This window comes from Papio anubis, chromosome X, assembly GCF_008728515.1.
Source record: "Papio anubis isolate 15944 chromosome X, Panubis1.0, whole genome shotgun sequence".
In the NCBI taxonomy this organism is placed as follows: Eukaryota; Metazoa; Chordata; class Mammalia; order Primates; family Cercopithecidae; genus Papio; species Papio anubis.
In genome coordinates this window covers 38,143,462-38,431,819 of record NC_044996.1, presented here as the reverse complement: position 1 = coordinate 38,431,819, position 288,358 = coordinate 38,143,462, and the positions used below count along the sequence as shown (strand labels likewise).

General features: G+C 39.4%; 1 protein-coding gene, 1 long non-coding RNA gene, 1 other non-coding gene and 3 pseudogenes across 8 annotated transcripts; 4 read left to right on the top strand and 2 right to left on the bottom strand.

The window, feature by feature from the left end:
- Nucleotides 1-58,349: 58,349 nt before the first annotated feature.
- Nucleotides 58,350-79,279, bottom strand: LOC116271827 (annotated as a pseudogene).
- Nucleotides 79,280-150,227: 70,948 nt separating this feature from the next.
- Nucleotides 150,228-182,209, bottom strand: LOC108583805. The gene is made up of 4 exons (XR_001898590.3): nucleotides 182,097-182,209; nucleotides 177,078-177,225; nucleotides 169,362-169,410; nucleotides 150,228-150,257 (listed from the first exon to the last, which is right to left on the bottom strand). It is a non-coding gene; the product is annotated as an uncharacterized LOC108583805 (long non-coding RNA).
- LOC116272244 lies at nucleotides 166,768-166,898 on the top strand. Its single transcript, XR_004180963.1, has one exon. It is a non-coding gene; the product is annotated as a small nucleolar RNA SNORA64/SNORA10 family (small nucleolar RNA).
- Nucleotides 182,210-182,339: 130 nt separating the features above from the next.
- PLS3 (plastin 3) lies at nucleotides 182,340-269,370 on the top strand. 6 transcript variants are annotated; one of them, XM_009198166.4, is made up of 18 exons: nucleotides 182,393-182,474; nucleotides 227,270-227,353; nucleotides 230,156-230,236; nucleotides 241,937-242,100; nucleotides 249,400-249,529; nucleotides 250,037-250,169; nucleotides 253,950-254,031; nucleotides 254,830-254,995; nucleotides 256,514-256,656; nucleotides 259,196-259,222; nucleotides 259,497-259,592; nucleotides 262,042-262,237; nucleotides 263,739-263,817; nucleotides 264,788-264,902; nucleotides 265,122-265,255; nucleotides 265,957-266,080; nucleotides 266,300-266,424; nucleotides 268,125-269,370. In XM_009198166.4, the coding sequence occupies exons 3-18, from the start codon at nucleotides 230,164-230,166 to the stop codon at nucleotides 268,255-268,257; spliced, it is 1,920 nt and encodes a 639-aa protein (XP_009196430.1). In that variant the 5' UTR covers nucleotides 182,393-182,474; nucleotides 227,270-227,353; nucleotides 230,156-230,163; the 3' UTR covers nucleotides 268,258-269,370. The 6 variants fall into 6 exon arrangements, with proteins under 6 accessions (XP_009196433.1, XP_003918221.1, XP_009196434.1 ...); XM_009198168.4 differs by lacking the exon at nucleotides 182,393-182,474 and adding an exon at nucleotides 213,333-213,424; XM_009198167.3 differs by lacking the exon at nucleotides 182,393-182,474 and adding an exon at nucleotides 213,509-213,608.
- Nucleotides 269,371-278,657: 9,287 nt separating this feature from the next.
- Nucleotides 278,658-279,932, top strand: LOC101019648 (annotated as a pseudogene).
- Nucleotides 279,933-283,879: 3,947 nt separating this feature from the next.
- On the top strand, nucleotides 283,880-285,767 carry LOC101019304 (annotated as a pseudogene).
- The last annotated feature ends 2,591 nt before the right edge of the window (nucleotides 285,768-288,358 follow it).

Genomic DNA, 288,358 nt, shown 5'->3' with positions numbered 1-288,358 from the left:
TGGGTCAAGTTGGTTACATGGCAAGAACGTAAACTGGGATTCAAGAAACCTGGATTCTAAGCTGGGCATGGTGGTTCACTCTTGTAATCTGAGCACTTTGGGAGGCTGAGGCAGGAGGATTGCTTGAGGCCAGGAGTTTGAGACCAACCTGGGCAACATGGTGAGGCCCGGTCTCTAGAAAAAATACAAATATTAGCCGGCCATGCTGGTGCACACCTGTAGTCCCAGCTACTTGGGAGGCTGAGGTGGGAGGATCACTTAAGCCCAGCAGGTCAAGGCTTCAGTGGGCCATGATTACACCACCTGGGAAACACAGCAAACCTCTGTCTCAAAAAAAGAAACCTGGATTCTAGACTCAACTCTACCACTCCTCCTTTTGAATCTCAGAAGGGCCCAAATGGCCCTTACAACTAAAAATAAATCAATGTGTGTCCAACCGGCCTGTACTGAACACTGCCCCAGTTAATTGGCTCAGTGCTGCAAACCTATTTCCAGATTCTCCATTCACTCTCAAGTGCAAAAGACACAGAAGAGCTTAGCATATATGTTGGAAAGAAAGAAGCAGATAATATGTTTAATGGATAATCCAGGAACAATAGTCTTTAGTCTTCGACTGTAGCCTGACATAGATATCCAAATCCAAACACATGCCTACTAGTACAACCACTCATTCACCTTCTCCTGAACTCAGCTGGATGGTTTACTGCTGGAGCTGGGTAAGATAAAGTGGGAGAGGAAAGCAGTTACATCAAGTAGACTTCTAATGAGGATTCCAAGAGTTATCTATTTGTTGCATACAGTTTATATGCAAATATGTATATAACTAAGTATAAAAAGATCTGAAAGGTTATATATGGAACAGTTGACAGCAGTTCTTTCTGGGGAAGAGACTTAGATTGGGATGCAGGGGTGAGAATGAAAGGAGATTCCCATTATACTCTAGACAGTTCGGCATGTGAATTTTCACAATGAGAATGTATTCCTGGTGTACATATAATATGTGAAACAAAATGCTTTTCATTTTTGAAAAGAGACAACTGTTTATTAAGTCTGAGAAGCTGTAAAGTTTAGGTAGCATTTCTGGTATCACAATGATAATGACTTCATGTCTTAGGGTGCTTGGTGGACAGCACCATTCTCTCCCTTCCATCGATCACCAGCCTTTCTAGCCTCATAGCCACCTGAGAAACAGAATCAAGGAAAGGGGTGTTTGAAAAGAATGCAGAGAAGAAATGGAGTGTATCAAATGACATCAGGAAGGCTGGCTGGTGGACTATAGGCCCCAAAGGTTAGCCAAGCAGTGTGTCAGGCAGTAAACCAGAGGGTCCTCTTTGACCTCCTACCACCATTTGATGAGCAGACAAGAGAAAATGTGGCTGGTGTGAGTCCACTGCAGAGGTGGGGAGTTCTTTCATGCAGTAGTGACAATGCCCTGCTTCCCCAGATCTGGCACATTTCAGAAGCTGCTGACGTGTTGATGCCTGCTAAAACACGACGTGGGAAGAAGAATGAATGTGGGCAAGCTCAGCTAGCCACTCAGAGGGAAATGATCTCATTTCTCCTGCTGGGCAACCCCCAGTTGCTGGTAAATGGAAAAGACAGGGTAGAATTTAAATTCCACCATTATGTTTTTTTCTCAAAAGCCACAAGTTTATAGATGATGGCTTCTATTGTCTCATGAGCTGTTTATCATAGCTATTGCCAGAAAAGGAGAAGGATTCAGAAATACTGTCTTGGCCAGAATTTCATTCCCTTGCTTCTCTTTGGGGATATTTCCATTATTTTTTTTTAATATACAGGAGTGGCCTTTGGCACTTGTTATGGTCTTACATGCTGACTGGTTGGAAGTCATGAATACTGGAGCCTTTAATCCATAATCTGTCTCCCAGTGCAATTTGTCTATGAGATTCCTTTCCTGTCCTGCCAGAGGGTAGTAGAGTTATAATTCATTATCCTGTGATCTTCAACATGGCTTCTGGCACAGTGAGTAAGTTCTTTGTTCTTTTAGGACAGAACTGTCACTCATCACTAAACAGCCCTTCATTTTTTTCCCCAAACACTGACTCATAGAATCATAGATTCTCAGGGATGGAAGGAAGCCGAGAGGTCGTCTAATCCAACCCTTTACTAGTTGACTCCAGGCAGTGCCTAGACATGGTAAATTACTTCATGCCCCAAATAAGTAAAATTTAGTGAAATAAGAAGGGTGATTTGTGAGTGTCAGAGATGGAACACCTCCAAAAGGACTCTAAAGAGATGTGTGTGCTCAAAGGTGAGATGAAGGAAAAGGCATACTTAATAACATCTTTGTTTCTGTGAGAATGAATTGGGTGCAAATCCAAATTTGAAGCTGAGATCCTGCTGAGATCCTCCTAATTCTGTAATAATAGTGATAATAACGATGCTAATAATAAGTCAGAACAGTTCAAATGAGTTAAGATTTTCTGAACCCTCGCTATGTGTCTGACATGAATCTAATTTATTCATGGGAATTATATAATCATCAAGTCACCACTTTGGGGCTGGTATCTTCCATATTACAGATGAGGAAACTGGGGAGTTTGGGAGTGTTTTGCCCAAGGTCATATACCTAGTAAGTGTCAGAACTAATACTGGAATCCAGAAATGCCTAAGTCTTTACCACCAGACTATACTACCTTATTATCCTCAAATAAAGACAGTTACTATAGAAAATAGTTGCCTCCTGGATTTATCACCAGCTGCCAGTCTAGTGAGGAGGATATGTTTTATAAACTTTTCCTAGACCCCTTGAGATCTTCTCAATATAAGTCCTCATTTAAGCTGAAGCAGAAACATTTCTTGCTTCTATCCCTTCACACAAAGGATGTTTTGGTTTCATACAAGAGCAAGAGAAATACTTCCCCAGCTTTGAAATGTTTTAGTCATCCTGCTGGTGCATTGGAGCAGGTGATACATTTAAAGTGAAAATAATAGCCTATGGTCCTGGACAGCTGGTTTGAGAGAAATTAAAACCCTACTCTGATCCAAAGAATAAGGACCTTTCATACAAGCTCTCTACCCAGCTAGTCAAAATCCATAAATCTATCAAACAGACTGAAGTTTTTTTTGTCTTAAAATGTATCAAAGATAAGCTTTCCTGTTAAGTGTGTCTTTCTTTGAATACTGCATTTTAAAAAACTGGGTTGCTATGCTGTGGTTAAATATTTTAAAAGTGTAAGAATATCACAAAAATAAATAATTAGAATCACTTGTAAGCACTTGTAAGTTAACAAAGGAGCCATGCTTTTTTTCATATTCATACTTTACCAAATGCCTCCCCATACTTTACTTGATTTGATCGTCACAACAACCCTGTGAGATAGGCAAAACATGTTTTATTTTCCCAATTCAGTGAGAAAGAAAACTGAGACACAGAGTTTAAAAGAATCACTCAAAGTTTTGTGGGGAAATGATGAAAAAGGCAAGACTAGGATTTACGAATCTTTTTATCTTGCTCTATCTACATTGGATAGTTCTAGACTGACAGATGGCATGTTTACCATTTTTAAACATTACAAAATATCTCTAATGATGTTATCATCCTTCTTGGTCTTAAATGTCTTAGTGTTAGCAATGTACTTGTTCTTTGATCTTTATGGGAAATTAATAGTATATGTCAGAGCATTAGTAGATTAAGTCTGTGCTGGAATTTCCTGAATATAATTATTGAAAATGCAATATATGGTCATTGCCTTCACTAAATGATAACACAGCAATAATATTTAATGAACTTGGAAATGTGACTGGTTGTATGTTTAGAAAGGTGAAAATATCACACTAAATAGCCACTACATGCTGGATACTTTATGTGTGTTATTTCATTTAACGTTCTTCAACATCAAAAAAGGAAGATACCACTATAGTATAGTGGCACTATAAATTGACTGGTATTGGGGCTTTTATTTTTATTTTATTTTATTTATTTATTTATTTATTTTATTTTATTTGAGACAGAATCTCTCTCTGTCGCCCAGGCTGGAGTGCAGTGGCGCGATCTCGGCTCACTGCAACCTCTGCCTCCTGGGTTCATGCCATTCTCTTGCCTCAGCCTCCCGAGTAGGTGGGATTACAGGCACCCACCACCACACCCAGTTAATTTTTTGTATTTTTAGTAGAGACAGGATTTTGCCACGTTGGCCTGACTGGTCTCGAACTCCTGACCTCAGGTGATCTGCCCGCCTTGGCCTCCCAAAGTGCTGGAATTACAGTCGTGAGCCACTGCACCTGGCCCAGGACTTTTAAATGGACTCTTAGAGATGTTGTTAAACGTCTCTAAAATTGACTCTTAGAGAATTAAAAATTGACTCTTAGAGATGTTAAAAACTGACTATTAGAGATATTAAACAATATGACTGAGGTCTCACAGATATTAGGTGGTAAAGCTAGAACTCAAGCTAGTGTAGTCTGACTCTGAAGCCCAAGTTTTAAACAAACGTGCACACTGCTTTCTAGTAGCTGAAGCTAAATAAATATGAGTAGTAGCTCACTTTGGGTGTTTATTATCTACCAACCATTGTGCTTATTACTTTGCCTCCATCATCCTATTATTGTCAAAACCTACCAAGTAGGTGCTAATATTATTTCCATTTTGTAGGTGAGGAAACCGAGACTGATAATGGTAAGTAATTTAAGCCACAAGGCTGAAAAAGAAAGGAACCAGACTAATTACTATGCGTCTCTGTATTCTGTGTGCCATTTAGGCGGTACAGCCTATGAGTATTAAAAAAAAGGAGTAGAGAATCACTTTGCAGCAATATTTTGAGTTGGCACGCATATGCACATACTCACATATCAAAAACTCAAGGCCCATGAGAAACATTACTCTTTTGCTCTCGAGGTTACAGAATGCTTATGAGGGAATGGGGACATTTTGATATGCTAAGAAACTCTATTGAAGACAGAAGCCATTAAACGAATCAGTGAATCAGTGTAAGGTTAAGAACAAAAGTGTCAATTGGAGCACAGTTTAATTTGCTGCTATGATGACATTGGCCGTTCATGAACATGAACCCTGACAGGTATAATCTTTTACCTTCTATTTGTTTTAGAAATGTTACAGAAGAAAATAATTAAAATAATGATGTGACGAATTGCTATGTAATGACACATAAGCTATGCTGTCAAAACATTTAAAAGATAAAGTATATACATACAGACAGGTATCGGTTTGGATCCCAACTCTGCTGCTTCCCAGCTGTGTGATCGTAGTCAAGATGGTGACCTTTCTGAGACTTATTTACTAGGCATTTTTTTTTTTAATGGAGTCTTACTCTACCGCCCAGGCTGGAATGCAGTGGCATTATCTCAGCTCATTGCAACCTCTGCCTCCTGGGTTCAAGCAGTCCTCCTGCCTCAGCCTCCCAAGTAGCTGGCCTGGATAATTTTTGTATTTTTAGTAGAGATGAGGTTTTGTCATGTTGGCCAGGCTGGTCTCAAACTCCTGACCTGAAGTGATCTGCCCACCTCACCTCCCAAAGTGCGGGGATTACAGGCACGAGCCACCAGTCACCTCACAGGGTTGTACTTACCTCACAGGGCTGTGGTGGGCCTCTAATGAGTTTAAATATGCAAAGCAGCTAGTCATGCACTTAACACACAGCAGTAACTCAATATATATCAGTGCCCTCTACCTTCCCTTGAAAATAATTATTGAAAATTAATCTCCATACAGCAAGGATGTTTTAAGATCTATAAGATCTATTTTATATTTACTAATTGTAATTAATAGTTTCATATTATTTCACCATTTCTACTTTGTTACATAGTTGTGGTTACCCCAGATCTTGTGCTTCTTAGTAGTATGTGCAGAAACTCACCCACACAAAATGGATTATTTTGTGACTGATTTAAAAAGATTTGCACAAAATTACTGCTGCATTTTAATTTGCTTATTCCATTTTTCTTTTCATGCTACCTGGCAGAATTGTCTTAATGGCACTTAGAAAAGCAGACTTACGTGGGAAAGTAAGTTATCCAAGCAGACACCCAGAATTGCTTGGCATACTTTATATAACAACTGGCAAATTAACCTTCACACACTCTGATAATACTGCAGAATTTAAGGAGCAACTGTATCTGCCTCCATGCAGCTGTCTCATTTGCTAATGCATGTTCCTAAAATAAAATTTAAAAAAAAACCACTGACACACATATTGTCTTTTTCCTTTCAACAATCCAGCTACTCAGTCCTTCTTGAAGTCCATTTTCGTAAACGCTTTGCTGATCAAGAAGTGTCTGAAGATGGGAGGACGGAGAAAGCTTTTATTGTTTACTGAGTATCAGAGGACACTTCCTTCAAGTGACCTAAGGCATGTGTGAGAGCTATCCTAAGGGCCACATTTTAAAGGAATGAAGTCATCACGAACGCTGCCTTAGAAGACTGAGTTAGTGCCAAAGACTATCCTCAACAGCATTTCCAGATTCGCTTTTCTAAAAATCCAGAGATTTTTTTAAATATATAAATCAAGAATAAACAAGGCAAATGTTCAGCAGTTCACTTCCATGCATTACTCCCCTTCTCCCTGGAACTCAATTTCTTAGCCAGGTTGCTTTTTGGGGCTAAAAGAAAGGAAAACAGAGATGGAGACGGACGGGGCCAAGAAGCCAATAAAGAGATGAGCTGCACAAAGGTATAATAATCAATAAACCTAGGCAAGAAAAAGCTGAGAGGAAGGAAAGTTACTTAAAATCAGAGAATGTGGGGAGGGAGAAAAATTGCTTAAAATTAGTTTACAGAAAAAGAAAATTAACCTCCATTTTACTGTTGAATGACCTTTAGTCTGGAATTAGAATTCTATGAAGTCTAAACAAAGAGCCACATTTAATTCCCTGGGAAACTCCAATTTTAACTTGGCTTTAATAATAAAAATTTTGTGTGCAAATTCAGAAAGCAGCACTTACAAAGAAATTAAAGAATACAAAAACCAGTCCTAGGTAATCGTGGAAATCTTACATAAAGAGAAAATGAAAATCTTTTCATGCAATTGCCCTTTACTCGAAAATTCTACTAATCCTGACCTTTCAGGTTTTGTAAAGTACCAAATGCAAATTAAATGAAAATGAAATCACAATACATTGGATTTTAGAGAAAGGAAAGGGCTAATCATGAATGCTTTTTTTTTGGTAAGAACTGTTCAGGTGAATATTATGCTTAGTAACTGTTCAGGGAAGAAAGTGGGTAGAAATAAGCTTTCTCTCCTACCACGAGGCTGGATGCATGCTTTGTTCTCTGAGGGAAAGATCTCTACACACTGAATAAAGGTGATGTACTTATACTGGACTTTCGCGAGAGTCTGACCCACAGAATTCCTTTCCTTTGTGGGCAATAGGAGCAATTCTCAGCATGGGAAGTACACACACACATACACACACACAAACACACACACACACACAGAGTCATCGCACCCACTCTCTTTCCTTGCCTACGCCTTTTGTCTCCAAACCTAAGGGACCACACACCATCTCCATTTTATAGGCCCCTGTTTGACACTCTTAAGGCATTTCAAGTTTATCCTGCCCAAGCCTATATTTAACATTATAGATTAAAATCAGAGAATGTTAAAGCTGAAAGTTACCTTATATACACCTAGATCACCCGGTCAGTCAGCTCTTGCAACATTAAGGCCATTTAAATAATTTAATTGGCAAATTAAATTTCTTTGCTTTTTTCGGAAAAAAAATCTATTATGTAAAGTTAAGTTAGCCTCTACAAAAGTATTTGTGCTTTAGCTGTAATCTGGCCAATCATTTTAGTGATCATTCATGAAAATATATCATTCATTCTAAGTCCTCTTAGGCATTTAGAAGTGAATTGAAAATACTTATTTCTGAATTTGTTCCTCCTCTATTTCTTAGGATCACCTCTACCTCCCATGCACATTAACCTGGGAAAGAGACAGAAAAAATCAGAAAAAAAAAAAGATGTTAGGAGAAGCTGAACAGTCTGAAATTCTCCAGAATGAGAGTGAAAGGAGCTGAAATGCCTTTGAAATATTCTTTCTCAGCAAACAAAAATCACAGAATAGATGCTGCAGACTTGAAAATGGATAAACACTGTGCCTACATCTTTATCCCTTTGCAATCACCTCAAGATTGAATTGTACTGTACACTATGGATGTCTAGTTGTGCTTCAGTTACAGTATATTTCCTTTGATGCCAGCCTCCCTAATGTCAGGATTTTTACCAGATTAAGAGTGAGAACTGGGATTGAGCCAAACAACAACACAGAATCCATAATCTTCAATACAGTTCAAGGTTGTGGGATAAACTTGAAATGCCTAAGAATGTCAAACAGGGGCCTATAAAATGGAGATGGTGTATGGTCCCTTAGGTTTAATATGTACTTTTAATAAGCCTAACTTTAGGACGTCAAAATACATGAGGCAAACACTGACAGAACTTCAAGAACTTCAAAGAGAAGTAGATGAATCTACTATTATAGATGTAAACTTTATAACACCTATATATCAGAAATGGACAGATTCCAACAGCAGAAAATCAGTAAGGACATGGCTTAACTTAGCACCATTAATCAACTAATTATAATTGACATCTATAGACTACCTCATAGCAACAGCAGATTACACATTATTCTGAAGCTCATGTGGAACATTCACCAAGATTGACATTCTGGATCATAAAACACACCTTAACAAATTGAAAGGAATAGAAATCATGTAATGCCTGCTCTCAGACTACAGTGGCATTCACCTAGAAATCAGTAACAAAAAGATAGCTGGAAATTTTCCAAATACTTGGAGATTAAATGTTAAACTGCTAAATAACGTGTGGGTCAAAAAAAAATCTCAAGAGAAATTTGAAAAATATTTTGAACTAAATGAAAATGAACATGAAACTTCTTGAAATTTGTGGGATTCAGCAAAAGCAGTAATTAGAGGGAAATTTGTAGCACTGAATCTATATATTAGAGGAAAAAAAGGTTTAATATCAGTCATCTAAGCTTCTACTTTAGGACACTAGAAAAAAAAATCAGCCAGGTGCGGTGGCTCACGCCTGTAATCCCAGCACTTTGGGAGGCCAAGGCGGGCGGATCACGAGGTCAGGAGATAGAGACCATCCTGGCTAACACAGTGAAACCCCGTCTCTATTAAAAATACAAAAAATTTTAAAAATTAGCTGGGTGTGGTGGCGGGCACCTGTAGTCCCAGCTACTCGGGAGGCTGAGGCAGGAGAATGGCATGAACCCGGGAGGCAGCGCTTGCGGTGAGCCAAGATCCTGCCACTGCACTCCAACCTGGGGGACAGAGCAAGACTCATCATTTACATTAGGTATATCTCCTAATGCTATTCCTCCCTCCATCCCCCACCCCACGACAGGCCCCGGTGTGTCATGTTCCCCTTCCTGTCTCTAAGTGTTCTCATTGTTCAATTCCCACCTATGAATGAGAACATGCGGTGTTTGGTTTTCTGTCCTTGTGATAGTTTGCTGAGAATGATGGTTTCCAGCTTCATCCATGTCCCTACAAAGGACATGAACTCATCCTTTTTTATGGAAAGTCAATGATATATAAAAATAATTATATGTCACTACCGTACCAGGTATGCAAGGCTTGTTCAACATTTGAAAATCAATTAATTCCCGTTTTATTGTTTATCAGTTAAAAAGAAGAAAGAAAATCAATTAATGCAATCCATCACATCAACATGCTAAAGGAGAAAAACCACATGATCATATCAATAGGTGCAGAAAAAGCATCTGACAAAATCCAACACCCATTCGTGACAAAAACTCTCAATAAATTAGTAATAGAGGAGAAATTCTTCAACTTGATAGAGAATATCTACAAAAAATCTATAGCTAACATAATACTGTTAATAAATAGTGAGAAACTTGACGCTGTGAGCACCCTAGACAAGCAAGGTGTCAGTTCTACATTTCCGTCTGCCTTCAGGCTATAGGTAATGAGGGGCCCTCTCTGCTTCCATCTGGCTTTGGGAAAAAGCTTGTCACCTTTGATCAGATTAAGATTTCATCCAGTGCCTCAGTATTTGTGGGATATGCTTTGCGTTATCCTTTTGGCCTCTGATTTGGGATATATTGGAATCTAACTCAAGCGTATAGATAGTAAAGAAAGCACAAGCAGATACCACTGGGGAAAAAAAAGAGTAAAACACCGGAAGAGGGAAATTAGTATAGACTCAGAGAAAATTGTAAATTTTTCTCTTACTTTGGAATTGAAAAAATTAAAAATAAAACTCCTCTAATAAATTCAATCTCTCCCTTTGTCTCCTCTACACCACCACCCTTCCTGTCCCCACCCAATACATTCATATGTACACATACACACATACACTCACATGTGCACGAATGAAGACAGAACTAAGCCCATTGAGAGTAAGGAGAAGGAAGAATTCAGAACTAGAAGTTTTGTTGAAGACTATTGAGGGACCCTCCAACAAGCCCTAAAAGCAGTCCAATAGGCAATGGAACCCAGACCAGTCCCTCTTCCGGGAAAATTGACTAGATGTCCACAGGGTTTGTGTTTTAAGGTCAAAGCCTGTGTGTGGCCATAACCCTGCTGACTTCAATGTGGCCATTTGCTCAAACCTATAGATCCCTTATTTCCCTAAGAAATTCCATCAGTTAAAAAGCCAAATACTTGGCCCTTATTAGATCCAGACCTTCATCTATATTTTTGAGAACCTGTGTGTGTCTTCTTGGGTTTAGTTTTCTAAGACCTGCTTTGACCTAAAATAGGAATAAAAATGATATAAATATGGAAAACAGTTCATCTGCATATTCTGCCTCTATTCATAGGGTGGCTGGAGATAACTATACAGCACAATTTTTTAAAGCTATTAATTCTCTAAAACAAGTGATTCAGAATTACAATTCCCTTTCTTGTCTCAAAATTTATACTGCAAGACAATTCAACAACTGTTTATCAGGTGCCTAGCACAGTGTTCTTAGTGTCTATCATGGTGTCTCAAAAGTAGTTGCTCAATTATCATTTGAATTAAACTGCTATTAGTTAATTTTGCCAGTCCAAAAGACAGATTATTAGAAAATGTCTTCATTTTTCTGGCCGGCATCTGAGGGATTTGGAAAGAATCTGGATTCATTCCCAGAAATGAATATTTCTGCTAATCAGGGTTCTGGAATGAAAAAAAAAAAATGTTGAAGCTTAGGTCAGATTAAGAAATAGGTGGTTTGTTTTACTTCCTGTGACTATCTAGTGTTATTCTAATGCTGCCCCCTACTTAAATGCATAAGGAACAACATTAAAGTACTCCACTCTGTGCTTTGGTTGGATGGATGGGTCAATAGAAAAAAAGGTAAGCCGACCGGGCGCGGTGGCTCACACCTGTAATCCTAGCACTTTAGGAGGCCGAGGCGGGCGGATCACGAGGTCAGGAAATCGAGACCATCCTGGCGAACACGGTGAAACTCCGTCTCTACTAAAAATACAAAAAACCGGGCGTGATGGCGGGCGCCTGTAGTCCCAGCTGCTCCGGAGGCTGAGGCAGGAGAATGGCGTGAACCCGAGAGGCGGAGCTTGCAGTGAGCCGAGATCGGGCCACTGCACTCCAGCCTGGGCGACAGAGCGAGACTCCGTCTCAAAAAACAAAAAAAGAAAAAAAGGTAAGCCATAAAAATGCAAAGTCTGTAGAACTGATTGATTGTAAGGGGCTTTCTTTGGAGAAGGTTTGTAAATGTGTTATAGAAAGAAAAGGTGTGCCTGGAATCTTGTCAAAAAGACTCTCATCTTCCTCGAGGTCAATCAAGAAACCGAACTGGCTGGCTTATGATGACAGTGGAAAATTATAATCTACTCAACTCCATTGGAACTTCTCTGGCATGATATAATCATGATGAAAAATATGAAAGGAGAAAGGAAATTTTAAAACTGGGAGAAAATGGGATTTTAAAAATGGGAATAATTTATCAGTTTTCAAAGAAGAGTAAACTCTCGCCCTTTCTATGGGTTATTGAGAAACAATAACCTTGACGTAGAGAAAGACATTCATTTAGCCATGCTTATTTGATAAAAATAAAAGTACAGAACTCAAGAACCCTCCTTCCCTTCATCCAAATTTTTTGCTCACCAAGCAGTCTTCCTGTGGATTACTTTCTATGCAAAAGGTTTATATTAATTTCTTATTGGATTCATAACAGATTGTGAAATTAGATATTCACCCTTTCTATGGGTTATTGAGAAACAATGGCCTAGATGTAGAGAAGAACATTCATTTAGTCATGCTTATTTGATAAAAATAAAAGTACAGAACTCAAGAACCCTCCTTCCCTTCATCCAAATTCTTTGCTCACCAAGCAGTCTTCCCATGTATAATTTGGTTCCCTGAGTGCCCATCCAGAAGGAATGTCATGAGAAAATGACAGATGTGAATTATTCTACCAGATCCATCTGTAAATTAATAAGTGACTCTGTGATTTATATGTCAGCCTTTTACAGGTGTAGATAGTGTGAAGCAGTTCCCCAAAATTGACCACTTTGGTGCTAAATAAACCAAGTTTCTGGATCTGCAAAGCTGAGTATCTGACCCTGAATCCGTGAGGAACTTTCAGTCAGCCTGCCCATTGAGCTTTGCTAACTTGGCACATTAAGCATTCTTGTTGTCATTCCTTAACTGTCGCATGGCCTGAATATCACATTTACTTTCATTAGAAATAAATGTGCAAAAAACAAGAAACTCGGAGGAAAGTAATGTAGCAGAGAGGGAAAGGGCTTTAGTGTCATAAGACCTGAATTTGGATAAGATACCAAGCTCCTACCTTCCATTTTTCTCATTTGAAAATGGACCTAATAATATCTACTTCTGAAAGATTTCCTTGTGAGATTAAATGATATTACATATAAAATATCTGGCAAATGGAAGGTGTTCAATAAGACATAACTTTTGTTACTACCAGGCTATGTTTATATTTTTAAAATACCTTAGACTTAACCCAAAGGCGTAAATGTCTGGTGGAGACATCTCAGACTCCAGCCAGGAAGCAAAGTGGCAAAAGAATGTGGGGGGACCCAGGGCCTATCAAGGTCTTTGGAAATTGCACCCCAGGAGCTCCAAACACTAGAGCTTCTGGTTGTCCACTTAGGGAGGATGAAGTAATTAGGTAGCGATCCTAAACCCATTTAGGGAGGATGCAGTAATTAGGAAGCTGCTTCTATCATAATTTCTGTGTAGATGGGTGGTTCATTGACATAGGCTACTCCCAACACATTGTCACAGATACCTTCTATCTTCATCCAGAGAAAGCTTGCTGGGAAAGAATACAAATAATAATACCTAACATTTGTTCAGCATTTACTTTGTGCTTTACACTGTGTTAAGAAAAGTAGTTCTCTGATTATTTTCATATGCATTTATTTTGTCTCATCAAGAATATCCTAAGCTCCTTGAGGATTTAGTGTCTACCTCATTGCTCAGCACGGTGTAGGGTATAATGGAAGAACAAATGCTACAGATGCTGCTGCTGAACTATGAACATTTATTGATTCCTTAGTATAAGCCAACCAGTATGCTAACTGCTATTACATGCATTATCTCTTTCACTTCTCTTAATAACTGGATGAAGTAGGTTATTATCCCCATCTTACAGATGGAGGCATTGGAACTTGAAGGTTAAGTTGCTTGCCTAAGTTCACTCAGCTCTAAGTGGCTGAGTATGGAGTCAGTCCATGTCAGTGACTCCCAAAACCATTCTACTACCATCCTATTATCTCCAATCTTGACTTATCATTTACCTCAGGCAGGTCATTTAACGTTTTTAAAGTACACCTATGCTATGGTCTGAATGTTTGTGTATCTCTAAAAATTCAACTGTTGAAATCTTAACCCACAAGGTGATGGTATTAGGAGGTGGAGCCTCTAGGAGGTGATTAGGCCATGAAGGAAGAGCTCAGGATTGAGATTAGTGCCTTTATAAGAAACCCTGGAGTGCTAGCACACCCCTTCCACCATGTGAGGACACAGCAAATAGGGACTATCTATGGAAAAGGAAACAGGTGTTCCCTCAACAAAGACCAAATCTGCCAATGCCTTGATATTGAACTCCAGGCTCCAGACCGTGAGACATACATTATGTTGTTTATAAACTTCCCAGTTTATGGTATTTTCTTATAGCAGCCCAAACAAACTAAGACAACCTATGAAATTGAGATAATAATTCCCACCCTCAACAAAACCGCACATTGTGAATTCATCATTTTGACCCTGAGAATGATGAAACCCCAAATAAGGACTGGTCATTAGAAAAATCCTGTAATATCTAATTTCACAATCTGTTATGAATCCAATAAGAAATTAATATAAACCTTTTGCATTTTTGTCCAATTCAAAATAAATATTACTGGTAAAAAAATCAGCACAAAATGAAACTGAAAAAGCTGAAGCAAAACTAACTATATTTGATTAAAAAAAAAAATTGTTGTAGATGAAAAACTAAGAATCAGACCTTTTTAGTCAAAAAACTGCAAAAATTGACCTGATGAGTTAGACTTGGTAGAACTTATCAAAGAAATCGAATGGAAAATGAATAAAAACACACCAAGCAAAATATGTCATTAATTGCAAATTGAATAGGAAAGAAAATTTTGCAAAATATGTATCTTTCCAATAGGACTAAGGCAAATTGAAGTGTGTAGAAATAATTGCCATAAACGTGAAACTAGGGAGAAAATGTTTGCAAACAACCTTTCTGACAAGGAATTCATAGCCAGAACATATAAGGAACTCAAACAACTCTATAGGAAAAAAAATCCAATAATCTGATTTTAAAAATGGGCAAAATATTTGAGTAGACATTGCTCAAAAGAAAACATACGTGTGACAGACAGGTATATGAAAATGTGCTCAACATCATTGATCATCAGAAAAATACAAATCAAAACTACAGTGAGTTATCATCTCATGCCAGTTAAAATGGCTTCTATCCAAAAGACGGAAATAACAAAGACTGCAATAACAAATGCCGGCGAGATGTGAAGAAAAGGGAAGCCTCGTACATTGTTGGAGAGAATGTAAATTAGTACAATCACTATGGAGAAAAGTTTGGAGGTTCCTCAAAAAACTAAAAATAGAGCTACAAGGTGATCCAGCAATCCCACTACTGGGTATGTATCCAAAAGAAAGGAAATCAATTTATTGAGGAGACATCTGCACTCCTGTGTTTGTTGCAGCACTGTTTCCAACAGCCGAGATTTGGAAGCAACCTAAGTGTCCCTCAACAGATGAATGGAAAAAGAATGTGTGATACATATCCACAATGGAGAACTATTCAGCCATAAAAAAGAATGAGCTTCAGACATTTGCAACAACATAGATGGAACTGAAGGGCATTATGTTAAGTGAAATAAGCCAGGCACAGAAAGACAAACGTCACATGTTCTCATTTATTTGTGAAATCTAAACATCAAAATAATGGAACCCATGGAGATAGAGAGTAGAAGGATGGTTACCAGAGGCCAAGAAGGGTAGTAGGAGGTTGGTGGGGAGGTGGGGATGGTAAATGGGTACAAAAAAATAAAATGAATGAACAAGGCCTAGTATTTGATAGCACAACAGGGTGACTATAGACAATAATAATCGTTCATTTAAAAATGACTAAAGGAGTATAATTGGATTATTTGTAACACAAGAGATAAATGCTTGAGGGGTGGATACCCCATTTTCCGTGATGTGCTTATTTCACATTGCATGGCTAAATCAAAACATCTCATGTACCTCATAAATATATACACCTACTATGTACCCACAACTGTTAAAAACATTTTTAAAAGTAAAGCTATATATATACAAAATAAATTTCAATATAACCTTTATGAAGAAACTAATTGATTTTGATAACAAATAATTTAAGCAAATTAAAAGTAAAAATGAAAAAAATATTTTCACTTCAACGCATAGAAAAATTGATAAAATAAATATATAAGCTCAATGGCATTCTCTCCAGAAAATAATTTAAAGAAGAAAATTCATCAATGTTGTTATAATTAAGAATCATAGCAAAATGATTTTAAAAGTGTGGGCTTTGGAGCCACATGATCTGAGTTTGAATTCCAGCTCCACCACTTACTTAACTGTATACTTCAGCTGGTAGCTTATCTTCTCTGTACCCTGCAATGACTTTGTCTGTAAAATGGGTATAAAAATAGTATTCGTTTCTTGTGAGGAGTAAATAAAGTAGTGCATACAAAGCACTTAAAAGAGTGCCTGACACATACTAAGTTCTGTATAAGCACTAGCTATGTACAAATCTTTCCTTTTCCATTACTTTCAGGACCCCATATCGCTTAATATTGGGTCATAATCATTGCATGAGAAGGTGCTATCAAGACATTATGATATGCCTGTAATTGAAAGAACTAGTGTGTTATCAATGATCAAAAATCCCATGTTTAATAAACAAGTTTTAGGTTGTTTCAACTGCCAGAACTAGGTTGTTTTGCAATGATTATAAAAACGTAAGTTGATAATTTTTCCATAGAGTTTTCTGAGTTGCTTAAATGTAGGCTGTTTTGTTCTCTAGCACTAGGAAGGTGAGTGGATAGTGTCTGCAGAAAAGAGTTGGTCTTCATAAAAAATATATGTGATTTAGGCACATATATATTCAGGCTATAACGTTGCCTTTTGAATCAAAGATGCTGAGTCTGGGCACTTTCCTACTAGGTATTTCTGTATTTTAGTTTGATCTCTTTATTTCCAAATAGAAGAATGTACCTCCCTCAATAATTCATTCTAGTGTTTAAAACTCACTATATGGAGATATTGAGGCCTGGATATGATGGGAGTGGGGCAGAAACCAGAAAAAAAAGGAGGGCTGGTGAATATCTTCCTTTTACCACCAGTTTTTTAAAAATTTTATTATTATTTTTTAAAGTTCTGGGGTACATGTTCAGGATGTGCAGGTTTGTTACATAGGTAAATGTGTGCCATGGTAGTTTGCTGCATCTATCAACCCATAACCTAGGTATTAAACCCAGCATGCTTTAGCTATTTTTCCTGATGCTCTTCCTGTCCCCCGCCAATCCCGACACGCTTCAGTGTATATTGTTCCCCTTCCTGTGTCCATGTGTCTTCATTGTTCAGCTCCCACTTATAAGTAAGAACATGAGGCACCACTCGTTTTCTTTAATCCCATAATAAAAATTTTTAGATATTTCCATTTTCCTCTACTCCAGAACTAATTTTTACCCCTCATATGCCTGTCACTGTCTCTTTTAACCTTTCACTCTTTATTGCCCAGTTTTCAAGGCTCAGTTCATTTTCCATCTCCTCCCTCCTCTAATTAAGCAAGATATTCTCTCTTTGAATTCACATTGCATTCCTTACCTTGACCATGGAACTTTAGACTTCATTACTTGTGTTGGTCTTCATGTCATGTGTTATTTTAGTCCAGTGTTCTTAGCCACAGCTGCCCACTGAAATTAACTAGGGTGCTTTAAAAATGTTGATGCCTGGGTCCCACCTCACAAATTCTAGTTTAATTAGTCTTAGATGCAACCCAGAGATTGGGATTTTTAAAAGCTCCCCAGGTGATCTTAGTGTGTAGCCAGGATTGAAAACCACCATTTTAGTTCATCATGAATGTAAGCTCTTTTATATTAATAAATCTTGTATTAGCATTAGCATTAGCAGCCCTCAGACTTGCTCAAATGCTGATATACCTGGAAGTTACAGTGCTTTTTAAAGAACACTATAAAATATTGATGTATTTGATTGGTTCCTATAAATGCAGAACAATTTTAGTGGCAAAAAGCAACTATGGTTTGAATATCAAATATAAAAGCATAGCCCTGTGTACATATAACCTAGACAAACTTTTGAGCAATGCATGACTGGCTGATTCTCAGTTTCTCCTTAATATTCTTTGGCTTATTTTTCTGTGATCTGTAAGCATTCACTAACAGTCTCATAATAAGAGGTATCAAACTTTTAAATAAAAATTATAAGCCAAAAATATTCAAAAGGAACTAAATTCCATCTTTTTGTGTTCTTTTACTTGCAAAGTAAAAAAAGCCTATTGCTACTAGATTTTAGTGTTGAAATTCTTCCATTCAGCTTGCAGAACACCCAACACAATGTTAACTGCTGACATTTATTAAACCCTTATTATATAGCAGGTAATCTTCTTTATATACATTATTCACATTTATATGCTTTATATGTTTATGTATTATATATAAATTACCATTTTGTAATGACAGCTTTTGTTAAAAAGGAATGAATGGAATACAAATAGCATTTTATTTGGAAATTACTTGTCTGAAGCAGGTCTTTTGAATCTCTTTATAAAAGAAACTTGCATTTTATTAATAACAATGGCATGTACATGAATATGTAATTGGTAGGAGTCATACCTGTAAGTTATTTATTTCCATAAAAGCTTTGGAGCCCTAGAAATAATTCCACAGTTGGCTAGCAAACTGAGACTTACAGATTGTAAACTAAATGTTGAACTCCAAATTTTGAGTCTGTGGTATGCTGATTAATGGCCCCTAAAGATATCCAGGTCTTAATTTCTGGAATTGGGCATGCTATATGGCAGAAGAGACTGTGCAGATATAATTACATTAAAGCCCTTAAAATAGGGAGATTATCCTGGATTATTTAGGTGAGCCTTAGATGCAATCACGTGCATCCTTTAAGAGTGAAGCAGAGGGAGATTTGACACAGGAGAAAGAAGGCAATATGACAACCTCAGCACAGAGAGAGAGATTTGAAGATGCCAAGGTATAGGTACTGTAGATGGAGGAAGGGCCCGCCCACAAAACAAGGAACGCAGATCTTGAAGCCAGAAGGCAAGAAAACAGATTCTCCCCTAGAGCTTCCAGGGAGCACAGTTCTGCCAATACCTGAATTTCAAGCCAGTGAAACTGATTTTGGACTTCTGGCCTCCAAAATTGTAAGAAAATAAGTGTGCATTGTTTTAAGTCACCAAGTTTGTGGTAATTTGTTACAGCAGTCATAGGAAACTAATACAAAGTCTTTCCCCACATAGATACTGTCAGGAAAAGATGAAAACCAAGATTTCAGGTCTAGGCCATCACGACACTCAACAAACATAGAAGGACATGTTAAAAGCAAGGAAATATTGCCTGAACCTATTCCTTTGTTTTTAAATTGATAAGGTGTGCAATAGAAAACTAGGTTTATTGTTAATGTAGAAACCACTTCAGTTGAACAGTCTTTGAAGAAATTTGGCTCTTTTTTTGGATAGTGTCCACCCAACCTCAGATGTGCCAAACCAACCCCATCTGTGTGGTTTACATCAGAAAGTGTACTTTTTCCTCTTTTTATTTCGTGTGTGTGTGTGTGTGTGTGTGTGTGTGTGTGTGTGTGTGGAGATGGGGTATCACTATGTTACCCAGGCTAGTTCAAACTCCTGGCTTCAAGTGATCCTCCTGCCTCAGTCTCCCAAACTGTTGGGGTTGCAGGCGTGAGCCACCATGCCCAGCCCAGAAGTGTACTTTTTTAAAGAATGTTCTGGTGAAAGATGACTGAAAGTCTTTACGTGATAGTTGAATTTTGACTTGAAATTCTTTTTAAAAAAATCAAAATGTAATAAATCACATGGATTATCAGTTATTTACTTATAAATAACTTTAAGGAGCAGATAGGTTATCAAGACTTTAATGACTTAGGATGTCATCAGTAAACCATCCCATTAAGAATTTGGTGTTTTTGATCAGGCTCGGTGGCTCACGCCTGTAATACCAGTACTTTAGGAGGCTGAGGCAGGAGGATCACGAGGTCAGGAGTTTGAGACCAGCCTGACCAACACGGTGAAACCCCATCTCAACTAAAGATACAGAAATAGCTGGGCATGGTGGTGTGCGCCTGTAATCCCAGCTACTCAAGAAGCTGAGGCAGGAGAATCACTTAAACCTGGGAGTCGGAGGTTGCAGTGAGACAAAATTATGCCACTGCACTCCAGCCTGGGTGACAGACTGAGACTCTGTCAAAAAAAAAAAAAAAAAGAATTTGGGTTTTTCCACTAAAGATACTACATGGACAGCATGAGAGTACCCTCACATTCTGATGATGACAGGATGGCATACTCTTTGAAGATTTGCCTTCACCTAAATTTTTTAGAAGATAAACTCACTTTATCTAGAAGTTAACATGGATGTTGATGGGTCATTTGTAATTTAAAAAGGGGGAATTCCTATGAAGGAAACAAAAATAAAACACCATTTAATGAAACAGGTGTTCCCTTGGGAAAGGTTGTAGGGGTTGGGCTGGGGAGTGAAATTTTATGTTTCAAAAAGCTCGATCAATCTGAAAGTGACTGACTCTATAAAGGCTTCGTTTAATGGCCACAATAGAAAAGTAATAAAAACAAACAAGTATCCCTAGAAGTACAAAACTATAAATTCTGTATCAGTGGGTCTATGTTTTTCAAAAGAAGCAAACAGAAATGGGTGAATTTTTGGTTTAGAATTTATTATTTTATTTTGTTTTTTAACAATAATATGCACCCTAGAGACTAATTATCAGCCTTTCATTTCCTGGTCACAAATTACTTCTAAGCTTCATTGTTGTATTAGTATCCATTTTGTGGTGTGCATTTCTGTCTTTTAACCATGAATACACATATTGGAGTAAGGATGTGTAACTAAGGATGTAAAGCAATTTTCTATATATGCAGCCAATGTTTAAGTGATTTCAAGCCATTAAAGCTTATAAAAGCAAATTATTTGCTCTTTCTAGGTTCACTAACAATAACTTTCACCTAAGTGGTTTTAGAGGAGCATAGTTACTGAATTAGATCCTGCTGAATTAGTAAGTTTATACTCCCCCAAACAGTATTTGGAAAGTCAGCACATCTGTAATTTTTAAATTACTGCTCTTATAAACAAAGACAGAGATAACTGGAGGCCACAACTTAATAGCTCTCTAGACAGTTGTCTATTCCAGTTCGTGGGTGATATCTTAATGAGGATTCTTTACATCATGTAACTGGATATAGGAAGAAAGAGGTGACGGTAGCAGAAGGTAGTGGCAAGGTCTTTTGTTTGTGTGATAGGAAGCCGGGTCTCTGTCCCTCTAGTGAGAACCCCTGAATGGCATATCTAGCTTCAGAAAAGCTGGATCATCAGTGTTGACATTAATACTACTTACATTAATACTATCAAGCCTCTTGAGAATTAAAAACAGATTGCTTTTTGACTGACAGTAGGTTCTTGTGACAAAGAGATCAAGATCCTTAAACAAAGCAGTCGGACAATAGTCACCCTTATCTTAGGAAGCATGAGAGGTAATGCCAACAATGAGTAGGGACCCCCAAAGTAGAATAGGTTTGAGGAACCTAGGCACTATCACAGACATTGGATTTTTTGTTGGCAGGGAGAAATGTTTTCCAATAAGACCCAAGTGGCTTTTGTTCAAATGTCTATGGTAGGGGTTGGCAAACTTTTTCTGTAAATGATCATATAGTAAATATGTTGGGCTTTGTGTCTCAAGAGATAAAATTGAGGATATTATGTCGGTGTTCATATAGCAAGAGAGAGAACAAATTTCCACATATTCAATGTTCAGTGATAGTGATTTGAGGCCAGATTTTATCATTCAGAAAAATTTCAATCTCAGCCCTGAGCTAAGAAAAACTCAATAAAAAGTTACCACTGCTAAGCCATTGAACTTCAGTGTCATAGGGCAAGTCAGATATTCAGTTTCTATTTCTGACAAAAATTCACAGAAGCGTTCATGGCTAAGTCCAGGAGAGAATGTGAACTTCATCACTGACACTACTGGTATAATAACACAGTAGATGCAAATATTTTCTGCAAAGTGCCTGCTGAAGCAATGAATAACCATAGGCTTTAATTAAGTCACCATCAGTAAATGGCTTTCTTTGCTTGCCTAATAAATGAGACACTTGGAAATTTACTTTGGTGGCAACCTCATTTCCTGTGAAGAAATTCTGGGGCGGAGCAAGATGGCTGAACAGGAGCAGCCCAGTCTCAACCCCAGCCAGCTGCACACAGAAGACCGGTGATTTCGCATTTTCAACTGAGGTACTGGGTTCATCTCACTGGGAGTGCCGGATAATCGGGTACTGGCCAGCTGCTGCGTTTCTCCTACCCAGCGAGTTGAAGCAGGGCGAGGCATCACTACCTGAGAAGCACAAGGGGAAGGGAATCCTCCCAGCCAGGGAACTGAGACACAACACCTGAGAACGGGTAACTCCCACCCCAAATACTGTGCTTTGAGCAAACAGGCACACCAGGAGATCATATCCCACACCTGGGCCGGGAGGGTCCCACACCCACGGAGCCTCCCCTCATTGCTATCACAGCAGTCTGTGATCTACCGCAAGGCAGCCAGGCTGGGGAGGGGCTACCGCCATTGCTGAGGCTTAAGTAGGTAAACAAATGCTGGGAAGCTCGAATCCGGTGGAGCCTGCAGCAGCCCAAGGAAACCTGCCTGTCTCCTGTAGACTCCACCTCTGGGAGCAGGGCACAGAAAATAACAAAGCAGCAGACACCTCTGCAGACGCAAACGACTCTGTCTGACAGCCTTTGAAGAGAGCAGTGGATCCCCAACACGGAGGTTGAGATCTGAGAAGGACAGACTCCTGGCTCAAGCGGGTCCTCCTGACCCCTGAGTAGCCTAACTGGGAGACATCCCCCACTAGGGCAGTCTGATTACCACACCTCGGTGTGGGTGGAGTACACCCTGAGAGGAAGCCTAAAGCAAGAATCAGACAGGTACACTTTGCTGTTCAGGAAATATTCCCATCTTCTGCAGCCTCTGCTGCTGATACTCAGGCAAACAGTAACTGAGGACTCCTGCCAATCTCCAACAGACTCCATACAGCTGAGGGTCCTGACTGTTAGAAGGAAAAACTATCAAACAGGAAGACACCTACACCAAAACCCCATCAGTACATCACCATCATCAAAGACCAGAGGCAGATAAACCACAAAGATGGGGGAAAAGCAGGGCAGAAAAGCTGGAAATTCAAAAAACAAGAGCACATCTCCCGCAAGGAGATGAGCTCATCGCCAGCAAATCTTGATCAAAGCTGAGCCTTTGAAACACTGACGAGATGAGAGAAGAAGGCTTCAGTCCATCAAATTTCCTTAGAGCTTAAAGGAGGAATTACGTGACCTAGCGAAAGAAACTAAAAACTTGAAAAAAAAGTGGTATTAAACTGACGCTGACTAATTTAATGCAGAGAGAAGGTCCTAAATAGGTGCCTGCGAGATGAAAACCAGCTGAGACGAGAAATACGCGTGACAAATGCACAAGCCTGCGAACCGACCCGAATAACTGGAAGAAAGAGTAATCAGCGATTGAGGATCAAAATGAATGAAAATGGCGGAGAAAGAAACCAAAAGTGAAAAAGAAGAAAAAGAAATGAAATGGAAAGCCTGCAAGAAGTATGGGAATATGTAAAAAGACCAAATCTACGCCTGATTGGGGTGCCTGAAAGTGAGGGGGGAAAATGAACCAAGCTGGAAAAACACTCTTCAGGATATCATCCAGGAGAACTTCCCCAACCTAGTAGGCCAGGGGCTGATTCAAATCCAGGAAAGCAGAGAACGCCTACAAAGATAATTCTCGAGAAGAGTAACCCAAGACACATAATTGCCAGATTCACCAAAGTTGAAAATGAAGGAAAAATCTAAGGGCAGCCAGAGAGAAAGGAATGGGTTACCCACAAAGGGAAGCCCCATCAGACTCACAGCAGATCTCTCGGGCAGAAACTCTACAAGCCAGAAGAGAGTGGGGCCACATTCAACATTCTTAAAGAAAGAAATTTTAAAACCCAGAACTTCATATCCAGCCAAACTAAGTTTCCATAAGTGAAGGAGAAATAAAACTTTTACAGATAAGCAAATGCTTAGAGATTTTGTCACCACTAGGCCTGCCTTACAAGAGACCCTGAAGGAAGTACTAAACATGGAAAGGAACAACCGTACCAGCCATCTCAAAAACATGCCAAAATGTAAAAGTGACCATCGAGGCTAGGAAGAAATCAATTTCAACTAATGGTTAAAATAACCAGTTAATATCATAATGGCAGGACTGTTCACATAACAATCTTGTCCTTAAATGTAAAATGACCAAATGCTCCAAATGAAAAGACACAGACTGGGTAAACTGATAAAGAGTCAAGACCCATCAGTCTGTTGTATTCAGAGACCGACCACACGCAGACATACATAGGCTCAAAATAAAGGATGGAGGAAGATTTACCAAGCAAATGAGAACAAAAAAAGCTGGGCTATTGCAATACTAGTCTCTGATAAAACAGACTTTAAACCATCAAAGATCAAAAGAGATACAAAGAAGGCCATTGCTATTAATGGTAAAGGATCAATTCAACAGGAAGAGCTTAACTATCCTAAATATATATGTACCCAATACAGGAGCACCTAGATTCACTGGGCATGTCCTTAGAGACTTACAAAGCAGACTTAGAATTCTGCTACAATAATAATGGGAGACTTCAACACTCCACTGTCAAATACTAGACAGACTAACTAGACAGAAAGTAGAACAAGGATATCCAGGAATTGAACTCATCTCTGCAGCAAGCAATCTAATAGACACTATAGAACTCCTCAACCCCAAATCAACAGGAATATTAATTTTCCCAGCACCACATCACTCTAGCTCCAAAATTGACCATATAATTGAAGTAAAGCACTTCAGCAAATGTACAAGAAGAGAAATTATAACAAACTGTCTCCTCAGACCACAGTGCAACAAACTAGAACTCAGGACTAAGAAACTCAATCAAAACCACCAACTAATGGAAACTGAACAACCTGTCTCTGAATGACTACTGGGTACATAATCTAAAATGAAGGCAGAAATAAAGATGTTCTTGAAACCACCGAGAACAAAGATACAAAATATACCAGAATCTCTGGGACACATTTAAAGCAGTGTGTAGAGGGAAATTTATAGCACTAAATGCCCACAAGAGAAAAGCAGGAAAGATCTAAAATTGACACTCTAACATCGCACTAAAAGAACTAGAGAAGCAAGAGCAAATGATTCAAAGCTAGCAGAAGGCTAGAAATAACTAAGATCAGAGCAGAAACTGGAAGGAGATAGGAGACACAAAGAACCCCTCCAAAATCACTGTAATGAATCCAGGAGTTGGTTTTTGAAAAGACTAACAAAATTGACAGACCACTAGCAAGACTAATAGCAAGAAAAAGAGAGAAGAATCAAATCGACGCGAATTAAAATGATAAAGGGATATCACCACCACCCCACAGAAATACAAACTACCATCAGAGAATTATAAACACTTCTACGCAGTCAAACTGGAAAATCTAGAAGAAATGGATAATTTCCCTGGACACTTACACTCTTCCCAAGACTAAACCAGGTACAGTTGAATCCCTGATGACACAATAGCAGGCTCTGAAACTGAGGCAACAATTAATAGCCTACCAACCAAAAAGTCCAGGACCAGATGGATTCATTGTGCTGAATTTACCAGAGGTACAAGGGAGGAGCTGGTACCATTCCTTCTGAAACTATTCCAATCAATAGAAAAGAGGGAATCCCTCCTCAACTCCATTCTCCATGAGGCCAACATCATCCTGATACCAAAGCCTGGCAGAGATACACAAAAAAAGGGAATTTTAGACCTCAATATCCCTGAAGATGAACATCAGGGATGCAAAAATCCTCACAAAATACTGGCAAACTGGATTCAGCAACACATCAAAAGCTTATCCTACTCATGATCAAGTGGGCTTCATCCTTGGATGCAAGGCTGGTCTTAACATTCAAGTAAATCAATAAACATAATCCAGCATATAAACAGAACTAAAGAACGCCATGATTTATTCACATGGCGCTTTACAAACAACAGCCTACCACAGCCCCGCATTGATGAAACCATTCTGCAGCCTAAAGAATGGCTTGCATGAAAACCAAGCCACTGTCGAATGCAAAAACCTAAAAATCCCTTGAAACTGGCATTAAGATAGGGATGTTCTCTCTCACTCAATTCTATTCAACATATAGTGCGTTAAAGTTCTAGCGAAGTAATCAGTGCGAGAAAGAAATCAAGGTATTCCAGTTAGAAAAGAAGAAGTCAAATTGTCCCTGTTTGCAGATGACATGATTGTATATTTAGAAAAACCCCATTGTCCTGGCCCAAATCCTCCTTAAGCTGATAAGCAACTTCAATGTAAGTCCAGGATACAAAATTAATGTGCAAAATCATGCTAATTCTTATACACTAGTAACAGACAAAACAGGAGAGCCAACCATGAATGAACTTCCATTCACAATTGCTTCCAAAGAGAATCAAATACCTAGGAATCCAACTTACAAGGGATGTAAAGGACCTCCCTTCAAGGAGCAGTTCAAGCAAACCACTGCTCACTGGAAATAAAAAGAGGACACAAACAAATGGAAGAACATACCATGCCCATGGATAGAAGCATCAATATCGGTGAAAATGGCCATACTGCCCAAGGTAATTTATATAGATCCAATGCCATCCCCATCAAGCTACCAATGAGTTTCTTCACAGAATTGGAAAAACTGCTTTAAAGTTCATATGGAACCAAAAAAGAGCCCGTGATCTCCAAGACAATCCCAAGTCAAAAGAACAAAGCTGAGGCATCACGCTACCTGACTTCAAACTATACTACAAGGCTACAGCAACCAAAACGGCATGGTAATTGGTACCAAACAGAGATATAGACTCAATGGAACAGAACAGAGTCCTCAGAAATAATACTACACATCTGTTTCATCTGATCTTTGACAAACCTGAGAGAAATAAGAAATGGGAAAAGGATTCCCTATTTAATAAATGGTGCTGGGAAAATTACAGCCATAAGTAGAAAGCTGAAACTGGATCCTTTCCTACTCCTTTATACTTAAAATTAATCCAAGATGGATTAGAGACTTAAATGTTAGACCTAATACTCATAAAAAATCCTAGAGGAAAACCTAGGTAGTACCATCTTCAGGACATAGGCATGGGCAGCAGACTCCATGTCTAAAACACCAAAAAGCAACGGCAGCAAAAAGCCAAAATTGGATAAAATGGATCTCATTAAACTAAAGAGCTTCCCTGCACAGCAAAAGAAACTACCACCACCAGAGTGAACACAGGCTAACCTACAGAATGAGAAAATTTCCTGCACCCACCATCTGACAAAAGGCCACATCCAGAACTCCCACAAAGAACTCCAACAAATTCATAAGAAAAACAAACAACCCTAATCAAAAAGGGCAAAGGATATGAATAGACATTTCAAAAGAAGACATCTATACAGCCAACAGAGACACATGAAAAAATGCCCATCATCACCGGGCCATCATCAGAGAAATGCAAATCAAAAACCCACAATGAGATACCATCCTCACACCAGCTGGAATGCATGCATCATTAAAAAGTCAGGAAACAACAGGCTGGAGAGGATGTGGAGAAATAGGAACACTTTACACTGTTGGTGGATTGTAACCAGTTCAAACCGACATTATGGAAAACAGTATGGCGATTCCTCAAGGATCTAGAACTAGATGTACCATATGACCCAGCCATCCCATTACTGGGTATAAGTATATACCCAAAGGATTATAAATTATGCTGCTCTAAAGACACATGCACACGTGACATGTTTACATTGCAGCACTGGCCCACACAGCGCAAAAGACCTGAATCAACTCCAAATGTCCATCAAGTGACAGATTGGGATTAAGAAAATGTGGGTAGCCATATACACCATGGAATACTATGCAGCTTGTATAAAAAGGATGAGTTTGTGTCCTTTGTAGGGACATGGATGCAGCTGGAATCCACTTTCATTCTTAGCAAACTATCACAAGAACAGAAAATTAAACACCGCATGTTCCTCACCTGCTAGGTGGGAACTGAACAATGAGATCACTTGACTCCGGAAGGGGAACATCACAGCACCGGGCCTATCATGGGGAGGGGGAGGGGGAGGGATTGCATTGGGAGTTATACCTGATGTAAATGCGATTTGTGCTGATTGGGTGCAGTACACCAACAAGGCAATAAGTATACATATATGTAAATAAACCTGCACGTTATGCATTACAAAAATTCTGCTAACTTACAGTATAATAATAATAATAAATAAATTAAAAAAAAAGAAATTCTTCTGCGATAAGGCAATCTGCTCTTTAAATGTTCTAATTTTTCTGACCATTGCTTTCCTGTGAGTTGGGGATATTAAGAGTGCTTAGTCTGGAAATATTGGCATATACCGTATTCTTTTGTTATCCTACAGCTGTTGTGTCATTGCACAATAAATATAATGCTTTGCCATATAATTAGACAACCAAATATCCAAACTCCAGTGTGTCTTAACAATACAACAATCAGAACTGGACGTTGTGGTGTGTGCCTGCTGTCCCAGCTACTCAGAAGGCCGAGGCAGATCACTTGAGGCCGGAAGTTTGAGCCCAGCCTAGGCAACAAGACCTCTGTCTCTTTAAAAATACATACAACAATCAAAGTCCACGTCTTTTTTGTTTGAAAGGCTGTAGAATTATAGATGTGTCACTGCAATTTATAATGCACTGTGCATCACTGTGAAGAGATAAGAGAACCATATTTTGTCTCTGTTGCAACTAAAGTGTATAACTTTTTTTTTTTTTTTTTTGAGATAGAGTCTCACTCCTTCACGCAGGATGGGGTGCAGTGGTGCAATCTCAGCTCACTGCAACCTCCGCCTCCCGGGTTCAAGCGATTCTCGTGCCTCAGCCTCTTGAGTAGCTGGGCTTATAGGTGTGTGCCACCATGCCCAGATAATTTTTGTAATTTTAGTAGAGACGGGGTTTCATAATGTTGGCCAGGCTGGTCTCAAACTCCTGACCTTAAGTGATCTGCCTGCCTTGGCCTCCCAAAGTGCTGGAATTACAGGCCTGAGCCACCACGCCTGGCCCCAAGTGCAACTTTCAACTCCCCAAAATCTTAACTACTAATAGCCAGTTGTTGAGCAGAAGCCTTACTGATAACATAAACAATCGAATAACATATATTTTGTAAGTTATTTTTACTATATACTGTATTCTTACAATAAAGTGAGCTAGAAATGAGAAAATGTTATTAAGAAAATTATAAGGAAGAGAAAATATAGTACTGTATTTATTGATACCTTAAGTTTACATCATCTGTTTACAAAATAAATTTTCCAAATAGTGGGCAACCTCCCTCTACAGACCTCAATCTATGGTGCATATCAAGCAATTCAACTTTTTCTTGTAATGTCATGGCTTTTCTCTGCTTCTTAGGAGCACTTCCAGCATCACTAGGGGCTTTTTGTATGGATCCCATGGTGTTATTCAAGGTTTACAGTATTGCATTAAACATGATGAAAAATACAAGAGCTCCAGGACAGGTCACTTTTTACCGTACTCCAGGATATACCGGAGAGACAACTGCTCACACAGAGATGATTTGTGTCACATGGCGTTTTAAGCAGATATTCAAAATGTTCAACCACACCACAACAGCAACAGGAGGTGGCTACAAAATCATTATGTAGTACAGAATGTATTACAGTTAATTTTATGCAGTTATGATTAATGTAATAAGTTTGTTGACATTTCTTTCAAATGGTGCCAGGTATGGTCTGTGTTTGTGTGCATTCATTTTGATAAATTTTATCTTTTTATAGTAATTTGTGTGTATTTTATGGTTGTAAATGGTAACATAGACTATTATTTACATATATTTCATGCATTCATGACATACCTTTTTCTTAATTTTTTTGATATTTCTAAACTAGGTGGTTCATCTGCGAATTTTTTCAAATCGTCACAAATGTCAAAAAATTGTTCCAGTATATTTATTGAAAGAAATCCATGTAACAGTAGACCCATGCAGTCCAAACCTATGTTGTTCAAAGGTCAACTGTATTTAACTCTGCTATTATAGCACAAAAACAACCAGATATAATGCATAAATGAATGACTGTGGCTATATTCCAATAAAACTTTACTTATGGGCCCTGAAATTTGAATTTTATATCATTTTCATGAGTCATGAAATATTTTTCTTTTCTTTTCTTTCTTTTTTTTTTTTTTTTTTGAGACGGAGTCTTGCTTTATCACCAGGCTGGAGTGCAGTAGCGCGATTTCGGCTCACTGCAACCTCCGCCTCCTGGGTTCAAGCAATTATCCTGTGGCAGACTCCTGAGTAGCTGGGGCTACAGGCACATGCCACCATGCCCAGCTAATTTTTGTACTTTTAGTAGAGATGGAGTTTCACCATGTTGGCCAGGATGGTCTCAATCTCTTGACCTTGTGATCTGCCCACCTTGGCCTCTCGTCTCAATCTCTTGACCTTGTGATCTGCCCACCTTGGCCTCTGAAATATTTTTCTTCTTTTGATTTTTCTCATCCATTAAAAAATATTAAAAACCATTCTTACCAGAAGAAAACCTAGAGAAAAAGCTTCATGACATTGGAGTTGGTAATGTTTTATTGGATAAGAGATGAAAAGCACAGGCAACAAAAGCAGAAAATAGACAAACGAAACTACAATAAATTTAAGAAAGCTTTTGTGTATCAAAAGATATAATCAACAGAATGAAATATCAACCTACAGAATGAGAGAAAATATTTGCAAATCATGTATCTGAAATGGGGTTAATATTCAGAATATATAAAGAACTCCTACAACTCAACAACAGAAAAACCTAAATAAGCTAATTTTAAAAATGAGCAAAGGACATGAATATACATTTCTCCAAGGATGATATACAAATGGCCAGTAAGCATATGAAAATATGTATATCACTAATCAGTAAAGAATTGCAAATCAAATGAAATATCACCTTACACCTATTAGGATGGCTACTACCAAAAAAATCAATAAAATAAAACATGTTGACAAGAATGTGGAGAAATTGGGACCCTTGTGCACTATTGGTAGAATTGTAAAATGGCGCAACTTCTATGGAAAACAATATGGTGGTACCTCAAAAAATCAAAAATAGAACCACCATATGATCCAGCAGGCTTGCTTCTGAATATATTCGCAAAAGAATTGAAAGCAGGGCCTCAGAGAGATATGTCTACACCCATGTTCATAGCAGCATTACATACAACAGCCATGTGATAGAAACAACTCAGATGTCTATGGACCAATGAATGGATAAACAAAATGTAGTATATACATAGAATGAAATATTGTTCAGCCTTAAAAAAGAAGATTCTATCATTTGCTACAACAGGGATGAACCTCAAGGACATTATGCTTAGTGAAATTAGCCAATCAAAAAATTGCAAATACTGCATTATTCCACTGCAAATACTGCATTATTAAGTTATCTAAAGTATTCAATCCTCTTAGAAACCAAAAGTGGAATGGCGTTTGCCCAGAGCTAGAGGAAGGGGCAAATGAAGAGTCGCTATTCAACAGGTGCAAAGTTTCAGTTTTGCAAGGTGAAAAGTTTCTAGAGATCTGTTGCGCAACAATGTTTGTACAGTTAACACTACTAAACTTTAAAAGTGGTTAAGATGGGCTTGGCACAGTGGCTCATGCCTATAATCCCAGCACTTTGGGAGGCTGAGGTGGGCGAATGGCTTGAGCCCAGGTGTTGGTGACCAGTCAGGGCAACATGGAGAAACCCTGTCTCTAAAAAAAAAAAAAAAAAATTAGCACGGTGTTGTAGTGCATGTCTGTGGTCCCAGCTACTCAGGAGATTGAGGTGGGAGGGTCACCTGGGCTTTGGGAGTTCAAGGCTGCAGTGAGCTATGCCACGCCACTGCATTCCAGCCTGGGCGACAGAGTGAGACCCTGTCTCAAAAACAAGAAAACAGTTAAGATGGTAAATTTTATTTTATTTTTTTAACCACAAAATAAATACAAGTTAGGGAAGGGACATTATTAAAAGAACAGTCTTGAATCTACTGTAAATTAGTTCTTAAATCATTCCCAAATTTTGAGATGTAACTATACTTAGTAAAAAATGACTTGAGTCAATGTCTTACAAGTATTAAAATTCATAGAAACAGAAAGAATATTGGTTACCAAGGGCTGGAAGAAAAGAGAAAAGGGAGTTGCTTAATGGGTGTGGTGTTTCAGTTTTGCAAGATGAAAAAGTTGCAGAGATCTGTTGCACACCAATGTGAATATACTTAACACTACTGAACTGTACTCCTAAACATGGTTAAGGTGGTAAATTTTATGTCATTTTTTTTAACCACAATTAAAAATAAACAAAGAAAACCTTCTTAGATTGCATGCCGCACAAAAACAGACAGGGCACTGAACTTGGCCTGTAGGTTGTAGTTGCCATTCTTCCTCTTTGGTCCGGCCTCAGGAAACTTCTCTTAGGTTCCATGCCTGAGAGTACTCTAAACTATAAGAATCACACCCACCTTTGGAGAATTCAATAAAACACCTGCAATACCAGTGGGTAGAAGACTCTCTTTCCTCTAGGAAAAAATTCACAGTGGATGCAGTGGTGGAAAAACCAGCAGAGTTAGAATGGGAGATATTAAGGGACTGGATAATGGATGGGAGAATGTGTGTGCAATCATAGCAGAGAAGAAAGCGTGAATAGTGAGGAATTTGATAGCCTGTTTGAGGAAGAAGAGGAATATGGACATTGACAATCCACTGCTCACTTTTTACCCAGAGGATGGTGTCATTTAGGTGAGCAAGAGTTAATTCATTCAGTTACTGTGTAAACTTGGACAAGTCCATTCCTCTTACCTTATCTGTGAAAAGGAGGGTGGGAACATTCCTACTGCCCTCTCAGCTCTAAAAACCACAAGACTCTATCACCAAGCTGACAAAGTGCCAATGATTTTATCCTCTCATTTGTACAGCTTTAAAGGCAGTAGACTTTCTGTGTCTCCTATTGGGTAGATTTTATTTATTTACTCTAGACAGTGTGGGTTAGAAAACTAATTACAGTCTGTGGAGTCCTGACTAACTCTATCCACAGCTGGATCTTTTACTCGATACCTCAAGCCTCCCTTCCCCTGGGAACCTGAGGAAATAGTGCAAACAAGGAAGGGAATTAGGAACCATTGTTAACTCCAGTTTCTTTTCTTCTTTTTTATTTTTCTTGCTCTGTTGCCCAGGCTGGAGTGCAGTGGCTCGATCTTGGCTCACTGCAACCTCTGCCTCCCAGGTTCAAGCGATTCTCCTGCCTCGGCTTCCTGAGTAGCTGAGATTACAGGCTCCCACCACCACGTCTGGCTAATTTTTGTATTTTTTAAACAGAGACGCGGTTTCACCATGTTGACCAGGCTGGTCTCGAACTCCTGACCTCAGGTGATCCCCCTGCCTCGGCCTCCCAAAGTGCTGGGATTACAGGCATGAGCCACCATGTCCAGCCTTTAACTCCAGTTTCTTAGCTCCGCAGCAGCTACCCCCTCCTGTTAAAAATCTCTGAAGTCTCTTACAGTTCTTTAATAGGAATGGTTGGGGAAAGAGTCTTCTTTATGAAAAGAATGTAAATCCCAGTGCTGTTGTTTGTTTGTTTGTTTTGTTTTGTTTTGAGATGGAGTTTCACTATTGCCCAGGCTGGAGTGCAGTGGCTCGATCTTGGCTCACTGCAGTCTCCACCTCCTGGGTTCAAGTGATTCTCCTGTCTCAGCCTCCCAAGTAGCTGGAATTACAGGCGTGTGCCACCACACCCAGCTAGTTTTTGTATTTTTAGTAGAGATGGGGTTTCACCTGTTGGCTAGGCTGATCTTGAACTCCTGGCCTCAAGTGATCCTTCCGCCTCTGCCTCCCAAAGTGCTGGGATTATAGGAGTGAGCCACTGCGCCCGGCCAAATCCCAGTGTTCATTTTAAAAAATCATCATTGTATGTGACAGTGTTATCAAAAGCAACAGCAAAATTCTTTTAGCTTTTTTTTTTTAATCCCCTCCTCCTTCATTAGTGACTACTAAGGAAAAAGCAGGAATTTAAAGGGAGTCATAACAGACCTTCCTCCTTCCAGCTGTTAACCAGGTTAATCGGACTCATTCCAGTTGTTAACTTCCTTCCTTCCAAAGAGGAAGAAGTGTCTTTTCTGTTGTCCTCTAGTGTGTTGGGGAAAGGGCCACGTGTTGGGGGGAGGGCCTTTATTAGTGGGATCACTCCAGTAGCCATCTCATTTGCTTTCCAGTTTGGAGCTGTCCCATGATCTGATTATTTGAATCTCAGCCTCAGAACTGACTTACCTTTGTTTCTGGTTCAAGAAAGCTCTAATTAGAATGGGAAAGTTCAGCCACACTGTTCAAGTTAAACACATCGCAATGGGGAAACATGAACCTCAAGACTGCTGTGCCAGGATTAGAATTTTCAAAGTGAATGCCTTTGCCAGTGTTGTGCTTTTGTTTACTTCTGGGGCTGGTTGTGGTGTTAGCCTCACATTTGCTCAGACATTTTCCTGGGGTGATTTACCATAACATTTGGTCCAAGAAAAAGGAAATTAAATATCTATTGGCTACCTTTGTGCATTCATTGCCATGTTACAGTTGGAGCTATAATAACAATAATAAAATGTCTTGCAGGTGTAAGTTGTGATTAGTTATACAACACTTGCACATCATGTTCTTGTTTAAGACAACAAACCCTGGGAGGTAAATAGAGTAAGAGCTCTATCCTCATTTTACTGATAATAAAACTGAGGCTCAGAGAGCTGAAGTGACTTGCCTAAGTTAGTGGTTAATCTGGAACTAAAACCTACCTGAAGATAACAGCTTTTTACAGAACATCACACTGCCAACCTTCTTTCAGAAAAGCAGAGAGGTTGCAATCCTGCAAGGCTTAGACTCAGCCTGGAGGCAGGAGGAGTGGTTAAAATCATGAAACACTTTGGGAGGCCGAGGCAGGCGGATCACGAGGTCAGGAGATCAAGACCATCCCGGCTAACACGGTGAAGCCCCGTTTCTACTAAAAATACAAAAAATTAGCTGGGCGTGGTGGTGAGCGTCTGTAGTCCCAGCTACTCGAGAGGCTGAGGCAGAAGAATGGCGTGAACCCAGGAGGCGGAGCTTGCAGTGAGCCAAGATAGCCCCACTGCACTCCAGCCTGGGCGACCGTCCTTCTTATACCACAGCCTAAAAAAAAAAAAAAATCATGAAATACGGAGGCACTGACTGATGAAGAGCTGCTGCTTCGAGCCTTTTGAATGGGTGCCAGTTGCGTCAGCATGGAGGAGTCCTTCTGGGATGGGGCTACCCCGCTGCCTGCCTGCCAACAGGCTCCCATCCATGTGTCCAGATGACCAGAGCTGAGATAGCACCAGCTAGAGAGAAAACAGCACCCCTGGCAACAGGACCAGCACCTTAGCATGCAAACTGTGTACTGAGCCCACAGCTGACCAGTATGCCCCTTGAGGGCCTTCAGCTAGCCACTGATGAGAACTTCTGCCTCTCCACTATATCCTACTGCTTCTTAAATACTTTTAATGTTATCCAAACATGTACAACTAAGTCGAGGCAACAGTAAAACTGTGAAATAGATCCCTATCATTTGTCTTTTCTCCACAGCGGGTGCCCTGCCCCTGAATGGGTGCCTGGTTCCTCAGGTTACTCCCTACCCCAGTCTGTTAGAGGCCTTCACTTCAGAGTGATATCTGGGCTAGGTCTATTTAGGTTTTCCTACCTTCCTTTTACCATACTTACCTATCTAAGCTGTCAGAGACTGCCATTATATGGTACAAACCATTTTTGGATCATGATTCAAATAACCCAATGTGAAATAAATGAGATAAAGTCTGGGCGAAATATGTACCTATGGAACTTTAGGACACATTGATGATATTACAGAAATAATTCATTTTTATGAGAGTATTACTAGTTATGTTCTAAAGAGTCCATTTCTTTTGAAGATATATGTACTGAAACTATTTAAAAGCTGAACATGACATGAAACTCGTGTGCTCAAGCAATGCTGCTGCTGTCAGCCTGCTGAATAGCTGTGACTACTGGTATATGCAACCACACCCGGCTGATGTGTAAATGTCCTATAGAGATAGGGTTTTGCTACACTATACAAGATGGTCTCAAACTGTTGTTTTCCAACTGAACGACCTGCTTCAGTCTGGTAAAGTTCTGGGATGACAGCTATGAGCCACTGTCACCCAGGCTGGAAACAGCAGTGTTAATGTACTATCAGACAGTCTAATCCATGAGGAATAAGAAAGACCTATGCTTCACGGAAAGCAAATGAGTTTCATGATGAAAACATTTCATCCAAAGGCATAACTCTGCAAGATAAAGCAAAAATTGACAAATTTTGTGGATCTAATTAGCACAGGCTAACAGATTCTTCTGACACATGGCAAAAGAAACTACCATCAGAGTAAACAGAGAACCTGCAGAATGAGAGAAAAATTTTAGGCCATCTAGTCCATCTGACAACAGCCTGGTCTACATATCCAGAATCTACAAGGAACTCTACAACAAACTGTACAAGAAAAAAACAAACAACTGTCATGGTGAAAAGCGGAAGTCAAAGGTACATGAACTCAGACACTTCTGAAAAGAGAGACATTGCTATGCAACCCAGGAGGTCAAACACATGAAAAAAAGCTCAACATTGCACTGACTGCATTAGGGAAATGCAAATCAAAACCACAATGAGACACCCTGTCATGCCAGTCAGAATGGCAATTATTAAAAAGTCAAGAAACAACAGATGCTGGCAAAGCTGTGGAGAAATAGGAATGCTTTTACACTGTTGGTGGGAATGTAAATTATTTCAGCCATTGTGGAAGACAGTATGGCAATTCCTCAAAGACCTAGAACCAGAATTACTATTTGACCCAGCAATCCCATTGCTGGGTATATACCCAAAGGAATATAAATTATTCTATTATAAAGTTATATGCATGCATATGTTCATTGCAGCACTATTCATAATAGCAAAGAATGGGACTAACCCAAAGGCCCATCAGTGATAGACTGGATAAAGAAAATGTGGTACATATACACCATGGAATACTATGCAGCCATAAAAAGGAATGAGATCATGTCCTTTGCAGGGACATGGATGGAGCTGGAAGCCATTATTCTCAGCAAAGTAATGCAGGAATAGAATACCAAACATAGCATGTTCTCACTTATAAGTGGGAGCTGAACAAGGAGAACACATGGACACAGGGAGGGGAGCAATACACACTGGGGCCTGTCAGGGGTGGCGGGGAAGGGACGGCATCAGGATAAATAGGCAATGCACGTGGAGCTTAATACCTAGGCGATGGGTTGATAGGTGCAACCAACCACCATGGCACATGTTTACCTGTGTAACAAATCAGCACATCCTGCACGTGTATCCCAGAACTTAAATTTTTAAAAAAGGAAAAGCCTTGCTTCGCAGCACTGAGCCTTTAAAAGCATCCTTAGGAACAAAAGTAGCATATTTCTTTTGTATCTGTTTTTTGCCCTTTCTCTACCACCTCCCACTCCACATTGCCCCATAGTGAATGTTAATAACCAACTAATTCTCCTCGGATTTCCTCAGAATACTGAGCGGGGAAAGTCTGGTTGCCACTGAAGCAGGAATACAGATCCCTTCCTTACATAGTCCTTATACCTCACATAGGAATGGAGAACTCTGTAGTCATACTTTAACTCTTTTAACAAACATTTACCAAATGTTCACTACATGCCAGTACTCTGTTAGATACTTACACGTTATCTCAATGATCTGGTCCAGACCCATTTTACATATGAGTAGACTGAAGTTTGGAGAAATTAAGTGACTCACTCAGGATTACACACACTGCTAATGTAATCATGGGCCATCAATGCTTGTGGAAGCCCTGTGGTCTGTGAAGGGGAGAAAGTCACAGAACAAAGAGGCCCTTCATGTTTAGGTTCAATACCAAGTCCATGCTGCACATGAAGGTTCAGAGCAAGGGAACAGCATGGAGTCCACTGAGCTCCATTGTAAGGTAGAAGTGGACTACCAGACAGGACCTTTGCCAGCCCTGAGCCCTTAAGGACTTCCTGAGCCCAGCCAATTTACCTGCTTTTCAATAAGATCTTTATTTGCTCTTCTATTCTTGTCTAAATTTGTTGTCATTTCCTTTTCTGTCTGGCGACACTGAAAGCTGCCTTTAGGCAGTATGACCACACTGGCCCCTTCTGCAACCCCCACCTCACCAAGAAACATATCTTAGGATTCCCTTTGTTTGACTTTTTTCTTCTTTTTTGAGTAGAAAGCATCTTATCTCTCACATTTCTAGAACTTTGGCTATTCAAATTCTTTATTGGATCGGCAAGCAGCTCAGGGTCAGGGGTAAATGGAAAGTGCTGTCCTAGCAGCTCTGGTTTCATTATTAAGCAGTTGCGTTGGGAGACATATGGATTCACAGGACCAGAGCCTCCTAGAGCTGCCAAGCTCTCAGAAACTGTGGAACTGGGCCCAATCTGGGATGACTGCAACTTGGCTGCGAAGAGTTCGTTTGTTTGTTCATTCATCCCTCCCTTTGTTCTTTTGTTCCAGAAACACTTCTTAACTGCCTACTAGTGCCTTGCTCTCCCCACCCAACTCAGGAGGCTCTTATCTTGAGGAAGGGGGTGAATGGACCAGTAAACAGAGGGTCACCATCCACTGTGGCTAGTTCTATGAGGGAGAGGCAGTGTCAGATAGTGGTTTAGAAAGTACAATTTAAAAATCACACAGTCCTGGTTTAGACCTCAGCCTTCATACTTATTTGTTGCGTGGCGGTGGATGAGCTATGAAACCTCCTCAGTTAATTCATAGTGGGGAGGTACCTGGTACTAGAGCAGCACAAATAGGCAACAGAACATCTCTATCTGACTAATGGGGATCCATAAAACCAGGAGCTAACACAGGATAATTTTATTCTTAGAAACATCTTATCTTCAGCATGGTGGTGCGCACTTGTAATCCCAGTCACTCAGGAGGCTGAGGCAGGAGGATCTCTTGAACCAAGCAGTTGGAAGCTGCAGTGTGACTGTGACTTGCAGAGAGCAAGACTTCATGTCTTTCTCTCTCTCTCACTCTCATTTTCTCTGTGTGTGTGTGTGTGTGTGTGTGTGTGTGTGTTGTGTGTTGTGTGTGTGTGTATATATATATCCTATGGCAAGGGCAGGCAACAGGCAGGTAGAAGGCTGGGACAAGGGATGTTTGTTAATTGGGATTGAGATGTCCACAGGGGCTCTAGTTCAGGGTCAGATCCATAATTTATAGAAGGATTTAGGGGGCAAGGCAGACTTCACTCCCAGAGGAAATATACAGCTGGCTTTATAGAATCAGAGTATAAATTAGGACTTGGAAATAACAGAACCTGTTAACTAGAATACAGGGGCCACACTAAACAGTACAGGAGCCCTGCTGACAATGCTGGGGTTGGCAGGCATGGCAATCCTGAGAATGTGCCTCTCAGATCTCTGCAGGGACAGTGACCAAGCTGCTGCTGTGCTCTGAAATCATCATCACATTGGCACTGAGGCGATGCTTCCTACGGCTGCTCCCCATCATTGCGTGGGCACAGCAGGGAACCTAGACAGGCCTGTCCATGAGACACTGGATTCCTTTGACTGGTGACTGTCTCAAGGACTCCCTGGCAGCCTTGTTAAACTTTCCTTAGAACTACATGGTAGGCTAATACCCTACCTCCCCCACTCCTTCCTTCCTTCTTTCTTTTTCTCTCTCCTTCACTCAGGGTCAGACTTGCATTGCATTGCAATGAATGCTGGTGTCTCTCGTAGATTTTCCTAGCTCCCTCCCCATTTTCTATCATATAGATTGCCCCTAATAAATTTCTTGTGCTTTTAACCCTATCACATTGTCCGCTTCTTAGAGAGCCTGGACTAACACAGAGGGTCACCTACAGGTGTGGTTTAAGGGACCCCAGCTTAAAGGTTAATGAGTTGAAATAAAGATTTCATAGGACGTTTAGTGCAATGGTTTCACATTTCATTCCATGAAGAATGTAGATTCACGGGGGAGGCGTTAGGGGCCAGCCACAATGCCATTCACTAGGAATACAATAATGAACAAGATAAGCAAGATACCTTTACAAAATTTGCCAGGAAAGACAACAGAGATAAGCAAATAATTAAGAAAATATTTCCATTAGCTTTTTAAAATTTAAAAGCTGGTAATATAGTTCAAATCCCTTACATATCTTACAAGTCTTCATGATCTAGCCCCTACCTTTCTATCTCTTTTTTTTTTTTTTTTTTTGCCATATCCTTATTGCATTCTGCATAAGCCAGCCAGAAATGTTTGCAATTTCCAGAAACTTCCACCTTCCTTCTTATTCTGAGCCATTGCCAAAGCTACCCTTCGCCTACTAGCCTTAACCATATCCATCTGCCAGGCTTAATTCAGGCATCCTCTCTCTGGGAAGTTTTCCTTGAGCAACTGACGGTGCTCCCATAGCAACCTCTACCCTGATCATAGATTTCATTAAAGGCAAGTAAATGAAAAACTACAGAAAAGCAAATGTCATGCCAGGTATAAGAAATCTATATTCCTTCTTTCCAAATCAGTTGGCTCATATTTAAGAAATACTATCTCCACCCTTTATGCTCAAGCCAAACTTGACTTTTGTTTTGTTGCACAGACTGCCTACCCAATATATTTTCTCCCCTGCTTCCTTACTATAATAATGTGGCCAAATAAAAAATATCTATGCTTCTTAGTCTTTTTTGCAGATAGAGACAATGAGATGCAAGCAAAAGTCATAGGGTGGGGCTTCTGGGAAGCTCTTTTTGCCTTTTGACTCTCCCTTCTACCCACTGCCTGGTATTTGAATGTGATGCTTAAAGTACCACCAGGCATCTTGGGACTATGAGGGAAAGGTCAAGAGAATTACAAACAGCTCTGACATTCTTGAGCTGCTAAACCAACACCAGCAACCACCTACCTTTGGACTTCTCATTACATGGGACAAATAAACCCTCATATGTTTCAGCCACTGTAATCAAATTTCTTTCACTGACAGATTAATGCAATTCAGAACTGGTCCACTTTAACAAGTTCTGCTCCCTTCTCCTTAGCTATACTCATGCCTGGAACGTCTCCCTCCCCACCATCCTTTCCCCTAAATCTCCGAATCCTATCCATCATGGAAGATCCAGTTTAAATGACACCAGTTAATGGGATCTTATTTTATCTCATCCCACACTTGATGTGCTATTTCTTCTGATTCTTATGACTCATCGTATTGCACTTTATCTGGACTTCTGTTGTGGAATATATATGCTCTTATTGGTATTGAATACATCTTTGTACTTCTGCAATAAATTGCAGATACACACATAGTAGACATTCAGCAAATCTTTGTTGAATTAAATATAAACTTGCAATATGAACATAACTTTATATACACACACATTTAACCACTGACTACTGTAGTTTTTGGAATGAAGTTGGGCAGAATGCAAGCAAACAAACTGATAACATATAACTTCAAATGACATCTTCTTTAATTTATTTGGAAAATCAAATTATTCACATGACAATGGGATATTTACTTCTGCTTATTTTTAGATTAACATTCTTTCACTTCAATATTTATGTTTATTTAATGTCTCCACAATGAAGTCATAGTGCTATGAACGGGGCTATATTAAGATGAATGAAGGCTTGAGCTGGGAATGTTATGATCAGAGCTAAAATATGGAGGCTATGAAAAACCTAGGTGAATGTGGTGAGATCCTGAACTAAGCTGAGGGCAGGGCAAATGGAAAGGGGAAGCAAGTCTGTACTATTTGGCCCAGACTCTGAGAACAGGCACATAAATATTACTTAAAGGTCTGCCATTCAAGCTCATACTGGAGACCAGAATCTTATTGAATATTACATGCCCCAAAATGATGCAGATAAGGAGGGAGATCGGGCTGACAGTGTGTTTAAAGATGATGTTTTGATGAAAGATAAATGCATATTCAGAATTCTAAAAAAAAAAAAAAAAAAAAAAAAAAAAAAAAAAAATCCCATGAAATAAACAGCTGAGAAAAGCTCATTAGAAAGAAAGATCCTTACACAGGAAGAAAGCCTCTTTCTCTCTGCTCATAGAACACTCTGCTCATGTCTATTATAGCCTTAATTAGATTGGATTGTAATATGTTATTTAGGTACAGGAATCACATATTATTCATCTTTGTGGCCACCTAGCACTATGCCTGACCCATAATAGACACTACTCAGTGATTGCTGATTGTCATCCTTCTTTACTTGTCTGCAACATTTATCATTATTGACAATGGCCTTCTTGAAACATGCTCACTCTTTGCTTTCACGACACTGGATTCTCTTGGCTCTTCTATCTTCTCCCTAATAAGTCATTTTCAGTTTTCTTTGCTGAGTCTTCTTCCCCGCAACTACCTTTTCAAGTATTGGTATTCTTCAAGGTACTGTCCTTTCCCCCCTTTCTTTTAATTTATACTAAATACCAAAAAAATTGTTAACACTTTATCTCCATAAATATATTACTCCTTTAACAGTCTTTCTACTTTTGCCTTCTGAAATTTCACTTAGATGTATTTGAGACTTTTCTTAACGCAATCCTCAATGTCTCTTAGCTTCTTTCAGAATTTTATTTCATGGCTTTGTGCATCTTACTGGGAAATACCATTTGACCTATTTTCCAACTCACAAATTGTCTTCAGCTCTCTGTTTAACCTATCCAAGGAGATTTTATTTTGTGCTTAAATTATATTTTCCACTTCTCACATCCATTTTGGTCTCTTTAAAAAAATCTTCCTGCTCAGTTTTCACAGTTTCTTATTTTGTAATCGTCTTTAAATTCCTTTTTATCTATTTTAGCATATTGGACATTCTTATTTTATATTCAATATTGAATCATTCTTATCTTTCTGAGCCTTTGTGGCTCTGTTTCTGCAGACTCTCACTCAAAATGGCTTGTTTCTTTGTAGATATCATGATATTTTTTTCATTGTGAGCTCATGTTCTTCGGAATTTTATCTGTGGGAATTCTTTGAGGCCACTTAACTGTTCTTCTAGCAGAAATTTTAATTTGCTACTACGATGTGCCTAGGGGTGCTATTAACCAAGGACCACCATAAACTAACTTTTCTGAATGATGGTTTCTAAGACACAGGAATAGAATTCTGCTCCTAAAACTGCTTGAGTGTGGGTATGTGGTTGGGAGTTCTCAGAGGAAATAATGTTTCCCCACACTCTTCTGCCTCATCCCTGGACAGATAAGTATCTTTAATGTAGAGATGTGGCATTTCCTAGGCCACTCAGTGAGGTAGTGACTGTTAGAGGATTTTAGCTTTATGATAGACTCTCCAATCGGCTTGACTGCCTTGCGTGAGTGCCAGGCTTTACAGTCTGTTTTGGTCCACCACACAGTCCTTTAATACTGACTCTAGGCCACCAGGGACAAGCAGATACTTCCAAGACAAACCCTGGCTGGATTACCTTTAGAAAACCAGGCTTTATTGTCTGGCCTCTGATTGTTTTCCTTACTTAACTTCAGCTCGGCTCCACTTTAAAAACATTTTAAATATTCAATTCCACTTTTCAGGCGCTTTTTTTGGAAGGATTTCCCCAAACACCTATACTATTGCCTGAAGCAGAAAATGTTCTCTTATTTAATACTATTTTCCCTAGCTAGTTTCATCCTCTTTAGACTATATTTTCTCTCTGGATGACTCTCAAATCTACATTCTGGCCTTTTTTTGAGGTTCAGACATGACTAACTCTCCCTGTCCCATGTCTACTCTTTGTCCTATGCCTAATGTCTCAGTGAGGGGCACAATAATCTACCTAATCAATCAGGCTAGAAATGTTAACATCCACGTCAGATCATTTCTCTCTCTCATACTCAGTTACCAATTACTGTAATTACCTACTGTGAAATTGTCTCAGGTTATCCCTTCTTCTTCATTCCCTGTGGAAACACCCTGATTCAGGCTCTTATCCACTCCTCGTCTAGACAATATCCCTAGTCACACAACTGATCTTTGACCTCTAATCTATGTGCTACCCTTTTCATGATTGAAGCTGCAACTGAAATTCTTCAAAATCACAGATCTGATCATGTCACTTACCTGCACAAAAACCATGATTGCCTTTCCACTGCCTATTAAAGAAGGAGTAAAACCCTGATGTCTTTGCTTAGTGTTCAAGGTACCTGGCAATGGAGTAGCAATCTTTACAGTCTTTTCATTGTGACTCCTTATTCTGTGACACATGCAATGCTCCAGTTACACTGTACTTGTCACTCTGTGATTTAGCTACTTTACCTGAAGTACTCTTTCCCTCATCTCCATCTACCAAAATCCCACTTGTCATTTAAGGCCCAGTTCAATTTTTACTCCCCCCATGAAGCCTTCCCGGAGATTAAATACACCTTCATCTGCACTTCCATAGCAGTTTGCCTGTATCTTTTGTGGCACTTACCATATTGTTCCTTTTATTAGAGGTCATTGAGATGTTTCTTTTTCCTACTAGATTCTGAATCCTTGAATGCATGAGAGGATGGCAGTTACATACTTTGGCTTTGTTTGGGATCAAAAAGATCAGGTTCAAACCTTGATCACATCACTAGCTGTGTGACTTTCGGCTTAACTTCTCTGAATTTCAGTTTCCTCATTTACAAAAATAGTAGCATTGTAAAGTTTAAATTACCTAATTCATGTAAAGACTTTAGCGCAGTGCTTAGCACAGAGTAACTGTTCAATACATATTCACTATTATTATTAAAGATAAGTGTTACAGCTTGTTCATCTTTCTATGTCTTCAGCAGTTCCTCCAGCTTAATCTCTTCCTGCACCCCTCTTCTCCTTCCAGGGCTTAGCCCAGAACCTTGCACAGACTGAGTAATCGGTAAATTCTTCTGGAGCAAATGCTGAAAACATCACACAGTTTTTATACAAAACATTTAATTCAGTCTGAGTAGGAACAGTTCGTGTTTGTATGAGACACCAACAAACGAATGCTTATAGACTGTCCCTGCAAGATATATCAATGGAACATCCTGTCTGAGCACCAAAGAGCAGCCCCTTTCAGTATTGTCTGAACAAGCTGGCCTTACTAGAGTGGTGAAAGAGAAGGGGGAGGTTTCATATCCTAAGGAAGTGTTTGGAACTTAATGAGAAGTGTAGGCTGAGAAAATGACCCTGCTCTTTGAAAATCAAACGCAGCTACTGAATGTGAGGCTTACACACAGCCAAGGCCATGTGTGAGCAACAGGGGCCAGAGTTTTGCAAAATCTTTTTTCTGGCCTGTGGTGAATTTTGAATCAAACCCACTCAGCATTTTGCTCTCTATAGACACAGCACATTTTTTCTCTAAATCCTCACTCTCAGCATGCTTACTAACCAACATTCCTGATAAAAACCAATGAAACCAAATGAATTATTTCGGGTGAGATATGAAGTTGGTCTTCCCCCCATGTCTTGCTCCAGTACCAAAACTGTTTATGCTATACTTTACATTCCTTGAAACTACCAATATTCCGAAGTTATCTTTCTCAGATTCCATAGTTTTTTCTGTTCTAGAAAAATAAAAACACCATATTTTATGTATTTTATGACATACCTGTTCTAATGTTATCAGTAAGATTCTCATAAAGGTGAAAGGTTTTCAAGTCCAAATTTTGTTTTTTAATTCTTTCTGAATTATATCTTGCATAGCTGCAAATCCGTCAAAATGCTTAAATGATTCTATATATGTTTCCAAGTTTACTTATGAATTTGAGAACAGTTTAGACTTTTGCTGCTTTAAGCTAACTATTTTAGGAATGTGGAGCTTTATCATTCAGAGATGATAAAAATGGAATTTTTCTTTAACCTCATAGCACACACAACTCAATGGTATTTCTGAGATCTGATTGTTTCCCCTTGGGTAAAGAGTATGGAACAGTTCTATTACACGATACACTCCAAGTGACTCTCCACACCACACTCTCCCTGCCAAGAAATTCAATTAAAAGTCTTTGTTTTTGAAACCAAAGGTTATATACATGGTTGCCTGGCTGATCTTTATTTGTACATGTAACTATTGATTCCTAACGTGTCCCTTCCTTTGGAAAAATCAGTGGCCCAGGATATATATAGTAGACGTTATTCAGTTCTATCTCCTAAATAGTTTTTCTTTGATAGTATCTGCTCTCTCCTCCTCAATCTTGATCTTGCTCTCAGCTAGCTGTCAGGTAATCACTGACAAGGTCTTGGCTGATAAGGCTTAAGCCAGGAGTTTCTAAGAGTTGTGTGTGCATGCGTTGTGTGTGTGTGTGTGTGTGTGTGTGAGATAGAGAGAGAGGAGAGAGAGTGAGAGGAGAGAGAGAGAGAGCGCGAAAAAGAGAGAAAGAGAGTGAAAATAAGGAGAGGAGAGTCAAAAGTCAGAGGAAAAGAAGGGAGAACCCAGAAAGTAGAAAATAGTGAGGCATGGCAGAAGCAACCAGCATGAAGACCTAGAAAATGAAGCCAGGGTATTGTTTTCTGCCTGGGAATTCCTAGCCTAAGGTGTTACCAATCTGAGTTAATAAAAATCTTCTTTAATACCCAACCAGTTTTTATTACTTGAAAGTTTTCATGGCAGAACTTTAGGCACCTTGGCAATTCCTGGAGAAGGTAAGTTGGAGATGCCCTTATGATTCAGAGTGATCATCTCAGTGGTGTAATCTGTGGGGTGCAAAGCAAAATCCCTGGCTCCGGTCACTACTCAGACCTTATTGAATCTGCCAGGCAAAGAGTGGGAAACTGTTTCCTGTCATACTTTATGGCCCAGACAAGGCAATGTGAGTTTATTTTGCTTAAGGGGTTGAAGTTTTTTGAGCCCTCCTTTTCCTATTTCAGTTCCACTAACTCTAATGCTATTAAAGAGGTAGAAGGTGAGGCACATGCAAATCTAGTTTGACACCCCCAAGTAAGCTACCTAGTGTCAACTGAGGATGATGAGGTTCATAAATTTGGAAATGAGAGCTTTATTTCTCATAAAGTGTTGTAGCCTGCAGGGTGGCCATTCTGACAGGCTGAGAAGCAGAGCCTCCTGCCAGAAGCCAGAAACAGATACTTTAAGGGAGGAGCAAAAGGAACAGGAATTTATGCTGAGCAGGGTGATTGAATATACATATTCAATAAGCTATAGGAAGAGTCATGAATATTTATGAAAGGAGAACTGCACATGTGTAACTGAGCTTCATGCCCCTTCATGGGTCCTGTGTACAAAAAATGGTGCTGTTAGCATGATCTGAGGGTAGAGTTTTTGGCTTTCTGACATCAAATGGTGAAGTGGGAGACAAGAAAACCCTTACTGCACATCCTCCATAGACTGGTCAGACTACTCCGTGGTCGGTGCTCTCTTACGCAAAAAAAAGGAGGGGCAGCATCACGAGGTGGGTTCATATCAGTGGTACAGTCTTTTGAAAGGGCTGGTTGCCGTTAAGCCCTTAGGGAAGAAAGTCTAATTGTGGTTAAGGAGGGAAGGAGTATAATGAAACATATCTGACTCCGCATTCTGTCATGGCTAAGAATTCACTTTCTTTCTTTCCCTCTCTCTTTCTCTCTCTCCCCCTTTCTTTCTCTTTCTTTATCTCTCTTTCTTTCTTCTTTCCTTCTTCCTTCTTTCTCTCTCCTTCCTTCCTTCCTTCCTTCCTTCCTTCTCTTGCTTTCTTGTTTTCTTTCCTTCTATTCTTTCTTCTTCTTTTCTGTTGAAAAGAAGCTCCCAGGCTGGAGTGCAGTGGTGCACTAATGGCTCACTGCAGCCTCAACCTCCTGGGCTCAAACAATCCTCCTCCCTCAGCCTCCCAAAGTGCCAGGATTACAGATGTGAGCCACTGTGCTTATCCAGCATGAGAACTCAGTTTTCAAGGTTACTCTGGAAACCTGTTGGTTAAGAGACGGCCGATTCAGTCAGTTTGGGTGCTTAGAATTTTAGTTTACATTAGGAATAATTGGCCATACAAACTCCTCCAGAAAAGCAGCCAGATCTTTTATATTGTGCTTGTATGAGGCCTGACCTTATTTCCAAGAATCCCCTGGAGGAACCCTTGTGAGGTAGGTGAGTCTTTGGTTGCTCCCCTGTTGTCTTCCTCTGGGATTTGGATTTCCCAACCCCAACTGCTTACTTCATTCCCTCAGGGCCTCCCTTAAAATCCTTCAGTCAAGCAACCTAGACATTATCTAGGCAGCGAATAGTTCCATCTCCTCAGAAGCCCAGCCACATCCACAATTAAGAAAAGGAAGGCATCATGCGTGCCTTAGTTCATGCTGCTATAACAAAATGCCACGAACTGGATGGCTTACAAACAAAAGAAATGTATTTCTCATGTTTCTGGAGTCTGGGGAGTCCAAGATCAAAGAATTTCTAGATACAGTATCTGGAGAGGACCTGCCTTCTGGTTCATAGATGGTACCTTCTTGCTGTGTCCTCACATGGTGAAGGATGAAAGGCAGCTCTCTGGAGCTCTCTTTTATAAGTGCACTAATCCCATTCATGAGGGCTCTCTTCTCATGACCTGATAATCTCCCAAACACTCCATCTCCTAACACCATCACATTGGTGATTGGGCTTCAACATATGACTGTGTTGGGGATACGTATATTCAGACCATAGCAGGGCTATAGCACTGGTTCTCGCCTTGCCTGTATATTATAACCATTGGAGATACTTTAAAAACACTGATGGGTCTTGCGTGAAGCTTGAGCACACAGCTTGTTTGAAGCTCCCCAGGTGATTATAAAATATAGCCAAGCCTGAGAGCTACTTTGTTACAGTGTGAAGTTCTTGCTGACAAATGGCATCCTATGTAATGTCAGAGTTTGATTGATTTTCCTCCGTCAACAATCATCTTCTTTGAAAAAAACAGGTGAGGGCCAAAAGTAATGCCCAATATTTACCAACCTGAATCCTGATACTAACCCTTCTTCTTGTTGAACCTTAACTAGCAGTATTGATAATATTAGCTTTTACTCTCTAGCAATTAATTATTAGAATTGGGTATATTTCGGGAGACAACATCCTTGCTGCCTGGGACTGAGGGGATTCCTAGGATGTAGAATTTTGGTTTTTAAACTAGACAGTGCTAGAGAAACCGGGATGAGTAGGCTACCCTAGACCCATATGAGAAGAGGACATAAGCCATACAGTTATTTGTGCAGTCACATTCTAAGGATTACAAATTGGGAGAATGTGCAACACAGAGGCAATGCTTTTTGCAGAAATCTACCACTTTCTATGGACAAGTGAAGTTATTCAGTTTGATTTACTTGGCACAGTTCTACAAAGGAAAAGTTCACAGTTACAATGGCTCAAAAATAGCAAAAACAAACAAAACAGAACCACCAATGTTCCACATTCACTTCTTGACCTGGACTTGTGTAGCTTGGTTAGAGTTTGAGCTCCTGCCTAGTGATTATCAAGAGGCAATTGGGCAGTTTACATGATGAATGGTATCAGCACAGAAGTCCAGTTGTGACCAAAAGCCCAAAAAGTATTCATCTTATTATGTGCATGTTGAATAGGATTTGAAAATGGATCTGCAACTGAACATCATATGGAAACATTTTTTTTTCTAAATTGGAGGATGCCCACAAGTGGCAAAACACATCATGTTGGAGAGTACACATCTGATGTGCCTGACTCAAGTGTGTTTTCTTTTCCTTTTTCTTTCTTATTTTTTTTTCTGAGACAGAGTCGCCCAGGCTGGAGTGCAGTGGTGCAATGTCAGCTCACTGCAACCTCCACCTCCCAGGTTCAAGTGATTCTCCTGCCTCAGCCTCCTGAGTAGCTGGGATTACTGGTGGGTACCACAACACCAGGCTAATTTTTCTTTCTTTTTTTTTTTTTTTTTAAGTAGAGACGGGGTTTCACCATGTTGGACAGGCTGGTCTCAAATGCCTCACAAGTGGTCCACCTGTCTCAGTCTCTCAAAGTCACCATGCCCAGCATTTTTTTTTTTTTTTTTTTTTTTTAGACAGAGTCTTGCTCTGTTGCCTAGGCTGGAATGCAGTGGCACCAACTCAGCTCACTGCAGCCTGAACCTCCCAGGGTCAAGCGATCCTCCCACCTCTCAGCCTCCAGAGTAGCTGGGCGGGACCCACCACATCCAGCTAATTTTTTTTTTTTTCTCTCAGAGAAAGGGTTTCACCCTGTTGCCCAGGCTGGTCTCAAACTCCTGGACTCGAGCGATCCACCTGCCTTGGCCTCCCAAAGTGCTGGGATTGCAGGTCTGAGCCGCTGCACGTGGCCTCAAGTCTGTTTTCAATAGGACAATACTATTTTATTATCCTCAGGTGGAAAAGGTTAGAATTGAGCAATGGGCCCTTGGTAACCTTAGATAGGAGGAATGCAGATTTTAGTATATTAACACATACATTTTATGTAAAATTAGTTGCAAAAATATAAACATTTTTTGGTAGTCTGTGTATCTTTAATACAAACTGGCAATGTATACAGTGGTTAAAAAATTGGCTTTAGGGCCAGGCGGGGTGGCTCACATCTGTAATCCTAGCACTTTGGGAGACTGAGGAGGGTGGATCACTTGAGGCCAGTAGTTTGAGACCAGCCTGGGCAACATGGTGAAAACCCGTCTCTACTAAAAATACAAAAATTAGCCGGGCGTGGTGGCATGCACCTATAGTTCCAGCTACTCAGAAGGCTGAGGCACAAGAATCCCTTGAACCCGGGAGGCGGCGGTTGCAGTGAGCCAAGATCATGTCACTGCACTCCAGATTACGTGACAAAGCCAGACTCCATCTGAAAAAAAAAAAAAAAAAGGCTTTAGAATCAGACAGATGGATTCAAAATCTGGTTCCACTTCTTGGGACCTTGTGATGTGACCTTGGGAAAATTACTTAACCTTCCCAATTCTGTTTCATCATCTGTATATTAAAGATAATTATACTTCCCTTGCGGACTTGTGAGAATTACATGAAAAAAATAGATATAAAGCAGAGTTTCTCAACCTCAGCACTACTGACATGTGTGACCACATAATGCTTTGTTTCAGGGGCCTGCCCTGTGAGTTGTAGGATATGTAGCAGCATTCTGGCATCTACCCACAACTACTCTCCAAGGAGTGACAACTGAAAGTGTCTCCACACAATACCAAAAGTCCCCTGGGGTCATGGGAGAATTGCCACTGGCTGAGAACCATTGGACATAAAGTGATTAGCGTGATATCTAGAAAATAGCAGGTACTCAATAAGTGGTAGCAATTATAATTATTAATACTATGTCAAAACTAGAGCTCTTATTCCTGATGCAGAACCTTAAACATATATAAACATTTTAACTGTAACTATGAATAAACTCTCAGACTTATTCTTTTAGGCTGTGTAAAACAGTCTTATTCCGCTGAAAGCAATATCAGAAAACAACACTTTTCTGCCTCGCATCTCCTGCGCCTATTAGTCCTGCAAATCTAAGATCTTTTAGGTATAGTGATGTTATTCAACCATTTTAAAGGTGAATATATGAACAGTGAATATAATTTAGCTATTTTTAAGTGGTTTGTGAATGTTTAAAATGATTGAATAGCATCACTATACATAAAAGATCTTAGATTTGCAGGACTAGCAGGTGCAGGAGATAAGAGGCAGAAAAGTTTAAGGCATTTGAGGTGCAATCTTTTCTCCCATCTAACTCATTTCCCCTCTCCTAATATTCATGCCCTGCAGAAAACTTCAGCTCCTACTTTACTATGGCAATCGAGTATGAGTTTCCTCTTATCAACAGCCGGTCTCCTGTCTGAACTCTTCTTCTCCTCTCATCCTTGTTTTTATTAAAGAAAGAAGGGTCTCTCCTCTATGAGTCTTCACTCCTATGCTGCTCTCTTTCCTGAAAGACCTTGCTCTACCATTTATGCATTCTGTATCCATGTCTTCACTATATTCCTTTCCATCAGCTCCTTTTCTCTCTATCACCAAATAAGATCAGTTTCCCCTACTTAGAAATGTTTTTTGCTACAGACGTCTGAAATTGCAGTCTTATTTCTTTACCGAACCACACACACAACTCCTTCTCAGTTTCTTTTGTTGGATCCTCTTTGTTGCCTAGCCCTTAAAGTATTGGTACTGCTCAGTGTTCTGTCCTCTGACAGCTCTGCTTCTCACTCAACACTACGCGACCCTACTTTCACCCAGAGAAATCCACATTTTCTCTCATAGATTCAATTACCAACTATTTGCTGTTGCCTCCCAAATCTCTATTTTCTGGATTAAATCTCTCTCCGAACTTGAGATAAACACAGCCAACTGCCTACTATATGCCTCCACTAGGATATCCAGCAGGTATCTCAAAATCAACATATGCTAAACTGAACTCATCAATTCTATTCTCAGAATGACTCCTCAACTGATGTTTCCTACATTAGCATACACTCGCTTGTCCAAGCCAAACATCTTGATGTCATTCTTGGACGTTCTTTCTCCCAAAACTTCCCACTGCCAATTAATTAGCAATAACTGTCAATTCCACCTCCCACATATTTATCGAGTCCACCCACTCCTCTCTCTCTCTCTACTGACACCATCATGTCTCTCCTAAACTAGTATAACAGGCTCATAACTGATCAACCCGGCCTTGCCTTACCCTGCCCATGCGCAGTTAGAGGGATCTTTCTAAAGTACAAACCTGATTAAAGCACTCTCCTGTTTAAGCCTTTCAGCAGCTTCCCAATGCCAGTTTGGATTGAATTCAAAGTCTTTGACACAGCCCTGTAAGTTTATTAGTTGACTCCTGCTTACCTCTTCAATGGTATCTCTACAAAATCACTCAGGCCACTATTTTTTTCAGTTGCTTAATGGTCTTGTTTTCTTTTCTCTCTAGATCCCCACACAGGGTGTTTCCTGCTTGAATCACTCCCTTTGCCTCTCATCTAGCTAATCCCAGCTCATCCTGTAGGTCTCCATTTAAACATCACTTTCTCTGAAAAGCCTTCCAGATCCCTCAAGTCTGGGATACATGGCCCTCCTCATGTCCTATGTTAGTACCCTGTGTCTCCTGCACTTTGGTGCTTATCAGATTGTCATGTAGTTTACAGTTTTCTTGTCTTTCTTCTCCACTAGGCTGTAATCTACATGACAATGTTTCCAGCACTTTAGTGCTAAGCACATAGTAGGTGCTCAAGAAATAATTGTGGAACAGAACTGAATTAAATGTCTCCACGATTCTTCATAAAATGCAAGGCTTTTATTCTCATTATTTTTACTTTTTTTTATTTTTTTGAGACAGGGTTTTGCTCTGTCACCCAGGCTGGATTGCAGTAGTACAACCTCCACCTGCCGGGTTCAAGCCATTCTCGTGCCTCAGTCTCCTGAGTAGCTCGGATTATAGGCTCATGCCACCACGCCCGGCTAATTTTTGTATTTTTAGTAAAGATGGAGTTTCATAATGTTGACCAGGCTGGTCTTGAACTCCTGACCTCAAGTGATCCGCCCTCCTCCCAAAGTGCTGGAGTTACAGGTGTGAGCCACTGCGCTCAGCCTTATTCTCATTTTTAATCTTTCTAGATACTCAAATTGTTTGATCCTTCCCTGTCTTCTTAAAGTTATTCTCCTTTGTTTTAAGTGACAGCACAGGATGCAACTTGTCTTTCTACCTTTTTTGAGAATTTCTAGTCCTTGTTTGCTGATTCCTTTCCTGTCCCTTAATTTTGGACTTTCCTCGAAGACTCTGTTCTTCACTGTATTTTATCTCCACATTCAGTGTCTAGAATATAACAAATATTCAAAAATTATTGTTTCCTTCCTTCTCCCATTCTCCAGAAATTCATTTAATCTCATGACTCCAAATGTCTCCCAGATTCACGTTTCAGTCTGAGCAATGCAATGGAGTACCAATTACCTGATACCTCAAACGAACTATAATAAAAAACCATGACACTCGACCATACCCATTCAGTTTATTCCTACAACACAACTTCTGTATTTGCCAAAATTGTAACCAAGAGTCTCTTAATCACTGGGGATCCATATATCAGGCATCTCTAGCTCCACTAACTACTTTATACTCTGGGTGCAATTACCCAGCAAGTGTTACCTTTTCCCTAGAAATGATCCCATCTATTGATTTTTTTCTCTAATTTCCCCCTTTATTTTTTCTACCCTCTTCTTTTTACTCTTATATTACTGCATTGGATTTCTTGCTAGTTGACTTTCCTGATCTCAGTATCATCCACTTTCAGATTGTCTGGTATACTGCCACTAGACTCATCACCCATACACACTCCTTTCATGGCCAAGGGCTTTTCACACAGTAGACTCAATAAATATGACAGAAAAACAATTCACTATCCCCTCAAGAACTTACAGTGTCTACAAATCATCTGCTAAGTCCAAACTCCCGTTTCTGATCTTTTTCCTTCCTTCTGGCCCTAACCAGCTTTTCAGCTTTATCACAACCCCATACTGTTCTTCCCTATATTCTACTTTCCTGACTTGCTGAACTTCTTGCCTTTTCCAGAACGCATCCTGCTTCGTTCCATTGCCCCTGTTGGTTCCTCTACCTTGAGCAAATTCACTCCCCTATCAGTATGAAAAGCCTAATATTTTTAATATTGAGTTAAAATGTCACTTCTTCTGTTAGGTAGAGTCGATGCTCATTCTGTGCCTGTTCTGTATGTTATACTTAATACATTCATTACTTTCTTTCTGGTATCATAGTAATGTGCATGTCTACACTATAAATTTCATGATGTCTGGAATTCTCACTTGTTCATTCTTATAATTCACGATGCATCCAAACCATTGCCTGTAATGCACATAGTAGGCACTTGGCAATGAGTCCTTGAAATGACTTGGCCACATTGTCAACCATTTCTCCATGCCCCCACTCTTGGTCTCCACCAAGTGAATAGTGAGTCAGGAGGCAGCTCTCTTTGAATAAAATTAAGCTGGACATACCCAACTCTGGTAAGACATTGTCAGTTTTGGCAGGAGCATCTTCTGGGTATCTGCCTAACTTACATGACTCACCATAATCTGCCCTGTCCAATGTATACAGCCTTGCTTCTTATTTGTTCCTAAGCATGTGTCCTCCACTTCACATTATTTTAAATCTTTCAACTCAGCCTTTGTTCATGCGGTTGCCCATGCCAGAAATACTCTTCCCTTATTCTGATCAAATCCTCCCCAAACTTCAGACCCAGATTAAGTCTTACTTTATCCATGATGTCATCTTTAACTATTTGAGCCCACGTTTATCTCTCCTATGTCTGAATTCCTTTGGCAGAAATAATGTAATATATTATGGTATTCTCAAATTCTTTCCTGCGTATGTCTTGCTTTTCTCAGCAAGAGAATTGACTCTTTGGGGGCAAAGATCATGTTTTAGTCTCCTTTGGTAATCAGTGCTGCTGATCATTAGATTGATAAATCAACAGAGCTATTTTCTTCCTTATTACTAATTTCTCATAAATCGAGAAAAGATCCCCATAGCCTACTTTTGTCTATTAAAGAACTCTATATCAGGTATTGGAGATAACCTAAGGATTAGCCAATATTATTTAAAATGAGAGATTTTTAAAAATTAATATTTTTCTGCAATTAAATCAGTTTCTTTGCAGTTAATCCTGCTTGTTGTCTTGCAATAGGTTAAGGCAGTTAGGAGAAAGAGTTAATTAAAGATGATGGATTTTGCAGCTATTTATGAAACATGGTTGAACAAGATTCTGATAAATCAAATTCACTATCATATTTTTTTAATTATAGGAAAAATAATGAAGTCTATGTTCTGGTGATTAGATCATTTTGGTAGTGAAATCTTTGTGGACGATATTTGGACTTTCATCATAGATTTAATCCATTCGAACACTTAAGGGGTTGTTTACAAGGTTGAATAACTAGGCATGGTTTGACCCAGAGAGTTGTGCATAAGCTTCACATATGACACAAGGGAGAGCTGAAAGGCAGATGTGAACAAACGGCACAGTGTGGCTTAGACTTTGTATTGCACACTGGATTTTCAGGATATGTAGGGAGAAAAGAAACATAACAGCATTTCTCTGCTTATTTCTTTATATTTAGGTTCATTTCTTGTTCTAAGGAATCAGTTTCCTCTTAAGTGTTTTGATTTTTTTCTTTAACACAATAAACTGGTTAACAGCATTTTGATTTTGCAACCATTGCTTTAAACTCACTATAATAAACCATGCTATTGACGATGTCAGAAGGCAGATGAGATCAGACTTTAGGTGGAGGTCTGTTTTGCGTCTTACAGTCACTCATTTCTATATTTTTATATCAATGAGAGTTGAATGTTGCATTCTTTCTCTTTGATCTCTGTTTTGTTTTTTCCAGCCGCCACAGAACGCTAGCTATTCTATGATCAAAGCTCCCCTGAAAGCCTTTAACCCTCACAGGTCACTAGCCAGTACTTCAGTGGGTTACTCTGGTCATCATTTTCTTACAGCTCACCAACAGCTACTTACAAAAGCATTTGACTAGAGATGCTCCCTCTCAATTTAATAAGCCCTCTAGTTACACACACACACACACACACACACACACACACACACACACACACTCTTAGGAACAATGTCCACACAGAAACTTGAACACAAATGTGCATAAGAGCTTTCTTATAATAGTCAAAAAAGTGGAAACAACCCAAAAGCCCATCAGTGGATGAATGGATAAATAAAACGTGCCATATCCATACAATGGAGTATTATTTGTCACTGAAAAGGAATTAAGTACTGATACATCTATACAACATGGACGATACTTGAAAGCACTATGGTAAGTGAAAGAAGCCAGACATAAAAGGCTACATATTGTGTGATCTCATTTATAAGAAATGTCCACAATAGGCAAATCTAAAGAGACAGAAAGCAGATTAACGTTTGCCAGAGTCTGAATGGGGGGTGTGGCATGGGGATGAAAGTGATTGATAATGGGTATGGGTATTCTTTTTGAGATGATGAAAATATTCCAAATTAGATTGTGATGATGGTTGCATAACACTGTGAATATACTAAAAAATTTGAATTGTACATTTTAAATGGGTGAATTTGTATGGTATATGAATTGTATCTCGATTTTTGAAAAAAAACACTTAAAAGTCTCCTTTTGAGGACAGAGCTAGCTCCCAATTTTAAATACTGGTTCTGTATCAGAATCTTCAGAGGTAGGGACCTGGAATCTCTGCATTATAATAAATTCTTGACTGATTATTATGCACAACTAAAATTTAAGGATCACAGAATTAAAAGAAACAAACCTTGCACTGTCTCCATGAAATATAACTGCAAATGTCTCCATTCAGGGAGAAGCTGCAATTACTCTCAAGTGAATAATACTCAACTTCTTTGTTGTTGTAGATCAGGTATTTAAGTTTTGGTTGATCGATCTTTGTGTATCTACTTTCAACTTTCAGATCAAGTTTCTTTTATACCTCTGAAAGAAAGGGTGAGAACACAGGATCCACTGATACTCTGTTCCCTATGAATTAAAATTAGAGAATTGCTATCAGTCTCACTTCTGATAGCATTTGTGGAAAACTAGTTCGGGGTTTTCCTCCTTCCACAGCTAAGGAAAGAAAAATAAGATTCTGTATCATACAGTAAGTTGGAAATGTGAGTGAAGTTAGAACTTATGATTCTCTGTCTTGAGTGGCTTTTGCTCAGCTGTCATTGAGGTTTTAAATTGTACATCAGACTGTGGTATTAACTCCCTAAAAGGCATGGAATTGTAAACATATGCCACATTCTAGCTCAGTAAAGGAAAATGTATTTTCCCTACATCACTTTAGAAATTAAAGCTCTTGGCTGGGTGTGGTGGCTCATGCCTGTAATCCCAGCACTTTGGGAGGCTGAGGTGGGCGGATCACTTGAAGCCAGAAGTTCAAGACTAGCCTGGCCAACATGGTGAAACCCCATCTCTACTAAAAATACAAAACATTGGCCAGGCATAGTGGCGGGCACCTGTAATCCCATCTACCTGGAGGCTGAGACACGAGAATGGCAACTCCAGCTGACCTTGGTGGTCTTATCAGAAATAACTGAAGAAACTGGATTGACATTAGATAGGTGAATGGGATAATCTTGATAATCATGTAGTACTAAGTTAGAGAAGTATTGGGTAATATAGCATGAGTTTACAGATCCTGCATAGGCTTCACATTGATGAAGTTACTGTGCTGCTAGCTATCTAATAATTAATATGGTAAAAATCTTAGGTTATCTCTACCCTTCATCAAAATTTTTTTTCAAATAAAAAAATCTGCAGAGCATAGGTTAGGAACTTTTACTCATATTTGAGAAAATTGTTTATTTTCTTGTTTCCTGAAAATCTAAACTAAACATGAAATTTAAGTGAAACCAAGAATAAGGTGTATTTAGTGTAACTACCTGAAATCTCATTTTTCACATATCAACAATTAAAAGTAGCTAATATTCATGTAGTCAATAAAACTCAATGTATATTTATTGGTCACCTCCTGTGGTGCCAGGGAAGTACACTAGGTAAACATCATGTTATTGGATGAATAAAACATGGCTCCTGGCCTTGAGGAGTTCAGTGGAGGAAGTAAAGCTTTACTTATTCATAAAGTATATCTGTGATAATAGACTATAGTTCTAGGTACTGAAAAAAATACCTGGAAATGAAATATTAGGTTAGGGATTTGAACTTGGCAAAATGAAAAGCTAAAAATCTTATCTTTTCATAAAAGTCACAATGATATATGGGCTATGATAATAGCTTACAGGTCTAAATGCTATGTGGTAAATAATGTTGATTCTTGGGTAAACTATTTCCTCATCATTTTAATAGGTTAGACATAAAGCTTGAGATATGCACTATTACTCTTAAAGAGTCTGGCGAATTTTCTGCATTTTCGTGGGTTTATAATCTTGGCACTTTGTTGTCACAGTACCTTATGTTTAACTACAGAAGGCTGACAAAAGAAAAAATAGGAAAAACACTAGCGAATGTTAAAAATGTTTATTATTAAACATCATTCACTAATTCAAAAAGTGTATGCTGAAAGTAAGATTGTTTGAAGTTTTTCATATCCTTGAGGCTATTACTGGTCTATTGGAAATGACTTTTGTAGATCATGCTACTCTTCACTTTGTGAATGGAATTTTGGCTATGGCAGATAGTACACAGTATTGTTCCCAGTATATTTAGCAGGCAGCAGACTGAAGTATCTTTTACCAGAACTATTTCTTTCCCTCCCTGCATCACAGATATTTTTAGAACCTGATACTGGATTTACGTGAATTTGTCATTGCTCTACATACATTGTAAAACACAGCCTATTGAAAGCTCCTTTTCAGCTCTCCCTTGCTACTAGTAAAGGACGAAAACTGCAAGCAGGGTCTCCTTAAACCTGCTTAGAAGTGGGACAATCATACATGTTGAGAGTACCACAAGTGCCATTTGAAATTGGTTGTAATTAAGGTGGTTAATGAAAATGACTTTTAAAAAAACTACATGGAAAGAAAAGTTAAAGAAAATATGTCACATGACATATGCCATTTTGAAACATAAGGTAAATATTTCAACATGTCTTCAGTTTTCTCCAAAATGTTTTAGAATGAAGACAAACTAATTTTTGAAAACCAAAATTCTATCTCCAACTACTTCATATACTTTTTAAAAAAAAAGACAAGCAATACTTTATTTAAAATCCATCACAGAAATGAACAGCTTCACTCTGTAATACAGCATGCATGTTTTAAAGCCTAAGTCAGTAATTGTATATGAGAGCATACACTGCTGCATACAAATTAACTCTTCAGACCACAATTTTTCAATGTTTAAAACAGAATAAGCTTCCCTGTGAAAGCAGCATCTGTGCTGGTTTCTTTTTTGGTTTTTGTTTTTTTGTTTTTTGTTTTTTGAGACGGAGTTCTGCTCTTGTTGCCCCAGGCTGGAGTACAAGGGCGCAATCTCGAATCACTGCAACCTCCGCCTCCAAGGTTCAAGCGATTCTCCTGCCTCTGCTGTGTTAACTCTAGTATTCTTCTTCTTCACCCTCTTTTTCAACAGACTCCACACCAACATCCTCATAATCCATCTCAAGGGCAGCCTTGTCCTCACGGGCCTCAGAAAACTCTCCTTCCTCCATTTCCTTACCCACTTACCAGTGAACAAAGACATGTTTGGAATACATCAGGTCAAACTTGTGGTCCAAGTGAGCCCAGGCCTCAGCAATGGCTGTGTTGTTGCCCAACATGCACATAGCTCTCTATCTCAGTCAGGTCTTTGCCAGGCACCACAGTGGGAGGCTAGTAATTAATGCCACCTTGAAGCCAGTGGGGCACCAATCCACAGACTAGATGGTACACTCGATCTTGATGGTGGCAATGGCAGCACTGACATCTTTTGGAACCACATCATTATGGTACAACAGGCAGCAAGCCATGTATTTACCATAGGAAGGGTCATGTTTCACCGCCTGGTTGGCTTGCTCAAAGAAAGCATTGGTAATCTCTGCTACAGAAAGCTGTCTATGGTAGGCTTTCTCAGTAGAGATGATGAGGGTGTATTAGTTTGTTTTCATACTGCTGATAAAGACATACATACCCAAGGCTGGGCAATTTACAAAAGCAAGAGGTTTATTGGACTTACAGCTCCACATGGCTGGGGAAGGCCTCACAATCATGGTGGAAGGCAAGGAAGAACAAGTCATATCTTACACAGATGGCAGCAGGCAAAGAGAGAGCTTGTGCAGAGCAACTCCAGTTTCCAAAAGCCATCAGATCTTGTGAGAGTTATTCACTATCATGAGAACAACACTGGAAAGACCCACCCCCATGATTTAATCATCTTCCACCAGGTCTTTCCCATAACACATGGGAATTATGGTAGCTACAAAATGAAATTTGGCTGGGGACACAGAGCCAAACCATATCAGAGGGCATAGCTGCCCAGAGAGAAGTGGATGCAGGGATAGGACACCAGGTGGGTCTGCAGTTCTGTCAGATCAATATTTAGGGTTCCATCAAATCTCAGGGAAGCAGTGACGGAGGACACAATTTGACCTATGAATCTATTCAGGTTAGTGTAGGTTGGGTGCTTAATATCAAGGTTTCCATAACAGATGCCATAAATGGCCTCACTGTCTATCATGAAAGCATAACCAGAGTGCTCCAGGGTGATGTGGGTGGTTAGAGTGGAGTTGTAGGGCTCTGGCGCAGGTGTGGAAACCTGAGGGGCTAGGTAAATGGAGAACTCCAGCTTGGAGATCTTACCATAGTCAACAGAGAGACATTCCATGAGCAAGGAGGTGAACCCAGAACCAGTTCCCCTGACAAAGCTGTGAAAACCAAGAAGCCCCGAAGACCTGTGCACAGGTTGGCCAATTTATGAATTTGGCCCAACATGAGATCAATGATCTCCTTGCCAATGGTGCCCTCGGGCATAGTTATTGGCAGCATCTTCCTTGCCCATAATGAGATGCTCAGATTGGAAGAGCTCATGGTATGTGCCAGAGCGAACTTCGTCAATGACCATGGATTCCAGGCCTGCAAACACTGCTTGGGCATGTGCTTGGTTTCTGCTTCACAGCTACCTAGCAGATGACAGAGATGAAGAGGAGAGGTTGTTGCTTCTTACAGACTGACTCTTAAACAGTTGATGTAAGGGAACCTTCATCTCCTTTTTTTAACAGGGGTTTATTTGTAGTGCAGTTTGAGGTCCACAGCAAAAGTGAGCAGCAAGTACAAAGTTCCCATATACCTCCTGCCCACTACAACATGCGCAGCCTCCCCAACTGTCAACATCTGGCACCAGAGTGGTACATTCATTAAAATCAATGAACCAACATTGAGGCATCATGACCACCCAGAGTCCCATAGTGTACATTTACGTTCACTCTTGGTACTGTGCATTCTATGGATTTTGGCAAATGTACAATGACATGTATCTACCATTGTATTGCCATAAGTAGTTTTATTGTCCTAAATTCCTCTGAGCTCTGCCCATTCACTCCTCCTCATCTACTTTTAAAAAGTCAAACTTCTCAGTGTCTATTATCTGCCTAATCTGGGATTTCTCAGTCTCAGACTCTTGACATTTTGAACAGGATAATTATTTTAAAGGGGATGTCTAGTACATTTAGTGCTTTCTAGGATATATAGCAACATCCCTGGCCTCTACCCAATCAATGCCAGAAAACAGTGCCATTCTTAGTTGTGACAACCAAAAATGTCTCCAGACATTGCTAAATGTCCCCTGGTAGCAGGTAGCAAAATCATTCCTGTTAAGAACCACTGGCCTAATCTAGGGCATACTCTACTTCCAAATGAATGTCTATATTATCCTATTATGACTTGTAGAGTTAGTCATTAAATGCTATCAACAAATATTTGTTAGGCTTACTATGTGCTGGATAATATAAATGTATTCTACTCTAGCCAGTCGAGAGCTATTAAATTTTTAATATATTAATAAGTAACAGGGAGAGGCATGAGTTGTTGCAACAAACATTTTAAAAATCTACATGCAATAGCTACATTGAATCTTGAGGCATGGTTGATTAAATTGATATAGCGATCTTCACGATCTAGTTCACAGCAGAATGAACGCAGAGGGAAAATGCATTGATCATTAAGATTGCTTAACTGATTGGACCTGCTATGCTGTGATTCGCTTCAGCAGCCACGTGCAAAAGATGGACACTGCCTCTAAGGGAAATAATTCTGAGTAATTAGCCAGGGAAGACTCTATACAAATCCCCACTCCCACCCTAACTCCACCACTGTTTTCCCATGATAGCAAGGGATATTTATCTGATTCCCTTGCGAAATTGCCATAAGTGCCGCAGTGCTCCTTTCATTTTGCCTCTGTAGCTAGAGGCAGGGCTGATGATAAACTGATTTCCTTTTTGGTTGGCCAGTACTTGTGCCGTTCAGATCATTAAATCAAATGTAACCAAGCAAGTATAATTTGAGATTTTATTTGGAGATTCTCCTTGTAAAGATTTAGGCATTAAAGTAGTCACACAGAATCCAAGAGACAACTGTCAGAAATGGAAAGGGGAATTGGAGTGGTAGACAATGAGACATCTTGGCAAAACTAATTCTATTTACATATAGCCTCAAATTATGGGTTTCCTCCTTCTCTTTCTCCTTTTCCTTTTTTGGACAGACTTATTACAGTCATTTTGATTTATCCCACTTTTGTTTTTTGGCTTTTCTTTATGATGGGTCAAAAATAAATAAATTCAAAATTGACTCATTGAAGGCAGTTAACTAGTTAACTTTTATTTCCAAGGCACTTCTTGGAGGATGTGGGTCTACTTATTCCTTGTTTGTTAAAGTGAACTGATATGTATATTCCCCTTTGTGGACCTCTAAATTGGTCTTCTTATCTATAACTTGTAAGATTCCTTCCAGCTCTAATTGTCTATGATCTGTTGGTTAGTATAATAAATGTATACTAGACCATGATGCATGCTGGGACCTCAGCAAAAGGAAGAAGAGGAAAGGAGTAGGACAGAATCTTAGAAAAGGCTGGATTGAAATTTCATGGACTAACTTGGTTGTAGGAATGTACCTTCAAGATTGTGTTTGGGGCCAGGTGCAGTGGCTTACACCTGTAATCCCAGCACTTTGGGAGGCTAAGGCAGGAGGAATGTTTAAGGCCAGGAGTTTGAGACCAGCCAGTACAACATAGTGAGATCCCACCTCTATAAAAAATTTAAAAATTGTCTGGGTGTTGTGCCACATGACTGTACTCCCAGATACTTGGGAGGCTGAGGTGGGAGGATTGCTTGAGCCCAGGAAGTTGAGGCTGCAGTTAGCTGAAATCACACCACTGCACTCCAACCTGGGTGACAGATCAAGACCCTATCACAACATTTAAAAAAAGAAAAAAAGGTTGCATTTGGCATGTCAAATCAAAGTTCAAAGGATGAGACAAATGGGCTTTATTCAAAGGATGATCAAGTCCTGGAGTTGGGTAAGGGAAAGCAGTAGAACCAAACATTTGCTACCAAGAACTGATCCCAGATGGTCTATTTGGATTACAGCAAAGTGCCAGCTAAAGGAGGAAGCTATACAAAACAGGATCCAGCTCCCAGGGGCAATGGGAGTAGGAAGGATTTCTTAGAGAATCAGGGTCCTAGTCAATCAGGCTGGAAATGAGGATTAGTTCTAGCCTCAAAGTGGGAATGAGAACCCTAATAAGAAAACTAAGGCAAAAAGTCAATCACAGAGGGTAACCCAACACTAGAGGGGGATGGGTGGTCAGAGAAGAGGCGGCAGTTCAGTGAACACACAACTGCCTGGGGGATCATGTCTATTTTATCATGCCTACCATCAGGAGAGAATGCCTAGTATCCTGCTGGTTGTAGGCAGGATTTGGCCCACTCGATGTAGGAGGCAGAATAGTCCTAGCCTCTGTCAGAGCAGGGCTAGGAAAGGCTACCTATTATGCTTTGTTTCACTTAATTCTTCTCTTTGTCAATTCTTAGTCACAAAACATCATACTCATCAATTGCTATGGTTTTTATTTCTACCCTGAGTTGTATGCAACTTCTTAAAGAATTAAACATGATCAGGCCCTAAATATAGTGCTATGAAATTTCTGTATGTCCACCGACTTTATACACTAAACCAAGTTAGGCAAACTTTCTCTGTACAGGTCTGGACAGTACATATTTAAGGCTCTCCAGACCATAGGGTGTTGGTCACAAGTACTCACCTCTGCCATTATAGCATGAACGTAGCCATATTCAATATGAAAACAGATACGCATGGCTGTGTTCCAATAAGTCTTTATTTATGGATCTTGAAATTGAATTTCATAAAATTTTCACATGTCACAAAATATTATTCATTTTTATTTTTTTAGCAACTTAAACATGTACAAATCATTCTTAGCTTATGGACCATACAAAAACAAGCAGTAGGTCATAGTTTGCAACTCCTGTACTAAACTTAAACAAACTATAATTTATTTAGTGAACAATGATCTGCCTAATTCTGCCTAGCAGGCCTCCAACACTGTAATCAGGGCCACGTAATCCTATTGGTAGGATTAGCCTTGCTCCAAGTTCTGGTAAAAATCAGGTCACAGGCAGTGAAAACATAAGAAACGCTACCTATCATCCATTCTCTATAAAAGTCAACCTGTTTGATGGCCCTGCACTATTTCTGCACTTTGTTCTGGTAATAGCACTCTGATCTGGTTGCTATTAATAAATCCGCTTGAGTTGCACTCCAGTTCCCACAGATATTCTTTCTTTTATGTACGAGTTTCTGCTTGACATTCAGTTTCTACAGAACTAGAGTCTCGCCATGACTCGTCCAAAATCAGAGTCCTAGAGATGGGAGTGTTGTATGTTAACTTTAATGTCTGTGGCTGAGTTCCTGTAATTTACTACCTCATCTTCCTGATGTTCCTCTCTACCTTCCTGAATTATCCTCCTGTGTTTGGTCCAGTTCTAGGCCTTGTTGACCTGGCCAGTTCACTGATTTCACCGAGCCTGACTGAGGCAGTATCATATGAACAGAGGAGCATGCAGAAAAATAGATGGAAAATAATAAACATATAAAAACTGTTTGAATAGTTTTATTATAACCAAAAACCAAGATAGCACAAACTCTGTTTTATTTCATCCTTCATGAAGCAAAAGTGTTGAGAACTGAAGTTCTTCCTATCACAATGGCTGTTCAACACTGAAGTAAAAATTATACACAATAAAATTCTTAGCGACTGCATCAAGACACAATAATAATTATTTAGTTCTGGCCTTTACATATCTCCACTTTCAAGTCTCTGAGTTCACTTTTTATAGTTTTGGTTCATTCTTGTTTAATCAAGGCTGTTCCAAATTTTTGTGGAAGTGATTCAGTCACATAAGTTTAGTATTTTTTTCTAATTCTCTTTCACACATACTGAACTCTAACTTATGATAGCTATCCCCAGTTGCCAATGTATAAACTACTTCTTAAAGAGGAAACTATACATTATAATGTAGATTACACTACATTTCAACTTTTCATCATACATCATACAATCTTTGCAAAGACAATTAGAAAAAAAAAATCCTGAAATGGTAGCTCCCCATCTTGAGTTCATGTATTTTCTGGGATAAAATCTGGGAATGTATATTTCTGATCTATATTGCACCTGATATTTTGTCAACAGGAATATATGTTATCTGCTCTGCATCAGGATTTTCAAATGTGGTTAATTATGAAAAATGTGCCTGTGATTTAGTTACACTTGAGGATGGAGATAGCATGACATAAGGATTTAGAGTGATCATTATTAAAGACCTAACTGGGAGATAATTCTAAACTCAAATATCTAGACATAGACACATACTTTTGATTTCCAAGTAAAAGAGTAGGTTTGCAGTTATTAGCGTTTAATAACAGTAAATAACAGAATATACCTGTTATTCTCCACAATCAGGACATGCCTGTATGCTGCTATAAAATTGGCAGTATTTGGTTACTTCAGTTATGTTTATTCAGCTATCTTATTTGGCACAGACTAAAATATTGACACTTTGGGGACCACTTCAGGTTTTCTGTTGTACAAATATTATCTCAGAGCAAAGCATATAAACTCCTCAGTGAATGTATCTGTCTTACGGGAAAACGGGTCTCATTACTTTATATTCCCATGAACCACACAATCCTTAATCACAGTCAAAGAAAAAGTACCTTGAACCACAAAAGAAACATAGGAAAATACAGAGGAAACTAAGAATCGTGCAAATCTAACCAGCTCCACCTTCCAACATAGATGCTACTTTCACTGGCTTAAAACCATACTGGCCAGGTACGGTGCCTGATACCTATAGCCCCAGCTCTGGAGGCTGAGGTAGGTGGATCTCTTGAGCCCAGGAGTTCAAGATTAGCCCAGCCTACATTGTGAAATTCCATCTCTACAAAAAAAAAAAAAAAGAAAGAAAGAAAAAAGAAAAAGAAAAATTAGCCAAACATGGTGGCATACGCCTGTAGTCCCAGCTACTCAGGAGGCTGACGTAGGAGGATTGCTTGAGTCTGGGAAGTAGAGGCTTCAGTGGGCCATGATTGCACCACTGGACTCCAGCCTGGGTGACAGAGCATGAGCCTATGTCAAATATATATATATATATAACAAAACCATACCAGTGGTTCTTTGGTCACTGCTTGGAGCTTGGGACTATAATGAAGGAACAGGAAGTCTTTCCTTTCTTCAGTTCTTCAGTTTGGATAATAGGAACTTTACTTGCACATTCAGATTTAGTACTACAAGGTTTTTACTTAACCTCATTTATCTTAGATTTATCTTATATCTACATCATCTTTCTTTCATGCTGAACATTGCAGTGATATGGAAGAGGCATTTGGGATCCTGTCAGCGTTTATTAAGATGATAGAATCTAGAGTCACTTTAAATGGCAATGGAAATTAGCCAAAAAACAAGGGAAAATGGAAGATTCAGGGAAGAGGGAAAATCAACAGTGTAAGATTCCTAATAAAGTGGGAATAGGGATACTTCACTCGTAATATCACTAGGCAACAAGTAGGATATTGGTGCTGGAATCATGCAAAGTCTTTGTCATTTGGATGGCTCCCATCTCTGGATTCTGTGGGAATACAGGTTTCCCTTTATTTTGATCTTGTCATGGCCTTTTAGGCTCAGGAGGGGCGTTGTATGTTGGTCCTCTGCTGTGCGTGGCAGTGACAGACCTCAGAATAGAACTGGCTTAGATTCCCAGGCAATGTTCTTCCCTCACACCATACTGTTGTTGAAAACAATGTTGTTTCTAAAAATTACTTTCATTATTTTTTATTGCTGATTAACAGTTTTCTCTGCATTTCAGTACATTCCATGTAACTGTTTGATTTGGAATTTTTTTTTTTGCATATGAAATTAATCCCAGGGACAGGGTGTCTAAGAAAGCCAGCCCTCCTGCTTCCATTGCCCGCCATGTCCCTTTCAGCACCACATACTCATAAGAAAATATAGAGAAAACCAAAAAGAATCTTAATCTAACCAGATTTACCTCCCAATTTTGACACTGCTTTCATCGGAATCAGTGATTTAAAACCATGTCTCTGGTTCCTGTTCACTGCTGAAAACTATGACTATAGGAAAGGACATCTTTTCCTTTATTATAAAAACTTATATTTGTAAATTCCCCAGAAACAAACTCAATAATAAGCCCATAGGCAGTGTGTATAAATTCCTAGTTAAGTCAGTACTCTCCAGTACTCTTCCGTTATCCTTTCACTACTTAATCTACCACATCTCTAAGATATGAGTCACCTATTCACGTGTCCACCATTTTTCATCACTTAAATTGTGATTTTTTTCTTTTTTTTTTGGTTCTTTACACTCATACCTTCACTCTATTTTAATAAGACCCTTATAAACTTTCTTTATGTGCATTGGCTTGCTGTTTTTTTTTTTTTTTTTTCCTCTTTCATAACATTGGCTGAGAAGGCTCTTGTGTGACACTTAATGAGCTTTTGTTGTTACAGAGACTGGTGGGTGGGCTGGAAGCTAACCCCATTAACTATCTCCCACTTTCTTAAACTTAAAGCACTGAAACTCAAAAGTATACAATAATTCTGTATTGGTCATATTCAGCTTTCCCTTCTTTTGTGGCATCCTGCATTCTGACTAATTCCTAAGGGCCATGCCAAAGGTCCCCACTGGAAGGCCTAATGCTGTAAATGAAGACACAATGAATTGAGAACTGGCACTAGGATATTCGAGATCAGTCCTATAATTTCCTATTGACACGCTCCCCAAACATCCAGATGGTTCTTTCATTTTATGATGTCTATATTTCTATGAATCAATTTTGTTTAGTATCATCTTCTTCTGCAAACAAAAGCCAAGAACTCTGCTGGCTGTTCTTTCGCCTTTTCATCTCGCATAATGACACTTCTCAATTGGATCACCATGTTGATAGTTTTATCTTCCATTACATCAATTTTGGCTCCTGCTTCTTAAGCCTACTCTTCATGTATTGTGAGACTGTGCTGCCTTTCTTCTGATGCTCTGCCAATGTGATATTACACACCACCTGTGACTGGTGTGGTTGGCCATGGCCAGACCTGACCAGAGCAGGCCTCAGTGAGGACCAAAATGGAAACTAGGTCCTGTAGTTCAGGCACAGAAAAATAGAGACTACTCTTAGGCTGATACAGCAAGAATTTCAAGGCCCCAGCACAGAACATGAGCTTTGGTGACATGACATTCTGAATAGGGAAATTATTGCCTTCTGTAGTAAAACGAGTTGTCTCTGGATGCTGAATAAGGGGTGAGGGAGGTGGGTGTAAAATACAGGAAACCAAAGTTCTTAACTCTCAAACCTGGTAGAGATTTCCTTCTGTGTGGGATGCCAAGTCTACAGAACTTAGGGCATGACTGTGAGAGATACACGGGAGGCCGTCAGCAGTCAGGTCATCCCTGGTGTCTTTTTTTTTTTTTAGACGAAGTCTCGCTCTTGTCCCCCAGGCTGGAGTGCAATGGCACGATCTCGGCTCACTGCAACCTCCGCCTCCTGGGTTCAAGCGATTCTCCTGCCTCAGCCTCCCAAGTAGTTGGGATTAAAGGCGCCTGCCACCACCCTGGCTAATTTTTGTATTTTTAGTAGAGACAGCGTTTCACCATGTTGGCCAGGCTGATCTCGAACTCTTGACCTCGGGTAATCCGCCTGCCTCAGTCTCCCAAAGTGCTGGGATTACAGGCATGAACCACCACACCTGGCCATCCCTAGTGTCTGTACAAATTATTTACTTCCCAACTTTGACGCTGCTTTCATTCAGGGTCAGTGGTTTAGTCATCCCTAGTGTCTTTACAAATGCATCCCTAGTGCATTTGTATCCTTTTGGCTGCCAATCTGCTACTTTTACTTTGAGAGTAAACCAGAGGAGACATCACCTCAAAAGGTGGACCATACTTGGACCAGACTTCCTTGATCAGCCTCTTGTGACTGGAAATCAACTGTTCCTTTTTTATATTTCCACTGATCTATAAACCTCATCAGGGGGTCTGCAGGCAACATATCAAGGAAGGAGCTCGGTGGTAGGCTTTGCCTCACTCTTCTTTTCACATTCATTTCCTTTCCCCATCTCCTTTGTTCTAATTTTAAAACCATTGATCCTGGGCATGTGACAGCATTGAAATGGAATAAAATCATTTATTCTTTCAAGAAATATTTTTTGAGCACCACACTGTGCCAGGCACTGTTTTGAGCAGGGAGGATACAGCAGTGGACATAAAGAGAAAAATCCTGTCCTTGTGGAGCTGACATTAGACAGTATGTTAGATGAAGAAAAGTGATATGGAGGAAATAAGCAAGAAAGGGAAGTACGGTGTGCTAGGGGTTCCCTTAAGTAGGGTGGTCAGGGAAAACATCACTGAGATGGCGACATTTGAGGAAAGGCCTGAAGGAAGTGAGGGAGCAATTCATGTGTTACCTTAGGGAAGAGAGTTTCAGGTGGAGAGAATAAGAGGTGAACAAGTCCTGAGGTGGAAACAGGCTTAGGATGTGTTAGAGACAGCAAGGAGTGTCCTATATGGCGCCCTGCCCCACACCTTTGCTTGTGGGCACTTTGCACTGTCCACAAGCAATTGCAGGATAACTTTTATATACCCACTATTAGGGAAACAGAAGCCTAGGAAAGCCAGAGTGACATCATTTTAAAACCAACTCCGGCTGGGCACAGTGGCTCACGCTTGTAAATCCCAGCACTTTGGGAGGCCAAGGCGGGTGGATCACTTGAGGTCAGGAGTTCAAGACCAGCCTGGTCAACATGGTAAAACCCCATCTCTACTAAAAATACAAAAATTAGCCAGACGTGTTGGTGGGTGCCTGTAATCCCAGCTACTCGGGAGGCTGAGGCAGGAGAATCGCTTGAACCCAGGAGGCGGAGGTTGCAGTAAGCCAAGATCGCGCCACTGCACTTCAGCCTAAGTGACACAGTGAGACTCTGTCTCAGAGTGAATGAATGAATGAATAAATAAATAAATAAATAACCAAAAGACTCCATCTCGAGACTAACAAGGCACATTCCTTGCTGGTCACCCCCCATGGTCCTAAGATGTTTACAGCTAAATAAAAAAGTTTGGTAAGGCCTACAAGGACAAACTCCTACAACAACAGAAAGTTCAGTTGTCCCAATACCCAAAACAATATGTTTTCAAGATGTTTTGATGTACATACACAGTAAAACATCAAGGATAGTTTTTTTTTAAATCAATAGAATAATAAATTTTGTTATCCTGTCTGCTCACTCACACATAAGTACAGCTTAATTTAGCCTTTGCATAGACAAGGACCCTATATATGAAAAACTTAAAGGTGGCATATTCTTGCTTTCTGAGGACACCCTACTCTGTAATGGAGTCACTTTCAATAAGCTATATCTTCTCACTGTACTCTGTGACTTGCCTTGAATTCATTCCTGCATGAGATCCAAGAACCTCCCCCTTGGGGTCTGAATTGAGGCCACCTTTTTTCCAGTAACACAACCATGGCTCAAAGAGAAAGTCATGATTTGCTGAAGATCAAACAGCTTTTTAAAATTCACCCATAATGAATATTCTTTCTACTGCCTTCCATGAACGTTTTCTGTGATATCTCAAGCCCAAGTCCTGCTAGTTATCTTCTAGATGAGGCCCCTGCTAGTCTTGTCTGTATTGAGTATAAATTAGCTGTTAACTGTATAAAATCCAAATTCAGTAATGCCAGTGGTATCCAGTTACTAACATCTCTCATCTCCCTTTTAAAAGCATTGTTGTTACAGCCAATAATAGTAATAATAATAAGAGGTATCATATACTGAGTGCCTGCCATATGCTGCAAGCTTTACAGATGCTACACAATTTAATCACTTAACAACCCTGTGGGGTAAATGTTATTATATATGTTTTGCAAATGAGGTTGCTGAGGCTCAGGAAGAATGAATGCAATGCCTAAGGTAATATAGCTAGTAAATGGTAGAGCTAGGATTTAAAACTGTGCCTGAGCCAGAAGCTTACTATATACTGTGCTGCTGGTCTCCCTAGATAGGTAGCTTCCTCAAAAATGTAGTGGCTTAGATCTAAGCTTTGGGATCATCTTTTGAAGGTGTGTCTCTTGAGAACTCAGGAGCTTTGGCTTCCATAGTAGGTCAAATCACTATCTTAGACAGCAGTAAGGCTTCATTTTCCCTGATCTTTTCAGTGGTTTTAATTTAAATTTCTCTCTGTTCTAATAAGACCTTACTTGCCCTTCCTATATCTAGAACAAATGTTCTGTATTTTGAGAAATTGATCTTAGCTACTATCTGACCAGGTTCAGAAAAGTCTGTCTCTTATTTGATTACACAGCACCTTTGCTCTAGTGCTTACTTCCTAGCAATCCTGCTGGCTTAACTTTTTCGTCCCTTTTTTTTTTTCCAGAGGTCTTTGTTAAATGACCTTCATTTTAGTGTTCTTCTAGGCCAATTCTAATTGGGCATATTTTTGCTGCCTTCAGATGGTCATCTTTTTTCCTTAATGCAGTTGGCATCAACTCCCACAATCACTATTTGGCCAAATAACCTTTGATATCTTTTCCCATTCATGTTCCCAAATTGCTTTACGAGTCATATTCAATTTTGGGCTTTCCCTCTCCCCAATCCATATCCAAAAGCAAATATATCATGAATAATATTTTTAAACATTCAACCATTTTCATTCTTCTTAAATCATTTTGCCTTAGGACACCCTCCATTACCACTGCCAGTAAATTAGCGGGTTTCAGTACCTCAATGAATGGACAACACCATATAGAAAACAAGTAGTCCTAACTGGGATTTTATTATCAAATTAGGTGTTTAATTCCCTGAGAACTTCTCAGGAAAACAGCAGTCTTGGAGTCAGAGATTTCTAAATTCCTTTTGTATAGCAAGAACCAAGCCTGTCACACCCACCAGGATGGCTATAATAAAAAAGAAACAGTGTTAGTAAGAATGAGCAGAAATTGGAATCCTCATACTCTGTTGGTAGAAATGTAAAATGATGTACTCACTATGAAAAACAGTTTGGCAGTTCCTCAAAAAGTTAAACATAGAATTACCATATGACCTTGCAATTCCATTCCTAGGTATACACCCAAAAGGATTAAAAACAGGCATCCAAACAAAAACTTTTACATAAATGTTCAAAGCAACACTACTCATAATAGCCAAAAGATGGAAGCAACCAAGCATTCATCAGCAAATGAATGGATAAACAAAATTTGGTATAGTCATATGATGAAATATTATTCAGTGTCAAAAAGGAATGAAATATTGATAATTGCTATAATGTAGATGAACCTCAAAAACAGTATGCTAAGTAAAATCAGCGAGACACAAAGCGACATAGATTATATGACTCCATTGACAGAAAATGTCCACAATAGGCAAATACGAAGAGACAAAAGTAGATGAGTGGTTGCCTGGGTCTGGAGGTAGGAAAGTGGATTAACTGTACATGGGCATGAATGATCTTATTGGGATAATGAAAGTGTTTAAAAACCAAAAGTACAGTGATAGTTACACAACCAAATTTACTAAAAAGTCATTGAACTGTACATTTTAAATGGGCGAATTTTATGGTGTGTAAATTGTACTGCAGTGAAGCTGCAGGAGAGAGAGAAAGAGAGACAGAGAGAGAGAGAGAGAGAGATTGAAGGCAAGCCCGGAGCCTGGCCAGTTGGCATTCTAGAGTTTTACTAGTTTTGGAGAACCCGAGATGATGTAAGTGAAAGGTACACTATCCAGAAACAAAACTGTAGCATTCTGAGAGGTGAGAGAGAGAAAAAAAGAAAGGGTTAAGAGGCCACGAAGGAAGTGGAAGAGTCCATAGATAAGTCTGCCCCCCTCCACACCATGCGCCCTATTATCGTAAGTGTGGAATCTGGGGACATTTTCCAACAGGTTTAGGGGGAAAATAAAAAACAAAGTGGAATTATTCCAAATTTGGTCTTTGGAACTCTGGGACACCACTGTTGTGGTTTAAATATTTGTCTGCTCCCAAACTCATGTTGACTTTTAATTGATGTGGGGCCTTTAAGAGATGATTAGGTGATGGCAGATCCATCATGAATAGATTCATGCCCTTATTGCAGAAGTGGGTTAGTTATCACGAGACTGAATTTGTAATAAAAGTGAGTTTTGCCTGATTTCTTCTCTCTGTCTCACATGTTTGCTTCAGCCTTCTGTCCTTCTGCCATGGGATGACCTGCATCAGATGTTGGTGCCATGCTCTTGGACTTGTCGGCCTCCAGAACTATGAGAAATAGATGTCTTTTCTTTATAAATTTCTCTGAGTAACAGAAAATAGACTAAAACAATCACCTTTCTGAGTACCCCCTCACCAACAAGAGATAATCATAACAGAAGAAAAATGGATGCAAGGCAGATCCAGGCAAAGAGAGGGCCAAGTCTCCCTCAGCTTTTATCTGGCATAAATGTATCCAGATATTTTCACATGCTCCCAGTGGAGGATATAGAAAATAGCTGGATGTTTACAGCCAACAGGTCTCCCATGGGGCCGCTGCCATGAGGAGCAAGTTGACGCTACGGCAAGGGCTGCAGGTGGACGATCTAACTCTGGGGCTGGATGGAGGATGTGGTTGAGATTCAGAGGGCCTGAAAGGCAGACAAGGGAAGAGGTGAGTCTAAGTCAGCAGAATGGTGAATAACTCTGGGCCTAGATGAGCTGAGAGCGTAGACCTTGTATTTCACAAGTCCTGGACTTCATCATCAAATGCCAGAATAGTTCCCAATGACTGGGGAGGGCATTGTTGAGGAAATTACTGTAGAGGCCAATAAGGACCCACACAAAGATGTCCATGTCAACTCATTGCCTCTTCTCTGTCTTAGAGGGGAAGGAGGTAGGTGTGGTGAGATGGAATTCTAAAACACTGAGAAGTATCCAAAGGAACTCAGTTAACCCAGAAAAGACTATTTTTAATGGAAAGAGATTGATTTTCCATCATAATTTAGCATAGTAATAAGACATGTTGACTTAGTTCTCAATTGAGCACAATGGACCAAGGCCTGTACCTAACTGCTCACTCACAGTGCCCTGAAGAGTCTAGGGGACTATACCGGGCTCTTCGGAGCTCCATGTGAGCCACTAACGTTTATAACATTGGGGATTTAATCAAGATTTCCATAATGAAGCTCAAAGCCAGGAAGATCTGAGACTGGATTACATAGTTTTTAAAAACAAACAAACAAACACCTTGTTTCTATTAACCAATGGAACAGATTTAGGAACCCAGTAAAAATGCCACATGCTTGAATCCACTTAATAAATAAACATTTAGTTCCCTCTAATCCAGTAGTTCCAAATCTTGCATCCATGGATGAACTTTGGGTGGCACATGAGTGCTTAAAAGGTTGAGTGCCAAACTGAGACTATAAACGTGTATGTGTGTGTTTGTAGATAGAGGTTTTGTAACTTTCATGAGTTTCCTAAAGAGGGAAAAAAATGGTTAACTACTCATAGAGAGGGCAGTGGAAGCCTGGGAAATGGGTAAGCCCAAAGAATGTGGGGACAGAGGAAGATCTCATGCAGAGCACTAGGAAATCAACCAACTGTAAGATAAGTCAGATATTTTCACAAAATGATTCTCAAATCAGTGTCACATAAATTGGAAATGGTGTGACTGAATTTCGTGATGGGAGGTCATTGTTGTAGACTACTGACCTGGGGCTTATGGATGCACTTTATGAGGTATGTATACTCTCTGAAATGGGAGGTGAAATTTTCTATGTATGTGCATATAAGCATATTTCTGGGTAGGCGAGCTATAGTTTTCAAAGAATCTTAAAGAAGGTCATTGACCTCTAAAAGGTTATAAACCATTCACTTTAACTTCTGGCAGTGACGGTTTCTTCCTATTTACAACTCTTATTTTTCCATCTTTATGTAATCTCCTTCTTTCACCTCCTCCTCCTTTCCTCCCCATCTTGTGTCTTTCTTTCTCCACCCACTCCCAACTTTCTCTCTTTTCCTTACAAAGCAATGAGGAAGACTAATGCAGTCCAATCTGAATATGAAAAGCAAGAGGAGTGAGCTCAAAGGGGTGATTCCAAGGAGATTAACAAACCTTTTGAAGTGAGGTCTAGCAGGTCTGCTCAGCAATTGAGTCCTTAACTGGCCCTCAGGAAGAAGACAGCTTGGGGAAGAAGCCATGGAAAGGAAGGCTTAGACTGACTATACAATTAGTATCAAATTAATATACAAGATGAGGTGTCAGCTCTTTGAATGTATAAGACGCTATAAATGAGGAAAGCCATTGTCAGAAGGAACACTTAATGGGCTATTTATCAGTGTAAAGAAGGCAGGAGGAACTTACTGATGTAGAAGGGCCTAATGAAGGTCCTCCTTAAATGAGAATTCAGTTAAGGTTTAGACAGCACCTGTCTTCATTAGCAATATAAATATTTCTTTACTACATTTTGGAATTAAATAAAGAATAAGATCAAGTTTCTTCACTGGCTGAATAAGTAGGGATTGATTCTTACCTAGTTGTGTGGATGGCCCTTAGTCTTCATCATTCCCAAGAACCAATCATGAAGCATGAGCTACCATATGATAATTTTCACTTTTCCAGGACTTCTATCTTTCACAAAAGAAGCTGTCCTTGGCATCAGTGAGAAGTCTCCAGGAACAGACTGACTCACTGACAGAATCTCCTCAGAATAATCTGGTATCCAAATGATGTGTATTTAACACTATGCTAATTACTTTTCATTGATTTGATTCCCACAAAACATCTATGATGTAAGTATTATTACCACCTCTAATTGACTAGATGATGAAACAGTCTTAGTGATGACACATACATACAGCTGGTCATACACTTGTTTAAGAGGTAAAATGAATAATTGAAGTCAGGTCTGCCTGATACAAATTACAGGTTCTTCCTCCCAATCCACACAATCATTATGACAAAATAATGTGACTAAATTTAAGTATAAACATAACAATCTTTCAAAGGAGTCATCTTGTCTGACTCTATTATACTCTTATTACTCCAAAAATTTTTAGAACTTCAAGAATGTCTTCGTGGTCTAAGAATAATTGTTTTGAATCTTCTTAATGGTGATAAATTTTATTTTTTGGGGGGATTAAAAATATCTTTATTGAGACATAATTAACATACCATACAATGAACTCATTTTACAATTCACTAGTTTCTTTACTATATTTTTAATATGGCAAAACATATATAACAAAATTTGTCATTTAACCATCAAGGTGTACAATTCAGTGGCATTAACTAGATGACTGTATCATTTTATTTTTTTACTGTTATAAGTAATGCTGCAAATATACATCCTTATATATACTTTGTGCAAATAATTCCATAAGATAGAAAGCTGTCATCTGTGATGGGCCAGTGATAAAGAGTGATAAAAATGGGTTGGTCTTTTCCTAGGATAGCTACATTACCATTAAACATGATTGTTTCTATTTCAATAGGTTTTTGAGGAACAAGTGGTTTTGGTTACATGAATAACTTCCTTAGTGTTGAGTTCTGAGATTTTGGTGCACCCATCACCAGAGCAGTGTACACTGTACCCAATGTGTAGTCCTTTATCCCTCACACCTCTCCCACCCTTTCCCACAAATCCCCAAAATCCATTGTATTATTCTTATGTCTTTGTGTGATGGTGGTAAATTTTAGTTCTTTGAGGGAATTTTTGGAAAGCAGCAAAAAGTCATTCTATTGATTTAAATGTGATTAAGCTGGATAATAAAGTTTGGGCAGAAATAAGTTGTGTTTATAATGTAACATTTATTTTCTTGCATAGTTCATATATCAGCTCAGCAGCTAAAGAGTTCATGAACTAATGAGTAGATGGGTATCTTGCTCTGTTTGGACTTTTATAGCAGAATACCATAGACTGGGCGGCTTAAAACAACCGAAATTTATTTCTTACAGTTCTAGATATTAAGTCCAAGATCAAGATCAAGGGAACAGCAGATTCAGTGTCTGATGAAGTCCTGTTTCCTAGTTCAGAGAGGGTGCCTTATTGTGTCTTCACATGGTGGGAGAGGCACATGAGCTCTCTGGAGTCTCTTTTATAAGGGCATCAATCCCATTCATGAAAGCTCTGACTTCATGACCCAATGACCTACCAAAGACCACACTTCCTAATATCATCCCATTGGGGGTTAGGATCTCAACATATGAATTTTGGGGATCACCAACATGCAGTCTCTAGCAACGGTAAACAAATCTTCCAAAAGGATTACACTTTGACTTTGAAGGTTGATGCACATTAGAAAATACAGGTTCAGATATATCTGCTTTGTTCAATTTTTTTTAGTTATTTAGTGACACCATGTATCTCCTAGCAAGAATATCAGTTGGATTGACTCAAAAGTAACACAGGTGGTCCTCTCTTTAGTAGGTGTCATTTTTGTATTTTATAACTCATCCTCAGACTGGCATCCTTCCTAGAGATAAAACATCACAAACACAGACTAACCATCAACCAGAAAGATTCCTGACAGCAATGTGCACAGTGAATACTCAAGAATAAATACAATTTAGGAGGAGCTCTTCATCTTATGTGAAGAAAAGAAACTCTGAATCTTTGCCCATTTTTATAACCTAATCTCTTTTTATAAAGTAAAACTTTTGGATGCATCTGTTGGGCAATAAATTTATTTTATCACTTTTCAACCACTTGCTTGGCCCACAGATGTATAACTTCTTGCTAATTTTAGAATCATCTGACTTTTACAGGCATGAAGAATCTATAATTAGGCTATACTTGATTTTTATACAACATTATGTACAGAATGAGACAAAATAAACTATTATAAAATAAACACTTATAATAGTTGGGTATAGTTTTATTGAAATAATCCAACTAAATCATACATTTGATTACAGCTAACGGCTTGCTTCTAGTCACAGCATGTACTTTTTCTCAATGTACAGCCTCTATATGTTGTCTACCACTAACTCCTTAACTCCAAGCTAACATTTCCCACGCATACTCCTTTGCAAATGCCAGACTCATATCCAACTATCTTTTGGACATTTCCACCTGGATGTCCACAGTGAAGGCTTGTTTACAGCTGTGCAGGTGGTATACTATATACCTCTCATAGGAAGGGGAGCCATTTACTTAGAATACCATATAAATACTGCCTCCAGGAGTTGTATAACACAACTCCCTTGTGTGCAGACAAAACATATCCAAATTAAACTTTAAAAAGTCCTTCAACCAAAATGACCTTATCTTGCTGAGTTCATTTTTGTTGAACTGATAGTGTTGCCCTTTTTCTGTCACCCAGCGTTGAAGTTTAGAAGTCTTTTTGAAAGTTCATCTTGGGCTCTATCTTCAATCAGTCACTAAGCCAAGTAGATTCTTACCTTCAAGATGCTTATCAGGTCCATCTTCTGTTTTCCTTTCCCAGTGGAAAAACCCTGACTGTTCCCTCATGGTCTGGAATTATAGAATTGCAGATTTGAAAGCAATCATGGATTTTACGGATTCAGGCCAAATCACTCATTTTACAAATGAGGTAATCAAAGTCAAGAAAAGTTAAATGGGCCAGATGTAGTGGCTCAGGCTTGTAATCCCTGCACTTTGTGAGGCTGAGGCGGGCAGATCACTTGAGGTTAGGAGTTCGAGACCAGCCTGGGCAACAAGGTGAAACCCCATCTCTACTAAAAAACACAAAAATTAGCTGGGCGTGGTGGTGGGTGCCTATAATCCCAACTACTCAGGAGACTGAGGCAGGAGAGTTGCTTGAACCTGGGAGGCTGAGGTTGCTGTGCCCCGAGATGGCACCACTGCACTCCAGCCTGGGCAATAGAGTGAGACTCTGTCTCAAAAACAAACAAACAAAACAAGTTAAATGACTTGATGAAGGTGGCATATATAACAAGTTTAGTGATAGAAATGAGATCAGAACAGGAATCTCCTAGTCCTCCTGACCATCATTCTTTCACTATAAAGTGATTGTGTCTTTGTTCACCTGGCTCCATCATCTATCTCCTGTCTTTTTCTACTTTAATTCATCCTAAAACCTATGGCCAGATCAATCTACATAAAATATTACTTTCCTCATAAACCTTTTATCTCTCCACATTGATTGTAAAGTAAGCACGAATTCCCTATTCAATGACTCAGAATGGATGCAACCTACATTTCTAGTCCAGTTTAAAAACAAAAAATGTATCAATATAATTTATTCACATTGATGAAGGAGGAAATTATATATTTCTTTCAAGACTATCAAAAATTTACTGATTTTCAATATTATGTATAATCAAAAAGAAACCCAGTGCTAGGCACGGTGGCTCATGCCTGTAATCCCAATGACTCAAGAGGCTGAGGCAGCAGGACTGCTTGAGCCCAGGAGTTGGAGGCTGCAATGAGCTGAGGTCACACCACTGCACTCCAGTCTGGGTGACAGTGCAAGACCCAAATACAAGAAAAAGAAAAAGAAAGGAAGGAAGGAAGGAAGGAAGGAAGGAAGGAAGGAAGGAAGGAAGGAAGGAAGGGAGGGAGGGAGGGAAACCCAATTAGCCTCGGTTAATTTCCCAAAGAAATGAAAGCTTATCTTCACACAAAAACTGGTGAACTAATTTTTATAGCAGTTTTGTTCATAATAGCTCAAAACTAGAAACAATCCAGATGGCCTTTATCAGATGAATGATTAAAATCTGGTACATCCATACCATGGGAGACACTCAACAATAAAAAGGAATGAATAATTAACTTGTAGAGCAGCCTGGATGAATCTCCAGGGAATTACTCTAAATGAAAAAAGTCAATCCAGAAGATCACATAGAGTATGATTCCATTTAAATAAACACTGAGACAACAAAATTAGAAATTGAGAACAGATTAGTGGTTGCTAGGGTTTAGAGATGGGGTAGAGGAGTGGATGTGGCTATGAAGGAGTCCCATGAAGGGGACCCTAGAAACAGTTTTGTATCTAAGCTGGTCATCTGAATCTACACATGTGATAAAACTACATAAGCCTACATACACGTGCATATGTGTGTATCCATGAGAACATAGAAAACTGGTTAAATTCAAATAATCTCTGTAGATTGCACCAAAATCAGTTTCCTAGTTTGATAGTATCATGATACAGGATGTTACCATGAGGGAAACTGGATGAAGAGTACACAGGACCTCCCAGTACATTTTTTCCAACTTTCTATCAATATAAAATTATTCCAAAATAAAAGATTTTAAATACATTAAAATATAAAGAGATTTTAAGCAAAGAAATAAAAAATCCTGACTTCTTAATTTCCTTTGGTTTTAACCATGAAACGTTGTTTGATCCTGCCCAGTGTGAGAAAATTTAAAAGTGAATGTGATTTAATGCCATCTCTTCAGTCAATGTGCAGGTAGTTAGAGTTTTTTCAATGATGAGAAGACCAGAGATTGAAAGGGGAGCTCAGTTTGCAGGTGAAACAAAGTTGGCTAAATGAACCAGAAGTCCATGGCGACCCCTGACAGGATGTTGCAGCAAATTTAAAGATACTCAGAGTCAGTAAAAAGAAGCCAATGAAGACCTGACGAGGTAACTGCAAATATTTAAGGCTTTATACAAAAGGTACTTAATAATACTTCAATACTTGCATTTCATTAAGATTCTGCTTGTGAAGTCAGCCTGACCAAGGTTTGAGTACCAGCTTCCCATCATTCTTTGGATAATGTATTAAAATTTAACCCCTTTGAGGCTCCGTTCCCTCATGAGTAAAGTAGGGTTAGTAGTAGTATTCGCTTGTTTGGGGTGGCTGTGAGAATAAAAAGGAATAATGCATGTAAAATGTACAACGTATTTCCTGGAGCATAAGTGGACAATAAAGGATAGATACTAATTTTTCTGTATTTCCTAAAAAGGAAGGAAGGAAGGAGGAAACTTTTTAGCAAATGAGAAACAGAAAGATAATTCTTTAACTTGTTAAAGTTTGTATTTTTAAAAACTATAATAAATATTATAACAATGAATAAACTTCAGATTTATTCTCTTTGAGATCAGAAACAAGACCACAGTTCCCATCTATCACTGCTAACTTTTAACCTATTACTGTCAGTTATGGCCAATGATATAAAGAAAAAAATAATTAATGAAAAATGAAAGGGCCTGGTGCAGTGGCTCACACCTGTAATACCAGCAATTTGAGAAGCTAGGGTGAAGGATCGCTTGAGGCCAGGAGTTCCACACTAGCAACCCTGGGCAATATAGCAAGACCCTGTCTCTACACACAAAAAAATTTTTAATTAGCTGTGTGTGGTGGCACATGCCTGTAGTCCCAGCTACTCAGAAGGCTGAGGTGGGAGGATCCCTGGAGCCCTGGAGTTTGAAAATGCAGTGAGCTGTGATTGCGCCACTGCACTCCAGCCTGGAAGACAGAGTGAGAAACTATCTCAAAAACAAAACAAGCAAAACAAACAAACAAACAAAACCCTGCAATTACTTGCAATAAAAATATAATAGTCTACCTAAAAACCATCAGCAACAGATTCAGCAGGCAAACTGTGGTATTAGAATTAATATGAGAGTTCAAGTTGGTTGCCAGATAAAATATCAATCGCCAAAAATAACTTCCATTTCTTCACACCAGTAATAATGTGCTAGAAAAGACATGCAAATGTGAAACTGTCACAATAGCAAAAAGAAATGACAAATAATATAAAGACAAAAGTAACAAATGCCTTTATGGAGAAAAATTCCAATAAAAGAATAAAATATTATTTAAATAAATGGAGAAATGGTCCATACTCTTGGATGGGACAACTTATTGCAAACATTCTCACCAATTTAACCTGTTTAATGCAATACCAATCAAAATTCCAGTTGAATTGTTTGAGGAACTTGATAAACTTTATTTAAAAAAATACATACATATATATATATATATGTATATATATATACACACACATATATATATATACACATATATATATATATATATATTTTTTTTTGAGATGGAGTTTCACTCTTGTTGCCCAGGCTGGAGTGCAGTGGCACAACCTCAGCTCACCGCAACCTCCACCTCCCAGGTTCAAGCTATTCTCCTGCCTTAGCTTCCCAAGTGACTGGGATTACAGGCATGTGCCACCACGCCTGGCTAACTTTTTGTATTTAGTAGAGATGGGGTTTCACCGTGTTGGTCAGGCTGGTCTCGCATTTCTGACCTCAGGTGATCCACTTGTCTCAGCCTCTGAAAGTGCTGGGGTTACAGGTGTGAGCCACCGTGGCCGGCCTAAAATTTATATGGATGAATAAAGGTCTATGAATAGCTAAGTTAACCCTATAAAGGCAATGATGGAGTTACCTCAAGAATAATAGGCTAGCCCTACATAGTGGCATGTGTCTGTCGTCCCAGATACTTGAGAGGCTGAGGTGGGAGGACTGCTTAACCCAGGAGTTCAAGTCCAGTTTGGGGAAAATAGAGAGACCCTGTCTCTAAATAATGATAATAAATAGAACAAATGGAACATAATAGCAAAACAAATCAATGGAAGAAAAAGATTGGTAAACCAGCTTACTGTATGGAGAAAAATGTAATCAGGACCCTATCTAACTCCACATATAAAGATACTCTAGTTGGATTAAAGATGGAAATATGAACAGTAAAACTATAGTGCTAATAAAAGGAAATATAGGAAAATATTTTGTGACCTCCAAATCAGAGAGGACTTCTCAAAAAAGCTCGAGAAGCACAAATGCAAAAGAAAGCATTGATTATGTTGATAACTTTAAAATATCAAAGTTCTATTCAACTAAGGACATCACTGGCAAAATTATCACATGATAGAATTATAGAAGCTGACAAGAATTTTGAAATTTCAAAAACAAACAAGGAGTTAATATCTAGAATATACAAGGGCATTTTGCAAATCAGAAAGATAAAGCTAGCACACCCAATGGAAAAATGGATAGAGAATATGAACAAGCAATTTAGAGAATAAACTCAAAAAGGTAGCAGAAATATGATAAGGTGTTCAAAATCACTGAAAATCAGATATATAAAATTAAAATCGCATAGGTATCATTTCACACTTATTAGACTGGCAAAATTCTAAAAGTTATAGAATGACAAATGTAGGCATGTGGTAATAGAACAAAAGTTCTGTTCCATTGGTAGGAGTGTAGACTGTTGCAGCCATTATAGACAGCAACTGATCTGTACACAGTCAAATTACCAATATGGCCAACAGTTTCACTAAGGATAGAAACCAAAGAGTCTCACAAAGGCCAATAAGAAGACACAGACAAAACATTCACGTCAGAATTGTTTATGGCAGCAGGAAGACAAAGGTAACCAGAAAGTTCCTCATTAGAAAAGTGGACAGGTAAAATATGGTACACACAAATGTTTCATAAAGTTCTAATGCAGCAGTTAGAAGCAACGCACTAGATTCACTTACCACACCTTAAATAGATCTTTAAAACATACTGCTGAGTAGAAAAGCAGGGCACAGAATGAGATACAATGTGTAACAGAATACCTTTTTCCTAAATTAAAACCCATGTGTATAAAAATCTCTGCATATTTGGCAGCAACACAAACAAAAATACATATCAAACACATATTCAATGTTAAATGAAATGCCATTTAAACATTTATAGGTTGAAGAGAAAAATGCGATTAGGTTGTGAAGATTAAAATTAATTAATTAATTACTAAACCAAGCTGATTAAGAAACAGAAAACCTAAATAAACTGGTAATCATTAAACTGAGTATGTGAGCAAGTCTTCTCCTTTACCATACTCAAAACAGATATCAGGGCCTTAAAGATATACAAGCAAGTTTTACTAAAACCATCAGGCAGAGATAGTTACTATTCATAGAAACTGATTTAGAAACTAGAAAGAGAGGGGATACCCGGCTCATGCCCTGAGGCCTCTATATGACTTTGACACTGAATCCAGATGATTTCGGTATAGAAATATATACAGTATAAGATCAAATTCTCACATGTACATGAGTGCAAAGTATCCTAAACAGAACACAAGAATATCAGCCAGATGTGGTGGCTCACACCTGTAATCCTAGCACTGTGGGAGACTGAGGTGGGCAGATCACTTGAGCCTAGGAGTTCAAGACAAGCCTGAGCAGCACAGTGAAACCTTATCCCCACAAAAAAATACGAAAATTAGCCAGGCATGGTGACACACACCTGTAGTCCCAGCTACTCGGGAGGCTGAGGTGGGAGGATCACCTGAGCCCGGGAAGTTCAGGCTGCAGTGAGCCTTGATTGATCCGCTGCACTCCAGCCTGGGAGACAGAGTGAGTTCCTGTCTCAAAAAAAAAAAAAAAAAAAAAGAATACAGGAATATGAAGTTGAACAGTGTATAAAAACCTGTTATAATTCAACATGGTAGCATTTTCCACAAGAATGAAAGAATGGGTCAGAATTGGGAAATCTAATTATTTAAATTACTATAGTAACAGATTAAAGGAAAACTACGTATCATTATTTACACAAGCTTCTATGGCTCGGGTGTGGTTTGTTTGCCCTCACCAAAAGTCATACTGAAATTTTATCCTGAATGTGGCAGTGTTGGTAGGTGGGGCTTAGTGGGAGGCGGTTGGTTCACGAGGGCAGAGCCATTATGAATGGCTTGTTGCCCTTCTAGAAGTAATGGATGAGTTATTGCTCTCACAAGACTAGATTAATTATCCAGGAATGGATTAGTTCCAAGGAGAGTGGGTTGTTATAAAGCCAGGATGCCCGTTGGTTTTGTCTCTTTGCATGTGTCCACTTCCCCTTGACCTTCTCTGCTATGTTATGATGTAACATGTGGCCTTGGCCAGAAGCCAAGGCCATGTCCTCAAATTTCCTGGAATGCAGAACAACGAGTTAAATAAAATTCTTTTCTTTATAAATTACCTAGTCTCAGACCCAGCAATCCCATGAGAAATAAAAACATATGCCTCACAAAAACTTATATGCAAAATTTCATAGCAACTTTATTCATAGTTTAAAACACCCCTTCAACTGGTAAATTAACAAATACATGGTAGTACATCCATACAATAGAATTCCACTCAGCAACAAAGAAGAACAATCTACTGAAATACATAACAACATGGAGGAATCTTAAACACATTATGCTAAGTGAAAGAAACCAGATACCCAAAATCTACATGTTGTGTAATCCATTTATATGACATTTTGGATAAGACAAAACTATTGGGATGGAGAAGAAATCAGCTGTTTCCAGGAATTGTGCAAAAAGAAAGGAGTTGACTACAAAGGGATATTATTTCATATATCTTGTCTGTGGTGATAATTACACAACTCTATGCATTGGTCAAATACTCATAGCATGTACCAAAAAATAGTGAATTTTACTCTATATAAATTTTAAAAATAAATAATTTTAATATGGATAATGAGCAATTCACAAAAGAAGAAATCCAAATGGCCAATAAACCCCTTTCATGGGGGTTTATTAGAATAACTTAGAATAACTTAACTCCATTAGCATCACTAATATCAGGAAATGCAAATTTAAAACTGCAAAATACTCACAAGATTGGAAAACTTAAGAAGTTGGTTAAAGATTTTGAGAAAAGCGAATTCTTATAAACTGCTGGTGGAAATGGACACATTCTAGTGAGCAATTTGGTAATATTTTGTAAAGTTGAAGATGCATATAATCTCTATCTACAATTCTGCTTCTTTGTTTGCACCTGGAAGTAATCTAGCACATGTGCACAAGAAGACATGCAGCAGAATGCTAAGTGCAGCATTATTTATAATATCAAACATTGGAAGTAATATATATGTCAGTCAAAAGGAGAATGTATAAATAAACTAGTGACATTTTGATGCAGTGAAATGATGTTCAGCATTTGAAATGCATGAACAGAGGCCAAGTGTATTAAATAAATAAATATCAATAACTAAATGTTGAGTGAATGAAATAAGCTGCAGAGTAACACATATGGTATGATATTCACATAAAGTTTGAAGACAAGTAAAACAATACTACATATTGTATATTGATAAATATGTACTTAGCAGTAGTTTAAAAACTTGTAGTGGAATGATAAACACTAAATTTAGGATAATGATTACCTCTGAGGAGGATTGGAAAGGAATGAGATCTGGGAGAGCCACAAAGAGGTCTCTAACTCTATATGTAATGTTTATTTTCTTCAAAATAGAAATGCAAAGAAAATTCGGCAAAGTGCTGATAATTTATTTGTTTTCTTATTTTCTGTATATTTTGCAAAAGAAGAAGAAATAATAGAAAATTATTCATGTAAAGATGTCCATTGAAAATTATCTCATAGCAGCAGTGGTTCATGTGCTGCTCTTTGGGAAACAATACTTCTATTAGTCTGTTTTCACACCAGTATAAAGAACTTCCCTGAGACTGGGTAATTTATAAAGAAAAGAGGTTTAATTGACTTAGAGTTCCGCATGGCTGGGGAGGCCTCAGGAAACTTACAATCAAGGTGGAAGGGGAAGCAGGCATGTCTTACTTGTTGGCAGGTGAGACAGAGAGAGAGAGAGAGAGCCAGTGCATGAAGGGGGAAGAGCCCCACACTTATCAAACAACCAGATCTCTTGAGAATTCACTCACTATCACGAGATCAATATGGGAGAAACCACTCCCATGATCCAATCACCTCCCTTTCTTGACACGTGGGGATTACAATTTGAGATGAGATTTGGGTGGGGATACAGAGCCAAGCCGTATGCTCTAGTGGCTTAGAACATAGACTACAGAAGTCAGGTTCAAATCTTGCCTCTACCATGTACTGGCTGTGTGGCATTAAGAAAGTTATTTAATATCTTTAAACAGCAGTTTCCTCTTTGGGAAGTTGGAGTAGTATCTGCTTCATAATGTAGTTGTGATAATTAAATACTGATTTAGGGGATAGTCTGGAAAGATAATGACTTCAAAACAGTACATCTTCTGGCCCATGGAAATTACTAAAAAATGAGAGTTGTTATTGAATAATTTATTACCAGTGGGTTAAAGTCAAGAAAGACATTCTGGAAGAAGTGACACTGGTTTGCTTCTCAAAGGACTTTGAAAAATTAACCAGCTGTGCAAGGGAATCATTGGGTGTTTTATACAAAAGAGACAGAACTGCATATGGTCAGAAGCATGAAAGTATATGATCAAACTTGGGGAATATCCATGAACAAAGCCAAATATCTAATTTTTGTAGTCCTAGTCTCTGACACATATTTCACCTCCAACCTTGGGTGTATCCTTTACAAAGCAAAGCATAAGTCAAAACACACTTTGGAGATGAAGAATAGTTTTGACATGAGTGGAAAGAATGATGACCTGTGGGAAGCAATAATTTATCTGGACTTGAACAAATTGTGTAGTCATATGACAGAAACAGAACTGGAAGGAAACATGGTGAACACATCTAAGGATTATCCTTCTTTTTCCTACTTTTATTTCTTTGTTTTCTATAGTATCTTCATTTTCCAGATGCACTCTGGAAAATGAGTCTGTTGAAATAACGCTACTCAAATTATAAATCTTTAGACAAGATTGATATAACTGATGAAATTAGCTTTTTGTTGGAGTTCAATGGCTGAACAATGGACCGGATCACTGCCTGACTGGTTGAATTACATTAGTAACCAGACTGGGAACTTGTAGGTCTGGCTATTATGTTGTCCTAAGAAACGAAACAATCAGAATGATTCTAATTCAGTAAAGCTTGCATTTTATGACAGTCAAAATTTAAAATTGAATAGAAAATGATAATTGTGGTTGTGCCACAAAGTTTTAACCTAACTGTAACATTATTTTTCTTAGAAATAAAAAAAAAAAGTAGACTTGAATGGGGAAAATAACAAAATGGCCAAAGGGCCTGTAGAATAAATAAGAATTCTGTTACCACACCACTGTAACATTATACCCAAGTTGTCTTGCTAATCATATCGTATTAGCAACTGTATACAAGATAGGTATGATCAGGTAGCTTGAGTCAAATCTCTTCTTAATACCGATGTCCTCAGGGAGAAACGGAGAACCAAAACTCTAGTAGCAATTGCATATTCAGTGCTATGAAAGGAACTGATATTGGAGCCAAGGCAACAATTTTCCTCTTTGTCCAAACGTCTGAAAATGATAATTTTTCAAAGATGTCTAAAATCAATGTGGAGCAAGAAGGAAAATGGTCTTGCAAAAGCCAATGCAGTCAAGAGCTTAGAACAGTTGTGCAGCTTAGTTTGGCAACTCAAGCACGCAAGCCTCCCAAATAACACAGGGTGCAGTTTTATAGCTTGGGCCGCCTTGTTTCTCGAATTCTGCCATAAATTCATCTAATAAGTATATTTGTTTGACAACTCATAAAAATATTAATAAAGCTGTTCTTTCAGAAAACAAAAAATGAAGACTGCTGATTTTCAATGGGTGAAAAGTTTCCCAAAAATACATTTTTTTAAAAAAGGTTAGGGCCAGGTGAGATGGCTCAAGACTGTAATCCTAGCAATTTGGGAGACTGAGGCAGAAGGATTGCTTGAAGCCAGGACCTCGAGACCAGACTGGGCAACAAAGGGAGAGCTTGTATCTAAAAAACAGTAAACCAACTGAGCCAGAGGTGGTGGTACACGCCTGTTGCCCCTGCTACTCAGGAGGCTAAGGTAGAAGGATTCCTTGAGCCCAGGAGTTTGAGGTCTGCAGTGAGCCATGATCCCATCACTCCAGCCTGGGCGATAGGGTAAGACCTAGTCTCAGGAAAAAAAAAAGACTAGGAAGTAAATTTTTATCAAAATACATTATGGATTTTTAGTTTTTTAACTTTGCAAATTAACTTTTATTTCATTCAAGCCTTAAAACACGCCTCCCTCAGCTAGGTGCGGTGGCTCACGCCTGTATTCCCAGCACTTTGGGAGGCAAAGGCCAGTGGATCACGAGGTCAGGAGTTCGAGACCAGCCTGGCCAATATAGTGAAACCCCGTCTCTACTAAAAATACAAAATTAGCCAGGCGTGGTGGCATATGCCTGTAATCCCAGCTACTCAGGAGGCCGAGGTAGGAGAATCGCTTGAACCCAGGAGGTGGAGGTTGCGGTAAGCCGAGGTTGTGCCATTGCACTCCAGCCTGGGCAACAAGAGCAAAACTCCATCTCAAGAAAAACAAATAAATAAAATAAAAACCTCCTTCTTGCCTCCCATTTTAGATGAAAAAGACCTTGACTGGCCAAGATCACATGCAAAGGGGTCCTGAGCCCATAGCCAAGGCCTGGGGTCCACAGTGAGACCCTGACTGCCACTGCCACACTGGGTGGGACAGGCTGCTCTCCTGCAGGACTTCACATACAAGACAGCTACTGTCATGTCCTCCAGGTCCAAGGGGCTGAACTGAGCACTTAACACAAAAGGTGAATGTTGTAAAGGGACAAATCATGCCTGGAAGTTCTCAAAAGCCCGGAGATGCAACAGTAGACAATAGCCGTAAGTTGTCAGGGCTCTTGCCTGAAAGTGGCTGCCACAGGTTTCTCAGAGGAAGGGAAGAAGTCCCAGCCCTCCTGCAGGTTCAGGAGGCCTCAGGTTATCCTCAAACTCATCCCCCTGGTCGACCTTCTGGCCCCCTGCATATGTGAAGCCCAGCTTCACACAGATGACGAAGGGCAGTGGGTATATCAGAACCCTGGGCCTTTCCTGAGAGGCCCCTAGCAGTAGAAGCCCATGATCTTGTTCTCATCAATGTCACAAAACAGACCAACCTTATGCTGCAATCCAGCCTGCACCCCTGCTTGCCCCCAGTTCCAGATGGTGAAGATCACCCAGTGCATGAGGACGAGAAAGTGGGCACGGCAGGGCCAGATGGTGGCCTCCAAGACAGAGTGTGTGGTCGTGTGCTGGTGGTAGCAGTAGAGGAGGAGGCTCTGCTCCACGTCGACAACCCCACCGACCTTTCTGAAGTGGTCAAAGAAAAATAGCAGGTCTTCTGGCAGCCCTGCAAGAGGGAAAGAGAAGCATCCACCGTTGCTGGTGGTTTTGCTCTAAGTTGTTCATTTTTCATTCCTATGATTGAATCTAAAGGCAATTTCAGTGTTAACTAGAACCCCAGGCCCCTTAGATGATTTCCAAGAGAACAGGTACATATGTAATATGTACTTCCTTGCCCATATCTTTAATGACTCCCCCTGCACTTTACAAATATATTTCTTAATTTTCATGCCTGATTCCGAGGTGGCCAGAGAAGAAACAGAAGAAAACAGAAATGGGTAATATACTTCCACTCACACATTGTTGGCTAGCATAAGAGGGAAAGTAGAGAGCCTCTTTTAGATTTCTGTGGGAGGTTAGAAGCAGATGGAGAAATCCTTGAGGCATAGACATTGGGAAGTAGAATGTGGGAAAGAATTTGAGAAGGACAATCTTCATATTTTTAATTAAACAAACGATAAAAATCAGAAGAACAAATGCAGCTGCCAAAAAGAGAATGTGCAGTCTTGGGAGTAGAGGCTGCTTGTTTTTACGTTGTTGCCTTACCAAAAGGCAAAAAAAAAAAAAAAAAAAAAAAAGAGAAAAAGCTGATTTGACAGAAATTCTTTTTTTTTTTTTTGAGATGGAGTCTTGCACTGTCGCCCCGGGCTGGAGTGTAATGGTGTGATCTCAGCTCACTGCAACCTCTGCCTCCCAGGTTCAAGCGATTCTCCTGCCTCAGCCTCCCGAGTAGCAGGGATTACAGGCGCCCACCACCACGTCCGGCTAATTTTTTGTATTTTTAGTAGAGACAAGGTTTCACTATGTTGCCAAGGCTGGTCTCAAACTCTTGACCTTGTGATCCGCCCACCTCAGCCTCCCAAAGAGCTGGGATTACAGGCGTGAGCCACCGCCCCTGGTCAACAGAGATTCTAAAAGTTCAGTGTCTATAGTGGAAATATGTTTTTTTCCAGAGCCATCCCAGCAGTAGCTTTCATGCATAAAATGCTGCCTTGTATTCTTCAGCAGTTCAGGCATACTTAAATCACAGGAGTAGAAAAAAGTTCATTTTGGGACAATGGTCCCATTCCCGCTGGTGATAAGTCTAGTCCATGCCATGCACATTCAGACTGCAGTTGTTTCTAAGGGCGTAATCCTGGGCCTTCTGGTAGAAAGAGAACAGGGTTACGTGCATTGTGCTCCAAAATGTCATCTATCACTGTTACTATCTCTCAGGAAAGAAGGCAAGCCTGTGAAAGACTGTAAACAGCTTGCAGAACTGCAATAGGAGTTTTTTTGGCAATCAAGAAAAATACTCATGTGACATCCAAGACCACCAAGTGACAGGACCTGATTATTGCTTCCTACAAACTTGTCTTTAGTGTTCAAGCTGGAGTTGTCTTTTTCAATACAATCCATCTTTTGATCCGCTACCGACCCTTCCTGCTCTGCTAGGGTCTCTGATCCCTTTTCTCACTGATATTTATGTGCCATATGAAAGCAATTATTCAACGGCACATTTCTGAAGTTGAGGAAGGCAACATCTCATACTTCACGATACCTTGTAAAGGCTCCACTCTACCCAAAATGAGCAAAAAATCACTGTCTCAAAACCAGAAGTCTGGAGCCTTAAAGACCATGACCCTTTATTGGACTAACTTGAATTTTTGTTTACTTTGGTATATTTAGATTTAATAGTTTTAAAAGCCATAGGCTGGGAGCAGTGGCTCACACCTGTAATCCCAGCACTTTGGGGGGCTGAGGCAGGAGGATTGCTTGTGCCCAGGAGTTTGAGACCAGCCAGGGCAACATAAAGAGTCCCCCATCTCTACAAAAAAGAAAATGAAAAATTAGCTGGACATGGTGACGCACACCCATAGTCTCAGCTACTTGGGAGCCTGAGGTGGGAGGATCGCTTGAGCCCAGGAGGTTGTGACTGCAGTGAGCTGTGATTGTACCACTACACTTCAGCCTGGGCAACACAGTAAGACTTTGTCTCAACAAAACAAAACAAACAAAACAAAAACAAAAATGAAAACAAAAAAAGCAATATATTCTTGTCATAAAAAGAATTTAATAATAACAAATGTATCATTTAAAAAGTAATCAGGTATGCTTCCCTCAACACTGCTATCCCAAGAAAACCTAATAGATTGATGCATAGTCTTACAAACTCCTTTCAATTCTTATAAGGATATCTATGCCTTGTCCAAATCTCTCTATATTTTAAGAGAATAAATGGGATCAGAGTGTTTTGAAATTTGCTTTCTTTAGTGTTGTATAAGTAGCATGCTTACTACATTAGTACATAAAGAAGTATTTCATTTTTAAACTTATGTGTGTACATTTTAGTTTAAAATTGCTGTTTCTCAGATTATAAAAATAGTATATTTTCACTCTAGAAAATTTGAGGCATACAGACAATCACAAATAAGAAGATTAAAAACAATACCACTAAAATATAAACACTGGTAATGTTTTGGCATATAGTCACTTAGGCTTTTATCTGGGCAAGAGAATAGAGGTATGGCTGCTTGTGTTATGCTTCTTTTTGTTACTACATTGAGATACACCACTTTAATGTGCATTTTTCCCTTTTTCTTTACTAAAGGAATTCAATTCTCTGCAGTATAGCAATAGTCCCAGCAAAAACCAATGTTTCCAGTTAGTTAAAGATTCTGGATGAATGAGATGGAGGGGAAAGTTTATTGGAGATTTCAGGCAACATCTTGCTTTCCTTATTATTTCCTTTTTCTTTTCCTGGGAGCATGTATGTGAGGCTGGATGTGGAACAGCCACCTTGTGACCATGAGATGACAAGCATGAGGACAAAATCACAGGTTAAGAGTGGTAGAATGGAAAGATAGAAGGAGCCTGGGACATGGATGACGACGGGAAAACATTGCAGAAGCTCAGGATGTTCTACCTTCATATTTTTGGTAATATGAGGAAAATAAAATCCTATTTGAAAAACCTACTATAGCCAGAGTTCTAGTATATGCAAATAAACATAATCCCTGATATTCTGTATATGCAAACTTTTAAAATCCTACTTTATTCTTTTGACACTACATTGTGAGCACTTCCTGATGACATTAAATATTTCTTAAAAGGATAACTTTTAATCGCTGCATAATATGTATTCTGTTGTGGTCCAAAAAACTGCTCTGTAGTCAGTATTAATAATAATTAGAAAACAGGAGGTCAGCCAGGTGCGGTAGCTCACACCTGTAATCCTAGCATTTTGGGAGACCGAGGCTGGTAGATCCCCTGAGGTCAGGAGTTTCAGACCAGCCTGACCAACATGGCAAAAACCCATCTCTATGAAAAATACAAAAATTAGCCAGTATCGTGGCGGATGCCTGCAATCCCAGCTACTCAGGAGGCTGAGGCAGGAGAATCACTTGAACCCGGGAGGTGGAGGTTGCAGTGAGCCGAGATCACACCACTGCACTCAAGCCTGGGCAACAAAGCGAGACTCCATCAAGAAAGAAAAAGAAAGAAAAGAAAGAGAAAGAAAGAAAGGAAGGAAGAAAGAAAGAAAGAAAAAGAAAGAAAGAGAAAAAGGGAGAGAGAGAGAGAGAGAGGAAAGAAAGAAAGAAAGAAGAGAGAAAACAGGAGGTTAAGTTCAGTCTAGGCAACACAGCGAGAGCCTGTCTCTACAAAATAATGATAAAATTAGTTGTTTTTTTGTTTTTTTTTTTTTTTTGAGATGGAGTTTTTTTGCTCTTGTTGCCCAGGCTGGAGTGCGTGATCGTGGCTCACTGCAACCCCCACCTCCCGGGTTCAAGTACCCGCCACCACACCCGGCTAATTTTTTGTATTTTTAGTAGAGACGGGGTTTCGCCATGTTGGCCAGGTTGGTCTCGAACTCCTGACCTCAGGTGATCCACCTGCCTTGGCCTCCCAAATTGCTGGGATTACAGGCATGAGCCACCACCCCTGGCAAAATTAGTATTCTTTTAAAAAGATAGAAAAGTTGAAACTTTCACATGAGCAGCCCTTTCTTCAGCACTGTGGCCCCACTTCTCATTCTGGAGTTTTAAGGACTGGGTTTTATAGGCTTATACTGATTTTTGTGATAGTCACCATAGCACTATTATTTCTGTACTCTAAATCAAAGTTCGTCAAGCACTGAGAAAACTCCACAGATGAGCAATTAACTGGTTCTAATGGATAAGGTGACAAGCTAATATTTTAAGGTTTTAACTTTTTTTTTCTTCATATAGTCTGCCCTTTTCTTTCCTTCCATCTAAGTAGGTAGCTGGCTCTGTTCTCACTGTCTTGGGGAAAAGAGTTAAGGTGACACAGCAAAAGCCGTAAGTGACTTGCAAGTCCAGGGATTCAAGAGGTCTAATCCCACAAACGAAGAAATTCCACAGGCACCAAGGACGTTTAAAATATAGAAAGAGAGAAGGCTTTTCCTCAGACTTGAAATGGATTATTCCATGCTGGGCAAGAGGAGTGCAGAGAATCAAGTAACTTTCATTTATCGGCTGTTCTAGCGGGGAAGCATCAGGATCCTAGAAAACAATGGCTGTTAGGTGCTTCTTGACAGGCAAGTCTGTATGCAGAGTTGGCAAAGATTCCTCAACTCCAAGAGCACTAGGAAAGCAGCCAAGGACCTCTGACTTGAAGGGACCCAAGGGCCAGGAGACTGGACATCTCAGTAGTTATCTATTTACACCTCTGATTAACAACTATATGCCTGTCTCTTCATTACTGTGATTCATCCCGTATCCCCCACCATCTTGGTACCATATAAGAACTCAAATGCATGACATTGCTATGTTAAGAAGCCCACCATTCGGGCTCAAACTCTGAAATATAGATGTTAGAGAAATAGTTATATTTTTGCATAACAGTAATTGAAGCCTCAGAATCATACATGCTGCAACAATGTTAAGGATGAGCTCTTCTAACCCCACTTTTTATCATGCAATTATTCACTATGATGTTTTCTGCTCTGGCCAAGAAAAAAAAAGCCATTCCGATCAAAGGAAATTTATCTCACACTTATAAAAAGCACACACTTGAATAGCTTTATCTTAAGATTTTGGCATTAGCTTCTACCCCAATTCATATCCACATTCAGGGCTACACAGAACTACACCCCAACAAAAGTCAATTTCCAGATGTTTAACTTATCAGCCAGCTCTACCACAGTTTAAAATTATGATGCCAGGAATTCTGATTATTTCAAATTTGAAAAGAATATTACCAAGCCACACCTTTCAAAAAATTTTATTAGCATATGACTCTGCTGAACAAGGAAGATGGGAAATGTAGTTGCATTCACAAAGAATGTGTGGAGACTGCCAAGAAAGCAAATATTTTGGAAGTCACCCTTATTTGGAAATATTCTAGTTATAGAACTGTGGTTTTTTTAAACAAAAGCATTCACCATATCCCCTTTTGAAAACACGTCTTTCCGAAATATAGGAAAAGAATCAAATACTATGCTATTCAGTTTCTTCTGTGATTTACTTGAAAACAACTAAGGTTAAAAAAAAAAAAAAAAAAAAAAGACAAAGCCTGCCAAGAACTGCAAGTAGCTTCCTGTAGGTATTGTGATGTAGTGGAAAAAGCAAAGTCTCTGCAGTCAGACAGACCTGTTTTTGAAGCCTGACTGCACTCAACTAGTTGGGTGACCTTGGGCAAGCAACTTTATCTTCTCTATGATTCATCTGTAAAAATAATTAAATTATATTAAATGAGAAAACATATGTGAAAGTGCTTATTGAAGGATATTCTCTCTGTAAGCCTTAAAGAAAAGCATAATAGTTATACATGGTTATTCTGATATACGGTTAAAAAGCAAGTGCATGTCTTAGTAAATGCCCAAAACTATTTAGACAAGTTCTAAAAGGAATTGAGCAGCAAAATGGCATAAAGTGTTACTTGGCCACATGCAAAATTAGAAACTGGAGTGAGATACATTGAAATAAATCCTATTTATTGTACTTCAAATGACTCCTATAAAGATCCTTTTTAAAGTCACTAGCTGCCTTATGAAATTTGCTATACGCAAGACTTCTAGAAATTCTAATGTTCTAGAATTCTAATGCCAGATCTTGCTATTTCTAAGGGAATTATGAGAATAAGATCAATGAAAAATGAATATCAGCAGTGCCTCCTCTTTCAGCCAGAGTAAAATATTAGCTCAAGTCCAAAGGCTGCAGATGAGGTGACTTTTAGTAGAGTGAAGACACTAGGGCTGATAGCAAGATTATAAAGATTATCATTCTCTCAATTGTGCAATAATTTCATGATGGGCTGGGCACACCTATAAGCCCAGCACGTTGGGAGGCCAAGGCAGGAGGATCACTTGAGGCCAGGAGTTCCAGACCAGCCTGGATAACATAGTGAGACCCCATCTCTACAGCTAAAGAAAAATTAGCTGGTTGTGGTATTGTACCTCACACTCCAGAGGCACCTCAGCCTCCAGAGTAGCTTGTAGCTCCAGTTTGAGTCCAGGAGCTCAAGGTTACAGTAAGTCCAGATTGCACCATTGCACTCCAGTCTAGGTGACAGAGACCCTGTCTCAAAAATAATAGTAATAATTTCATTATGTCCTTTGGCTACATTGAAATTATTCGGTTAGGAAACCTGTACTCTAAGTATTATAATAGAGAAGTCAGTAAACTATGGTGCATGAGCCAAACTCAGCCTGCTGTGCTTTTGTAAATAAAGTTTTATTTGAACACAGTCATGCCCATTCAGCTATGTAGTGTTATGCATGCTTTTGCACCACAACAGCAGAGTTGAGAAGCTGTGACAGACTGTGTAATCCACAAAGACTGAAATATTTAATGTTTGGACCTTTACAAAAAAAAAAAATGTGCCAACGCCTGCTCTAACCCCTAAAAGTTCACTTGCTACCTAAAATCAAAGACAATATATTTAACCTATCTATGAAATATTTTCATTGTAAAACATAACCATGTTAACACTATCTGTAGATTGCCTCCTTCAACAGAGTGAGAGTCCTCTTTGTGCACCTTGTCCATGCTTATTCCTTTTCCAGAAGAATAGAAGTCAGCAGTGTGGCATCCCACATTAGAAAATTTGCTAAATTTTGATTTGGAGTGACTGGAAACTTTGCATTAAAAAAAGAAAAAAGGCATGTGGAAGCTAATCTGCAGTTAGCTGCCTTTATTTCATTATCTTAGTTAAACAAACCCAAGTATAGCCAAAGTCAGCTTTGGAGGAGGTCTACCAATCTCTTAGGAGATTTGCTCTGAAGTAATATGCCTGAAACATATTAGCTGTCCAACATTCTTTCTAAAGATTTGAAAACTTTGAGAATCATAGCAATGATATCTCTTGGAATACTGAGCAATGAGCCACAGCACTGTTGCGTTTCAGAAACCTTCCTCCCAAATCAAAATTGACAATCAGTCTGATTCAGCCCATAACTCATCCTCCCAAATAATGTGGTTTGAAAGATAAGGAATCTGAATGAAGTAAAATAATGGCTGAAATAACTTGAAAAACAGATAGAAGACTGGAATCAGGGCAAAATCTCCATTCTAAGTATGCAAAGCCTTCAGGATGGATCCAAGCTACCACAAGTAATTCAAAAGCTATAACTTACTTGTGTCCAAGGGTCTTTGATATAAGAAGCTGGAGTGGAGAAAGTCAAAAAGAAGATTAGTCTGGTTTCCTTTGTTCTTCGTGGACATGTTCCAAGGTAAAGTTCAAACTAATGTTAGTCTTGGTTATTTAGTTTTATTATGCATACAACAAAAATAAAGCACTCTCCATATTTTTCCCAATAAATTGCAGGTTTTAAAATATATTTTCAAATAAAACTGATGGGGGTGGGGGGAGCTTCCTTTTGAAAATTGAATCTAAATAAAGGCCAGTAAAGTTTATAGTCTGGGTACTAAGGAAGGTGATTTTTTGTTTGTTTGTTTGTTTTTGTTTCTGAGACTGAGTTTCACTCTTGCTGCCCAGGCTGGAGTGCAATGGCGCGATCTCAGCTCACCGCAACCTCCGCCTCCCGGGTTCAAGTGACTTTCCTGCCTCAGCCTCCCTCGTAGCTGGTATTACAGGAACGCACCACCACGCCCGGCTAATTTTTGTATTTTTAGTAGAGACGGGGTTTCTCCATGTTCGTCAGACTGGTCTTGAACTCCCGACCTCAGGTGATCCGCCTGCCTCAGCCTCCCAAAATGCTGGGATTACAGGCATGAACCAATGCGCCCAGCGGAAGGTGAAATTTTAAATTGCAAATTAGTATATCTTTAGCAACAAAACAACATATAATGACATAGTTTCCTACATTTCACAGATAGTTTTTACTGGATTCTAAATCTGGTTCTGCCATTTGGTTGCTAAAGAACTTTACTTCTCAGTTTTTGCCTGGGAGAGAAAAAAAATAAAAAACAGAATGAAAGCTATTCCTAGAAAAATGTGGTGACTTGAGGACTGTAATTTCTAAGTTGTGTTACAGGTATATACTTATCCTTTTGCAGGAAAAGGAAAGGAGACTTTTACTGGAGATCCTGGAGTTATTTGCAAATATGCTTTGAAACAGGAGTGTCAGAGCAAGGCACTAAAGCAAGTCTCATGACAACAGGAGCCCCACTATTGGGCCAGTAATTATTTGGAGAACCCAAGTAGTGCAATACTTACTACCAGGTTAACAGAAATGTAGTGACATATCTATTCCACCCACAGGCTTAGGGACAGGGAGAAATGGCTGAATAGTTCCAGAATGTGCATGTGTCTGTAAAGCTGAGTAGATTACTTTCAGCCAGACACTGATGAGGGGCCTTGGACCATGTCCACTAGAAAAGGGGAAATGAAAACTGAAACACTAAAGGCAGAGAACTGGAGTACTACTGAGTTCCTCCAGGGTCTGCAATTATGGTAAATTTCTTTTTGCCCAAAGTAAAAAGAAAGAGGTCTTTTTAGGGGGGTCTGTCAAATAGTCATCAGGAATTGGCCAATTTTAACCTACACACAGCCCAGGGCAAGCAGAGGACTTTTATATTGTAAACCAGACCACATTACTCTCTTGTCTAATTACTTTTTGAATTAAGTCTAAAATCCTACTCATGAGCCAGTGTGATCTACATGTTTTTTATTCAATCCACCTCCACCTCTCTGACCTCATATTCCACTGTTTTGTATACCCTGTTCTAGCCACACTCTTCTCCTTGCCATTTCTAGAATATGCTAAACTCATTTATACCTCAGAACCTTCAGATAGGCTGCTGCCTTGTCCTGGAAAGCTCTTCCCCGGGAACTGTATATGGTTTACTCTCTCACCACATTAATATATCTACTCAAACATCACTACATAAGAGTGGCTGTAGCTGACTGCTTTGTATAAAATAACCCCTCCCATTCACTCTCTATCTCTTTATCTTGCTTTAAATTTCCAATGAATAATTATCAGCATGTGATGATACGGTATATATGTATTGATTAATTTATTATGTATCCCTCACAAGATTGCAAGCACCATGAGGGCAGGGACTTGCTTTTGTTCACTTCTTATCCCTGAGGTTTAGAATAGGGTCTGACATGTAGTGAGTACTCAACTAATAATTGTTGAATAAATAAATGATTTGAAATAGATGCTGGAGTGAAATCAGCTTTTGTAGAAAGTTTACTCCCAGACTGTGCTAGACATAAAATATCTCAAACAGTTAAACATATAAAAATCAATTTTTAAAATGATTTCTGGAAAAGTTACTTGCCTGAATGACCTTGTCCATTCCACATTTTAACTCACATTTCAACTTCATCCTACATGATGCCATTTAAACATGGTCCCTCTTTAGTAGCAAGACATAGGGTTGTTATAATGCCTATTATTGGTCTAAGAATATCCAAACCCTCTTATTTTGGCAAAGCTGGAGAGAGATGAAATATCTTTTGTTCAGAACAACCTTAGAAATAAATACATACTCACTTTTTTGGGAAATGACTTTGGGATGTTGAGACAGAAGATTACTTGAGCCCAGGAGCTCAAGACAAGCCTGGACAATATAGAGAGACACTGTAGCTGGGACCACAGGCACACACCACCATGCCTGGTTAAATGGTGGTATGTGCCTGTGGTCACAGCTATTCAGGAGGCTAAGATGGGAGGATTGCTTGAGCCTGGGAGGTCAAGGCTGCAATGAGCTGTGATCATGCTGCTGCATTCCAGCTTGGGTGACAGAGTGAGACCCTGTCAAAAAAAACGAACAAACAAAACAAAAACCCTAATCACCACTTTGGAAAATTAGACCCACAGAGATTGTTGGTTTATTTAATAGACTTGAGCATCAGCATATTAACCTCACTATGTAATTGTACACCCTTGCACCTGAAGAGGCTTTTACCACTCAATCAGTTAAGACAACTTCATATTGTTTATGGAGAAGGTGTAACAGACGGAACTCATTTTTGCACTTGATCTGGAGCACCTTGTAGAGAAAGTTAGCAGGTTCTGGAAGCTATCTGGGGCCACGAAGCAAAGATTTTATCTGTACCAGTGAAACTCAACAGCTGAGCCAAGTATTGAGAGTGACACCATTATTAAGCTCCACTGTGTACCCAAGTGAACAAATGTTTCCTGCATTATGTTATCTTAATCCGCTGGCATCCCATATTCCACTCTGCTTAAACTGGGCTACACTCTTTTACTGATGATATCCTGTATTTCTCTACCTTAATACTTTTGCTGCTGCTGTTCCCTAATTCGTGGTGTAGTTTTTTTCCCATGTATCTAACACATCTCTTTTAATTAACTATAAGCCTATTTATTCATTCATTTAAGTATAATCTTACAACAAAGGGGAAAAGAAAAAATTAAGTAAGCTAATCTAAAGATCTAATCAGGAAACCTCATTGTTAAAACATGTAGTAGAAATATGGTATTAGGGATGTTTGATGCCAGATGAAGCTGCTGAGAATTATGGACTCATGTTCATATTCCACAAGGGTCTATCTCAAATATTAGAAATCAAGGTGACTTAGTTTTACTGCAACTTGGGCTAGCCAAAAACATAGTTCAACAAATAGTTTTGGCCAGGCACAGTGGCTCACGCCTCTAATGAACTTTGGGAGACCAAGGCAGAAGGGTCCCTTGAGGCCAGGAGTTTGAGACAAGTCTGAGCAAGATGGTAAGACCCTGTCATTAAAAAAAAAAGAAAATTTGTAATTAGTTGGACATGGGGACATGTACCTGTAGTCCCAGAGACTCAAGAGGCTGAGGTGGGAGGATGGTTTGAGCCCTGTAGGTCTAGGCTGCAGCAAGCCATGGTTGCGCAACTGCACTCCAGCCTGGGCAACAGAGTGAGACCCTGTCTCAGAAAAAAAAAAGCAAAATAACAACAAAAACAGTTTTTTAAAAAAACAAATAGTTTTAAAACTTATACACAAAGTCAAATAAGGTATGTTCCCTGCCTGAAGGGGTGAAAAAACATGAACCAACAAATATAATAATTGGAATACATGATAAAATATGCACATGGTTAGGAACATATCATCTTATTCCTCTTTACCTCCCCCTCACTACCTAACAATGTCTCATACACAATAATTTATTTTTTCTAGTTTTCCCATTTTGCATTTAAAAAAAATTGAGACAGTGTTTCACTTTGTCACCCAGGCTGGAGTACAGTGGCATGATCGCAGTTCTTGCAGCCTCAACCTCCCAGGCTCAAGTGATCTTCCCACCTCAGCCTCCCAAGTACCTGAGACTACAGGTACACACCACTATGCCTGGCTAATTTTTTAATTTTTTTGTAGAGACAGAGTTTTCCTGTATTGTCCAGGCTGGTCTTGAACTCCCATTATCACATTCACCTAAGAGCAAACAGAAACAGGAAAAGAACTCTCACAATGTTACACCACCACATCTACCAAACTACCAGCTTCTGTGCCTGTATGTGGAATTGTGCCTATATGCCCATGCTCCTATCTTATGCCAGCCCTTCCCTTTGCCCACTAGATTCTATCCCTACTCACCTACTCAAGAATATCATCCCAACAATTCACCCTTCTGTCTCCTGCATCATCCATTTCCTACTTTCTACTAAATCATTGCCATCAGCATTTTAAAAAATACTATTATTTCTCTCATCTGAAAAAATTCTTTATCCCACTTCTCCCCCAACACACACATTTTTAGTCTCTACTTTATAGCAAAACTCAGAAAAACTCGCGCATACACCCATTTTCTGTTGAGCCCACTGCAATCAGGCTTTCACCACCATCATTCCAACCAAACTACTCTTTTCAAGCTCATCAATGGCTTCCACACTGCTAAACCCAATGTTCAATTCTCAGTTCAAACCTTACTTGTCTTATTAGTAGGAATTATCATTTACCACTCACTCCTACTTGGCTTCCAGGACCCCACCTTCTTCTGTCTCACTGGACTCTCATTATCAGTCTCCTTTGCAGAACCCTCTTTTTAGCCCAATTTCTAGAGTGTCCCAGGGCTCAATCCTTGGTCTTTTTCTCTTCTTTATCTGTTGAACCCTGCAGGACTCTTTGGTAATCTCATCCATTCTTTAAATATTGTCTGTATGCTGATGACTTCCAAACATATATGATCAGCCTTCTCTCATGAATTCCAGGATCATATATCTATTTGGATGTCTAATAGGCTTCACAGACCCAAAATCAATTCCCTGATAACTCTCAAGCTTATTCTTCTCACATTTTTTATCTCACTAAAGAGCAACTCCATCCTTCAAGGTGTCCAGGCTAAAAATCAGAGAGTTATCCTTATTATTCTCTATTCCTCATTAGCCACATCTAAACATCCTGTCAATAATACTTTCAAAACATATTCAGAATGCAACCACTTTTCACCACCTCCTCTTCCAAGTTAATGATTGAAATTATTAGTGCTTTTTGCCTGGATTACTATAATACTCTCCTAGATGGTCTCCCTGCTTCCATTTTTGCTCACCAATATAGTTTGGATGTGTGTCCCTATCCAAATTAAATGCGGAATTGTAATCTTCAATGCTGGAGGTGGGGCCTGGTGGGAGGTAATTAGATCATAGGGTGGAGTTTGTTATGAATGTTTTAGCACCATCCCCCCTTAGTACTGTACAGTGAGTCAGTTCTCAATGAGATCTGGTTGTTCAAGTGTGTAGCACTCCCAACCTCTCTCTCTTCCTCCTGCACCAGCCACATAAAAAGTACCTGCTTCCCCTTTGCCTCCCATCATGATTGTAAGTTTCCTGAGACATCCTCAGAATCAGGAGCTGCTATGCTTCCTGTACAGCCATGTGGAACTGTGAGCCAATTAAAACTCTTTTCTTTATAAATTACTGAGTCTCAAGTATTTATTTATAGCAGTGCAAAAACACACTAATACACTCACCTACCTATATACTCTGCTCTCACCACAGCAGCCAGAGTGATCCTGTTAAAACATAGGTCAAATCACATAACTCATTTACTGAAAAACCCTATTCCAAATCCAAAGTTGTTACAGTGACCCATAAGGACCTACCAGATCAGATTCTCTGTTCCCTTTCTGAATTTATCTCCAGGTACTCGCCCTCTTGCTTGCTTCAGTCCAGCACATTGGCCTCTTATTTCTGAAACCCTACAATCAGTTTTCTACCTGGGTCTCTCCACTTGCTTTCTCTCTACTTGTAACATTCTTCCCACAGACATCCACATAATTAGCTCTCACTTCTTCCAAGCCTTCATTGAGACTTTATCTGACTATCCTATCTAAAGTTAAGCTACAATCACACAACCACCACTAATTTAATCAGACATTTTCTGAATCACTTTTTCTTTATCACCATTTACATTTTACTTATTAATGTTGTTTAATATCTGTCCCTGCCCCCACCTAGAATGTAAGTTCACAAGGCAGAGATTTTGCCTGATTTATTATTGTTTATTATTGTATTATTATAGGATATAGAACAGGAGGCAGTAGAATCACTTCAAGTGAGGCAGGAGAATCACTTGAACCCGAGAGGCAAGGTTGTGAGCTGAGATCATGCCATTGCACTCCAGCCTGGGAGATGAGTGAAATTCCGTCATGAAAAAAAAAAAAAAAATTAACCAGGCGGGCACTTGTAGTCTCAGCTACTTGGGAGGCTGAGGCAGGAGAATTGCTTGAACCTGGGAGGCAGAGGTTGCAGTGAACCAACGTCACACCACTGCACTCCAGCCTGGGTGACGGAGTGAGACTCTGTTAAAAAAAAAAAAAAAAAAAAAAAAAAACTCCTTAAGCTGATAAACAACTTCAGCAAAGTCTCAGGATACAAAATCAATGTGCAAAAATCACAAGCATTCTTATACACCAATAACAGACAAACAGAGAGCCTAATCATGAATGAACTCCCACTCACAATTGCTTTGAAGAGAATAAAATACCTAGGAATCCAACTTACAAGGGATGTGAAGGAACTCTTCAAGGAGAACTACAAACCACTGCTCAGTGAAATAAAAGAGAACACAAACAAATGGAAGAACATACCATGCTCATGGATAGGAAGAATCAATATCATGAAAATGGCCATACTGCCCAAGGTAATTTATAGATTCAATGCCATCCCCATTAAGCTACCAATGGCTTTCTTCACAGAATTGGAAAAAGCTGCTTTAAAGTTCATATGGAACCAAAAAAGACCCTGCATTGCCAAGATAATACTAAACCAAATGAACAAAGCTGGAGGCATCACACTACCTGACTTCAAACTATACTACAAGGCTACAGTAACCAAAACAGCATGGTACTGGTACCAAAACAGTGATATAGACCAATGGAACAGAACAGAGCCCTCAGAAATAATACTTCACATCTATAGCCATCTGATCTTTGACAAACCTGACAAAAACAAGAAATGGGGAAAGGATTCCCTATTTAATAAATGGTGCTGGGAAAATTGGCTAGCCATAAGTAGAAAGCTGAAACTGGATCCTTTCCTTACTCCTTATACGAAAATTAATTCAAGATGGATTAGAGACTTAAATGTTAGACCGAATACCATAAAAACCCTAGAAGAAAACCTAGGCAATACCATTCAGGACATAGGCATGGGCGAGGACTTCATGTCTAAAACACCAAAAGCAATGGCAACAAAAGCCAAAATTGACAAATGGGATCTAATTAAACTAAAGAGCTTCTGCACAGGAAAAGAAACTATCATCAGAGTGAACAGGCAACCTACAGAATGGGAAAAAATTTTTGCAATCTACTCATCTGACAAAGGGCTAATATCCAGAATCTACAAAGAACCCAAACAAATTTACAAGAAAAAAACAAACAATCCCATCAAAAAGTAGGCAAAGGATATGAACAGACACTTCTCAAAAGAAGACATTTATGCAGCCAACAGACACATGAAAAAATGCTCATCATCACTTGCCATCAGAGAAATGCAAATCCAAACCACAATGAGATACCATCTCACACCAGTTAGAATGGCAATCACTAAAAAGTCAGGAAACAACAGGTGCTGGAGAGGATGTGGAGAAATAGGAACACTTTTACACTGTTGGTGGGACTGTAAACTAGTTCAACCACTGTGGAAAACAGTGTGGTGATTCCTCAAGGATCTAGAACTAGAAATACCATTTGACCCAGCCACCCCATTACTGGATATATACCCAAAGGATTATAAATCATGCTGCTATAAAGACACATGCACACGTATGTTTACTGCAGCACTACTCACAATAGCAAAGACTTGGAACCAACCCAAATGTCCATCAATGACAGACTGGATTAAGAAAATGTGGCACATATACACCATGGAATACTATGCAGCCACAGAAAAAGATCAGTTCGTGTCCTTTATAGGGACATGGATGAAGCTGGAAACCATAATTCTCAGCAAACTATCACAAGAACAGAAAGCCAAATACTGCATGTTCTCACTCATAGGTGGGAATTGAACAATGAGATCACTTGGACACAGGAAGGGGAACATCACACACCGGGGCCTATTGTGGGGAGTGGGGAGAGGGGAGGGATAGCGTTAGGAGATATACCTAATGTAAATGACAAGTTAATGGGTGCAGCACAACAACATGGCACATGTATACATATGTAACAAACCTGCATCTTGTGCACATGTACCCTAGAACTTAAAGTATGATTAAAAAAAAAAAAAAAAAAAGCCAGGTGTGGTAGAAAGCATCTGTAGTCTTAGCTACTTGAGAAGATGAGGTGGGAAGATTGCTTGAGCCTGGGGAGTTGAAGCTGCAGTGAATTGTGATTGTACCACTGCAGTCCAGCCTGGGTGATGGAAGGAGGAATTGTCAAAGGAAAGAAGAAAGAAGGAAAGGAAGGAAGAAAGAAGGAAAGAAAGAAAGAGGAAGGAAGGAAGGAAGGAAGGAAGGAAAAGAGAGAGAGAAAAAGAAGAAAGAGAGAAAGAAAAAGAAGAAGAAAAGAAAAAAGAAAGAAAGAAAGAAAGAAAAAGAAAGAAAGGAAGGAAGGAAGGAAGGAAGGAAGGAAGGAAGGAAGGAAGGAAGGGAGGGAGGGAGGGAGGGAGGGAGGGAGGGAGGGAGGGAGGGAAAGAAAGAAAGAAAGAAAGAAAATAAATTAGTTACAGTGGATAAAGAGATTCTCTTCAGATTCCATTTCACAGTGAGTAGAGGGAAAAAAACTCCACCTTGGATTTACCTATGAACTGAGAGCCTTGGGAGTCCATTTAAGCTACATTTGGGGGAAGAAGAATAATTAGATAGGATTCCATATAAATACCTCTGTATGCTGGTTCAGTGGTAGAAGAGGTGAAATCTGATTAGTAGATCTGTGAATAAGGGCTAAGCAATAATCTCTCCTTTCTTCCAACTGAGTGGTGAGTGAAGCCAGCTTGTTCTGTGTGACTCAATTTTGGCCCCATGCCAAACATGAGTGACTGACATCTTATCTATTGTTTCTGAGTGAGTGGCAGCAATCCTCAAGAATCTTGGATTCCAGGCAAAAGATTCAGTATCCATTGCAATGGAGGGTAGAGAGATTGGGGTCAAAGGCCCTGGTTCTCAGATGATGAGACTCATTTAAGCTAAGTGCTGGGGATACAGCAAAAAATAAGATGCCACCCCTGCACTCAAGGAGCTCAAACTCTGGTAGGGATTGGGATGAGGAAATATGGCCCAATAAATAGACCATAAAAATAAAATGTTTTAAGGGCAATGATAAAATACAGATTGTCATAAAAAAAAATCAAGAAGGGAAACCAAATACACTCTAGATTGAGTAGGATCAAATAAATCTTTCAGGAAGTGATGCCAAAATGTAGGCCTGAAGAATAAGTAGGGAAGTAGTATAGAAGGAGAGGGGGGATTTTATGCAGAGAAGACTATGAGCAAATAAATGTAGGCAAATAATGGCATGGGTGTTCCAAAGAACTATAACACATTCATTATTGCTGGTAATGAAGTTTGAATCGGGGAGTGATCAGGCATGACACTGGAGAAGCAAGTGGGAGCTAGATCATGGGGCCCTGTGTTCCTACTTAAAGACCTTCTTCTGTAGATAAGGGGATAGGGGGAAGGTTTTGATCATGGGAGTCAGCATTTCAGAAAATTTCCTCTCACCACAAAATGTAGGCTCCACTGAAATAATAAGACTGGAGACTGGAAAAACAGCCAGGCAAGTCACTGTTATAACTTAGAAGAGATGATGGTTGATTGAGCTAGGATAATGACAGTAAGGAAGGGGAGAAGGAGAATTTAAGAAACATTTCCAGGTTAAAATAAGTAAATCTTTGATGACTGACATAGTTTGATATTAGTATTCTCCAAATATGACCCCCCAGTGTGAGAGGTGGGGTCTAGTGGGAGGTGTTTGGCTCATTGGGGCACATCCTACATGAATGGCTTGGTGTCCTTTCTGCAGTAACGAGTGAGTTCTTGTTCTATTAGTTCATGGACAAGCTGGTTGTTTAAAACCTTGCCACACCTCCCATCACTCTCTTGCTCCTTCTCTTTCTATGTGACATGCCAGCTCTCCTTCCACTTTTCCCATGAATGAAAGCTTCCCAAGGCCTTTACCAGAAGCAGATGCTTATGCCATGCTTCCTATACAGCCTGCAGAACTATAACCCAAATAAATCTCTTTTCTTTATAAGTTACCCAGTCTCAGGTATTTCTTTATAGCAACACAAAATGGACTAACACAATGACTTACTGGACATTAGGATGAGAAGAATAGAAGAAGCTAGGATAACTTCCAGGTTTCTTGATTGGGCATCTGTGTGGAAGGGGGTACCATATTTTTTGAAACAGAAAATAAAGGAAGAGGTACCAGTTATCAGAGAAGGTGCTTAGTATTACTGGACTGAGATCAGTAACAGAAAGGACTTCTATTAGATGACTGTGGGAGCTGTTGAATTCGGGAAGTCATTGGAAGCTGAAAGTTTAATGTGAAACTAAATTGCAAAAGGCAAGAATGGCCAAAACCAGCTATTCAAAGATGAGTACATTTCTAGGAATCAGAGACAGGAGATGTAAACACAGTAGATGGCACATAAATGAAGGGAGGTACACAAAATTATACTCTGCAACTCATATAGCACTAAGCTAAGCTGGCTGACCTTAAAGAACCAATAACTGAATGAGCAGTGATATGTGTTTTGGAATATTGTATAAATATGTTTTCAGCTGTGTGTCATAGAAAATCCCATGGTATAAACTACAAAGAAAATGTTTAACACATATAAGAAGAAGACTCAAGGTTAAGTGGCTTTACTGTTTGTTTGTTTTATTTGTTTGTTTGTTTCAGTTTTTCAGTGTCTCAAGAATTATAGGACAGGTCATTCCATCTTTCTGTTCTGCCATGCATAAAGTGGCAATTTTGTCCTCTGCCTTATTCTTCTTCCTTATATTCAGAAGATGATTGCTGCAGTTCCAGCCACAACATCTAACATAACTGCAACCAGTGGAAGAAGAGACCATATTATCCTGTGAATATCTATTAAAGATTGAGTAAACTATTTCAAAAAGCTCCCCACCAAAACATCCTCTCCCATATAATTAATGAAAATTGAGTTACAGGTCCATCCTGCAAACAGTAACAAGGGGAAAGAGATTTGTGTCATTGGCTTAGACTAATCAGTATTTACTACCTCAGCAGGTGATGTGGTCATTCTCACTAAAAGACAAATAATGGAGAAAAATTGGGGTCCTGTTGACAATGAAGAAGTGGTGGTAGGTACTGAATAGGTATCCAACAGTGTCCATCACACTCTTCAGCAGCAAAAAAACAAACAAAAAAAAACCCTGCTATTTGACAGCAGATTTCATTTTTTTTAATGGGCAAGTAATTCTGAGGCCAACACTTATGAATAAGGAAGATAGATGATCAATCCAAGCACAACCTTTCTCTCCTAGATCAGTTTCACTGCATGCTAAAGGCTTGCTACTTAAAGTGTGGTTCCACATCTATGACGATCTGATCTTTGACAAACCTGACAAAAACAAGAAATGGGGAAAGGATTCCCTATTTAATAAATGGTGCTGGGAAAACTGGCTAGCCATATGTAGAAAGCTGAAGCTGGATCCCTTCCTTACACCTTATACAAAAATTAATTCAAGATGGATCAAAGACTTAAATGTTAGACCTAAAAACGTAAAAACCCTAGAAGAAAACCTAGGCAATACCATTCAGGACATAGGCATGGGCGAGGACTTCATGTCTAAAACACCAAAAGCAATGGCAACAAAAGCCGAAATTGACAAATGGGATCTAATTAAACTAAAGAGCTTCTGCACAGGAAAAGAAACTATCATCAGAGCGAACAGGCAACCTACAGAATGGGAAAAAATTTTTGCAATCTACTCATCTGGCAAAGGGCTAATATCCAGAATCTACAAAGAACTCAAACAAATTTACAAGAAAACAAACAAACAAACAAACAAACAAATCCATCAAAATGTGGGCAAAGGATAAGAACAGACACTTCTCAAAAGAAGACATTTATGCAGCCAACAGACACATGAAAAAATGCTCATCATCACTGGCCATCAGAAAAATGCAAATCCAAACCACAATGAGATACCATCTCACACCAGTTAGAAGGGCAATCACTAAAAAGTCAGGAAACAACAGGTGCTGGAGAGGATGTGGAGAAATAGGAACACTTTTACACTGTTGGTGGGACTGTAAACTAGTTCAACCATGGTAGAAGACAGTGTGGTGATTCCTCAAGGATCTAGAACTAGAAATACCATTTGACCCAGCCATCCCATTACTGAGTATATACCCAAAGGATTACGAATCATGCTGCTATAAAGATACATGCACAAGTATGTTTACTGCAGCATTACTCACAATAGCAAAGACTTGGAACCAACCCAAATGTCCATCAATGATAGACTGGATTAAGAAAATGTGGCACATATACACCATGGAATACTATGCAGCCATAAAAAAGGTTGAGTTCGTGTCCTTTGTAGGGACATGGATGAAGCTGGAAATCATCATTCTCAGTAAACTATCGCAAAGACAAAAAATCAAACACTACATTTTCTCACTCATAGGTGGGAATTGAACGGTGAGAACACTTGGACCCAGGAAGGGAAACATCACACACTGGGGCCTGTCGTGGGGTAGGGGGAGAGGGGAGGGACAGTATTAGGAGATATACCTAATGTAAATGACAAGTTAATGGGTGCAGCACACCAACAGGGCACATGTTTACATATGTAACAAACCTGCACATTGTGCACATGTACCCTAGAACTTAAAGTATAATAATAATTTTAAAAAAGTGTGGTCCATGGATTAGCATAATCTGAGGGTTTACTAAGAAAGAAGACTGAGACCCAACCACAAACCTACTGCTGTGGCTTAAATGTTTGTCTCCCTTCCAAAATTTATGTTGAAATTTAATCTCCAATGCAAAGTTATTAAGAGGTTGGGCTTGCCAGGCACAGTGGCTCATGCCCGTAATCCCAGCAATTTGGGAGGCTGACGTGGGAGGATATCTTAAGCCCAGGGTCTGAGATCAACCTGGGCAATATGGTGAGACCCCGTCTCTACAAAAAGTAAAATAAAATAAATTAGCTGGGCATAGTGGTGTGTGTCTGTAGTCCCAGCTACTTGGGAGGCTGAGGTAGGAGGATCGCTTGAGTTCAGGAGGTTGAGGCTGCAGTGAGCTGTGATTGTACCACTACACTCCAGCCTGTGCCACAGAGCAAGACCCTGTCTCAAAAAAAAAAAAAAAAAAAAGGTGGGGCCTTTAGGAGGTCATTAGGTCATGAGAGCTCTACCTCTATGAATGGGATTCATGCTTTACAAAAGGGCTGTAGGGAACTAACTAGATCCTTTTGCCCTTCTGTCCTTTCCGCCATGTGAAGACATAGCATTTGTCTCCTCTGGAGCATATAGCGTTCAAGGTGCCATCTTTTCTTTTCTTTCCCTTTTTTTTTTTGGAAGACAGTCTCTCTCTCTCTGACCCAGGATGGAGTACAGTGGTGCAATCATGGCTCACTGCAGGATCGACCTCCCGGGTTCAAGCAATCTTTCTGCCTCAGCCTTCTGAGTAGCTGGGACTACAGGAACACGCCACTACATCCAGCTAATTTTTTTATTTTTTATTTTGTAGAGACAAGGTCTTACTTTGTTGCCCAGGCTGGTCTCAAAACTCCTGAGCTCAAGTGATCCTTCTGCCTTGGCCTCCCACAGTGCTGTGATTACAGCCATGAGCCACTGTGCCCAGCCTCAAGATGCTATGTTGTAAGTAGAGCCTGGGGCTTCGCCAGACACTGAACCTGCCGGCAACTTGATCTTGGCCTTCACAGAATTGTGAGAAACAAATATTTATTATTATAAATGACCTAATCTCAGATATTTTGTTACAACAGCACAAACGGATTAAGACAAATACTGAATTAGAAGCAACTTTTTTAAAGTAATACAGTTTAAAGAGATGATTGTACGCATTTAAAGTTACACTAAGCAACACTAGTCTTATTAGATGTCTCTTTGAAAAAATATCATATATCTAACAGAGGACTTTAAAATGTATTTTAAAAAAATCTCCCAAAATGCAACAATAAAACAAGAAAATCCCAATAAAATGTGGGCAAAGTATTTGAACAGTCATTACATCAGAGAAGACATACAGATGGCAAATAAGCCCATGAAAATATACTCAACATCATTAATCATTACAGAAGCACATGACAATATAATCTATTAGAATCATTACAGAAACACATAACAATACACATCTATTAGAATCGCTAAAATGAAAACAGTGACCATATTCGGTGTGGTGAGAATCTGAAGGAACTGGAACTGTCTTATACTGCTGGTGAGAATGGAAAATGGAACAACCGATTTGCACAACAGTTCGGCAGTTTTCTAAAAAGTTAAACACACTAAAAGGCTAAACATACACTTCCCATATGATTCAGCCATTCTAGTAATAGTTATTCATCCAAGAAAACTGAAAGCCTATGTCTATGTAAAGACTTGTACATTAATGTACAAAGCAATTTTATTTATAATAGCCAAAACATGGATATGTCCATCAATGAAAGAATGGATAAACATACTTGCTGTATCCATACAATGGACTTCTATATATTCAGCCATAAAAAGGGATGAACTACTGAAAATTGTAACAACATAGAAAAAAATCTAAAAATAATTATGCTAAGTGAAAGAAGCCAGGCCAGAAAAGATGACATACTGTATAATTTTATTTATGTAATATACTAGAAATTACAAACCAATGGCAGAAATCAGATGGGTGGTTGCCTGGTAATGAAAGCAGGAGATGGTGATGAATGGAGGGCAGGATTAAGAAGGGATAGGAGTAAATTTGAGGGAATTATGGATATGACAATTATTGGTTGTGGACATGGTCTCATGGATGTCTATATATATCAAAATGTATGAAACAGCACACTTTAAACATTTGAAATTTAAAAATATATATATACCAATTATATTTCAATAAAGTGGTTTTGAAAAAGCAGCCCATGGTCAAAAAATGTGGATAAAACATACCATGTTCAACTTTGGAGCTTGTAAATGCTCATGGACGGATTAAAAGCTCAGAGAAAACTTACAGTAAAGAAATCTATTAGTTGGACGTGGTGGCACGTGCTTGTAATCTGACCTATGAAGGAGGCTGAGGTGGGAGGATCTCTTGAGCCCTAGAGTTTGAGGCTTCAATGAGCTGTGATCACTCCAGCCACTGCACTCCAGCCTAGGTGAGAGAATGAGACCTCATCTTTTTTCTTAAAAAAAAAAAAAAAAAAAAAGGAGGGGGGGAAGGGAAAGAAAGAAATCTGCTATCTGCTTGACCCAAATTTTCACTAAGTTACATGACAATAAAATCCTTCCACCATGTAATAGCTATTAATATCCCATAGACAAATCTGTCATGAGATTAGAGAAAGAAAACTAATTAAAATTAAAAATGTATGCCCAATGACACTTTGGGGAATGCTTCTCTATAACAGTGATTCTCAAAACATGACGCAGCACCAGCAGCATTGTCCTCACCTGGAGATGTGTTAGAAATGCAAATTATCATAAAATGAGTTAGGGAGGATTCCCTCTTTTTCTATTGATTGGAATAGTTTCAGAAGGAATGGTACCAACTCCTCCTTATACCTCTGGTAGAATTCAGCTGTGAATCCATCTGGTCCTGGACTTTTTTTGGTTGGTAGGCTATTAATTATTGCCTCAATTTCAGAGCCTACTATTGGTCTATTCAGGGATTCAACTTCTTCCTGGTTTAGTCTTGGAAGAGTGTAAGTGTCCAGGAAATTATCCCAACATCATCCTGATACCAAAGCCTGGCAGAGACACAACAAAAAAAGAGAATTTTAGACCAATATCCCTGATGAACATCGATGCAAAAATCCTCAATAAAATACTGGCAAACCGGATTCAACAACACATCAAAAAGCTTATCCACCATGATCAAGTGGGCTTCATCCCTGGGATGCAAGGCTGGTTCAACATTCGCAAATCAATAAACATAATCCAGCATATAAACAGAACCAAAGACAAGAACCACATGATTATCTCAATAGATGCAGAAAAGGCTTTTGACAAAATTCAACAGCCCTTCATGCTAAAAACGCTCAATAAATTCGGTATTGATGGAACATACCTCAAAATAATAAGAGCTATTTATGAGAAACCCACAGCCAATATCATACTGAATGGGCAAAAACTGGAAAAATTCCCTTTGAAAACTGGCACAAGACAGGGATGCCCTCTCTCACCACTCCTATTCAACATAGTGTTGGAAGTTCTGGCTAGGGCAATTAGGCAAGAGAAAGAAATCAGGGGTATTCAGTTAGGAAAAGAAGAACTCAAATTGTCCCTGTTTGCAGATGACATGATTGTATATTTAGAAAACCCCATTGTCTCAGCCCAAAATCTCCTTAAGCTGATAAGCAACTTCAGCAAAGTCTCAGGATACAAAATTAATGTGCAAAAATCACAAGCATTCTTATACACCAGTAACAGACAAACAGAGAGCCAAATCATGAATGAACTTCCATTCACAATTGCTTCAAAGAGAATAAAATACCTAGGAATCCAACTTACAAGGGATGTAAAGGACCTCTTCAAGGAGAACTACAAACCACTGCTCAGTGAAATAAAAGAGGACACAAACAAATGGAAGAACATACCATGCTCATGGATAGGAAGAATCAATATCGTGAAAATGGCCATACTGCCCAAGGTAATTTATAGATTCAATGCCATCCCCATCAAGCTACCAATGAGTTTCTTCACAGAATTGGAAAAAACTGCTTTAAAGTTCATATGGAACCAAAAAAGAGCCCGCATCTCCAAGACAATCCTAAGTCAAAAGAACAAAGCTGGAGGCATCACGCTACCTGACTTCAAACCATACTACAAGGCTACAGTAACCAAAACAGCATGGTACTGGTACCAAAACAGAGATATAGACCAATGGAACAGAGCAGAGTCCTCAGAAATAATACCACACATCTACAGCCATCTGATCTTTGACAAACCGGAGAGAAACAAGAAATGGGGAAAGGATTCCCTATTTAATAAATGGTGCTGGGAAAATTGGCTAGCCATAAGTAGAAAGCTGAAACTGGATCCTTTCCTTACTCCTTATACGAAAATTAATTCAAGATGGATTAGAGACTTAAATGTTAGACCTAATACCATAAAAATCCTAGAGGAAAACCTAGGTAGTACCATTCAGGACATAGGCATGGGCAAAGACTTCATGTCTAAAACACCAAAAGCAACGGCAGCAAAAGCTAAAATTGACAAATGGGATCTCATTAAACTAAAGAGCTTCTGCACAGCAAAAGAAACTACCATCAGAGTGAACAGGCAACCTACAGAATGGGAGAAAATTTTTGCAATCTACTCATCTGACAAAGGGCTAATATCCAGAACCTACAAAGAACTCAAACAAATTTACAAGAAAAAAACAAACAACCCCATCAAAAAGTGGGCAAAGGATATGAACAGACATTTCTCAAAAGAAGACATTCATACAGCCAACAGACATATGAAAAAATGCTCATCATCACTGGCCATCAGAGAAATGCAAATCAAAACCACAATGAGATACCATCTCACACCAGTTAGAATGGCGATCATTAAAAAGTCAGGAAACAACAGGTGCTGGAGAGGATGTGGAGAAATAGGAACACTTTTACACTGTTGGTGGGATTGTAAACTAGTTCAACCATTATGGAAAACAGTATGGCGATTCCTCAAGGATCTAGAACTAGATGTACCATATGACCCAGCCATCCCATTACTGGGGATATACCCAAAGGATTATAAATTATGCTGCTATAAAGACACATGCACACGTATGTTTATTGCAGCACTATTCACAATAGCAAAGACTTGGAATCAACCCAAATGTCCATCAGTGACAGATTGGATTAAGAAAATGTGGCACATATACACCATGGAATACTATGCAGCCATAAAAAAGGATGAGTTTGCGTCCTTTGTAGGGACATGGATGCAGCTGGAAACCATCATTCTTAGCAAACTATCACAAGAACAGAAAACCAAACACCGCATGTTCTCACTCATAGGTGGGAACTGAACAATGAGATCACTTGGACTCAGGAAGGGGAACATCACACACCGGGGCCTATCATGGGGAGGGGGGAGGGGGGAGGGATTGCATTGGGAGTTATACCTGATGTAAATGACGAGTTGATGGGTGCAGCAGACCAACATGGCACAAGTATACATATGTAACAAACCTGCACGTTATGCACATGTACCCTACAACTTAAAGTATAATAATAATAAATAAATTAAAAAAAAAAAAGAAATGCAAATTATCAGGCTCCATTTTAAACCTACTAAATCAGAAATTCAGGGTGGAACCCACAAGTCTATATATCAAGAAGTGCTCCAAGTGATTCTGAAGCACCCTAAAGTTTGAGAAACACCATTTTAGAACAATATGTCTGACCTCTTGTGTTTCTAGTAAACTGACTATATAAACAATGGTAATATTATATTTAGAACAAACATGTAGCCAAACAAGACAATAAATTGGGTGTGGAAAACATCTTTTTTAGACATGTAAAGACTGGCATATTTATTTTAAAGAAAAGCAGTCTCAACCTCCTCCTCCTCCTCCTCAACCTCCTCCTCCTCCTCAACCTCCTCCTCCTCCTCAACCTCCACTCCTCCTCCTCAACCTCCTCCTCCTTCTCCTCCTCCTCTTCCTTCGTTTTCTGAGACAGAGTCTCACTCTGTCACCCAGGCTGGAGGGCAGTGGCCCAATCACACAGCTCACTACAGCCATAACCTCCTGGGCTCAAGTGATCCTCTCACCTAAGCCTCCTGAGTAGCTGGGACTACAGGTGCATAGCACCACACCTGGCTAATTATTCTATTTTATTTTTTTCATAGAGATAGGGGGTCTCACTATGTTGCCCAGGCTAGTCTCTTAGTCCTGGGCTCAAGTGATCCTCCCACCTTAGCCTCCCACAGTGCTGAGATTACAGGCATGAGCCACCATGCTTAGCTATATTTGGAATAAATATGTAGCCTACTAAGACAATGAATTGAGTGTGGAAAACATCTTTTTAGATATATAAATGCTGGTATATTTATTTCAAAAGAAGAGCAATCTCAACCTTATTCTTGAATCTCATGTATCAAAGTAGTTCAGTGCTCCAGGGAAAGGCACCACAAAAATGCAATGTTAACACCATCAAGGAAGTGCAAAGACAACCCATAGAGTGGGAGAAAATACTTGCAAACCATATATCTGATAAGAAATGTGTCTTTGCATATATAAAGGACTCTTGCAACTCAACAATAAAAGGATTAGTGGACCAATAAAAAAGGAACAAAGAATCTTATATAAGTTTCTTTAAAGAAGATATGTAAATGGCCAAAAAGCATGTTATAAGATGCTCAACATCATTAGTGAAATACAAATCAAAACCACAGTGACACTAATATAGCTCAGTAAATATTGAGTAAATATTGTTGAAGGGAAATATAAAAATGAATTTGTGGAAAGAAATGAGTTATCAAGCCATGAAAAGACATGAAGGTCCATCAATGACAGATTGGATAAAGAAAATATGATACATATACACCATGGAATACTATGCAGTCATATAAAAGAATGAGGTCATGTCTTTTGCAGGAACAAGGATGGAGCTGGAGGCCATTATTATTAGCAAACTAACATAAGTACAAAACACTGAATCCCGCACGTTCTCACTTATAAGTTGCAGCTAAATAATGAGAACTCATAAACACAAAGAAAGAAACAACAGACACTGGGGTCTACTTGAGGGAGGAGGGTGGCAGGAGGGAGAGGAGCAGAAAAGATAACTATTGGGTACATGTGTATTCCCAGTCATCTCATTTTTTACGTATTTGATATTATAAAGAGATCCTTTAAAAATAATGTGTTCAGTTATATTCACTACAGTATTTTTCATAGTAGCAAAGAAACAGAAGCACCATAAATGTTCAACAATAGAAGATTTGTAAAATAAATTGTGATATATCTTTATAATGTAATATTATATAGAAATAAAACTAGTATTATTCATAAAAATATCATTAAGTGAAAGCTTAAACTGATTAAAATATAATATGTACATATATACAACCGTATAGGCATAGAGAAAATCTTGTGGGATGTAGAGCAAGGAGTTAATTTTGGCTATATATGGTGGTAGTGGTGTGTGTGTTTTTTATTGTCTTCTTTTTGTTTATATCGTTTTATAAAATTTTTATAGCATGAATATTGTTTTTGTAATTTTTCAAAAAGTTACTGTCTTACTAGTAATGTGTGATGTACATTTTTTTAAGGATCAGAAGCCATTTTTCTAATCTGTTTAAGTCTTATTCCAACCTGTTCTATCCTGTGTTAGTTGACTGCCCTGTGCTTGGTATCTTGCCTATCTGCTCTCTAGTTTCTCCTTAATACTTCTCAGTATAGCAGGCTACACTTTTATGTCAAGTCATTCTACCACATAGCTCTTCTTTATTGAATTGATCCACCAAAAGAGGTATAGGAGCAGGGACATGACTGATGCAGTGATGACTCCCCAACCTAGACGAGCCCTAATTTCTATTCTAACTCTGCAGTTGAGTTGATCAGAAGATTAGTCTTTTTTTTCTAAACACACTTTCAAAAAACTGTGTAATTGTGACTAGTAACTAATGGAGGCATTGTGGAAACTTGCATATGCCAAGAGGCAAGAACAAAAATGAGAGCTAAATGCCCAACATCTTTGTTTCTGGTTAAGACTGACTTATGGAATGCAATATATGTAGTAGCAGCAGTTGCTCTCTAACCCAGCAAACTTCTGTTCGTGTTATTTTTATGAGGGCCGATTATGAAATTTTATTACTGGGTCTGCTCACCCTTAAACAGTTCTACTCAAATCTTTGGATATAGCATGCTGATCTGCAACCAGCATTTAGTTATTTTTCTCCTTTTTTGTATTTAATGGATTCCAGGATGTCTGATCTCTTGCCAGTGCTTTCTTTGTGATTTTATCCAATGACTGTCAGGCAGACACAGAATCAATTTTTCAGAATCGATTTCTCTCTCTCTCAATCTCTTGCTCTGTAGCTATCGATCTATCTGTATATCTCTCTCTCTCTCTCCTTTCCCTCCCTTCCCCCGTCTCTCCCTCTCTCCTTTCCCTCTCTCTCTTAAAAAGGTCTTATTAATAGCATGGGCTTAGAAATTACACAGTGTGTAATATTTCTTCATTGATAGATATTTGTTTTTCTGAAATGAGATCTTTACTATTTGAACTCATCACTAGGATGAAACTCAGTGAAAGAAATCAGCCATTTGTATCTATTTGACGTCTTTTTCATTTTTTTTCCGTCTGGATTGCCACAGAGTTCTTCTTCCTGTTATTTTCATCTGTCAGAATATTAGTCACAACATTTCTAGTTCCTTTCTAGCTTACGCTCTTTTCAGCCAGTATCCAGTTAAATCATTTGAAGTAAGCAAGATCGTCTTTGATATCTGATCCTAATTGAACTCAATCTTTGTGTACAGATTATACTCTTCATTCAAAAGGCTTCAGATTCCCAGAAATCCACAAACTTTAGGGAGTTTTAGCTCAAGAACCATTTTTCAGTGTGCTTTACCCTTTGATCTTTCTTCTATGTCTGCTCAACAAACATAGACATAATATCTTAAGTCCCTGTGGACATTTTCCCCTGAAATTGTATTTCTTTCTCTCTTAGAAAAAATCGAATTCTTTTTGTTGAGTTCCAGTGTGTTTGGCAATTGTTGGTGCTAATAAATCATAAATAGGAAGCCTGGTTCTCCTAGGAAAAGAAGATAGTTTGTCAAATGCCTGTGGAAAAATACCCAGGGCATTATTCCATAAACTGTATTAGATTCAAGAGGAGAATCATTTTTCTCCGTATACTCCAATCTTGCCTATGTAGAAGAGTCACCTTGCCAGTGAATTATACCATTTAATTCAGGTAGAAGGAGATGCCATGACAGGAACATGACTGAAGAGAATTTTACGCATGTAACTGTCTCAGTCTTCACCTTACAAGATTACATCCGCCTTCTTGAAACAATGTTCCCATGATTTCTTTGATCTCACCATTTGCAGTTTCCTGGCTCTGTCGTTGCTTCCTCCATCATTGATCAAACTTTAAATGCTGGAGTTCCTCAGGGTATGTTTTTTTTTTTTTCTCCCTAGACGATTTCATTCATTTCCAAGGTTCCAGCTATATGCCAGTGAAACCATCCTATATTTTTATACTGAGCCCAAAACCTACCTACCATAGCTATTTCATAGGCACCAAAAATTCAACAGGGCAAACAGCGTATCCAAGATTTACATTACCTCCCCCAAATTTCTGTTTCTCCTTTAGTGCTTTGCATTTCAGTGAAAAGCACTGCTGTACACCCACTCAAGTCAGAAAATCAAGAGTCATCTTCAACATTACACTCTCTCTTCTGATTAATTACTCACTAAACCCTATTGATTCTACCACTGACATATCTGCCCACAACCCTCCTTCTCTATTGCCAAGATTCTAGGGCAAGCCAACAGATACCACCACTGCCTGTAGCTTGCACCTTGCCCAGCCTTCCACTCCAATTTGCACACTGTAAACATCAGGACCATTTAGCCATGTAAACCAGATTGTGTCACTCTTGAACATGAAAACCATTCAGTGATTTCCTGTTGCTCCTAGTGTGAAGCCCAAACTCCTGCCCTCACTCACTCTTCTTGCACTATTCTGGCCTTCCTTTACATCCTCCAACATGCCCAGTTCCTTACCATCTTGGTTCCTCTGCACATGCTGCTCTACTTGGAATATCCTTCAAGACCCTGTCCCTCCACCAATGGCTTAATATTCAAATAAATAAATAAATATCACTAGAAGTGATACTACGTAAACTATGGATGGTAGCAATTAGTAAATTATTTGGTTCATCAAACAGGAAACACATCAAACAGAAAACGCATACAAGTCCTATAGGAGGTTCTTTTTCCTGTTAGGCATGCCTACCTTAGAATCAATTAATATAATCAAAGTTTGTTTGTTGTTCTTGTTGGTGCAGCAATACTCTCTTCTGTATGGGGAAATGTATAACTTAGATATTTTGCAATGTCTGCATATTATACTAAAAATGAAAATTTTATTCTGTTATCATGTAGACATAAATCCAGATTTTTGACTTTATGTTTCCATTGTTATCCAAATATTTTTAGCTATCTGCACACATCTGTTTTATTAAGCTACCCACTTAGTTTCAGGAATTGTTAAAATATGATACTTATAAATGTAGAACTAGATTCCTGTGTATCCAAGCCATCTGTTGAGGTTAAAGATGAAATAATTATTTTAATAATAACATCTGGATGATAAGATTTCTCAAACAAAATTATATTTATTGGCAAGACAGGGCATCAGAAAAGGTTAACAGTAAGATTACGTTTGAGTTGGAGAGTTATTGCTCAGTAATTTTCTTTTTCCTATATATTTACATTTTATACATGTATTTAAAAAGATAAATTGCCTTTGCTTTATGTTTGACTATATGTCTTTTCCCAGTAACACAAAAAGGATACTGTCAATAGGAAATGTTAAAACAATGCCCCATCTCAGACTGATTTTATCCCTAGATTACTCAGAATTTAAAATAAATAAGAGGCAAATTGTCCTAGGCATGTAACCAGATACTGTCCAAGGCCTGTCTCCTACTATAACAGGTGTGCTTTCAATGGCCCTTTATTGCTTTTTATCCTCCTCTTGTTCTGTTGTCCCCTAGAGTCAACAGCTGTGACTACTGTTTGGTCTCTATAGCACCCAGATTCCTTTCTCCTTTAGTCTTTCAGCAATCTCATTTTACTAATATATTCATGTTACTGCTGTTGACTGTGCTACAGTATATATTCCAGTAGCTGTTAGACTCTGAAATTCTATTTAATCTAGTTTTGTTACAAATAACTCCTAAATTTGGTAGATTATACTGAAGCCAACACTTTCTGGGCATGGCCAAAACAACCTGGCTCTCCATGCCATTCTGTAAAACCCTGAAGCTTTAGTTGGGAATGAACCAGGACACCAAAGTAAAGTAGATGTCTTAAGCCTACCCTAGGCCAAACATAGATTCTCCTCCCAAACATTCATCCCTCACTATTTTTTTAAAAAAAAATTATTTATTGAACAACTACTTCACGCAAGGCTTCATACATGGAACTAGAGATACCAAGATTATTAAGATACAGTCCTTAGCTTAAGACTTAGAAGTCTGCTGGGCACAGTGACTCATGCCTGTGATGCCAACACCTTGGGAGGCCAAGGCAGGAGGATTGCTTGAGCCCAGGAGTTCGAGACCAGCATGAGCAATATACTGGGATTCTATCTCTACAAAAAGTTAAAGAATTAGACTGGCATGGTGGCATATACCTGTGCTCCCAGCTACTTGGGAGGTTGAGGTGAGAGGATCACTTGAGCCTGGGAGGTCGAGGTTGCAGTGAGAACCATGATCATGCCATGGCACTCCAGCTGGGTGACAGAGCGAGACCCTGTCTCAAAAAAAAAAAAAAGACTTATGAGTCTTATAATAGAGACAGACTCAAAAGCAGACAATTACCATAAAATATGGTAAATAAGGGTGAAAGAAGCCAGGTGCAGTGGCTCAGGCCTGTAATCCCAGCACTTTGGGAAGCCGAGACTGGTGAATTTGAGGCCAGGAATTTGAGACCAGCCTAGCAAACATGGCAAAACCCTGTCTCCACTAAAAATACAAAAATTAGCCAGATATGGTTGCGCACTCCTGTAGTCCCTTCTACTCCAGAGGCTGAGGCATGAGAATTGCTTGAACCCGGGAGGCAGGGGTTGCAGTGAGCCAAGACTGTGCCACTGTACCCCAGCCTGGGTGACAGAGCAAGACCCTATCTCAAAAAAAAAAAAAAGCATGAAGGAGAACTGTGGATCAAAATAAGGCACTTCAGGGTCAGAAACCTTCCCAGAGGAAGTGATATCTAAGTGGAAATCTAAAAGATACGCAAGATTTTACCTTACCGAACACTAGAAAATAGATCTCTCAAGTAAAAGGTGCAGTGTTTACAAAGGCACAAAACGTTGAAGTAACATTGCTTACTGAGTAAACGATCAGTACTCTCTCATGGCTAAAATGTACAATTCAAGGATAGAGTGAGGGGCACAGTAAAAGAAGCCTGTGGAGGAGTGCAGGGGCAAGTCAACTAGGCTAAGAAGCACGCACTTTATTATTTAAGGCAATGGAGACTCACAAAAATGTTTTAAGTAGGGGCATGATACAATCAGAATAGAGCCTTAGATGGCTCACCTTGGTAGCAGTATGGAAAATAGATAGGAAAGAGTCAAGACTGTTGTCAAAATGATCCAAATGAGGGATAAGGGTAAACTAAGGCATTGGTAGAGGGAATGGAGAGGGGATGGCATATTAGAGACATTTAGAAGTTTGAATTGCCATTACATGTAATAATACAGTTATGATACAACATGGGAAGTGCTACAATAATGGTAAAAACAAAATACTGTCTAGAAGAGAAAGCAAACATTTTTTTGGCTGAAAGAGTTGGAGAGATGAGTTTTGGTTATTCTAGGCAGAAGAAACAACATATGTGAGGGCACAGATGAGTGAAAGTAACTGTGTGTCCAGTGAATGGCACGAGTGGTGTGTGCTGTGAATGTATGTATATGTGTGTATGTTTAGCAACAGAGCACTTTTCCCAACTAAATCTTTCTCGAAACTTCAATATTTAAAATAGACAGAAGTGATGGACCACTTTTGGCAAAATGTTTCACTGGCAGGACTCTGGAGCATCCTGCCCTGTGAGTTTCTGTGGAGCTTAGTTGAAAATCTGCTGGGGTAGAACCTTATTTGCTTAAGTCCAAATCACTAAGCTAAGCTAAAAGTGGATTATTAGACTACTTAAGGAGAAATTAAATTAGCTGCCTCTTACGAGTTTTTTTTGATCCATTGCTCCCTCAATCTAAGCTGTGTGCCATGTACTAGCTAAAGCACTGCGAAGAGCTTTATTCAACCTCTGCAATTAAGGGGGAACTGGGAAACCAATTCCTTTGCCCATAGGGCCAATTGCATTTTAGCAATCCCCCATACTCCTTCATCAGTCTTTTACACTTTAGTATTAACATAAGGAAATTAATATCTTATCCCAAGGACATGTGCAATGTATGCATGTTGAGTTCTAGGTTGAATACATGAGTTCTGAGGTCCCATCTCACGCTGTCTCAACAATGACTCTTAAAACCATGTTAATGTATCTTGGTGGGGGTCAAGAGGGATAATGCCTTCCTCCATACTCCAGTTTCCTGCTTTTTACATTATTCTGTTCTTTGGGTTAACGTTCTTCAACCTGGGTGCACATAATCCCAGGGCACCCTCAGACCTAAAGAGATACATAGGTAGGTATTGTTTGAGTGTCTTTTTGTTTTTAACAAATTTCCAGATTTTTAACTTTCATGTGTACTCTTTCTTAAATTTGCTTTGTGTGAGAACACACCTGATGGTTCTACTTTTCCACTTCCTTTCTCCCACTTTACAAAATAAAGGCACATCTCTAACTCATCTCAAGGCTTACCTTGGTGCCTGGCCCCAAAACATGAAAACTTCTTGACGACCAAAAGGGATCACTGGAAATACTGATGTTGATAGTGAGAAATGTGTGAGCACAAGTACTAAGTGCATTACTTTAATGATGGGATAACAAATACTTTTATAAAGGCAAGTCATTTCCAATGCCTTGCTTTCAACAAAATCAGAGGAGAATCTAACCAAGTTGTCATTTGCTAGATCATTACACAGATATATTATGATCCATCATAAAAATTATGACAGATATAATGTAATCATTGGCACATATTTAGGAAAGTGCTTAATTGAATGATATTATTTTAAGTAAACTTTCATTCTTATCTCATAATACATGAACAAGATTTCTCAACATCTTAAGTATACTAAAAATACTGAACGTGTTCTCATTCTAACAATAAGTAACATTGATCCACAGATATATGAACTACTTTAAAAAAATCCCCTTCCATCACATTAAGAGATACATTCCCTATAATATTCTATTTTGTGTTTATTAACTATAAGGTTTTATAATATATTTATGTTACTCTAACCAGTTGTGTGCTAATGATTACAAAAAAAAAAAAGTCCCGAAGACTCTGAGCCTTACAGTCACAGGAATAAAATTTTTTTACAATGTAAATTTACATGTTTTATGGTAGGAATTAGGATGTGATAACAAATGATATTCTAAACAAAAATATATTACATTAGGATACAATTCTGTGGTGTGAATAGAATCAAAATATAAGTTCAAGAGATAAAAGTATGATATAAAATTTCTGGCTGTGCCAGGCTCAGTGGCTCACGCCCGTAACCCCAGCACTTTGGGAGGTCGAGGTGGGCAGATCACCTGAGGTCAGGAGTTCAAGACCAGCCTGGACAACATGGAAAACCGCGTCTGTACTAAAAATACAAAAATTAGCCGGGCGTGGTGGTACACGCCTGTAATCCCAGCTACTCAGGAGGCTGAAGCAGGAGAATTGCTTGAACCTAGAAAGCGGAAGTTGCAGCGAGACGAGATCATGCCACTGCACTCCAGCCTGGGTGACAGAGTGAAAGTCTGTCTCAAAAAATATATATATATATATGTATATATATATATCTGGCTGTGCAAAAGGAGTATCTTTCTCAGGTGCAGTGGCTTATGCCTATAATCTCAACCACTTTGGGAAGCCAAGGAAGGAGGATTGCTTGAGTACAGGAGTTTGAGACCAGGCTGGGCAATATAGTGAGATCCCACCTCTACAAAAAATAAAAATTAGCCAGGCACAGTGGTGTGTGCCTATGGTCCCAGCTACTCAGGAGACTGAGGTGGGAGGATCACTTGAGCCTGGGAGGTTGACACTGCCATGAGCCGTGATGGCACCACTGCACTCCAGCCTGGATGACAGAGATACCTAGATAGATACCTCCTCCCAATGCCAGCCCCTATGATCTCTGATAGTACTTGCTGTCTTAGAGGACTCTAGCAACTCTGTTGCCTTCTGCCCAGTATGAACTTCCCATTGCTTTTGCTCCACGTGTTTGAATAAATGAATAAATGAATGAATGCATCACAAACAATGGCTTGTTCTCTATGTTCCTTGGCTTCAAGGCTGTGATCAGGTTGTGAAGAGCTAACCGAGTCCTTATGTTTTGTAGAGATGTTGTTTCACCATGTTGGCCAGGCTGGTCTCGAACTCTGGCCTCATGTGATTTGCCCCCCTTGGCCTCCCAAAGTGCTGGGATTACAGGGGTGCGCCACGATGCCTGGTTGAGATTTTTTTCTTTGACCCATGTGCTATTTAGAAGTATATTTTTAATATCCAAATATTTGGGGATTTTCTGGTTATTGCTTTCAAGCATATTCCATTGTGGTCTGGGAGCAGGCATTGCATGAATTCTATTCTTTGATATTTGCTAAGGTGTGTTTTAGGGTCCAGAATACAGTCTCTCTTGGTGAGTGTTGCATGTGAGGTTGAGAAGAACGTGTGTTCTGCAACTGGATGAAGTTATCTGGAAATCTCAATTATATCCAGTTTAATGACGGTGCTGTTTAGTTCAAATATGTCCTTACTGATCTTCTGCCTGCTGCACCTGTCCATTTCTGATGGGGAGTGTTGAAGACTCCAAAAAGACTCCAACTATAATAGTGGATTCATCTATTTCTCTTTTCAGTTCTATTGGGTTTTGCTCTGTTGTCAAGAGCATACACATCAAGAATTATTATGTATTCAGGAAGAACTAACCCCTTCATCATTATGTAATGCCCCTCTTTACCCCTGATAACTTTCCCTGCTCCAAAATAGTTTTGTCTGAAATTAATGTAAATACTGCCACTTTTTTTTATTAGTGTTAGCACATTATATCTTTCCCCTTCCATTTACTTTTAACCTTATGTGTTTATATTTAAAGTGGATTTCTTGTAGACAACATGCTATTGGGTCTTGGTTTTGTGGGGTTTAAAATTGTTTTTTGTTTTTGGGGTTTTTTTTTTTTTTGACAGAGTTTTGCTCTTGTCGCCAAGGCTGGGGTGCAATGGCACAATCTTGACTCACTGCAACCTCTGCCTCCTGGGTTCAAGAGATTGTCCTGCCTCAGCCTCCTGAGTAGCTAGGATTACAGGTGCCCACCACCACCCCCGGTTAATTTTTGTATTTTTCATAGAGATGAGGTTTCATCATGTTGACCAGGCTGGTATCAAACTCCTGACCTCAGGTGGTCCACCCACCTCAGCCTCCCAAAGTGCTGGGATTGCAGGCATGTTTTTTTGATCCACTCTGAAAATCTGTCTTTTAATTGGCACATTTAGACCACTGACATTCAAAGTGATTATTGATATAATTTGGTTAATATCTACCATATTAGGTGGGGTGTGGTGGCTCACGCCTACAGTCCCAACACTTTCGGAGGCCAAGGTGGGTGGATCACTTGAGATCAGGAGTCTGAGATCAGCCTGGCCAACATGGTGAAACCCCATCTCTAATAAAACTACGAAAAATAGCCGGGCATGGTGGTGCATGCCTATAATTGTACCTACTTGGGAGGCTGAGGCAGTAGAATCGCTTAAACCCGGGAGATGGAGGTTGCAGTGAGCTGAGATCACTCCATTGCACTCCAACCTGAGTAAAGAAGTGAGACTCTGTCTCAAAACAAACAAAACAAAACAAAACAAAAACGAGAAAAAAAATCTACCATATTCATTACTGTTCTCTATTTGTTGCCCTTGTTATTTGTTCCTGTTTTTGGCTTTTCATTCTTTTTCTCTCTTTTGTGGTTTTAATTGATATTTTATGTGATTCCATTTTTCTTTTCCTCTTAGCAGGTCAGTTATACTTCTTTTTTTTTTAACTTTTTGTATTGATTGCTTTAGAATTTGCAATATACATTTACAACTAATCTAACTCCATTTTCAAATATCACTATACCACTTCACAGGTAGTGCAAATGCCTTATAATAACAAAAAAAATTAATTACTTCATCTTGTCTCTTGTGTCTTTGCTGTCATTCATTTCACTTATACATAAGAATATGTAAGTATATGTATATATACACACACATAGGCACACATAATCAAATATATTGTTGCTATTATTATTTTTGAACTGTTAGATCAACTAAGAATAAGAAAAATAAAAGTATTTATTTTACCTTCACTTATTCATTCTCCAGTGCTCTTCCTTTTTTTTTATGTAGGTCTGAGTTTCTAACCTATATCACTTTCCTTCTTTCTGAGACACTTCTTTTAATATTTCTTGCATGACAGGTCTATTGGGAACAATGACCCTCACATTTTGTCTGAAGAATGTCTTTAGTTATCCTTCACTTTTGAAGGGTATTTTTTTTCCTCCTGTAGAAAGTTATTGAAGGATAATTTTGCAGTGTACTGAATTCTAGGTTGGTGAATTTTTCTCTTCGCACTTTAAATATTTCACTCCACTCTCTTCTTGCTTGCATGGTTTCTGAGGGGAAGCTGGATGTAATGCTTATTTTTGCTTTTCTATAAGTAATGTAGTTTTTTTCCCCTCTGGCTTCATTCAAGATTTTTTCTTCATCTTTGATTCTTTGAAGTTTGAACCATGATATGCCCAGGTGTCTTTTTTTGGTATTTACTATGCTTGCTGTTCTCTGAATTTCTTGGATCTACAGTCTGATGTCTGGCGTTAATTTGGGGAAATTTTCAGTCATCATTGCTTCTAATAATTTTTCTGTTCATTTCTTTCTTCTCCTTCTAGTATTCCCATGATTACATCTTTTGTACTTGTCTCACAGTTCGTGGATATTCTGTTCTGCTACTTTGAGTCTTTTTTTGCCTTTGATTTTCAGTTTGGAAAGTTTCTGTTGTCATATCCTCAAGCTCAGAGATTCTTTCCTCAGCCACGTCCAGTCTACTAATAAGTCCATGGAAGGCATTCTTCATTTCGATTCCAATGTTTTTAACTCCTAGCATTTCTTTTTATTCTTTCTTAGCATTTCCATCTCTCTGTATTTCTTTTGATTCTTTCTTAAAATTTCCACCTCTCTGCTTACATTATCCATCTGTTCTTTAATGTTGTCTACTTTTTTCATTAAAGCCTTTAGCATATTAATCATAATTTTAAAAAATGATTGGTCTGATATTTCCAACAGTCTTGCCATATCTGAATCTGGTTGTAGTGCTTGTCCTGTCTTTTCAAATTGTATTTTTTGGTTTTCCATATGCCTTGTAATTCTTTCTTGGTTATGGACATGATGTGGTGAGAGAAAGGAACTGCTGTAAATAGACCTCTAGTAATGTAGTGGTAAGGTGTGGGGCAGGGCAAGCATTCTATAGCCCTATAGTTATATCTCAGTCTTTTAGTAAGCCTGTGTCCCTGCACTGTGTACTACACAAATGCTTCTCAGTCCTCCATGCCTCCAAATTTGGTAAAACACGACAGCTACAGTGGGCTGGCATTGGGTATTTCCCTTCCTTCAGGTCACTTAAGCTCTCATGAAACTCCAGCAGGTTATACTCTGGTTAAATAGTTTCTCCTGGGGGGCAGACATTTTCAGACCTATAATCCCAGAACTTTGGGAGGCCAACACAGGAGGATTGCTTGAGCTCAGGAGTTTGAAACCAGCCAAAGCCACATAGTGAGACCTTTTATCAAAAACTAAAATAAAATAAATTAGCTGGGCATGGTGGTGTTTGTCTGTAGTCCCAGATGCTTAACAGGCTGAAGTGGGAGGATCACTTGAGCCCAGGAGGTAGAGGTTGCAGTGAGCCATGATCATGCCAGTGCACTCCAGCCTAGGTGACACAGCAAGTCCCTCTCTCAAAAAAAAAAAAAAAAAATTGTAATAAAAATTTTAAAAATAAAAATAAAGAACACGGCTGGGTGTGGTAGCTTGTGCCTGTAATTCCAGTACTTTGGGAGACCAAAGTGGGAGGATCACTGGAGTCCAGGAATTTGAGACTAGCCTGGCCAACATGGCGAAACCTCGTCTCTACTAAAAAACACAAAAGTTAGCCAGGTGTGGTGGCACATACCTGTAATCCCAGCTAGTCGGGAAGCTGAGGCACAAGAACCACTTGAATCCACGAGGTGCAGGTTGCAGTGAGCCAGGATGATGCCACAGCACCCCAGCCTAGGCGACAGAGTGAGACCTTGTCAAGAAAGAAAGAAGAAAGAAAGAAAGAAAGAAAGAAAGAAAGAAAGAAAGAAAGAAAGAAAGAAAGAAAGAAAGAAAGAAAGAAAGAAAGAGAGAGAGAGAGAGAGAGAGAGAGAGAGAAGGAAGGAAGGAAGAAGGAAGGAAGAAGAAGCAAGGAAGGAAGGAAGGAAGGAAGGAAGGAAGGAAGAAGGAAAGGAGGAAAGGATGAAAAGAAAGAAGAAAAGAAAGAAAGAAAGGAAGGAAGGAAGGAAGGAAGGAAGGAAGGAAGGAAGGGGAAGGAAGGAAGGAAGGAAGGAAGGAAGGAAGTTAGTTCTGGCTTATTTCAAAATGATTTCCTTTCCCCTCCCCTTGCTGAAATTTCAAGATCTCTCTCCGATATTCACTGTGAAAAACCGATCAAGCTCCTGGAGGTAAAATTCACAAAAGCGTGGGCTCCTGTCCCCATGACCAGGGCCCCCTGGAGTTTTTAACTCTCAGAGGTGTCCACACTGAGCTTTCAGCAATTCCTCAACTATAGTTCAGGTTTTCGTACCACTGCATTGGTTCCTACAGAGCTTTTTGTTCTGATAAATTGTGATTATCTGTATTTGCTTGTCTCTCCAATTTCAGGGGCAGTGGTTTCCCCTGTGAACTCACTTCTCTTTTGTGTCAAAGAATAGTTGTTGGTTTTTCAGGTTTTTTTCTGATTTTTGCTTGTTACTAGAATGGAATGGCAACTTCCATGCTTCTTACATGCTGAACTGGAAACCAGAAGTCTCATTCAAAGCATTTTTATCAGGCTTAGTGTTTTAGTTTTTTTTTTACAAACTTCTAAACTAGCTTCCTAAATTAATATTACACTAATAGGCATATAACACTGATGCTGAGCCCCCAGTCCCACCATGGAAAGTCTTCCATTTCCTCAACAGATTTACATCTCCTTTCCCTGATTATTGGTTACTGTAAATACACACAATTTTTTACCTCTACCATAATTAGCTCTTTATTATTCACCATTGTTTCTACCATAGGAGTCAACATCCTGTAAAATACTGATTATTTCTCACCAATTTCAATTTTCTAATTCTCTTTATTATTCTTTTTTGGATACAGGGTCTCACTCTGTTGCCCACGCTGGAGTACAGTGGTGCAATCATAACTCACTGCAACCTCAAACTCCTGGGCTCAAAGGATCCTCCCACTTTTGCCTCCTGAGTGGTGGGACTACAGGTGCATGCCATCACGCCCGGCTAATTTTTGTATGTTTTGTAGAGACAGGGTTTCCCTATGTTGCCTAGACTGATCTCGAACTCCTGGCCTCAAACTGTCCTCCTGCCTCAGCCTCTCAAAGTGCTGAGTTTACAGGCTTGAGCCACCAGGCCTGGCTGAGTTTATTTTTAAAGGGTTTGAGGTAACTCATATTTCAGAAACTCAAATGAAGATGTCTATAAATAGTTAAAACATAGGTGTTGCAAAAGAGGTGAAAGGTCTGGGCCAAAAATGTCTATTGAAGAGTGGTTTTCTCTTATTACGATGCCATTCATATAAGCTCAGTCTTTATATTTGGCACAAAGTCTAGGCATCTGATTACAGTGTTAAAAACCTAACAAAAAAAAAATTACAGCTGGGTGTGGTGGCTCATGCCTATAAACCTAGCACTTTGGGAGGCCAACACTAAAGGATCACTTGAGTCCAGGAGTTTGAAACCAGCCTGGGCAACACGGCAAGACTTTGTCTCTATTTTTTTAATAAAAAATTTTTTTTTAAATTACTAAACCAAAATGTCTAGCTGCTCTTTCTTCTGAATGATCTTTTTAGAAATTTTTATTTAAAGGAAATTTCTGGAAAATAACTTTTTTTTTTTTTGGTAGAGTCACTCCATCACCCAGGCTGGAGTGCAGTGGTGCTATCTCAGCTCACTGCAACCTCCATCTCCTGGGTCCAAGTGATTCTCATGCCTCAGCCTCTCGAGTAGCTGGGATTACAGGTATGCACCACCACACCCAGCTAACTTTTGTATTTTTTAGTAGAGACAGCGTTTCACCATGTAGGCCAGGCTGGTCTTGAACTCCTGAGCTCAAGTGATCCCCCCACCTCAGCCTCCCAAAGTGCTGGGATTATAGGCGTGAGCCACTGTGCCTGATCAAGAACTTTCAATTTAACAAAGATCTTCACTGTAGCAAGGGATTGTGAAAGAAATTTATTATCACCAGGCAGCAACTTTGAGAATATTGGAACCATTGAGGTAAAATGCTATTCATATTTAATTTTTACCTGAATAGAACATCGTATTTCAATTAGCCTGTGAGTTTTCACATATTTTTTTGACAATTTAGGTTATCTAAAAGAGATTTAAGCTGATACTTTATAAATCAGTCACATCTGAATCTTTGCACTGAAGAATAAGATTTTCAGTTCACTGCTTGATTTTTTTTTTTTTTTAAGAGACAGGGTCTCACTGTCACCCAGGCTGGAGTGCAGTGGCATGAACATACATCACTGCACCCTCGAACACCTAGGCTCAAGCAATACTCCTGACTCAGTCTCCCAAGAAGCTAGGACTACAGGCGTGCCCCACCACACCTGGCTAATTTTATTTTTACCTTTTATAGAGACAAGGGTCTCACTATGTTTCCCAGGCTGGTCTCAAACTCCTAGCCTGGAGTGATCTTTCCACCTAGGTCTCCCAAAACACTGGGATTACTGGTGTGAGCCACCATGCCTGGCCCCACTGCTTGAGATTTTTTTTCTAATGTTGTTTTAGAGGCTGAGTCAAAAAACATTAACAGTCCCTTCTCTCATCTCAGGGTTTTGGTGCACATATAATTGTCTGAGACCTTGGAGGCCTGTTTCTTTGACATTATGCAACAATTACCTTGTAGGACTTTCTCCTTAGTTCAGCTTGTTGTCCCATGACCAGAAAAGTTTAGGCTCGCAGACACATAGAAGGGTGAGGAAAATGGAATTTATTGGGTGAAAAGAAAAAAGGAAAAATAACTCTCAGCAAAGCGAGAGAGAGTTTTGCCATCAGGTTTTCCACCTCACAGATTTAATACCAGGTCACCACACAGGAACAGGAGAGACCAGGCTGCTCCCACAAACAGTGTGAACTTCCCAAGGCTCCACCCTATACTCCCAGTTTGCAGGTGGGCATTATTCAGAAAGAATCAGTCAGGAAAGGGCAGGCTTCATCTGGGACCGGCAGTCCGGTTTTTCAGCCTTCAGGTTGTTTTAGGCTTGAAGGTGAGGTTTCGCCAGGGACCCATGGCTGTCTCCTGTCTCTATCATTACATTATGCACTGAAGATGCGATGACTCATGCCTCCTGATATATCATCTTTATTATCTGTGTAGCTCCATTTGTTCTAAGAAATGTGATTGTATGAATGTTGAAAGAAATGAAGGCAATATGGGTGCTGGCTCATAGGAGATAAAATACAAAAGTGCTGACAATCTTGAACTTAAGATGATTCTGAGACAAGTGTAAACTGTAAGAAGACATGTAGAGAAAGAACTAAAGTTGTTAGTGGTGGCAGAGATCCAAGTTACTCCAAGTTACCAGAGGCATATCTGTGTGGGTCTGCAGCAACTTCACCCCTTGTCTCCTCAAAAGAAAGAATTTCACTGAGGGGCATAAAGCAGAAAAGAGACCGAGGCAAGTTCCAGAGCAGGGGTGGAAGTTTATTTAAAAGGCTTATATGTCTGGAGCTGGTTCCTTCCGGTGGTCCCTTGGTCCATTTTACAGAGTGCTGATTGGTGCATTTACAATCCTTTAGCTGGACACAGAGTGCTGATTGGTGTGTTTTCACAGAGTGCTGATTAGTGCATTTACAATCCTTTAGCTAGACACAGAGCGCTGACTGGTGTATTTACAATCCTCTAGTTAGACAGAAAAGTTCTCCAACTCCCCACCCAACCCAGGAAGTCCAGCTGGCTTCACCTCTCAATCCCCTCCTGCTGCTGGGAATTGGGCGATGTCTACTTTAGCTACTTCCTGCTGGATGGGGTGAAGAAGGGGCCCTGCAGTGGTAGTGTTCTGCAGAGGGGAACTCTCTAGGCCAGTCAAAGGGCCAGTGGGTCGATCCAGGGGTCCTCAGTATAAGTTGTCAGTTGAGCTCATTTGGGGCTCCATTTGTAAGACCATCTGTAGCTTGATGGCATCAATCATGGAGGAAACAAATTTGACAGGGAGGTTAAAAATAAAGGGCTCGAAGGCGAGTAATAGCAAGATGGCTGTCACGGGACCCAGAAAGGGGAGAAGCCATGTCGCCCAACTCCAGAGGTTGGTATGAGAGTTTAAAAGGCATTGTCTGATTTCAGAAGACTTTTCCTGTAAACACTAGGCAGCATCTTGTACTATCCCTGACTGGTTAGTGTAAAAACAACACTCTTCCCCTAAAAAGGTGCAAAGTCCTCCTTTCTCAGCAGTGAGGAAGTCTAGGCCTCAGCGGTTTTGGAGAGTCACTGCTGCCAAGGAGTCTATTTGGGATTGTAGAGTAAGGATAGATTTTGTTATTTCTTGCAAACTGTCTGAGAAATCCTTTGAGAGTGTGTGGCAATAGGATAATGAAGCAGATAACTGTCTATTCCAGTTCCTGTAGCAGTAGCCATTCCTAACCCTATAAGTAGGGATAATAGTTGTATGGCTCTGCGCTGACGGACTTGAACTTTGAGGGGCACTGATAGGGTCTGATTTCCTGGGACAATGTTAATGTTGGGACTTAGGAAGACTCCTAGAATTGGGGTGTTGCAGGGACTGCTGCATTTTCTTACTAAGCCTTGAACTTTTAAATGTCTAACAGTAGCCTGTAATCCTTTATGAGCTTCGGGCCTTAAGGGATATTGCCTTTGATAAGGAAAAGTGGTGGGGTCTTTTAGCCTGATTTGGACTGAGCAGGCATTTTCTGCCCTTCTGAATTGTCCTTCCAATGCCCAGACTTCAGGGTTGATTCCCTCCTCAAGCAGAGGACAACAAATGGGTAACTTGTTACCCATATTCATGTATGGGTGCCCATATTTATGGCTCCAACTTTGGCTAATATGTGCCTCCCTAATAAGGGTGTGGGACTTTCAGGCACAACAAGAAAGGCATTTGAAAAGAGCAAAGTCTCCCAATTACAACTGAGGAGGTGGGAGAAATACCTGGTTACAAGCTGTCCCAGGACTCCTCGGATGGTAATGGACCTTGAGGACAGCTGTCTGGGCCAGGAGATTAACACTGAGAAGACCATGCCAGTGTCCCGGAGGAAGTCAATTTCCTGGCTCTCAATGGTTAAACGTACCCGGGGCTCAGTGAGGGTGATGACATGAGTTGGCACTTGCCCCGGGTACCCTCAGTCCTGTTGTTGGATCATCTAGTTGGGGGCTTCTGGCCCAGAGAACCTTTGCCCTCTGGGGCAGTGCACCTTCCAGTGATTGCCTCGGCATAATGGACATGGGCGAGGGGGCAGCTTGTTTCTCGTTGGGCAATCTTTCTTAAAGTGTCCTTACAAACCACACTGATAACAAGCCCCACCAGGTGATTGGCCTGCTCCATTTTCTGTCCTCTGTGAACCACCAAGGTTTGTTTGTCTGAGGGCGATGACTAAGGCTGCGGCCTTTCTCTGATCTTGCTTTTCCTTGTGGGCCTGTTCCCCTTGGTCATTACTATGGAACACCAAGGTTGCCAGGTTTAATAATGCCTCCAGATTTTGTTCAGGGCCCAGTACTTGCTTTTGGAGCTTGCTCCTGATATCTGTGGCTGACTGGGTAATAAACTTATCTTTTAGGCTCAATTGACCCTCAAGGGAGTCAGGTTCCAGGTAAACCAATGCTCCCAACTCCGAAGAGTCAGGGATTGTTAGAGAGCCCTTTCCCAGAAAGAGCTCTCACAGCCGTGTCTTTAGTCCAGTGGCCACACTAGTCGCTTTTAACTGGCCAACGGGTGCCTGGTATTTAGCCCCCGAATTCTAAGGAAAAATAGGACAGAGTAACAAGCAAAAGGGGCTTGATGGTACTCACCACTTGGCCATAGTCCCTTCGTGGTTGCCAAGGTGTGTCCAGAATTGGTTCCTTCCGTTGGGTTCTTGGTCTTGCTGACTTCAAGAATGAAGCCACAGACCTTCGTGGTGAGTGTTACAGCTCTAAAAGGTGGTGCAGACACAAAGAGTGAGCAGCAAGATTTATTGTGAAGAGTGAAAGAACAAAACTTCCACAGCGTGGAAGGGGACCTGAGCTGGTTGCCACTGCTGGCTGGTGTGGCCAGCTTTTTTCCCTTTATTTGTCCCCACACACATCCTGCTGATTGGTCCACTTTACAGAGTGCTGATTGGGGCATTTACAATCCTTTAGTTAGACACAGAATGCTGATTGATGCATATTTACAGAGTGCTGATTGGTACATTTATAATCCTTGAGCTAGACACAGCGCTGATTGGTGCATTTTTACAGAGTGCTGATTGATGCATTACAATCCTTTAGCTAGACACAGAGAGCTGATAGGTGCATTTACAATCCTCTAGCTAGATAGAAAAGTTCTCCAAGTCCCCATCCAACTCAGGAAGTCCAGTTGGCTTCACCTCTCACTTAGAACAGGAAAGGAAGGAAAGAACCCTTGGGTGAGATCCAAGTGGGCACCTGAAGGTCAAAGAGAGAAAAAAGCACCTGTAACCTTGACCCTGGGACTTTATATGCTCACCTCTTTTCCATGATTCTTCCCTTATTGTGGGTTTTGTGCATGTGCAGTGCCCTCCTTACCCTTGGGAACTGAGCATGTGCAGTGTTTTAGGAAGTTGCAGGCATGCCCATCTGAGGCTTTCTTCCCTTTTTCTGGTGTCATATACCTGGAAGATCGTATTGAGAGGTGGAACCAGCAGGACTTCCTGGGTCGGGTGGGGACTTGGAGAACTTTTCTGTCTAGCTAGAGGATTGTAGATGCACCAATCAGCGCTCTGTGCCTAGCTAAAGGATTGTAAATGCACCAATTAGCACTCTGTAAAATGGACCAATCAGCAGGATGTGGGCAGGGACAGATAAAGGAATAAAAGCTGGCCACTCCAGTCAGCAGTGGCAATCCGCTTGGGTCCCCTTCCACATTGTAGAAGCTTTGTTCTTTCACTCTTCACAATAAATCTTGCTGCTGCTCACTCTTAGGGTCTGCACCACCCTTAAGAGCTGTAACACTCACCACGAAGGTCTGTGGCTTCATTCTTGAAGTCAGCAAGACCAAGAACCCACCAAAAGGAACCAACTCAGGACACAGTACTTTGCGATTTTTGTCTCTTAATGTGCATGCCCAGGAAATTGCTTCTCCCTGGGGCCTGCCTTTAATTAACACTTTAATGTTGGCAGGTGTGGACCATCAGGAAATGGCTTCTCCCTGGCACCGGCTGCCAATTTATCACCTTTAGAGAGGCAATGCAATAATTGCCAAATCTTACCCGAACTTTCTAGTGGGTCAGGGAGAGCTGTCTTCTGCCCCACTCATGCCTAACCTGTAACAAAGTGACAAGAACAGACTGGAGAAAAAGTAGGATGGAGAAACTGGACTCAAGAGCAGCTCATGTAACCCGAGCTAGGTCAATGCTCAGGCTAAAAATTTTATTCAGGGGATTTGGAGAAGAGCAGTCCAACTGGTAGCTAGGGCAATTTCTGTTACTAGTGGTCTGGAATCCTAGGCTTATGCCTGGAGCCCAGTATTTTTTCACAGTTACCAGGGGCCTAACAGTTGTCCTGGCTGGCTTGACAGTGAGAGTTGAAACTTAGAAGATCAGCTTGTTAATAGCCCTGTAAGACTTGGCTCTGGACTTATCTAGGTAATATCAGTATTTGTTATACTGGGTATGGTTGGGAACCTGAGATTTTTCACAGTGTGGCTGTCCATGCATCCTCCACGGTGGGGAGTAAAGGTCAATTCTGAAAAGGAGTACTGATATCTAAAAGGAGACAGTCTTGATCCTCTGAGGAACGGTGATGAGAAAATGATAAAAATGGGGAATATTTTGTTCCTTGATTATTCTTGGCATTTTTGCCCAAGAAAGTGTTTAAAAAAGAAAAAAAAAAAAAAAAGAAGTAGAGAATGTAGGTAAAATGCCTGCCACATATTGTTTCCATTCTATTCAAATGACAAAATATGGTCTATTAAACATTCATTATGAAAAAAAAAAAAAAAAAAAAAAAACAAGGCTCAGACATTCTTATAGTTAACATCTCCAACATTCTGCTCTTTAAAACTGTAAGTATCTTAAGTTTTGTGAAGGGAATGAAAAATGATTAAAAGAAATTTACACTTCAAAGAACAGTTTCCTGAAGTAATCAAAAGTGCACCCTTAAGAAAATAATTCTCTTTCCCTGCTTGTATTAGCTGCTAGTAGCAAACAGTACACCATTTGGTATCAACTGATGCTTTTAATGAACCTCAGAGAGAGAAGGAAATACAGCTAATTACTGTAAACAAGCCTGAGGGGACACAGAGTCTGTGTTATTATGGTGGCAAAGAAATATTAATAGACTACTCAGCTGAACATCTGCATTTATCAGCTTATTTTGTGTGTGCTCAAATTCATATTCTAGAGGTTTTACTTAATACTGTCAACTTGTAATGTAGTCATATTTATATTATTAAAACGGTTCATAAAGGTAGGCAGTAGATGTAGTAGTTAAAATCATAAGCTTAAAAAATATATAAAAAATAACAAACGGGTCTTGCTTTGTCACCAAGACATGATTGCAGTGATGCAATCATGAATCATGGTTCACTGCAGCCTCAAACTCCTGGGCTCAAGCGATCCTCCTGCCTCAGCACCCCAAAATTCTGGGATTACAGCTGGGATTACCAAACCCAGGAAAATCTTAAACTTTAAAGTCCAGGGAGCAAATACGGTATCTGCTACTTCCTGGTTGTGTGACCCTAGGGGTTTCTGAATTTCTCTGAGCCTCTATCTCCATGTAGTACGTATTTCACAGGGTTATAATGAGAGCTGAATAAGGTAACCAATGTAAAATGATTAACAGAGTGCTTGGTTCATAATGTGTCCCTACACAACAGGTGCTATGATGCTGCTTATTTCATTATTCTCATAATTAAGTGATGGAATCAAATTTTAAAATACTATTTCTTAAAGTCCCCCAAAGAGCACCATGACGTCCAAGTACTCTGACACTTGAGCAGGTTTGAAAATGACTTCCCAAATATAGTCCAGTCTGTGCCTAAGTCCAAGACATTACACCTTAAAAGAAAATTGGACGAAAAAAGGACCTTTGCATAAGCAAAAAACATGAAGAGGAGCCTCCAGGGAGGAAAACCATGCAAGGAAAGATACTGCTGAAGGAAAAATCCACATCCAAATGTCAGAGGGCTACAAAGTACAGGATCTTCAGGGAGAGTAAATATCACCGCCTTATACCTGGGATTCCATGACCATGCTAACCTTGCAGAAAAGAGAAAATCACAAGTCAGTGTTCTGAGTCCATTCCCTTGCACTCTCTAGGAGTTTCACTCCCCATTCCCTACTCACACATTCCCCCAATCTCCTAGATTCCTCTTCTCCCAAAACAACAACAACAAAAAAAAAAAACAAAAAAAAACTTCTGGAAAATCAAGAAGGTATTTCGCAAGTTCTCTGGGGTCTGGTGCTCACGTCTCTCATTTCTCTTCTTTTTATTCTCGAACTTCCCTAGGGGTGCATATTGTCATGGTCAACAGCCATCAAAACCAAGACCACTGTGGTGCCTGCCAGAGGTACAACTGGTGGCCTGTAGTGTCCATGCATAGGTTGTCAGTGCCCAATAAGGAAGGTGCTGTCTTTCTTTCTTTCTTTTTTAACTTTTATTTTAAGTTCAGGGTATCTGTGCGTGTTTGTTATATAGGTAAACTTGTGTCATGGGAGTTTGTTGTACAGATTATTTCATCACCCAGGTATTAAGTCTAGTACCCATTAGTTATTTTTCCTGATCTTCTCCCTCCTCTCACCCTCTAGCCTTCAAAAGTCCGCAGTGTGTATTGTTCCCCTCTATGTGTTCATGTGTTCTCATCATTTAGCTCCCACTTATAAGTGAGAACACGTGGTATTTGGTTTTCTGTTGGTGTTATATTTCAATACTGGAGATAGTGAGGCAGGAAAACAGGGTCTGGAGGCAGGAAACATAAGGCGGATTCACACTTCGGCTATGACAGGAAATGTCCTCTCCATAATAAATGACAACTTTACTTCATCCTCTTCATTTACATAGGGTGTACACCAAGTAGAGGATATTTAAACTCAAAAAAACTGTGTAACAGTGCCCTTGAGCCCCTATGCTCGGGTCTGCTCCCACACTGTGGAGTGTACTTTCATTTTCAGTAAATCCCTTGATTCCTTCCTTGCTTTGTTTGTGCGTTTTGTCCAATTCTTTGTTCAAGACGCCAAGAACCTGGACACCCTCCACCAGTGACAATAGCAGTGGTAGAGTCTCCCAAGGTGCTGCCAAAGGTGTTGGCACTAACGTTGCTGAAATGTTAGAATGAAGGTTTTTTTGTTTTTGTTTTTGTTTTTTGAGACAGAGTCTCGTTTTGTCACCCAGGCTGGAGTGCAGTGGGGTGATCTTGGCTCCCTGCAACCTCTGCCTCCCAGATTCAAGCGATTCTCCTGGCTCAGCCTCCTGAGTAGCTGGGATTACAGGTGCCTGCCCGGCTAATTTTTGTATTTTTAGTAGAGACAGAGTTTCACCATGTTGGCCAGGCTGGTCTCGAACTCCTGACCTCGTGATCTGGCCACCTTGGCCTCCCAAAGTGCTGGAATTACAGGCGTGAGCCATTGTGTCCAGCTAGAATGAAGTTCTTTTCATCTTCACTTGTTTTATTAGTGATTCTTTGCTGTAAGATTCAGGTGTGGGTTCTAGGGGGGCTGGACCAGATGATATCTGTGACACGCGCTCTGGTAGGTTCATAATGTAGCCAAGCTCCTTACACAGGCTCAACTGCCTTTGAGTCAAATTATATGACACTCTTAACTTTAAACAATTTATTTCCCAGGAGGCTTCTTGGTGTTTATGCCTTATCAAACATCCTGATTGGCCCAGACATTTGTGCCTGATTTTTAGAGTAAACATGACTTAATTTCATGATGGGGTTCTCTGTTTTGCTAGGATGGTAAGAAGAAAGGAAAAGGGAGAGGAAATTGAAGTTCACTGGACAGTTCAGTTTGTCAGACATTTGCTGAATACCCACTGTGTGCTTCACAACAATCTTGCAAAGCTGCCATTATTATACTCGTTTTGCTGGTAAAGAAACTGATGCTCAGTTGGTTAAAGTAATGAGATCAACATCACACAGACAGTAAATGACACAGTTAAAATTTGAAACCAGGTTTTCTCACTTCAATTGTCTCTACCTCTGGTAATATTCTGTGCTTTTATCACAAGAAATAGTTACATTTGTCGCTAGGGGATTAGGGTTAAATGTAAATGTAAATGATTCTTCAGCTGGGATTGGTATGCATTTGTGTGTTTATTTTTCTGGGGAGAAGACCCATAGCTTTTATCATATCAAAAAATAATTAGGGCTGGGCGCGATGGCTCACATCTGTAATCCCAGCACTTTGGGAGGCCGAGGTGGGCAGATGACCTGAGGTCAGGAGCTTGAGACCAACCTGGCCAACATGGCGAAACCCCATCTCTGCTTAAAAAAATACAAAAATTCTCCAAATTAGCCAGGCATGGTGGTGGGCACCTGTAATCCCAGCTACTCAGGAGGCTGAGGCAGGAGAATTGCTTGAACCTGGGAGGTGGAGTTTGCAGTGAGCCGAGATGGTGCCACTGCACTCCAGCCTAGGTGACAGAACAAGACTCCGTCTCAAAAAAAAGAAAAAGAAAAAAATTAGGAATCACTGATATATGTACTGTCAGATGGACTTAGATTTACATTCCACCTCAGACATTGACCACCTGTGTGATTTTGGCCAGTTAGTTAAACTCCTGGAACCTCATTTTTCTCATTAGTAAAATGGTGTACATGAGAAAAAACTCCTAGAATGTCATTCCCTAATTGTGTGAACCTACTTGTTATTTTAGATCTCTCAGAGGTTTTTCCAAGCTTTTGTTCTCTCTCTAGCCCCTTAAATAAGTTTATCAGGTATTTGTCACTACTACTTATATTCTCAGACTGCATTTGTGCCTGGACCTTCTTGTTAGCAGGTGGATGGTTGAACAAACTGTGGTACATTCATACAAGGAAATACTACCTAGCGATAAAAAGGAACTCTTTATCCATGTGAGTTTGCACATAGATCTCAAGAGCCTTAGGCTGAGTGAAAAAAAAAAAAGTCAGACTCAAAAAGCTACATAATGGCCAGGTGCAGTGGCTCACGCCTATAATCCCAGCACTTTGGGAGGCAGAGGTAGGCCCATCCCTTGAGCCCAGGAATTCAAGGCCAGCCTGGACAACAAGGTAAAACCCCATTTCTACAGAAAATATAAAAATTAGCTGGGTGTGGTGGTGCATGCCTATAGTTCCAGCTACTCAGGAGGCAGAGGTGGGAGGATCACCCAAGCACAGGAGGTCAAGACTGGTGAGCCAAGCTGTGATCATGCCACTGCAGGCCAGCCTGAGTGATAGAGTGAGACCTTATCTCAAAAAAAAAAAAAAAAAAAGCTAAAGACTATATGATTCTATTTACATGACATTCTGGAAAAAACAAAACTACAGGGACAGAAATCAGATCGGATGTTACCAAAGGCTGGAATAGGGACATTGATACAAAATGTGTGAAATGCAGAATTTTTGACCCTATGACCCTACTGTTGTTATGCCCATGAATGCATTATGTTATATGGCAAAATAGACTTTGCACATGTAATTCAAGTTACTAATTAGTTGACCTTAAAATAGTGATATTATCCTGGATTATTCAGGTGGGCCCAGTGAAATCACATGACCTTTTAAAAGCAGAAGAAGTCAGAGAAGTTTGAAGTATAAGAAGGATTCAACTCACTGCTGACTTGAAGGTGGAGAAGGTCAAGTGTCCAAAAAATGGGGACCTCAGTCCTAGAGCTGCAGGGAACAGAATCCGGCCAACAGCCTGAACGAGCTTCTAAGCAGATTTTACTCAGAGCCTCTAGAAAGGAGCTCAGCCTATGCAACACTTTGATGTTTTGTGAGATCCTTAGCAGAGAGCCCCGCCATACTGTCCTAAATTCTGCCATACGGGAGTGTGCTACAGTAAAATGGGTGCTGCTATCAACCACTAAGTTTGTGGTACGTTATTATTCCAGTAATAGAAAACTAACACAAAAGGGCATGAAGGAATTTTTTTGATTACAGTAGAAATACTCTGTATCTTTATTGTGGTGTTGGTTATACAACTGAATAAGTTTGTTAAAATTCATTGACCTGTACATTTTAAAAGACTAAAGTTTACTTTATGCAAATCATACCTCAATAACCCTACAAAAGGTAAAACTCATCAAATTATACTTTAAATAGGTAAATCTTATTGTTTATAAACTATACTACAAATAAAATGGGTTTAAAAAGAAACAACAGGCCAGTACAATGGCTCATGCTTGTAACCTCAGCAATTTGGGAGGCCTGGGTGGGAGAATAACATTTTTTTCTTTTTTTTTTTTTTTTTTTGAGATAGAGTCTCACTCTATCACCCAGGATGGAGTCCTGTGATGCAATCTTGGCTCACTGCAACCTCTGCCTCCTGGGTTCAAGCAATTCTCGAGCCTTAGCCTCCTGAGTAGCTGGGATTACAGGCGTACACCACCACACTGACTAATTTTTGTATTTTTAGTAGAGATGGGATTTCACCATCTTGGCCAGGCTAGTCTCAAACTCCTGACCTCAGGTGACTCACCTGCCAAGGCTTCCCAAAGTGCTGGGATTGCAGGTGTGAGCCACCAAGCCTGGCCTGTCGGAGGATTACTTAAAGCCAGTCGACAAGACTGAGCAACAAAGTGAGACTCCCATATCTACTAAAAAAAATTTAAAAATTAGCTGGGCATCGCGGTGCCTGTCGTCCCAGCTACTTAGGAGGCTGAGGCAGGAGGATCACTTGAGCCCAGGAGTTCGAGGCTGCAGTGAGCCACGATTCTGTCACTGAACTCCAGCCTGGGCACCAGACTGAGACCCTGTACATACATACATACATACATACATACATAAACATTAAAAGAAACAACAACATTCTAGTTCAAGAGTGATCTATTAGAGTTTTCCCTTGCTCCCATTTCCCCCAGTAGAGATAATCAACCATGTCTTTTTTCCTACTACGACTGTACTTTATTATTTACTTCTATTTTTCTCCCAAGACTATATTGTTATTTTGAATTATATGTGTATTGCTAGTAGACTCCCTGAGCAGAGGGACCATGTCTTCATCTCTGGATCATGAGTGCCTAAAATACAGTAGGTGCTGTATCATTTTTATTTGATTTGCATGATTGCACACGAATATATCTAAAACTTTCTAAATGTTTCTTTCAAATTTTTTCTGCCTGGATCTCTTCCTAGTGGTAATAAATTGTATATATTTATTACTGCATAAAGCATTGCTATTTTTAAATTCAAAACCACTTTCTTAAACGTCAAGGGAATCACACCCAATTTTTGGTATTCTTGAATACAGTGAAATTGCTCATGTGTACATCACCTCTTACACTTCATTTGTAGATTTTTACAGCATATCCTTTTTAGATCATTTTTTCTAAAAAGATATCCAACTTAAAATTCTATTTCAACAATACAGATGGTCCCTGACTTATGATTGTTTGACATAGGATTTTTCAATTGTACGATGGTGCGAAAGAGATACACAGGCCATAGAAACTGTACTTTGAGTACCCATACAACCATTTTATCTTTCATTTTCAGTACAATATTCAATAAATTACATGAGATATTAAACCGTTTATGATAAAATAGGGTTTGTGTTACATCAGCCCAACTATATGCTGATGTAGGTGTTCTGGGCACATTTAAGGTTGGCTAGGCCAAGCTAGGATATTCAGTAAGTTAGGTGTGTCAAATGAATTTTCAACTCACAGTATTTTTAACTTGTGACAGGTTTATCAGGATGTAATCCCCTCAAAAGTCGAGGAGCATCTGTATATATGTCCATTTGTATCATAAATATTTACACTTTTATTTGTCAATTATACCTTAATAAAGCTGGGGAAAAATATATATGTCCATCATAGGTAGGATTGCCCAGTAAAATACATTATACCCCATTAAATTTGAACCAGAAAAACAACAAACAATTTTTAGTATAAGTGTGTTCTGTGCAATACTTAACTGAGCATCCTTTGTTGGGAGAGTGGCTGACTCTGGCAATCCTAGTCATATGGTACACATGACCAAGTTTAAGGTTAAATCAGGAAGAGACTGAAGCATCCTCCTTTAGACTGTGGTTAAGAGTGGTGAAAATAAGTTTTGATTAAACAGTAAAATGACACCTAGTAGAAACGGGTGTTATTTATTAAGCAAGATATTGTTTTGTGTAGCAGACACCTCATGAAAACACTCTAGCTCAGCTAGATGCTTTTTGTTAGAGACCTGGAAAAGTAGGATTGTTGCCTTGTATTACAAGGGCATTTGAAAGTTGTGTTCTATAAATTATATAACTTGTCTGGGCCCACATTCTACCTCAACCTCTGCCTACTCCAGGCTTCCTGCCTCTTCAGGATGGGCGAGATGCCTCTAGTACTTAGATAGCAAATTCTTGTCACACCTAGTGCCATTCTCCCAACCAAGGCAAATCATCACAGCTTATAGTACACTTTATCTACTGAGCCTGAAAACAGCCTCAGAGTCTTTCTTAGCACTGTGTGTTTTTTTGAAACAGCTATTATTAATTCATTAGAATTTGCACCAAAAAATAAATCTGTTTAGCATCACTAGTCTCACAGCTGCCATGTTATTCACTGTGCAAGGGTACCTGAATTAGAGAATAAAATGGGGCTGATACCCAACTCATGCTCTGTACATCATGGTGTGGGGCTGCATTCCAAGAGTCTTTTTCTAAATCACATAAGGCACAGACTAGTAGCAGCTCTGTCTGTTCTAGGGGAATAATCAGGGGGTTACTTGGTGAAATTAATAAGGGAGAGAATATTTCAAAGGAAGAGAGATGAGTTGAAGCATCTATAGTTGAAGAATGGCTTGAACCTTGGCTTCTGAGCATGCTCAACAGTACATGCCCTTCAGTTGGAGAAATTTGAATATAACATTAAGCCGGCAGGGCATGGTGGCTCAAGTCTGTAATCCCAGCGCTTTGGGAGGCCAAAGCAGGTGGATTGCTTGAGCCCAGGAGTTCTACATCAGCCTGGGCAACCTAACGAAAACCCATCTCCACAAAAATAAAAATAAAAAATTACCCGGGCGTGGTGGTGCACGCCTGTCATCCCAGCTACCCTGGAGCCTGAGGTGGGAAGATCTCCTGAACCCGGGAAGTTGAAGCTGCAGTGAGTCATGATTGTGCCACTGCACTGCAGCCTGGGCGACAGAGTGAGACGTAATCTCCAAATATACATATATGTACATGTGTATGTATATGTGTGCGTGTGTGTGTGTATAAAACATTAGCCCAAAAGCAATTTCCTATTTAATGATTCATTTTTGTTGTTTGTTTAGCTGTGTTCTGTATTTAAAAAAATACATACATGACATCCTGATTTTCCACAATAGAGAAATTATGTGATAAACGATTCATAGATCTACAGTTCCCCAGGTGATTCTGATGTACACAACTTAGTTGAGGCCCAGGTAGCCTAAAGAGTATGACAATTGGCCTGGAGGGAGAATCAAACCAGAACCATTATGAACATAAATAAGACAGTTAACCTGCCCCTTACCTGTAGGTAAGGGCATCCTGACATTCACCATTCTGTAATGAGAAGCTCCCGGTAAATGAGGATGTGTGGGACTGAAGAAATTGTCGGAAATTCAAGAAATTTAATTAGAGAAAATAGAATAGCCAAACTACAGCCCAAGGCTGAGGCCACCTGGAGATAAAACTGTTTAGGACATATGCTCTGGCAAGATACCAGTAACAAAATCTGGCAGCCACATGGCTCTCTGATGAGGCTTACCTTTAGCCAGTTTCAATATGAAGAGTTGTCCTTTATATATAGCTTATATCCCGCCTTGCTTTCTGTCCCCTTCAGCGTTTCAGTTGCTTGTCTCAGGATCTTCTCCAAATGTATTATTCCTGTCTTGTACATAGACCAGAACTATAAAAAAGAGCCCGGATGCAGACACCTCAAGGATTTACAAAAGAAAAAAAAATAGGATGACTGCTTACTGGTTTTTCCTCCAATTTGTCTTAATGATGTTCAACATTTTCCTGATTATTTTGACCGAAACAATACTTGGGCAGCTGTCCTCAGGGAATAGTCTATAAAGGACTCTTGGCACCCCTTCCAGGGATGACAAGTCAGAACTTGTCATTTTAACATATGCTTGAAGAAATCAAGAAGTAAGGAGATTTTAGGGGGAGAAATATAGATGTGATTTGAAAAGCCAATTCCAATAGAGATAAGTTGTTGGGATGGACTTCTATGGTAGAAAAAAAAAAAAAGAGTAGAGGCCAGGCGCAATGGCTCACACTTGTAATCCCAGCACTTTGGGAGGCTGATGCAGGGGGATTTGTTGAGCCCAGGAGTTCAAGACAAGCCTGGACAACATAGTAAAACCCCCTCTAAAACTAGCTGGGTATGGTGGCACTTGCCTGTAGTCCTACATATTTAGTAGGCTGAGGCAGGAGGATCGCTTGAGACAAAGAATTTGATGCTATGGTGAGCTATAATTGTGCCATTGCACTCCAGCCTGGGCAACAGAAAGAGATCCTGTTTCAAAAAAAAAAAAAACAAAGCAGTGGTATAACTGCCTGGGGAGTAATTCTGTCTAGCTAGAATGTAATGTGAATAAAGTCATGATGGATGCGGGGGTTTTAAATGTGGGTTGGGACCAATGTACTCATGTACTTTCTCTTCAAATATAATTTGTTAAAATGATAATTTAGGCCAATCTCAAGGCCAATTTTAAGAAGATTCTGCCATTAACAATTAAGATATCTCTAAAATGGGATAATAGAATCTATTCTATTTTCCTTACCAGAATACTGTGATTACCAGATGGCATAAGGGTTATGGAAGACCTTGGGTAATTGACAAGTTGTCAATTACAATTACAGAGTGCTCATATTGCCTACAAAATTCCCCATCAGCTCCTCCTACTCATCTCTAAGCTCTTATATTATATGTCCTACAATGCTATGTTGACTGTAATCAAAATACTTCTTGGTTTAAAAACTTTCAAAGTTGGGGTTTTCTTTAAGTTTAAAGTTCTTTTCTCTAAGGCTCCCACTTTTGTATCTACTTTCTACTTATCCCAAACTCTAGTATAGCATGATTTTCTGTTATGGAAATCAAGCAGGTTTTCTCCATTACGTTCTGTCCTTCTGTGTTTTCATAATCCTAATGTTTACTCTCCATTTAACCAGATTACTCAATGGATCATGAGACTATCTGGAGTCTGTAGCTTCCAGAAGCCTCTCTGGAGTATTTGTCTTGCATTTATTCTGAAGAATGGTCTGCCAGAAATAAAAAGTTGACAGACAGCAGATTGTTAAGAGTATTGGAAGGCATAAAAGTATAATGGCTAAGAGAGGAGTTGGATTGCCTCAATCTATAATCCTGGCTTTATCTGTTTCCTCTTTATAATATAGGATCGTTTCAACTGTTGAGTTAGATAGCATATGGAAACTGCTTAGCACCAGGCATGATGTATACGGAGGGCTTAATTAGTGTTACCTATTATCATCATTGTCATCACTATATAAATAATAAAGTTGACTGTTTTGATTTGTAAGTATTCTATATGAATATGTATGCAAAAGCATTTCAATCTAATAAGCAACCACAAGGCTAATCTCCATTACTTATGTGTAGTCAAAGTACATAGATTCATGGCTTATGCCTCAGATAATTGAAAACCCACCACTTTCATTTAGGTGGCTGTTTGGAGAAAATACGTCACAATTGCATAATGCTTTATGATTTAAAAGAACCTTTTAAGCATATTTGCACTTAAGCCCCATAATAAATGATTAGAAAGATGACTGGACTTTTCCAATACTACACAATAATTGTGCAATAAAACTGATATTAGAACCTAAGTCTTGATCCTTATATCATGAAAGACTTCTTTATTATTTGTTAAGATCCCCTGGACCATCTTGACATCACAAAACAAGTATATGTTAGAAAAGTTTTTATTTTAAGAAAAATATCCAAAAGTTTGCAGCCAGACGCGGTGACTCACATCTATAATTCCAGCACTTGTGGGGACGTTGAGATGGGAGGATTGATTGAGCCTAGGAGTTCAAGACCGGCCTGGGCAACACAGTGGGACCCCATGCCTATGAAACAAACAAACAAACAAACAAAAATGTTTTAATTAAATAAAATGCAAATAAATAAAAGTTTGTATGGCAAATTTATAAAGAAATTTATAAGACTTAAGGTGACCAATGGAATAGGCATAATAGAATGCCCATTCCCCTCAAAGCCCAAAGAAAATGTAAGACTTTCTTTGTGACTGCCCAGGTTGTAAATTTCATCATGTTTCAGGTTCTCAGACCTCAGTGGTCAGAGATACTCAAGGAGAATTTTATTTAAGACTATTAAGTGTAAAAAGCAGCTACAGATGGAGTACTTCTATAATTTTACTTCATCCTTGGTGAAAGATATTTTCATTCCATGCTGGGAACTGTTCTTTTTCCATCACTCAGATTACTTTATGAGCTATTTGCTTTGCCAGTAACTACTTTTCTTCCTCTTTTAATGGAATGAAATGGGCAAGGTTAAGGCTCATTATCAAATTGGAATGCAGAAGCAACATTTACTATACTTCAAATTTGCCACTGTAGAAACTGTAAAAAATATATGTATATTCTTTGTATAACATTATGTATGTTAGTAATATCAAAAAATAATAAAATAAAATCCCCAGAATTTTCTGCTTTCTCAAATAAATTCATTAAGTGTAAAGAAAGAACTCATTTTTAAGATCTTCTGATTTACACATTCAAAGCATTGAGAGGGTAGATTCCAGATTGATAACCATAAGGGTCTTTAAAGTGGTATTTTTAGGCAGGGCACGGTGGCTCATGCCTGTAATCCCAGCATGTTGGGAGGCCAAGGCGGGTGGATCTCCTAAGCTCAGGAGTTTGAGACCAGCCTGGGCAACGTGGAGAAACCCCGTTTCTACCAAAAATACAAAATGGGCAACATGGAGAAACTCCATTTCTACCAAACATACAAAAAAAAAAGCCTGCCATGGTCGCGTGCCTGTGGTCCCAGTTACTCAAGAGGCTGAGGTGGGACGATCGCTTGAGCAACAGGGAATATATATATATATATATATATATATATATTCTTTTATACAGTTTCTGCATTGGCAAATTTGAAACACACACACACACACACACACACATACACACACATACACACATAAGTTTGTTACCCACTGAAAAACTCTGAAGAGACCTTGATGCATTCAAAGCTATGAAATTTAGTGAAATATTTAAACTCACTAAAAACAAGCAATTGAAGTAAGATATTTCATGTTTCTTAAAATTTTAACTGTCCAAAAGATTTTGAATTCTCAGAATGTAGGGTTAGTCTCTCTATCTGTATATGAATATAAAATTAGTTACCAGTCATTACATAATAAATAAAATTTTTTTAATTTCAATCCTCCTTCTTCTGTAACAAACTAAATATCAACAAATTTTAGGCTGGGCACGGTGGCTCATGTCTGTAATTCCAGCACTTTGGGAGGCTGAGGCAGGCGGATCGCCTGAGGTCAAGAGTTCAAGTCCAGCCTGGCCAACACGGTAAAACCCCATCTCTACTGAAAATATAAAAATTATCCAGGCATAGTGGTGGGTGCCTGTTGTCCCAGCTACTCAGGAGGCTGAGGTACAAGAATCACTTGAACCCAGGAGATGGAGGTTGTAGTGAGCCAAGGTCATGCACTGCACCCCAGTCTGCGTGAGAGAGGAAGACTCTGTCTCAGAAAAAAAGAAAAGAAAACAAAACAAAACAAAACAAATTTTATTTCTGGATATGAGTAGGTGAATAGATTACACTAACTGATAGAGAGAATGGGGAAAAAAGGAATGATAATTGTGTAGCACAGTACCTATTCTAAGGTTCACATTCTATATGGAACAGGGCATATGACATCACTTTTTGTTATTTTCAAAAAATATAAAGATACTCAAAGTTCAAGATTAATGATTTTATGCTATAACACCTCAACACACTAAAGAAACAATTATAGGGAAATACATATAACATTATTGGTAAGACACACACACACTGACAACTTGGCTATCTGCTTGATTGAGTATAAATGTGTGGTGTATGTGCCTTCAAAACAGGGCCTAGACTTTTAGCATAAGAATAAAACTGCAGAAACTTTTTTAAAATGCTACTTTATTTGTTTATTTATTGAGATGGAATTTTACTCTGTTACCCAGGCTGGAGTGCAATGGTGCAATCTCAACTCATTGTAACCTCTGCCTCCCCGGCTCAAGCAATCCTCCCACTTCAGCCTCTTGAGTAGCTGGGACCAGAAGTATGCAACCATGCCAGGCTATTTTTTTTTTTTTTTTGTATTTTTGGCAGAAATGAGGTTTCTCCATGTTGCCCAGGCTGATCTCAAATTCCTGAGCTTAGGAGAGCCACCCGCGTTGGTCTCCCAACATGCTGGGATTACAGGCAAGAGCCACCATGCCCTGCCTAAAAATGCCACTTTAAAGACCCTTATGGTTATCAGTCTGGAATCTACCCTTTCAATGCTTCGAATGTCTAAATCAGAAGATCTTAAAAACTCGTTCTTTCTTTACACTTAATGAATTTATTTGGGAAAGCAGAAAATTTGGGGGATTCTATTTTATTATTTTTTGATATTATTAACATACACTTTAGATAGATCTACAATGCCAATTTATAACTAAGGCAATTATCTGAGTAAGTCAGACCAAAATATCCACTCTTATCTCCTTTTATGAAGCATTTTGCTCTGTTCTTCAATGCTCAAGTTGCAGCACTGAAGTGGTGTCTCAAGTGATAATAAAGTTGATGTTAAACTCTCTATATGTCTTAAATAATAAGTCTTAGAAGTGGAACAGGAGTGATCCTCTATTAACCACCTACTTTCCTAAATGAGGAAACTCAAGACCAGAGAGGTGAAATGGCTTGCCCCATATCGTGAAACTAAATGTTGGCACAGCTGGAGTACAACTAGGTCTCCAGCTTTATGGTCTAGTGTACTTCTAACTTCAAGAAACAGACTGTTTTCCATAATGGTTGAACAAGTTTACAATCCCACCAACAGTGTAAAGTGTTCCTATTTCTCCACATCCTTCCAGCACCTGTTGTTTCCTTGACTTTTAATGATTCATTCTAACTGGTGTGAGATGGTATCTCATTGTGGTTTTGATTTGCATTTCTGATGGCCAAAGTGATGACGAGTATTTTTTCATGTGTTGTTGGCTGTATGAATGTTCTCTTTGAGAAATGTCTATTCTATATCTCTTGCTCACTTTTTGATGGGGTTGCCTTTGCCTTTTCCTGCAACCTGCCTGGAGTCCCTGTGTGTCCTGACACAGCCCCTGTCAGATGAGTAGATTGCAAAAATTTTCTCCCATTCTGTAGGTTGCCGCCTCACTTCTGATAGGAAAGTGAGTAGGAGCGGAGCATTGAGATTCTCGATGGTTAATTTTAGAGTGTTAAGAGGAAGTGGAGGAGGAAGTGGTTTGCGTGTTGCAGGTTCTGAAGGCTGGCTTAAGGAGTGCTTTTTTGATGGGAGAGACGAAGAGGGAAAGTTTTATCGAGATGGAAATCACCTCTGGCCATGCTTAAGCGATCCAGCTCAGCCACTCTGCATGGCCACCTTCCCAGCACCACGCATAAACAGGAACCTTCCCAGCCTCCCCCTGCCTCCCGGCCCGTTAATCGCATTTACCGCAGCACGCGGGCAATACTCTGGCGACCCGTCTCCGTTCCACTGGTCTCATCCTGCCTTCGGCACCAGCACCACGCCGCCTTGCCACCGCAGCCCCTGCAGCATGTGCCTGAAGTCAGGCATGATCTAAGCTGTCTTTCTGACTTGTGACTGTCTTTGAGATTCTGGGCGATCTAGAACTAGATGTACCATATGACCCAGCTATCCCATTACTGGGTATATACCTAAAGGATTATAAATTATACTGCTCTAAAGACACATGCACACGATGTTTATTGCAGCACTATTCACAATAGCAAAGACTTGAATCAACCTTAAATGGCCCATCAGTGACAGATTATTAAAAAACGGGCACATAACACCCATGAATACCATGTCAATGCGCGATTTGTTTGCGTCCCTGTGACATGGATGCAGCTCGGAAACCATCATTCCAGCAAACCATCACAAGAACAGAAAACCAAGACACTAGATGTTCTTTTACTTGGGATCCGGAACAAATGGAGATCACTGGACTCCGGAAGGGAACATCACAATCGGGCCTACCATGGGGAGGGGAGGGGGAGGGACTGTTCGGGGAGTTACATCACCCGATGGAATGATTAAGTTGAGGGTGCAGCACACCAACAAGGCATTGGGTATACATATAATAAACTCTGTACCGCCAAACCCCACACTGGAAAGAACAGACTGAGATCGGGCGTGATGCAAGCCTATGCTCTGTAATCCCAGCACTTTGGGAGGCCGATGTAAGAGAATCACTTGAGCCCAGGAGTTCGAGTTCAGCTCTGCAACGTGGTAAATGTGACTCTGTTTTACCAAAAAAGAAAAGAAAGAAAAAATAAGAGACCACCACAAGTTTTAATTGGTTGCGCCCAAAAGTATAAAATAAGTTTATCAGGCAGTACATCTCCGTGCATACCAACCATATGGGAGCTCATTCTCAGCAAGGCTGCAAAAAAAAAAAAAAAGTATATAAAGGTTTCTGTTTAATGGAACTTTCTTGCTTTTAAAATGATAACAGAAGTAGCTGGGCGTGGTGGCTCATGCCTAGAATCCCAGCACTTTCAGAGGCCGAGGTGGGAGGATCACTTGAAGTCAGGAGTTCGAGACCAGCCTGGACAACATGGTGAAACTCCGTCTCTACTAAAAATACAAAATTAGCTGGGTGTGATGGTGTACACCTATAGTCCCAGTTATTCAGGAGGCTGAGGCAAGAGAATCGCTTGAACCCGGGAGGCAGAGGTTGCAATGAGCCAAGATAGCACCACTGCACTCCAGCCTGAGTGACAGACTTATTATATCTGGTAGTTTTTTTGTAGATTCTTCTCTGTAGAAGATCATGTTATGTGTGATTAAGGAGAGCTTTAACTGCTTTCCTTCCAATTTGGATGCCTTTTATTTCTTGCCTTATTACACTGAGTAGAACTTCTAGTACAATGTTGAATAGAATTGGGGAAAGCAAACCTCATCTTATTCCTGATCTTAAGAGCAGCCTTTCACTTTTTTTCCCTTTATTGATACATAATATTTGACATATTTATGGGGAAATTGTCAGTGCTTCTTACATGCATAAAATGTGTAATGATCAAGTCAGGGTATGTGAGGTATCCATCATTTTGAGTATTTATCATTTCTGTGCCTTGGTAACATTTCATATCCTCTTTTCTATCGAAAAGCATTCACTTTTTTAAACCATTAATGTGATATAGACTACAAAGTTTTCATGGACAACTTTGGCCAAATTGAGAAAGTTTCTTTCAATTTCTAGTATCCTGAGATACTAGACATGACATCTTTTTAAACTTTTACAGGTTTTTGAAGGTTAAACAAAAGATAAAATAATCATCATAAACAGAAGGACATCAATGTTTTTCCATTAAAAAGATTCCTGAGAGGGCAGATGTTATATATGAAAGTGCCTAAATAGAGTTCTTTTTATGAGACAGGGTCTTGCTCTGTTGCCCAAGGTGAAAGGCAATGGTACAATCACTGCTCACTGCAACCTCGACCTCCTGGGCTCAACTGATCCTCTCACCTTAGCCTCCCACCTTGCTTCCCAAGTAGCTGGGACCACAGGCATGCGTCATCATGCCTTTTATTTTATTTCATTTTTGTAGAGACAAAGTCTTACTATGTTGCCTAGGCTGGTCTTGAACTCCTGGCCTCAAGCAATCCTCCTGCTTTAGCCTCCCAAAGTCCTGGAACTATAGACGTGAGCCACCGCACCCGGCCTAAATAGAGTTCTTACGCATTTCTAGAGACAGCTCAGGGACTTATTGTTACATGTTCTTCTGCAAATGACTTCAAAAGAAGAGGGTGTAAAAATCATATTTTTAATAAAGAGGTTGAAGAAAGTATAAGAAATGTTTCAAAAACAATAATTTTTAAAATATAATAATGATTTTAAAAGTTATTTCATCATCACATATATCTGCCACAATGGAATTATAACTTTAATAGGAAGCTGTCTCGAGTTTTGTAAAGAGGTTTTCTTATGACACAATAAAGCAAATACTAAAAATCAGTAATATTTCCTACAAGTTTTGGTTGCACACCTGGGTGTGCTGGAATGTGCCTGTAGTCTCAGCTATGCTGGAGGCTGAGGTGGGAGGATCACTTGAGCCCTGGAATTTGAGGCTGCAGTAAGCTATGCTCATGCCACTGCACTCCAGCCTGGGCAACAGAGCAAGACCATGTCTGGAAAAAAAAATGTGAAGAAGATGTATCTATTTTTTGTTGAGATGAGGTCTCACTCTGTTGCCCAGGCCAGTCTTGAATTCCTGGCCTCAAGCGATCCTCCCATCTCAGCCTCCCAAAATGCTGGAATTACAGGCATAAGTCATGGTGCCCGGCCTGAATTATGAACCTTTCATGCATTTGTGAACCCTCTGATGGACGTGTGAATTGAATGTTCATTGAAATGATCAGAACAGGTAAAGCACCTGATTTATATATTTTGGGAAGTGAGAGTCTTTAATTATAGGAAAAGTCTACATGAGGTCTACATATTTATTTTTCAAATTGATGTGACTCAGTGCCATAGACTCCCTCCCTCCTCCACCCATTTATACTGAGCCTTCTTATTCAGAACAGCAGAAAGTTGAGGCACTTAAAGTTGAAGCACTTATCTGAATGATTAAACCCAGATCAACAAGTGAAGAGCAATTGTAACAGCACAAAAAGAAGACCAAAAAGGGGCTTTTTGGTCTTTTTTTTTTTTTTTTTTTTTTTTTTTTTGCAGAGGGGTGCAGGGCTTTAAAATAATTCATTTATGAACTGAATGGTCTTCTTCACAGAAGATCTTTCCATTCATTCAAAGAAATATCATATGCTGAGGAGACATGCAGGAAGGGGAAAAGATGAAAACCCAGGGAATAAAAAGCAAACCTGCCTCCTAAAAATTAACGAGTCAACTGGAATATTGCATAATCAAACAATGTTGTCTAAGGTTAAGGTTGCTAGATATGGCATGAGGCATACTTACACTAAAAAAAAATTATTTATTGTTTATCTCAGATTCAGATTTAACTAGGCATACTGTCATTTTATTTGCTAAATCTGGCAACTCTAATAAGGTGTTATACCCTCACATCTGTGGCATTTAAAATTCAGAGTTGGGTTTTATAATTTAACATCCTTTAAAAAGCAAAGCATTTTTACAATGCTGTGTGTAGGGGGAAAAAACACTCTTTCTTCCCCGACTGTACAAAAAAAAAATTTGAAACCTAACTGTTCCATGATTTTTGTAAAGGTTTTGCAAAATTCATTTACAGAAATTAGATTCTAAGTTCCTATGTGATGTCAACATCAGTGTAAGACAAAGTTCTAGGATTGTAAGTTTTCCAGTTATCTGTGGATGCACTACCTTCTCAATCAGAGCATTGTATTTATGTATTAATGCCAGAGTTTATGTTTCAGTGAGCTTGGGGGAAGGGGAAAAATTCAGGAACACCGCTTTGCTATTAGTCCTGGCACAGTGAGCACAATGTAGGCTCTGTATCTGCTTAGTACTTGCTGAGCAACAGAGGGTTAACATCTTTTTCAATGTTGCCACTCAAATTGCTGCTTACCATCTAAAGTACAGGGCACAGAGTGGAGAGAAAGGCCACAAGGGTCATTATGCTTTGGTTGGAAAAGACGTATTATTATTTTCATTCTATTCAATGCCAACAACCCGTTTATTAAAGGACGAAATTGGAAATTCTCCACTTTACTCTTGAGGACTGTTTTATTTCTACAACCTGAGGAAAAGAAAGAAGGCTTTACAAATGGATCACTGCAGTTGTCAGGGCCTTTTGATGCCCACAGGCGGCCCTCATCCAATTACACTATGCTCATTGTTGAAACAATTGAATTTCATTTCATCCTTATATTGTGTTTAAATTTTTTTTGGATGTTGTCTAGCTGCTGCTGTAGAATTCAAGTATTTTAACATCTGGTAGCTGAGGCTTGCTTCATGAAACCAACATATTATTTGGTCAGTCACTGAAGGAAATTAATTACATAAGGTTTCAGCTTGGAGAAATCTCTCTCTTCTGTAAAGATATATTCTATTTCATTTGTACCACCATGTGTCACTTATTCCTTTTTGCTGTGTATTATAGTTGTGTACATGGTTCATCTCCCCTATTCAACCATGTAGTCTGCTCATCTTAATCTGCTCATGCAGAATTTTATATTATACACCATAGTTTCTTTCAGTTTAGTTTTTTGTTTGTTTGTTTGTTGTTAATACAGACAGTCTCCCTCTGTTGCTCACTCTTGTCTCAAACTCCTGGGCTCAAGCGATCCTGCCGCCTCGACCTTCCAAAGTGCTAGGATTTCAGGCATGAGACACCATGCCCAGTCACATCACATCATAGTTTTTGTTTTTGCTTTATTTTGGTTTGGTCTTTTTTTGTGGGGGAAGTATCATAGGTTCTTGATAAATATTTGTTGAATTTGGCCGGGTGCAGTGGCTGATGCATGTAATACCGGCATTTGGGGAGGCTAAGTTGGGAATTTGAGACCAGCCTGGGCAACACAGTGAGAATGTGTCTCCACAAAAAAAAAAAAAAAAATTAGTTAAAGCGTGGTGAAATTATGCCAGTAGTCCCAGCTACTTGGGTGGCTGAGGTGAGAGGATGGTTTGAGCTCAGGAGTTCGAGGCTGCAGTGAGCCATGATTAGTGTCACTGCACTCCAGCCTGAACGACAGAGCGTGACCCTATCTCAAAAATGGATAGATAGATAAATAGATAGGTGGATAGATAGATAGATATATAGATATTGTTGAATGGATGAATGTGTGAACTGTTTTTTGGTTTTTATATTTTTTTTTTGTACAATGATCAGAGGCATACCCAGATGTGTGGGGCTTCCAAGCAAATAACTCAAAAAAGAATTTCTTCCCTTTCATTAACTTGAAATAAAAGGCTTTAGACTTGTGTTATCCAGGACTACTTGGACGCAGAGAGAAAGAGGAGAAAGGTTTTGGCATTTTCCCCACAGACAAAATCTAAACTTCTTGGGCCCCTGTTGGTAGATACAGAGGTTTAATTATATTAAATAAAATTAAATAATAGTGGTAAGAAGTGAGTGTTAACTCTAAGTGCAGTGTATTCCAGAGTCTTAAAGCAGGTCTTTTTTTTTTTTTTTTTTTTTTTTGAGACAGAGTCTTGCTCTGTTGCCCAGGCTGGAGTGCAGTGGCACGGTCTCAGCTCACTGCAAGTCTGGGCCCTAGGTTCACACCATTCTCCTGCCTCAGCCTCTCCCAGTAGTAGCTGGGACTACAGGTCACCACCACACCCGCTAATTTTTGTATTTTTAGTAGAGATCGGGTTTCACCTGTTAGCTAGATGGTCTCGGGATCTCCTGACCTCGTGGATCCTACTGCCTCCCAAAGTGCAGGGATTACAGGCTTGAGCCATCGTGCCTGGCCTAAAAGCAGGTATTTTATTCATTATTAGTTGGATTTTAGGTCAGTGTAGTTTTGCATATCTGTAGGATGACTTGAATGTAGCCAGAGAGAGGATGACAAACACTGGAGGGCTAGAAATGTTACTCTGGAATGGGGAACAGAGATGTGAAAAAAACCTTGGATACAACCATGGGAAGAACAGTGCATAGTAAGAATAATGAGGAAGGGGCCACGTGAAAAAAGTTGGAGGCTAATTTAGAGATTCCGCTGAGAAGAAGACCAAGAGAATATATTTAGTATTCAAGAGGCTAAGGACATAATTTTGAATCTAGAGAGAGGTGGTCCTAGATTCCAGATCAAAGGCAATGCTCTTCCTTAAAAATACAGGTGGGAGGGAAGGAGAAAACATGAAATACAAAGAGAATGAAGAGATAGATGGTGAGGTCAAGCAAAAAATGCTAAAACTAGTGAGGAAGAATTGAGGATCCCACAGAATAAAGCTAAAGTAATGAGTTTAGGCACTCTACTGGAAAATCGGATTAAGACTTTTGAAATTTGATTAATCAACTTAAAAAGGATACTGGTCCTTACTATGTACCAGTCATTGTACCAGGTTCTTTTTCTATTATATCTTATTTAATCTTCAAATAACTAAATAAAAATGTTTATCTCCATTTTCCAGATTTCAAAAAATGTGGCTCATATACATTATATTCAAGATCACACAGATAGTGGGAAATTGAAAAAGAATTCCAACTCAGGAATAATTTAAGGGGTTCCTGACAGACTTGAATCCCACATCCTTTCCAGTACACTTAATGAATGGAGCTTGACTCAGAAGGGTTCAAATAACTATGCATCTCTATATTTACTGCTATATAATTTATTTGTTACCCACTGAGATTTGATAACACTGGAATATAGTAATTTTGTAATAAATAAAGGCAACTGAAATCCTAAAGAGGATGGAGGTCAGAAGGGAAATTACATTGCTCGGAAAGCGTATTTCCCCTTTCCTGAAGGTGTGACAACAGAAAAATACATGCCTGGACTCTCTCCACCACCTCTCAACCCCCATATCTCTCAATTCCCTAATTCTAGGAACTAGTTTTATGTAGTCACCTCTTACAGGTGTGCCCTCACCTCATGTGCCAACTCAATTCAGATTCTAAATGGGGGAGGGGAAAGGCAAAGCAACTTGGTGGCTATTCACATCACTCGGTTCATATCACATCACATCACTCAGACTGAGACCTTTTGTTCCACTTTTGATGTAGATCCTGTCAATAACTTGTGCTCCTTCTGACTTTAATAGCTCTTCAATTGATTTCCTGCTTTCTCCCTCCCTTCGCCATCCCGCTACTTCAAATCATTTCAGGGACCGTATTACTTGACCTTAAACTCTACACTTGTCAACACTGACTCACTGGTTCCTGGAGCCACATCTTCCAGATGCTGACCACTACTAGCACTTCATCCAATTCTATTATTAATAATAATAAAACTGATGAAGCACTGTTAAATTTGTTCTTTTACCTGGACCTTACAATCGTGTATACTTGGGTGCATGTATATCTTTTTAAAAATTGTTGTTGGGACCTTACACGTCATGAACTTAGCTAACTCATTAAGTCTAATCAGATATGTAAAAGAAAGTTAATGATCACAGTCTAAAAACAGAATCTGAACTCTAGAAAGTCTTAATTTGCAATATAGAGCATTGAGGTCCACAGAAATCGCTTTTTACAGAGGATTCCTTTCCCAAATTAAGAAAAACACTATATGATTCCTTGGCACAGAATTAGACCTTACAAAAAGAAACTTCTCGTACATGTATTTTCTTTTTCCTTTTCTTTTTTCAAAACAGGGTCTCACTCTGTTGCCCAGGTTGGAGTGCAGTGACCATCACTCAACCTCCAGGGCTCAAGTAATCCTCCCACCTCAGCCTCCTGAGTAGCTGGGACCACAGGTCCCAGGCGCACCACATGCCTGGCTAATTTTTTAAATTTTTGGTAGAGATGGGTTCTCCCTATGTTGCCTAGACTGGTCTCCAACTCCCAGGCTCAAGACTGGTCTCTAACTCCCAGGCTCAAGTGATCCACCCACCTCAGCCTCCCAAAGTGCTGCGATTACAGGTGAAAGACATCACAATTACAGGTGAGAGCCACCACAATTACAAATGAGTTCCTTATCCTCATTTGAAGGATAAGGAACTTGAAGAATTGTGAGTCGTTCTCAGACATGAGGTTAGCAGAGCTCCTTTTTCGGATTTTAATACTTAAAATCCAGTACCCTTAGACTTAAACCCTGTTGTATTTTGACTATTTCTTTTCCTATTAACTGATACACTGTTTTTTGTTTTGTTTTGTTTTTTGGGGTTTCTTCTCTAAGACAGGGTCTCACTCTGTCGCCCATGCTGGAGTGCAGTGGTGAGATCAGAGCTCAAAGCCTCAACTTCCCAGGGTCAAGCAATCTTCCTGCCTCGGCCTCTCAAAGTGCTGGGATTACAGGTGTGAGCCAACGCACCTGGCCCAGATCTGTCTTTGAACTCAAGTCCTCACATGCTTGTGTTTTGTCCTTTGCCTCCATGGGTGTTTCTCTTTCACCTAGAAATTCTCAAATATTAGAGGGCACCAAAATTACCTGGGACGCTTGTTAAAATGTGGATTCAGGGACCTCAACCCCAAGAGATCTGATTTAGGATGTCTGGAGGAGGGACTCAAGAATCTCCATTTTAACAAGTATCCATGTGATTCTGATGCAAGGAGTCCAAAGACCACCCTTTGAGAAATGCTATTTTAACTAGTTTGAAACAAAGCTCCAGTCAAATAATTCTGAAAGAGAAAATGCTGGGGTATTATTCAATTTGAGTGTTGTGTTGCCTTGAGTTATAGGGCTCTTACACAATGTGAAATGAATAATGTGGAATGTTGTTCACTGCAATAAAATGTCAACATTTCAAGTCTTTTTTCAAAAGACTTCTTAAGAGTTACTCTTTCCACACACGGTCCTGTTTAAAAGGAATTACAGCTGCTCCTACTTTTATAACTAGCACGTCCAAGTCTGCCTATAAAATATTTAAAATGAACAAAGTACAATTACAGCTATATTTACAGTTGTGTAGAACAAATCCATTGCCTTCAAAATTATAAGTCTGGCTAAGTAAAACTAACCAAAAACTCTACTGAAAAACAATGGAATTTTTAAGCACATAAGCAATGGAACAAATCACATGTGGAAAAATCAATAGATTTAGACTACACAAAAATGGAAAAAGTTGAAGCTCAAAAGCCATTACTAAACAAGAAAACCTAAAACACAAGCCACAAACTGGGAAAATATTTGCAACAAACATTAAGAAGGGTTGATAGATTTGAAATATAAAAAAGCTCACAAAAGTCAAAAGGGAACATGGATAAAGAACAAGAACAGAGATAAATACATATGGGACAAGTTTAAGAACTTAATGGTATACATATTTTTTAACATTCAGCATTTTAAAACACCAGTGATATATACCATTTTTGTCAGTCAAATTAAGAACTTCTAAGGGAGAGAAATTCCAGTGAAATGGATAGGCACTCACAAACACTGCTAGTATAATAGATGGGCAAATTGGTGTAAAGTTTTAGTTTTTTGTTTTTTTTTTTTTAAACAAGGTCTCACTCTGTCGCCCAGGCTGGAGTGCAGTGGCACAATCACAGCTCACTGCAGACTCAACCTCTAAGGCTCAAGGGATTCTCCCACCTCAGCCTCCTGAGTGGCTGGGACTACAAAGGGCCACCATGTCCAGCTAATTTATTTATTTATTTATTTATTTATTGTAGAGTTGGGGGACTCACTTTTTTGCCCAGCCTCCTGAGTGGCTGGGACTACAAAGGGCCACCATGTCCAGCTAATTTATTTATTTATTTATTTATTTATTTATTTATTGTAGAGTTGGGGGACTCACTTTTTTGCCCAGCCTGGTCTCAAACTCCTGGGCTCAAGTGAATCTTCCCTGCCTCAGCCTCCCAGTGCAAAGATTACAGGTATGAGCCAGTAAGCCAAGCCTCAAACTTTCTTTAAAACAGTTTAAAAATTCTATGAAAGTTTTTTGAAAAAAAATCACATACTTAGTTAATTCCTTTCTAAGTCTCTAGTCTAATCGGAAATTTAGAAAAAGGATTAAGAACAGAATTATTATTATTATTATTATTATTATTAAAGACTTTGAGACTTGAGTCTCACTCTGTCACCCAGACTGGAGTGCAATGGCGCAATCTCGGCTCACTGCAACCTCTGCCTCCCAGCAATTCTGCTGCCTCAGCCTCCCGAGTAGCTGAGATTACAGGCACCTACCACCAGGCTCAGCTAGTTTTTTGTACTTGTAGTAGAGACGGGGTTTCACCATGTCTCATCATGTTGGCCAGGCTGGTCTTGAACTCCTGACCTCAGGTGATCCACCCACCTCGGCCTCCCAAACTGCTGGGATTACAGGCATGAGCCACCATGCCCGGCTAAGAATTATTTTTAAGATGGAAAAATTGGAATCAATCTAAAGATGAAAAAAGAATGTTTAAAGAAATAATCCATGGTATATGCACATGACAATGTTACATAGCAATTTAAAATGGTTTTTTCAAGCACTTAATGGTGCTTAAAATGTTTCAGATACAAGGATGCTTTGAAAAGCAAGATATGGCATTTATACATAATATGATCCCAATTTTCTTTTAAAATATTTTTATATGCATATTAAAAAACTAAATAAATAAATCAAAATGCTAACAGCTGTTATCTATGGGTGTTAAGGTTTTTATTCTTCTTTTTAGTGATTATCTGTGCTATCAATTCTCTACAATGACCATATGTTACTCTAATAATCAGAAAATGCAATAAAAGGTATTTCAAAAGCCCCTCTGAAAACATAACATAAAAAAGGAAAAGTTGTCAACTTAATTAATTTATAGTTTGCAAGTGACAGAGAACACTCACCACTTATTTCTGTAGCAGGCACTGGAATCCATTTATGGAATGCCAGTGACCTTATATTCTCAAGACAACTGCTTATCTGTCTCTCTAATTGGAAGAGGGGGATATGGAGAAAAGACAACAGTCTCTAGGAACAGATGTCTGAAGGGAGATAAACCAAGTATCAGGGTAAAGTAAAAAGAAAATTTTACTAACAATCCTTAGTCTAACTATATTCTAATTTAGAACTATTAGCCCAAAACATTTCTCCTTGTACAAACTGGTATACCAGTTGATCAACATAACTAACACCACTAATATTTTAAAAAATATATAGGAAGGGCTGTCCTGCATGAATTTAAATTTGCAATCATATGAGCAATGTAATTTCTTCCTTAAAGGTTAGATGATTGGATAGGGGTTAATTTTGATAATGAAAAGACTGAAAAAGAATATGACATATGCTGGATTACTTCACCCACCCTACCAAAGACCAACTTTGTATAAGAAAATGCTAAAGAATCTTAGTCAGGCCTCCATATTAATTTTGTATTGGTAATGCTTGATAGAGAGATCACGGGACATAGATAATTCTAGTACACTATGTTCTAGCTGAATACCCAACTAGAACCCAAATGTCTTCATATTAAAATAGCATGGCAAATGGCCCCTTCTTGGTTGCTAGGCAAACAAAAACAAACTGGGGGTCACTTCAGGGAACCTGGGAGGAAGGCAGAGCCAAGGTTTTCTCCCAGGTCCATAGGAGGTCATGACTTGAGCATTCCCAAACTGAAAGAGGGAAATTACATTTGGTGAATTTCATTCTTCATATTAAAAGGATAGGTTCAAAATTGAGAGATTTCATAGGTTGATGCACTATATCTAACTAATCAAATCTCTGCCCAGGGCTAGATGTGCCAGCTGACAACTGGGTAGCCACTGTATACAACGTACATTGTAGCTGGGTTAAGGCACTGAATGAAAGAAGTAGCAAGGAGTTAGCTAAGAACACTTTAGCAAAGATGAGTCTATTTTATTTATTTTATTTAAACCTATCCTTTGGAAGTTAGCAAAAGAAAGGAGAGACTAACAGCACACATGGAAAGGCAGATATTGTAAGGATCTTGTGAAGTGTGAGGAGGAGGGTTACTTAAATAACAGAAGAGAATGGGTGAAAGAGCCCTGAAGATAGATTTTTGCCTATTATCAATTCCGTAGACATTTATTGAGCCAGGCATTGTGTCGGTCCTGGAGATACATGGAAAAGGGCCTTTCCTTAAAGATTTCATGGTCTAACAGGGCACAGTGACTCATACCCATAATCCCAGCACTTTGGGAGGCAGGTGTGTAAGGATCACTTGAGCCTAGGAGTTGGAGACCAGCCTGGTCAATACGGTGAGACCCTGTATCTACAAAAAAAAAAAAAAAAAAAAAATTAGTCGGTGTGTGGTGCACACCTGTAGTCCCAGCTACTCAGGAGGCTAAGGTGGGAGGATCGCTTGAGCTTAGGAGGTCAAGGCTGCAGTGAGCTGTGATTGAGCCAGCGCACTCCAGCCTGGGTGACAGAGCGATACCTTGCCTAAAAACAAAAGAAAAATGGATAAAGATTTCATGGTCTAGTGGGGAAGATAGATATGTGAATTACAAAGTATAGTCAAGTCCTACATACTGGTAAAAACTCTGGCAGACAATTCAGTCTCTTCATCTTTCTTCAAACATTTATTTGCTCTATTGTATACCTGGGACTTAGAAACTACAGATACAAAGACCAGTATGATAGGGTCACTGCCCTTAAGGAGGTTATTGTAGTCTAGTTGGGGAAATAGACATATCAACAATGGCAATGGCAACAAAATGCTATGAACACTAGGTATAAGATGTTATGAGACTGAGCTCAGTGGCTCAAGCCACCACTTTGTGAGGCCAAGGAGAGAGGATGGCTTCAGCCTAGGAGGTCAAGACTGTAGCGAGCTGTGATCATGCCATGGCACTCCAGCCTGGCCTACACTGTCTCTTAAAAAAAAGAAAAAAAAGTCACGAGACTCTTAGCTATCCATAGTTACGCTTGGCCTCACCTGTGCAACTTTCTTAATGGGGAGAGAGAGAGATCTCTTTGGGAACTCAGATTGGCCTTATGGTGGCCTCTCTTTCTTTGAGGGGCACAACAGGTCCTGGATGATGGGGGAGAAAAGATGTTATGAGAATGCAGACCTAGACGCATTAGCTTTGCCTGGAAGGGTTAGATAAATCATCTCCAAGGATATGCCATTTGATGTGGGACTTGAAGAATAGTTAGGTATCTGCTAGATTAAAAAGGAATGTGAGAGCAGGCCTCAGAGAGGAACAGAGGGTAAATGATGAGTTACTGTTTACCAATACTATGTGTCAGGCACTGTATTAGGTGGTTTATATGTTATATTTCATCCTTCATTCAATAACAATTTATTGAGCATGTGCTATATCCCTAGCACTATGTTGAGGTGCCAATTGTCTGAATTTTCCCATGAGGATACCAAGGCACACAGAGATGAAGTGACTTTTCCAAAGCCACACAGATAGTAAGAGATAGAGACAGATTTAAACCAAATTCTGACTCTCTCCTAAACACATATGTTTTCAATTCCACTCTCCCAAGCTGGATTATATGGGTATACAGGCAAATTTGGGAAATAATGAAATATCTGGTGTGGCTAGAATATATAAGGGAATGTGGGAGTTGAGGGAGGGGGTGAAGAGCAGCTGCAGAAAATCTGTGGAATGTTTCACTAATTTGCATGTTAATGTTTCAATATCTGATCATTTGCATTTGATTTCAGAAAAAGAAATAATTTCTTTTTTCCTGCCTTTCTGAGAAGATCCTGGAATAGGTATAATAACAACTTAAGCTTTTAAAAACTTATGACCCAATAATGTGGACGGGGTAAAACAAAACAAAACAAAAAGGAATTAAAATTGATTATCAATGCAATCATTTTTTACTTGTAATTACTTTAAAACATCATAAGTCATGAATATTTATCATCTTGCTTTCCAGACAATATACTAGGACCCAACCAATGATTAGAGAACAGCTGTCTGAAGCAAATATGCAGAAGAGTACCAAATAAAAAAGACAGCTTTCATGTTGGATCATAACTATATTGTGTTTGGAGAGTTCCATGTTTTCTTATTCCAGAAAACATTGCCAAAATCTGCATATACCTTGAAAACTCATTACCTATGAAATTAAATCTTGTTAAATGATCTATAAATGTGTTGAGTAGTGTTACAAAATAAAAGGAAGTGTTTTGCAATTAAGATTGAATTGTTGAGCAGTACAAACCAACAGTCATTTCGTGATATTTCTTTTCTTTTTTTAAGTAGGAGTCTCAGGCCGGGCATGGTAGCTCATGCCTGTAATCCTAACACTTTGGAAAGCTGAGGTGGGTGGATCACTGGAGGCCAGGAGTTTAAGACCAGCCTGGCCAACATGGTGAAACCCTGTCTCTACTAAAAATACAAAAAATTAGCCAGGTGTGGTGGCGCAAGCCTGTAATCCTGGCTGGGGAGGTTTGAGTACTGGAACAATGGAAGCCGGGAGGCGGAGGCGGCAGTGAGTCGAGATCGCATCACTGCTCCAGCCTGAGTTCGGTTTGCGACTTGTCTCACAAAAAAAAAAAAAAGGAAGGAATAACACAAAGGAAGGAAGGAAGGAAGGGAAGGAGGGAAGGAGGGATGAAGGAAGAGAGAGAAGAGAGAAAAGAAAGAAAGAAAGAAAGAAAGAAAGAAAGAAAGGAAAGAAAGAAAGAAAAGAAAGAAAGAAAGAAAGAAAGAAAGAAAGAAGAAAGAGAAAGAGAGAGAAGGAAGGAAGGAAGGAAGGAAGGAAGGAAGGAAGGAAGGAAGGAAGGAAGGAAGGAAAGAAGGGAAGGAGGGAGGGAGGGAGGGAGAGTCTTGCTCTGTCACCCAGGCTGGAGTGCAGTGGCTCAATGACAGCTCACTGTAGCCTCCAATTTCTAGGCTTGAGGGATCCTCCTGCCTCAGTCTCCCGAGTAACTGGGACTACAGGTGTGCACCACCATGCCCTGCTAATTTTTTAAATTGTTTATAGTGACAGGGGTCTCATTTTCCTGCCCAGGCTGGTTTTGAATGCCAGGCTTCAAGCAATCTTTCCCCTCCACCTCCCAAAGTGTTGGGATTACAGGCGTGAGCCACCTACTGGCCTCCTGGTATTTCCATAAAGCCTTCAGGGCAGTAATTGAAATTACCTATTTTAGGGATCCTGGAAAAGAATTGTACCTTGCACTGAGATTTAAGATGTTGGTTTTAAGTTTGTAGATGTTACTGTTTAAGCAAATAGTTTCCATGGAGTACCAAAACATTACAATTAATTTAATGGTTTATAATAGGAATAAGTGAAAATATAGAAATTAGCTATGAGCATAGCACTTTCACTTTATATAATTTTAAATAATTTAAAAACTGTGTATTTCTTGAATTTATATAATACTTTACGCTTTCATACAGTTATAAATTATGTATCAGTTTCCCTTTTAGAAATGAAACTCGTATTTCTAATTATTTATAAAATGCTATAAGGCATTTGGAACAAATTACAGTACTACTGATAAGCATTCACTTAGCCCAATTTTCTGACCTGCACTTTGGAGGCTGAGCTGTTCCAAATCTTCAGAGCATTTTCCTTCCTCCACAAAAAAAAAAAAAAAAAAAAAAAAAAAAAAAAGGTTGATATAAATGTTAATGAAGGTATTGATTCATTTTTGAAAAATAATATATTTAATTCAAAATGGAAAACAAGGCACAGGAAAGATCTTAATGTTCTGAATCATTTCTGGTTAAAAAAATACATATTACTATTTTAAATACTGCAAGACAAATTCAAAAGACGAAAGAATCCTTGACAACTGGTTCTCATCTTGCACATCCATTCTGTGCATCTGGGGAGCTCCAATACATAAGCATATGTTGCTGGGGGCTAGGAGAGGCTGGTATTTACATTCAGATTTAAAGGAAGTATTGCCAACCCTTTGCAATCTGTTACCTATGCTTCTCTCATTTGTGGGATTTCTCTTCTGTAAAAGCTGAAATTCACACTAATCCAGAGAGATTATGCCATTTTAATGAGCAGTACCTGCTTTGATGAAGGTAAAAAAGACATTGGAAAGCTTTTTAAAAAGCTGCAATTTATTTATCAGCTTTGATGAAGAGAAAAGAAAGGATCTATTCCTTTAACAGAAAAAAAAGGATCATGTATACTCAAAGATCAGGTAAGGGAGAAAGGAGACTTAAGGAAGCAAAGTAAACAAAGCCTTTCCATTGTGTGGCAGAATTACCTGACAAGGGACCTCTTTGCAGACATTGAATTGTTCCTAAAGATGTGAACAATTTACTCCAGCCTCCCAAGGAATAATACAGTGACTTTCATGTCTCTTAGAATCAGAGTTATTAATTAGGGAGCAGGTTCAAGGAGCAGCTCAAATAAAGAATCTTTGCATTCTGTGATCTGTCTGAGGTACTGTCTCAAAACTAACAAATCATCTCTCTGCTGAGGTGCTATTCAGATTTTGTCTTACCTTGCATCCTCATCACCCCCTTATCTTGGATTAGATCCTTAAAGCTTGGATTTTTCATTTCCTTTGGTTGACAAGGTTCCTGAACTTGGTCAGTCCAGTACTGGCCCTATACTTCTGCGTAGGTGCAAGACTTTGAAACACACTTATACCCTACTGAGCCAGTACCCTATTGTTGACGTCACTTCTGTAGAAAACTAACAGCTGAAAGGGACTCCACCCTACTACATGACGTCCGTTATGGAAATGTCTCTGAAGTGCATCATTATGTAGCACATTTGCAAAGCCACATTTAAAACGGAAATATATAAAAAGAAAATTATAATCCTCAAAAGGCCACCTGCTAAAGTGACTTTATAAAAGGACTTGAAAAAAAAAAGATTAGGGCAAGTCAATTTGCTGTTGCAGGGCTCAGTTTTACTCATCTCTACTGTGAGGGGAGTGGTCTATAATATTCCCTCTAATACAAATATCCCATGGTTTTAATTATCAAATTATTTTACTTTTAAAATTTGATGCTTCAAAAGAGCCTAAATTAAGTAAAATTGAATGAACTGTCAGCCATATGCTTTGGGTGTTTTTCTTTTTATAGCACATTAAATTTAGAATACATTTAATTGGTTTAAAATTACCCCCTCTGAAATGGTTTATGTGACCCATAATTCAGAGTTTATCAGGTAGAATAAGTTGGGCTATAATCATGTGTTTTCTTTAAAAAATTGGATAAATTGGCCAGTTACAGTGGCTCACATCTGTAATCCCAGCACTTTGGGAGGCTGAGGCAGGCAGATCACTTGAGGCCAGGAGTTCGAGACCAGCCTGGGAGACATGGTGAAACCCTGTCTCTGCTAAAAATACAAAAATCATTAGTCCAGGCACGGTGGCTCATGCCTGTAATTCCAACACTGAGAGGCCGAGGTGCGTGGATCACCTGAGGTCAGGATTTCGAGACCAGCCTGGACAACACGGTGAAACTCTATCTCTACCAAAAATACAAAAATTAGCCAGACGTGGTGGTGCGTGCCTATAATCCCAGCTACTCTGGAGGCTGAAGCAGGAGAATCGCTTGAACCTGGGAGGTGGAGGTTGCAGTGAGCTGAGATCGTGCCCCTCAACCCCAGCGTGGACAACAGAGCAAAGCTCCATCTCAAAAAAAAAAAAAAAAAAGCGAAATTCGGATATATTAAGCCTGCCTTTTAATACCATCTTCTACTATTTTCTCATACCATATACTCTAATACAATATCTTCTAATACTATCCTCTAGGTAATTAGGTTTCAGCATATGAATTTTGGGGGGACATAAACATTCAGACCATAGCATGTAATAAAACATACGTGCTTATCTCAGAGATTTATCACCAGCGAGCTAACCATTTTTTCAAGGAAGTGAGAAGAAAGGTGCAATCATTAATAGTGTTCCTTTGCCTTATTTTATTTAGATAAAAGTACAGTGAATGCTTCCTGTAAAATCCTTTGGTTCTAATCACAAACTGTAGCGTCAGACAAGAGATGGAATCATCCCACACACTCACACATCTCAGCTCCTGCATTACTAGCAAAATGATCTTGGGCAAAAGTTACTTATTCCTTAAATCTTAGTTTTCTCATATGAAAGTGGGAAAAATAATGCTTTCGTTAATGAGTTACTTATTAGCATTAAAGAGATCATGTATATAAAGTTTCTAGTACAAGGCCTAGAAGAAGCTCAGTAAGTAGTAGCTATAGTAGTTGCCATTTTATTCCTCCTCACTCCCTCCCACCCGCAAATTTGGCCATTGTGATTTCAAATTTGAAAGGCGAAAAAGAAGAGAGAGTAGACAGCCATCCCATCAGTTGCTTGGTATGAAACATTGTGAAGACCTAAGATTGTAATAATGAAAGAGTGCTAATTTCAATCTGTTTCATATCATCAGTTATAAACCAACTCCTAAATACCTCTTTGAGAACATGGCTCCATCCAGATGCCAAGATGATATTGGAGCAAGCATAGTAATCCAGACAGGGGTCCACAGACTACAGCCTGACGACCCAAACTGTTGTTGTCTGTTCTTGTAAGTTTTAGTGGCACACCACCATGCCTGTTTGTTCGTTTGTTTGTTTGTTTCTGAGACAGAGTCTTGCTCTGTCGCCAGGCTGGAGTGCAGTGGTGTGATCTCAGCTCACCTCACTGCAACCTCCACCTCCAGAGTTCAAGCGATTCTCCTGCCTCAGCCTCCTGAGTAGTTGGGATTACAGGCATGTGCCACCATGCCCAGCTAATTTTTTTGGATTTTTAGTAGAGACGGGTTTCACCATGTTGGCCAGGATGATCTCCATCTCCTGACCTCGTGATCTGCCCACCTCGGCCTCCCAAAGTGCTGGGATTACAGGCATGAGCCACTGCGCCGGGCCTTATTTATTTTTTAATTTATTTATTTTGAGAGGGAGTCTGGCTCTGTTGCCCAGGCTGGTGTGCAGTGGCGCAGTCTCAGCTCACTGCAACCTCCACCTCCCGGGTTCAAGTGATTCTCGTGCCTCAGCCTTCCAAGTAGCTGGGACTACAGGAACGTGCCACCATGCCTGGCTAATTTTTTTAATTTTAATTTTAATTTTATATTTATTTGTTTTTGAGACAGAGCCTTGCTCTGTTGCCCAGGCTTGAGTTCAGTGCTGCAATGTAGGCTCACTGCAACCTCCACCTCCTGGGTTTAAATGATTCTTGTGTCATAGCCTCCAGAATAGCTGGGACTACAGGTGCAAGACACCAGGTCCGGCTAATTTTTTGTATGTGTAGTAGAGACGGGGTTTCACCATGTTAGCCAGGCTGGCCTCGAACTCCTGGCCTCAAGTGATCTGCCTCCCTCAGCCTCCCAAAGTGCTGGGAATACAGGCATGAACCACCACACTCGGTTGTTTATTTGTTTGTTTATTTATTTTTGAGATGGAGTCTTGCTCTGTTGCCCAGGGTGGAGTGCAATGGCATGATTTCGGCTCACTGCAACCTCTGCCTACCGGGTTCAAGCGATTCTCCTGTCTCAGCCTCCTGAGTAGCTGGGATTACAGGCATGCACCACCATGCCCTGCTAATTTTTGTATTTTTAGTAGAGGAGGGATATCGCCATGTTGGCCAGGCTGATCTTGAAATCCTGACCTCAGGTGATCCATCCACCTCGACCTCCCACAGTGCTGGGATTACAGGCATAAGCCACCTGCCCAGCTTGTTTATTTATTTTTTATGGTTGCTTCCACAATACAACAGCAGAGTTGAGTAGTTGCAACAGACACTGTATGGCTCGTATGCAAAAATATTTACACTCTGGCCCTTTACAGGCAAAGTTTGCTAACTTCTGACTTAGCATAATCTTAGGCATATGATCTCATTTCAAGTGGCGTCCTTTCCAAAGGACTCCCAAATATTTAAAACTTTTTATAAAGCCTTAATTAAGCAGTTTTAGGCCTACTCTATTCCAACCACCAAATGGGATTTAAGCTATGATAATGTTGCTCAGTTTATGAAAGGAAATGCCTCCCTGAATGAAAAACTTTACATTCTATTTTCACCCTTGTTCAGGTGAATCCATGGTATTGATAAAGAAACAAACCAGTGAAAACATTATTGGTTCTGAATTACCGAAGAGATATGTGTTGATTCAGAATGAAACTTCTTATCTTCAAACCTTCTGTGGCACTTCCTAAAGAACTTCTTGGTTACTTAAACCAAATGTGCAATTATCTTTATAACTGCAAGTATTTATGAAAACCGTGGCATGATTTAAATACCTCGACCAATTTAGTCATATGGTAATTCAAACCTTTTTAAAAGTATCAAAAAAAGCACCTTTTACTGCCTAGGTTCTGTTTCTGGCTTATTTGATTTGTTTAAATGTTTTTGTGTAATGTTTAATTTACATCTCCTTTGTAATAAGTTAAAGCACTACGTTCTTCTTTCAGTGACAGTGACAAAAATGGGATCATGCTAACCAAGAAGTGGATGAATTTATCTCCCAAGGCCCTTTTGATTGCATGAGTTTAGTTTCTTCTCTGCAATTACAGATCCTTTCATATCATATCCTCATTAGTATGGTTCTCAGCCTAATTCTGTCAATCTTCTCTTTTTGAATAGCAGCTATATAGAGATACGTTAAATCAAACTAAAATTTTGCCTGAGAAAGTCTTTGTACTTGTATACTCGAATTCTTAAGTATAAACTGCAACCTAACTTGGTAGGTAAGCAAACTGAAAACCTAATTTAGGAGTAGGCTTCTATAACAATAGCTGAGTCTCAGCCAATCACAGCCGCCATACTTCAACAACCACTCGCAGGCAGCCAGCTGTTCAAACCCTTCTCAAATAAGGCAAAGGCCCAGCTGTTTCTGTACGCGCTTCTGTATTCTGTATGTTATTTTCCTGTTTCTGTCCATAAATCTTCTCTGACCATGGGGGAGCCCCAGAATCTCTGAATCTGTTCTGATTCTGGGGGCTAGCTAATTCTCTAATCGTTTTTGTTTTTCTTGCTCAGTTAAATTCTGTTAATTTTAACTTGCCTAAAGTAACATCTAACTTGCATATCATATAGTTCACCAATTAAAATGTACAATTCAATAGTTTTAAATTTATTCATAATAGTTACGCAACCATCACTACAGTCTATTTTCGAATATTTTCATTACCCTAAAAAGGAACCTCACTAGCAGTCACTCCTCATTTCCCTCCAATTGCCCATACCCCCAGTCCTAGGCAACCACTAATCTACTTTCTGTCTCTATGGATTTTCCCTTTTTGTACATTTTATATAAATGGAACCATACAATATGTGGTCTTTTGTTATTGGCCTCTTTCACTTAGCATAATGTTTTCAAGGTTCAACCATGGTGTCACACTGTCAATCTCTTTTTAAAGTCATTATTTTGCATACTTAGTAGACACAGACCCAAATATTTAACTATAAGCATTCTTGGTAGAATAAACAGTTATAGCATTTAAAAATCTGATTATATTCTCTCTCTTTCTCTCTCTCTCACACACACACACATAATGCAGGCACACACTCGTAAATTCACCAAAATTTGGCCTTACATATTCAGAAATCAATTAAACGCAATAGATTGGACATGACTGTTTCTTTAGAAGTCTGGCTACTACTGTGGAAGATTATGGATAATCCTTATAAATTTTGAAATGTGTGCTACAATTTATTCTGAAGGGTTGTTTGTATATGTTTAAAAGACTTTTTTAATAGGAAGCCTCCAATATTTCAAATTACATTCTAATAAAGGTTGAGGTTGAACATTTCACTGAAAAGAATGCTTTATAGCCCAGACACACAAAATGATAACATCAAGTTGTATATCTGAGCTAGTGCACTCACCTACCTTATATTCTCTGTAAGTTACAGGCATGTTATTAATAATACTTCCTTAAAAGCAAAATGTGATATGTGCCAATTAATTTTGTAAATCTCATTGAGGGAGGGATTATTATGGCTCTAACTAAAGTAACTGTCAAAATTACTGTAACCTGGCCAGGCAAGGTGACTCATGCCTGTAATGCCCGCACTTTGGGAGATGGGTGGATCACCTGATATCAGGAGTTTGAGACCAGACTGGCCAACATGATGAAACCCAGTCTCTACTAAAATACAAAAAGTTAACCCGGCGTGGTGGCGCACCTGTAATCCCATCTACTCAGGAGGCCCAAGAATGGACTGTACCCAGGAGTTGGAAGGTTGCAGTGAGCCGAGATTGCATCATTGCACTCCAGTCTGGGTGACAGAGCAAGACTCCATCTCAAAAAAAAAAAAAAAAAAAAAAAAAAAAAATTACTATAACTAAAAGCAAGACTTTCTGTAACTTGCAGTTTAATTAATGTAAGACAAGAAAGATTCACAAATCTTTTCTTTTATTTTCTTTCCCTCCTTCCCTCTCTCCCTCCCTCTCTCCTTCTTTTTCTCTCTCTCTCTTTCTCTCTTTTCTTTCTTTTTCTTTCTTTACTTTATTTATTATACTTTAAGTTCTAGGGTACATGTGCACAACGTGCAGGTTTGTTACATATGTATACATGTGCCATGTTGGTGTGCTGCACCTGTTAACTCTACATTTACATTAGGTATATCTCCTAATGCTATCCCTCCCCTCTCCCTCGACCCCACGACAGGCCCTGGTGTGTGATGTTCTCCTCTCTCTTTTCTTTTCTTTTCTTTCTTTCCTTTCTTCCTTCTGCTTCCCTCCTTCCCTCCCTCCCTCCCTTATTTCCTTCTTTCCTTCCTCCCTCCCTCCCTCCCTCCCTTCCTTCCTCCCTGCCTTCCTTCCTTCTTTTCTTTCCTTCTTTCAACAGGGTCTTACTCTGTTGTCCGGGCTGGAGTTCAGTGGTGATATCATAGCTCACTGCAGCCTCAACCTCCCAGCCTCAAGTGATCCTCCAACTTCAGCCTCCCAAGTAGCTGGAACTACAAGCATGTACCACCACCATGTACGGTGAATTTTTGTATTTTTTTGTAGAGACTGGGTTTTGTGATGTTGCCCAGGCTGGTCTCAAATTCCTGGGCTCAAGAGATCTACCCACCTCAGCTTCTGAAAGTGCTGGGATTACAGGCATGAGCCCCGCCCACAAGTCTTTTTAATCACTAAAGTAAGTATAACAAATATATTTTATCTTTTAAAAAGATTACATTAATGAGATCCCAAGCAATCTTCCTTCCCATTGATGTTATCACTGCACCTTTGTGGCAGGCAAATCCTCAGTTTTTCTTTTCCAGATAAGGAAGTAGAAGCCTGGAAAGAAAGCCCAAACTCAGAAACTCACCTAAAGCTGTCCTATTTAAATAAAGTTTAGCTTGGTTGGGTGCGGTGGCTCAGGCCGGTAATCCCAGTAGTTTGGGAGGCCCAGGCATGTGGATCACTTGAGCCCAGGCATTCAAGTCCAGCCTGGACGGCATGGCAAAACTCCATCTCTACAAAAAAAAAAAAAAATTGGTCAGGTGTGGTGGCACAAGCCTGTAGTTTCAGCTGCTTGGGAGACTGAGGTGGGAGAATAACCTGAGCCTGGGAAATTGAGGCTTCAGCGAGCCATGATCGTGCCACTGCACTCCAACCTGGGTGACAGAGCGAGACCCTGCCAAAAAAAAAGCATTGCCATACATAGTGAACTGTAACCTAAATAGATGTGTAAACACACTGTAACCCTTACTTGTAAAAATTACTGAGTTTTGGCCAATCAAAGGCAGCCAACTGTTCAAACTGAGTTCAAATAAAGCAAATGCCAAGCTATAACCAATCCAGCTGTTGCTGTACCCCACTTCCATTTTCTGTATGTCACTTTTTTCTGTCCATAAATTCTCTCTGAACATGTGGCAGCACCAGAGTGTCTCTGCACCTAGTCTGGTTTGGGGTGGCTGCCCCATTATTCATTGCTCAATTAAACTATGTTAAATTTAATTTGTGTGAAGTTCTTCTTTTACCACTTCCTAGGAATAAAAATGGTTTTCATTTCTACTTACCTATATCAAGTCTTACCCATCTTTTTCAAGCCTAGCTCAAGTTCCATTGCACAAAGGATGCCTTCTATAACGGCTTTAGCCCTATTACTCTCATTCTTTTCAGCCTACATATGGTACTTCTTATATATTCTATCTTGAATTGTTTTCTCTTTCAGTTATGTGTACTTTGATCTTGAATTGAATATTGATCTTGAATTTGAATATTAGACTATTAATTCATTGTGGTTTGAGACCATACTTTTTCTATGTTGCTTATAATAGTTATCTGATTGATTAATTAGATATTTAACAGCCAGAAAATCGGGGGGGGACACTTTAATTTTGAGCATTTCCAGTGATGATAATGACCTTTATTAAATCTATATATTATAAAGTCCATACTGATTAAATATGTCCTAATCTTATTAAAGATACTTCAATTGATTTTTTGTCTTTTTTTTTGTTTTTTCTTATTCTCAGATACTGATAATTATTCTTTTTTTACAAGTGAATATCTGAAATAACCTTGGACATGTCAGAGTAATTTCTTTATGTGAATGTGCGTGTAAGATAGTTGGCCTGCATTAGCAAACATTCAGATTCATAATAACCTTTAGGTTTGAAAAATATTTGACAATTGCCTATTCACTATTAATATTCATGTGCTATATATGTGTACATTTTGAGCTGGAAACATAAAAACAATTCACTAATAAACAGTGGTAATAACTGTTCAAATCTGTATCCTATGGGTCAAAAAAAAATTAAGAATTGTCCAGGTCTTTCAAGATTTCCTCTATGCCAAATATTTTAAATATAAGAGAAACCTTTAAAATCATACTTAATTTTAATAAAAATGTCATCTCACAGCATACTGAATAAAAAGAGGGATTAGGATCAATCCAAGAACCTAAAATATCACAACATGGAATAGAATTATCCATGAATTAAAAAGATGATTTAAAAAAAGGATAATTCCTTGAAAATAATCTGATAAAATAAAATACAATTAATTAAAACAAATTAGTACACAATTGTACATTTAGAGACTGAGAAAACAATTAGGTGTGTTAGAAAAATGATTTAGTATTGAATTGATCAAGATTCTTTAAGTTATTCCTGACATATAAAGTTTGTGCAGCAAAATCATATTTTAATAGACTACAGAAAGGAGGTTTTAAAAAAATTGATAAAAATTATCCTGGGCAGGACGAGGAAAAAGAAGGAAAAAATAAAGTAAAATAAAATAAAAAATGGATAAAAAGTTCAAGCCAGTGGTCGGGCACGGTGGCTCACGTCTATAATCCCAGCACTTAGGGAGGCCGAGGTAGGTGGATCACCTGAGGTCAGGAGTTTGAGAGGAGCCTGGCCAACATGGTGAAACCCCATCTCTATTGACAAAACAAAAATTAGCCAGGTGTGGTGGCAGGTGCCTATAGTACCAGCTACCTGGGAGGCTGAGGCAGGAGAATCGCTTGAACCCGGGAGGCAGAGGTTGCAATGAGCTGAGACTGCGCCATTGTACTCCAGCCTGGGTGACAAGAGTGAAACTCTGTCTCAAGAGAAAAAAAATAAGTTCAAGCCAGCAATGACATGTTAAGAATAAAAAATTAAAAATGGATAAAAGAGGAAACTGACAACTTTAGGAAAATTTCAGGGAAAAATTTAGACTATGTACACATAATACTTTGTGAACTAGACTGGGGAGAGTATTGGTGTTGGGCAGAACAATAGGAAAAACAGCAAGAAAAAGGGGGATGTGCATATCAAAGGAGGAAAGAAAGGTAGTTTGGATAGACAAAAAACCTAAGAGGGATATTGGAGCCTTTCTATGATATCAACGGAGGACAGGAAGAATAAATGGTTTTCAAAATTTTGCGATATTGACTTTAAGTGATTTATTACAAAGGCATTAGGATTGAAAATTGGAAATAGAAGAAAAGGTAAAAACTCTTAGGTTATTGATTCACAAGGTCTGTGAGAGTCCTATATATATTAATAGCTTTTTGTTGCTGTTGTTTAACAAGAATAGACTCATAAAATAACCATTAGTTCAACAAACATTTACTGAACTCCTATGTGTCAAGAACTATGCAAGTCACTGTCAAAATGAATTAAAGCCTATAAGCAGGTGGAGGGAACCCGACAAACATCTGTGCAGGTTTTTTGATATAGATAAGAAAACAATCAACTTTGGGTTACTTGTGAATGATCCTCTGTGAGGTAAATTGATTGTGTGAAAGATTATAAAGAAATGCTGTTTAAGAGCTTTGAGCCTGGGCTCCTTTCTTCCAACAAAATGCTAAACTTTGAAAAGGTCCTTTAGATTCTGGGCTACACAAAGGTAGCTTAGTTACATCAAACTGGCTGGCTATCTTAATAGTACTCATTAAGATGGAGTTCTACCTGGATTATACAGTAGAGCTTGTTAAACAGGAATCTCAACTAGCATCCAAATAGGTGCTTCTGTGTTTAGGGAGTGTTTTATCTGTTGGAAAGTTACTGACACAATGAGAACTAATGCCATCAGCTAGGTACTCTGCAGCTTTGAAACTATGCACTATTGCATTTCGATTAAAATGACATTTCTTGACTGAATTCCGACATCCTCAGTGGTAGTGGTGAATGAACACTTTTATCAAAGTATAGATTCTATTAAGCTTTTTAAAAAATTTATTAATTTTTTTTGTAGAGATGAGGTCTTGCTCTGTTGTCCAGGCTGGTCTTGAACTCCTGATCTCATGCAATCCTTCCACCGCACAGCCTCCCAAAGTGCTGGATTACAGGCGTGAGCTACCCCACTCGGCCCTATGTAAGCTTTTTTGAATAAAAAACAGGAACCGTAAATAGCATATACATAGGATTCTTAATATTTTTACTTTAAATTCTAGAATTTGAAAAATAAACTAAAATTGAATACAACGTAATTGAGACAAATATATCTGCACTGGAAAATTTAGCTTACAGAGTCCCTTCATGCTATTGCTCAGTCTGTAATTTTAAGTTTAAGAGCAGGTGGAAGCTCTTCAGCGGTGACTGACAGACACCATAAAAGGTAGAAAACTGAAGGAGCCTATTTCCTGTATCTAAAAATTTTTTGTGAAGAATTCCAGAAGTCACACCAAACCTTGGGCCAATTACTGAATGCTAGAAATCTCATTTGGGAGCTTACTGTAAATGTGTGTGGCAACACACTGACTCCATGTTCAATCCGACGCCAACATGTTGAAATCAGTATTTTTGTCCTGACCCAAACCTGAACCAGTAGAAAATCTCCCATAACAGAAATTCAATGTTTGTGAAAGCATGATTGCCCTCTCATTTCTTTTTCACCTTCCTGTGCCTTTCATAAGTTCTTCCAGTTCGTTAATCATTAATTAATATTTAACAAGGCTTTTTCCTAGTGCCAAGTCCTCTGCTAGTCTAGCCTTTAGGCAATATACAAACTCCCCAAGTTCTTCCCTTTTAAGAAGCCTTGGCACTCACTACAGATTAATTTCTCTAAGGAAATTCATAATGGCAGACGAAATAGGGGTTCCTTTTCAAGAACATTCAATTTTAAAGCGTTTCAGCATTTTTTCCTGGTATATGTAAAATGTGACTTAATTGAACTAATTTTAAATGTTGACAGAACTTTCCAAGCACACATTTCCTGAACAAAATGGTTACAACTGAAACAGGAAAGGGCTTACACTTTTTCCTTCTACAGCTATCCCACAAGTCAGTCTCTTGACCTGCCCCTGCAGAATCCCTCAAACTCTGGCTCTCTGAGTTGATTTTGGATCTACGATGAGCCATAGGTTTGGAATGCAGATAACCTCCACGTGTATTAATGAAAGAGGTCAGCTATGACGTAGAAGCCATCTCCTGGGCAGAGAAGGAGAAGAAATGGCAGTCTGGGGAGCAGTAACATGTCTCCAGGTTTTCTCTGGTGAAAGGAGACTGATGAGAATTGATACCCATTTCTGGTCAAAAGAGTGGAACCAAGGTACTTCCAACCACCTCCTCTCACCCCTCTCCACATGGACAAACATACCAGACAGGTGATGTGGGCTAACAATTTACTTGGCATGAGGCCAAAGGCTTGAGCCCTGCCCTGCCCATATTCTTCTCCTTTGACTTCTTAAGGAAAGGAATGATTGCTGATGTTTCCCTCTGTGCCCTTTGACACCTGGACTGATTGTTGTAGATGTAATTAGGAATGTTCCTCAACATGCCGTTATTCTTCTCACGATTCTGGGAGAAACTGTACCCCTCCCCCATAGACTTATATAGGTGGCATTCAAATTTTCGTTCCCAACTTTTTCATATTTTTATTAATCCCATAAGATTTTGTGAATACGTACTCCGAGCCAGGCACGTTGGACTTCTAACTTCTTCTTAGCCCAAGTAGGAAGGGGAGACTCAGGCGCTGGGGACCATTCTCCTCTCCCTGCTGCAGAGTTGCAGTCCCTATCCCTCCTGGGTGCCCATCCCCGTGCCTATTTTCCTGGATCCCGACCCAGTTGATGTGACAGGCTCGTGGCCCAATCCCCTTCCTGGTTCCCAGGCCGACTGCTAGCACCACCCGAGCCAATGGCGGCGGCCGAGGGGCGGAGGGGGCTGGCAGGAGGGGAGGGAGCGCTGGCTTTAGAACCAGAGCCGCAAAGATTCCGAGGTGCAGAAGTTGTCTGAGTGCGTTGGTCGGAGGCAGTCCGGCCAGACCCAGGACTCTGCGACTTTACGTAAGTGCTTTGTAGGCGCCGGCGGGCACTAGGGGAGCGGGTTTCCTGGGCGTGGGCAGGAGTGGTCCTGGGGAGAGCATCTCGATTAAGCTCAGCAGGAACGTGCCTCGCACCGCGGGGCGGGGGTTGGGGGAGAGGGAGGTCGGAGAAATTTCAGCCGGAGCCCTCGGGTGCCCGGGCGATCGGTCGCAACCAAAATGGGTGTGGGAGTGACGGGGAGTTTCCCTACCAGCACTCGCCGCAAACACGTTTTCTGCTCTTCACTGTATTAAGTGGTGCTTTCTTACTAGTTACTCTTAACTTGTTGCCAGTCTTGGGCTGGAGTGCTAGACGCCAACCCTTGCCCTGATTCCCCTCCGCGGCTGCGGCCCCGAAGTGGAAAAGCAGCGCACAACTTCCCTCTGTCGTCCTTCTCCAGCTACTGCCATCCCCCCTCCCCTCCCGCCCGGACTCAGGAAATCCCGGAGCCAGCAGCCTGCTACTCCTCCAGCCCCCACAGGCCAGCCTCGGGTGACCTGGCTGGCTTAAGCTGACCCTGGGGCTCTGGAGAGGGGGGGCCGTGGCTGAAGGAAGGAACGAGGTTTGGGTTGCCTGCCTTCTGCTTGCTTCCCTCGTCCTTAGTGAGGGCGTCGCGATCGCACCTCCTCTCCCTATGAGTAAGCACTTTTTTTTCCTTTCAGTAGGAGAACATCTCTGGGCCAGTAGGGCAGTACCTTTCCGCTCTCCCCTGTCCCCACATCCCCTGTCCTTTTTTCAGCTCCTTTGGCTCTGCGGCCCCAGGCGCGCGGTCGGGGCGGCGGCAGTCCCGGACCTCTCCGACTCTTGGAGAGGGAGAGCCGAAGGGGCGACGGGAGGGAGGTAATATGCCCCCTCCCCCGCCTTTCCCCGCACAGCTGCACTTGCCTGTGTTTACTTTTCTCCACCCGCAGTACTTAAGCGCTCTAATGAGAAGCCCGGGGACGCCGACCACCCCCGTCCTGGCTTCTCGCCAGTCCCAAAGTTGCTGCCGCCGTCGCTACTCCAGTGTGCTGGCGGTTCCGACCGCCGGGCTCCGGGACGTAAGATGATCCCAGCCCGGGAGGTGGAGTGGGGGTTAATGGCATCTGACTCTAGCCTTATGCGATGCTCCTTGCCTTTCACCTGAGCAGCACGATATCCCCATTGGTGCAGAAGGTTGAGCTTTTGCAAAAGGTTGAGCTTGGAACTAAGTGGGTTGGAGAGCCTCACCATTTAGCATCAGACAGACGGGATGCTGGGGGCGCCCGGCCTGTTAAGAGGGATGGGGAGGAGGGAAGGGAGCCTGGCTAACAGTAGGTAGAAAATGTAGGGAAAAGTAAAAACCGTTGAAGAGCAAGCACTTACTCCACTTTGCTGGATGTCACAATGGACTGGGGAGCCTAAACTTGATCCTCGAGATGCAGTTTATGGTGAATTCCAGCTAAGTGGCTGGAGCCCCACACATACCAATTGGAATCACGTGCCCCAAGTCTCTGATGTGATGGTCACATGACGTCTTTTTACTTTAAAGCTGGAATGTGATGGTTGAGGCCCATATTCCAAAAACCACCTCTGCGTTTGAAAAAAAAGGTGGGGAGAAGTGTGAACTAGCTTCTAATCAAGGAATTCTACTAGGATTTTGGATGAGGGGACCAGAAAGGGAATTTGGTGCTCAGCTTTTATCCAAAACAAAAACAGGAGCTGTTTTTAAAATAAGGGATTGAAATATATGTGAGTTGGGACATATATCTCCTCTGTTCTTCAATCTCATGGTTTTTCTAAATTTAAAAAACATCTTACTAATTATTTTCTAGGGAAGTCATCCTTTTACTCATGCCCCATTTTGTCCCTGAATGCTAGATTTGAAGCTATATCCCACAAGATGGTGTTAAAAAGTAAGGCTCTGTTCATCTTCCTTGGTCTGGCCTATATTTTAATTAGACTGTTCCCTATTTTAGACATCTACTTAAAGGTGGTAGATAACCTCTTGACTAAAATTAACCAGTTATTTGTGGTTTTGAATTAATTAGATTAGAAATCATGCACAAAAACAGTGGACAGTAAATTTGATACATCGAGTTGGTTGGGTTTTTGCCTGTCAGTGGTTTGGTAGAATAATGAGAGGACACTGAAACGACTTACCCATATTGACCTACACCCGCCCAAGTGACCCAAGTTAAGGTTGCTGCTGGGAAAACGTGGCAATTTGGCTATTCAGATTATATATTACAGAGTATAGAAGAGGAGCCTCTGAGGTCAGGAGTTTAAAAGCTTTGCTTATCTGGAAAGAAAAGAAAGAAAGAGAGAGAGAGAGGAAGGGAGGGAGGGAGGAAGGAAGGAAGGAAGGAAGGAAGGAAGGAAGGAAGGAAGGAAGGAAGGAAGGAAGGAAGGAAGGAAGGACGGACCGACCTGGTTGATGCGTATTCAGCCTTGGAAACAACCAGGGCAGAAGATATTTAAGAGATTCTGACTTTGTATTCTTTTGCCAAAAACCCTTTGTCTCCTGCAGCAGCCTCTGAATGACTGCAGCACTCCATTTTCTTGCTGTTCATCCGTTTCTGAGCCCGAAAACTAGAACAACCTTAAAGCACATAGTTCTGATCCCAAGGCTAGCTTTGTGGCACAGATTAGCTGGAAATGGATTTAAGGTGCACCTGAGTTACTAGAGTTAACTACACTGGTAGATAGACCCCTCTAGTGGAAGTGAGGTGATAATATAATTTTAGATTGAAATAATAAATGTTTAACCTCAAAAAAAGCTAGTTATTACCACTCAACTAGGTTAAAGTGGTAGGGGGATAAGTTCTTTTTTAAGTATTGTGAAATCATGTCCAAACAGAATCATTGCTAGGCTGTATTCCACAGCTTTTCATTGTCTTGGGATGCCTACTCATTGAACACCACCCCCCAATATTGCTGACTTCCTTTTTTGGTGGTATGATCTAATGAGCCCAAATTTTTATTAAAATTAGGGGGCTGGGAGTAAAATTCTTAATTTTTACTGTTAGATCCAGCAGATAGCAACCCCTTACTTTACCTGAGGTGGGGAGCTATTAATAAGTAAATGACGCTTTGCTTTGACTTAATACAGACGATCAACATTGAAGTCCAAAGTCTCTAGTCTGATGTAACCATTTAGATTCAATTGATAAAAATGACTAGGCTTATGGCATTTTGGGTAGAAGGATTAATTGTAACTAGTGAGTAATAATTTGGGTGAAATTAAGCCTCTTCTACAAGTGATTACACGCACATTAGACTTTGACTGTGACTATTTATACTGGCAGAATGTCAGTATCCAGGACACTACCAGAAACCCACTGAGATTTTTCTCCCAGGCGAACAGAAACCTGTTACTGAAAAGAAAAGGGCAGCTTGGCCATGGTGCTTGAGCACCAAAGTGGTTCTTTTTGGTGACACTGAGAGGGTACAACAAGAAAGTCCATTTGCCATTATCCCATATTATGTTTTAGGCATTATTTCTACTTGGATTTTCATGAAATGTACTGACAGTGTTCTTAGCACATATGATAAATTCATGACTTTGCTATTGTGTTTGGTCTAGCATAATCTATGTGGAATGTATAAGCCGAACTGTTTGTTTCTTTTTTGCTGTTTGGTACAGATTCCGAAAGTAGCTGGTATAAAATAAAATTTGAAAATGAATATCTCTCGATACATGACAACATGGGGTATCTGTTTTTAGAATTATGTTGTCTTTGGTCATATGACAATTTTTCTTTTGGTGAAGAGTGATCCAGAAGGCAAAATTTTTGATCTGTGAAAATAATCAACTCATTTAGAAGAAGTCAGCTGGGTCATGTTTTGAGTCTGTATTATTCTAGACAGTGATATACCACACAATGTATATTCAGTGTGTTGGAGGTTTCAAAGCTTTTTTGATACATTACAATGTTGGAAGTTCTTTTATATACCAGTGGTCATGACTAGCTGATTTTAGTTATGAGAGTGCTTTGGTTAAAGTTATGGAAACAGTCTAATCATGAAATGTCAGTCTTAGGAGAAGATCTGATCATACTTGGGCCAATTTATTTTAGTTATAGAGGTGAGACAATTTCAAAAGATTCATGATAAATGTAATAATACCAAATTTTGCCTTAGTCTTGACACTTGAAAGATAAATATTAGTAAGTATAAACTGTTTTAGGGATGAAGAAGCATTGTTAGTATATGAAAATGAAAATACTAATTTCATTGAACTTGCCCTCAGAGGAACTAGATTCTAGATAGGGCTCTGCCATTGACTCATAATTTGACCTTCAGAAAGTCATTTAGAATTATTATATTGATAACTAATTGAGTACATACATGTGCCAGACACCATTCATGCTTTTGTTTATAAAAAGAGAGGATTGCTCAAGCTTTTTGGTTTGCTGGGTTTTATTTTTTCAAATATTCATAATCTGGCTTATTTCAGTTATCAGTTGACTTTTCAAACTTTGACGCAATTGCATTGATCCAAGCTAAATACTTTGTTGGCAAATTGATGACTATTCAGGAAACTGATCATCAGTGGGTTATTCCATGACTAATGTTAGTTCTTTAAAATAAAGAGGTGCCATTTATATAATTCCTTGACAGCGATTTTTGGTGCATTAAGCCTACTGATTTTATAATATGAGAAACCTTACATTTTCTTAAAAGTTTAGAAATGTATTTGATAATAAGGGTGGTGGTGTTGTTTATTGGAAAAGCATTGAGCATAGAATTTAGGGTCTTTTAGTCCTTTGCAGTCTGGACAGATAGATTATCTTAAGTAAATCATTGAAATTTTCTGTGATCATATCTGGGTTTCACTTTATTTTTAAGCCATGTGATTTCAATCTACGTATTTCACAGGCATGGTGAAAGGATAAGTGAGAAACGTGAAGCTTTGGCTTTTAAGTAGACAGGTGCTATATAAATTCAAAGTACTGCAGCAGTATATCATAGAAACACTAAAGCTTTAACAAGAGTTTATAGAAATGGCAGGGTTCTCGTCGCGTAAGTCTTGCCACATTTTTCTTTGTCTGTAAAAGTTCTCCAGCCATCCAATTTTTACAAGCAAAGGAAAAATAAAGCCAGACATATTATAATGAAAAATAAGAGAATAGGTTGATAACAACAGAATAAAAACGTACATGTGATACTTTATTCTTCTTCTTCTTTTTTTTTTTTTTTTTTTTGAGATGGAGTCTCGCTCTGTCGCCCAGGCTGGAATGCAATGGCGTGATCTTGGCTTACTGCAGCCTCTGCCTCCTGGGTTCAAGTGATTCTCGTGCCTCAGTCTCCTGAGTACCTGGGATTACAGGCGCGTACCACCACGCCCGGCTAACTTTCGTATTTTTAGTAGAAACAAGCTTTCACCATGTTGGTCAGGCTGGTCTAGAAATCCTGACCTTGTGATCTGTCCGCCGTGGCCTCCCAAAGTGCTGGGATTACAGGCATGAGCTACCGCGCTCAGCCCATGTGATACTTTCTTCTATTTCTTACCTCAAATATTGTGCAAAATGGCCCGTTAAAGCCATTAATTGGGTGGTGTTTTTCCCCTTTTTAACTAACTACTGAGTAGAATTTTGGTCTTCAATGGTAATTGTTACAGAGTCCATTGGCTTACCATACCTCATTTTTAGTTTTGTGATTGCCCAAAAAGGGAGGTTTCATGTAAAAAACCTCATAAAAAATCAAATTTTTCCTCCTCATAATTGCAGTCAAAAGGAGGACAACATGCAGGTATGGGAAACTGCATAGTGGAAGAGAGAATCTATACATTTAAGTAGCATGCCATGAATAACACAGAAAATGGCCTGGCACGGTGGCTCACAGCTGTCATCCCAACAGTTTGGGAGGCCGAGGTGGGTGGATCACTTCAGGCCAGGAGACCAGCCTAGCCAAAGTGGTGAAACCCCGTCTACTAAAATACAAAAAATTAGCCAAGCACGGTGGAATGGGCTTGTAGTCCCAGCTACCCGAGAGGCTGAGGTGGGAGGATTGCTTGAGCCTGGGAGGCAGAGGTTGCAGTGAGCCGAAATCGCGCCATTGCACTCCAAGCCTGGGCGATCGAGTGAGACCCCGTCTCAAAAGAAAAAAAAAAAAAAAGAAACCAGAAAATGCGGGAAGTTAAGTTGAAAAATTAACACCCTCAAAGCTATTAACTTGGATTTTCTTTTCTTTTCTTCTTTTTTTTGTTTTTTGAGTCAGATTTTCACTCTGTCGCCCATTCATACTCTGTCCAGTTCATTGAAAATGCAAGTCTGATTCCCTTAAGCTGTGATATTCATACACACACGAGTATATATACACTTATGTGTGCATATGTATATTATATAAAGTTTTATGTGATATATAAATATAATATAAAGTTTTTACTTTCTGTAAAATAAAATTTGTTAGGGTCATATAATAGTTTTGAATATTCATATTATTGTGTTCCGCATTATAAGCCCTAATTACATGGTGTTGCACTCAGATTGATATTCTGCTGTTGACACTGAAAATAATGCTTTCATTCATAGATGAATGTAATTTTCAAGCTTTTTTCCTGTATTTCTTAACTTGCTTGAATGTTCCCATTTTTGCCATTTCTTATTGTTCATTTTAACATTTTGGGGCTTGTGTTTCACATCAGGAAGAATTACCATTATAGGGTGCAAAGAATTTGCTCAGAGGTGAAAATGATACGAAATTGTCCCTAGGGCACATCCTATTGCTATAATATTCAATACGTATGAATTAATCTACTGGGAAAGTGTCTTACGTAGTGTGTACTTTAAAGATGTTTTCAGTTACTTTGCTTTGGATTAGAAAAATTCAAGGTAAGTGTAATTTAAAATGCTCATATTTTTATGTTTATTTTTTGTGTAGAGACATCTTTAAAAATTGGAATAACACTATCCCATTCTTTTCATTTATTACATTATAAACATGTTTCCAAGTGATCAAATATTTTAAAAAATGTTTAAAATAAAAAAAAAGTTTAAAATCACTGCACTATATTTTATATAATGACTATTTCATAATTTATTTCACTAATTCCAAGTTGTTGGACATTTGTTTTCATATCTTACAGATAATGCTTCAGTAAGCATTCTTGATCAAACATGATTTTGCACTCTGTCATTATTTCTCAGAAGAGAAGTCACCAAGATTGTTTTAAAGATGAATTCCTTTGATAGTCTCTGAAATTTAAATATTGGCTTAAACAAAAAGATAGCCTTGATTTCAGCGGCATTTAAAAAAAGAAGGCTGGGTGTGGTGGCTCAGTTCTGTAATCCCAACACTTTGAGAGGCCAAGGCAGGCAGATCACTTGAGGTCAGGAGTTCGAGACCAGCCTGGCCAATATGGCAAAACTCCGTTTGTACTAAAAATACAAAAGAATTAGCTGAGCATGGTGGTGCATGCCTGTAATCCCAGCTACTCGGGAGGCTGAGGCAGGAGAATCACTTGAACCCAGGAGGTGGAGGTTGCAGTGAGCCAAGATTGCACTACTGCACTCCAGCCTGGACAACAGAGCAAGACTCTGTTTCAAAAAAGAAAGAAAAGAAAAGGCCATTCTTTATATAGTGTATTGTATCATATGTGACTCTAAACTGGAACTTGTTTAGGTAAAGTATATGTCTTGGAAGTATTTTTGTTTTCTCTGATATAGTTAGCAGGTGCAAAGCAGGATGAGGTAGAATCCTGTGCCGTGTACAATCATAGGAAGTTCTGTTTTTTGAAACGGAACTGTTAATGGGGGAAGGGAGACACGTTTGTTTTTAAGAAGCCTTTATGTTTCATATTATTATAAAACTCAGTTCAAGTATACAAAGCTTATTTGTGCCCATGAGCATTCAGTATCCTAAAGAAACATTTAATCCTGTTGTTGGCTAAATGACTATTTGCTGATATGCCCTTTTATCTCAAGCTATTAGTTTCTTAAGGTACTTTGATATTACTCAATAAACTACAGTTAAACTAAGAGTTTTACATTTCATTCAGGTTGCTTAAATAATATAACTAAACATAGGTCCAATAGTAGTAAAAATTCTGATGTCGACACTTAATTTGTGCCTGTTTTCAGTATATGGAGATTCCTTACATTACAAGCACTTGAATTCACAAATATTTTGTGTATTTAAATGGCTCATTGTCCATTACCTATCCCTCCTGAAACTTAACCCATGCCATTTCACAGACCCTTCCCTGGTGTTTTTCTCTTTCCTCCAGTTCACTAGCCTCACTCACCAAGGACTTTGTTGGTCTGGTAATTCCATTATGACCCAGAAGTGACTTGGAATGTTCCTCTGACCTGACAACACTTTCTCACTACCTTTCTTTTCTTTTTAGGGGTATCATGTACATGCTATGTTGCATAGTCAGAATGGATTTTAGCATAAAGTATGGGTTCCAATAGCTCTCACATTTTATTATTTATTTATTTATTTATTTTGAGACAGAGCCTCACTCTGTCGCCCTGGGTGGAGTGCAGTGGCACAATCACGGCTCACTGCAACCTCCATCCCCCAGGTTCAAGCGATTCTTTTGCCTCAGCCTCATGAGTAGCTGGGATTACAGGCTCCTGCAACCACGCCCGGCTAATTTTTGTATTTTTAGTAGAGATGAGGTTTCACCATCTTGGCCAGGCTGGTCTTGAACTCCTGACCTTGTGATCCACCTGCCTCGGCCTCCCAAAGTGCTGAGATTATAGGCATGAGCCACCACACCCGGGCCAGCTCTCCCATTTTATATCTCTGTGGCATTGAGATTTCTTAACTCTTATGAACCTCAATTTCCCCATGTAGAAAATGAAGATAATCCACTCACTTTTCACTTTGTTCTTATAATTATATGAGAACACTTATAAAGCAACTAGCATATATTAGGTGCTCAATAAGTATTTTCAATTACAGGTTGATTAATGTTGCCTTAGATGATTTTTGTCAGGTATCTATATCTACCTCTTTTTCTCTAATTTGAGCACCTTCCCCCTTTTTTTTTTTTTTTTTTTTTGACAGAGTCTTGCTTTGTCACCCAGGTTGGAGTGCAACTGTGCGATCTCAGCTCACTGCAACCTTCACTTACCGGGGTTCAAGCGATCCTTGTGCCTCAGCCTACCAAGTAGCTGGAATTACAGGCATGTACTACCATGCCTGGTTAACCTATTTTTGTAGTTTGTTTTTTAGTAGAGATGGGATTTCCCCATGTTGTCCAGTCTGGCAAGATTTTAGAAATTAATGGGGGTTTTTGTGTTTTCTTTAATGGTGTTAGAAAAACACTCCTTTTGGCCGGGCGCGGTGGCTCAAGCCTGTAATCCCAGCACTTTGGGAGGCCGAGATGGGCGGATCACGAGGTCAGGAGATCGAGACCATCCTGGCTAACACGGTGAAACCCCGTCTCTACTAAAAAATGCAAAAAACTAGCCGGGCGAGGTGGCGGGCGCCTGTAGTCCCAGCTACTCGGGAGGCTGAGGCAGGAGAATGGTGTAAACCCGGGAGGCGGAGCTTGCAGTGAGCTGAGATCCGGCCACTGCACTCCAGCCGGGGCGACAGAGCCAGACTCCATCCCCCCCCCGCCAAAAAAAAAGAAAAACACTCCTTTTTATTGTTTTTCATTGTGAATGTGAAGGATTCTAACCATGTTTCAGGTTGAAGAAGCTTCTTCACTTAGCTCAGAAACCTGTTTATTGTTTAATTTATTTTTTCTTTTTTGAAAGGGAGTCTCACTCTGTTGTCCAGTCTGGAGTGCAGTGGCGCGATCTCAGCTCATTGCAACCTCCGACTCCCAGGTTCACACGATTCTCCTGCCTCAGCCTCCCGAGTAGCTGGGACTACAGGTGCCCACCACCACGCCCTGCTAATTTTTTGTATTTTTAGTAGAGACAGGGTTTCACCATGTTAGCCAGGATTGTCTCAATCTCCTGACCTCGTGATCACCCACCTTGGTCTCCCAAAGTGTTGGGATTACAGGTGTGAGCCACCACACCCAGCCATTTAATTTATTCTTTTGTGAGGATATGTGGCGAACTAGCCAAGGCCGGGCACAGTGGCTCAGTCCTGTAATCCCAACACTTTGGGAGGCCAAGACGGGCAAATCACGTCAGCTCAGGAGTTCGAAACCAGCCTGGCCAACATAGCAAAACCCTGTCTCTACTAAATATACAAAAATTAGCCAGATGTGGTGGCCCATGCCTATGTTCCCAGCTACTTGGGAGGCTGAGGCACAAGAATCCCTCGAGCCTGGGAGGTAGAAGCTGCAGTGAGCCAAGATCGTGCCACTTCACTGCAGCCTGGTGACAGAGCAAGACTCTGGGAAAAAAAAAAAAAGAAGAAGAAGAAGAAAAAGAAAAAAGAAAAGAAAAGGAAGGAAGGAAGGAATAGAGGAAAAGAACTCACCTTCAAAGGAAAATTGGAAACATGGCTCAGTAAATTACAGACACCATTATAAACTCAAGGCCACTAACGAATATAGCTTAAATCAGAATGAAAGGTAATAGGTAGTGTTGATACCTGACTTGTAGAGGAGGAAGAAAAAAGTAGGGGCAAAGAGAAAATATATTATTGAAAACGTAAAATGCTGAGGATGGCAGAGGGTTATAAAGTAAACCAATATGTTTTCATGATGACACATAGCCTTTAAAAATGGGTGAATCTAAAACATATTTATGATGCCCATTATTTTATCTAGCGGAAATTTTCAAAAGCAAAACCAGGAAACGATGAAGGCTATTGACACATCGAGAAAATATTTTGAGCAGTTTGTGGGTCTCCATTGTAAAGCTACAGTTGAATCATTTTTACAAGTGGGTATGAATAATTACAATTTTATATTTTGTCCTGTGGTAATTAAAAAGCAAATAGAGCCAAATTATCATTAAGTGTAACTAACAGAAAAGTAATATTGATAGATTTAGATGTTTAAAAATATAAGCCAACCCATGCATTCAGTATTTTATCCTCAAACAAGGTGTTCCAGCTTTAGTTGACACTCAGATAAAAAGCAAACTAGCTACTGGGCATGGTGGCTCACACCTGTAATTTCAGCACTTTGGGAGGCTGAGGCAGGAGGATTGCTTGAGCCCAGGAGTTCAGAACCAACCTGGGTAAGATATTAAGACCTTGTCTCTATTTTAAAAAGAATAAAAATAGAAAATAAATTTTAAAAAGCAAACTAGAATATATCTAGTAGGTGCTAGCAGAAGGGGAAAAAATCTCTAACCAGAGATTTGTGTAAAGATGAAGGGAAGGTTAATAAGTATCTTGAAACTGTAAGTGTTGTATAAAAGAAGGCTTATAGACCATTGGTAAATAGATGTAAAACTCAAGGAAACTTTTAAACGTGCCCAAAGTTCTTAAGTATATATTAAGATGGTACAAACTACAGATGAAGTAATAGTTAACCAAAAATACTAACATGCACAATTGCTTAATTAGTCTATTTGTGGAATGGTTTCATCATTCATTCAACTACCATAAGTTTAATGCAGACTGTTAGGTGCTAGGGCTACAAAGATGGATAAGATACTCCTACAGTCTAGTAGAACAGAAAGACACAAAAGTAATCTTGGTTCTCATGAAACCTAAAAATATTCATAAATGTAGAAAATAAATTTAGGCCGTGCGCGGTGGCTCATGCCAGTAATCCCAGCACTTTGGGGGGGCCGAGCGAGGCAGGTGGATCACCTGCGGTCAGGAGTTCGAGACCAGCCTGGCCAACATGGTGAAACCCCATCTCTACTAAAAATACAAAAATTAGGTGAGTGCAGTGGCAAGCGCAAGTAATCCCAGCTGTTTGGGAGGCTGAGCTGAGAGAATTGCTTGAACCCAGGTGGCAGAGGTTGCAGTGAGCCGAGATTGCGCCATTGCACTCCAGCCTGGGCGACAAGAGTGAGACTCTGTCTCAAAAAAAAAAAAAGAAAGAAAAAAAAAGAAAAAGAAAATGAATTTAAATACAGCCTTTTTTCTCAGCATAAAATAATTTCTAAATATAAGCCTTGTGTGAACAAAGACATTCACTTATAACCCAATATAATCAAATCTAAACTAAGAACAAATCTCATTTAAACATTGTTATTTCTTTGCAATAATTATTGCATACCAAAAAAGAGTCCACTATGAGTTAATGTTACTTAAATAGAACATTGCTCAGCCTACAAATGAAGGTCAGCAGACACCAGTGTCTTGGAATAAAATAGCCCTTTGGCAAGAAAATGAGCCACACCCCATTTAGTTTTTACAAAAATAAAATTCTTTCCAGCTTTACTAAATTGTAGATGTTGCGCACAGCAAGTACTTCTGCAGTAGTTGGTTCTGCAGCTGTGGAAATATTCATGTATGCAGAAGTCCCCAAAAACATCTATTCACCATTACTTGCACATGCAGCTCTTATACTTTCTGTAGTACAGTATTCTGTTAAGTTTTATTTGACTCGTGGATAATAGCAAGCAACTACAGGTACAGCCGACACCTTAATTTCGTGCCTTGAACTTCTGGCGACAGACTTTTTTTGTTTTGTTTTTTGAGATGGAGTCTCGCTCTGTTGCCCAAACTGGAGTGCAGTGACATGATTTCGGCTCACTGCAACCTCGGCGTCCCAGGTTCAAGCAATTCTCCCACCTCAGCCTCTTAAGTAGCTGGGATCACAGGTGCATACCACCATGCTTAGCTAATTTTTGTATTTTTTAGTAGAGGTGGGTTTTCGCCGTGTTGACCAGGTTGGTCTCGAACTCCTGGCCTCAAGCAATCCACCCACCTTGACCTCACAAAGTGTTGGTATTAGAGGCATGAGCCACCTTGCCTGGCCCATTGTCACAGAATTTAAATTGAGCAGGAATACGTAGGATTTCAAATCTGAGAGCTGTTTCATTTGGTGGAAGAGGATCAAAGCAATGTGCTATGACTGCTGTATATGGTTTTCTTCAAGAGCAGCAATAAATTTCTGCCATGTACCATGGGAAAGAGCTGTACTTTTAGGGAGAAAGGAAATAAGCTCTGAGAAAAAAACCCATTCTCCTAGTTCCTTTCACAGTTCACCTGGCACACAACGGGTCTTGATATTTATATTTGAAAGAGTGAAACATGCATGGCCATTAATGCTCCTTGCTGATAACGATTGAATTGGGAAAACCTAATCAGGAAATCAGTGATTTATGAATTACATTGCATAAAATACATAATGATGTGAGCCTATAAGAAGACTAAACAAATGGCTTTCTTAGGTTTTTTTTTCTTTAGGTTTTAGCTATTTTCAGTGAATGATTATGAGTGAATGTTATCGATAGAGTTTTCATTGTGAGAACTGCTAAACTGTAGAGTCAAAGAGGAAATTGGGACCTATTAATATTTTGACTTTTATGCCTGCTTTATTGAGATATAATGTCATACCATCTATTTTTTTTTTTTTTTTTTTGAGGCGGAGTCTGGCTCTCTTGCCTAGGCTGGAGTGCAGTGGCCGGATCTCAGCTCACTGCAAGCTCCACCTCCTGGGTTCACGCCATTCTCCTGCCTCAGCTTCCCGAGTACCTGGGACTACAGGCGCCCGCCACCTCGCCCAGCTAGTTTTTTGTATTTTTTAGTAGAGACGGGGTTTCACTGTGTTAGCCAGGATGGTCTCGATCTCCTGACCTTGTGATCCGCCCGTCTCGGCCTCCCAAAGTGCTGGGATTACAGGCTTGAGCCACCGTGCCCGGCCATACCATCTATTTTTATAGATTTTAGTATATTCACAGATACATGCAACCATCACTAATTTTCAAACATTTTCATCACCTCAGAAAGAAACCCCATACACTTTAGCTAACACCTTCCACAGCACTCTACTCCTGCAACCCTAAGCAACCACTAAACTATTTCCTGTCTCCATTGTGTTCCCTGTTCTGGATATTACATATAAATGGAGTCATATAATAGGTGGTATTTTGTGACTAGTTTCTTTCACTTAGCATAAGATTTTCAAGGTTCACACACCTTGTAGCAAGTATCAGTACTCTATTCCTTTTTATGGCTGGATAATATTTCATTGTATACCATATTTTGTTTATCCATTTGTCCATCGATAGGCATTTGGGGTTGTTTCTATATTATGGCTATCATAAATAATGGGACATGCAAACATTAAGTGTCTACCCATGAGTCAGCTAATGAGTTAGAGGTGGTGCTGACAAGATAACATTTCATTTATTACTACTGTGCTCTTAATATAAATCCTTGCTCTGATTGAGCAGTACTGATTTTTCCATCTAAGTTTAGCTATTTTTTTCTTGTTTCCTGATGCTTATTGGCTTATCATCGACTTGTTCTCAATAACATTTTCCTTAGGAGTATTTATACTGGAATAATAGAAAGCCTGTAAATGCTGTATAATTATCTTTTCTAAAACTTACTGTATAATAGACATTTAGCAAAAAAACAATAGACATTTTTGTTTAATCACATTTTTTGAACACTAAGGAGCAAAGGCAAACAGTATTAAGGAGTGCAGAAGTACATGATAAATGCTTTGAAATGCAATGGTTTCAATCAACCCAAAAGCATTATTGAGCACAGCTAATATATTTACTTTTAAATTTACTATTCAAGTATGAAATATATCCACATAGAACACAATTCAAAACTCATAAAGGGTCATAATGATAAGTAAATTAGCCTCTAACACTTGATATTTTTTAGAAGACATTAGTGTTTTACGTTTAGGGATTTTGACAGTAAGTTTGAGGGAGTCTTTATCTTTTGACCTTTTGGGGTGAATATGAGAATGAAGGAATGTAAAAAGATGATTAGAAGAATCACCAGGCCAGAAATGATGGCTCATGCCTATAATCCCAGCACTTTGGGAGGCCGAAGCAGGAGAATCGCTTGAGCTCAGGAGTTTGACACTAGCCTGGGCAACACAGCGAGACCTCATCTCTACTAAAAATAAAACAAAATTAGCCAGGCATGGTGGCATGCGCCTATAGTCACAGCTACTCGGAAGGCTGAGGTGGGAGGGTTGCTTGATCCCGTGATCGTGCCACTGTACTTCAGCGTGGGTGAGAGAGACCCTGTCTCAAAAAAATGAATAAAATAATTGCCTGCAATTTCAGATTATTCTTTTAAGCACCCTTGACCCCAGATTCACCAGGTCAAAACAGCTAATGACTCATAGAACTTTACTCCGTCATTATTTTCTGGATTCAACCCACAGAGAAATTTTTGGATCCAGTCTCCTTACTCTTATGGGCAGGCAGAACCTTGCAGATCCTTTAGGAAAGGCTAGACTTCGCTGAGAAAGGTGGGCTGGAGTTCAGTCAAAAAAAAAAAAGGTGCAACTTTCTGGAGTCCCATTTAGAACTTCTTACATATTTAGTAGGCCTTTGTTAATTATTAACAATGTGCCTGGCACACTAACATAAATAAAACAGTGTGCCATCGTTTGAAGAGCTGAGTCTAATCTACCTACTGATTTTTGCAAAGGAGGCAACTGAAGTCGGATTTTGGCTTGCCTTACCTTAGAGTGGTCCAGGACAATGGTGGAGGATCAGGTCGCCATCACTGGAGACCCAGATTGTAGTAATGGAACTGATCCATCATTCTTCTCACTATATATTTAAACTACACGTCCAGGGTCAACTTTGTTTAGTAGCAGTGCCTCTTCCCTGAATCAGTTTGTATCTACACTTAATTTCTTTCAGAGAGATTAACAAAATGACAAATGCTATCTCAATAAAGTTACCATGAACTCTCTGAAACCCATATCACCTATAACTAAAGCAACTTGCTTTGAGTCTGACAAGCTCTTCCTTAGCTAGTGGAAATGCATTAGCAATAGCTTTACAGTGGTAAGCTAATTTTCTAGGTCATCTTCAACCCAAAGTAGTCATATGCTGACAAAATTCCAGTCCTAAACACTGATTGTAAAGAGTTTCCTATATTGTATGTAATATATACAAAAGTTTTTGAAAATTCTAATTCCAGTATATTGAATATACACTGTAGGGTTTATCACTCCTGATTATTTTTTTAATTGAGACGGAATCTCACTCTGTTGCCCAGGCTGGAGAGTAGTTCCATGATCTTGGCTCACTGCAACCTCTGCCTCCCGGGCTCAAGCAGTTCTCATGCCTCAGCCCCCCGAGTAGCTGGGATTACAGGTGTGTGCCACCACGTCTGGATAATTTTTGTATTTTTTGTACAGATGGTGTTTTGACATGTTGGCCAGGCTGGTCTCAAACTCCTGACCTAAAGTGATCCTCCCGCCTCGGCCTCTAAAAGTGCTGGGATTACAGGAGTAAACCACCATGCCCGGCCCACTCCTGATTTCTTCTAAACTGGATTTTATCATTCTCAGAGTCAGTCTTTCCTCTCTGTATTACTCCTTGCCTAGAAAAAAATGTCTGTTTCATTAATCTGTTCATTCACTTATTCAGGTACTTACACTTATTCAGGTACTTACCGAACAGCTTTTATATGTCAGATAATATTCTAGGCACTGGGGATTATAGCTGTCAATGAAACAGAAAAAAAATCACCATCCGTATGAAGCTTACATCCTACTAGGGGAGAGACAGAAAATAAACAATGATTTTATATATTAGATGCTAATGTGTTATGGAGAAAAAGTAAGACTAATGGAATAGGAAGTGGGAAGAAGGGTATTGCCATTTCAAAATATGTGGTCACAGAAGGCATTACTGAGAGGGAGATATTTCAGGTAAGATATGAAGGAAATCAAGGAGTATCCATGTGAATATTTGGGAGAAGTGTCACTTGAACAAGTAAAAAATATTTCTAATAAAAGATACCTAAATCATCACACATTGATGTGTTTCAGCCCTGAAATTTTCCTTTATGACAGCTCCTTTTTATTTTGGTATTGAACAGAAAAAAATAACTTTCACTCAGATCAAACACTCTAGTGGAGTCATGCACTGACTATATATGCTAAGAATATTGTGTCAGAAGTTATGTCAAAAAAGTTTTGAAAAGATAAGGCCGGGCGCGGTGGTTCACACCTGTAATCCCAGCACTTTGGGAGGCTGAGGCGGGCGGATCATGAGATCAGGAAATCGAGACCATCCTGGCTAACATGGTGAAACCCCGTCTCTACTAAAAATACAAAAAATTAGCCGGGCTTGGTGGCAGGCACCTGTAGTCCCAGCTACTCAGGAGGCTGAGGCAGGAGAATGGCATGAATCTGGGAGGCAGAGCTTGCAGAGAGCAGAGATCGTGCCACTGCACCAAAAAAAAAAAAAAAAGATAAAGCGGGAATAATGTTTAAAGCAGGATATAGAATTAATACAAGTAAATGTTCTTTATTTTCCCTATTAATTTAATTATACTATATTCTGTGTTTAATTCTGAATTAGATTTTTTAATTAAACTTTTTATTTTGAGATAATTGTAGATTCACACCTACTTGTAAGAAATGGCACATAGAGATCCTGTGTGCCTTTACCCAGTTTGTTCCAGTGGTAAACTCTTAAAAAACCGTAGTACAATAGCAAAACCACAGTGTCGACACTGATACAGACAAGATGCAAATGAGTTTCATTACCAGTAGAATCCCTTTTATTGCCCTTTGATAACAACACACACCTCCTTCCTCCCCTGACCTCCATTTTTGACCCCAGGAAACCACTAATCTGTTCTCCATGTCTATAATTTTGTCATTTAAAAATACTATATAAATGGAGTGATATATAATATGTAGCCTTTGGAGATTAACTTTTCTCTGAGCATAATTTTCTAGAGATTCAACCTAAGTTGATGTTGTGTATGTCAATACCTCGTTCCTTTTCATTGTTGAATAGTACTCCATGGTGTGTATGTACCAAAGTTTATTTAACCATTCACCTATTGAAGGATATCTGGGCCATTTCCAGTTTTGTAGTTTTCGCAAGTATTTGTATACAGGTGTTAGTGTGAACTTCAGTTTTCATTTCTCTGGGATTAATGCCAGAAGAGTGCAATTGCTGAGTTGTATGAGAGTTGCATGTTTAATTTTATAAGAAATTGCCAAAGTGTTTGCCCAGAGTGACTGTACCATTTTGTGCTTCCACCAGCAATGTATGAGTGACCCAGTTTTTCCACATCCTTGACAGCCTTTGGTGGTGTCACTGTTTTTTATTTTAGCCATTCTGAGTGATAGCTCATTATAGTTTCATTTTCAGTTTCATAATAGCTAATGATGTTTAACATTTTTATGCACTTATTTTCCATCTGTTTACCCTCTTCAGTGAAATGTCTGTTCCTGTCTTTCACCTATTTTCTTTCATTTTTTGAGACAGGGTCTTGCTCTGTTGCCCAGGCTGGAGTGCAGTGGCACAATCACGGCTCACTGCAGCGTCAACATCCTAGACTCTACTCACCTTATTTTTCAGCAGTTTTAGATGTTCTAAGGCTTGTTCCTTTCTATGTTAATTTTTAGAAGAAGCTTGTCTATAACCACAAAAACTGTTCTAGGATTTTGAGAGGAATTGAATTAATGAATTAGACTTTTGAAATTGCATATGTAATGTTAATAAAGTTAAAAATGGTAATTCTGTTAAGGAAAACAATTTAGTTCCTTACAAAGTCTAACGCTAGTTCTTATTTTCTGAAGAAATGTGTATTTTTATGATTTTGAAATTATTGAATGAATATTAATTAGCAGTTTCTTTTTTTATTTTTTAAATTTTTTGTGTGGAGATAGGGTCCCACTAAGTTGCCCAGGCTGGTCTCAAACTCCTGATCTCAAGCAATCCTCCTGCCTCAGCCTCCCAAAGTCCTAGTATTGTAGGTGTGAACCACCATGCCCAGCCAGCAGTTTCCTTTCAGCCATAACATGAATGACTTTTTTAATGGACAAAATTGAAGTTTTTCAAAGTAATGACACATTTTGATTTAGGTATGTAACTGTCAAGTTCTAAATCACTAATAGGTTTTTGAATTTAAAAATTTTTGAAGGTTTACTTCTGGAATTTTTAAGACCAACCATTAGATTTATAAGGCTGTTAATAAGATTCCTAAACCTATTGTTTTGCCTTAAGGAAAGTATGGTTTACCTTTTCTATTATCCCAAACAAATTCATCTCCCCATAGAGCAAAATGGAATATGCTACTAAATAGTTGAAATTTAGGGTAATGGAGTTTGGGATATAATTCATGAATAGTAAGTCAAAAGTTTTTAAATGAAAACATTTGTGTATTCTCATGCTTTGGTCGTTGATTCTGCAAAATAAAATCTTAAATTACAAAAAGCATCTGATAAACTTCTTAATTTAAAAGAACACTCAGAAATTTACTTTCAGGTATTTAAAAAAAGAGGGAGGCTATCAAACGGATTAGGACTGAAGAAGAACTGAAGAGAAAATGTCACTTTGTTGGTTTTGGGTGAGGGAAAATTGAATGAGATCATGCTTTCTTTCTGTTTTGCTTTCTGAAGATAAAGCTTTTCCACTTTTCTGTCTGCTTACTGATTCAGGGTGGTAGGCGCAAAACACAACGTTCCAGTTATATTTTCCATCCTATTTATATTTAAATTGGCTCTTTATTGTTTAATAAAGTGTATAACTGTTGGTCTATAACATTATGAATGTGGGATTGAGTGTTTAGACTTAGCAGGAAATCGAAAATCAGAGTCCAAATGTACTACCCTAAGTACAGTAGCAGAATTACTTTTTTTTTTTTTTTTTCTTGAGACAGAGTCTCACTGTGTGGCCCAGGCTGGAGTGCAGTGGCGCGATCTCGGCTCACTGCAAGCTCCGCCTCCCGGGTTCACGCCATTCTCCTGCCTCAGCCTCCTGGGTAGCTAGGACTACAGGCGCCCGCCACCACGCCCAGCTAATTTTTTTTTTTTTTTTTTTTTTTTTTTTTTTTTGTATTTTTAGTAGAGACAGGGTTTCACCGTGTTAGCCAGGATGATCTCGATCTCCTGACCTTGTGATCCACCCACCTCGGCCTCGCAAAGTGCTGGGATTACAGGCGTGAACCACTGCGCCCGGCCAGAACTACTTCTATAATGAAAAATTCCCTAAGTTATAGCATCTGGCTCATAGCATTATCATTACAGTGAAGTTTACCATCACTCATATTAGTGATGTGTTACTTCCCACTTACTCCTAACCCTGCTTAGGTAATGCAAAACTATAATTTAGACAGTGTGATTTAAAGAAGATGCAATATAATGGTACTCATTGTAAACACATATCCAGATTTGTTTCTTCACATCTAATTTATCTGTATTTTAAAATTTATTTTGTCTAGTGAAAGACTTTTAAAAACTCATTCTCTCCAGCAGTGAATTCTCAGCTAGTGAGCCAGGACAGTTTGCCTCATCAAAAGAACTCTGCTAATTGCTTTAGCCAATTTCTGAGGTAATAATCTGGGAGAGGGAAGAGGTTGGTTACTCATGTATAGGTGACTTTTTGCTAACAGTATGATTTTTAGGAAGTGAAGACCACAAAAGCTTTTGACTTGTGGCAGAATTCATTATGATGAGACTTTAGCTGTACCAGGTAACAGATTGCCAAATAAAACACCAAACAAGCAAGATTGGTCAGTTACAATCCAGTCTGTAGTAATCTGAGCCAGCATAGTGTTGTGTTTATGGATTCGATTTCCTCCTCAAAGTCATACAATTGAGGCATCTCAGTAGAAATAAAATAAACAAAGTTTGTAGTGAAGCTCCCATACATTGGAATGGTAAGGGCATATCACTATTAATACTTTATGAGACCATGGTATTTTTGCAGCCAATCTTAAGGATAAATCTACATTGTGTTCAGGATTCTGTGTTGGGCCAGACTTAACAATGACCATTATGTGTAGAAAATAGCAACCATTGTTGCTGAATTAAACTCTCTCTGGAGATTTAAACTTTTTTTTGAAAATTAAGCTAATGGGCCAAGCGCAGTGGCTCACGCCTGAATCCCAACACTTTAGGAGGCCGACGCGGGCGGATCACTTGAGGGCAGGAGTTTGAGATCAGCCTGTCCAACATGGCGAAAGCCAGTCTCTACTAAAAACACAAAAAGATTAGCCGAGTGTGGTGGTATGCACCTGTGGTCCCAGGTATTCAGGAGGCCGAGGTGATAGGATCACCTGAGCCTGGGGGAGGTTGAGGCTGCAGTAAGCTGTGATTGCACCACGGCACTCAGCCTGGGTGACAGAGGGAGACTCTGTCTCAAAAAAAAAAAAAAAAAAAAAAAAGAAAGAAAGAAAGAAAGAAAAAAAGCGAATAAAACCTTGATGGCAACATAGCCAAAGAAATTAATCAGAGAATAGTGGTGGTCAGAAAGTATAGTGGAATAGATGAATTACACCTGGCAAAGGAACTCTAACTTATATTATGTAAAGCTCAGGACAGTCTACTTGTCTGAAAAAGAAATACCAAAAGTATACACATGCAAAAATTTGGATTTTTCAACTGAACTATTTGTGAAAGTTTCCCTCCCACCCCAAATTCAAAAGAAGTATAAAGCAGGCCATTCATGGCAAACTCCCAATGAAATGGAATTAATTTGTATTGTGTTTTGAAAGTATATATATATGTGCTTGCAGGAATTACATGGAAGAATTATACTGACATAGAGTGGCTCTCAAAGTGAACAATGGAATCTTAAGGTCGTTTTATTAAACAGCAAGTCAACAATTTTTCTCCATGAATGTGACTCCACGATAACAGTGGAAGTCAGAAAATATTTCACACGCAAATATATCAGAAATTCTTCATGGATGTATTTAACACTTTGAAGTGATGGCAACATCTGGTAACAAGTAGAAGCCAGCGTCTTAAAAGCTATGGCTTCATGTTACTACTTCATCTGAATTAGTCATTTAAAGGGGATTTTATATGTCTTCCTAAAAACTGACAAGGTTAATCTTTAGACTAGGGCAGGCTGGCAGGAAATGCTAAAGCGGTTCTTTCTTTTGAAGGTTTTGTTATTCCTTGTGAGGTCAAAAAGTAGTTGTTTAAAGTTTGGAAAGCTAAAGCAGTGATGTTTTGACTCTTGACAGTGAGATATTTTTCTTTCTTTTTGCGGGAGGGTGTGTGTGGCAAGTTTGAGGAAAAACTTGATACATTGAGAGTTCTTTATACTTTCCACTCCACTTCTTTTCTCTCAAATGAATTTATTTTCTAAAGGTGCAGAATTTAGAAATTCGTTTCAATTGCCAAATCTGAGCATGGATTTGGTGCTGTTAGAAAATGTAACCCACCATGTATTCGGCCAGATTAGCTTTCAGGAATGACCGTATCTTATACAGTTAGCCAATGGAACAAGAGTAGATACCTTTTATCCTTATTTATCTGCTTTGCATTAAAAAGACAAATGCTGAAAGTTTATTCTTGACTATGAAATAAACCACTATAATATATGACACTGAGTTAATTCCTTTAGGATGCAATGTCTTCCACATACATCCATTTAATAAATATTTGTTGAGTGCCTACTGTATGCCAGGCACTGTTCTATAAGCTGAAAATAGATTGCTGGACAAAACAGACAAAAAAATCACTGCCCTCGTAGAGCTTATTACATATTAAAATGGTAGAACAATTTAAAATTATTTAATGCTATCATTAAATATCATTCAACTTTTAAAGATCTTCACTGAATGAGTTTTGAGAACTTTTGCACATACTATCTACAGCTTGAATACGAAAAAAAATGACATTTTGTTTGGAATCTAGGTCAAGAAGCTAGAAGCTGATAAGTAAAGTAAATATTTTATTCTGCAATGATCATTTTCAGTTTTCATTTATCAGTGTTATACTTAGGCCTCTTGAGGAATGTTACTAGTTTAACTTGTGGATTTCTTCTTGAGGGTGGGCTTAATTTGCATTGGGGGAGGTGGTGAAAGGACCTAGTAGCCCTGGAAATTAATGTAAAATCATGGCATTTGTAAAACTATCTTCTGTCATTTGAAAAATTATAGAATACTTAAATGTATTTAATGCTCCTTGTGGAAAATGAATATTGCTCAGTTATTTTTGCCTATGTGAGTAGTACAAGAGCTGACTCAAAGGAGATGACATGATGGTTCCTGTCCTGAAGTGAAATAAGATGATGGGTTGTGGTGGAAAAATGATGTGGTCATGCCCATATTTGCTCACATCTCTTGTTCATTTCCTTATATAGAGGGAAACTAGGGAAAGTCTCATTTCTTATTTTTTGTTTCCTTTTTTTATTTTCTTTCATACACCATTTCCCTTTCTTTTTTTCTTAAAATTGCATTATAGTGACTTCCAGTTCAATTGGCTCAAGTTGTACTTTGTAATAACATAAATATTCCTTAGAAAGGTCATAGTGGAAGCATTATACCCATTTTAGGGAATTGATTATATATATAGACACAGCCACTCTGAGTCCCTTGAAGATATGAAAAGCATGTTGCAGAAATCCTCATATTTCCTGATGCCAACTAGTATAGTGCCTTTTACAGAATAGATGCTTAATCAGCGTTTATCTATGGAATAAATATGAGCCAGGAAATTTAATTTTGCTCTCCAAAATCCCAAGTCCTTTATATAAGCAGGAAGAAATTTAAAAAAATTTTTTTTGTTTGTTGGTTGATTTGTTTTTTTTTTGCGATGGAGTCTTGCACTGTGGCCTGGGCTGGAGTGTGATGGCGCAATCTCAGCTCACTGCAAGCTCCGCCTCCCGGGTTCAAGAGATTCTCCTGCCTCAGCCGCCCAAGTAGCTGGGATTACAGGCGCCTGCCACCACGCCCAGCTAATTTTTTTTTTTGTATTTTTGGTAGAGACGGAGTTTCACCTTGTTGGCCAGGCTGGTCTCAAACTCCTGACCTCACGATTTGCCCTCCTCAGCCACCCAAAGTGCTGGGATTACAGGCGTGAGCCACCGCACCCTGCCAAGAAAAATCTAATTTGCTGTGTATGAGTAGGATGTTAACTCATCTTGTAACATATATTTCCTTTCTTAATCTTTTAAAAAATTTATTAAAATTTTCTAAACAGGCTGGGCGCTGTGGCTCACGCCTGTAATGCCAGCACTTTGGGAGGCCGAGGCGTTCGAGACTAGCCTGGTCAACATAGTGAAACCCCGTCTCTACTAAAAATACCAAAAAAAAAAAAAAAAAAAGAGTTAGCCAGGTGTGGTGGCAGGCGCCTGTAATCCCAGCTACTTGGGAGGCTGAGGCAGGAGAATTGCTTGAACCCGGGAATGGGAGGTTGCAGTAAGCCAAGATTGCACCACTGCACTCCAGCCTGGGGGACAGAGTGAGACTCCATTTCCAAAAAAAAAAAAGTTTCTAAACAACACTGTACATGTTATGTTATGATTGTCATGATAAGGTCATGCCTTTTAGACATGAACCTGATTGAGCAAAATGTGCTTTGAAGTAGATAAGCTGTAGATTTTTGTCTCACCTGAATTGATATTAAAGAGGTGTTTTTTCTTTTAACAGTTCAAAAGTACAGAACTCAGGTTAAAACCTAGATATGTAATTTTGTTAATTTTATTTTCAGTTTGAAAATTCTTGTTAAAACCTGCATACTTTATAGGTTTGCTGTCTCTAAAATTAGATGGCTCCTTCATAAATATTACTGAATAAAGCATCAGTTTTCAAAAAGTGTGGCGCATGGGCCCATGGGAGTTAAAATTACTTTCATGATAAAACTAAATTGTTATTTGCTTTTTCACTGTGTTAACATTTGCACTGATGATGCAAAAGCAGTAGTGGGTAAAGCTGTTGAATCAAGATAGTGGCCCCACACTGTAGTAATAGCCATTGTGTTCCTCAGCACCATACCATCACCTTTAGAAAAAAATCTTATACGTTTCATTTACAAATGTACTTGATGAAGCAGGAAAAAATAATTTTATTAAATCTCAATTCTCAGGTATGCATCTTTTTTAATACTGTGTGTGATGAGATGAGACGTACCCATAAAGTATTTCTGCTGCATATGGATATATGATGATTGTCTTGAGGGGAAGTACTTGTGCAGCTGTTTGAGTTGTGAGCTAAACTAGCTGCCTTTTAAGAAATAGAAAACCAGGCTGGGTGTGGTGGCTCACACCTGTAATCCTAGCCTTTTGGGAGGCCGAGGCGGGCGGATCAGAGGTCAGGAGATAGAGGCCATCCTGGCTAACACGGTGAAACCCCGTCTCCACTAAAAATACAAAAAATTAGCCCGGCGTGGTGGCAGGCGCCTGTAGTCCCAGCTACCCAGGAGGCTGAGGCAGGAGAATGGAGTAAACCCGGGAGGCGGAGCTTGCAGTGAGCCGAGAGCGCACCACTGCACTCCAGCCTGGGCGACAGAGCAAGACTCCATCTCAAAAAAAAAAAAAAAAGGACAACCATTTTTACTTTGAAAGATTAAATTAACTGATTATTCAAACCCAAGTATCTAACAGATACTTTATTTTTTAAAAAAATGAACCAAGTGTGCCTATCACTGCAAGGGAAACAACTGAGAGTATTTGTTGCCAATGCTAAAATTAGAACTTTCAAGCAAAATTCAAAATTTTGAGAACTTGCATTAGTCACCATTTTATCCGATCAATACTTAGGCTTTTCTAATGAAATCGACAGTATAATTAATGAAAATGATTTGTTAGTTTGTATAATGAAGTGTGTCAGCATTTGGAAGACCCGCATAACTTAATGAAACAATATTTTTCCAAATGACTAATGCATGATGTTACAAAATCAAGCATGGGTAAAAGGCCCATTCTAAGTGCAAGACAGACCAATAGATTTTGAAAAAATCATTGATATTGTATCAGACTCTACATTGCAACCAACCTTTGAGAAACTACCACTTCTCGAGTTTTGGTGTAGTATTGAAGAATATCTGTAAGTATCTAGAAAGCCTCTTAAAATATTTCTTTTTTTTTTTTACAACAGTTTATCTGTAGGAGGCCAGATGTTCTTCATACACTGGAACCAAAACTGGCATTGCAAAAGATTGAATGCAGAAGCAGATATGAAAACCCAGCTTTCTTGTACTAGGTTAAATATTAAAGTGATTTGTAGCAATGTAAACAATGCCACTCTTCTCACTACACTTTTTTTGAAAATATAGTTATTTTTCATTAAAAAGCTTATGTTAACATGTAGTGGGCTTATTCTTATTTTTAAACAAATAAATATCTTAAAAGTTTCGTAGTTGCAATTTTTGATGTGACAGATACACTGATAGATCTAACCCATGTGTCACCAAGCTCTTTGGGATCCTCAGATCCTGAGGCCAAAAAGTTTAGGAACTGCTGAGTTGGGTTTTTGGTTGTTGTTGTTTACCCCCTTATCCCTTTGCCCCAGCCCTCCACTTTTCTCCTATTCTCCTCTCCTTTCTTTTCTTTCTTAAGTGAGAGAGAGACCCTCAGTATAGAAAATTGTAGAGCATGTGAGTTATTCCTTTGTATGTTTTTATTAGCTATGAACTGAACATGTATGACGTTTAAATTCATTCCTTTCCCCATGTGTAGTTCGATGTATTTTGACCTTTTCTTTATTTATTTTAAAATTTTGATTACTTAGTTACACAAATAAAGAGCTAGTAAATACTATCAGGGAGACAGCCCTTGGAATATTGAATTTTATATTTTCTTTTGCGACAGTCTTGCTCTGTCGCCCAGGCTGGAGTGCAATGGCAAGATCACAGCTCACCTACAGGGCTCAAGCTATCCTCCTACCTCAGCCTGCCAAGTAGCTGGGACTACAGGTGACAGCCACCAATACAAAAAAAAAATAATTTTTTTGTATTATTTTTGTAAAGACAGGGTTTTGCCATGTTGCCCAGGCTGCTCTCGAACTCCTGGGCTAAAGTGATCCACCCACCTCTGCCTCCCAAGGTGCTGGGATTACAAGCACAAGCCACCATGTCTGGCCAGAATATTGAAATTAAGATATATTCTAACTTATTTTTCCCAAAATATGAAAAAAAAGTTACATAAATGACTTGATTATTAAAACTGACACATCCATGCAACAAGTTTATATACCTAATGCTGTGCCTGGTATGAATTTCCTAAACTTTCCAATATTGTCCCAAAATTATAGTAGTAGTTTCTTGAATGTAAACTTGTTGCCTGTTTTATATGTTAGATCCCTTTGCTTCTATGCTTCACTCACTATGTTTGTTTGTTCGCTTTGTTTTTATAAGTCATGAAGATGGAAAAAAAACTGTTTCATGAAAGGAAAATAGATGAGTGTTGTTGAGGTGTGTCATTAAGCACAGGGGGAGAGGCCTCCAATGTACGTGTCACACACGGAAAGTATACCTAGTACTGGGTGTGGTGGAGAGCAGGACGTCTGCATGAAAGTTTTAAGAGACTTTAAAAATACTATGCCTGGCTGTTGTGTTACAGCTACATATTCCACTGATACTTATGTGAAACTCCTATAACTTTTTGGGGTGTGCCTCTTTTCTCCACCCTGGGGTGGGAGTGTGTCCACAAGTCCATGTGTGAGAACTCTTAACTTTCTGTTTGTTTTTTGAGATAGAGTCTCATTCTGTGGCCCAGGCTGGAGTGCAGTGGTGCAATCTCTGCTCACTGCAATCTCTGCCTCTGGGGTTCAAGCTGTTCTCCTGCCTCAGCCTCTCGAGTAGCTGGGACTACAAGCACACGACACCACATCTGGCTTTTTTGTATTTTTGGTAGAGACGGGGTTTCACCATGTTGGCCAGGCTGGTCTCAAACTCCTGACCTCAGGTGATCCGCCCATCTCAGCCTCCCAAAGTGCTGGGATTACAGGCCTGAGCCACCGTACCCGGCCCGGCCTGAACTCTTAATGCCCGGCCTGAACTCTTAATGCCCAGCCTGAACTCTTAACTTTATGGTTTCTGTTTGTAACATCTGGAGAGAATGAGAGTGAGAATTTGGTTTCCATCGGCTTTCCTTAGCATTCATTTTGATGAATTTGGGATGCAATTTAAAAGCTGTTTTCATTCTGCGGCCTGTTGATGGGAATGTAGAATTTATTACAGAACCCTTGCCACCATTTTGCATTCCCAAACCAGTATTCATTACCCATAGTAAAAACCGAGATCCTGTTCACATAAGTGCACATACACAGACACGCTCCCTACCGCCCCCTTCACGCACACACCCACACACACCTCAGATGGTGAGTGAGATAGAAGTTTACAAAATGGGTCACATGCTAAAACTTGTTAAATTAGTGATGTGGTAGAACTGTCTTTTAGCCTGGGTGCGATTGTTCACACCTGTAATCCCAGCACTTTGGGAGGCCAAGATGGGTGGATCACCTGAGGTCAGGAGTTCTGGACCAGCGTGGCCAACATGGTGAAACCCGTCTCTACTAAAAATGCAAAAGTTGGCTGGGCATGGTGGCAGGTGCCTGTAATCCCAGGTACTCCGGAGACTGAGACAGGAGAATAGCTAGAACCCAGGAGGCGGCGGTTGCAGTGAGCTGAGATCGTACCACTGCACTCCAACCCGGGTGACAGAGCGAGACTCCATCTCAAAAAAAAAAAAAAGAAAAGAAAAGAAACAAAAAACTGGCCGGGCAATCCCAGCACTTTGGGAGACTGAGGCAGGCAGATCACGAGGTGAGGAGATCGAGACCATTCTGGTTAACACGGTGAAACCCCGTCTCTACTAAAAATACAAAAAAATTAGCCGGGCGTGGTGGTGGGCACCTGTAGTCCCAGCTACTCGGGAGGCTGAGGCAGGAGAATGACGTGAACCCAGGAGGCGGAGCTTGCAGTGAGCCGCGATCCCGCCACTAAGACTCCGTTTCAAAAAAAAAAAAAAAACCAAAACTGTCTCTATGTCCTACACCTAGCATTTACTAAGTAGAAGATGTGCCCTTTTGAAGGGCATATCGACTCCTAGAACTTTAACTACAATGTTTTGCAGTAGAAATAGATGCTATTATATTAAGGTGAAGTGACTTTAGAATTAGTAACTCGGTGTTGACAGATCACGCTGATCGAAGATTAGCCTTGGAGTTTGGAAAGCTGGAGAGCATAAATATTCCAGATGACCAGGAAAGGAAAAGTCAGAGAAACAGTTTTTAAGTAGCACTGTTATAATGACCTGTAAAACTTGAAACGAGAGAAAGCTGTTTTCTAAAATGAAGAATTACATATTTAAAACATTAGTTTCCTCAATGATACTGCTACATATCTGAAAAGGGTGGTTACGTAGCATTTGGGACAGACCCATCTCAGTGGTTTGAGGCAACAGGTGTGGCTGAAGAAAAGGTAAGGCTGGGGAAAAGGCAACATTTCTGGTCTAAACTGATACTGTCTTCTTACTTGAGGCAGTTGCCTGTGCCCCGGTTTTCTCTGTCTGAAAAATGAATGATAACACATACTCTTCAAAGTAGCTCAAAATGCTTGGTAGTTACCTACTATTCCCTGATAGGACACAGGCAGATAGTTCTATGCTTAGAAATGGAGAATTTGATACTCAGAAAAGTTGAAGAAGCTTCATTCACATAGTGAGTCAGCAACAAGGACAGATGGAAAAACATGTCCTCTGACTCCTGCCATTATATTCCTTCTCTTCTGCATTGTGTTGCCTTTTGATATTTCATGAAGATTTTGTGATTGGTGAAATAAATTAAAGCACTTCCATGAAGGACACAAAATGTGACCCAGTGTCTGCTGATGGTGGTTAGTGATGAAGACAGGGGAACACTGTCTGCCTCATAATGGGGACGATCCAGTGAGGGCTCCTTTTCACAGGTGACCACACTGTGAGTCACCTCCTTATGCTGAGAGTTCAGTATGCTATTATAAAATACTTTATTGTATATTATTTATGAAGGACTAGAGTATCTATTGTCTTTCTTTCATTCTCATGAGGTAGAATAGAGCCGCAGATGGCATTATGCATGCTTTATCCGAGACAGATGATAATAATATCTGCCACTTACTGTGTACCTTGCTGGACTCAAACACTCTTACATATTTATATCTTCCCATTAGGTCATCATGTGGACCTTGTGAAATATGTGGAATAGCTTCATTGTTATAGATATGAACCCGGGGCTCAGAGAAGCTAAGTAATTTGTTCAGGGTCACACAGACTTACAGGTCTGTCAGACTCCTAAGACCCTGATGCTTTCATTGTGCTGCATTTCCTTTCAAATTATTAACTTGCCCTATGTCAGTACAGAAATGGCCTCCTCAGCCTAGCCCAGTGCTCCAACTGATTGTTCTCTCTCATAAAAGACACTCACAACTAACCAGTTGCTTAATTTAGCAACTCACTGATTAGATTGCTAGACCAGTTAAAGGCAAATTTCAATAATGAGAGCAGTTATCACATATCTAGTACTTACCATGCGCCAGACTCTGATCTAAATTTATGACACATATTAAATCATTTAAGCCTTACAACCATGTATAAAATAGTGAACTGTGATATGATGGAGTTGCTCTTATCTTCATCCCGGGATGAGAAAATAGAGGCAGAAGAGTTTTAAGCAATTTGCATGGTTGATAAAGTGTGGAGCCAGGATTTGAACCCAATCTGGCTCTAGACCTCTTTACTACGGCTCTCAGTTAGAAAAGTGTTCAGTTCAGCAAGTGTTGATTTAGTTCCCGTGTGCTACGCCAGCAGAAAATATAGTTCCTGCACAGAAGAGCTTACATTTTTGACATAAATCAAAATGTATATACTTGAAATAAATGCTACACCACCTTAGCATATGGGGTGTAAATGTTGTATATGGATGAAAATGAATAATAGAGACTGTAAGTGAGTGGCCTGAGAGTTAATTTGCCTTCGCAAGTAATGTTCTTGACTATGGACGAGTGACTTGGGCACTGGGGAGAAGCTGTTCCATGTGTTCTAAAATAAGCAGGTTACTTGGCTACTGTTCAAACTCTAAATAGGTATATGGGTTGTAGCTATTTGACCTGAACTAACTTTAAATTCCCCTGAGTCCTTGTATGATTTTGGAAAAAAAAGAAGAAGAAGAAGAAAGAAAACTTTTCTCTTTAAATGCTGCGTTTAAGTTAGAATTTATTAAATTCTCGGCAAAATACTGCCAGGCTGACAGGAAGGGGATTCGTAAGTATTGTATCATTCTTTTGTCAGGGTGTTCTCTTTTTCTAGCAGGAAGTGTTGTGACTTGCTCTCTAAAGTTGCAATTGTAAGAAGAATGTTGGGTTTCCAGATTGCTTTTCTGGGCGTGGGAGAAGGTTCTGTCTATCAGTGCTGCGAGAAAGGAAAGAACCAAGTTTGCTCTCAGCGGGTAACTATTTTAATACTATTTTGACAGGCTCTAACTTTCAGATTACTAAATCTAAATTTAAATACTAAATGATTAAGCAGAAATTTACTTTAAAAAGCTTGAAATTCCTGTTGTTTATTTGTGTAGTTAAGCATTTGGAGTCACTTTAAAAAATATTATTTACTCAACTAGAATAAAATTTTTGTTAAGAGAAAATTTTGAAGTTTAGATTCTAACCTGTTCTGTGTGTATTCTGTATTTGTCTTTATTTAGAGATTGTTTAGGGAGTTTATATTTTTTAAAAATGGGTTTTGAAGTCCTAATTATATAGCTGTATTTATCAAGTTAAGTATCTAAAACACTAAATAATAGAAATTATTGTCTATATTTGTGGTGGGGAGGAATTTCAAATGCCTTTGATCCCAGTTAAATGGTTTTTCAAAATTACGTAAAATGGAGATTGAGTTGGCTGTCATGACAGAACATGTCATGATTAAATTAGTATTCTACTCTTCCTAAGTGGGTTAAATCAAACAGTTGTCTTAATGTTTATAATTTGCAAAATAATAAAAATCACTGGTGATTAAATTTTGATGGTATTGGTACTTGGTAGCAATAGTGATTTCTGGTGCTCGGATACATCAGGGTTTTCCATCAAATGGTTGTCATATAAGTTTAATTTCCCCATATTTCCAGCAAAGGGAAGTATAGCTAGTTATATAGTCAATCCTCACTCTGAGTTGAATCACCTCTTGGACTGGTTGTACTTAGTATACGCATATGAAGTAAAAAGTGAAGTATGAAACAAAACAAACCAGTTTTTTCAATTAACAAGTGCTGTATTTGCTAACATATAAGCAAGGTATATAACACTGTAGGAGGCATTTTCAGTGACTTGCCGATAGCTTTCTGCGTAGTGTATATAGTGATTTGAGTTGTAGGTCACAATATTTTATGGCATTTTTATTTTAAATTGAAAGGAAGCATGATAACTAGTCTGATCTTGCCTAGTGTCTCTCTCTCTCTCCCTCTCTCTCTCTCTCTCTCTCTGTCTTTCACACACGCACACACCCCACACACATATCCCTGAAAGTTGCCCTTGGCTTCACTCCAACATATGTTAATTTTCATAAGAAAGGAAACTGGAAATACTTCTTAGGCATGAACATTAATGAATTTCATTAGCAGCAGATTTATTTTACCATAAATTATTCAGATTTTTGGGGTAGATGTAAAAGTTTACTTAGGAGGTATGGAAGACATTAGACCTTTTAAAAGAAAAGTGGGCTATTTCAATCTAAGAAGTTAGTTAATGTACCTTAGCTTTCTGAAGCTAGGGGAGGGAGAGCTGTTTTTTTGTTGTGCCTTTGGGTTTGAAATAGTATTCTTCATCCCAGGAAAAGGGGCTTTTAGACCATAATTAAGACTTGCATTAAATAGCTGCAAAATTCTTGCCTGAGAAACATTTAAATGATGTCTTTAATCTGACCAAATTGAATTGAATATTTCTATTATTAGAAAAAGCTATGTATTAATTTATTTTTAAATAGCCATTGCTTTCAGATCTTATCTTTGTTTATTAAGCATAAAAAAAGGAAAGGAAACTTTTACCTAAAATGGAGGTATTTGATATTCCTCCAGGAAATGACACAGGATTGGGCACCCTTTGGGGGTTAAGTGACTCATAGATATTGGACTGAAAACAAAACAAAACAAAAAATCAATTAGAATCTAGCTAATCATCAATTATAGCACAGAATAGAGGTATTTCCAGAAAAAATGAACTCATTTCTTAATAGCTATGTAGGGATGAAATCACAGGATTTCTGAGATTTGCTTTAAAGTAATTCAGGGAAGAAAGACAGATAGGGAAGGAGGGAGGGAGAAGAAAGGACAGGAAGAGAGAATAGATGAACCAAGCAAATGTGGAGAAATCTGGATAAATGTAGAATCTGTGATGGGTTTATGGGTGTTTTTTGTGCTATTTTTTCTTGTATATATTGAAAATATTGACAATAAAAATGTTAGTAGACCTTTAGTTTTGGGCAATTTGTATTTCTTTACTTCCTTTCTCTCTCTCTCTCTCTCACTCTCTCTTTCTCTCTCTCTTTCTTTTCTTTCTGATGGAGTCTCACTCTGTTGCCCAGGCTGGAGTGCAGTGACTTGATCTTGGCTCACTGCAACCTCTACCTCCCAAGTTCCAGCAGTTCTCCTGCCTCAGCTTCCCATGTAGCTGGGATTACAGGCGCCCACCACCACGCCCGGCTAATTTTTTTATTTTTAGTAGAGACGAGGTTTCACCATATTGGCCAGGCTGGTCTTTAACTCCTTATATTTACTTCTAAATGTTAACTTTTATCTATAAATTGCAGGCTTGTCAAAACATGATGTACGCATGATGTGTATGACTGTAAAGGTTAAATGTGCTGCTTGAATGCCGAAATGATTGAAAGTGAAAACTGCTTCTGAAAAGATTTATTTCTGTCTGATTTTCAGCTAAATTCAAAGGACAGGTCACAAACATCTTGAAGAGTCTTGTAGTATCTTGAAGTATTGAACAAGGGTAGTTAAGGCATGATAACAGGCCAATTGGATGTGAAGAATGTGAGGACGTTATTGATCTTGACTATTTTGTTCATAGCTTTCTCCAATAGAGTATGTGTTTTTAAAACCACGTGAGAGGACTATATAGCCTGCATGATGTGTAGGTCTGCGCACTTTCCCTACTCACCTCCATGGAAGTTTATTTATTGAACAAACATTTGGTAGGTGCTTGTTGTGAACCAAGATACAAAGTCAAATAAGATACCAACCGTGCTTTCAAGGAGCTCACAGGCTCATGGAGGAGATAGAGAAAGAAATAGATGTAATCACACTGAAAGCTGAAAAGGGCTATAGGAATATGGGGAAGGGGAGGAACTGGTTAGCAACTATGACCCTATGATGCATCGCCTTTAAAATAATACAAGACTGGGCGCAGTGGGTCATGCCTGTAATCCCAACATTTGGGAAGGCCTAGGTGGGCAGATCACTTGAGGTCAGTAGTTCGTGACAAGCCTGACCCACATGGTGAAACCCTGTCTTTCCTAAAAGTACAAAAATTAGCCAGATGCGGTGGTGCATGCTTGTAATGCTAGCTACTGCGAAAGCTGAGGCAGGAGAATCGCTTGAACCCGGGAGGCGGAGGTTGCAGTGAGCTGAGATAGAGCCACTGCACTCCAGCCTGGGCGACAGAGCAAGACTCTGTCCCAAAATAATAATAATAATATAAAAAGGCTGGGCGCAGTGGCTCACGCCTGTATTCCCAGCACTTAAGGAAGCTGAGGCGGGTGGATCACCTGAGGTCAAAACTTTGAGACCAGCCTGATCAACATGGTGAAATCCTGTCTCTAGTAAAACTACAAAAACTAGCCAGGCATGGTGGTGGGGGCCTGTAATCCCAGCTACCTGAGAGGCTGAGGCAGGAGAATCAATTGAACCCAAGAGGTGGAGGTTGCTGTGAGCCGAGATCATGCCATTGCACTCCAGCCTGGGTGACAGAGCAAGACTCTGTCTCAAAGCTAATAATAGTAATATAATGTAATATAATATAATACAAACAGAAAATTGAAGATGGCTTAATTGGTTGTGGGTATTACAGTGGTAGAAGAGGGCTAAAATGGCTTAGTCTAACCCCATGCATGACTGCAAATAACTCTTCTGCTCTCATCTCTTTTCCGCACCCTTCTTAATAAACCTTTATATGTTTCTTATGCATCCACAGGGGTTATTGGAGCAGTGTACGTGCAGAACAGAGCCATCTCTTCACATTAAAGAGTAGACTGATGTTTAAGTCTCCTTAAAGGTTTTAGATATATCCAAGGCCAAATTATAGTTATAGGTAGGCAGCTACTTGGAGTCGGATAAAGGGTAGAGTTAGCCTTCAGTCACAGATAGAGCCTCTAAAGTTCATTTCTCAATTGATTTGGAATTCGAAGCATATTTTGTCATGGAAATAGTAGTAAGGTTTTTCATGTTACTTTACAAGTATCCCTGAAATTTTATATTATGTTATCTGACATGATACGGTTTTGTTCTATGATCTTTTATTTTCATTGCCTTCTATGTGAATTGTAGAAGCACAGTTGCTAAATAAATCCAAATTTATGTTCCATCAGCCAGTTACTTTATTCTGTAGTTCCTGATACTATACAATCTAATCAGTGTATATAATAATGCCTCATGAGAAAATACTGTCAATTTTATTTGGGGTACCTAATGATGTCCTCTGTTTAGTTGTACCATTTGCAGCTGAAATATTAAGTAGAATGAACAGAAGAGCTAGACCTGAAAAAAAACTTTCCGAAGTAAAGTCTGCTATACGTGGTGATTATTTCTTTCATAGATGTTTGCTCGCCACATTGACTATAAGAAGCAATTTTTGGCTGGGCATGGTGGCTCATACCTGTAACCTCAGCACTTTTGGAGGCCAAAGCGGACAAATCACTTGAGCCCAGGAGATCAAGACCAACCTGGACAACATGGCAAAAACCCCATCTCTCCAAAAAATACAAAAATTAGCTGGGTGTGGTAGTGTGTGCCTCAAATCCCAGTTACTCAGGGGACTAATGTGGGAAGACTTCTTGAGCCCAGGAGTTGGAGGCTTCAGTTATCATGACACTGCACTCCAGCCTGGGTGACACGGTGAGATTCTATCTAAAAAAAAGAAGCAGCAGCAATTTTTAATAATGCTGATGTGCTAGAATCAATGCACTGTAAGACACTCTACCACTTTTCCTTCTACTTCAACCTTTCCTAAACTTTAAGGACTAGGAACCTATGACACATGTGAGAGCATTTAGGTTTTGACTCCCTTATTTTGACTTTCAGAGCAACAAATCATTAAATAAAAATTATGTATATAGCCTCTTACGCGTTTACAATTAGTCCTTTACCAAGATTCCTTGAAAGTTTTCTAAAATGAGTCAAGCAAAATTCCAAGCAAAATTCCAAGCCGCTTCTTCTTGAGAAAAATCTTGAAGGAAAAAAATATTAAAATGAAAAGTAAATCACATAGATAACTTGAGTGTTTGTTTTATATTAAGACTAAGTTATTGGCACTGATATAATGGGAGGGGTCATTCACAATACTTAGCATTCAGGAGGCTGAAATTAAGCAGTATTAATACAGAGAAGCAGAAGCCTGTCATATATAGGAGTGAATGTGTCAGGAAAAAGTAAGCATTTGTGTGCTTTTTTTCAGAATGTTGCCTGTTTTATGATCAGTGCCAATTTAACACCAATGTTTTAAATAAATAACTTTCAGAACTCTGTATAGTCTTTACTGAACTAATTGTCTATATTCTGTATGTTTTATACAATTAAAGTTTTGGCTATTTTAGTTCAAGGCTTAAGTGAATCCCTTATCCTTTTAAGTAATGAAAACAAGTTAGTATTAGCTGGAGGGGGTTACTATCTGCATTTTCTGGCAACTGTTCTTATTTCTCGATATCATGGTCATATTTGTTAGTAGCTTTTTAAGTTATTTTCCAAAGGCTATACTGGGCATGTACCTTCTCTCTGCAAAGCAATGCGTAGTGTCTTTATTTTTGTTTTTCTGGGAAGAGTAGTTAATTGGCTGGGCACTGCAGCTCAAGCCTGTAACACCAGCACTTTAGGAGGCTGAGGCAGGAGGATCACTTGAGCCCTGGAGTTTTAGAACAGCTTGGCAACATAGTGAAATCCTGTCCCTACAAAAAAAAAAAAAGAAAGAAAGAAAGAAAGAAAGAAAATTTAAAAATTAGCCAAGTATGGTGGTGCATGCTTGTGGTCCTAGCTACTGGGGGTGGGAGGTCCTAAAGCAGGAGGATCACTTGAGGCCAGGAGTTGGAGGCTGCAGTGATCATGCCACTGCACTGCAGCAATCATGCCACTGCACTGCAGCCTGGACAACTCAGCAAACCTCTATCTCAAAAAGAAAAACAAAAAAAAGGAAAGAGGGAAAAAATAGTTAATTACCTTTCTTCCAACACATTCTTTTGCTTTCTTTTTTTTTTTTTCCAGCTATGCTTGAAGAAACACATCTTTTTTTTTTTTTTTTTTTTTTTTTGAGGCGGAGTCTCGCTGTGTCGCCCAGGCTGGAGTGCAGTGGTCCCGGGATTCTGCTCACTGCAGCCTCCCAAATCTCCTGCCCAAGCTGGCTCTCCTGCCTCAGCCCCTGAGTAGCTGGACTGGTTGGTGGAGCTGCAGCCACGCCGCCTGGCTCTGCTTAGCAGAGATGTTTCACCTATGTTGGCCAGGATGGTCTTACCTGACCTGTGGGATTCATGCCTGTGTTCTGCCCCAGAGATTACAGGCATGAGTCACTGCTTCTGGTCAGAGGAAATGCACTTTTAATTTGTAAGCTTCATTAGCCTCAGTCTCAAGTGTCAATCCACTATTCAGGCACTTTGTTTATTCCCTAATACAATTTAGGGAATGAAGTTATGGAACTCACATCCTCTCAACTCCTCGTGTTCCCATTGCCGATCACTGGCATTGGGGAATACTGGGAATTTTCACTACCTTCTAAACATTGCAATTGGTTGGAGTATTTTATTATCTTATTTTTTATTTATCAATTTTTTTTTTTTTTTAGAGGCAGGCAACCATAGCTCACTGCAACCTCAAACTCCTGGGTTTAAGTGATCCTTCTGCCCCAGCCTTCCTAGTAGCTAGGACTACAGGCTCAGGCCACCATGCCAGCTGATTTAACATTTTTTTTTCTTTTTTTTTTAGAGAAGGAGTCTTGCTATGTTGTACAGGTTGGTCCCGAACTCCTGGCCTCACGCAACTCTCCCACTTCTGCCTCCCAAAGCACTGGGATTATAGGCATGAGCCACCACCCTCAGCCTCAGTTAGTGTATTTTTAAGCCATGCCTATGTAACCAACATCCAGCAGTGGGGGTAAAAGGTGAAGTTTAGACTGTTCTCCAGAAACAAACAATCTTGAAATGAGACTTGCAGAGCAAAGAATTACACAAGTTTTTGTGTGCTATTCGTGAAAGAAGGGTTCTGTTTTACTGAGGAAGATTGTTCTCTTTGACTAAGTTTAAGAATCTGTGTAAAGAAGGTAGATAAACTGAACCAAGTAGGACAATGGAAGTCCCAGCTAGACTGTCCTCATATCTACTTATGTAACTATAGAGAGAAGTCTATAATTAAATTTCTAAATTTTGCAAGATTCTAAATTCTATGGGAGTTGAAGTGAAAGATCAGTGGGGAGATGGAGTCATTGGGAAACATGCTTTGGGAGAGGATGAGGCTTCTGAACCTTGCTTGAAGGGTGAGTAGAATTTGGATAGAGAGAGAGGAAAAATAGAGGAAGGTATTCTAACCTTGAGAAGCAGATAGAGAGACAGGAAGTTTGTAATGGGAGACAGGAAAAGCAGAAGAGACCAGGATAAAACAAAAGGTACTGATAGAGGAGAATCCAGGACCAGCTGTAATAGAAGAAACACAGTTCCGTGAGAGTACTGGGAAGATAAATTTATCTTAAAAGTGACAATCTGAAGATACTTCCCAAATGTTCTGACAGAGACCCAGTGGTCTCTCCAGGGAGTGGAAGAAGTGGGAAAATACATGGCTTGTTTGGGGAATAAGGTCTCTTGAGTGTTGTCTGGCGCTGGGTGTAGTCCATATAATGGGAAGTAACATTGGAAAGATAGGCAGACATTAGCAAGAAGTCAAGTCAGAAAAGTGTAGGGGTCGAACATTTATACGTGCTAATTTTCGTATGAATGTTTATATTCACTTTTCGAGGTTAGCAGCAAAGATTGCACGGAAATACAACAGCAGGCAGATCCATAAAGGCCGACATGAGGTGATAAACAGATACAATGAAAGTAAATCAGCACAAGAATCCAGAGGGATTGGAGGTTGACTGATCCTCCCTTTGTTTTTTATGGTCAAACTGCAGTCTGGAGACAGAGGAAAGTGGGAAAGTTGAAAGTGAGACCTGATTTGGCAGGAGAAAGAGTTAGGAAAAACAGGGAAAATAATGTGGCAGTAAGTTAGATTGGAGACACTTAGACTTTCCTAACTTGAATCTTTCTCGCTGACTTTCCTTCTCCATTGGCCACTTCCAAATTGGACCCTGATCTGCTGCTGGCGCAAAATTGTCACTAACCCTAGGTACAATTCTTTTATTTGCCCCTCTCAGGTCGCCTGTCGGGGATGTCTGATAAAAATCACCGGCGCCGTTCAACGTCACCCGAAAAGTCCTCTCTGACACCTGCAATGCCTTTAGTATATATGACTATGATGGCATGATAGCATTAATGTTGAATTTTTGTTTTTCCATCTGTTTCCCTTAATTGTGACAGTGCAGCTCTTCCAGAAAGAAGGGAATTTGGATCCTAATTGTCTCTATCTGGAGCACCCAACACAGTGCCTGGTACATACTAAGCCTTAAGTTAACGCTTGATGAATATAAATAAATAAGTGGGTGAGTGTGGTAGACATTCAAGTTGGGAATCTTCTAAAGTCATTAGGAAACATGAGACTGGAGCTTTAGTAATCATAGTATGAATAGGTGAGTTTTAGCCCACAGTATTGCACACCCATCCAAGCTAGAGACTAGTGCTGAGCTGTTCACTTACTCAACTTAGGGAGGCAGTTTCGGCTGTGCAAGTATGTTCAAAACACTGCCTGTTTTGGATGGAGGAAGGTGACAACACCCCTTTCACCTTTCGACTGTTCTTGAATTAACTACACATAGTGGTGGCTAACTGGTTTATTTTCATTGATAGTGAAATAATGTATTTCTTCCATGTTTTGTCCCCTCTTTGTTGCTTTCTTGTTCATTTTAGGAGCTCAAGTATGTGTTGCCCAATCTCTGATTTAAGTGATGAGCTTCTTTCCTAAATTCCGGCTATTGCGTGGCTGGGATGAAGTCTATGGTGAATATCCTGTTTTTATCTTTTGGCTACCTTTCAATTTCAAGAAAAAAAAAAATCAAGTTGGTGACGTTTATTACCCCCAGATGAGTTTCCCACGTGCATTCCCTTTCTCCTGGACCTCATGGTACTGAATGACATGTATACGTATTTGTTCACAGCCATTCTGCGAGTGAGTGTTTAGAGATAAATAGCAACCCTCCCTTCTCAAATTTCTTTTCAGAATTTGAGTAATAGTTTCAGGTAGTTGTAGGTACACCTTTCTCAGCAAAGATCTGTGTTCACGGTTTATGTATAGTTAAATGAGCTGGTGGAGTGGCTCTCACAATGCATTGTTAGTCTCAAACTCCTGTAATTTAGGGACACTTCATAGGCATAAGATTCTTCTATGGGTGACGCCCTGAATTCATACCCAGTTGTATTGACTATATCTTTATGAAACAAACAAGGTTTTGTTTGCTTTTGTTTTATTCCCTTATTGGAAAATCTGTTTTCCTGTGTCTTATATGTTTAGTGAAGGAGGGCTGGCTTTCTCTACAGCTTTCCCTTTTCCTTTACAGAAATGGCAGGCATAGGAGCTAGGGAGGAAACAGAATTTGGGACAGATTAAAGCGCTTTGCAGATGAACAAATTCAGAAAAGTGTAGATCTATTTTATTTCTTTTTTGATAAGTATTAAAACTGCTGAGTTTAAATGGAGGAAAAATATATTTCTATTTCTTTGAGTGTCCATTCTCTTTCTCTCTCCCTCTCTCTCATCATGTAAATAAAGTCCACTTTTGTGTGGTGGCACACATCTGTAGTCTCAGCTACTCAGGAGGCTGAGGTGTGTGAGATTGCTTTGACAGAAGATTGGAGGCTGCACTAAGCTGAGACTGCATTCACTGCCTGATGACAGAGGAAACCCTGTCTCAAAAAAAAACAAAAAAAAAAAAACAAAAAAACAAATACATAAAGTCCATTTTTGTGAGAAGACAGACTGGGTGAGTAGTATACTTTTGAAAAGCCTTGCCTGTAAATCACATATTGTGAAATTGGAGTTAAACTTTTATTCAGCAAGTAATACTTTCTCTTCACCTTTTTCCAGTACCCGTGAAACAATTTGCAAATTAGGAGGAATGTGACAATATTGACAAGCTGTTAGCTATTTTGAAAAGTGATCCTAAATTATTTAAAGAAAAATTGTTGTTTATTCCCATCTGCTCTTCAAATTGTGTTTAGAAACTGGTCTTTGAAGGTCTCAAATTTAGCCATGGATTGCAGGTGACAGGTTTTCCCCTTAGGGCCCATCCTTCTTAAATTCTACTTTAACGTGCTTGTGTAGTTTTTATATATGAGAGAGACCTATTATACTCTGTAGTCAGTAATTATAGGGAGATGAGATAACTTTTTATTTATCCCATGTAAAAGGCTATTAGTAGAACTAAGGTCATTATACAGCTCTACAAAATTAACCCAGGCATTCATTTATTGCCTATTTTCTTTCATGAAGGATTTGAAGTTGCTGTGTAATACTTCATAGTCACAGTATGCTGTCATATATACCATCTGTAATCTTCATTAGGCCCTGGAGGAAGTAGTATTATCACTATTTTCAAATGAGGAAACTTAGGCTGAGACAGAGTAATTAACTTAAGCCTGACACATTACTAGGGAATAGCAGAACCAGAGCAATAATCGATGCCTTCTAATTTCACGTCCCACAGTCTTTCTTCTGTTAAAACATACTACCTCCTTGGGCAAGGTACAACACCTTGGTGTACTGGTACTTGAGATGACATGAAGTGTCTACAGGGCAGTATTGATATCGCACCGTACTTGTTTTGTGAAATCCATCCGATGTTATAGTAGCTTTAAGAGAAAAAAGTCCTATAGTACACTGAATGCCCCATGAAGAGGAATAGAGCTTCTGTTATTTTAATTTGTAAGATTTTAATTTTTTAATATCTTTAGTCATTCCCAAGTTACTTAATGTGATGTTTTCTCCCAAGATAGTACTTTACTGCTTGATTTCCTTAAAGACACCATCAAGTATCTGTCAGTGTTAAGGACAGACCATTTTTTAATTCATAGTGGCATAAAGAAATCTACATTAAACAACTTTATTTTAAGCTCCAAATAGCAAATTTTACAATTGTAATTCTTATCTACTAGAGCATATATTGTGAGCTTTTTAAATTTGGCTTCATATTTTTTAGTCTTGGCCCAGGTACTTCAGAGTAGCATTTCTTTATTTCCTTTCAAATTGAATCTGCTAATAATTAAATGAATATGGGTTTGGCTTAAATTGAAAGTCCTGCATTGGAACTGTTCTGTTATCCCAAAACAATCTTGTCTGGAAGTACGGTTTTGAGGATATGTGCATGTTCCAGTTTCTTCTTTTTGTTCTTACTGAAGTGTGTCTCTTTAATGTCCCAATAGATGGAAAATCTGAGTTGTATGTGCAAAGTCACTTTAGGCTTTTTAAAGGCAATTAGAAATAAGAGCTTAGGTCCGGCGCCGTAGCTCAGGTCAACCCATACTTTGGAAGCTCGGTATCGGCGAGACGCAGGTCAGAACGAAACCATCCTTGGCTAACACGGTGAACTCCGCCTCTCTACTAAAAAATACAAAAAAAACTAGCTGGGCTGGTGTGCGTACCAAGTCCCAGCCACCAGGAGGCTGAAGCAGGAGAATGGCGTGAACTCGCTGGAGGCGGAGTTTGCGAGCTGAGATCCGCCACTGCACTCCAGCCTGGGTGACAGAGCAAGATTCCGTCTCAAAAAAAAAAAAAAAAAAGAAAGAAGAAACTTGAAAATTTTAAAATATATATATATTTATAATGCACTGGATTAATTTTTGGAGTAAACTGGTGCCCTAAAATCATTTCTATGAGATCTAAGCATTTCTTAATTAATTTTTATTTTTACTTTTTTTATTGAGACAAGGTTTTGCTCTGTCATCCATCCTGGAGTGCAGTGACGTGCTCATAGCTCAGTGCAGCCTCTACCTCCCGGGCTCAATCGGTCCTCCCACCTCAGTTTCCCAAGTAGCTGAGACTAGAGGCATGCACCACCACCCACGATGCCCAGTTAACTTTTTGTATTTTTGGTAGAGGCCAAGTTTCACCATGTTGCCCAGGCTGATCTTGAACTCCTGAGCTCAAGCAATCTGCCGCCTCCACCTCCCAAATTGCTGGGATTACAGGCATGAGCCAGCACTTGCTAATTTTATAGGAAGAAGAAAAGAACTGCGTTTCTGGCCACTCTGAGAAGAAACTAATAATCCTTAAAGTCTCTAGAGACTTTTTTCTTCTAAAAAAAGGATATTTTTCCCTTTTATTGCAGTCACTAATTCACTCTGTGTCATATTGTAATTATTCATGTTTGCTTCAGCAGATTGTAAATTCCTTGAGGGCAAGAACTAGGCATATAGCAGATGCCTAAAATATTGGTAAAATTGTTTGAGAAATGGGGGGAGGGCATGTTGGGAAGAAAGAGATGTCTACAGGATTTAATCAGAGCCAAACTGGTCAGCAGGGATAAGCGGGGCGGGGGGCAGGAGTGGTTTATGTCCAGAACCATCTTATCTAATTTCTTTTTCTTTTTTTTTTTTTTTTTTTTTTTTTTTTTTTTTGCAGTGATGCACTGATGGCTCACTGCAGCCTCGACCTCTCAGGCTCAAGTGATTCTCCCACCTCAACCTCCAGAGTAGCTGGGATTACAGGCACGCACCACCACTCCTGGATAATTTTTGTATTTTTGGTAGAGACGGGGTTTCACCATATTGGCCAGGCTGGTCTCGAACTCCTGGGCTCAAGTGATCTGCCCGCCTTGGCCTCCAAAAGTGCTGGGATTACAGACATGAGCCACTGCACCCAGCCCTAATTTTCTTTTGCATAGAAGTGATATGGTAGTGTGAGAATAAGCTCAGTTGTATGGGTTTCTTTTAGTTGTTTTTTACCCACATACTTTAAATTATTACTGGCTCACAATCTGCCCAAACTGAAAAGGACCTTTAGAGGTACAGGAGAGAGGCCACGTGTTTTAGATTTCTGAGATGGTCTTACTTTTAAACTTTCTGTGCCGTTATTCTCCATGGTATAATTCATGAAGATGTGTAATAATTTTTTATTGAAAACATGATTGTTTGAAAGGTGTGAAGAAAATTGGAATAAATCCTATGTCGTATTTTTGTAATGGGGAGTGTTGAACATATTAGTGAAACAGAATATTTTTAGAGTTACTACTATTCGTTTGCATTTAACTTATGAATTTTTTTTAAAAAATTTTTTTTGGAGATAAGGTCTCACTGTGTTTCCCAAGCTGGTCTCGAACTCTTGACCTCAAGCAATCCTCCCGCAGTGCTGGGATTGCAGTTCTTTTTATTCTTGATCTTTAAAATGCCTAACTTCAGGTCTGAGCGTGGTGGCTCATACTTGTAATACCAGCACTTTGGGAGGCTGAGGTGGGTGGATTGCTTGAAGCCAGGAATTCAAGATCAGCCTGGGCAAAATGGTGAAACCCCATCTCTACAAAAAATACAAAAATTAGCCAGGCATGGTGGCCTACGCCTGTACTCTGAGCTACTTGGGAAGCTGAGGAGGGAGGATCACCTGAGAGGGAAGAGCCTGGGAAGTCAAGGTGGCAGTGAGCCGTGATCGCACCACTGCACTCCAGTCTGGGCGACAGAGTAAGACCCTGTCTCAACAAACAAACAAACAACAACAACAACAAAAACCACAAAGCCTAACTTCATTACTAACTTACGAACCTGCTTTTCCTCATAGATCCTGTGATTACTCTGAAAGGTATTTTCATCCAACCTGTCTACTGAGAAGTTATCCATCTTTAGTGGCATCTTGATATCATAGGTAAGAAAAATGAATAGGCGAGCTTTGTTTTATATCTTTTTTTAAGAGTCTAGTGTTATTTATTTTATATTATTTTATTTTATTTGAAACAGTCTCACTCTATCACCCAGGCTGGAGTGCAGTGGTGCGATCTCGGCTCACTGCAACCTCTATCTCCCAGGTTCAAGCAATTCTCCTGCCTCACTCCGCCTCCCGAGTAGCTGGGATTACAGGCATCCGGCTACTTTTTGTATTTTCAGTAGAGACGGGGTTTCACCATGTTGGTCAGACTGGTCGGGAACTCCTGACCTCAAGCAACCCACCTGCCTCCACCTCCCAAAGTGCTGGGATTACAGGCGTGAGCCACTGCGTCCGGCTGATGGTTTTATTTAATTTTTAAAACACCAGTCACTACATGTGTCTGTTACATTATGGTAAAAACTTAGCTAATAGCATCATATGGTCATTTTAAAACTTCTCCAGGATTTGAGAAACCTGAATGTGAATTCCAGTCCTGAGAGTCCAGGTCTTCTAATAAGAAAAAAAGGAGATTAGAATATGTAGCTCCTGGGACTATTGTGAGGGTTCAGGATATTAATATGCAAATGAATTTGTATAATGTATTAATAGTACTTGATGTATAGTTGTTGAAGGGATTAATTTTATTAAAGTTCTGTTTTATTGAGTGCCTTACTATGTGCCAGGGGCTGTGATAAATTCTAGAAATAGCAACAATTCTGTGAAAAAGATAGATGTGGCCCAGCTCTCTTATGAATCCCTCCCTGCCACTTCCAGCCCCTACCTCTTTATACCGAGCATTACACTTCTTGGCCAAAACTTGAGTTGGTGAGTAATTTGTTGCCTTTTAACAAAATGTCTAAAAGGGATAAATATAAGATCTCAAAATGTATTTTGTATAGTTTGTGAAATTTAACCCATAGTTTACTTTTTTTGGAAAGGCAACATCTTTAGGGCAGTGGAACTACTCTATGTAATACTGTAATGGTGGATATATGTCATTATATATTTGTCCAAACCCACAGATTGTACAACACTAAGAGTAAACCCTAATATTCACCAGAGTCTTAGGGTGGTAATGATGTAAGTTCATCAGTTGTAACAAATGTACCACTCAGGTACAGGATGTTTTGGTCAATGACTGATCAAATATCTGATAGTAGTCCCATAAGATTATACTATATTCTTACTGTATGTTTTCTATGTTTAGATATACGGATACCATTGTGTTACAATTGCCTAGAGTGTTTACTACAGTAACCTGCTGTGCCTTTTGTAGCCTAAGAGCAATAGGCCATACCGTATAGCCTATGTGTGTAGTAAGCTATACCATCTAGGTTTGTGTAAGTGCACTCTGTGATGCTTGCACAATGGCAAAATCACCTAACAATGCATTTCTCACGACACGTCTCTGTCTTTAAGCAACATGTGGCTGTATATGGGAACTCTCTGTAACTTCTGCTTGATTTTGCTGTGAAACTAAAACTACTCTAATAATAACGTCTATTGGCCGGGCACGGTGGCTCACACCTGTAATCCCAGCATTTTGGGAGACCGAGGTGGGAGGATCCCTTGAGCTCAGGACTTAGACACCAGCTTGGGCAAGGTGGCAAGACCCTGTCTTTACAAAAAAGAAAAAGAAATAAAGAAAAATACAGTCTACCAAAAAAATAAATCAGAAGAGAGAAAAAACCCAAAGCAAAAAAGGAGAAAGCAACATGTAATCATTTTCATTTTTCTTCATCCAAAATTATTGTTATAATAGGTTTGTATTTGGAAATTATCTACTGTGATACAGACCTCCTCTCTTTATTGCCAGAATCAGCAAGGTTTTTCCATATAGGTTCAGATCATAAATATTGTGTGCCAAGAGGTAAAATCAAGAATATTATGATATTAATATCAAGGATATAATATATTATTTCTAAAAGTTTTTATTGACAAAATTCAAAATATAATAATTGAGTATAATTTTTTGGTAATACAATTCTGATGAGAAGAACAGAATTCTTTTTTTTCTGGGATAACATTTCACTTAATTGGGTTCAAAGTTAATGTGCCCCATCATCAAAATTGACTGCAAAAAATTTCCTTTCATAACCATATCCAGCTTGAGGTCATACAAAAACAACTGGTGATCCAGTTTTGGCCCACAGGCCATATGTAGTTTGCCAATCTTTGTTCTATTAGTTAAATAGATCAGTAAGGCCAAATTGGAAAGGGTGTATACTCAGATAATATAATAGTTTACATGCATAAGAATGTGTATATTAGCACACATGTGCATTTTTATATCAAAACCAACTATAATTTGCTTTGTTTCCTCTTTATTTCTCCTTTAATGAGAGTGATTGATAGGTGTCAGTGTACTCTTTGAAAATCAGTGTTTTCACAGTGAATGATTCTAAAGTGGCTTAATAGGAAAATGATATTTTCCGTGAATCATTGGTCACATAATTTTGACCTTTAGCTTTGGCTCGTATAACCAAGAATTTCTATTATGTAGCTTTTTCCTGTCACTGCTGGGTACTTTGGCCCTTCCTTAAACTTTTTGAATGTAATTTAAGATTTTGTCCTTAGAAGGAAAATTCAGAAATATTTTTTCTCAATAAATTTTGGTAAGTGATGACTTCTCACTTCTTTGTTTTCTTTATTAAAGCTGTACATAGGGACATGGTAACCTATTCAGATTGTTTTAGTAGTTTGAAATTCTGTTTAAATTATCCCTAAGATGAGAACTTAGCAAGAGTGCTTATATTTATCACAATTATTTTAAATCTGAAACCTTTTCGGTTTTTTTTTTAGATCTTTAAATGGATGAGATGGCTACCACTCAGATTTCCAAAGATGAACTTGATGAACTCAAAGAGGCCTTTGCAAAAGTTGGTGAGTATTTTTTGTAGTAAAACTATAGGGAAGCAATATTTATTTGGTCCCAAAGTTATTTCTCTAAAAATATCACGTGAATGGTTAATCAAAAACATTACAGCAACATAGTTAAAATAGATGAGATAAAGTTTTGGAAGCTATACTTAAAATTGTTTTATTTATTTATTTATTTATTTATTTATTTATTTATTTATTTGGTCAAGAGTGGTAGCTGATATTATTTCCAATTTTATATAGTATTTAATATGGTCAAATTTTTTAGACCACAGTTCCAATCCTTAACGGGTGACTGTTATGTATGGTTCCTGAAATTTCCATGCCAAATTTTAGTTATTATATTTTGTATCTCATATCTTTCTGAAGAGGTTTGAAACTTTCACCATATTCTCAAAGGGATATGTGACCCTCGAAAACATTAGATGATGTTTTACCCTTCCCTAATTAGTTTGGCGTTATTGCCTTTTTTATGGGTTTTCTGAGCCTTGGATAATGCAGATCGTTCTACCTCGCCATGTTAAATTATAGCTTCAGTATAAGATGAGAAGGCATAGCATGCCATTTGATTTATCCTTTATCATCATATAACATGCGTTACAATTGAGCAGCTATGGAATATAAATATGGAATATTTACATTCCAAATTTTAGTGCTCAGGTCAAGTCTATAGACAGTAATGAGAAAACAGGGTAAGAACAGACTACTTATGTAAATACATGAATCAGCATGTGCTTAGAGAGGTAGATTATTATTATTTGGTATCTCCTTGACTAAAGGGTACAGAATTAGCTCATATAATGATTTGTTATATAAATCAGAATTTGCCATTAGACCTGTGTTGAAAATCCCATTAGTGAAAAATGAGGAAATATCCACTTCTGTTCCCATATATTTATGATCAACATTTTCTATGAAATCATTCAGTAGTAGCAGTGTACCTTGGGAAGAATAGTGACCCCAGCCAGAGTGACCATTCATAATCCCATCAAAATTTTAAGTAGAAAAAACTGAATAGTCCTGAATCTAACATGATTGTGTGTGTGTGTGTGTATAAAAATAGCAGTTAATTAACTTGCCATGGATACCACTTACTGTAAGAAAAATGCTACATAGTTTAATATATAACAGCAAGTGAATTCTTGGCTGCAAGAGTTTTTTTTTTTTTTTTTAATGTCTCTCATTCTGTCAAAATAGTCTTATAATTGTTTTAGGAGTGCATTTGTTGAACCTTTTTTAAAATTTATATTCATCTTTCAACATTAGCAGCAGCTTAATTTGTTCTTTATGAATAGAATTTCGGAGTAGACACCATGCCCTATTAAGTACTCATCTCCTCAAGTAAAAGCTGAATACAGGTCTTGTCCTCACATACAGCATCTTGGAAATAATTATGTGCAATATTCCTTAAAAATTAAAGATAATTCAGATATTATTTACCTGATGAGACTTGGAATACATTTTACAAGTAAAAGAACTTCATTGTCCCTTAAAAGCTTAATGACATAAAGAGGATTGACCAATCATCTTCATAGTGGAAGCAGTTAAATTGTATTAAGTAAGGAATCAATGAGAAGTTTGACTGCAAGAAAAGGTCATTGTGGAGCTATTGTTTAAGTAGAGTTTAAGATAGGCGTACAGTTTGCCAACGCCCCTGCCAGGCATATGTTCCTAACATACTCAGGCTCTTATTACTATATATGCTGTAAAGAATTCTGGAATCCAGAATTCCTGCCTGTTGTGAATATTATTCTTTTGTAGTGTCCACTCAGTATCTAGCATAGTGTTGCACACATGTTAAGTTCTCAGTAAATATTTCACTGATTGAAACCCAAGGAACTATATACATGTAGCCTTTTGATGTACTGGGATTTTTGTCATTATCAACTATACATTCAGAGGGCCTTTGTTGTGAAGATTTTCATTACAGTGGAATTTATTATGAAAGGTTTTTGCCATTAAATTGTAGCATATAAAATTTATATGTATTTTTCAGCATAATAATGCTTGTGTGTACTCCATCTTTTAGAAACTCATTTAAGGACCCAGCAGTCTTTCGATTTTCTTTAAAAAAATCTTTGTAGTTTTAAGTTGTTGTTAGTTACAGAACCCTCAGGCAACTGTCAAAGGTGTTACAGAAATTTTTTTCCTAATTCAGGGACACTTTATTTTAAAAACAAGCTCTATAACTTATTATCCTGTGAAGGACAGTTTTTCCTTTTTGTGGGGGTGGGTTGGCAGAGAATAGGAAAGACTACTTTGTCTCAGTTCGATTGCAACAAAATATGGAAATCATTAGATGATTTTCCCCATCTATTAACAATAATAGCCTTGATTATCTCCTTAGAAATTCAGCAAAATCATAGCGTGTGGAGAAAATCTCTGTAATTACTGCTAATCATAGGTTTTGTTCAATCAATTAATAGTGCTTTGAAACTCTCTTTACTAGCAATAAATTGAGTATTAGAATTTAAAGTTCTCTTTTCACTCACTTTCTGCACCTGCTTAGTTTTAATCTCCAAGCTCATATAATTATTTTAATTTTCTCAACAATTGTTTCCCGTGCTTCCCAGTAGCAGAAACGTTAGTTATCAATTTTTATACTTCATGATGTTTCCATTTTAATTTAAATGCTGGAATACATAACTTTTTCTAAAGAAGAATAAATAACATCTTTCAAAACACTTAGGTATTAATATTTTACCATCTAGAAACTGTCTTTTACATTCTAAGCCTTTAATCTTGCTATGGAAGCTAGTGGTCATTTGGATGATTACTTGTCATAAAGAAAAATTCATGTAATGTAAATCTTTGCAGAGTTGCTTTAGTACTGCAAACACTTACCTGGCCTTGCCTTTTTTCCCTCCTGAGCACTCACTACTGAGGTTTTTTAAACATGAATTCAGCACTTTTGAAATAAAAGAATAATGGGGTTTCTTAAATGACTAGGAATAGTATGGGTGTATTCCTTTGAGGTTTCCCACCAAACTAAGCAAGAAAAAAATTGGTTGTGGTGGTTGTAGCTATACCAGACTCCTCTCATCCCGGGAAGTTGAGTTGTTTCAAATTTCTTGATATTCTCTAGTATATAAAAAACACTCGGCCGGGCGCTCCTGTAATCCCAGCACTTTGGGAGGCCAAGGCGGGCGGATCACGAGGTCAGGAGATCGAGACCATCCTGGCTAACATGGTGAAACCCCGTCTCTACTAAAAATACCAAAAAATGAACCGGGCATGGTGGCGGGCGCCTGTAGTCCTAGCTACTCGGGAGGCTGAGGCAGGAGAATGGCATGAACCTGGGAGGCAGAGCTTGCAGTGAGCCGAGATTGTGCCACTGCACTCCAGCCTGGGTGACAGAGCAAGACTCCGTCTCAAAAAAAAAAAAAAAACAAAAAACACACACACACACACACACACACACACATCAGGATGATGCCACACAAAAAAAAGTGCTTTAGTTTAATTTACTTTTAGTATTCAATAAAACTACACCAGTGCATATTTGTTTAATTATGCCTTAAAACAAAAACAAAACTATAGCCCATCTAAAAAAAATGAAACTAATCAGTGCTCTTTCATTGTGCCATCTGGTTAATTATATATGGATTATTAGAAGTGAAGGTCTTGGGATAGTCGGAAAACCATGTTTCCAAGGTGTGGAAGCTAGTGAGGAGTACACATGTGTGGGTGCATGGGTAAAAGCAAGAGCACACGTGTGTGTGAGAACACAGATGTATTTTTAAAACGAGAGTTGCAGCAGGGGAAAAATGATGGCCAAACTGCTGGAAATTTTGAGTCAGAAAAGGACTGATAAACATTTTTGATTAGCTGGTCTCACCCTCTAAACTTGTCTAGCCTTCTGCTGTACTTGACCTCCATCTTTGGAAATCCACTAGTACAGTGAACTCTAACGCAGCAACCTCCAGTCTACCCTTAGCTGGAACTCATTAAACTGCCTCTTATATTTGCTGCAGTGAGCTACCTCAAAAGGTATAAGCTGTGAGAGGCAAACCTCATGTTTAACTAAGCATCTGGAGATGTTTAGCAGCTGCCTTTTCTAAGGTTTTAATGCCTAATGAAAGCTTGATTTTACTGCTTAGATCTTAGGATGGAATATAGTTTAAATTCTTCTGCCCAAGTCTTTTGACCGAGTCTTTTAAATCAGTATTTTGTGAGTTTTCATGGGCATTCAGGATTGTGTATGTATGTATGTAAACCCATTATTGTTAGATAAATAGATTCCTTTTGTCATTTCTTTAGTGCAGAAAATTTGTAGAATATGTTGGTCAAACCAAATTGAACTTTTAAATCCAACTTTTCCGAAAGGATATGCATCTGCACTTGATAGGCTTTCTTCTTTAAGTCCTAATGAGCACTGTCCTGAGTGGGCTAATAGAGAGGTCGCATGTGTGTTGCAGATTAGGGCACACAATATGTAACCTCTTCATAAAGAAAGACACCAGATTTAGACAGATTCAAGGATGTTTAAAGCAACACACACACACACACACACACACACACACACAACCTGAGCGTCAAAGAAAATCCCAGTCTTTATTACTGTCAAATTTATAAGACAAAATAGCACCCCAAAAGACGATTTTGAAGTGATAGATTGCAGCACATACCACCTGGACATGGGCAGTGTAAAACAGCAGCTAAAATCAAAACCACTTGGATTCTGGCTTAGCTTTCTCCAGACAAGTACTTAAAATAGCTTAAATAACAGGATGCAAGGGGAGGGAAAACATTTCCTTTTAAGGATATGCATTCTTGGTGTGATTCAAACTTCTGCAGGAACATGGCTGTGTAATAAGTTTATTTACTTTAAGGTTTACTTAGGGGAGGGCGGTGGGGGAGTTAAATGGTATTTAAAATAATACTTGGTAAAAGAGAATAATGAGGTTTCCTTTAAAACAAAATGCAGATGTGAACCTCCATGTGTCATCAGAGAGAGAGAGAGAGAGAGAGAGAGAGAGAAAATACTCCTTGTAACAGTTGGTTTTTTTTCTGATGAATTCAGTGGTCAATATGAAAAATGGGCCTGTCTGGTGCAGCATTGAGTGCTGCTTAGTGATTTTTTTAAGTATCATAATTTTCTTCTTTTAAAAAAATAACACTTTGTCAATTTACTCAAATTTAACCCTTTACTTTCTGCCAGAATTGTGTTCAGTGATAAGGTAGAGTTTCCTTTATCCAGCTTCTCCTTAACGTCCACCCATACTGACCATATTTTCTAAACCAAAAGGTTGAGACGTGCTGGCATTGAAACTGCTCTGCATAATAGAGGCAGTATGGTAATTTATGTCTACTTTATCAGCTGGTTGGAAACTATGATGCTGGAACAGAAGAGTCTTCAAAACACAGAGCCTTTCCCACTCCATACCAATGTATAGTTAATGAGAAAATGGCAAGTGAGCCAAAAAGGAGTTGCAGAATATTGGCAGCATGAATGAGAAAATAAAGGACTGCCATCATGCCTGGTGGTTATGATTTTAATATCTAGTTGTTAAAACGACTTCCAATCTCGGTATGTGTATTTTGGGTCAGTTTACTATTAAATTCTCATGTTTATGTCAAAACTCAGAATAGGAGAAGTTCACCATCAAACATACTGAACAGCAACATTATAATTCCAATGCTTTGTTTTTAAAGTGGACATTTTAACCACAAATAAGGACATAGTCTTGTGATTTTAAAAAAATTAAATTGTCTTTTTGAAAAACCTTGCCACATTATTCTTATTCTCATTTTGCTTTTGAATAACAAAAAGGTATCCAAAATTCATTTTGAACTATTTGGGAATCATTCAGGTACCTCAGTTATTTTATTTTACACATGAGGAAAACATGACTCAAAGACTATCATTTAGCCAGTTTGTAAAACGAAACTACTTTTCTCCGATGTAGAAAATTAGATTGAATAGTCATCAGCATATATGTTTATTTTTTAAAATTGCAACAAGTTAGTCTTAGAAGTAGACTAAAAGTTGTGAGCACCTCATGAGATGGAAGCTTTCTAAAATCCCATTGTACTACCTTTTTTCTGGCCTTCCAAACCACATTAGATCTTTGATATTGTTTAAGGATGTTTTTGGTTTTTTGACTGAGGGTTGGAAATAAAATTAGCATAAAACTCTTTAAGAATAATTGCATGCTATTTTGTCTCTCAAGTACTTTACCAGCTGGGAGATTTTGTAAAATTAATTGCTAGCTGCCTTTTTAGGTTCCCTCTGCCTTCTTGTTTAAATTGAAATTGTTTTCTTCAAAATATATGATTTAAGAGCTCTAAGAAAGGCTTGATAAAATTGACTCGTACTAACACTAAAATGCCTTTGATCATGGGAGGTAGTGTAAGTGGGACTGACACTGGGGGCTAAAATATGGGAAAATGGCAGAATAGGTAAAATTTTTAGAAGAGAACACACATTCTTCTCATCCCAGGAAAGAGTAAGGATATGTATTCAATGTGACTCAAAATTTTTACAAGGACTTTGTAGCCACAGTTTCAAGTAAGACCCAGGGGTTCCATTTGATTCATTTCTGTATCTTTGGCATCTAGCCCAGGGGGTGTCTACCCACAGGGTAGGTACTCAGTTTGCTCTGGAGGGTGACTTAAACAAGTGTGCATCTCCTTTCTCATTAAAGCCAAAGCAGGTTTCTACATTTGGAACAAAAGAGATCCTGACCAGAGAGCTATCACTGGTTGTCCACTTGGGCCCTCCTTGATGGGTGTGCTCACTTAGAAAACCAAATTACAGATCTGAAGGCTGCTGGGTAGGGACAGGATTAGAACAAAGGGAATGAGATTGAATGTTATTTAAGGGATATTTCTGTCAAGTTTTGGTTTCTCGATGAATTGCCATTCAGTCTTTGAGTGCTATTTCTGTATTTTTGTCATTGTTGTTTAGTTTTGTTTTTAAAATGCTCATCTAGGATTAGAGCATTCTTTCCTTGGTCAATTCCTGAGAATCAGTGATTCTACAAAAATAATTTTTTTTCCATTGCTTCTTATATACAAAAGATTGTGCTACATATTGGAGTGGAGATACAAAGATTTAAAAGAATCTTTATCGGGAGATTTGCAGCCTAATAAGGAAGTTTGTCATGTAATAACAAATTCTTATTCCTCCAATTTCCTTTAAAATTTTCCTGTCCCTTTCTAAAAGCATCTGTTACTACTACCCTTACTTCAAAATGAAATTTCCAAATGTGGTTATTTTATGTTAGTTATGTTTTAGGGTGGCTACTTCCTGGCATCTTTTAATCACTTCAGTGAACTGTCCTCTAATTAATGCTCAAGGGAGGTTATTTCAGGAAGGATTCATGCAAATAGTAATTCTCCCTGTGACCCAAACTTCTGGAGTTTTTTGTTTTTGCTTTTGAGACAGTGTCTCACTTGTGCCCAGGCTAAAGTGCAATGATGCCGTCATAGCTCACTGCAGCCTCGAAATCCTGGGTTCAACTGATCCTCCTGCTTCGGCCTCCCAAAGCACTGGGATTACAGGCATGAGCCACCAGTCCCAGCCACCAGACCTGTATTCTAACCTAATACAAATAGACAGCCGGATAGACTTTCTGGGCCTTAGTCAGTTTCATATAGCTTTGAATCCACTGTAGTTCTCCCACATTGAATTAAAAACATCTCTACTTTCCACTTCTATTATAACACTGAGAATACAAAAAGAACAATACCTGTTATATACGTTATATACTCCAGTCTAAACTAGAGTCAAAGCACAGTGGCTCATACCTGTAATCCCAACACTTTGGGAGGCCAAGGTGGGAGGATCATTTGAGGCCAGGAGTTTGAGATTAGCCTGGTCAATATAGTGAGACCCTATCTCTACAAAAAATACAAAAAACAAAAAGTTAGCTGGGCATAGTGGTGAAAGCCTGTAGTGTCAGCTACTCAGGAGGCTGAGGTGGGAGGATTGCTTGAGCCCAGGATTTCAAGGCTGCAGTGAGCTACGATTGTGCCACTGTACTCCAGCCTGGGCAACAGAATGAGACCCTGTCTCTAAATATACTTTTTTAAATAAAAAAATTGGCTGGGCTTGGTGACTCATGCCTATAATCCTACCACTTTAGGAGGCCAAGGTAGGAGGATCACTTGAGGCCAGGAGTTCAAGACCAGCCTGGCCAACATGATGAAACCCCATCTCTACTAAAAATACAGAAGTTGGCCAGGCATGGTGGCACATGCCTGTAACCCAGCTACTCAGGAGACTGAGGCAGGAGAATCGCTTGAACTCAGAAGGCGGAGGTTGTAGTGAGCCAAGATCATGCCACTGCACTCCAACCTGGGTGACAGAGTGAGACTTAGTCTCAAAATAAAGAAATAAAATAGCTTAAAAGAAAAAAAGAACCCACTAAAGTGGACAACATTTTGATAGTTAAAAGGAATAAGCTATCTCTTCCTCCAAAGATATCATAAAAACGATAGACTGTTATACTTAGGTAATAAGGTATAGTAGTGATCAGAATGTTATCACTCTATCTGTATTTAATACGCATTACTATTCTATCTCCAGGTTTTGAAAGTGTTTGTGTGGGGGGAGAGTTATGAAGTCTTGTGTATTCTGATTTATAATCAGTGTGATAGAACCAAAAAGGAACTGTAGAGATATGTGGTCCAAAGCCCGCCTTTTACAGATGAGAAAACTAAGGCCTGAAGAGGTAACTTGTGCAAATTAATAGCCAAGTTGAGATAAGACACTGTGTCACATTATTCCCACTGTGTGTCTCTTCAAGCATGCATGCTGTGTTTCTTTCACTATGCCACACTTACTCTCTAGTACTGAGCTCCACTGTAATTTTAGAAAGGAAATAGGAAAAACAACTTGATATATGCATGGGAGCAGGTGTATTTAAACCCAAGACATTCATGAAACAAGAGCCACTAAAATTTTACCACAGTGCCATGGGGATTACTTTGTTCTTTTTAGCAACTGCAGACATTATTGATGGATTGATTTCTACATAGAAACACTTTACATGTAGAAATAAAGAGTTTGATGTATGACCTTTTATAAATCCAAAGCAAAGAAAGTGAATATACGCCCTAGGGAAATTAAGTGCTTTACCTCGAAGGAAATCTAAGTGATTTTCACACTAAGTATTGAGTGGTTTGTTATTGATGTTTTAAAAGTACAGATATTTTAATTAACCAGGCATAATTGTGCCCACCTTTGGCCCCAGCCATGCCGGGGAGCTGAGGCAGGAGGATTGCTTGAGCCCAGGAGGTTGAGGCTGCAGTGAGCCATGCTCGTGCCACTCCAGCTTGGGCAACAGAGACCCTGTCTCAAAGAAATATAAAAGTAAAAATAAAAGTACAGATGTTTTAATTCATAGATTTAAAATGTAGTAATCAATGTTTAAGAAACTTTAATACTTAAAATAGACTGCATTAAAACTAAACAGAATTTCATCAGCATTCAAAATATTGGCAAGATGGTTCCATACAGTATGCTTAATATTTTAATTTAATTTAATTTTTAATCCCCCAGAGCATTCTTGCAAATTGCAATTTTAGTAATTGACCAAAAATTGGATAATGTGAATTACACATAGATCACACTTAGAAAGAAATTTCAGTGTATTCCATGGAATACATTGGCCTAGCAGAACTTGCATGATCAGCTAGCTCCCTGACCTTGTATCTCATTTTCCCCCTTGTTCACTCTACCCAAGTCATATTGGATCTTTACTTTTGGATCTTTACTTTTTCCGAAACACACCAGAAACACTGCAGCATCACTGACTTTGCATTTGCTATTTCCTCTTCCCGAAATCTCTTGCCCCAGATAGCCACATGATTTGCTTCCCTTACCTCATAGAAGTCTTCATTCAAATATAACCTCATCGAAGTGGCCTTCCTTACCCATTCTGTCTAAGTAGTAGCACCACAACCATCCCTGCCCCCCAATATCTCTATAACCCAGGGTTACTCAACTTCAGCACAACTGACATTTTGAGCTGCATAATTCTTGTGTTGTACATACCGGGGAGGGGTCATATCCATTGTAAGATATTTAGAAGCATCCCCAGCCTCTTTCCACTGTATGCCAGGTGCTTCCTCTCCCAGCCCAACTCCCTTCTCCAGTTATGGGAATCAAAAATGTCTCCTGGGGGCAAAATAACCCCAGTCTAACTCCCTACCCTTTTTTTTTTTTTTTTTTTTTTGACACAGAGTCTTGCTCTGTCACCCAGGCTGCAGTGCATTGACGCAATCCAGGTTCAGGCGATTCTCCTGCCACAGCCTCCCGAGTAGGAGGGACTATAAGCGCCTGCCACCATACCCAGCTAATTTTTGTATTTTTAGTAAAGATGGGGTTTTGCCATGTGGGCCAGGCTGGTCTCGAACTCCTGAGCTCAAGTGATCCGCCTGCCTCCACCTCCCAAAGGCTGGGATTACAGGCGTGAGTCACCGTGCTTAGCCTGTTTTATTTTTTTATTTTTTATTTTAATATTTTTTTGAGATGTAGTCTCACTTTGTTGCCCAGGCTGGAGTGCACTCGTGCTATCTTGGCTCACTGCAACCTCCACCTCCCAGGTTCAAGCGATTCTCCTGCCTCAGCCTCCCGATTAGCTGAAATTACAGGCACCCGCCACTATGCCTGGCTAATTTTTTGTATTTTTAGTAGAGAGGGGATTTCACCATGTTGGCCAGGCTGGTCTCGAACTCCTGACCTCAGGTGATCCACCCATCTCTGCCTCCCAAAGTGCTGGGATTACAGGCGTGAGCCACTGTGCCCGGCCACAATACATTTTCTTAAACGCGCTAAGGTCATAGTGAGTCATTTCTCTATTCAGGTTGTTTCCTTCTATTATAATTAAATTTACATATGAAAATCAGCGGGACCTAAGGAATAAGTCATTATTGAACAGAAGATATTTGAAATTACTTGTGAACATCAAACTGTATTCACAGAAAAATATATACTTAAGTGGTTACAACCCTCAGGACATTAGCCTTTTTCTCAATAAATTAACTTTTGGTCATTGATCAGGTTTTTTTTCTATTTTTAAAAGCTTCAGAATAAACATCATTCATTTAATCAGCACTTCAAGATATACTCTGAGAAACTTCAGTAGTACAAAAATTAAAAGGTTATTTATAGAGTCATGTTAAACATCTGATTTCGTCAGTAGTGCATTTATTTTTATGAACTCTGTATTTGTCTTGAATTGATGTTTATTTACATTGACTCAAAATAATTGGCACTGAACATGATTGCTTAATTTCAGATGTGCTTTGAAACAGAATCAGCATTAAGTTCCTAAAAGTTCTTTTAGAGCAATGGAAGAATAAGAAACACAAAATTCCTATAGTTACAGTAGAAATTGTTCTACACTATGGAAGTGTTTTGTAGGTTTACGATCTATTAGTTCTTTTTTTTAAATCCTATTAGCTCCAAGTTAATAATAATTGTATTAACCAACTATGCTTTCTTGAACTTAGGGATGTTCTTTTTAAGTAAATCTACATACACATTGCTTAAATCACAGGATACATGATATAAAACCTTGCTTTTTCCACTAAAATGTCCATTTCCCTTTCAAACAATCTTATGTTCCCCACAATAAGAAAATATTTTATTTAAGTGAGCTTATGAACTGAGCCTCAAATGAAGGGAAATACTCTTAATAAATTATGTCTCTCAATTTTTTCCTTTTTTGCTTGCTCTCCTTTTTTACAAAGATCTCAACAGCAATGGATTCATTTGTGACTATGAACTTCATGAGCTCTTCAAGGAAGCTAATATGCCATTACCAGGATATAAAGTGAGAGAAATTATTCAGAAACTCATGCTGGATGGTGACAGGAATAAAGATGGGAAAATAAGTTTTGACGAATTTGTTTACGTAAGTATGTGAAAATTCCCGATTATTAGAAGTAATAGATATTCCTTCATCTAGTGGGATGTTATAGTATTAAGTACTATTATGTTAAGTTCCTAAATATATCATATTAGTACTGTTATAACTAATAAATTTCTGTCATCCTGCCCACTAAATTTACTTCTTTTAGCTGCTAGAATATCTTAACAAATGAATCGAGAAAAAGAGCACTGCAGGAACAAAGATATAACACGGTAAAGTGTTAAGGTGATAAGTTGTATAATGTGAACAGTCTTCTTTCATGGCATCATTAAAGGGCCGTTATCAAGGTGATAAGTGACATCTTTGAAGTATTGTCTCTCCCATGGTGAACAGTGTGCTCCAAAATTTTAATGATACACCCTGACTCACAGTCTTGGAAGCTTCCTGAGCTGAACTTTCTTATTAAAAAGTTGTTTTCCACTCTTGTGGTAGGGGTGTTTAACTGAACCATTTTCTCTAGGATGATAATTTTGATAATTAAAAGTTTGAAGCATATCTTTTTAGTCCATTGGAAGAGGCATTTAAAATTTTCTTCTCTAGTTTCATCAAATATTCTTCAAGGTTAGGGGCTGAGTTTTTAATTCTTTCACCCCCCACTCCACTCCCAGAACTTACTTTGGTGTTCTCTACTCAGTGCCTGGAAAATGTATACTTGGCACATGGTTCTTCAATGCCTACCACTATTGGCTGCTAGCAAGTGAGGACTAGATTTTTTAGACTTACGCCATTTTCAGTCTGTATTTATTGACAATGTATTTGAGATACATGTTAAAAATAGCTGACTGGGTGTGGTAGCTCACACCTGTAACTCCAGCACTTTGGTAGGCTGAGGCAGAAGGGTCTCTTGAGGCCAGGCATTCAAGATCAACTTGGGCAAGTTAGGGAGACTTTGTCAGCTTGGGCAACTTAGGGAGACCCCATCTGTACAAAAACGTTTTTTAAATTAGCCCAGCATGGTAGCTCGAGCCTATAGTCCTAGCTACTCAGGAGGCTGAGGCAGGAGGATTGCTTTAGCCCAGTAGTTTGAGGCTACAGTGAGCTATGATAGCACCACTGCCCTCCAGTCTGGGTGACAGAGCAAGACCCTGTCTCTAAATTAATTAATTAATTAATTAATTAAAAAAATAAAAGAATAGCTGTTGCTTCTTCCCTCAATTAAGGATACCCTTTATGACTTTACTGGTGTATTTATTATTAATTTAAGGCTGAGTTTGACTAGATCTTACTAGGAATTCCTTTCAGTATATCACAAACTAGTTATCAGTGCCTAATATTTATCACAAATATCCTAGCACTCCTATCCTCCTTTGTCATGGTTTATTTTTCCCCAAGGCAACTGAAACGATAACATACTCCTATCAGTACCTGTGGCTCACCATAGCAAGTGAAATTTTGAAATGTTTTTTCAATTAGAATTAACACCTTTAGGCCACCATAGTAGTTCAAGAAGCAAATTGACCAAGTAATGATGCCTACTCAGCTGACAGCATTTTGTGATTGTTTTTAAAATGCACACTTGTCGGCCGGGCACGGTGGCTCATGCCTGTAATCCCAGCACTTTGGGAGGCCAAGACGGGCGGCTCACGAGGTCAGAAGATGGAGACCATGCTGGCCAACATGGTGAAACCCGGTCTCTACTAAAAATACAAAAATTAGCTGGGTGTGGTGGTGCGTGCCTGTAATTCCAGCTACTTGGGAGGCTGGGGCAGGAGAATCGCTTGAACCAGGAAGTTGGAGGTTGCAGTGAGCCGAGATCACTGCACTCCAGCCTGGTAACAGAGCGAGACTCCGTCTCAAAAGAAAAAAACAAAAAGAAGCAGACTTGTGTCATAATTATAATGATATAGTTCCTGCCATTTTCTTTTGAAATACTGATTTTCTCCCACCATTTTTTTGTCTCCAGTTATGGCCAAAGCCTTTTGTTTTGAATTCTGTGTTCAATAGTAAGTTGCAGTTTATTTGCAATTTGAGCACTTGCATGTTTTCTGGTGTATCACTTGCTACCCTTTTAACTGCATGGTTAATTGTGAATTTAAAGTAGCTCAGAGCAGCAGTTAACTATGATTGGCTGTTTTTGATAAAATTTATTGCTCAGAATTTTTTAATATATTAGAAAGAACAGATCAAAATCAATAGGATTTGCAGTGTGTCATTATTATTGACAAAATTGTGAAAATGTCTTTGAAAATGATCTTGGGCAAATTGTTAATTTGTAGATTTTGAAATGTAGTTTCTACACAGCTATTTGTGGCTTTTAAGGGAGGAGGTGTGATTGCCTTGGTATATTCTTTGAAAGTAAAGAACATGCACAATAATTTTGGCAACACCAGGGCTTTAAGAAAACAACATTCGTGAGGACATTTTAGGTTAGAATATACATTTTAGAATTGGAAGGAATCATTATATTTACATTCCTACACTTTTCAAATGAAAAGAAACAAGCAAACTTGGATTTCTGAAAAAGGAAGTGATTTTTCCTTTTTGCCCAATATTACACAAAGGACTAGTGGCTTTTTCCACTACCTCCCCGCTATTCAAGAAATTTGAAATATCAAGGACAGTAAAGTAATCCGCCTGAAGTTTCAGATGCTACTACTATGACTGTATTAACCAAATGTCTGTCCACACCCATCTGCTTTGTCATCAATGAAACATCTTACAAATTGTCAAACAAAATATGGGTAGAGCTTAGTTATCCAAGAAATAGAAATCATGTTATTCCTGTCAGATATTAGCATAAGGAAATAGAAATAAACATGTTCTCGCTTGTTAGGTTTTTGCTTTTTCTTTGAATTGTTGCTTAAGGGATGTTAATTGCAAACCAAACTACAAACAAAAACAGTTTATGTTAATTTCAGAGAAGTGTGTGTGTGTGTGTGTGTGCGCGCGCACGCGTGTGTGCGTGTGTATGGCAAAAAACAGTCCCAAAATTATATGTATGTAAACTTTAAAGGTGAAAATTAAATTTAATACCCTGCTTTTTAAAATTCTTAGCACTTCAAAACCAAAAATACTGGATTTTTATGCTTACAAGATAATAGGACTTTTTTTCTTTGATTGTTAAACTAGTATGGCACTTTCAGCAGAGAAGTAAGCTGCCCAGAACAGTCTTGGACGTATAGTAAATGCTGTATGTGTTAGTTGTTGGGGTAGTTACTCCTTTTTTTTTTTTAAAGAAGTTATGTTTTTCAAATATTACTAAGTTTAGGCCCACAAGACATTCCAAAATAATGGAAAAATTCAAACCTGCCTCTTTGGAAACATTTTGGAAATAAGCCCCAAACACTGGAAGCCAGTCAATTTTTTTTTTTTTTTTTGCAATTCTTTCTGAAATCTTTCTTTCTTCAGTCATATGCCTCTGGATTGTTTTGGTTTGGCCACTTGTCCTGTGTTGAGCTGACTCTGGGGTCAAAAGAAGTTAGCCAGTTGCTGAGCGTCTTTGAGAGAAAGGCGGTGAAACTTAATAAAAGGAATAAAAAACATGTATATTCCATAAAGGACACTGAAAAGGATGTATAGATCAAGAGTGGATATTGCTTCCTGAGAAAAGTACAGCAGGAGTTAGCTCACAGATGATAAAGCAAGTCTTTCCTTGTGGAGAGAAAACAGCACAAAACAGTGAGCTCATTAGTATCACAACGGGCAGCTTTGAAAAGATTCATTGAGAAGACTCCAGCACAGTAGTCAGCCTTGTGCTATCTCTGATTTCAGAGATTTCTTGTTAAGCCAAAGCTTGTACTCAAATAGTTTTATCGTCCACTTAAGCGATTTCTTTACGAAAGTAGAAAGTCAAATGCAGATTCTTTTGTAGTGAATCAATGTCACAGACATACAAATCTCAGTTCTTTCTTTTTTTTTTTTTTTTTTTTTTTTTTTTTTTTTTTTTTTTGAGATGGAGTTTCACTCTTGTTGCCCAGGCTAGAGTATAATGACGTGATCTCGGCTCACTGCAACCTCTGCCTCCTGGGTTCAAGGGATTCTTCTGCATCAGCCTCCAGAGTAGCTGGGATTACAGGCATGCGCCACCACGACCAGCTAATTTTGTGTTTTTAGTAGAGACGGGGTTTCTCCATGTTGGTCAGGCTGGTCTCAAACTCCCGACCTCAAGTCATCCGCCCACCTCAGCCTCCCAAAGTGCTGGGATTACAGGCATGAGCCACTGCACCCAGCCCATTTTTACTTCTTTAAAATCCAAGGAATAGAAGAAAATACTATGAAACTAAAAGTTTAAGCTTAGCTGGAATAATTTATTTGAAACAATTTAGAAAATGAAGGTCGTGTAACTTTTGCAAGACCTTTGAAAATTAGCAAACTTAATTACAACTTTGCATTTCATTGCCAAGCATAAGAAGGAGTTTTACTAGAGCTACATAAGTAATTGCATTAGGATATATAGCAGAGACATTCTATATATACGTATATATTTTTTTAATTTATTTTCCTTTTTTTTTTTCTTTTGAGACAGAGTCTTGCTCTCTTGCCCAGGCTGAAGTACAGTGGCACCATCTTGGCTCACTGCAACCTCTGCCTCTTGGGTTCAAGTGATTCTATGCGTCAGCCTCCTGAGTAGCTGGGGTTACAGGCATGCACCACCATGCCCACCTAATTTTTGTATTTTTAGTAGAGATGGGGTTTCATCAAGTTGGCCAGGCTGGTCTTGAACTCCTCCTGGCCTCAAGTGATCCACCCACCTCGGCCTCCCAAAGTGCTGGGATTACAGATAAGCCACCGTGCCCAGCCTACTTTGCTAGTTCTAGTTATTAATTCGAATTCCCAGACGTTCTCTTTTTTAAATACGAATTAATCCTTTTTTCTGTGACATAAACAAATTTGGATTTATTTTTTAGCTGAAATCACGATACTTGAAACAACCTAAGTTTTAGAAGTAAAAGATCCTTGAAGCAGAAGCACTTGTAATAGGAAAAATAACTTTACATATCTCATTCTGAAGCTGTAACACTTTTGTCATTGCAGGGACTTTGGTATGTTAGGCATGAAGAAATGCACACCTTTCAGATTTTAACTTATTAGACAATGTTTCACTAAATGAAGTAGAGTACAGAAAGAAGTAGACTAGTGACTATTGTCTTTTCACAGAGCAGGTGCATTGTTATCAAAAGGAGAGCTATGGGATCAAAATGCATCACAGTTAACGTACAGTTGAACTAAAACATCACATTGTAAATAAAAATATTTTAATAATTTGAAAACTGCCTGAAGTGTGTGCATCAGCTCCTCACTGTTGATACTTAGAAGTCAGTATAATGGCCATAGAGCAGGGTGATTTCATTGGTTGTGTGTAGTATTTAGAGTAGTGCATATGTGTGTGTCTGCATACATATGCAAACATAGACACACACAGACATTTATTCTAAAATTCTACCTCCAAAATTACCGGTATAGCTAGCACAGAATCGCAGCTATGGAAATACTGAGTAAGCTTGATTTTGTAAAATTTAACTGCTTACTAACTATTCTCTCAAACAGAATTGTATTTGTAAGTCCAAAGAAAGTTAGGATTTAAGAAAGGCAACAGGAAAAGATGACTAAGTAATAGGGCTACTGACAACACATACAGCAACTTTTCTACCAGTTACTAAAAGTCACTTTCTCTAGATGGATTAATTACAAAAAGGTGCCTTCCTGGAAAGATGAAATACAACAAGGCACTCCTTTCGGCCTGACACAGTCCTGTGCAAGACACAAGGCTTGGTTAGTATAGCTTGGGCTGGATTTCTGCTTCTGCTCGTGCCTGCTCTGACACATACAACCTGAACTGTTATGTATATTATAACCCTGTTCTGTGAACTGCAGACATAGGCTGCATCCTCCTGAGATGTGTGTGTGAATACATATTTGTCACGAATGTTAAAGGTCTTTGAATTGCATTTGTTCAGCAACTTTTCCATTAAGTCTTAAGTTTTCTTTCAATGAATCCACTTAAATGGGGTTCTAAACACCATTTAAAGAAAGTTGTATACAGCTTCTACATCTTGCTCCTGTTTTACTGGCTTTGACTAATTTAGCCATGCGCATTGGTGGATCAGGAACACATTTGGAATTAGGTAAATTCCAATACCTCAGAAAAATATAGACAGAACTTTAGAATGTCCAATCAGATGGTTACACAGTACTAGGATGTGAAACTTACTTTGTTATAACTTGCTTTTGTATAATTAGAATGTTCCTTACTGTGAAGAGAAGCTGGACTTCTTAAATGCCCCAATAAGACAATCACTGAAAAGCTTCTTTTTGGTATTTATTCTTGATAGTCATCTATTACTACCAGCTTAACACTTTTTTTAACCGTATTATTCTGTAACTTTTGATTTAATGAATTCTTAATGAGCTACCCCATTATACTGTAAAATAGTTTTTCGGTTAGATCATAAAATTTTATCTTTCTTTGCATCAACAATTTTTATTGGGTGGGGGGAGGGGGAGGGATAGTGTTAGGAGATATACCTAATGTAAATGATGAGTTAATGGGTGCAGCACACCAACATGGCACATGTATACATATGTAACAAACCTGCACGTTGTGTACATGTACCCTAGAACTTAAAGTATAACAAAAAAATTTTTTAAAAATAATTTTTGTTGTTGTTGTTGTTGAGATGGCGTCTCGCTCTGTCGCCCAGGCTGGAGTGCTGTGGCTGGATCTCAGCTCACTGCAAGCTCCCCCTCCCGGGTTTACGCCATTCTCCTGCCTCAGCCTCCTGAGTAGCTGGGACTACAGGCGCCCGCCACCTCGCCCGGCTAGTTTTTTGTGTTTTTTTTAGTAGAGACGGGGTTTCACTGTGTTAGCCAGGATGGTCTCGATCTCCTGACCTCGTGATCCGCCCGTCTCGGCCTCCCAAAGTGCTGGGATTACAGGCTTGAGCCACCGCGCCCGGCCAGAAAAAAAATAATTTTTATTAAAGAAGGGGGATTCTTCAATGTTTTCTCTCCAGGAAAAGAATAAAGCCTTCCTTGTTTGTGGAAAATTAGCAGATTTACCTGTGCCTTTGAACCACATTAGTTTTTGGTTAAAGTGGATTCAATGCATGTAGCACTTAATGTTTTTGACAAGTGTGTGCAATTGACATTCTGGTGCTTCATTTTCAGCAGCAGTATCGTAGTACTTGTTTAGCATTTCAAAAACTCAAGCCCAATTTTTTATATCTTTTAACATCAGCTATGGGAAAAACGTAAGTGATCAAGATATAAAAGAATATAAATATGCTTATTGTATGTAATTTGAAATTAATTGTGAATCAACAAAATTACTTTAATTAATAGATTTTTCAAGAGGTAAAAAGTAGTGATATTGCCAAGACCTTCCGCAAAGCAATCAACAGGAAAGAAGGTATTTGTGCTCTGGGCGGAACTTCAGAGTTGTCCAGCGAAGGAACACAGCATTCTTACTCAGGTAATCATTTCATATGCAATAGGTTAACACAATGTGCTAAGTGGGATGGTTGCTGTAATGTCAAGGAAGGGCTCTAGGAAAACATTACCTTCTAATTAAGAATAAAGTAGAAGTCCTTTATGACATGTATTTAGGCTTGAGACTAATACTTGTCATAAAGGCATTATAAGTATTTATTGTATGGCTTTGTTAGCTTGCAAGAGACAGGATACAATCCATGTAATGATAGGCTTTATTACAGTGCATTATACAATAATATAAGTGTAATTTTTAAGGAATTTTGTAACTTTTCTGAGGACCGGTTAACGTGTTCTATTTTTTTTCTTAATTTTGTAATACCTAATAACCACTGTGTTGCATCCAAGTGTCTGGGTTTCCACACAGAATTACCACATGTTTCTGACACATTAACTTTCAGCACTACTGCACAACTATTTTAGGCTTTGGAGTCAAATAGTTAATAACCTAGAGTATGAACTAATGTCTTGTTATTTAACATAATTTTAGAGGAAGAAAAATATGCTTTTGTTAACTGGATAAACAAAGCTTTGGAAAATGATCCTGATTGTAGACATGTTATACCAATGAACCCTAACACCGATGACCTGTTCAAAGCTGTTGGTGATGGAATTGTGCTTTGGTAAGATGTTAGCTTGTTTTATATCCAGATATCCAAAAATAGCCTTCCATATAATTGATATATTTGTTTCTGCATGCTTGACAGATTCACCTCAAGAAATAATTAGAATGGAAAATTACCCAGTTTCTGCCTTTTTGATTTAATCTCTAGGTCTGTCCATGAATCTAAAATTCAGCCATAGATCGACAACCTCTTTATAGGGAAGCTACCAGCCTCTATTTTCTTCTCAACACCAAGCCAGCAGAACATTACAACTTTGTTGAACTTAAGTACGTCAGTGTCTGTTTATTCTGAAGTACCACAGCTTCCAAAAGAAAAAAAGAGGCTACTCTTCAGTTCTCACTCTCCAATGACCTATTTCTAAAAAATGCTTTTGCCACTGCTGCTGCCCCACAGCCAACAGCATCTTGGCAGACATAACACAAGATTATCAACACTGTCAGTCGATGTTCCAGTTTATAGAGGCAGTGTCACACAGTGGTTAATAGCATGCTCCATAATCAGTCTGCCTCAGTTCTTTCTATTCAGTCCTGCCACTCTTCAGAGTACGACACTTCAGAGTACAACTGCCACTCATGATACTCAACCCCTTTGCATTTCAGTTTCCGTCTATTATGATCTCCCCATTATTATACTTATCTCACAGGGCTGTTGTGAGCATTAAGTAAATTACTACATACAAAGTGCTTAGGGTAGTACAGTTGACATATTTCAGATGACTATATATATATATATATATATATGAGAGAGACGGAGTTTCGCTCTCGACTATATATATGTATGTATGTATGTATATATATATGTGTGTGTGTGTGTGTGTATATATATATATGTGAGAGAGACGGAGTTTCACTCTCGTTGCCTAGGCTGGAGTGCAATGGTGCGATTTCGCCTCACTGCAACTTCCGCCTCCAGGTTCAAGCCATTCTCCTGCCTCATCCTCCTGAGTAGCTGGGACTACAGGCATGCACCACCATGCCCGGCTTTTTTTTTTTTTTTTTTTTTTTTAGTAGAAATAGGGTTTCTCCATGTTGGTCAGGCTGGTCTCGAACTCCAGACCTCAGGTGATCTGCCCGCCTCAGCCTTCCAAAGTGCTGGGATTACAGACATGAGCCACTGCACCCGGCTGACAGTATATATTATAGTATATACAATTCTTCTTTTTGCAATAGGGTCATTTTGTTTGTTTGAAAAGCTGATTTTAAAAATGTAAGATAGGTTGGGCATGGTGGCTTATGCCCACCCCTTTGGGAGGCTGAGGCAGCAAGATTGCTGAAGGCCAGGAGTTAGGTCCAGTCTGGGCAACAAAACAAGACCCCTGTCTCTACAAAAAATTTAAAAATTAACCCAATATGGGGTTGCATGCCCTTAGTCCCAGCTACTTGAGAGGCTGAGGCAGGAGGATCACTTGAGCCCAGGAGTACAAGGCGGCAGTGAGTCAGGATTTGCACCACTGAACTCCAGCCTGGGTGACCCTGTCTGTCTAAGAAATAAAAATACATATATACATTTCCTTTGTGTTCCATTTATAGGCAGTGAAGACATAATTTCCCATGTGTGTGTTTTGTTTTTGTTTTTGTTTCTGAGATGGAGCCTTGCTCTGTTGCCCAGGCTGGGGTGCAGTGGCGTGACCTCAGCTCACTGCAGCCTCCACCTCCCAGGTTCAAGCAATTCTTGTGCCTCAGCCTCCCGAGTAGATAGGACTACAGGTGCTCACCACCACACCCAGCTAATTTTTGTATTTTTAGTAGAGACAGGGTTTCACCATGTTGGCCAGACTGGTCTCGAACTCCTGACTTCAAGTGATCCTCCCGCCTCAGCCTGCCAAAGTGCTGGGATTACAGGCATGAACCACTGTGCCCGGCCTCCCTTGTGTTTTAATACAGAGAGAAGACTGCCAGTTTCTCTCTCTGGGGAACTCACCCTGCAGAACTCAAAAAATAAATAATATAAAAATAATAAGAGATAGTCATATTGAACTATTTAAGATTTAAATTTTGCATGGAAAGAAGCATGGCTTTCTTTATGTATATTAGGGCAGTATTATGAACATCTAATATGTTAGAACCAGGCATAGTGGCTCACACTTGTAATCCCAGGTACTTGGAGGCTGAGGTTGGAGGATCCCTTGAGCCCAGGAGTTCGAGGCTGCAGTGATTCGAGCTATGATTTGGGCCTCTGTACTGCAGCCCAGGCGACAGAGTTAGACCCTGTCTCTAAAAAGCAATAAAATAAAAAATAAAATGTTAAAGTCTAAATCTAGATTTTACCAAATGAGTTTTTTCCTAATGAGTCACAGACTATAGCCTACCTAATCTTTCTCTCGCCACTGTACTACCAGCACCAAATATAGTGTCTGGCTTATTGTTGAGGCACTCAGTAAACATTTGGTGAATGAAAGAATCTCATGCTCAACTAATTGTACTGTTTTGTGGAAAAGACCCATTTTCAATGCAGGATTTTATGTATTTAAAATATATTCAATAAAGTTCTCCCTCCACTTTTTTTTTTTTTTTTTTTTTTTTTTTTTTTGAGACAGGGTCTTGCTCTGTCACCCAGGCTGGAGTGCAGTGATTCAGTCATGGCTCACTGCTGCCGCCATGACCTCTTTGGCTCAATCAGTCCTCCCACTTCAGTCTCCAAAGTAGCTAGGACTACAAGCACATACCACTATGCCTGGCTAATTTTTTTTTTTTTTAATTTTTTGTAGAGATGGGGTTTCACCATCTTGCTCAGGCTAGACTTGAACTCTTGAGCTCAAGCAATCTGCCCTCCTTGGCCTCCCAAAGTGCTAGGGTTACAGGCGTGAGCCACACTGTACCTGGCCCAAGTTTTGTTTTCAATATCCCAAGTTATTTTCATAAAAGAATGAGACAAAATTTAAAAATAAATAAAAGAGAAAGCATGTTACAATCCTCTGCTCAGAGATACCCATCTGCTATACACATATTTTGGTCTTTTTGGTTTTTTTTTTTTTTTTAAACAGCATCTTGCTGTATTGCCCAGGGTGAAGTGCAGTGGCATGATCTCTGCTCACTTCAACCTCCACCTCCCAGGTTCAAGTGATTCTTCTGTGTCAGCCTCCCAACTAGCTGGGACTACAGGTGTGTGCCACCATGCTGTGCTAATTTTTGTATTTTTAGTAGAGACAGGGTTTTCCCGTGTTGGCCAGGCTGATTTCCAACTCCTGACCTCAGGTGATCCACCTGCCTTGGCCTCCCAAAGTGCTGGAATTACAGGCATGAGCCACCATGCCTGGCCAGGGGTTTGTTTTTTTTTTTTTTTTAAGACAGGGTCTCGCTCTGTTGCCCAGGCTGGAGTGCAATGGTGTGATCGTAGCTCACTGTAACTTTGAACTCCCGGGCTCAAGCTATCCTCTTTCCTCAGCCTCCTGAGTAACTAGTACTACAGGCACATGCCACCATGCCCGGCTAATTTTTTTATCTTTTTTGTAGAGACAGAGTCTCACTATATTGCCCAAGCTGGTCTGGAACTCCTGGCCTCAAGCACTCCTCCTGCCTCAGCCTCCCAAAGTGCTGGGGCTGGGATTATAGAGATGAGCCACCACATCAGGCCTTGGTCTTTTTTTTTTTTTTAATTTTTATTTTCCATATGTGTAGTTTATTATGATCAACATGATAAAACTCATCTAGTTGCATTTTTTAGAGTACATGAAAGATTTTATAGTAAGCTTTAACATACTTGTAAATGTTTACAGCCACTTTATAAAAGTAAATCAACTCTTCTTTTTTAAAATCAACTTTTTTATTTTTGTTTCAGTAAAATGATTAACCTTTCAGTTCCTGATACCATTGATGAAAGAGCAATCAACAAGAAGAAACTTACACCCTTCATCATTCAGGTATGCATTGTTCTCCCCTCCCTTTAACATGAAATTACTGTTTGAGGACCTGTTCTACAGACTTCAGCTTCCACACTCTGTAGGCTCCCAATCAATCCTTGTAAAAACTGTTGAGTGTGGGATTGTTATCCAAATTATACAGACAGAACTGGGACTCAGAAAGGTTTCTGAGCTTGCCTGAGAGTAATGTTGGAACTGAGGTTCAAATCCCATTCTAATTTCAAAGCCCCATGTTCTCTTCATTTCATAATGTGTTCAAGCACTACAGAGATAAGCAGAAGTATATAAGCTCTTAATTAACTGGTGTGATTAAGGAATGGAGCATTTTTTTTCCTATCAAGTGAATATTAGATTATTAGCAAAATTCCCTCAGGGAAGAGCACCTCTTGGGATGTGGACATTGATAACTTCTAAAACTCTTTTGGGCATATGCAGTACTGATTGTCTCTCACCCATTTGGGCATTTTTGGGATGATAACACTTTACTCACATGGATATATTTACTGTGGTACTCAGCCTTTTCCTTTAGTGCCAGCATACTTCAAAAGGTACCAAATAAAAATACAAAGTTAACTTCTCCTGAGGTTCTGCAAAAGGCAATAGCAATAAGGCTGAAATTTGTCTTAGCTAGGCTTTCTAACACAAAAATCTAGAATTTGTTTTTTGTGACACATATATGGATGAAATTAATACAGGTATTAATTTCCTCATTGAATGTTATTTTCAGTGAAGGGAGAAAGTAGACTGCTAAAAAATGGAAAGGTCAAGAAGCAAGTGTGTAATTTGGCTGTCTTGCAGGAAAACTTGAACTTGGCACTGAACTCTGCTTCTGCCATTGGGTGTCATGTTGTGAACATTGGTGCAGAAGATTTGAGGGCTGGGAAACCTCATCTGGTTTTGGGACTGCTTTGGCAGATCATTAAGATCGGTTTGTTTGCTGACATTGAATTAAGCAGGAATGAAGGTAATGGAATGCAGTCATTCTGGAAGTTGTTTATTGGTTATGTTTTTTCTAGTCATGCAGACTTTCATGCTCTCACTTAATGGAGGTGATTAAATGGTGATAACTAGAATGAACATAAGGTAATGCTATAGAGTTATTCAGGAAAATAGTCTAATTACATGACTCTCTTCTTTACCTAGTAATTCACATTTGTCTGGCACTTTACAGTTCATTTTGCAATAATGACACAAAAGCACAGAGAGATTAAGGAGCTTTCCTGAAGTCCTCAAACTTGATTATTTTTTTCTGTTCTGCCTACACAACTTCTACCCCATTACCACCCTCAGCCCCACCATTTTGCACCATCTTCTTTTTTGGAGACAGGGTCTCACTCTGTCACCCAGGCTGGAGTGCAGTGGCACAATCACAGCCTGGCTAACATGGTGAAACCCCGTTTCTACTAAAAATACAAAAAATTAGCCAGGTGTGGTGGCACGCACCTGTAGTCCCAGCTACTCGGGAAGCTGAGGCAGGAGAATTGCTTGAACCCGGGAGGCGGAGGTTGCAGTGAGCTGAGATTGTGCCATTGTACTCCAGCCTGGGTGAAAGAGCGAGACTCTTTGTCTCAAAAAAAAAGAAAGAAAGAAAGAAAGAAAGTAAAACGAAAAACGACGACAAAAAAAAATGTAAGGTTGCAACCGGGTGTGTTGGACCACGCCTGTAATCCCAGCACCTTGGGAGGCCGAGACAGGTGGATCACTTGAGGCCAGGAGTTGGAGACCACACTGGCCAACATGATGGAATCCCGTCTCTATTTAAAATAGAAAAGTTAGCTGGGCATGGTGGCGTGCGCCTGTAGTCCCAGCTAGTCGGGAAGCTGAGGCAGTAGAATCGCTTGAACCCGGGAGGCAGAGGTTGCAGTGAGCCAAAATCATGCCACTGCACTCCAGCCTGGTCAGTAGTCCAAGACTCTTTCAAAAGAAAGAAAAGAAAAAGAAAATATAAGGTTGAATTATATTCCTGTTAAAATAGGCTTGAGCCTTCAAGAATTAATTGATTAATTATACTTAAATACAAATACCACAGTGTTTCTAGACTACTTTAATCAACAGGTTAAGTAAAAGATTCCCAAATGTTAAATATCTTTCTCAGAATCTTTGACTTTAATCACAAGGCTAAGTAAAAGATTCCCAAATTTTAAACATTTTTCCCCAAATCCTTGACTTTAGAAGTGTTAAATAAGAACAATTTATACAAACATATGACATAATGTGAAGCTTCCATTAAGCTTAAAGGCCATAACCTCATTTGGTATTTGGAATGTGAAGAATAACAGAGAAAAGAATAAATTGTAGTATTATGTTATTATATATATTATATATTTATCTTTTTGAGTAGATTATGAGTACCTTGAAACCAGGAGCTATGTCATAGTAGTTTTTGCACCTCTATTACTTAACAGTGTCAAAAGACTGAATGAACTTGGCATGACCATTATTATGTCATATAATGACTGTGGGATTTTTTTTTTTCTTCTAGCCTTGGCTGCTTTGCTCCGAGATGGTGAGACTTTGGAGGAACTTATGAAATTGTCTCCAGAAGAGCTTCTGCTTAGATGGGCAAACTTTCATTTGGAAAACTCGGGCTGGCAAAAAATTAACAACTTTAGTGCTGACATCAAGGTAACTGTTCAAAGAGCCACAACATTTTGGGGGGATATAATAGCTGGAAGATTTCATCCCAGCTTAACAGAGGGAAAATCCTAACACTGTATCACCAAGCCTTGTTGCCTCTTGGCCCTGAAGGTAGATTTTAGAAGAGAAGTAGAGCCAGATAAGGAGCATTAGCACCTATGTTTTATTTTGTGGAAAAAGGTAAAAATATTGTGCTAATTTATCATTATAATGCTAATTTGTTATATTCTGCCGATTGTTAAACATGGAGTATTAAAGAATAGGACATGACTATTCCATTCTTAACTGCCTTTCCCAGGCCTCAGTGTACCTGTTAGTAAACACACCTAGAAGAGAGAGGAAGGGCCTCATGATTTCCTCTTAATCATTTTTATTTGGCTTCTCCTCTCATTTTATCCTACCTTTAGTTGTGAGTTCCTCGAGGATAGTGATGAGCTCTTATTTATGTCTGTGTATCCTACCTCAGCCCCTGCTCCAGGGCCCTCCTACTAAAGCCAACCTATAACATAGTATGTGGCACATACAAGACCCTCATATTTCTTGCATTGAATCGAATTTTTTTTTTACTCACTGTTTATCATGAGCAGTGGGGGAAAACTAACAATGGAGGAAGACATTTATTACATGTTGCCTTTGGCTTCTCATGCAGAGAGGGCCGATATTACCATAGCAAACATTGTGTGGAGTTCTCCTTAACTGCCTTAATTCTGTCTGACATCCAGATGTTGGTACACAGGAAAAAAACTTAAGGATCTTCATCAGACGTTACTGACCAGCAAGGCTGTGAAAACAGTACTATGCATAGGCGATCATATGATTTTGTTCAGTGATGAGAGGAAGCAGTGAGTTGCCTGTACTACTGATTTCATCCATGAAAATTAAGAATAGCCCCAAAATTATAAGACCAACTGACCCTGCCCTCTCTTGTAATTATACAATATGTTTGGCCAGGTTTTTTGTTGTTGTTGTTGTTGTTACAGGGTCTCACTTCGTCACCCAGGCTGTAGTGCAGTGGTGCTAACATGGCTCACTGAAGCCTTGACCTCCCAGGCTCAAGCGATCTTCCTACCTCAGCCTCTCAAGTAGCTGGGACTACAGGTCCACACCACCAAGTCCGATTGATTTTTTTTTGTTTTTTTTTTTTTTGAGACGGAGTCTCGCTCTATCGCCGAAGCTGGAGTGCAGTGGCGCCATCTTGGCTCACTGCAAGCTCCGCCTCCCAGGTTCACGCCATTCTCCTGCCTCAGCCTCCTGAGTAGCTGGCACTACAGGCACCCGCGACCACGACTGGCTAATTTTTTTTCTGTTTTTAGTAGAGATGGGGATTCACCATGTTAGCCAGGATGGTCTGGATCTCCTGACATCGTGATCCGCTCGCCTCGACCTCCCAAAGTGCTGAGATTACAGGCGTGAGCCACCGCGCCCGGCCATGAATATTTTTTAAAAGGAAATAATTGTTTGGTAATGCGGAAACCAACTTCCAGTTTATCTGTATTCAAGTTCAAATTTTCACCTGTAAAGCCCTTTTCAGGGTACTAAATACAGATTTTGCTGGGTCTGCTCTTTACTTGTTCTTCTCAAGACCATAGGTTTAGATTATAAGTTGTTTATGTAGCTTTAGCAAGTAATTGGAAGTGAAAGCACTTCCACAGCTGTAGTACACTATTCCTTAAGAGGTAAATGCTATGCCCCCCCGAATGATAGGATCGGAGTTGGCTATTTAAGAATTGCTCTGAAATAGCTTTCAATCACCTGATTTTCCCCATTCTTAGAATCATTTATGGCACCAAGTTTCAAACTCACTTGGGTAGCTGATTTAAAAGGCACCTTTCTGGGCAGCTCCCAGACATTTATTTTTGGTAGCTCAGGAATTGGATTCAGTAATTCACGTATTGAGCAACTTCCTCAGGTGTTAGTATCCACACAGACTATGAGAAACACTTCCTCATAGCCTGTCTGGACCTTCAAAGCCCAGTAACAGGAAACTATTAATATCATACCTGGAAGGTGGTCTTCACATATGGCAGGATTAAGGAACCTTCACTTAAATTCCTGTCCTCTAGCATTCCAAAATGCAGGAATTTACTTGGCACGTGTGTGAAGGCTCTTAATAAGCGTTTGTGCGAGTACAATGGTTTTCAAGCTGTGTTTTGTGGAGTTGTCCACACAACCTGAATTCATGTTGACTGTGAGCAAACCCCATTGTTTTCAGTGTTGGGATTCTAAGAAAACAACATTCAAGTGATTTAGTCCAGGGGTTTAAAACGAAAAGAGACGTTTGTTTTTTTAAGTACATTCAGATCATAGAGGGCTCAGTGTTATTTTAGCAACTAAAATGTTTATCATTTAATGCTTTTGTCATTTAAATTTACAATTTAATACATCTATAACATAGCTAATCTCTTCTTCATAGGTGTGGTATATTCATTATGCTTTGTAATGGTATAACCTGTTTATTTTCTCTTTCTTCTATGCTTCCTGGATTTCTGCTCTTCTACTTTTTTAAATGCTTGTTTTGTCTATCAAGCTTATTGACTTCAGTAATTCAGTGAAGGTACAGAACTGGTTATATGTTTATTAGCATTATTGTATCGATGACTTTAATAATTGTGAAGTCATGTCAAAATCCAGTTCATCCAAATGCAAGACAGATATAAGGCCAGATAGATGGACTTTTCTGGGGAAGACACCTGTTAAATTAGAAGGCAGAGAGATTTGTGCCATATATTCTCAAAAAGTCCAATGCAAATAGGCTTCCAAACATGGGACAATAGGATACATTCATTCCTTGTCACTGTGATCTCACTGACATTTTCAATTCTTTGTAGGATTCCAAAGCCTATTTCCATCTTCTCAATCAAATCGCACCAAAAGGACAAAAGGAAGGTGAACCACGGATAGATATTAACATGTCGGGTTTCAATGTAAGTATAAGTGCTCTTTTGAATTCTACAATCTTCCAAAATTATTGTCAATTTCTTATAAATACAATAATTTTTATAATTGTATGAAGTGGAGTTGGCAATTTTAAGCATTATTTTAAAATGTATTACTGTACATGTAATTCAGAGGCCAGAAAACTAGCTTTTATTTATTTTGATTGTTAGTGAATTCCATCGTTGTTGTGGTATTGATTTATGTGAATGGCATAAAATATTCAAAACAAGTATGGGGAAATAAGCAACTAGAAGCTAACCTTTCCCAAGTATTTGGATTACAACCACAGTAATAGATTTAGTGACTGTATATTCATATATACATATATTCATATTCCTGTGTTGAGAGTAATGTGATTATTTTTTACAAACTCCCAATCTATGAAATCTAATTTAAGGAATCACTCTCAGAGACCATGTTCCCTGGTTATGTCACTAATTTGTTTAGTGACCTTGGGCAAGTTCCTTCTCAAAATTGGATTTCACTTTGTTCATCCATAAAGTAAGGAGTTAGACTGGACTATTTAGTCCCAAGTTTCTAGGAATCTGTGGTTTTTGTACCCATTAGATATGGAATGCATGCTACTAATTAACAAAATCCATATATCTATCCTATTATGCCATAGGATGGAGTGGATTACATTGGCTAAACCATTTTTATGCTGCCCTTACCAGAACTGAATTTGTAACTGACTTGTGTGCTTATATTTCTGTCTGTATGTTAAATGCAAAACTCTTCAGCTCAGGTCACTCTTGGTAGGAATGAGGAGCCATCTTGTCCAAGAAGGGAGCTGTCTGGGATGGCTAGCCATGTGATCTGATACCAGGGTAAATGGCATCAGTATACTAACTGATTCTGATACACCCCTTCTCTAGTCAATCCAATTGATCTTAAAACACTCTTTTGTCTCTTCCCTCTTCAGAATCCGACAAGGATTCTTCTGTTGACTCTAGAATTCAGTCTGAAATGTTCTGCTTGGCACTCACCCTACAAATCTTGCTCTAAAATCTATCCGGTGTTATTTCCCCAAAAGTCTGTATTCCCCACCCCAACCTTCCTTCCCAGCACCACCCAGGTGCCTTTGCTCATGCTATTCTCATGGTTTTCAGTGTCCTTCACCTTTTTCCGCTTTACACCTTCTTTAGGGCCTTTGTTTTTTTGTTTGTTTTTTTTTTTCCCAAGAATCGAGGTTTCGCCATGTTGGCCAGGCTAGTTTCAAACTCTTGGGCTCAATCAATTCTCCTGCCTCGGCCTCCCTAAGTACTGGGATTACAAGCGTGAGCCACCACGTCCAACCAAGGCCTAATTTTAACTCTGAATAGTTTCACCTTTTTTCAATTTCAGTTTAACTTTTTTCTCTTGATCTTTGTAATGGAAAAAATCCCTTCCCTTCGTCCTAACTTTTTTAATCCTTCAGTTCCCTGAGATTAATCCTTGGTCTTGCCTTCCACCATTCTCCCTATGCTCAAAAGAAATCAGTAAAAATAGATTCTCTGCTTCTCTTCAATTCAAGCAACAGTTCACAAGCATTTCCCTTGGGATTTGAACATGCACTGAATGAAGGTATCTATCTTCTCCCTCAGCCAGGGGAGCCGACTTCCACAGCTCAGCACAACTTCCTCTCTCTCTAGCTGGCTCTCCAACAGTGCCCTCCTTTCCAGTTCCTTCTGCTGCATAACACAGCCCCAGAGGTTCCTGAGTTCCAAGGAGTCGACTCTGTCATGAAGCTCATTGACCTAATGCACAGTACCCAGAAGCCTCAGTGAAGTTCAGCTGAGAGCCAGTAGAGAAAAGGAGAAACTCCAAAGCAGAAAGTAGTAAATCAGCAAAACAAAATAAGCCCGGTTGAGGAGAATGAACCCACAATTTACGGAAAATGAACACTATTTTCTAAATGAGACTTAAGTAGGACTACAGTTAATACCCTTTCACATTTAATAATTAGTAGAGATTCATTGTAGATAAGTACATTTGAAAAAAATTTTTAACATAATTCTACTGAAACTATCTGAATATTTAACTTGAGATGGCTTAAAAGGAGAATTGAAGCTGTTTTCCTATTGAGAAGGAAAAAAGGAAAAGTGGAACTGGAGAAAGTGAAGATGGTGAATGTATATGTTTTCTCTACAGATTTTCAAACAAAATCTGGGAGTTTCCCCCAAGCTTTTACATAACTTCTTTCTTAATGCAATTTAGTTAAATGTACTCTGTAGTTTGTTATGTGATCTGGCGCCATCTAGTGTGTATTAAAAGTACTGCACCTCTAACAGCGCTAACTTTTTTTTTTTTTTTTTTTGGCATTCAAAACAATTTTATAATAAGTACCATATGTTGGCTAAAAGAAAGTAGATCTGTATACCCAGACTATGATTGTGGGGACATTTTCTACATTTTTAGTATGGCCTTTGACAAAGTCTTCCTATTTTGTTTCAACAGGAAACAGATGATTTGAAGAGAGCCGAGAGTATGCTTCAACAAGCAGATAAATTAGGTTGCAGACAGTTTGTTACCCCTGCTGATGTTGTCAGTGGAAACCCCAAACTCAACTTAGCTTTCGTGGCTAACCTGTTTAATAAATACCCAGCACTAACTAAGCCAGAGAACCAGGATATTGACTGGACTCTATTAGAAGGTAACTAAAAACTTCTCAAATTCGAATATGTGGGACTATAGAGTAGAAATACATAGGCCGTAATGATTTTACAATCTAGACTTAATAAGTTTTTTTATATCTGCAAGAAGCAGATGCCGGTGCTGAGTAAAAACTGGCAGAAAAGGATGATACAAGTGAACTTTTTAAGTAAAGTAGTAGAGGCCAGGTGCGGTGGCTCACACCTGTAATCCCAGCACTTTGGGAGGCCGAGGCAGGCAGATCACCTGAGGTCAGTAGTTTGAGACCAGCCTGGCCAACATGGTGAAACCCTGTCTGTACTAAAAATTAAAAAATTAGCTGGGCGTGGTGGCACGTGCCTGTAATCCCAGCTACTCGGGAGGCTGAGGCAGGAGAATCACTCGAACCTGGGAGACGGAGGTTACAGTGAGCCGAGATCATGCTATTGCACTCCAGCCTGGGCAACAAAGTAAGACTCTGTCTCAAAAAAAAAGAAAAAAAAAAGTAGTTGAGTCACTTAATGTAAAGCCACTTAGTAAATCAGTATTTAGTTTTAATCTTTAGGGTTAGACCACTTTTTAATCCTCTCATCAGGAAAAAGTGCACATATGCATTCAGTTTGACCTGTAAATTTAGTATATATTTATGTTTCATTCATCCACAGTCAGTGTAACTGGAACTAACCCCAACTCCTTTCACCCTTACCTCCTCAAAAAACAAATGATAATATATACTAAATTTTAAGTTTTGGAAAGGCAGAGTTTACCTTTTCCAGATTATATATGCATGAAGTATAGTCTATAAAAATTAAGAAATGCGGCCGGGCATGGTGGCTCACGCCTGTAATCCCAGCACTTTGGGAGGCCGAGGCGGCCAGATCACCTAAGGTCAGGAGTTTGAGACCAGCCTGGCTAACATGGTGAAACCGCGTTTCCACTAAAAATACAAAAAATTAGCCGGGCGTTGTGGTGCGCTCCTGTAATCTCAGATACTCGGGGGGCTGAAGCAGGGGAATCGCTTGAACCTGGAAGGCAGAGGTTGTAGTGAGCTGAGATCGCACCACTGCACTCCAGCTTGGGCAACAAGAGCAAACCTCCATCTCATAAATAAATAAATAAATAAATAAATAAATAAATAAATAAATAAAGCAAATAGTAATTCATTGAGTGTCCACCGATATTTCTATAAAACCAGTAACTAAACTGATAACATCAGTTACTTTGAGGGATGCAGATTTGAGGAAATATTGGAGAAAGATTTGAGGAGACTATAAAAAGTTCATAAACCTCTAAATTGCTTAACTGGTTAGAATAAGGTTGTATTCTTTAATTTTAAAATAAGTTCAAATTTGAAAAATAAGCCTGTATCTAGAGAGAATGTATGTACTTAGGAGAATGCTTGGAAACTCGTGTTATTGAAAATTTCTAGATCTGAATAGAGAGAGAAAATAATCTAATATGTGGATTGGCACTGTATGCACATACATAAAGTGTTCAGTAAATTTTGTGAATATTCTTAACAGGAGAAACTCGTGAAGAAAGAACCTTCCGTAACTGGATGAACTCTCTTGGTGTCAATCCCCATGTAAACCATCTCTATGCGTAAGCCTGCCTACTGCTATTGTAAACAATTATGAATGTCATGAATGGATGTTAAATAATGACAGCTCTAAAGATTTTCTAGATATTAATTTGTAGCTATTATTTATATTGGAAAATGTCAAGTGGTGATTTCCATCATTTTCCCAATACACAGAAGCTTTAATTATTTATTTACATGATCATTAACTGTAAGTGATAGAATATTTAAATGTCTTTATAGTACCCTAGGGAGCAAATACTTTATATTTTGAGACAGATAACCGTTCGGGAGGCTGAGGCTGATTACTTGAGCCCAGGAGTTTGAGGCTTCAGTGAGCTATGGTTGTGCTACTGTACTGCAGCCTGGGCAACAAAGTGAGATCCTATTTCTAAGAGGGAAAAAAAAAAAAGAAAGGTAAAAAAGAAAGAAACAGAGACCAGGGAATCCTTTAAGTAGACCATCCACAACAACTCGGGGACTTTGGCTCACTCTTCTCTCAGCCTGGAACGTTCTTTGCTCGCATATAATGGCTTATACCCTTACTGTATTCCAGTCACTGATTCAAAGATTTCCTGACTACCACCTGCTACTCTGTAACCCCTAACCCTAGTTCCTTTTTTTCTTCATAGCACTTACATATACCCGTAAAATTGTTTATTGTCAACAAAACAAACAACACCCCGTATTGTTTGTTTATCCACGTACTTGTTTATTGTCTATCTCTCTGACTCTAATGCAAGGACAGGAATTTTCGTCCTGTGGGCCCAGCCTCTAGAACAGTGCCTTGCTCACAGTAAGCTCTCAATAAATACTCATAAATGAATTGGATGGTCTTAGCTCTATTTTCAGAACAGATTGATAGACAATATGAGTCTTAGGTATTATTTCTGGTTTTATATATCTTGTTTGACAATGTAGTGTTATTGTTTTTAAGGAAAGTCAAGTCCCAGCTTCCGGAAAACACTGATTACATTATTTTTAAATCATTAGTGACCTGCAAGATGCCCTGGTAATCTTACAGTTATATGAACGAATTAAAGTTCCTGTTGACTGGAGTAAGGTTAATAAACCTCCATACCCGAAACTGGGAGCCAACATGAAAAAGGTAGATAATTAAGTTGCTGTGTATCTTTGTTAGAGTAGTTTTATTCTCGATTCATTCCTTTGTTTCTAAAACTCTTGACGCTGAGCTTCTTGAGTACAAAAACTGTGTCTTATTTGTTTTTGTGTGCTGATACCTAGCATTATACAAGACACACACACACGTATGCAGATTAAACAAATGGAAGTATTTAATTAACCATTTACTCTTGTGCCTTTGCAGCTGGAAAACTGCAACTATGCTGTTGAATTAGGGAAGCATCCTGCTAAATTCTCCCTGGTTGGCATTGGAGGGCAAGACCTGAATGATGGGAACCAAACCCTGACTTTAGCTTTAGTCTGGCAGCTGATGAGAAGGTATAGTACACAATTTTAGCTGTTTAGTCTTTACTATCACAGAGGTCTGTGATTTAGTCCTTACTGTGTTTAATAAGTGAACATGTCAATGACTACACTTTTGAAATATGTTGTATTTATACTCCAAAATGAGTTTAATTAATGAATATATGTTGGATGTTAAGTGGGAGATGCTTCCTTGCAAGTTACGCAGGAGAACTATGGCTAGTCCCTTTTTTAAAACATAGGAAGCCTGACACATAGATTTCGACCTCATTTTGTGTCAGTGAATTAAAAAATTGTCAGAACAAAATTATGAACATCCTCGTGCTCATTTGAAAATAAAGATCTCTCTCTGTAATGCTGATAAAGATCACCATAATGCTGAAAAGCATTCATTATGACTGGGCACCAGCCAAAGCACAGCTTATTTTATGTCATTACCACTATTGGAATAGTACAAAATGTGCCTGCAGTAGGCCGTTGGACCTGCTCATTAAAGCACTGTCAATCTGCTCCTCTCTCACCACTACAAAGGGTAGAACAGTAGCAAGCCACTACAGCTTAAAATATTTTTTTCACATAGTGTGAATCTCTTTCCATGAAATCTTTAGTCCTTGAAATCTAAGGAATATTAAAAGTGGAAGATAAAGCATCTTTCTGATGTTTGCATTTTTCTTCATAAAGTAGATTGTGACGTTTTCTTATGCTGCTTCTCTTAGATACACCCTCAATGTCCTGGAAGATCTTGGAGATGGTCAGAAAGCCAATGATGACATCATTGTGAACTGGGTAAACAGAACGTTGAGTGAAGCTGGAAAATCAACTTCCATTCAGAGTTTTAAGGTCAGAATCCATATTTGACTATTAAATATTATGTTTGCGAGATAACATCTATCATTTGGGAAGGCAACCTTTGGCTTCTTTGTGAGTGAGAATTATTGTTGGACTAATGGCACGATTCTTTATGAATTCACTGGGCTTTGTTTTGGACACTTGATATAAGTAAGCACATGTTAATTTGTATGTATCAAAATTCTCAGATTTGTTCTCCTTTCACACTAGGACAAGACGATCAGCTCCAGTTTGGCAGTTGTGGATTTAATTGATGCCATCCAGCCAGGCTGTATAAACTATGACCTTGTGAAGAGTGGCAATCTAACAGAAGATGACAAGCACAATAATGCCAAGTAAGGGAGACTGCTAATAGCATGAAAAGAACACAGCTTTGCAGCTGGACAGATCTGAATTCTAATTCAGGTTCTGCCATGTAAGAGTGGTGTCACCTTGGGAGAAACCTCTTGGAGCCTCAGATTCCTCATCAGTAAACTGGGGGAATAATACTTACCTTAGAGATTTTATAAAGATTAAATTTTTAAAAATTATAAGAGCCTAGCCTTGTACTTGGCCTACTAGGTGCTTAGTCAGTTGTTGCTTCAGTGGATTACAGAAATAATGTAGCATGTATTTTAATGCAAATCAGGTAAAACTTTACAACAAGGAAAATATGAGCTTAAGGTGTTCACCTGTCTCATTCTTTTTTAAAAAACACATCATCCAACTTATGTCTCTTTTACTATACATAGATCATTCTTACTACATTTGTTGAATTTATCTTCGTCAGTTCCCATATTAACAGAATGCTTGCTAGCCCTCCACAGAAGACTATAGTTTCTTGCATTTCAACAATATTCAGAAGGTCTTTTCCACCAGCCTATTTCCTTCTTCACCAAAGACGTAGAGTGTGATCTGGCTTCATGGGTGACCCATGAAAACTTTGCTAGTTAGACATTGAAAATCCATCCACAGTCCTGCATTATGGAACAGCTAAGAAACATTCTTGCAATACTTTGGAGTTAGGCACATTATTTTTTCCTTGAAAAATGTTTCTAGCAGATATGATAAAGGTCTAATACCCACAATATATCAAGAACTCTTGAAATCTCTTTTTCTAGAAACTCGATGATTTAATTATCTTTAAAGATTCTGGTTCCAACACACCTAGAAATGCTTCATGGATTAGTTGAGATGTGTTCCTGAAAATTCCCCTACCTGGACATCTCAGTTCTTCTGTCCCTTCCTTTGTCTACCTTTTCTAGTTTTTGGTCCAGCCACTCTGTCCATGTGCCATGTAGACTGTCTCCCCTCTCATGAATATTTGGAAGTATTCATTGCATCTGCCTAACAACTTGGGTTTTGCATCTAGCATGATTTTCCACCTCATATCTCTAAGATCACATGAGTGTGCAATGAGAATATTAACATGGATTGTATAGACAGCCTAGGTAATTTTATATATATATATAAAAAGTTGGTGCTTCAAGCTTAATTCTCACCTCACATTGGAGAAAAAGAGTGAATAAATATTATTGGCCCCAAATAATAGAGCTTAAAAACCTACTATAACTTCAAAGTGAAATCAAAACCAAAATCAGCCGGGCGCGGTGGCTCAAGCCTGTAATCCCAGCACTTTGGGAGGCCGAGACGGGCGGATCACGAGGTCAGGAGATTGAGACCATCCTGGCTAATACGGTGAAACCCCGTCTCTACTAAAAATACAAAAAACTAGCCGGGCGAGGTGGTGGACGCCTGTAGTCCCAGCTACTCGGGAGGCTGAGGCAGGAGAATGGCGTAAACCCGGGAGGCGGAGCTTGCAGTGAGCTGAGATCCGGCCACTGCACTCCAGCCTGGCCGACAGAGTGAGACTCCGTCTCAAAAAAAAAAAAAAAATCAAAATCAAAAGAAAACAAAAAACAAAACTGTTCTAATTGGAACTATCAATATGGAATTTTTACATCCCAGCATGATAATCATATATGAGGAAATAGATGTCTTACGTGGTGTCCTTAACTGACAAGAATTTCATCCTAATTTTTTCCCCCTAAAATAGGTATGCAGTGTCAATGGCTAGAAGAATTGGAGCCAGAGTATATGCTCTCCCTGAAGACCTTGTGGAAGTAAAGCCCAAGATGGTCATGACTGTGTTTGCATGTTTGATGGGCAGGGGAATGAAGAGAGTGTAAAATAACCAATCTGAATAAATCAGCCTTGCTCCCAGGTGCATGATTTGCAGGTCAGCTATTTCCAGGTGAAGTGCTTATGACTTAAGGAACTCTTGGCCATTCAAAGGACTTTTCATTTTGATTAACAGGACTAGCTCATCATGAGAGCTCTCAGGGGAAAGGGTTTAATAAAAACAACTCCTCTTTCCCATAGTCAGAGTTGGATTTGTCAGGCACGCCTGAAATGTGCTCATAGCCAAAACATTTTACTCTCTCTTCCTAGAATGCTGCCCTTGACATTTCCCATTGCTGTATGTTATTTCTCGCTCTGTTATCTTTTGCCCTCTTAGAATGTCCCTCTCTGGGGACTCGCTTAGATGATGGGATATGAATATTATTAGACAGTAATTTTGCTTTCCATCCAGTATGCTAGTTCTTATTCGAGAACTATGGTCAGAGGGTATTTGGATATGAGTATCCTTTGCTTATCTTTGTAGTACTGAAAATCTGCCGAAGTAACTGGCTGTGCAGAATGTAATAGAAGCTTTTCTTATTCTTTTATTCTTAAGATCAGTATCTTTTTACAGTATTCTTTCTACAGGATCCTTTTTTGTACATTTAAGAATATTTTGATTACATTAAACAAGACTGCTGATTTTGCTACTTTTTTTAAGGGGTCTTCAAGTAAGTAAAACATACATCATAGCTAGAAGAAAAATGTACCTTAAATTTGCATCTTCCCTCTCATACCCAAGCTGTAAACAATTGAAATATTTTGTCTTAAATCACTTGGTTCAATACATGCTTATTTGTTTTAAAGCCTGTATCATCAAACTCTCTCTCTCTAAATTTAAAATGCTGTTGAATATGATACTTTTGAGGAGAGAATGTGCTCAGAACTTAGACGGGATTTAGTAGGCCGAGTATGCTAAGTGTACAATATATTTTTTAATTTTACACCTAAAACAAAGAACTGTGGTCACTAAAAATAAACGTATATATGTAGGAATTAATGTACTCTTGCTTTGTCAAGCTGTTTGCTATAGTTTCCAAGGTATTATGTTACTCTAACTCTGAAAAGTGATGTAATCTGGTAGCAATGTAGTAATTCAAATAAAGGCATTTACATAATAATCAGTTTCTTCATGCTTTTGTCTCTTAGGAAGTATGACAATGTTTGTCAGGAATTTTTCTTTTCGTTTTTCTGATGTATTCTATAAAATGGTGTTTGTTAAATTTGAGTTTTGGGAGCAGAATTAGAGGTACTGAATTAAGGACACTACAAATGAAGTAAAAGGGTTTTCTCCAATTTACCAAAATTTCTTTATCCAGTTCCTGCTTTTTTTTTCTTTTCCACCTCCCTCAATCTTTTCAATGTTCTGTGATATACATATCCTGAAACAGTGGGGATCTGAACAGTCACAGAGGAGAAATGGTTCATGGTAGATCTTCGCAACCTCATCCATATATGACATTTTTGGCTGGATAATTCTTCGTTGGGGTCGGGGGAAGGGGCTACCCTGTGCATTGTAGGAGGTTTAGCAGTATTACTGGCCTCTACCCACTAGATGTCAGCACATCCCCAGTCGTGTTGATCAAAATTGTCTCCAGAGATAACCAAATGTCTCCTGGGTGGCAAAATCATCCCTTGTTGACAATCAGTGCCCTTTTAAGCCTTTGTGTGAATGAGTAATATAAGGTGTAGTCTACTGAGGATTTGGTTACGTAGTGATACTATATAATATTTTGCATTTAAAATCTGAGAGATGGAAAGACCTTTTTAAATATCACCTGAATTCCAAAGACATAAAATAAAAAAGGGATACATCTGACAACTCTACTTTTGCAAATATATATGTATAATTAAAAAGATCAAAATATAGATAACTTAAAAAGTGAGTTCAGTCTCAGATTATAGATTCTTTTAATATAAAAGTAGAATTTATGAGTGAAAAAAAGACAAATCTGCAAACATACTAGGGTAACTGATGAAGTAAGGACAATTATATCTTAAGACTTGTCTTATGCCTTGAACCTGCCATACTCATTCACGTTCGTCTTCGTCAAAGTACAAAGGTTCTTCTCTATAAGCCCTAACGCCTTGAAGTGCCTCTTTAACAAGATAGGAAAGATATATTCCATGTGGCCCTTTCTTCAAAAAAGAAGCTGATTTTTTGTGTGGTTCACTGTACGGGGCCCACAGCCTGTAGGAGTGTATGATGGGGTAGTTAAGTGTTCATATAAAGCAGTGGGCCTGACACACGATTTTTTTTCCTCCAAAAACTAATTGCAACAAGTAAGAATATGGACCAAAATTAGCAATACATTAAGAATTCTGCCGGGCGTGGTGGCTCATAACTGTAATCCCAGCAATTTGGAAGGCTGAGGCAGGTGGATTGCCTGAGCTCAGGAGCCCAAGATCAGCCTGGGCAACATGGTGAATCCCCATCTCTACCAACATGGTGAATCCCCCATCTCTTCCCCACATACCTGTAACCTCAGCACTTTGGGAGGCTGAAGTGGGAGGATTGCTTGAGGTCAGGAGTTAGAGACCAGCCTGGGCAACACAGGGAGACTCCATCTCTAAAGTTAGCTAAGCATGGGGCTGGGTGAGGTGACTCAAGCCTGTAATCCCAACACTTTGGGAGACCAAGGTGGGTGGATCACCTGAGGTCAGGAGTTTGAGACCAGCCTGGGCAACATGGTGAAACCCCATCTCTACTAAAAATACAAAAATTAGCCAGTCATGGTGGTGGACACCTATAATCCCAGCTACCCGAGAGGCTTAGGCAGGAGAATCACTTGAACCCAGGGGACAGAAGTTGAAGTGAGCCGAGATCATGCCACTGCACTCCAGCCTGGGTGAAAGAGCTAAACTCCATTTCGGGGGGGGGAAAAAATTAGCTGAGCATGGTGGTGCATGTCTGTGGTTCCAGCTACTTGGGAAACTGAGGCAGGAGGATCACTTAGCTCAGTTGATCAAGGCTGCAGTGAGCTGTGATCGAACCACTGCACCCTAAGCTTGGCTGCAAGACTCTGTCTCTTAAAGAAAATAAAGATGATATTCCCCTCTATCCTAATATGCTGAGAGATTGATTTTTTAATTTTTGTCATGAGTGGGTGGGTACATTTTATCAAATGCTTTTTCTGCATCAATTTATATCATCTTAAGGTTTTCTTCTTTACCCTATTGATACAGCGAATTACATTGATTAGTTTCCAAAAGTTGAACAAACCTTGCATGCCTGAATAAATCCCACTTGGTCACAGTGTATAACTCTTACACATTGTTGAATTTTATTTGCTAATATTTTATTGAGGATTTTTGTATCTAAGCTCAGAATGACGTTAATTTTTATTTAAATGTTTCGTGCAAGTCTCCAGTAAAACTGTCCAAGTCTGGAGATATTTCTTTAATGGTTATGGGGCTATTCAGATTATCTATTTAATCTTGATTGCGTTTTGGGTGGCTTTTGAATTTTGAGGAATTTGTTCACTTCTTCCATGTTGCTGAATTTGTGAACATAAAGTTTTTGTAGTATTTCCTTAATTATCTTTTTAATAGCTGCAGCATATGTAATGATATCTTCAGTTTAATTCCTCATAGTGGTGATTTATGTCTTCTCTGTTTTTAATCTTTGTCAGTCTTGCTAGAAGTTTATCGATTTCATTACTTTTTTTTAAGAACTAGCGTTTTGTTTCTTTGTTGTTTTGGGTTTTCTATTTTATTGATGTATGGTTTTATCTTTATAATTTCCATCTTTCTGCTTTGAATGTGTTTTGCTCTCTTTTTTGTAGCATCTGTCCAAGACAACCATAAAAAGCCACTAACCTCAATAAACTACTCATACAGAATTATCTATTTCTCCTTTCAGCCAGATCAGGGTTTTTTTTGTTTTGTTTTGTTTTGTTTTGTTTTTGAGACAGAGTCTCACTGTGTTGCCCAGGCTGGAGTGCAATGGCGTTGGCTCACGGCAACCGCCGTCTCTGGGTTCAAGCAATTCTCCTGCCTCAGCCTTCTCAGTAACTGCGATTACAGGTGCCCACCACCACTCCCAACTAATTTTTTTTTTCTATTTTCAGTAGATACAGCGTTTCACCATGTTGGCCAGGCTGGTCTCGAACTCCTGACCTCAGGTGATCCACCAGCCTTGGACTCCCAAAGTGCTGGGATTATAGGCATGAGCCACCGTACCTGGCCACACCCTGCTCAGTTTTTATGTATTTTGAGACTGTGTTGTTTGGTGCTTACACATTTAGGGTCACCATTTCTTTTTGGCTAATTGATCTTTTTCTGATTACATAATGTCACTCCTAGTTCCTAGTAATTTTCTTTGCTCTGTATTCCACTTTATGTGATATTAATATAGCCTAGCCATTCCTGCTTTTTAATGTTTACATAACTGTCACTTTCTATTCTTTTATTTTCGACCTGCATTCATTATTCTTGAAGTGAGTTTCATGTAGATTGCATATAGTTGGGTCATGTGTTTTTATCTGTGTTTTAATTTTTTGTTTGTTTGCTTTTTGTTTGTTTGTTTTGAGACGGAGTTTCACTCTTGCCGCCCAGGCTGGAGAGCAGTGGCGTGAGCTCAGCTCACTGCAACCTCCACCTCCCAGGTTCAAGCGATTCTCCCGCCTCAGTCTCCTGAGTAACTGAGATTATAGGCATGCACCACCATGCCCGGCTAATTTTGTGTTTTTACTAGAGATGAGGTTTTTACTATGTTGGCCAGGCTGGTCTCGAACTCCTGACCTCAGGTGATCCACCGACCTCAGCCTCCCAAAGTGCTGGGATTACAGGTGTGAGCCACTGCGCCCAGCCATTCCTTTTTTTTTTTTTTTTTTTTTTTTTTTGAGATGGAGTCTCGCTTTGTCACCCAGGCTGGAGTGAAGTGGTGTAATCTTGGCTGACCACAACCTCTGCCTCCCAGCTTCAAGCGATTCTCCTGCCTCAGCCTCCCAAGTAGCTGGGAATACAGGTGCCTGCCACCACGCCCAGGTAATTTTTGTATTTTTAGTAGAAATGGGGTTTTACCATGTTGGCCAGGCTGGTCTCAAACTCCTGACCTCAGGAGATCCACTCGCCTCAGCCTCCCAAAGTGCTGAGATTACAGGTATGAGCCACCACGCCTGGCTGTGAGCCACTGCACCCAGCCTTAATTGTTAATAGTTAGACATTATTTACTTTGAAAGTAATTATTGATATGTTAAGGCATAAGTGTACCATTTTATTATTTAGTTTATGTTTGCTTGTTCCACTTTTTGTCCTTCTGTTCCCTGCCTCTTACCTTTTGGTGAGTCACTTGAACTTTTTTTAAAATTCCATTTTGATATGTCAGTAAGTGTTCTTGAATATAGTTCTCTTTTTATTTTTATTTTTTGGGACAGTCTTGCTCCGTCACTCAGGCTGGAGAGCAGTGGCACTATCATGGCACCACTGCAGCCTCAACCTTTTCCCAAGCTCAAGCGATCCTCCCCTCTCAGCCTCCTGAGTACCTAGGACTACAGGCACTACCACCACATCCAGCTAATTGGTTTTGTTGTTGTTGTTTGTTTGTTTTGGTAGAAACCAGGTTTTGACATGTTGCCCATGCTGGTCTCTAACTCCTGGGCTCAAGCAATCCTCCTGCCTTAGCTTTGCAAAGTGCTGGGATTACAGGCGTGAGCTACCTCGTCCGGCCAAATATGTCTTATTTTTTAAGGACTTGCTCCAGGTGTTAGTGTATACATATGTACCATATCACAGTCTATTACTAAGCAACATTTTAGCACCTCAAGTGAAGTACCTCACTTTCATTTAGATCACTTGACTTTCTCTACCTGTTAAATAAATATAAATGTTTTAAGCAGTTTCTCTACATACATTGAGCACCGTGTTATATGATATAAATCTGGCTTCAACTCTCAAATAGCACCTTTAAAAAGCACGAAGAGAAGCTTAGTTTATTATATTGACCTCTATCATAACCATTCTATTTTTCTTTCTTTCTTCCTGGGGTCTCAGCATCCTTAGGTTATAGTTTCCTTTCTCTTTGGAAAACTCCCTTTCGCCTGTTAGCCATTGTTTAATAATAGGTCTTCTGGTAAAAAATTCTCTGAGGTTTACTTCATCTGAGAAAACCTTTATTTCCCTTTCCGGGACTCCTTTTACAAGGTACCATGAGTTGAGTCTTACTTGCTACTAGACCTTGGTGAGCTTATCAAGAGTCTAGACTAGAATCTTATCTCTCACACTAAGAAATGTCACATACTTGATAAAATTTAACCTTCTTAGTAAGTGACTTTGTGATCTGATTCCTGTCTATCCTGGTTTCTTACTACTCAATGCCATTCCCAAATTGTGTACCCACAAATATACAAGCACACATTGCACACATTGTTTACACACACACACACACACACACACAATTTTGACAGTCTAAGATGCCAGTGAATTTGAGCTACTTTTTTTAGCAAGAGATATACAAAACTCACATGCTCACACTAACTCTGCATTTACACTGTTGTTGCCTATACCTTGAACTGGAGTTGGAGGATGAAATGCAATCACGATATGGTGTGAGGAACCAAATGGCCAATAACTTAAATACGCACAAAGGTCTCTCATTTATTTTAAGCAGAATGTCTGCTAATTCTGTAAGAATATATGTGTGACTTGAATGGTTTGCATCTCATTAATATTTAATGGATTTGGCTGATTATTCTCCCTTGATCACACACTATTCTCCAGCTACTGCCACTTTTCTCTACTCTCCCTTCCATAAAAACTTCAAAAATTAGTCTTTATTTATTTATTTATTTATTTATTTATTTATTTATTTTTGAGACAGAGTCTTGCTCTGTCACCCAGGCTGGAGTGCAATGTGGCATGATCTCGGCTCACTGCAACCTCCGCCTCCCCGGTTCAAGAGATCCTCCTGCCTCAGCCTCCCAGGGTGGCTGGGATTACAGGTGCATACCAGCACATTGGGCTAATTTTTGTATTTGTTTTAGTAGACACGGGGTTTCACCATGTTGGCCAGGCTGGTCTCGAACTCCTGACCTCTAGTGATTCGCCCACCTTGGCCTCCTAAAGTGCTGGGATTACAGGTGTGAGCCACCTCACCTGGCCTGAAATTAGTCTCTACTTTCTATTTCCATTTCCTCTACTCTCAATCTCTCTTGGATCCACTATAATTAGGTATTTTTCCCTATGTGAACAATCATATAGCATGTATCAGAAATTGTGGGTGCCCAGTGACCATTAAGTTCATATGAGAGAAGAAAGGTTGAATACTAATGAGCTAAGCATCCTTTTTTTGTTTGTTTGTTTTTGTTTTTGTTTTTGTTTGCTTGTTTTTGGAGACTGAGTCTCCCTCTGTCGCCCAGGCTGGAGAGCAGTGGCGCGATCTCGGCTCACTGCAAGCTCCACCTCCCGGGTTCACGCCATTCTCCTGCCTCAGCCTCCCGAGTAGCTAGGACTACAGGCACCCACCACCACGCCCGGCTAATTTTTTCTATTTTTTAGTAGAGACGGAGTTTCACCGTATTAGCCAGGATGGTCTCGATCTCCTGACCTCGTGATCCACCCATCTCGGCCTCCCAAAGTGCTGGGATTACAGGCCTGAGCCACCGCACCCGGCCTAGCATCCATTTTTTTAGGTTAAAAAATCATAACTGCAAAGGAGGGAAATAATAAAGCAGAAAATAATAAAATAGGAAACACATGATAAAGCAGATGAATAAACCAAAATTTGGCTCGTTGAAAACCTTAATGAAATGTATAAACTTTAGCAAAATTGATCACGAAAGAAGAGAAAAAGAATGAAAAACATTAAAAATAAAAAAGGTTGGGCGTGGTGGCTCACGCCTGTAATTCATTACTTTGGGGACGCCAAAGTGGGAGGATTGCTTGAGTCCAGGAGTTTGAGACCAGCCTGGGCAATATACTTCATCTCTACAAAAGATGTGGAAAAATTAGCCTAGTGTGGTGGCATAGGCCTGTAGTTCAGCTATTCAGGAGGTGGAGGTGGGAGGATCATTTGAGAATAGAAGGCAGAGGTTACTATAAGCCAAGATCACTGTACTGCACCGCAGCCTGGGCAACAGAGGAAGACTTTGTCTCAAAAATAAAATTAATTGAAGTTAAAAAAATTTTTTAAGTAGATATGCAGATAACTGGTAATAAAAAGATATGAAAAACTCATGATAGGCTGGGCACGGTGGCTCACACCTGTAATCTGAGCACTTTGGGAGGCGGAGGCAGGCAGATGGCTTCAAGTCGGGAGTTCGAGACCAGCCTGATCAACATGGCAAAACCCAGTCTCTACAAAAAATACAAAAATTAGCCAGGTATGGTGGCACACATCTGTAATCCCAGCAACTTGGGAGGCTGAGGCAGGAGAATCGCTTGAACCCAGGAAGCGGAGGTTGCAGTGAGCCGAGATCATGCCACTGCATTCCAGCCTGGATAACAGAGCAACACTCTGTCTAAAAAAAAAAAACATGATAAAATTGCAAATTTGAATGAAGTGGGCAAATAACTAGAAATGCAATATACTGTAAAAGACTCAATAAGTAATAAAAAAATGTGAACAGTTTCATAACTCAAAATTTTCATCTGTATTAAAAATCTTCCAACAAAGAAAAACATGGCGACCATATGATTCTACTATTGAATTTTGCCATTCAAAAAATAATAATAATTCTCACGCTGGGCGTGGTGGTTCACACCTCTAATCCCAGCACTTTGGGAGGCCAAGGCAGGTGGATCACCTGAGGTCAGGAGTTCGAGACCAGCCTAACCAACATAGTGAAACTCCATCTCTACTAAAAATACAAAATTAGCTGGGCCTGGTGGCGCATGTCTGTAATCCCAGCTACTCAATAGGCTGAGGCAGGATAGTCACTTGAACCTGGGAGGCAGAGGTTGCAGTGAACCAAGATTGCACCATTGCAGTCCAGCCTGGGCAACAAGAGCAAAATTCCGTCTCTTAATTAATTAATTAATCTCATCTTTAACGAAATCTTTCAAAGTTTCAAAGTCTGGAAAGACAGGTGAAAGTCCACGCCTCATTTCATCAGGCTAACATGTAACCTTGTTAACAAAACCAGAAAAGGAAAGTATTAGAAAAGAATTACAGGGTAATCAGACTTATACTTGTAAAAATTCTAAACAATATTGGCAAACCTACTGCAGAAACACTTTTTATTATAAAAAGTGATGTGAAGTACATCATGACCAGAGTGGTCAGAATAAGTATTGGCTAAAGTTCGAAATGCAGCAGTTAATGGTTTAGAGGAATCGCTCTGCTGTGGAATCCTAGACATCTTGCACATCTCCTCATAGACCTTATGTGCAACGTGCAACCACATTCTGACCCAAAACTTGCCTAGAACATGGAAAGATAGAGTCTTCTAAAGAGCTGTCACAAGGATATTTCTGTTCTCTCTCCTTACCTTGTGAGAGACGCCCTATATTGTGGGAGGCTGCTATGAGCAGTTTTTCATTCAATTTTCTCGTTCCAATGAAGCATGGGATTTTCCACCTTAATCTCTTTTAAGGTACAGTGGAAGTCCATAAGACCACTTAGTTGCATTCTAGAGTTGGCTCTTCAGCAACATAGTGACCTACCACTCCTGTTGTCTGTTGCTTGGCCCTCTGGTTCAATATTTTCCTGTGGAACTGGGGTTGCACAGAGCTAAGACCATGCTGATTGTTTTTGCAGTCTGTATAAGTAACACATTGTCTGAATCTTTTAGGGCTCATTGTCTCTTTATTAGCCAAATCTGTAGAAGTGTGATAAGCCTACCTAGCAGCTGTTATCAGCTGGTGCTTAGGAAATGCTTGATTTCTTGACACATGATGATGGGAAAGTCTGGGAGTGGTGGCTCAAGCCTGCAGTCCCAACAATTTGGGAGGTTGAAGTGGGAGGATCGATTGAGCCCAGGAGTTCGAGAACAGCCTGGGCAACATGGCGAGACTCCATCTCTACTAAAAAATACAAAAATTAGCTGGGCATGGTGGTGCCAGCCTAGAGTTCTACCTACTCTGGAGGCTGAGGCAGGAGGGTCACCTGAGCCCAAGAGGTGGAGGTTGCAGTGAGCTGAGATCATGCTACTGCACTCCAACCTGGGTGACAGAATGAGACCCTGTGTCAAAAAAAAAAAAAAAGGCCAGGTGTGGTGGCTCACGCCTGTAATCCCTGCACTTTGGGAGGCTGAGGTGGGCGGATCACAAGGTCAGGAGTTTGAGACCAGCCTGGCCAACATGTTGAAACCCTGTCTTTACTAAAAATACAAAAATTAGCCGGGCGTGGTGGTGCATACCTGTAATCCCAGCTACTTGGGAGGCTGAGGCGGGAGAATTGCTTGAATCCGGGAGACGGAAGTTGCAGTTAGCCGAGATTGTGCCACTCCAGCATGGACGACAGAGCAAGACTCCATCTCAAAAAAAAAAAAAAAAGGAAAAGGAAAAAGGTTAATATCTAAAAGGCAAAATTATAAATTTACTTAAATATATGGGAGACATGGGAGCTATGGATAAACATCATCTGGATTTGATCATTTGCTACAAGCAGGCTGCTATGTGAAAAATGTGATGGCAAGTGTGTGATTTGTGACTCCTATAGGTGCATCCTTGTACCCTGATGTGCATAGGTGATGAATGTGAGTATAGATTTTACCAGGGGCATTGCGTGATCTGTGGAGGCCCTGGGGTCTCTGATGCCTATTATTGTAAGGAGCTCACCATCCAGGAGAAGGATAGAGATGTCTGCCCAAAGACTGCCAATTTGGGGATCACTAAGACCTCTTCTATGAATGCAAAAAATGTGACTTCAAGAAGAGGTGATTGGTGGGTGGCAAGAGGTGATTGTTGGTTGGCCCCTTCCTCCTCCACATCAAGCTGCTACAGCCGGCAAAAAAGACGGCTACTACTAGCAGCAGAAAGGGAGCGGAGCCCAGAGTATCACCAGAAGTGCCTGCTAGTGTACCAACACCTTGCCACTCCTTCCTCTCTCTTCACCCAGATGTGTGATAGGGATGGAAAAGAATTCCCCCCAGAGCACTCTGGTACATTATTGTCAGAGAGAAATTGATAGATTCGTTCATGGTTTCTTTTGAACTTGAGAAGCAAAGCTCTGTTCTCCATACTGATATGTTCACCCTAAAACAGTATCTTCTAAAAAGAGACAGTATTTCAGTCTTCTGCTTGAGGAGTTGACTGTGAAGCTATGCCCAGTGAAAAATGTGTTCTTGCAGCAGCTCTGGTGGAAGTTGTCCTTGAAAAACCTTTGGTGTGTGGTGGGAAGTTATCAGATCAACAAATGTGGACATTTAATCTTGTAACACTTACCAGGTGGTGCTGGTTTCATGTTATTTTCCTTCTGAGAAATTGGAAGTCCTTCTATTGCTATTATATTAATAAAATTGGTGTTTACTTTCTGGTAAAAAAATAAATATGCAGGAGAATATCTTGCTAACATTGGAGGTAGAGAAAGATTTCTTAAACAATACACAAAATTCACAAGCTGTAAATACTAAAATTTACATTTTTGTCTATATTTACATCTTCTCTTCTTCAAAAGACATTATGGAAATAGTGACAGGACAAGGCAAAAACTGAAAGGATATATTTTCAAATAAACTCCAAAGGATTAGTATTAAAAATATAAAACGAGCCAGGCGTGGTGGCTCACGCCTGTAATCCCAGCACTTTGGGAGGCCAAGGCGGGCAGATCACCTGAGGTCAGGAGTTTAAGACCAGCCTGGCGACCATGGTGAAACATCTGTCTCTACTAAAAATACAAAAAAAAAAAAAAATGAGCCAGGCATGACAGCTCACGCCTGTAGTCCCAGCTACTCGGGAGGGGCACGAGAATTGCTTGAACCCGGCAGGCAGAAGTTGCAGTGAGCCAAGATCACACCATTGCACCCTAGCCTGGGCATCAGAGTGAGACTTGGTCTCAAACAAACAAAAAAAAAGACCAACTGATAGAAAAAACGGGAAAAACCCAGCCTGGGCAACATGGCAAAACCCCATCTCATATGTATGTGTGTGTGTGTGTGTGTGTGTGTGTGTATTTATATATTTAGTTGGGCGTAGTGGCACGCACCTGTACCCCAGCTACTTGGGAGGCTGAGGTGAGAGAATTGCTTGAACCAGGGAGGTTGAGGCTGCAGTGAGCTGTGATTGCACCATTGCACTCCAGCCTGAGCAATGGAGTGGGAATCCGTCTCAAAAAATAAAAAGCAAAGAAAGAAAAGAAATGGGTAAAAAATTTGAATAAGGTCATTATAAAAGAAAGAGAAGGCCGGGCATGGTGGTTTATGCCTGCAATCCCAACACTATGGGAGGCTGAGGCAGGCGGATCACCTGAGGTCAGGAGTTTGAGACCAGCCTGGCCTACATGGTGAAACCCTGTCTCTACTAAACATACAAAAACATCAGCCAGCCGGGGTGGCACGTGCCTATAATCCCAGCTACTTGGGAGGCTGAGGCAGGAGAATAGCTTGAACCCAGAAGGTGGAGGTTGCAGTGAGCCGAGATCACACCACTGCACTTCAGCCTGGACAACAGAGTGACACTACATCTCAAAAAAAAAAGAAGAAAGAAAGAAAAAATAAAAGAAACATAGATGGGAAAAAAAAAAAAAAAAAATCTTTCTATGAGAAGCCACTTATAATTTACTTTAATAGAAAGTTTTGACCAGGCGTGGTGGCTCAGGCCTGTAATCCCAGCACTTTGGAAGGCCGAGGTGGGCAGATCACGAGGTCAGATCGAGACCATCCTGGCTAACACGGTGAAACCCTGTCTCTACCAAAAATACAAAAAACTTAGCTGGGCGTGGTGATGGTGTGAACCCGGGAGGCGGAGCTTGTGGTGAGCCTAGATAGCGCCACTGTACTCCAGCCTGGGCAACAGTGCAAGACTGTCTCAAAAAAAAAAAAAGAAAGAAAAGAAAGTTTTATCTGCTTGTCTTTGTCCATTTTGTGCTCATGAGAAAATTGTTTAACTTAGGAATCAGAGAAATATAAATCAAAGCTCAGTAACATATTAGAAGAAAATGAAAACTCTGAGGCCCTGCACGGTGGCTCATGCCTGTAATCCCAGCACTTTGGGAGGCTGAGGCAGGCAGATCACTTGAGGTAGGGAGTTCGAGACCAGCCTGACCAACATGGAGAAACCCTGTCTCTATTTTTTTTTTTTTTTTGAGACGGAGTCTGGCTCTTGTCAGCTCGGCTGGGAGGCAGTGGCCGATCTCAGCTCACTCTAGCTCTCCATTTACGGCATTCTCCTGCCTCAGCCTCCCGAGAAGCTGGGGACTACAGGCCACGCCTAGTTTTTTGTATTTTAGTAGAGACGGGGTTTCACTGCACTGGGCCAGGATGGTCTCTTCGGGATCTCCTGACCTCAGATCCTGCCTCGGGCTCTCTCCAGTGCTGGGATTACAGGCTTGAGCCACCGCGCCCGGCCCCCTGTCTCTATTAAAAATACAAAATTAGCCGGGTGTAGTGGCACATGCCTGTAATCCCAGCTACTCGGGAGGCTGAGTAAGGAGAATCACTTGAACCTGGGAGGCGGAGGTTGTGGTGAGCCAAGATCGCGCCAATGCACTCCAGCCTGGGCAACAAGAGCTAAATTCCGTCTAAAAAAAAAAAAAGAAAGAAAAGAAAGTGAAAACGAAAACTCTGATAATATAAAGTATTGGCTAAGATGTGGCACAATAGGAAGACTTATATTCTCTGATGGCAGTGCAAATTTGTACAACTACTATGGAAATACATTGACATTATCTACTAAACTTGAAAGTGAGCATACCAGCTGGGCACGGTGGCTCACGTCTGTAATGCCAGCACTTTGGGAGGCTGAGGTGGGGGGATCACGAGGTCAGGAGATTGAGACCATCTTGGCCAGCATGGTGAAACCCAGTTTCTACTAAAAATACAAAAAAAAAAAAAAAAAGAAAATTAGCTGGGCATTGTGGTGGGCACCTGTAATCCCAGCTACTTGGGAGGCTGAGGCAGGAGAATCGCTTGAACCCAGGAGGCGGAGGTTGCAGTGAGCCGAGATCACACCATTGCACCCCAGCCTGGACCAGAGAGCGAGACTCCATTTCAAAAAGAAAAGAAAATGAGCATACCTTATGACCCTCAGTTTCACTTCTAGGCATATACCCTGGAGAAATCTTATACACGTATACCAAGAAACATGTACACTATGGTAAAATTTAAAGTAGCAAAATAACTGGCAACAATTCAAGTTTCTATCAGCAAGAGGATGGATAAATTGTGATTTACTGAAATACTCAAATACCATACAGCAATGAAAAATAACTAAACTACAGTCACATGCATTACTATAGATAAATCTCAGTAATGCTTAAAAGTCACAGAAAGCTGATTGTGGTGACTCACACCTGTAATCCCAGCATTTTGGGAGGCCGAGGCCGGTGAATCATTTGAGGTCAGGAGTTTGAGACCAGCCTGGCCAACATGGTGAAACCCCATCTCTACTAAAAATACAAAAAAAATTAGCCAGGCAGGGTTGCACACGCCTGTAATCCCAGCTACTCAGGAGACTAAGGCATGAGAATCGCACGAGCCTGGAGGCAGAGGTTGCAGTGACCCCAGATCATGCCACTGCTTTCCAGCCTGCGCAACAGAGTAAGACACCGTATCATTTAAAACAAAAAAGTCACAGCAGAATCCACATACTATATGATTCCCCTTGCATAAAGCTCAAAACCATGCAAAAGTAAGAATCACATATCAGTAGAGATATAGCCATAGTCAAACTATAATGAAAAGCTAGAGAATAATAAAATTTAGAATAATAATTATCTGGTTGGGGAGGGGCCTCCAAATAAATGTATGGGTAGTGTTCTATTTCCTAAGCAGGGGTCATGGGTGTTTGTTGTTTTGTTGGGTTTTTAAAAAAAAATCTTTTTTAGAGAGTGGGTATCACTATGTTGCTTATTTTGGCCTCAAATTCCTGGCCTCAAGCAATCCTCCCATCTCAGCTGCCCAAGTAACTGAGAGTACAGGCATGTACCATCACACCCAGTTTATACTTTTTTATTATTACACATTAAAATATACACTTTGGGCTGGGCACAGTAGCTAATGCCTGTAATCCTAGCACTTTTTTTTTTTTTTTTTTTTTTTTTTTTTTTGAGACAGAGTCTCACTCTGTCACCCAGGCTGGAGTGCAACGCCACGATCTTGGTTCACTGCAACCTCCGCCTCCTGGGTTCCAGCGATTCTCCTGCCTCAGCCTCCCGAGTAGCTGGGATTACAGGTGACTGCCACCATGCCCAGTTAATTTTTTTTTTTTTTTTTTGTATTTTTGGTAGAGACGGGTTTTGCCATGTTGGCCAGGTTGCTCTCAAACTCTTGACCTCAGGTGATCCACCTGCCTCAGCCTCCCAAAGTGCTGGGATTATAGGCGTAAGCTACCACACGCCTGGCCAATTCCAGCACTTTCGGAGGCTGAGGCAGGTGGATCACTTGAGCTCAGGAGTTCGAGATCAACCTGTACAATGTGGTGAGAACCCATCTCTACAAAAAGTACAAAAATTAGCCAGGTGTGGTGGTGTGCACCGGTAGCTCCAGCTACTTAGGAGGCTGAGGCAGGAGGATCACTTGAGCCCAGGGAGGTTGAGGCTGCAGTGAGGTGTGATCGTGCCACTGCACTCCAGCCTGGGTGACAGAGTGAGATCCTATCTCAATAAATAAATAAATAAGTAACATGCACATTTTGGTTGAAATAGTCTTGTATATGTGCTATGTAATAAAAATTAAAATAAATTACAGTTGATTCTTCCATAAACTAGAATAGTATGAAGCCTCTTAAAAGTTATATTTTTATCAATATTAGTGACATTTATATGTGCCCCCATGTATTGTAAAATCCCATTTTTAAAAGATAAACAACCCTGCTCCATCTCCTGCAACTGCTGCCCAGGTCCGAGTGGTTCACTGCACTGTTAAGACAGATTCCAGATGCCGGGAACTCGTGCCTCCAATTCCAGACGCTATGTCCAGCAAAGGCTCTGGGGTTCTGGCCTACAGTGGTGGCCTGGACACCTCCTGCATCCACGTGTTGCTGAAGGAACAAGGCTATGACATCATTGCCTACCTGGCCAACATTGGCCAGAAGGAAGACTTCGAGCAAGCCAGGAAGAAGGCACTGAAGTTTGGGGGCAAAAAGGTGTTCATTGAGGATGTCAGCAGGGAGTTTGTGAAGGAGTTCATCTGGCCGGCCATCCAGTCCAGCGCGCTGTACCTCTCTCACCTCTGGGCCCTCTCTCACCTCAGAGGTGAGGGCACCTCTCTCACCTCACCAGGCCCTGCATCGCCTGAAAACAAGTGGAAATCGCCCAGTAGGAGGGGGTCAAGTAAGTGTCCCAAGGCGTCACAAGAAAGGGAAATGATCAGGTCCGGTTTGAGCTCATCTGCTACTCGCTGCCCCCCCCAGATAAAGGTCATTGCTCCCTGGAGGATGCCCAAGTTCTACAACTGGTTCGAGGTCCGCAATGACCTGATGGAATACGCAAAGCAACACGGGATTCCCATCCCAGTCACTCCCAAGAACCTGTGGAGCACGGACGAGAACCTCATGCACATCAGCAATGAGACTGGAATCTTGGAGAACCCCAAGAACCAAGCGCCTCCAGGTCTCTACATGAAGACCCAGGACCCGGCCAAAGCCCCCAGAACCTCTGACATTCTCGAGATCGAGTTCAAATAAGGAGTCCCCATGAAAGTGACCAACATCAAAGATGGCAGCACCCACCAGACCTCCTTGGAGCTCTTCGTGTACATGAGTGAAGATGCGGACAAGCACGGCGTGGGCTGTATTGACATCATGGAGAACCATTTCACTGGAATGAAGTTCCCAGGTATCTACGAGACCCCAGCAGGCACCATCGTTTACCACGCTCATTTAGACATCGGGGCCTTCACCATGGACCAGGAAGTATGCAAAATCAAATAAGGCTTGGGCTTGAAATTTGCTGAGCTGGTGTATACCGGTTTCTGGCACTTGATTGTAAATTTGTCCACCACTGCATTGCCAAGTCCCAGGAGCGAGTGGAAGGGAAAGTGCAGGTGTCCGTCTTCAAGGTCCAGGTGTACATTCTAGGCCGGGAGTCCCACTGTGTCTCTACAACGAGGATCTGGTGAGCATGAACGTGCAGGGTATTATGAGCCAATCGATGCCACCGGTTTCATCAACATCAGTTCCCTCAGACTGAAGGAATATCATCATCTCCAGAGCAAGGTTACTGCCAAATAGACCCCTGCACAATGAGGAGCTGGGGCCTCCTCAATTTACAGATTCCCCAAGTACAGGCGCTAATTGTTGTGATAATTTGTAATTGTGACTTATTCTCCCCAGCTTTGTTCCCTGGTCCCCCTGAAGCCTGCCAACGTGGTCATCGAAGGGAAGGGTGGGGGATCAGCTGCAGCGGGGAGCTATAAAATGACAAAAGATATATTAGTTTAAAAAAAAAAAAAGATAAGCTAGGGGTGAGGGCTCATGCTTGCAATCCCAGAATTTTGGGAGCCAAGGCAGGAGGATTGCTTGAGCCTAGGAGTTTGAGACCAGACTGGGCAACACAGTAAGACCCTGTCACAATAAAATATAAAAAATTAGCCAGGCATGGTGGCACCCATATTAGTAGTCTCAGCAACATGGGAGGCTGGGGTGAAAGGATTGATGGAACCCAAGAGGTCAAGGCTGCAGTAAAGTATTATCTTGATGCCTGGGTGACAGAGCAAAACCCTGTCTCAATAAAAAAAAAAAAGAAAGAAAGAAAGAAAGAAAAATAAGTATGTATATTGAAAAATATACAAAAACCTTTTGTTAGTGATTATAGCTGGTGGGGAGATAACAGGGACCTTTCATTTCAAACTCACATATTTCTGTAATATGGGGAAGATTTTAAAAGAATGTTTATTACTTTTATAACATCAAAAGTATCAAATATTTGTAAAAGTCTATCAAGATAAAGTTAATGGTCCTAGGTATAAATTAATAGGCCTAGGTATAAATAAGTCCATGGTATGAATTTATGATGTTCTGTAGGCATATAGACTCCTTTAAAATGTTCACATGGGGTAGTCCTGGAAAATTACTAAAGTTCTAGGAGTCTCTTGCCTTTCAACCATAACTTAGCTTCTTACTGGAACTGCCCAAGCATGTACCTTTGTGATCTGACAGCTGCCTTATGATGTAACTTGATCACTTGCTGTTTCCTCATCTCATTATGGATTCCCACTTCCACAGAACATATCGAATTTTTTTTTTTTTTTCTTTCCAAGACGGAATCTAGTTCTGTCGCCCAGGCTGGAGTGCAGTGGCACAATCTTGGCTCACTGCAACCTCCACCTCCCAGGTTCAAGCAATTCTCCTGCCTCAGCCTCCCGAGTAGCTGAGATTACAGGTGCCTGCCACCATGTGCAGCTAATTTTTTGAATTTTTAGTAGAGACAGGGTTTCACTGTGTTGGCCAGGCTGGTCTCAAACTCCAGACCTTGTGATCCACCCACCTAGGCCTCCCAAAGTGCTGGGATTACAAGTGTGAGCCACCGCACCGGGCAACTTTAAAAAAAAAAATCGTATTTTTATTACCAGGTGATATGTCAAATAAGTTGGGTGCTGAAGATGAAGTAGGGTTAGGCATGTGTTGGGCATCACCTGGCAGACAGATTACATTTACTCAAAAAGGGTCCACAGTCATCTAAGCAAAGTGTCTAATCATTCTATGAGAAGCCACTTATACTTTCACTTTTCTTTTTTTTTTTTTTTTTTTTTTTTTTTTGGAGATGAAGTCTTGCTCTGTCACCCAGGCTGGAGTGCAGTGGCGCGATCTTGGCTCACTGCAACTTCTGACTCCTGGGTTCAAGCAGTTTTCCTGCCTCGGCCTCCAGAGTAGCTAGGATTACAGACGTGTACCACCCGGGGTTGCCAAGTTTTCTCCATCTCGCCGGGCTAATTTTTGTATTTTTAGTAGAGACAGGGGTTCACCATGTTGACCAGGCTGGTCTCGAAATCCTGACCTCAAGTGATCCACCCACCTCGGCCTCCCAAAGCACTGGGATTACAGGCATGAGCTACCACGCCCAGCCTATAATTTTACTTTAATAGAAACTTTTATCTGCTTGTCTTTGTCCATTTGCTGCTGCTGAGATGGGGCAATTGATGGAAAAAAAAAAAGAAAAAAAAACAAGAGATTAATTTCTCATAGTTCTGGAGAATGGGAAGTCTGATATCAAGGTGCTGACATCACGTGAGGACTTTGGGTTGCTTCATTTCATGGAAGAAGGCTGAAAAGGAAGAGAGCATAAGAGAGCAAAAGGGAAGGATGCCAAACTCATCCTTTCATGAGGAACTCAATCCTATGATAATGGCATTGATCCGTTCATGAGGGCTCTGCCCTCTTAAATGTCCCACCTCTCAGCACTATTGCATTGGAGATTAAGTTTCTAACATATGAATTTTGGGGAACACATTCAAACTATGGTACTGCTTATAAAATGTTTCAATTTTCAAATGAAAATCTAGAGACTACAGCAGGGCACGGTGGCTCATGCCTGTAATCCTAGCACTTTGGGAGGCCGAGGTGGGTGGATCACGAGGTCAGGAGATCAAGACCATCCTGGCTAACATGGTGAAACTCCGTCTCTACTAAAAATACAAAAATTAGCCAGGCGTGATGGTGTGCACCTGTAATCCCAGCTGCTCAGGAGGCTGAGGCAGGAGAATCACTTGAACCTAGGAGGCAGAGGTTCCAGTGAGCCAAGATCACACCACTGCACTCCAGCTTGGGTGACAGAGTGAGACTCTGTCTCAAAAAAGAAAAAAAAAAAACAGAAAAGAAAAGAAAATCTAGAGACTAAGCTTCTCTGATGATGAGTTATTTGATGTTGCTGACCTTACTGAGGTGACAACGTAATCAACACAATTGTAAGGCGGAGGAGAAAATTTAGGATACCAGGTGGTCCTTCATGCTCAAGTTCAGCCTGCTATGGAAGCCTTCAATTACATTTCTAACAATCTTTCCAGACTTGAAAATACTCATTGGTGCATGATATTTGATACTTTTTAAATAATGATTTGAAGTTGTATACATGTT

Bases quoted from the DNA above. Each gene is read 5' to 3' on its own strand.
- PLS3 (XM_009198169.3), top strand. From the start codon at position 230,164: ATGGATGAGATGGCTACCACTCAGATTTCCAAAGATGAACTTGATGAA. The intron at 230,237-241,936 runs GTGAGTATTTTT...TTTTTTACAAAG, and splicing joins AGAGGCCTTTGCAAAAGTTG to ATCTCAACAGCAATGGATTC. The intron at 266,081-266,299 runs GTCAGAATCCAT...CTTTCACACTAG, and splicing joins CTTCCATTCAGAGTTTTAAG to GACAAGACGATCAGCTCCAG.